A 288358-nucleotide genomic window follows, 5' to 3' on the forward strand; every position below is an offset into this window, starting at 1 on the left:
AACGTTTGGCTTTGGTGTGAAAACACACCTGATCTAAATTCATTATTATGCCATAAAACCTTATCAACATATACATCTACAGTAGCCTATGTGTCAGTGTATCATCAAAAACAGCATTTAATAAAAACTTGAGACTGACAAAGTTAAAATGATGCCTTTAGCTGTTGGCTTTAATAAGTGCTAATATAGCATAATTGCAACCAGCAACATTAAGATTTATCTTGAACCATTTTCTAGCTTCAACCTTTTGAAATATCAAAAGTGAATATTTTATTGAAGAAACTCTGGTGCCTTAAGTGTTAAAAAAAAGGATTCAGTTTGAGCATAAATGTACATAATGCACATGGAGACACCTGTCACTTAGAAAACACGGTGTTTGCTACAGTATATGCTGTGGAAAACATTTATTTTTTGGTGTATGAAAGGTTACTGTCTCACTTTTATTTCTCCTTGTGTTGATGGCTCTTTTTTATGTAACTTCTTACAGTGTGTTACAACACTATAAAGTGTGGGAGGTAATCACAAATGAATGTCCACAACTCAGTACAACTTTAATATGTTGCTATTAATTCTAGTGTTTCTTGATAGTAAATCAAATGAATAATTGGGAGTTTTACCCAACTAACTGAAAAACAAGGTGCATGCATACTAGAATAAGAATGACATGCGTCACTTTGATGAACAGCGATCAATTTTAATTAGGTAGATGGATGGGGGAAAATATAAAAAATATTGCTGGTAGAAAGTCAGCCTTCATATAGTAACAGTAAAAAAAAACACATTATTTTTCATGTTTCACGCACATTGAGCATAGTCCCTTTATTTTAAGGGAGAATCTAGGTGTTTCCCAGAAACAGTCACGTGACTGTAACCACAGGGAACGTAAATCAAGTTGCGTCGATGTCATTTCAGTTCATGGCCTCTTCCTGTCACATGTTCTTAGTTCCCAGCCAATCAGGATGAAGAAGTTGGCTCCTACCAAGGGAGGACTCGAGCCACGCAGCGCACTTTCGTTTTCGAAATGACATCATTCTACAGCATGTGACAGACAGGAGCTCTATGTGTTTTAGTCAATAAGATTTCCATGACTCATTTCATCGAAGTCTTATACTATGTTGGAATAGAGTGAACTGTACAACCTGAAATATGACATGGATCAGTTTGATAACACATACATGTAAACATGTAGGCTATAAACAAAGTAAACATACACACGTGTACTCGCTGGTAACCTGTGATAAAAGGGGAGGAGAAGGTAAATTTCCAAAAGGTTTCTTTCTCAGCTCCTCCCCTCCCTGAGTTCTAATTTAAAGGATGTTTGTGTTTCCTGTCACATTAACCCATTTTACAAATGCACGTTGCATGCTATCACGTTCTCTTTCTTTCTTCAAACTTCTTCACCCAGACAACTACACGATGGAGAGGAGGACGAATGGTGAGTTTTCAATTTACATGATACTATTTACATATCAGCAATATGTACAGTTAAACTTTATTTTTGTTTAATTTGTAATCTGAGATATGTATTATGTTGACAAAATATCCACTGCATGATTTCCATTTAAGCTTACTGTAAAAAACAAAAACAAAAAAAACACTTGATGTAGTACAGTTGAAATAATAAACATATTTTTAAATGAATAACTTTTTGACAGTGTTAATAAAAAACAAGGCTATTCTATTTATGTAGGCAGCTTTTGTGTTGATATACAGTAATCATGCTGGAGGTGCACCTAATGAGGCCAGTGAGCATATTAGGTAATAAAAAAATAAATTAAAATAAATAAATAAATAAATAATATAGAAGCAGTGCATTCTCATAATCATGAAATGTTGCATATGCAAATCACATTGTAAAAAAAAAAGAGAGAGAAAAAAAGAAGAAGACTGTCTGCTGGATTTATGCCCTGTGCATTAACATGTAGATGCTATGTGAGATACCAGAAAATGCCCATTCTCCCTCTGGCCACTATATTTCAAAGTAAATCTGAACACAAATTACAAATAAATGTCATACTATACTTTCGGAACATACAGTAGACATCTATGGGGTCCTGTGGCCATTTATGGAATATGAATTAACCAGCAAAATGCTCCCATGGCAGCGGCCATTTTGCCACTTGCTGTCGACAACAACGAATCACAGCTCAATTGTAAATGTCACATGACCAAACTCTGCAAACAGGTAATCCGTGATTGGTTGTTACCTGAACCCTGAGCAACTGTGATGTCATTTTCAGTTGACAGCAACTGGCAAAATGGCCTCCCCCTGAGATGCGTACTAATGGGTGGATTTGGCTGCTTAATTCATGTTCCACAAATGCGATATTAATCAGAATATCATGTTTGGACTAGTGTGGTTTGAAAACTTCAGTAGCCATGTGGGGCTTTTGAAATCTCATCGAATTTTCTTCTCGTTCTGGTTCTGGTTTAAAATTACAGTGCAGTAGTCTCAAATGTCTTGTCTTGAAAGTAGAGTACTTTTTCACTTTCTTATCATTGATTTGTGCTTTTTCTGAAGTGAAATCTTTCGAGTTGTGTACAAATAATTGATTGCATCATGCTTCTTATACAATTTCACCTTGCAGAAAATGAGTCAAAGAATCCGAAAAAATGTGGTGCCCGGTGCCTCGGTCCGATAACGTTCCATCAACGGGCCGTTGGAGACAAAATCCAACTGAGTCAGGGATGTCACCATGCAATGAGGTCATGCGCCACCTTCAAAGAAGGCCTGGTGTTCAGCAATCGCCCCGTGAGGTGCCAGGAGCGGATTCGGCTGCGGGTCGTGAACGACAACATAAAATGGCACGGAGCCTTGCGAGTGGGTTTCACCAACGTTGATCCAGATTCCCGATCTCTACCGCTGCCCAAATTGGCCATCCCTGACCTCACTGACATCGACGGGCACTGGGCTGCTCCCATCAGCGAGAAGCTTTGCCAAGCAGGAACAGAGTTGGAATTCTGGATGTCATCCCGAGGCAGCCTGTATATATCAAACCAGAGCGGTCAAAATTACAGGCTGATATCGAAACAAATCAACATCACAAAGCCTCTGTGGGCCATGTTTGACGTTTATGGACAGACGGGCTCCATTCACCTCCTGGGTAGGTTTATTTTTCTTCTTTTGGACACCCCTGAGGCAGCTGTTTGAATTAGTCACCTCCTTTTTGCTGCAGGTTCTGAGATGCGCGCGGGGCTTTTCACCAGGAAGTCATGTTCGATAATCCCGCCTGCTTTAGCCGCCGACTCCTCGTCATATGATGAACTCTCCTGTCTCGACCTGCCGGCGACAACAGGTACAGAAGCCTGTCTTCAAACACATTGTCGTGATTCTACCACAATCTGATTTCTTTTCTTGGTGCGTCGTGTCTGTTGGTGACAGATGGAGGAGAAGAGACGAACTGTTTGGCGTGCGTGGACCACAAAGTGGGCGTCGCTCTGCCTTGCGGCCATCGCTGTTTGTGCAACAAGTGCGCTTTCAAAATCTATTGCCTTAATGGTACGTGCCCCTTGTGCAGGCGGAGCATGGGGGTGCCGTCGGTCACTTGGGTGACTGCCCCTGACAAACAAGAAGATCCAGAGAAACAAGCCAGGAAGAGAGAATGACAATCGGTTAATGCACCTTCTTGTTCTGGAAATGACAATCTTGTAGCATTTGTAATTTGATGTATTTCTTTAAAAGTGAAGTCAGCGCATTTTTTCCCCCTTTAACAATAATATATTGTATGCGCCCCTGCTAGATTAATATTGCCTTTGTGGAATATGAATTAAGCAGCAAAATCCACCTTCGAGGGCGGCCATTTTGCCACTCACTGTCGACTGGAAATGACATCACAGTTACTCAGGGCTCAGGTAACGATGGGTGGATTTTGCTGCTTAATTCATATTCCGCAAACACAGTATTGATCAAAACACTGTTTAGACAAGTGGAGATGCATAGAATATATTATGGTAAAGAATATTTTTGCGTTGACATCCTCTTTAAACATGAGTAAAATGTACTTCTATTCAAGTCATCTTTATTTAAATATTGCTTTTAAACAGTTGCAGCTGTCACAAAGCACTTTACACAACACATTACAATGTCTCTTGGGTTATCTGTTTACTGTTGTTTTAGTTGCTTTATTTTGTTTTTAATTGAAAGGCAGAGCTTTGTTTGCACTGCTGATTCTCAAATATGCAATAGTTTTTATTGATTTATTTTATTTTATCATTAACATTATTATTTAATGTTTTGTTCTTTTGCTTTTTAACCTATAATTGACAGGACAGCTGAAGAGTTGTTAAATAAATTATGTAATGCAAATGTATGTATTATGTATGTTGTAAAAAATAAAGCTGCTGAAAAACGAAGATTTATGTCTGGTTATTTCTCTTTTTGACATTAACAGCGGTTCCCACAAGACACACAGTGATGGCTTTTTTTTTGTTCTTCCAGTTTTCTAAATAATATATACCGTAGAAAATAACAGAAATTAAATTAATCTGCTTGGATAAGCGGTTCGGAAAACGGATGGATGGATGTTTCAGAGTTCAAGTGGTGCAATTGTAAAACCTTGCAGGTTTTGTTTGAAGCAAGACTTTAACATTCTTAATGGACATATATTGGAATACACTCCAGTTACCAGCTACCTTATTGGGGACAAGCCTTGTACAAAAAGGATAGACGGATATGAATAGGTTCAAACACCAACTAATAATATGTTTTAATGAGGATGTGTCACTGCAGCTATTTATCTAAAGACAATGCTTAAGTTATAAATACACGGCAAATTCTGTTGTGTTGAATTGAGTTTAAAATCTAGTGTTTAATTATTTTGAGTTACTGGGTGTTGATTTGGGTGTTATTTGAATACTCAAAGTGAAGAAAAAGCTCTACGGGTGGTATTATTTCGGCGAGTCAAACACATTGATTAAAGGCTGAGTTACCTTATACATCTGGGCTCTTTTCTTTCTTTTCTCATTTACCGTGAGTCGTGCGGGAAAGAATTTTGCGGCAACAAACATTTACTATCTCGTCGTACTTATTAGTGTATTGCCCCCCAAGTGCTAGGTACTAGGTTCGAGTCCCACTGTCTCCATTTGGGTTGGAAAATACAAACATGTCAAGAAGTAACACTAAAACTGTGATTAATTAACACAAAAAGGAATGAAAATAACACTTTGTGGTTGAAAGTGACAACAAAACTGTGAGAAATTAATAATTAAAAAAAATGAAAGGAAATAACACTTTTAAGTGTTAAAAAATAACACTGATAATGTGAAAAAAAAATAACACTGATAGGTGAAAGTAGATAACACTTTAAAGTGCAAAAAGTTCACTTTAATGTGTCAAATAATAACACTATGGGTGTTGTAATTTCACTCTATCAATGAGTTAAATTTTTTACACTTTTGGAAGTGTAAATTAAACTCGGAACTGGTGAGAACTATATAAACTCAGGGAAAGTGTTAATGTTCCGATTTTGCTGTGTATGAAATAATGTTTTGTGGCTGAACAAAGATCTTTTGAGTCTGTTTTTGTGACTTATAAGTCATGACTTCCAAACTATAGGGGCCATTGTCATGTTTCCATTTAGACTTTGTATTGAAACTGCATGTTTCAGATGAAAGTTCTCCCATATCGATAGTGTCGGCAGAATCCTTGTACCTCCAACAACATCACCTCTCATTATTAAAAATTGCATCGTCAAAGAGAGCAAGGTATTTTTAACACTTTAGATTGGTCAGTAATTAAAAATAAACATGTGGACTGAACAGTAGTATAGATTTGTGGGGAATAAAAATCCTTTGTCTTCAGCTGTGTCATATTGTGGTAACATTGTTAATTTTTCTGGACTAAACTGACTGGACCTTATGCATATCCAAATGTATTATAATGTAACTAAATCAATCTTTCACATCCTTTATTGAGCCACGGCCGCATACTTTACTTTGGAAAATTTCCACAGCACAATACAAAACAAAAATGTAAAAAAAAAAAAAAAAGTAAAAGAAAAAAAAAGGAAATAAGTCAGCAAGGCTACCAGCACACCGGCACACTGACACACATGCCACATCGTGAGTCACGTGTACCTCTTGCACAACGTTCACAACTGCATGGAGGATCTGATGTCATCACCGGTCGTCACGCCACCCATACTGAGTGACAGCGTTACTAAATATCCAGCACAGTGGTTGAGAATCAACAAACTAACATTACATGCTGAAGATATCAGCTATCCGTAAACTCCTAAATTAAACAATGGAGCAAACACAACGAGACGGTCTCGTCAACGCATATCTACCGCCACCTTGTGGCTGGCTGTATTTAAAACAGCAACAACAACAACAAAACAACAGAAACATTATTCTGTACAGCAGGTGTCACCAACTAACTCAGGTCCTCGAGGGCCATTAACCCGCATGTTTTATATGTTTCCCTCCTCCAACACAGCTGATTCAAATGATCAGCTCAACAGCAAGCTCTACAGAAGCCTGAGATCGACCTTGAGCATTTAAATAAGGTGTGTTGGAGAAAAGAAACATCAAAAACATGCAGGACAAGGGACCTTAAGGACCAGAGTTAGTTGGTAACCCTAAAAGGAATGCAAGGGTCAATTATTGGTTACTGACTTGTACGAAACGGCTACCAATTTGACACGCTGAAATATCAAATCAGCTCAAATGACCTTTTATAATATGTTATTATTAATAATTAATGATATTCGTTTATGGTCATGTTAATGATTTCTTACACTGCCAGTGCTTACATTTTCAAATGATTACTTATACTGTATCTGAGAAAATTACAATGTCCCATAACTCTCATCGCAGGTGTGACATTTTTGGAACGGGCCCAAGGGTGCCTGTACCTGTGGGCTCCAAGATGGTGACCCATCGTGAATAATGTCTCATGAATAGAAAAAGTAGAATAAAAAAAAAAGTACTTGCTTGAAAATAGATTGTAATTCATTAAAATAATGGGATATTATAATTAAAACACTAGTCAATTATTTTTTGTGTCCTCACCTCAGGGATCAAACCAGTACAAAAATGCAACATTTTTGTGAAAATCAAGATGGTGGTCCAAAAAGCAACAACTGAATCATGGTGGCAATAATTGGCTCAATTAGCTCTACAAATCGACTACTTCAAGTTTAATGCACAGAGGAATGAAAACACAGCGGGAAAATTTCATACCGTAAGTTAGCCATGCTTAGCAAGTGCCAATAAGCATTGGCACACATATGGTGTTTGGCGACATCTGTTGGATCTAAAGTCATACTGCAGTAATAGAAAAAACAATCTGCAGGTGGTGTGTTTGACCTTTGGTTACCGTTTCTGACCCTGTTGTAAAGCTTGTTTATTGTAAAGCTACTGTAAAATATATGTCTTGGGCGGTCGAGATGAGAGAAGCCGCTGGTGTTCGTGTGAATGTAGAAGGCAATATCACAAAGGAAGGGCACATGAGTCAGATTAATAAAAGGGAACTTGACACAGGAGCTTTGCGCAGTTGCAGAAATACAGAAGATCTGCTTTGATAAGACCACGAGGCGAGCATAAGAAAGTTGTTGGGCCTCCATGCTTGGCTTTACTGCAAATGCAGTTCTGGAACACCACATGGAAACAGTGACACCTCCCCGAGGCCCCGTAGTGCTTGTGTGTGGGCCTTAAACATGTGCATGCATGTGCTGTTTGCAGTGAGTGAGGAGTTCACTACAATAAGACTTCCTCCAAAACACTGTACAAATATTTCATTAATGTACTTGATAAATAAATGTCTTCTAAATTTGTGATACTACAAAGAGTTTTTACAACCCTTATTGTTATTATTTTTAGTTATGAAGTTATTTTTTAAGGGCTTTAAACACACTTTCAAATAATACAAATACATTCAAAAATATTTAATACAGTATATTGAGAGAAAGCAAGAAGAGTAATGGATGACACAAAATTATTGTACAGTGTACTGATCCCTGTGTTTAGAGGAAAAAAAAGGAATAAATAAAAAATTCCAAACTAATAAACTTAACTTATCTCGCAATATATATGCATAATGTAAAATGAAGCTGCGGCCGTTGCTTTCTGTAAGTCTAAAATGCAGGAGAGCGTTTTGACCAGGGATGTCAAACATACATTAGGCCTGCAAAGGGGTTTAATTCGGCCCGTGAGATAATTTTGTAAAGTAATATAAAATTTGTAATGTCGGACCAATTAATCAGTCGGCCACAATCAAAGCATATCAATTCATAATTTCACAAACAGTCCCCCGATGAGCAATGCAGCAGCTTGTACATGGAATCGTCCTGGATGTCATTATTTTACACACAACCTAAAGTTGATCTATTTATTTATTTTGAATCATAGACCGACATAAACGTGTTAAATACGACACAAATTCAATTACTGGTAACACAAATACATATGACAAGGATTAACGTCCTTATAACTTCATTAACTGCGCCACACAATGCATTCTGGGAACAATATGTCTGCAAAACAGGTAGATTTAACACGTTTGTGTTATTTTTTGGAGCTATATGATTACAGTTGAGCTCCGTAATTTAGAGCTGTCCCACAAATAGCGAAAATCTGCGTATAATTGACGACAATTGTTTTTAAGTTATATACCATTATTTTACCAATCTGGCCCACTTGGTAATATATTTTCATCTATGCTGCCCCTGAGCTAATATGAGTTTAACATCCCTGGTTTAGACATTCAAAAATCTCTTTCGAATTGCTTCAGCAAAAAATGAGGCAGATCTTGAAATGCTTACACAATAGTATACCACCACATTGTGGCAGTAAATGGAATTACACCCCAAAATAAAGCACACAAAATAAATAAATAAATAAATACTAGCACCGTGAATCCAGAAACCGCAACGGAGGTTTTGTTTACTGCATATAAAATGATGCTTAAAAATCATGACATATCAAGCCATTCGCTCCACTCTCAAATACTGTGGGCGTGTCCGCTCAAACCACGGCTGAAACCATGCCTTGCTCAATTGTCAACTGTCAAATACCACTGCCATGACCTGACAAATTAACACTGTGATGAGAGGCACTAGCCACATGCTAACTTGCGAGCTTGATTGATTGTGATCTTAGATCGTATAAGGCGGGAAAAAATTTGGACAGGAGCGACAAGGGAGGAATGTGAACCATGAAACATTAACACCGGATTTGGAGAAGCTAGAAAGTCATATCAAATTTGTATCAAGTTGAATCGTTCGTTTCAAATACTTTGACTCTCTAGACATCTTAAAATCTGCGTTCAACAACTGATAAATAAAGTTGGCATTTTTTGTTAGGCGGTTCAGTTCACGCATTAGCAAAGCTATGGCAACACAATGTTTTGCTAGCAAGTCAAGCTAACACCACCTCGCTCCTAAGCAACAACTTGTGGCATGTAATGTGATAAAAAAAAGAAGAAAAAGAAAATTAAAAAAAATACTCTCAGGATGAGCACTAAATACATTGAAATGATTTCCCCCCCATTGTGTTAAGTTGACAGTAAAAATAAAAAATAAATTCTACTATTGTATTAATATGCATTTCAGAATCTGTACTTTTCTTTAAAACTTTTACTTAAATAAAGCAGTCATACATTTTTTTTTAACCTTAAATCTTTGTTTCCCATAAATATTTGGTCTGAGTCTGAGTCCTTTAGTTACCTCTCCTTTCCTCTTTTTTCAACCATTGAGAGCATTCTTTTTTTTTCTTCTTCTTCTTTTTCTTTTTTACTTTATTTTTCCTGGAGAGCTCAGTATTGTTCATTCGGTAATTTTACTGATTTGCCATGTCATCATCATTGCTCTCTCTTTTTTTTTTATTTTTTTTTTAAATTATAATTCTTTAGCATTCTGACGTAATGCATCACAGTGTGCTTCTCCCGCTCCAGTGAAACAGAAAGGAAGGCATAGAATGGTGAAGACAGTAGGTGACCCCCCCCCCCCCCCCCCACACACACACACACCTTCTTGACCCACTGCCCTCTAACACACTATGTAATCATTTCCTGAAAAAGTAATACCGCTAGTGATAATGCAATAAAATTTGCACTTAAATATGCCGGTAACTAAATAATTTCACCAATAATGTAATAAAAAAAATTCAGACTGACCTCTATGTACACGAGCCTGCTAAATGTGCCCCCCCCCCCGGCAGGTGTTACCGATCCATCAGGACCAGAACAAACAGACTTGGAGAGGTAACTTCTTCCTGCAACCCAACACAAATCCATGTTGCTACTACATTTTTGACATTTCAAACATTCCTAACTGCATTGCTACATTCTATTATGTGTCTTACACGAATTTGACATATTACATATAAGACCAAGCATAACATATCCTTCAGTTCACAGAAAACGACCTCATCGCTTCTCGCGTGGAAGGCGGTACCGCCGAGCCTGAATGGCCTAAATGGGAAGCTCTATTACTTCCAGCTGTGGATGGAAACTATTAGTGCGCGCCATCTCCCTGATGAGCTCTGAAGTGTGCGCTCACGCTCACACGTACACAAGCCATACACACACACACACACACACACACACACACACACACACACACACACACACGCCTACCCGCCCTCGCCTACTTTCAGAGCCACGCTGGAGGGTTCAACATAAGATAAAGACACGCTGTTGGCTGGAGACAGAGAACAAGAGAAAAGAGAGAGAGAGAGAAGCAGCAGAGCTTCCCTCCCTCCTCTTCTTCCATTCACTTCCTTCCTCCGCTCGTCTGCTTTGAGGAGATCCCGGTCAGCTCGCGCTCGTCTGTAAGTACTGCACACATCTTGGACATAACCGGGGAGCGGGGATGCAAAGGAATGATGACATCCTCATGCTTTATTTGTTTACCTTTGAATTAAATAGTATTAGTTCGCTACAATTCAAGGGAAATGAAGTTTCACAACAGATCAAATGTGACTGATGTTGATCAGCAGTATTGTATGTGAACAGACACAGCATGTGTTAAACCAGTTTTTTTTTTTTTTTTTTTACCAAGCCCCCGAGGTTTTATAAGGATAGCGCGGGACACGTATTGGAGGAGGGAAAATGTTGTTAACTGCCAAAACCAAATACAACCGGATGCTTACATGTTGGTTCTCATGCTTATACATTCCTTCAGTGTTGCCTCAGAGGACAAGATGTGATAACAAATAAGATAACTGCGGCGATTTCTAACCCGTGGTACCTGTTCGTGTGGCAGTTGTGTACCTGTGGACTCTCCAAGTTAATCACATGCTTTTTATGGTAACAGGGCGTTATGGAGTCTTCTGATATCTTAATCGTTTTATTGTGTGTGTCTCAAGGTGTATTCGCCTGCGCCCGTGAAAGTGGTAATTATGGTTTACCGTTGATTGACAGTCAATGACATTGCAAATGACACCAGACATGATCTGGATGCGAAGGCTTGTTGTGTCCATACTAAGTCAAACTCTTCCTTTAGAACGATGATCTCATTTTGTGTGGCCTTGTCTGTTTGCCATATGATCACATCTTACTTTGCTTTTTTGGGGAAGGCGAAAGTGATGATGGGAGTAGAAAAGGAGCAACAGTTCTACTATAGATGACTTTTTTTTTAATTCCTTCTCTTTTTGGTAGTTCCTCATTATCCTATTGGCTAGTTGGGTTATACAAAATGAAACAGTGCCCACTGAACTTTGTGGATGGGTGACACATGCCAAACAATACATTACATTACATTTCAGTGAGGATCTTGAAGAAGGTGCGACAGGAATTATTTTCACCATTTCATGTCCCAATGGCACCTTCTGTCTATTCAGAATGTATATTTGTCAAACAGACCAGGAGGCATTCTAGTTTTAACGCTGTGATTAGAATGAGGCCAATTATTTTCTTTGTTTTGGGATTTTTTTGCAGCTCAGTAGATCCGCTTTCAGTTGCTTACAAACGACTTTAAATGCTTTGATCTCCAGCAAATCAGTTTCTTCTCCTGCAATGTCAAGGACGGCGCCTTTCTCATGCCAATTTTAAATAGAACAAGTGAAACTCCTTTGATTGGTAGCAAACATTAATACCGGGGTTTCCATCCAATTGTTTTGAAAATTTTTAAAGCCAATTTACTGAAAATGCGCAAAACGGACATGTGACTTATGCCCGTTTCCATCTGTTCTTCTTTTGCGAATATTGAGAGGAGACTCCGTTGCTGTAGGTGGCGTTATACACCATTGAGATGAGATCCACCAGTAATTTAAAAGAAGAAGAACAACAACAGGAAGCGACTGCGTCGTATGAGTTTTCCATTTAAAATTGCATTAATATTCGCTTCTTTAGTTAATTCGCCCCCCCCAAACATACCTTAATTTATCGTCCTCCATTGCTTTGTGACTACAAACGTACGTACTGGACGTGTGACGTATTATCCAGTAAAAACGTGCGACATGTATCCGGCCTTGTTATTCGCAAAACCTGTTTCCATAGTCAAAATTAGCATTTTCCTTTTTTCGAAACGTAAAACTTTTTGGCAAATTTTGGGCCGTTTTTTGTATTTCTAGCTTTTCCATTCAGTTTATTTTTGCATTTCTTGGAAAATTTGAATAAAAATGAGTGATGGAAACCCAACTACTGTCTGCTCCTCACACTGGTGCAAAAAAGCCTCTTTTTTTTTAAACTGCGACAAGCAGCGTGCATCTGTAAAAATACCAAAACCCAGTCTAGCCCACCTCTACGCAGATTTAGACCGTGCTTTGAGCTCGCACTTACTTAATGTTTATCCTGACATATTATGAATTTAAGTACAGTTTTTTTTAACATGAGTCTGGGGTGTCTGGAGGTCACTGTGAAAGTCTCAGCAGAAAAAGTGAACATTTTTGAAGCATTGACCCACTCACCGCCAATCCACTTAGAAGGGAACTTTGACGTCTATAGCCGTCACTGGCAGTGAATGAGTTAATATATGAGAGAAGACACAGTTGCTTAGTTAGTTAACATTCAGGAAGGAACATGCATGTCATGAACTGGGATGTGTTGTGACGTCCGGGGTCAAAGTGTCAATCACCTCTTGCATGATTTGCCTCATAGTGACAAGGTGTTAAATGTGCTCACAGTGGGGACAAAGTCTGTTCATGGCGGGATATATGTTAGTGCCCCAACCCGCCCACTTGAGAGGCAAAGTGCATGCTTTCAGGTTCAGAGGCTCAACTATTTTGAAAAAACAAACTTGTGAAGAAGGCAGGCTGAGTAAATTGATATCTGCTTTGGATAGCACCACCAAGCCACACCACTGAATTATTAAAATGGAGGAGTCCTTCACTTTCACAATACACAGAGCTGTTTCAACAAACAGAAGTCTCCTGGATGTCTTTGCTTTATTGCTCCGGAGATGAAAGTGCACCTGAGAAAGAAAGCAATCAGAGTTTGGAAATGCAACGCAGGGCCAACACAAAGCTATAATCACGCTCATTTTTAGGTTTTGCACACTTGGAGACGTGTGGGTGAACTGGAAAGCCAAGTTTTAATTGGGCAAGCATTGTGCGCAAAAGCACTGGCATCCTACCAGGGCCCGTTCACAGCAGGAATTTGGAATGCGTAAATGCATAAATTGCCACCAAAAGCACAAACTATCACCCAGTCTTTGTTTGTTTAAAGGGAAGTCAACCTTAAACATTTCTTGACAATAATATGTGACCTCACTAGTGTAAACGTAACATTCAGATTAATATTACATTTGTGGAATATGAATTATGAAGCAAAATCCAGATGTTTTTATCCATCTAAGGGGGCGGCCATTTTGCCACTTGCTGTCGACTGAAGATGACATCACAGTTGCTCAGGGCTTAGGTAACAACCAATCGCGGCTTAAACTTGCGAACGTCACATGACCAATCCGAGCGAACAGCTAAGACGTGATTGGTCGTTCCCTGAGCCCTGAGCAACTGTGATGTCATTTTCACTCCACTGCAAGTGGCAAAATGGCCGCCTTCTGATATCGATAAAACCTGCTCAACTCATATTCCACTCACGCGATATTAACCAGAATACCATATTTAGAGTAGTGGGGCATATTGTTGTCAAGAAAAGTTTTTAGGGGTTGACTTACCCTTTAACGCATTTGTGTGAGCTCATGGGAGACTCTGCTTTATCTAGAGTCCATGACGTGGTGTTAAGTAATGAGCCAATAGAAGACAAAGAACTCCCATCCTCCTTTGGTGCTTTTGGCCTTTACTCACACGCAAGGCGAGGGGGGGTTATAAGACAGATAAAGATACTAAGTGGTGGTGTCACAGAGTCACTGGGCAGTGTCTGGGAGGTGGAGGTGATGAACTATTTTCATTCCCCTTTGGTTAACCCCAGGCTGTAAAATGGCACCTTATCACAACAATAGGCCTTCTTCACAGGGTCAGGTGCCCCGAACTGACAAGCCAAGAGCAGGGTGTTTTTTGCACGGGGCCGAAGGGGTTGCTATGGTGACGCTTGTCATCTGGGAAGTCTTCTGCAGTGGCATGCGGGGTGAGATCTTGGGAGGGAGAGAGAAGGGGAGAGAGAGAGAAATACAGGGAGAGAGCTATTGTATTCTGATTGTATGTTGAGAGCAGGCAAGTTCTGCGGAGTCCACTTGGGAGGTGAGTACGCTCTTTGTCCTGACGATAAATCCGTACAAACACATTGCGTGCTTTTTAATGTTGACAAACCTGTCTGGCTGCTCCAAACTTGCAGGATACAAACCCCTCCTTAGGAGTGTGTAAACACAGGGATGCGGTTGCAGTGCACTTTTAAACAAGTCTCATCACTGCTCACATCCGCTCTTGACTGCCTGATATTCATTGCAAAGCAACTCAGAGGAAGGATATTTTTCCCAGGTTGCAGGTCTTTAAGGAATCACTCCCCGAGGCTGCCCTCACTGTCAGATCAATTTCCACAGCCGCCTCTGATTCCCTTTGTAATATTACCGAGGGTCCTCTTGTCAGCCCGCATATGGGCAATGCACCATCAGCTTTGGATATGCGAAATGACAGCCATGAGGATTTGTGACATTTTGCTCAAGGTGTTGAGGATGTAGTCCTTCCACAAAGACTGATGCGATTATAGGCAAGATTACATTCTTTCTTCTTGCTTCTGGAAGACTATCAGCTGGCACTTGAGCAAGGCACTGAACCCTCCCTGCTCAGTGGAGAAAATTTACCCTTGAAGGAAGTTAGTAACTACACTCTAGAAACAGTTGGGTAAAAAAAAAAAAAAAGGTTAAAAAGGGACCAACCCAAATGTTTGGGTAAATCATTTAAAGCAAAAAAAGTTGGGTCAAATGAATAGCACACAAATTAAAAAAAAAAAAAATCTCCATTCCCCTTCTTTTTTTCCCTCTCTCAATTTTTGCTTGTCAAAATGAATAGGCCTAACCCACAAAACAACTCAAATATTGGGTTTTGGGTTATCCTTTTGACACAACGTTTTGGTTTACATGTGTAAGGTTGACTTTTTGGTTTACATGTGTAACTCAAAAAGTTGGGTTGGTCTAAAAATAAAATTAATTCACTAGGCCAACTTTTTTAATTTACAAAGTAAATATCACCCAAAAATTGATTGTGTTGTGAGTTATTCATTTTACCCAACTTTTTGGTTGAAATAAAATAAAATAAAATAAAATAAAATAAAATAAAATAAAATAAAATAAAATAAAATAAAATAAAATAAAATAAAATAAAATGTTGGCTTGCTTTTTCAACCAACTTTTGTTTTTCATGCACAACCCAAAAAGATGGGTCAGTCCCCCCCAAAAAACTCAGTTGTTTTGTTAAAAAAAGAAAAGAGAAAAACATTGAACCGACTTTTTGTTTTAAATAAAAACAACCCTTTTTGAGCCAATTTGTAGATATTTTTGATGAAACAGTTTTTAGAGTGTAAAGTAAAATGGCAATGACTGGTTCCATTTCCACTTGATGAATTGTTCAATATTGCTGGCTGACTGACTGGTGATCAGTCCAGAGTGGGTTCTGGCATAGAGTCCTGCCCCTGTTGTGACCCTAAACAGGAAACCATGAACACAATATTGACGGATGGAAGGATCACGTCTAATGGAAACTAATAGAGGAAAATAAATCTAGTGCACTGTGGCGCATTTGGTTTGCGCCTCATAGTTGAGAGTTTCTGGCTTCCTCCCACATTCCAAAACCAATGAAGACTAAATGGTAGAAAATGGTTATTTGCCCTGCGATTGACTGATGGTCTAGTCCAGCACCATCTTGAACATACAGGATAAGCAACTGAAAATGACTGAATGAATAAACCTCCTGCAGTCTCTATGGTTTTAACTATACTCACTTTTCCAAATGGTTAAATCGCTCAGGTTAGTTTGTGTGTCTTTTTTGTGCCTTCGATTTAGTGCCTCCTTTCAGTTGACAAAAACAACACTCCAATCCTGCTGCTGCTCACACTGGAGAAGCACCATACAAGGAGGCGAATACTCCTCTCCTGATAAATGAGTGTATCCCTCAATAACTACATATCATAAACTTGCGCTGCAGATCCTTGTATGGGCTCCGTCTGTGTCGGTTAGTGCAGGCAAGTTTATGATCAATCCCCCAGGACCTCCAACACCTTTCACATAATTGCAGCCTGACTCAGTTAACATTTGGAAGGAAGCAGTCCCCAAATGGCCTCATTATCATCTCATCAGATGGAAATGTAGGCTTTATGCGGTTTTGCAGCTATGTTAGGTCAGCTGGTACAGTCATAATCGTATTTTCTTTGTGATCGGTTACTAGTTATTCAACTTTGCACATCATTGCAGCACTGAGATTCGGTTAAAATGTAAGACTAACATTTTCTTTACAATAATATGTTCTATGCAGCCCCACTAGTCTAAACACGGTATTCTGATTTATATTGCGTTAGTGGAATATGGGTTAAGTTGTCAGGGGGCGGCCATTTTGTCATTTGCTGTCGACTGGAAATGAAATCATAGCAGCAACCAATCACGACTCGCCTGCTTTCTGAAGCTGAGCCGTGATTGGTCGTTACCTGCGCCCTGAGCAACTGTGACGTAATTGTCAATCGACAGCAAATGACAAAATGGCAGCCCCTGAGATGGATAAAAATGAGAGGATTTTCCTTGTTAAATCTGTAACAATTGGCCAAAAATATCTTTACGATAGCCTTTTCATTTGACTATTTATGATTGAAATATCTCCTAATTAGTAGATTAACACCTTAGCTGTTCACAATGGGTACTCCTGCAAGCCTCTGGCCAATAGTTTTCAGACTGGATTCAGATTCGAATTTCCCGCCCTCTCCCCTGCGGATGTGACGTCATGTGCGCATCGTGTATGTGAAGAAGGGTGTGTGTAGTTTCATTTTTTTGTCAACAGGTAGCAGTAGCGATTTGAAATTTAATTTCCTGCATTCAGTAGCTTTAACTCATATTTCACAATATTAAGCACAATATCAGTTACATTCCGCTTTTTTTTTTTCCTTTCATCCAGCACAGGATGTCTTCAATCTGTGCAGGGTACAATGCAATCTGAATACCATCAAAGCATTGTGTGAGTGAAATGTGCTGCCCAGTGTCTCAGCGGCAGGTCATGTGGATAATTCCCCTGGAGAATGACCCAAAACACGCACCTAAAAATACCACAATAATGACTAAAAACAAAACATTGGACTACTGTATTCTGAAAACCTCTAATCTCAGTTCTATTATGTGGAAGGTTCTGAAACATGAAATCTGGAGAATACACACTTAAACCTTTACATAATTCTGTTGGACAACAAAAAAAGTTAACTTTGAGTACACTTTATTTTATTTTATTAAGAAATGTATTGTTAGTTTGGTATCCTTCATGGATCAAGACTTGCACTCACCAGATCGTGTGTAGAAGTTCCACTTGATGAAACAATGATTAACTGTGTGCACCTTGGAAGGATGATCAAGTGACAGTTTCATTTGTCCCCTTAAATGCCTTACATCATTGTGTCACATCATAACTTGGCTGTGTGGATGATTTATGAACGTCACGATCCTCCCTCTGACCGCAAAATCAGGGTCAGGGGTCAACACAGTGCAGGCCATTCATTGAGCTTTGTGTGGTCACTTTGACAAGTTAGGGCAAGATTTGCTGTGAAATTCAATCCAAACTCCAAATTCAAGCATTTGTCAATTGTGTGAGCATTACATCACTGAAGTGTTGTGATGTGACGACACATCAACAATCACATGGGCGTGGTGAAGTCCACTGGGCTGCTAAACGCAGCAGCTTCTAATAATAGTCCAGTTTCTTATCTGGTTCTGGTTCAAGACTTTTTCCACAGTTATCCTATGAGTCACAATACAGATGTGTGATAAAAGGTTCTGCAATTGGGTGACTTGAATGGAGTGCTGTAGATTCATACTTTGTAGTGTTTCCTAACATCTGGCCTATTGCTCGCAGTAACGGAATGAGTTTCTTGAAGACAGAAGCACATTACCATACTCCAAGTTTCTCATCTGTGTTACGCCAAGAAAAACCACGGCTGCTATTTGACCGAGTTACAGATAGGAAGCAGGAAGTCTGGTTTGCAAGAACTATCTCATCCAGCTCATTTTATCGTCATCTGAGGTGCACCTGGACCTTTTATGGCGCTTTTCTTTTCCATCCTAAAAACGGATCCAGGGGTGTTAATTAACTCATTCACTGCCATAAATTCATTAAAAAATAATAATAATTGGGGCAACAGGCAATTAACATATTTAATTGTAATTAATTACATGACTTCACTAGTTAACTCACGATTAATCACAAATTTTATATCTGTTCTAAATGTACAATTATTATTTTTTTAGATTGTCATACTCTTGTTAACAAAAGTGGATTTTTGTTGTTGTTGAAACTAATAGAAATAATTTAAATTAATTTTTTACGTTTATAGCCGTCAATGGTAGTGAATGAATTAAAAAGAAGAAGAAAACATTATTAGAAATTTGGAGCGTCAAGCGATTAAAATTTGTAATCATAATTAATCGCATGACTTCACTAGTTATCTCACGATTAATCACAAATTTTATATCTGTTCTAAGTGTAAAATAAAAAAAAATCTAGATTTTCATATTCTTGTTAACAAAAGTGGAAAAAAAATGTTAAACTAATAGAAATAGTTTAGTTTTTGTACGTCTATAGCCGTCAATGGCAGTGAATGTTAATAGACATTTCACCTAGTGGGGGATTAACGTGCTACAGCTCTGCATCTGCTCTTGATACGCAATCATTACGTAAGAATTCATAGCGTATTCAAAAGCAAAACCAGACACTTGGCTGTTTGGAGTTATCAACTGGGTTTTCTTCCTTATTAGGAAGCATCGATTCCTACTCAAGAGGGTAACGCTGCATGCAGTGCTGGATGCTGATCCCTGGAAAAATGAAAGGAAGATATTAAAACATGAGCCTACTTGGACTTTCACCAGTGAGTGGAGCCAAATTGGCTTGCATGAAATGTATAAAGCGATAATAATTCATTTTTGATCATACATTTTACATATGTATAAAAGATGCACTGTAGTAACCCAACAACAAATGAATGAAGCTAACAACAAAATAGCCACATACTGTATCCCGCCCAGTGCAAAGGGCTCTCTTGCATTAAAAAAAATATATTATTCATGGGCAGCACAAAACTGCTAAACAACAAATCAACATTAAGTGCAAGTTCTTATTTTGAAAAAAAAAATTGTTCACAAAAATCAACTCTCAAAATTTTAATATTGAGGTACTATGTTTGTCTTGCATACAAATCAGCAAAACATTATTATGCCTACTCACGTAGGGCAGTATACGACTCACTGTAAGTGCAACTAAGAAATGTCTGTCATCTAGTGGTGAATGGTGATATTACAACTTAAAACTACACTCAGTTTCTGAACCCATAATAATTATAATTAGAATTTTAATTTTTATTAATATGATGATGATGATGATGATTAAAATCATTATCATTATCATTATTATTGTTATTGTTGTTTATTTGTTACTATTTTTAACTATGTACTGCATAGCATTTCAAATATGAAAATGTTTCTTTTGCCTACTCACATTGCACTATAGGGCAGTATAGAATTCGGTCTGCACAACTAAGAAATGTCTGCCATCTAGTGGTGACTGGTGATATTACAACTTAAAACATACAGTCGACTCCTACGTATTGGTTGTTCTGCACCCGCAAAGTCACCTATTTGCAGATCCCCCAACCATTTTCCCCCCAGATTTTTTTTAATTTCTTTCCCTTTATTTGTTTTCCAATGATTTTTATCCAATTTTTAGGCGATTTGTAAGAGGGGGAAAAAAGGGAGGGAAATCTAAATGATTATTCAAATTATTTTTTTAGTCAAGGGGCTGCCCAGAGTACTGGTCAGGGGCTGCATGTGACCCATGGGCTGCCCGTTGCCTGTCCCTGTATTACATTTTTAGTATTTGTATTGACCGTAGAGTCATAAGAGGGCTGAAAAGTGGCTCGCATGTCTTCCTCAAAGTTCTGAGGTTCAGGGTTTGAATCTCGGTTCTGGCCTTCCTATGTGGAGTTTGCATGTTTTCACTTTTTGCGGGTTTTCTCTGAGTTCTCTGGCTTCTTAACACATTCCAAAAACATGTATGTCAGGATTGTTAGGTTCATTGAAGGTTCTAACTTGTCTGTAGGTGCAAATGTGAGTATGAATGGCCGTTGGCAATATTTTCCAAGTGAATGGCTTACCGAAAGTTACCTGGCATAATTTGTAATGAGGACAAGCACTATTGAAAATGGATGGACGGATAGTGTCACGAGTGTGAGTTACTTGATAACCACAGGGGGAGCCCAAGAGCAATAAATGAATAATTCTTGCGACACATTTCACACGTTTTTCTTTAATGAATGCTGCGTTTGCTTTTGTCAAAGAAAGCTATGTTAGACTGTGAATCAAGAAAGCCTTGTGCAGACAAGATTTTCTGTGAATGCCAGTACATTACTCATGTGGTCATGGGCCTGCAGCTGCGGTCTGCTGAGAGTGACGCGACATCGTGTCCAACACATTGGAAACTGATTAAGTAATGTATTTTGTGTGCATTGTTTTCTGTTGAACAGATAACGAGCTGCATGGCTGTGAATGTTTTGGGCAATGAACATCCGTCTGTCATCAGTGAGCAGAAATGTTCTTTAAAAAAAAAAGAAAAAAGTGCTTTGCTGTTATGTAACCGAGTTTATTAAGAGATGATGAGCTTGATAGTGTGACATTGTTGTCCAGAAAGAAAAAAAAAACACTGGACTCATGGGTTCTGTGCTATCCATTATCCCAAAAGCTGCAAATCCCATGCGGAAAACTCATCAGTGCAAATTTTGCAGACTGACACACACACACATTCTTCCTTTCTTTCAGACTTTCTACAAAGTAGATCTATTTACATTGCATACACCAGAACAGTTAAATTGTCAATAAACTCTCAACATCAACTCCGATCTTGCCTTTTACAGAGCCAATCTGTGTTGTGCTGTGTTGACATCAGTCCCAGAGTAGTCTGAGTACGACTGACAGTTTTACCACAGCAAATGTTGTAATCATTTGTTGCCATTGAGGGACCACTGTAGACGAATGGCCTGTCTGTAGTTGACCTGCTTCATCAGTCCAGCTTGTTCTGACGACATGAGAACAGATGTGAGTCACAGTCGTCGTTGTGGGTGATGCTAACTTTCCTCTGGTATACTGTATTGGGGGTGCTGGATAATGGAACATTGTCAACTCTGACTGGATGTTAAACTTGATTTATGATGACGCCACAGTCAAAAGGTTAAGGGTTAAAAGGGCCTGATTCGACTGCCAAAAAATGCAGCGTATCTGAAGACATGCAAAATCTATTGTACAGTGTTTCTGTGTGGATGACTTTAACAGACATCGCCTGTAGTGACAAATCTGACAGACAGTAACAACGCTACAACATTGCATTGTCCGCAAGGGTGCAATGGCAACTGACAAAATGTTTAAAACATTTCTGTTCATTACTTTGTTGTGAGGAGGTTCTGTGATTATGTCACATGTTGTCAACATGGGCTCAACTTGGAAGCATTGTTAGGTTCTGAGATTGGCAATACTCAGACAACTTTGGTTGTTAACCAGTAACCAGGACACCATTTTTTTTTTTTTTTAAATTCTGACAACATCTTAATGTTTTAAATTTAAGAAGTGCATCAAATTTCTTACCTTTTTAATATATATATGTTTATATATATATTTTTTTTAGAAATGTTCAATATAACTTTTTTACAGACTCAAGAGTACGCAACTATTGAGTAGTCACCGATACCGATATCAAGTACCGTTGTTGTTGATGTATTCTCTTGTTTCTTAATTATGTAGTTTCTTATTTATATCCTTTTATTTTTTTATTAAATTGAATGAATTGGAATTAATTGTATGGACGTTATTTTATGTTGGGACTTACATATTTTAAATAGTTTTATGCCGCTGGTTGGGTGTGGGGTTCCTGTATTGCCTTGGGGTTCCCGCTTTTTTTATGTGTTTATGTATGTACAGTATGTATGTTTTTGTCTATTTTGTTTCTATAGTTGTTTTGAATGTTATGATCTAGATTTTTTTTTAATTACAATTAAATTATTTATTTATAAATTAAATTATAAATACTTGTTTTTCAAGGTGCTATAAAAATAAAGTTTATTATTATTATTATTACTATTATTATTATTATTACAGATCCCACTTGTACTTTTGATACATAAAATTTTCCCCAAAATATAACACCAAATATATGAAAGAGAGAGAGAGGAAAAAAAAAATCCCAATATAACATTTTTACATAAAATGATATGAAATTAATGTCAATTTTCTATTCTTCTAATTTCTAGTTTTTTTTTGGGGGGGGGGGGTCGACCCGAGACCGATACCTGGCATTACTGCTTGCCTATGTCTAATCATAGATTCCATATTAAGTCACTTAAAAAAGGTCTGTTCCACTCATTTGGTGACGTCAGTATTGGCTAGTATGCATTGCACAAACCAACTAAATCTCAAAAGACTCATCAGATAATCTACCTGTGAAGGTACGCTATTGACATTTTTGTGTGTGTGTGTGTGTGTTTATCTGCAGCTACTTTTGTAGAGAATCTGCCACACAAGAACAGACAAGTGAGCACATGCAGTCGCAGGTAAAATGTTCCTTAATTGTACATCTTTGTTGACGTTACAGATGACATGCTTTCTTATTCGGGAGCATAACAAATAGCCCAAACTTTTGAATGCTACTGTATGTTTTGAAGAAGAAGAAGAGGGGGGGGGGGTAAACATACAATGAAGCCGTTTCATAACTCCCCAAGAACACGAGAATACAAAACAATAGGTCCCTTCATTCGATACACCTACTCAGTCCAATGAGGTGCAACACAAAAGATAAAGATGATAAATCGACGTGTCATTCAGTGCAGTTGTAGACCACAGCAAACTATCACAATAATAAACATATTGTCAGATGAACACATCTTTGAAAGTGTCAATCAAACGGAACACAATTTCCTAAGACGCATTTTTGGATTGCATTGTGCCTAATGTTATGGCCAGTTAGAGTTATGGCACTACAATGAAGCCGCGGAGCTTTCCCATGACCCCCCCGGCAACCACACACAGAGAGCAGAGCACCTGATTCTAAATTTCCAATCGTAGAGTCAGACTGACCATCGTTAGGCGGCAGTAAAAAGATCACCATGGCGACTGTAAGACGACAGCGAGCTTCTTGGACCGAGGTTGACATCAGTGACCCCTTCTCAACCCCTCTTGCCTAGCTCCACCCTTTTGCTACAGGATGAGGGGAAGTTGATGGGCTCATAATGGTCCTGTCCTGTTTCGGTGTGTGACGAAGCGGGTGGAACTCCACCGCCCACCAGTCCTGCTTTAAATAAATTACAGGCCTTTCTCACCCGATGCATTATTGTGTAGGGAACATGTTCACATGAAATCCCATTGAGTTCACTCATTGTTTTTCTTCAAGCATATAGTTCTCATTCCCCCTTTTTTATCATGGCAGCTTGTTGAAGAGGCTGGCTGTCCAAATGGCTTCTCCAGGGAGCCTGGGGGTCCTTCTGGTCAGCACATCATAACATCTCTAGATCTGACCAAAGAGGTGGTCATCTCCCCTGGACTGCCAACTCCTCCTCTCAGCCCTCTCCGCTCAGCGAGATTTCCATCTGGAGAGTTCATGGTATGTCCTGAAATGGAAGGAAAGCCACACGAGTGCTCCTCCTTGTGGACAAATGTAGCATCACCGTTTTTATCAATGGGTGGGGGTGGTGTGTTTGGTATACTTGAACATTCTTGCTGGCCTTAGGCCTCATAATGCCTCATAATTGTCACTGTGGCTAATGATGACACAAAGCCTTCTATATCCCCGCTGATGAATCTTTGTCTGCCTCCAGGCATCTGATGTCAATGGAAATGGCCCAACGACTCCCAGCTTTGGATCATATTATGGCCCCTCGCATGGTAAATTTGAGCCTTGTTTTCTTTTTATTAAAAAAATGAGATTATTGCATTGGTGAATGCTTTGATAAAGTACTCACATGGCAGTTGTCACTTAGGGGGACTCACCAATGGGGTACAGCCGTCTCCCACTGGGGAGGAAAGACTCATCAAATTCTCAGGGATCGGCCCAGTGGATGAAACGGGGATGCCTATTGCCTCCAGATCTGTAAGACTAAAGAAGCATGCATTCAAAAATGCATCTTTCTTTTTATTTTGTATTTTGTTTTTACTTACTAATGTGTAGCTCAAATATACACCCCCCACCCCCGCCCCCCTCCCTACCTGCTTTCTTTTTCTTCCACCAGAGTGTAAACAAGCCCAGAGATTGGTACAAGAGCATGTTCAAACAAATACATAAGAAGCCAGAGGGTACGATTGCTGCGCCTCTTTCTCTCACACACTCAGCCCTGGCTAGAATTCCTGTCGGCACAACAGAGACACACAAAACAAGACATGATGACATATTATTATTATTATTATTTTTTAATTATTATTATTATTATTTATTATTATTATATTTTTATATTTTTATATTTTTTATTTATTATTATTATTTTTCCATTATTATTTTTGTACTACTACATACTTTTGAGACGGGAACTGCTATTATTTACTGCACAACTGTTTTTATTGTCTTTTTAGAGGGTGAGCAGGAGGAATCAGACAGGTGGGCGGCTAGATGTAAGTGTTTCCTTTTCTAGAGATAGGTATTTGACTAGATTTCCTTCACCAGTAATGGAGAAAATTATACATTATCTAACCATTGAACTATTAGGCTACTTGTTAAAGTATATTTAATGCATTTGAGCATTTTCCAAAACCTCATTATGACCTTTTCTTTCAGTGCCAGTTGTGCTGTAGTGGATGTTGTTGATTTGATGTCGCAAGCTAGTTGAGACTATAAATATCTCATCACCTCTGCTGGTTGCAGCCAACCTCTTCGAGATGTTTTTACCCTCACAATCTATAGAATTCATTTAATCAATTATATGATTATTATGCCAATATCTAGTTTCTACTACAGTTGATTTTTTTTTTCATGTCATACATTTTTCTTTATAAAACAAACAATTCATCCACAGGCCAACAGGCCACTGCAAACGCTGAGGACGAAGAAGGCGATGAATATCTCTTCAGGCTAACACCACATGGAGCCTTGCCTGACTGGTGAGTTGATTCCCAGTCATGGTCACACATAGCTGAACATATCCAAGTATACACTGGAGAGCTTTTATCACTCTAGCATTTCCCAACCCTTGTTGAGTCAAGACATATATTTTCATATATTTTCTATGAGAAAAATAAAAACACAATTTTCACAAATAGTAAACAGTATAGTATACTGCAGTCATAATGTTTTTGCTTCAATTTACGCACAAATTAAAGTAAGTACAATACCTGCCGCCATCTAGTTGAAGAGCATAGATCATTTTCAGACTAATGATTTGAAATTGGATAATTTTCTGTAAGACACCTAATGGACTCTCACACTGCTTAAAAGTGTCATGGTGTTGGAAATCAATGGACTAGATCACATTTAATGCCTAAATATCATTTTCTTCTTCTCACCAATGCTGTCGCTGCATCTGTTTTTGTTGTGCGCAACAGCAGTACCATCTCCCAACAGATATGAATTTGGTTACAACTCGGGGTGTCAAAATTAGTGTGTTCATTTTGAGTTAATTTAAAGTTCTTTACACTACCGCAAATTTTTTTAACACACAATTAATGACCGCCCCTTACTCAGAAAGCCTGTACTGGGAGAATTCCAGTCGTAACTCAGCAGACACGTCCGTGTCAAAATTGAGCAGTAATAAATTTAATAATAATTAGGGGTGTGCCAAAAAATTGATTCTCATAAGAATCGCGATTCTCATTTAGTACAATTCAGAATTGATTTTAAATGTCCCAAAATTGATTTTTTAAAAAAAAATTATTTTATACTGTCTTGCCTTTGTCTGCGTGTGCCTTTATTTGGAGTGCTGTTCATGTTGTACCCAATCTGGCCACTTAGGGGCAGTGTGGTTCAACGCGGTCTAATGCACTGTTAAGTTGTAGCCACATTAGAGAGTAGAAGGAAAAAGTCACGATCAAGTTATTCCAATAAAAGTTGTTTTTTTGCAGTGTGGAGCCGTTCTTTTGAGTGAGTAGCGCGCTAATTAGCATTAGCGAGTCAGATTGGAGTCGATCATTACAATTCCTTGCACATCTATAGATTGAAGCAAAAATCATTGTCAATCAAATCATTTTGAATCAAAAATCATTCCTAATCGAAAATCGATTCTGAATCGAATCGTGAGACATTGAAAGATTCCCACCTATAATAAAAATGCATATATTTGTGGAGACTGGGGTGAAGCTGTATTTTACAGTTAAATGTGCAGAATTTCACAAGTTACTTCATATTAAAGATTAGATAGCTCTTATTATAGAAAAACTGCACTGAGCTGTCACCAATGTCTTACAAATGCAATTATGCCATCTAGTGGCAACAAATGACCTCAGCACAAATCAATATCAAATTTGTTATTTACAGTACAGTCCATCTTTTTGATTTCAACTCAATTTTATGAATTATTATGAAATTACTGTATCAATGACTAAAAGATGCAGCCATATTTCTACTAGTTTAACATTGTCCACTTTTATGTTAAGAAGAATATGAAAACTTATCGTGTTGTACATTTTATTGTACATTTAGAACACAAATTTGCGATTAATGGTGAGTTAACTAATGAAGTCGTGCGATTAATTACAATAAAAAAATCTTAATCTTAATTGCCTGACACAACAAAATATGTTTCAATAATGTTGCCCACTTCCTGCTCACAGCATTTTCTGTGTGACTCTATGTGAATTTACATGCAATTTTTAAAAGTGTTTCTGCGGAATTCAAACTGTGGACGCTTTCTCTGACTTCTCTTGAACACGCCTGGTGTTAAAGAAAGCCAACGTTCGTGTCAGGAGTAGGGGGTGGGCTTGCAAGTTGGGATTTGTTGTTACAGCACTTCGACTAAGGCAATGGTTAAGTTGCTGCCCATGGTGTGTGTTTGCTCACCCACTTGGGTGTTATGTTTCAGGAGCCAGGATGTCAGCGAGCTGTCAGATCCAGGGAAGCGGCAGACTAAACCCAAGAGCATATTTGACTTTGAGCCCGAAAAAGATGTTTCTTCTGTAAGCATCCGCCAGGTACAACATTTAAAATAGATTCTGGAACTAACTTTGAGTGTTTTCTGCCTCATTCTTTAACATACCAATACTGTCTGTGTTCTTTTCACAACAAGCTTATGAGTAACTTGTGGTTATTTATCAGCTCTTTCTAAAGGCTCCAATAAGCTTTGTTCAATGTGCACATTCCTGATCTTACTTTCCACCGGGATTTATACTTGCTAGTTAAATGGTTTTCTACACGGACTGGAGGGAGTTTGTGGTCTTTACTCTGTTAAAAAAAACAATCTTCCAGATTTAGTGCCTGCAAAGCCCTGTGTATACAATCACACGTAAAAGGAATCTTTCGGAGCTGAGGTGTCTTGTGATCTGCATTACAGTGTTAACCTTTTGTGGCGCAGCAAATTTTTACCCCATTTTCTATTGACAGCCAAGAGTGTCTGAGACAAACTGTGCACAGACCACGTCAGGTGCTTCGCAGTGACTTTATGGTCTGTGAATGGAATGAGGATGATGTCCAGCTGAGAGAGGAAGGCCTTGGCTTACCATTTGGAAGGAAGTTTCTGCTACTTGCCAGCAGAGTTTTATAGTTACCCAAAACGGAATTGGAAACACATAAATTTGACTTTTTGTTTTTCCAGTTAAACTGTGTTGAGTTCTCAAGTAAGCCCAAGTTATTTTCACTTGTATAATAAAAAATTGTAGCAGTTTTATTAATCACAACATAAACAGCTTTTAATAGCAACAAACATGCCTTTGTTTCACAGCCAGCACTCACTTGATATGAAATAAACAACTTGCGTTCTTGTTGGGAAGCAAATAAATAACAAGCTGTTTCATGTTAATCTAGGATAATATTGAGAATAACACAGTTGGGCAGGGATGATGTGGTCAAATAATTAAAATAAATAAATAAATAACAACACATAAACACTGCAAAATACTATTAATATTAAACATTGTACTGTACTTTATTGTACAGTATAGAAAAGAACACTAAATGATGTAGCTTACAAAGAAATATTAACTCATTCACTCCCAGCCATTTTCACTGAAGCAACCCCCTTTGCTCCCCGCTGTTTTACTGGATTTTGACTGATTTTGCAAGGCCCACAGTATATTGTGTTAGAAAGATTAGAGTCTCTTCTTTCATCAGGAAAAAATGTATATTTCTATTTGTTTCCGTTTTGCAGCAATTAGCATTATAATATAGCTAAGTTTCATCATCATTCACAAATCTGTTTAGAACAGTGGGTAAATAAGCTTTTTTCAACATGGCCTTGGTTGATCTATTTTTCTCTGCTGCCACCTGCTGGCCGTTTTTGTAATAATTACCATTGCATCAACCGTTCTGTGCAGTTGAAAGGTTGCGTCAAAGCCTTCTGTATGCTCTAGCATAAAAAAAGAAGTATACATGTCTTTGGGACACTTAAAACATTTAAAATAGAACGTATTAATACGTTTTTAGGAGCAAATGAGTTAAATTATCGAGCTAATCATAGCGCATACCATATTCAAGTTGTCTGTGTATGAATCACTTCCCCCTCACGATTATTTATTTATTCATTATCAAACTGTTAGCCATGTTAGCCTGTTAGCCTATTGTAACTGCGAATTCAAACTGTTACAACAAACAAATGCAGGTGTTCCCATAAAAATAATGTTAAACAAAAATCCATCCATCCATTCATTTTGTAGGAAACCTTGTATGTGGTTCGATGGTTCTTTGGTTTCTAATAGTCTGGGGGGGCCATGAAGGCATCGTGAGACTTTTTCATAAACTACGCACCAGTGTGTTGTTGTGGCATTAGCGTGGTTATGGCTAACTGTCCCAAATTGGCATTAAAGAGCTGCTGCTAGCTTGCGGCCCGGAATCTCATGCTAATACTTTTTCTCTTTGATAATGGTACCTGGAGCATACTGTAAAGAAAAGAAAGACTAAAGAAATAAGATTTTTTTTTTTTTATTCCCACAATGGGTAAGATCACTTACCTCAATGCTGTTTTTCTCTTTACAGGGTTACCGGTCGCCAAATAAACAAGCTGACAAGTCAAAGTCTCCTTCAGTGGAGGTGAGCAATCTGGCTGTTTAATATTGCGAAAACAATTCCAAAACCACCATTGCCAACTGTGACATCATAACCTGGGCTCAGGCCAGTCTGGTCTCTGAGCTGAGTCGCTTTGAGGCCGAGTTGGACTCGGATATCCAGGGCTTGGAAAAGAGGCTGTCCCAGAAGCAGCAGCAGCAGCAGCAGCGTCGAGGCTGGGGTGAGGTACTGAGCCCCCCCCTGCCCCAAACCCACCTTGACTGTCTCAGCTGAAGACTCCAAGTTACCCCCTAGATCACTGCCAACCCCTCCCATCTCGACTGTATGAGCCTCACCGCTTGCTACTTTAGAACGTGTTTGTTGTGTGTCCCAACCTGGATGACGGCTACAGAATCACCTCCCTGTCTTGCACGTTGACTCATCTGTTAAATCATCTGCCTGCAACCCCCACCCTTCCCTCATACTCCCACCTCAACAAAGTCATATGTGCCTGCCGTAATTGCACAGCACGCCCAAATTCACAGTCCTACAAAAATTCTTTGGATATGATCCCTGCCTATGCGCCGATGTCTTGCTCTTCCTGTTTCTGAATGTTCTGAAATCATGAGTGGACTTGTCTGTGAGCCAAGGAGCGTAGGACCCAGTTGATTTCTAACTCCCCCCTGGGAGTGGTCAGCACCACCGTGTTGCCTTGCATGTGTTGTTCAAAGAATTCCTCCAAGCTGGGAGACAGTGGAGGCTGCAGGGAGCACATTTTGATCAAGGTGTACTCTGCTTCCAGGAGACCCGGTCCAGGGACCCAGTGACTGCTGCAAGGGCTGCAAACACAAACTACAGGTCTGTGAGCACTTGAAACAATATAGTAGATACAACTACATTTGCTTTACTTAGTTGTAAGCAAAAGAAACATTGTTAGATTCTAATCAGATTCATTTGCTTTGCCATTCATTTACACATCTTGCAGTTTGTTTATGTTTAAAGTTATGCACGTTTTTATTTGCAAAAAAATTAAATGCTTATTATAAATCTTACTTTTAGAATTGTTATGGGAATTAATTGTTAGCTCTTGCCTAAAGCTCTGGATATTCAGTATATTTTCATTCATGCTTATTCTGAGGCATGTAAACACAAATTCCAAACTAATACAAAGACCAAATTCAATAACCACGTAATACAACTTCTCTTTTAGCTATTTTCTTCCCCCTGATTTGTCAAAACAGATTTATTACACTTAAAGATTCTTCCTTGAAAGAACCTTTAAGTACAGTAGGCTACATTTACTACTTCTGACGACATTCCGCATTTCTAACAGTGCGTGTAATGCATTCTTGGAAGATTCTCGCTGTTGTTTGCTGAGTCGGGTTCACAGGGATTGACCTTTTAAGGCTTGTGGTTCAGTGGCATTATTTAAAGAGCCTGTTGCTGAGGACGTGTGGAATTACAAGATGAAGTGACAAAAAGTTGTCTGTTTTTTCTACATCCTGTCACACCGACATGTTTACTTGCTGCTAACACTAAGCATGTGGTAGTTTGTTTGTAGAGCAATTCAGAACAACTTAAACCTTCAATCATATATGTGTGTTTTAAGTTGTAAGTCAAATAGGTTCTATGAAATAGATAAACACTGGTGTTAGAAAGTAAATAAGCAGGAAACGGAGCTTTCCTTATTCTTCCGGTTTATTGTAGTTTACAAGGCCGATACCAAACACCGATACCACTAGTACTTTTGAAAAAATTACAATGACATAATTTTAAAGAAAGGCCTATATATACCAATATAAAAAAATCCTTAATATTGCATGGAATTATTGGAAATTTTCTATGACATTTTCCTATTTATATACAGAAATGGCATCTTAATGGGCATCTGTCAGACATTATGCCACAAGAGGACGGCTGATACTAACCTTGCCAGCAAGATGAATTCTCGCGGTATTTGTGAGTTCACAAACTCCGGAGAATACATCTTGTACCGCTCCCGCTGATACGTTTGCAGCTGACCTTTTTTTAGGTCTGACCAATCAGGCGTTGTTTAGGGCGGGACGAAACCAATTAACGCCGATGGCGGGGGAGGAAACAAACAAACCTAAAAGACAAATGGACGCAGAAATTAATTCTGTTCTCGCATAATTACTCATTGTTTCCTTGTTGAATTTGAACAGTGAGAGGCGCTTTGTGCATTTGTATCTGGTAAATATGTTTGTGCTTGCTAGCAAAACAATGTGCTTCCTTAGCTTAGCTAACATTGTGAACTGCCTAACAAAACATTCAAACATCATTCAACAACAAGAACATCTAATATGACATTTACCAGAATCATTCTTGAGCATCAAGCTATTCTCTTCGATGAGGCCATTTGGGGCTGGGGAATATCTTCATGAGAAAAATATTTAAGTAAAATACAGAGACCTGAAAATGACTTAAGTAGTAGCATATGTAAACAAATACCTCATGTGTATCACTTATTTTCAGCCATTCATCTGCGCCAAAGCAGCCCATCCCTCATTCTGCTGGCCCCTCATCAGTCTTCGCTCCTACATTTGGTAAACAATGTTCTCCCGTCCGTCCATGTCGCTATACAAAAAACAAAAAAACACATTTCATTGTTTAATGAGTTGTTGATGCCAGTTTGCTAGGTTTTCTTGAAGTCCGCTGTTTAAAGCAACACTTCACACCACAAGACTGTACACTCTTAATGAGCTTGTTGTGACTGGCTAGAATTGCCCAGTAATTTAATTTGTGGTCCCATGATTGTATTCCATTGCGTCTTTTGTCTGCTGCTGAGAGTTTTCAAGTGGTGGTTTTGTTAAAAAAATAAAAATAAATAAATAATAAAAGGTGGCTGTATGTGGAGGGAGGAAAGTCGAGCCTCAAATAGTTGTTTGAGATTAGCTTTATCCCATTTGTTTTCCTGTTTTAGTTATGAGATTAACCTAATTATAAAGGTTCACTGTTTTAAAGATCCTACTGGCTGTTTTTTGTCATTATTATAACACATGAAATAGAGGACTTTTTAGGCTCCACTAATCCCGCTGTATGATCGCTTTGCTCAGCAGATCGTTTTTCTGCGGCCAATGACGCAATGGAGCGCTCGCCTAAGAAAGAAGAAAAGAAGGTAAATAAAAAGCATCACTGACCTTTTGTCACATTATTTTCAATGAAATATTAAATAGTTTTTCCATTTTCAGATGAAAGCAGCTCGGGCCAAATTCAATTTCCAGGCTCAGTCGCCAAAGTGAGTTACTTGTTTGATAAAAACTTTATAAAATGAATATAGCACAGAGACAACATGGATTCATGCGCCTGCCGTCCCAGATACATTAGCGTTGTAACCTGTTGGCGCTCATGTTTCTTCTTACATTCTCACACAGAGAACTCACACTGCACAGGGGAGACATTGTTTACATCCACAGACAAGTAGACGCCAACTGGTTTGAAGGAGAACATCACGGTAGAGCAGGCATCTTCCCCACCACATATGTGGAGGTAAAAAGGACTTCATTGTGAATCTGAGGCCGTGCTGTTTGTCTTTTAACATAGTGAAGCTGAGCTTTACACATTTCCTGTCACAGATTCTGCCTCCATCTGAGAAGCCAACGCCTATGAAGCCCCCCAGTGTGCAGGTGCTGGACTACGGTGAAGCAGTAGCGCTGTATAATTTCAATGCAGACCTTCCGGTTGAGCTTCCCTTTCGAAAAGTGAGTACTGTACATACATACTGTACATACATATTGACCATCTTACTATGTTTAATCGAGCATTAGACAGCATTTTTGTTTGTGTTTGTATGAGAAAGTCTGTTAGGGTTGAAATGACTACACAGTAGTTAAAAGTATAGAAAGGTAGTTTCACTCTTAAGCCTTTAAAATACTTCAGCAATGTTTTGACCACATTATATTATTTGGATCTTATTCTTTAAATTCATCCATCCATCCATTATCTGAAAATTCATTACTATGATTAAAATTAATTTTATAATAATAATAATAATCCATCCATCTTCTTAACCACTTGTACTCACAAGTGCCGTGGGGGGCGCTGGAGCCTAAATAATAATAATAACAATAATAATAATAATAAAAATAATAATATAGGTTAGTTCATTGGGTTAAAGAGTTGTATGCCACCTCCCAGGTCGAAACAGACACATCACAAAATTGGAGATGATCAAAACAACTTTACTCATCATTAATCTGAAAATAGTGATACAAATATTTTGTCAGCTGACCACACCAGCTGAGCTACTTTGAATCAGACCAAAATTAAATAATACAAATTTGATATTAATTAAAATAAAACATTAAAAAATATTTGTATCACTATTTTCAGATTAATGATGAGTAAAGTTATTTTGATCATCTCCAATTTTGTGATGTGTTGTTTCGACCTGGGAGGTGGCGTACAACTCTTTAACCCAATGAACTAACCTATATTATTATTTTTATTATTATTATTATTGTTATTATTATTATTAAAGAGAGTTGTTGGCCAAACTCTCTATATACGGCTCTGGGTGTGGGTGTTTTCTAGCGCCCTCTACTGACCAGCCACCGCAGGACAACTCAAAACCATTTAGATCAGTGGTGTCCAAACTATCGTCCAGATGCCATTTGTAGCCCTCTGTCCCGTTTTTAGCGATCTGTGGCATACACTAAATATAACAGCATTAGGTATGTATCTTTTGAAAGAGTGGGCGGAAAAGGATAATGGCTACAATACACTCTAAAAAGAGAATTGTTGAACCAATTTAAGATTACAAATTGATTTGTTGACCAACGTTTAAAAAAAAAAATCATTTAAAATTGGATTGGTAAGACACAATTGAGTTAAGTTAGCCCAAAGTGAATATATTAAGTTTCATTAATTATGAGTTCATTAAACTTAATATATTCACCTGAATTAAATTAATCCAAAGTGGCTCCAATCCAAAGTATTAAGTTTAATGAACTAATAATTAATTAAACTTAATATATTCGCTTTGGACAAGCTTAATTCAATCGTGTTTTACCAATTGAAGCGATTTAAAAAAAAAAAAAAGTTGGTAATTAAATTTGTAATCTTAAATTGGTTCAACGATTCTCTTTTTTAGAGCGTACCACTACTACCACTACTACTAATAAACTTTTCTATATATGCAAAGACCACAAATAAATGTACAGCTAAATAACATATTTTTTCTTTATAACATTGTGGAGAGTACACCAAAAAACGTATCACCTTCAACAGAAAGTCTTGACGTAGCAGTTTTTCAAAAAATAACTCCATTATATAAACATTAACAACGTATAATTGCTTGGTTGATTGGCTTTACCATGTTTAACACAAAGTAAGTTAAAGTAAAAAACAAATAAATAAATAAGTGGCCCTTGCAGCTTTCTATTTTCTGCATGTGGCCTTCGGAGGAAAAAGTTTGGACACCCCTGATTCATATCATATGCATCTCAATGTCTGGAATAACTTTAAAAACATGTGCACAATGCCTTGGCTCTTGTCGTTGAAGGCTGAGAACAATCATTTGTAACACTTCCATGTAAATGAGTAACTGCATTCAAGCACGTCAAACTAATTTTAGGAAAATATGCAGCAGCGCAATAGAATTTGCAACACTACTTTCTTCTTGTGTGATGGTGAATGTTACATCTTTACAATATTTCCTCTCAAATATTGTGTCGTCTCACCAATGATATGTACTTGAATGTGGAATTTGTCAGGATATCATAATTAAGTAAAGAAGGTTTAATAAGTAACTTTTGTGTTGATTCTCTTCCTTAGGGCGAAGTAATAAGTATCACCAGATGTGTCAATGACAAGTGGCTGGAGGGCAGGATCTCAGGGACCAACCGGAGTGGCATCTTCCCTGCCAGCTATGTTCAGGTCAACAAGATGCCCCGCACCAAATACTCCACGGACGACTACTCAACAAGCCCCATGTCTCCAATGTCCCCTGGACCTCAGAGTCCGGGACGTCCGCTTCACTCACCTTGCCTGCAGTCACCATTGTCCCCTTTCAGCCCCACGTGCATCAGCCCCAAGCGAGAGCACTCCCCCCAGAACCCATCTTCACCTGTGCCTCACGGTGCACCACTACAGTCACACTCGCCTATATCCAGAGAATCTGCCAATCGGTGGCCGCATAATTCTTCCAAACTTGCCTCACCTGCCAACCACAACGCTTTCAGCTCTGCATCACCTTCTGCTTCTGCGGCAGCATCTGCACATAGCACAGGGGGGCCCACGGTGAACACTCCTAGATACGATTCCTCACAGGTCTGCCTCCAGTGGACACTCACTGCATGCCCACATCTGTTAAAGGGGAAGTCGATCTTAAACATTTCTTGACAATAATATGTTGTATGTGACCTCACTAGTCTAAACATGACATTCTGATTAATACTAAATTTGTGGAATATGAGTTATGGCCATTTTGCCACTTGCTGTCGACTGAAGGTGACATCATAGTTGCTCAGGGCTCAGGCAACAACCAATCAGAGCTCACCTGTTCTCTGAAGCTAGGCTGTGATTGGTTGTTACCTGGGACGTGAGTAACATTGATGTCATTTTCACTCGACGGCAAGTGGCAAAATGGCCACCTAATGATATTGATAAAAACTGCTGGATTTTGCTGCTTAACTCATATTCCACTAACTCAACATTAACCACAATACCTTTTTTTTTTTGTATGTACTTGTGCGTGCGTGTGTGTGTGTGTGTGTGTGTGTGTGTGTGTGTGTGTGCATATGTGCGTGCATGTGTGCTCATTAATTCACCTAAAATCACTCACTGGTCTGAATATATGACTGGATAGTCGATAGGCCAAGACTTTTGAAGTTACAAGGCCGCCATATTGCTCCTCCCAAGAAACGTTTCTCGGCATACGATCCTATACATTTAAATTTTCGAAATTGGAGAACACTTTAGACAGTAATTAGTAGATACAGCATGATTTATGATGTTTTAAATTTGTTAAACATAAACAAGAGGACTGCTTAATGATGTTTACAGGAGGATATTTGTATATATTTTTAAATTATAACTGTAATTCAACAAAAGATGCCTCTGCCAAATCTAATATTGTGGTCGAATGAGCGATAAAAGAAAAAGGACTTGTTTTTTAAATGTATTTATTTATTTATTTTTACTTGTTAAAATATAGTGACCACCCCGCCCCTATACAAACTGCCTACGAGTTGTATATTGCTAATCTGTACGTATACCATATAATTTATAGTTGTCTGCTCGTGAGATGGGAGGAGCAAGATGGTTGCCCTGTGACTTCAACGGCTTGGTGTATGGGCTATCGGCAATCCAGTCATATATTCAGATCAGTGGGATGCATAGAACATATTAGTGTCAACAAAATGGGGTTGACTTCCCCTTTAAGTTGTGTTTTTCTTTACTTTTGCATACCTGACAGGAGATATTCATTCTTCTTTCTAGGGTGCTCGCTCTCATCCCAGTGACAATTCACTCCCACCTGCACAAGTGCCAAACACTGCTGGCTCCACAGTGGTTCAACGCCAACCGTAATATAGTACTTCATTTTACCATAACAAAATAACGCATTGTCATAACTGAGCTGAGTTTGTGATTTCACTTCCCTTCAGGTTTAAAGCTATCTACAACTACAAACCACAGAATGCAGATGAGTTGGAGCTCAGAGAAGGCGACGTTGTACAAGTAATGGAAAAATGTGACGATGGCTGGTTTGTAGGTGAGTGATTGATTATTACCTTCTGAAACGAAACCGAAGTGAAAGCTGCTCCCATCTAGTGGACAATGTGGAACATTGCAGTGAAGCGTTGCTTGACTTTTTCTGTCTTAATATTCTCAATATGTGTGCTACAGGTACGTCAGAAAGGACTCATGCTTTTGGGACTTTCCCTGGGAATTATGTGACACCAGTTTGACTTCTTGTTTGATCACTTTCAAATGGATTCACATTGCAAAAGCTCAACAGCCACAATCACCTACTTTAAAATGGACATGCATGTTCACGCCTTTTCCATGACCGGAGATGAATACAAGAGAAGTCCTCACATCCCTGCATGAGTGCATGAGTGTGTTGCACTGGCTTCGTATTTGCATATAAACCCAGAATAAGAAAGACTGGATGCTGAAGACATGCAAAGAATGAGTGATTTTGTCCCACAATTATTTGCAGCTGCAGCAACTTTGTTTTTCTTTCCAGAATTATGACTTTTCGTTCTAATGTCCTGCATTCAGCCACCACAAACCACTGAAGTGATTTCATATGAATTTCTCATATTTTGTGGACTTGATGACTAATGTTTCCATAAAATGTCTCTCAGATTATTTTTCAGATCTTTGAAGAAGTTGGAAGAAGCAACATGACTCTCGCTAGAAAGGTTAGAAAGGGACAATTTGTGCCATTAGGTTTATAACCATCCACAAGGCTTTTCAGAAAAGTAAAATTTCATAGCACGTGCACTGATTTCTTCCTATTGATTGTAGTTGATAGGTATCTTGTTTTTATTTCATATTTAGATTTTTTTTTAAAGCAAAAAACTTTTTTCTGTGTTCGGAAGAAGTCTGTCTAGTCTAAGACACAAGTTTTGAATTAAAGTTGTTTGGCTTGCCACTAAAAACTCACAGCACACATTATTTGCACGTTGTAGCTGTTTCTTAATGTCTTTCCTGCTTCAAACTACCAACATAAAAATGTCTCATGCCGGCAGTAGAATTATACAGTATGCAATGTTGACAACTTTTTTTTTTTTTTAAGAAATGGTATGACATCATTACTGTAACAGTAATCATGTAACCTGGAGATTGTTGTACAGCGTAAGCTTTTTAGAAAAAAAATCAAAATGTAATATATATATTTGCCTGTGAACTACTTGCTTTTCCAATGTATGGTATAGTTGGTACTTTTTTTTTTTTTAAAGCTATTAAAAAAATGCAGTGTTGCAAAACTACTCACACATTCTTGTATATTTTAATAGTGCACACCAACCAAAGTAAGCAAAATAAAACTTTTTTCACAACTTTTCTCTAACACAAAATGAAAAATAAAACTACAATGGTTAACAATTTTAGAATATAACCATTGGCTGTACTAAATTCAATTCAATTTTGATTATATAGCTCCAATTCACAACATGGCACTTTATATGGAGCAGTTTCAGAATTTCACGCATGAAGAGAACTTAGCCCAGCATGAGCTTGCACTAGAAAACAAGAATTAGGAGACGCAAACTTGTGGCAATTTTTGTCAATTTTGACAGGGGAGAAAGCAAAAAGTTGTGAATGCACAAGTCCAACTGTTTAGTGTTTCAGTTCTTATTGTACAACTAGCTGTTCTCCAACAAGGAGCTGAATGGCAAAATTCCCCACGAGAGTTTTCTCAATGAACATTTCCAAGGACATCGACCTCACCTTCTGTTATTCTTGCAACATGCTAATGACACTATGACTAAGGTCATCATTTGCCACACTTCTGTGAGAACATCCTGTTTGAAGCATCACAATGGAAAGCTATTGTTGATCAATTGCTATGCGTCATCTTTGCCTCATGATGTCACAACGTGAACAGCATGATGAAGAGGAGTGTTTAAATACCAAAGTTTAATTGAAACAGGAAATGTATCAGTAGTTTCATGAATCGAACATTAATGTCCTTACGGTGAAATGTAGGCCTGTAGGTTACCTTGAAGCTGATATACTAGCTGATATTCTGTTGTATGAGAGGCAGGTGGATCCATCTTCTGTCATCTAATTGCTCTGTCTGTCACAATATGGCACTGACCAAAGGTTTATTTAACTGGCGTTGGTCTGAAACCTCATAAGTCATAATTTGGCAATGTTCATATTTTTTAAAAAAAAAATCGATATTTTTGGTCATATGTGGGTGTAATTTTGATGAATTATTGACCAATCCAAAGTGTTAAAATGGCTTGCTCTCTTTAATGATGCAATGTTAATGGTTGAACAAACATGCCACGTCACGTGTGTTGGGGGTCTCCTTAAAAGTGATGATTTTGGAGGTACAAGGTTATAGCCCCCACTGTGTACTACTGTAGTGCATTGTAGGCACATCTTAAATTGTCACCTAAAGATCCCTAATCTTTTATCATGTAAATCACAAATATAGAACTCTGAATAAAAAATACAAATAAAACCAGTCTGAGCAGCACATGGTTCTAATCTAATACACTGGCTTAGGGAAAGAAACTGACATATATGATCTATTTCCTATGGCACTTGAAAATGACCTATAGTGGACCTATAGACCTTAGTGGGTGTGCTTCAGTAAAATACTTGTCTTCCTTTGAAACAAACAGGGCCTGTGGGTCACGTAAACACAATCAGCCAATTAGAGGACGAGCCGGAAGTGCGTCGCCAGAGGAAGCACGCGCGCGTTTCTCTTTTTCGGTCAGCAGGTGGCGCGAGGTCGCTGAAAGCGGACGTGGTGGTTTTGTGGGCGAAACGGCTCAATTATCGTCACCCGGGCGACACCCTCGTCTCCTCCCGCCCCCGCTGTGCGACACGCCCCGGGTTGCTGACTTTGACTTTGACAAAGCCTTTATTTTGGTCGGAGCACATGGCAGCAAGAGCTCATCATTGTGAGAACGTCTGGCGAGCAGCCACAGGTGGAGTCGGAGTTGACGCTTACTAGAACTCTACTGTGTAACAGCAACAGCTCTTTGCGCCAGATTTGCGCCTCTTAAATTCAGTTTGTCAAAGAGAATTGCTTGTTTACGCAAATAGTCTACAGGTGGAGACGGCGGCTCACAACCCTGATAACGCAGTACTTATCTAGGTGAGTAAACGTACACTTTTAAATGAAACTACACGACACATGACATTAAATGTACATGACATTTACTTCAACTTGTCAGTAAGTTTGTAAATTAGGTTAAAAGGCGTTCCGGCTATTTGCTTTAAAGTGTTGACTTAACTAATGAAGTTGGGTGTCATTTTTCAGAATATTGACACGAAATGACGATTTGTGAACAAGGAAGTCGTTAATTCGAATTGATAAAACACCCCATGCCCACGCAAGGTGCACGAGGCTACCTGTGCTTATTAGGCGGTCAAAATGATTTGTTGAGTGTCTGGAGTCTGGACCAGGTGCAGGAATTATAAATGGCAGTATTTGACACTTTCACCACTTAACTGCTATGTTCTCTCCTCACCCTGTAATGCTGGTGGGGAGAGTTCTCAAATAGCAGGCAGTCCAAATGGCTTCTTCACTGCTTTTCATTCCTTACAAAAAAAAAGTGTCTAGACATGACTGCACCTCAACAGCACGTTTGGAAATTAACAATCCTGGTCAGTTGAAGTGTGTAGTGAAAGATGCAGAATACGATTATAACTTGACTTGTATGTCACTGCAGCAGATGAATAATCGCTCTCCAAAAAGTACAAAAACAGGCAGGTTGTTGTGTGGTTTTTTTTTCTCTGGGTGGAACTTGTATGCTAGCAGGAAGTCATTTTTATCAGTACAGATTTGAGTGATCAAAGTTTCTTCCCGTCTATAGTTGAGGTTTGTTTTTCTTCCGCGTCACGTGGCTTTTCCCCAGAAACAACACATCGCATAATGCCAAGCTTCGAAACACTTTTTTGCCCACCCAGCATCAAACGTGACTGAATGGGCCAAGTGTCCCCGCTGAAGCTGGATCATTCGAGAAGGTTCATGTATTGAAGGGATGTTGCGTTCAGAGGATGTGGTGAACCAGCCAGTTTGCTCAGCAGTACAGTGCTGAATGTAGAGTGGAAAAAAGTGTGGAAGTGGGGGCAAATAAGTACATCCAGTATGCGTCAGAGTCTGATTAACAACCATACTCAGACGAGAGCTTCAGGCCAAACTATAATTGTAATATTTTGCTCTTTGGCTTCTTATAGCACGCTTTCCCTGTCTAAAGGGCGTAGCCCACACAAATTACAGGTATGTCTATGATTACCCCGAATGACACGTGAGCCATTAGCGATAAACGCCATCGTAAGCGTGTGAGAAACGCATCGGCCAACACCCTCCAGGCTTGATTTGTTATTGTTTGATATTTTCCCATCTCCCTGGCGACTGCCGCTAAATACGACCAAAGGGTTGTGATGAATGAATAAAATGAATGTTATTTCACGTAGACCAGGGAGAGGCTTGTGGTTGCATTCCTCTTGTTTTATTCAGTGGGTGTGTAGTTTGCAGGTAGGTTTCGACCTGTCGGAACGCAGCACGACGCAGCGCGTGGCTGTCGAAGCCCAGACGGACCTCACAATCCAGGATGAAGCATCTGTTATGTTAATCAGCCATGCTTTCGGGGGGTTATTCGGACCCAGTGGATTTTTGTGCAAACATAAAGAAACAAACACCCTCATTCAGGGAAAAGGGGAAAGTGTTGTTGTAGGTGTCTGTGTTTTGGCTGCCCGGCATTTAAATGTGCAAAATATATTATACAGACGTCTGCTAAGTCACTCAAACGCTGTTCGTTCTCGGAGCGTCGACTTTCCTCTCCATCAACCTGCAACACATTCTTGTAGCCTTTAGAACAAATCATTAGAATAACTACTTTACAAATTAGGCTATTGGATTGCATTTGAATTAGAGCTGACAAACGATTAGATTTTTTTAAAATCAGATTAATCACATCTTAGAATTTTGATTAATCACGATTAATCGCTTAACTAGCAAAGGCTTTTTTATCAACATTTTTTCCCCGCCAAATTTGAAGAGCATTTACTGTTATGTATGAGGACAGCTTCAAAATTTTTTGATCCACTGCACACGCTCATCCTCCTCTTTTTCTAATCAGTTAATTACGTGCATAATTTAAAATGAAAAAAAAAAATATGACCCCAATATTTTGACATGCAGAAATATTCTAAATGTGATACGCAAACATTTTTTAAATGCTTTACTTTAATGCATGTGATTATGTTTATTGCTCAAACACAACCTTTATGGTCAAAATTTATAGTGCGATTCATCTGCGTTAATTCATTATTAATGCGATAATTTTTTGGGATTAATTAACCAGTTAACGCTTTAACTTTGACAGCACTAATAGAATTAAAATGTATTATAAATTTGACAAGATCTGAAACAACTTCTGTTTGTAACTGTTCTGTATCTCACAGTTGGAGAAAAAAAAAACATGCAGAATGGCACTCATCTCGGTTATGTTGGAAAACGTCAGCCAAACAACAAACTAGCCAAAGTGACACAAAACAAAACTCAACAAAATGTGTTTGGAGAGTTTATTTGAAAAGGGGCACAGGCATGTATTGGCATCCCTACTTAAGGTATGGGTTTTGTGCTACAGCTGGTTTGCACGCACCAACCCGCCTAATCTGCTAAATATGTGGCGACAGTCTATCAAATGAGGCAAATAAATAATCCATCAAAACTTCTTTAGTGTACGGAGCTCAAGCATCCGGCATTAAAATGCAAGCCTTTGGAGTTTGTTTGTTTTTTTTAAAGGAGAAAAAAAAAGATGACCCCAAGATAGGACTTACTCCTTGAAGAGAAACGATGCAAGGCTCCTACTAATTACGTCTACATTCAGTGGAGAATCTGTAAACACTGACAGCAACTCACTTGTTTATTTTTTGCCAGTTTTCAAACACACTTGGGAACTGGAAATACGTGACATGCAAATCAAAGTTAATGATCCTGAAGAATGGCGTTATCATCCCTTCCACTCTTGGCAGTCACACGCGTCTACTGACTTGTGCTAGCAAGTTTCACTCATTCTGCAGCGATTACACGGTGCAGCAAATGTGAGTTCAGTGTTGTTTCTGTGGGCATCGCCCAAAGTGACTGCCAAGGCTTTGCTGTAGAGTCAAACCTTAATTTTCATCCTCCTCCTTTCTTCTTGCTGTTGTGAAATAATTGTCTCCAAGCCCTACTTGTCAGAAGACATACAGAATGTTGTGATTTATATCAACGGACTGCTTACAAATGAAACGATGCTACCAAGGTGCACAACTATCTGTAATGCAGAAGTCATATTTGTACAACCCTGAAGGCTGTCTGCATGTTGGAGCATCAACTTAAATTTAACTTTCAGATAAGCTTGCTGTTTCCCCTCACTCATCCTCTTATATTTTACCCCGAAGGGCAAACCTCTCATGATTGTGCCAAAATTACTTTACACATGGCAAGTGTCTCACTAGAGCTGTCAAAATTAATCGATTAATCGATTCTCAAATTAACCGACAGCTATTTTAATCAGTAATCGTTTTTGATCCATTTTTAAATTTAAAATTGTCCTAATCTTCTGATTTCAGCATATCGACAGTAATTATTTGCCGATTTCTGTCGTTCTTCACAAAAGAAGATGGTGTTTTAATCAAAATAAGACATTTGCAAACATCTGTTTTTACTTTGGAAAACAATGACTGAACCGGTAACATACTTAGAGTGTGAATTGTCTAGTACCTGGCGATTCAATTCGTATCACGATTCATAGGCCACGATTTGATTCGATACCGATTAATCCCGATACGAATCTATAAATAGATTATTGCGGGTTTTTTTTAACTCAAATTTGGAAAATACAATTCAGTAAACTTGTACATGTACTCTGTAAGATTTGTATGAAAATGTATTTATTTATCTGAAAAGTCAGGTTGCAGTCTGTTTTACGTTTGAACAGCACTGAAATCAAATATTAAGGCTTAATGTTCCATTAATATAACATAATTCCATTCTTAATGTGTAAATTCTAACCCTAAGTAAGACGTTTTGTTGAATATTCCCATAAAAAAATTGATGTTTAAAAATCGATTCGGCCGCATATTGAATCGATTCGAGAATTGCACTCTGTAATATCGCAATATATTGCCGAATCGATTTTTTCTAACACCCATATAACATACAGTTGAACATCAATCCCCCCCTTTTTTTTTTATTCACTATACGAATACGAAGTCACTGGTTAATAAACTATCAGGGAAAAAATGCTTTTGAAATACACTTTGGCGCAAAATTAAAATGAACCCGATTAATCGATTAAATAATCAATAGATTAATCGATTCTAAAAATATTCGATAGTGACAGCACTAGCTCTCACTGGAGCGGTTTGCTGCAGAGTGTGAAGCGGTTGGGATGAAGATAAGCACCTCCAAATCCAAGACCATGGTCCTCAGTCGGAAAAGGGTGGCGTGCCCTCTCCGGGTTGGGGATGAGACCCTGCCCCAATTGGAGGATTTCAAGTATCTTGGGGTCTTGTTCACAAGTGAGGGTAGGTTGGAGCGGGAGATCGACTGGCGGATTGGTGCAGCGTCTGCAGTGATGCGGACTCTATCGGTCTGTTGTGGTGAAGGAGGAGCTGAGCCAAAAGGCAAAGCTCTCGATTTACCGGTCGAGCTACGTTCCCACCCTCACCTATGGTCACGAGCTGTCGGTCTTGACGGAAAGAACAAGATCCCAGGTACAAGTGGCTGAAATGAGTTTCCTCCGCAGGGTGTCCGGGCTCTCCTTTAGAGATAGGGTGAGAAGCTCGGTCAATTGAATAACCCCCCCCCCCCCCCCAATGTGTATCATTGGTGGCTCGGAATTTGGAAACAATTTTCCTACTCACCACCGTTGGTGTGGTGCCATTCTGGTAGCATCACGTAAAAATAAAAAAGTGGAAAGTTGAAACGAAAAAAGCAAATTGCAGGGGGAGTTATTCCTTTCCAAATTTTGAGACATCAATTTAGAAAATTTCTGGGTCTGTTTTGTATTTAGTAGACTGTAGGTATGTATGAATTTTGAGGTTTAAAAACAACAACAGCGTGGAGATGTGGCAAATAATGAAACACTTTTTACTCTACACAAAACGGATTGTTTTTTACAGAGTAAGCCACAAGCTTCTCTCCTTCAACCCTTTCAAGTCTATCATCCCTTTGAAATCGGGTCTATCATCCCTTCCTTCCAAGCCTATCCTCTTTGAACCCAGTCACTTCCGTGAAACGTACAGATCCTCGGTGAATGTCTCTCCCTTGTGGGTCACAAGAGCCTTGCAGTTCTTCACAACAGCTGCATCGTATTCACCCGTTTCCAACTTCCACCGCGCAGATCAGCTGATGCTGAACAGCGAGCCAAACGATGGCAAGAATTCCTCTTATTGTTTGAATGTGTTGTACTTTGTCCAAACTAAGTGTTGTGCCAGCAACAGCTTGATGTCACCAGGACAGAAGTCTCCTTTTATGTGAGTGTCCCAAAAGTGCTTGTTGTTGAGAGCTGCTTCATCCAACATTTCAGCATTTTGCCATATGCGGCGGCTTTAATCTCATCAACATTTCAGCATTTTGCCATATGCGGCGGCTTTAATCTCATCAGTGGCTAATGTCCCCGTCCCTAGGTTTTTTTCTTCTCTCGCTGTGTAACAGCTCTTAATGTGACAATGTTGCGCCACTTGCCTTTTTACAACGCTAATAGCGGCTGTTTATGCTATTCTGGGTTGATAATAGCTGTTGTATGCCCAAAGCGTCTGGTGTGCTTGGAACTCCCAGCAGTTGACAACCCAGAGGTTGGGGAGCCTTCTTGTCCCGCTTCTAGTCAGAACAGGCCTGGCGGGCTGCAGCCATGAGATGGCCCGAGCGATGCCTAGTCTAGTAACCCTGCTCATCGTCCCCTGTTTATTATTGAGTAACCGGGTCCGTACTGCTCAACTTGGGCAAGTGTTGTAATATGCAGACAATGAATGACCTGGGTTCCAGTTAACTGGGGAAAATTAGGAGAGAAATGATGTTGCAACTGCGCCACTTGGAGCTACGTTTTTATCACTTTCCTTGCTTGCTATTATTCTCTGAAGCGTCCCCCCCCATTCTCTTAAGATTTAGTGTTGTTTATGCAATGTCTGTAATTATTGCCTCGCTTTTTGTTCCTGCTGAGTAAAATCATAATTTGATGGATGGATGTTATAAATTAACCACGGTTAAAATGTACTGCTTTTTATATATACTTCCCCCCCTCCCCATATTTGTAACATGCATTTGTTATGGTTGTTTTAATGCTTTTGTAGGTCCCAGAGTCAAACTGTATTGGAAAATGTACTAGAATTAATTACACACATTTGAAGGACAATCACAAAAAAATGATTAAGTTGTTCCAAGTCAAACTTTGGTTGCAAACCTTAAGTGATGCAACAAAACAGCACAACTCTTTTGGACTTTCACAATTTAAAAATAGTTCCAAAGTGTCTTAAAAACATGTCTGTTAGGGTGCAGTGCCCCAAGATTACACTTTGGCCCCATGATGTTTTTGTTCTCATATAGTTAGGCTTAGACTAGTACAATATTATGAAAACTGAAGTCGATGTACTCGTTCCACATTAAGCTTAAATCTTGGGCCAAAATGGCTAGTCTTATTAAAAACTGTCATAGTAAATTATGCTTTAGTTTGGCAGAACTTTCCTTGCCTTTTTTTTTTTTTAACTCACAAAAGCAGAGCCCACAGAGTGTTGGATAAAATCATTTGAACTCGTATGTATGTGGCACATGGGCACAATACCAGACACCGATGAAAATGGCTAACGTTAACATAAATCTTTGCATGAAGTCACCAGTAACTAATTTAAACATATCCCCTGCACACATACTTTCATCAGCAAGCCATTTAATTACACTTGTCAATTTATGTGGCCACACCAAACCAAAATATCCCCCCATTCCCACGCTGACAACGTAGTCAAACAACATAATTTTTTATTTTTCTCTCTTTAGAATAACGCTGGTATCAGTGCTAGCTAACGTATCTGTGGCAACCCTGCAGCTATCTTTAGATTTGTCATGATTGTGCTTCACCAACCATTTGCAATAGTTTTCTTTCACTTTGGAACTTTGCCCAGCCTAGCTGCCAAGGCTAACAAAATCGGCGTGGAAGTGGTTAATTAGCTCATAGGGCTACTGTATATCGTAGCTATATAATTTGAGTGAAACATGCTCCAGTGCTTTTACAGCATGCATTTGTTTTCCTTGTCTCAAATGTCCGTTTAGATTTATTGAAACTATTTGCCCTGGCAGGTTTTTGAATCATGTTGGTCCTATGTTCATAGTTCAATTTCAAATTCCTCCCATTCCTGTTTGATGCGCTTATGCAGTTCATGTCAAAAGGATTTAGTCCAGTGAAACTGAAAGCAGTTGAGATGAAAGGAACATTTCTATGCTTCACTTGTTGATTGGAATGTCAAGCGAGCAGATGTTCAAAACCCAAAAACGGTTTTAAATACACATGCACCCATGCCTTGTAAATAACAGTTTTTGTTTTGATTTAAGGTTCTCAAGAGTGTGTGCCGGACTGATCAATGGCTTTGACTGTGGACTTGATTGGTCCGTCGCCATGGGGCTTCAGAATAGTTGGAGGACGGGACTTCAAAAAGGCCATAACTGTATCTAAGGTATTTGTCAAGACTCGTCGCCCCGCTGCTGAACTTCTTTTTGCCTTATCAAACCATATCCTCTGTTTTTGTCAAAACACAGACTGTAATGGCATGCCATGCAAAGTCAATTTCCTCCTCACTAAGCCCCTTTTCTTGTCTTTGTTTGCATCCACAGGCTTTCCCATACCTATTTCCTTGCCTGCCAAACCCATTAGAATAGAATGGAAGTAGATTACGTTAGGAGGAAACCACTGATTACAGTTACAGTGGAAGTTGAGGTGGGAGGTTCGGTGTTCCTGGTCTGGAGTACACAGTTGAATGTGTTTGAATACGGATATGTGTTTTTGTCAATGATAATATGCACGTACCACATGAACCAGTAGTTGACATAAGCTTATTGTTTTAAAGAGCAGTTTTTTTTTTGCAGCGTTAGATAGGTCTACATACAGCACAGCACTGTCCAGTGCCCACTTAACATTGTGCTCCCACCTCGCTGCCTTTACCCACCATCCCCAGCAGCTCTTCAGCACACGGAGTATACATTTTGTAGAAAGATGCTGCTTCCAAAATTAGGAATTTCAATCTCCTTTGATTTCTGCAGCCTTTATTGTTTGACCCCTTGAAAAGTTATTTACGTGAATATTCTGTTGTATTTTGTTACTGCTTCCCAGTCAACAACACCAGTGTGTTTGCTTGACTCAAATACCAAATGTCTTTTCTGAAATCTCCCAAAATTCGACTGTGAGAGATAAAAATTCTTCATTGAAAATGATTTGGCTACGTCCAGTTTGACTAATAGCTGGTCTTACGAGTTATCCCCATCTGCGTTTGAAGAAGCTATCTGATTGATGATGTGAATCTGATGGCACTTGGAACTCGCATGGATCCACTATTTGATTCATGTTGGCCTGAATAGTAGTGATTTCTTGTTTCACTTGGCCAAAGACTTGAGAATAACGTGTCCAACTGCACTTAGTCGAAGTTAATCCAGGCATGTCGCGATCACAAAAGGCACTCGCCATTGTGGGTCACCACAGCAACACTTAATTGCCTCTTAAAGGGCCGCAGGCATGGCCCCTCTGCCCTCTTGCTTGGCTAAAGTGACTGGCATTCTCTCTGCATATGGACACTTTTTGTGTGGAGACTGAAAGCTCACACTGTTGTGTCGCACCCTTTTATAGTGTTTTGCATTCTTTGGCCTCTCTTTATTGCATTTTGCTGAAAATGTCAGTCCACAAATTTTACGAATTGTACAATGAAGCCCTCGATTTTGGCTTTTGTATTTGAATGCCTGTGTGCCCGGATGCGGGAGGCTTGAAAGCAGAAACCAAAGTTTGCTCCCATTAAAGTGGAATTTCTACTGATGTGGTGGTGTGACATTGGCTTTCATGTATAAGTAGTGTAGCTGCAAGGTCAAACCATCAAGTCTATCACACTAAAAAAAGTAAGAACTTCTCCCAAAGGATGTCTATCAATCTTCCCACTGTTGACTGATATCACCCCTTTTCATGCATGCTGTTAACTCATCTTCTCTGCAGTTGGTATGATAGACTGCTGGATTCGGTGCATGATGCAGCCACCATTTTTGTAGAGTTAGGTCTGATGGCGGTTTACAACTAACATTTGGGTGCAGAATTCAAAACTGATCTGAGTTTTTCTATCATTTCATGTTTTTGAGCTATAAGATCCCTGTTTTCTCCCAAAAAAAAAAAAGACTGCAGTTTTGGACTCGGCATGCTGATTTTAGTTTTAATCAGCATAACCAATCTACCTCAACCCCCCCAAGAAAAAAAAATAGCATTTGATCGGGGCCTATGTTTATTTCAATTCTTATTTTTTTTTTTCAACAGGTCAACGGAGGCAGCAAAGCAGAGCAAGCAGCACTCAAACCAGGTGATGTCATCTTGGCCATCAATGGGGAAAATACTGCTGACATGCTAAATGCAGAAGCCCAGAACAAAATCAAGAACTCCAAGACCCATCTGCAGCTGATGGTGGAGAGGTATGCACCATGAATCAAAAGATTATCATCTCAACATTCTTGTGGTTGAATTTAGCATTTAAGATACATACTGTAGATAATGTGGACTCGGATATGTTTTTAGTTGATAAACATTCCTTATTTAATACCAACACTACAGTCAGTCCTTCCACTGTGTTGTGTTTTGGTTATCATGTAAACACTGCGCAAACAAAACAAGTGATTGCAATCAGGGGAAATGCCACTTTGAATTGGAGCCACATTGTTGTTTTTTTCCTGATTCTCCTTGCTTTTCCAACAAACGTGTTTGGAAACCTAAATAGGTTTTCTTTCAGTAAGGTCTACTCTTGGCTGGAAATTTAATGGAAGGTCTTCCCTTAATTGCCATTTCTTGTCACAGTCTCCCCTAATCCTTCTCCGACATAGCCTTGTCTTCTTACTGGTCTCAGCCTGCTCTTCAAAAGCGGTCACGCACATGTGCAGTACTTTCACGTTTCCTCCTTGCATGTCCAATGTCCATGCGAGTGTATTTTACCCTGCTGACCTCGTGTCTCCCTCCGAGCCAGAAGCCACACTGTTACTTATAGCCTGCCCAGGACAATGTCTCTATAAAGGAGTGGCACGTCTACCGTACCACAGTTTGTAATGCTTGTAACACAGCATCATATCTGATCTTATCTTATTTTAAATTTATTTTCTTTAGCATGGCGTTCTTTGTTGCACCCTTTGACATGTAAAAGTAGCAGCATGTTTCCTCACTTTCTCCACAACTAGTATATAAGCGGTATCACATTCACTGGATTTCCATCTGTGCCATTCTTTGAGTCATTTGACAGTCTGGCTAAACTGCACCTGAATAATTTCCAGGCGTGAGTGAACTGCAGTGGAATGTTAAAAATGTCAAACTATTTTTGCCACTGAATCGGTGACGTTGCTCTGTGATCTGTGAGATCCCTGTTGACAGCAACACAGTAGGTGAATGAGGCGTCTTTAATTGAAATGTGTGTTGTTCACCATAGCTCAACACATCTCTATAAAGCGTACCATAAAATGTACTGTAACCTGTGATTTTATTTTGAAGTGTGTTAATCCCAAAGGTCATCATATAGAAGTTTGATTTCAGTCAGAATAGAAGCATATTTAATACTGTACATGTTTTTTGGGGAACATTTTGAAGAGCTTGTTGCGCTTATAAAGGGATGTTTGCAATTCCCAGGGTGTGTTCATAAGCCCATTTTTAAATGATCTATTGTTTGCGCAGAATTCTGGCAGATCTGGTTGTGTTGCAATAACTGTGAACAATTAGTAACGGCAGCTTATTTTGTATCATGGAAAAATAGGCTGATATGCATTTGCTTGAATTTTGAAGGAATCTCCCTTACTCTTGATGACAGCAAGAACTTATATTGGCAAGAGGAATGCTGATTTATGTGGATAACATCTATGATGGAAAGTCACACTCAGCATTTTTGTCAAAAGCACATTTATCTTTGTAATGGAGAGGTGTGAGTGCTTACAGTCTCAACACGGATGTAATCTTGAACCTGTAATGCATCTGATTGTCTGTTGACCACCACTTGCCACTTCACACTGATGAATGTAGAGACGAAGGGGAAAAAGTGAATAATTCTGTCATGCAATTCCCATTTCAAAGCACTGACGTTTTTCCTAACGTCCTCTGGAGAAGTAATGTTTTTCAGCTTCTGTGCTTCTTCCTTTTCTTGTCCTCTCTTTCCTACACACAGTATTGCAGGCCTAGGCAACGAGGTGGTGCATTTCTGCGTGATTTACCACAGGCATTCGGGCCTTCCTGTGTGCCTCATTACAGTACCTCAGGCTTGACCAAGAGCCAGTCATCCTCTGGCCCTGCAGCTAGGGGGGCACTGTGTGTTTGAGTTGGCCACTGAACTGCCCATTTTTCCCCTTCAAATTTAATCATTAAATTGCCTGCAGAATGTGTTTTTATTTAAAGCAAAATTGACTGTAGTAGTTGGAAAGAGGAGAGCCATCAGAGGAATATTCTTGAAAGTGACACACAGTCACATGCCAACAGACTTGTTTGAACAATATTCAAAGCATTCTGAACATTTTCCATAGTGTAACTTTAAACGATATTTCAGTCGGTAAATGCGTAATATGAAGTTACACCATTTATTGTTTTACTTTTTTTTATTTATTCTGTAGGACTGAAAATAAGGGTAACTTTAAACCATATATAATCAATATTAATCTTCAAATGATACCTGTGGGTTTGTGTCACTCTCTAGGCTTGAACTTTCCAGCCCAAAACAGACAAATGGCATCAGCACCCCTGAACAGCTTACTGGGCGCTTTCAGGTCAGGCTTCTTTTTTTTTTTTTTTTTTTTTTTTTCCTGTCAACTGTCTATTTGGAATTTTATTTTGTATACTATACTCTCATGCAAAATGCATTCTGTAAAACCACTACCCTTAACCCCCCCCCCCCCCCCCCCTTCTGTAATTGACAGTTTCCTGTCATTAAGAAGAGTGATTTTGGTGTACTGATTTTGGTGCTTCTTTAACCATTTTGGTCACAATGAGTACTATTTTGATATAATTTTGGATGCACTGCATAGCAACTCTGGAATCCAAATGCTATGATAATAAATTCAATTACAGAATATTAATCCAATACTTAAGTACTTTCCTGCAATTGTATGATTTGTAGGAAGCAGTAATAGTAAGTCGAGATGAGAACCAGAACTATAGAGAGTACAGCATATCTAGCCCTGCATCGCTGTCACCTGTGCCGTATTCACCACAACCTCCTGGCAGTCCTGAAGGCAAGAGGGAGATGTTGACGACCACCACCAACAAGAGGTAGTAGCTCCCATGATCACCAGTGTTTAATGCTTCTTAAAATTGACTTGCACCCAGATACCTTAAAACCTTAGTTTGTCTGTGGAATTTTTTTTTTTCAAAGGTTGTATAAGGTTGTGTCGAGAAAAGCAGATTTATTGAGCCTCCTTAAATGGTAAAATGATGCTGTGCAGACAATCAGGTCTGGTAACATAGTTTAAAAATGTACTGTGCCAGGAAAAATTTATCAATGATTTCATTGTAATGCGTTTGTTAAATCAGCTATACAGCTAAAACTTGTAATATCAAATTCAACATGAAATCACTTCATAAACTAACTTTCAATGTGTAAGGAATTTTAAACATGCTTAGATTTTCTTTCTGTGAATTTTAAACCAAACAGCTTCACAAATGATCATTATTTGGGGGAAGCATGTTTCAGAGATCTACACAAGTATGGAAAGTATTTAGAAGCATGGAATTTGATTGATTGATTTGAAGTTTCCAGGTCTGGAAAAGTATGGAAAAATGAAAACTATTTTATGGAAAAATTCTCATGTTTCAAAAACCATTTCAACAGCTCTTTTCTAACCAAATCCCCCTTTAGAAAAAATTAAAAAATGATTAGTTAAAGCTACATGGAATTGGTTATCAGAATAGCTGTGGCTAAAATTGATACAATTTTTTTTACCAACATTTTCAGTCAGGGGTCAAATTGTGAGTTTACTCCATAAGATTTAAATAAATTCACAAACGAAAAGGATGAAATTAATGCAGAAAAAACAACACAATAGACAATTAAAATGCCACGATACTTCCTGGCACAAAAAATGAACAAAGTAAAATAAACCAACGCCTCATACGTTGATGTTTGAAATGATAGCATGCAACAATTTTCTGCCACCGTCCAGTCAACAAAGACTGGAGTACAATGTTGTCAGCCTGAGCGCTTGCATTTATATAAATATATACAGAATATGTGTAGTAATAAAAACTGCTTTTTTATCGTCATAACTGTGGTTTTTGTTTAACATTGTCAGACTAGAAAATCGACATTTTTGCAGGAGAACTAAATAACGTTTCCATTCCCTTTGAAAGTTATGGTATTGGAATGACTATTCAATAATTAAACCAAACGATCACTGTAGAAAAAATAAGAGCAATTTAAACCAAAGGATCGCAATCAAAAATGACAAGCAATCTTATTACAGTACTTTAAATAAAATGATCCTGAATGAATGTTGCTCATCCATCTTTTGAAAGCACCTTTAGCTGGCTATAGTTGAGTCTTTGTGAAAAGTGTTCTGTTTGACTTGTTGAATAGGATTAAAAGTGGACAAAGTGCTCTCTTGACGCTGCAGCATCCAGTGTCAATAGCTATGAGAATAACAAAGTGGAGTCACAAGCTTTTACTGTAGTAACAAAGGATATGCATCGGATATCACATTCCTCCATTTGCAGTCAATTGAACAAAAGCAGAATGTGGAACGTTCACCGCACTTATTGTATGCTGCTATTTGTGGACTCTCTGACAACTTTAGGCAAAAGCTCAAATGTTGGTTGTTTGAACCCCCCCCTCATTTTTTTTATGCCACATACATCATATTTCATTATTATTTTCCTCCAATATTTGAAGTGGTAAGTGTAAATGCATAGGAAAAAATAATTATGATTGGTAGCTTGCATGAGATTATTCAACTTTGGTTATTTTATTACTGGACTGCAACATATCATGTAGTGTAATACTAATGTGACTAGAAACATTGAATCCATAAACTGCCACGCCACCCTCATTTGTGAAATTTTATACAAAAGTAAAAAAAAAAAAAAAAAAGTATACACATATATACGTATATACATATACGAGGGTCTTAACATGATATATTGTCCATATTTTCTCATGTTTGTGTTATAGTGTCCAGCTGCGCTCATGGTCGCCAGAGGAGAAGAGTTATAGAGTGTCCAGGCCACTTTCACAGGTTGGTTTTTGCAAACATTTGTTTTGTTTGACGTTTTCTTCATTAGAACGTGTGGCTCACAGTCAAAAGGTTCTTGGTTCAAATCTTTGCTCCGGCTTTTGTGTGTGGAGTTCACTCGGTGCTTGTGTGAGTGCTTATGTGAGTTTTCTCTTGGAATGCCAGCTTCCGCACACATTCCAAACAACATGTACAGTATGTTTGTCTATATGTGCCTTGTGAATGACTAATTCAGGATGTACCCCGCCTCACCCAAAGTCAGCTGGGATAGGCTCCAGTTCACCCCTGACCTTGAGCAGGACAAGTGGTAGGAGATGACTGCATGGTTTGTTTTCACTGATCCTAAACATACCGTCTTATCCGTTAAGGCATAATATGAATGTAAAGTTAAGTTTGTACAGTACTGTGTGCTGAACATGCTCCCATTGTATTCTTGTTGTTGATTGTGTACATCTGTCTCAGGCTTTCGTTTCTCTCCTGATTAGCACTCTGAGATGTAATTATTTTGACTGCACTGCCCACTCTAGTAGTGAAAGAAATGTTTGAGTCTTATTTTTCGTCTTTAGCTGCATCACATTGTGTGCGATGCCTGACTGTCAATATGTTTTATGAGGATCTTGCTGTAACAGGATACAGAAAAGCTTTCGCATTTTAACAGTAAAGAGTGTGTAAATGAGAAATACTAGACTTAAGGAATACTGTATTTCACATTTAAGAGAAGAAAATTTGTCGTGATAACAGTGGCCTTGACTTTGGGTTGTTGCAAGAAGACCTATTATTCTCCTTGAGCAGTCAAATATGTTAAGGGGAGGCTTGAGGCTATCTTGTGAATGCAACCAAACAATGTTTTGCTTATTTACAGTATCAGCGACAAAAACCAAAACGGGGCTAACTCGGGCATCTGCAGAGCTCTCTGTGAGCTTTAGAGAGAACATGTTGTGGGAAAGTTCATTGTGAATTATTTCAGCTATGTGTGCATGCTTGGCTTCACTGAAGACTGAACATGTGAGATGACAGAGCGGGAAAAACATACAAGACCCCTTGTAATGGCAGAAGGAATTCCAAAGCTTTTTATAACTCTTGTGGACACTTGATGAAGTTGTATAAATATGCAGAGGTTTGAACTTCCAAACATTTGAGTGTTCCCTCCAGGAGGCTTCAGGCTAAGAAGGTTCATCTAAAGAATGTCTTCTCGAGTCTGGTATACTTGGTCGTTGTCAAATGAATTAGGATCCTGATACCATAGCCACTTTCACGCTGCAATTTGGCACATCAAGGGAGTCCAGCCATGTTTTATTTCCCTGTGACTTTCAGAGAGAACTTTGAAGAGAGTCTTATAACAGCAGTTGGGAATGTCCCATTATGAAAACTAGGTGCGTTGTGACGTCAGCATGACAGTGACAAATGACAATTGTTTTTAATACACGGGGGCGTGGGCAATGACTCAGTAGGATGTAATACTTCACACACTCTGGTCTGACACTACAGAAACTGCCCAATTCCCAACGCAACTTCAACCTCCAATCCCACATTGGTACCTTACACGCAGGACATGGAAATGTGGGCTTAGATATTTTAACTCGTATAGTAGCAGTCTCCTGTCAACAAATAATGGCATATCGGGATCCAGCAGATGCATAAAAAAATAAAAGCAATATAGACTCCTTCCTGATATCATATTTGATAGGACTGTAAAGTCTTGGGGCTTGTTCCGTACATTCAAGTGGATTAAGGGCATGATGACTTTACAACATGTCCGTATGGTTACTTGAATCTGTTCAAGGTTGAAACAAGTGAGATAAGTGATATCTACCTAAATGCCTGAGGCGGCGGATTGAAACGGAGATGACAGAGCTGCCCACGATTAAGACTTGGAAGAGAATGAGGTCTTGCAGCCAGGAATTTTAACAAGACATTGTGACTGGCGGCTTTTTAAGTTATGCTTAATGGCCATTCCATGCTCAGTTTTTTGATCCCATTGATATAATCGGTGTTGGTTATGATTCTGGGTAAATTCCTTGCCTTTATTGTGCAAAGGTGGTATTACAAGAGGTTGTTTGTGTTTGAGATTTGAATTAATTTACAACAAATTGTGACTGTGAGACTGAAGCTACTACAGTATAGCACTGTGAAACAAAAATCCTGAACAGGCCTACTCGCACTCAGTTGGCATGAATTTGCTCCTGTCATGGCTATTTTTCTTGAACAACTCCACATTTGTGAGTATTCATAGCTACACTCGTTCTTATTTTTAATTGTTCCGCTTTACCAAATTATCTAATTTAACTTGAGTTAAAATCTCTATCACAGAAGCAAAATAAATAGATCAAAATATAATTGATCTGTCGTTCCAATTTTCAACTTTAAACGCATTGTGATTTTGCCCGAATCTAACAATGGATGCAACCCTGTATTTAACTGAACTGAAATTTAAGATCTTTGCCATGTGCCGTACACAGTTTTTATTTTCCTGCCCACTTTTTCAGGTCTGTAATCTGATATAAAATGTAATTTCTGCCTGCCATCTGCGCTTGACAGCTTCAGTGTGTGTACTATCATTTAGCCTGCTGGATGAGTTATGGGTTTTGGCTGACCCTTTTCCTTGAATGTTGTCTACTGAGGTTTTAAAATGATTGGCATCCCACTGCAGTGCTGTGATTAGTGAGTTGGATTCTTTCAGAGCGCCCCGTGGGGAACTGGCCAGGGAGAGGCCTGCCTTGACTGCCCTGTTGTACATTATGCTGCTTGGGCTGGCAGGAACACTGCAGCTCAGTAAATGTGAGCTGCCGAGGCTCCATGACAAGGACCTCTGTCCCGACTGAGAGGTGAACAGCACTTCTATATCAGGTGATCGGCCTGTCTGAAAAGTACTTAAAAGGCTTTTCCACACTTCTTTGGGATCTCTCAGTGAGCAAAGTGGGATGTGCGCAACAGGATCCCCCGTTTTCCAGGGTGTTGGGTATCCTGAGAAAATGCTGTGGATAATAAAGAGGCTGTGATTGTCCAGGCTGTGTACGACTGGTGCTGGTTTTCCCGATATATTACAAGGCTGGTCCTTGTATGACGAGAGTTTGAAGAGGGGGATGGTTGTGGAAACCCAGGAGCTTGCCGACTTTGCCAAACCCGTATTTAAGACATCATTCCAATTTGCAATGTCAAGATGTTGCTGAAGAGAAGTGCTCTTTATGCCTGAAAAACTTCAGCACTTGTCCTAACATACACATCAATGCATTTCTTGTTGGAATCATGTACAGGTTTGGTATATACGTACGTATGTCTGGACTGTTACTTACTGACAATGCGTTGTTGTTTTTTTGTAATGTATTCTGATCTAGAGTTTGGAGAGCCTGTTGTGAGTTATGGATCAAGCGCATGTTTTTTCAGGAAGCATCCAATGCTGTAGAGAGTTTGGCAGTCGCGCTTCCTATCCTTTTATGGAATTTGTGAAGAAAATATTGTAATGACTGTTTTTGAGTTGGGTCATTGTGTTATGTTGTCAGTTGCGTATGCAGTTACTATGTCCCTGATGATAATGTATGATGTATTAGCTAGGGGTGCTCGATTTATGAAGAAACTATTAATCACAATTATTTTGGTGGTAATTAAAATCTCAAATAGGACTATCATTTCTGTTTTTTCTTTGGGGTGCAAAACAAGAAAATGTTAAAACTGAAAAATTATTAAGACAAATACAATTATTTGAAACATTATAATTATGCTTAATTAAGCTCCTTTTGGAGGAAACATTTCTTAAATTATTTAAAAAAGGAGCAAATGTATAAATTTAAACAACTCAAAATTTCTATTAATCTTTTTCTTTTCTTTTTTACAATTATGCTGATTTTGTAATTGGTGAGTGTAATAATTTTGATTAATTGCACAGCCCTAGTACTAGCCATTCTTAGTTTGTCACGTTGTATGCAGTTACTATGTTCCTTATAACAATGTGGTCAGTTGTTATGCATGTGTGATGTTCCTATTAGTCACTCAGTTTGTCTAGCTGTGTTTTATTTTAACATATAGGGCCTATGTTATGTCATATAGAATTGTGCATTTCCCTAGCAAGAGTTACTAAATGACACTTTTGTCAGTACATCGAGGTTCCTTAGCCTCATGAATTAAGAAAGTCATGTATGTGAGCCTGCTGACTTTGCAGTCTATTGCTGCATAAGCCAAGCCAATGTCAGAAGTTGTGCTGGCAGTGGCCACGTTGAAGGGATGTTTTCTTCCTCAGCGTACACTGAGGCGTCGAGGGCCGTAGTCCTGCAGGTTTTGCATGTTGCCCTTCTCCGACACAGCTGATATATGATCAGCTCATCAGCAAGCTCTGCATATAATAAGCCTGATAACGATCCTGTTGATGAGAATCGGCTTCTGTTGGAAGTGAGAAACCACCAAAACCTGCAGGACTTCGGCCCTCGAGGACCGAGATTGCCCACCTCTGGTGTAAGGCATTTTTACAAGGACTTGTAGCCTTTAAGCTTGGGAGACATTGTAGCTTCTGCAGGCAGCATGCCTCTCCTCATCCCACTGATTGATCAGCCAGCCTCGTTTTCTTTCCCTGCAGCGGGAAAGCAAACTGGGGAGATTTTGTTTTTCTCCTGCTGTGCGGCTCACTCATTGGAACACCGGCCCTGCAAGTTTTATGTGGGAGTGTTGGCACTTTACAAGTTCTTGATGTTTATGAAGGTGGTTGAGCTGCGTCAACATTTCTAAAGTTGTCAAGAGAAATTCATGTGCAACTTTGGTGTATTTGTGCAAAAGTTTGTGCCCAGCTTGCCAACAGTACACATTGCTAAGTCTGTTTTATGTTAAATGTCGCCATGGCTGAAATTGTGGGACATTTTATCATATTTTTTTGTGACCGTGACCAAAAGTGACATTTTGTCTTTTGCATACCATTCTTCATGATTTGCTTTCAGAATTCAGACAAATTCCTCTTGAAATAATGAGTCTTTGGCTTTTATTGTACAGCTGAATTATAATTATATTCTCTCAAGTCACTATATGCCTCTCTGACAAACCACAGACCCACCACATTGTTTCTTGTTCGTTACTGCAGTTGAAAGGCATTTTTTCCCCGCGTCTTCCAACCTTATCTGACAATTTTTATCAGAATATTTTATTTTTTATTTTTTTGTATACCTCTGCTGTTTAATCATATTGTCCACACGTTTCCTTGTTTGCTGTCACTATCTTTTTATCTCCCTGGAGTGGGTTAAGACTGTAAAATAAAAATTCCGTTCCTCTGTACAGTACTTGTTAGTTGTGGCGTGCAATGACAATAAAATTTTATTTCCATTCCCATAAAATAGTGCTAACATTTAACCAAAATGGCCACCTATACTAATCTTAAGTGTAACTGACACCTAATTCCGAGTTTCATTCTTACCACTGTCTTGTAAAACCTCCCGGACCGTTGGATATTTACGGATTCTTCTGCTAGCATGCATGAATGACAGTTGAATATAATGTGGATCCCTGCACAGAACACAAAAACTACTGTATGTCAACACGATTTATATCTGGAGTCTAAAAGTACTTGCTGTATTAGTCACAATTCCCGCACGTAGTCTGTCTTTTAGATGTTTTTTTTCTTTTTTTCTTTTAATGCCTTGTAGCATTCTATTGTGACACATTGCTCATCATCCTGTTGTTTCTGCTGGCCTGTAATCTAGTACAGATGGTTTGTATCAGGAGTAGCCTCATTGTGTGTGGTCAGAAAATCAAGACAGGGGGGATTAGTACCGGCATTGCTTTATTCCATGTTAATGAATGTTGCACTATGTAAACTTGAGCCAAGAAAATCTGTTTAGGTTGAATTATGGAGATCTCGTGATTGAAGTGTAACTTAACAGGCTTCTGACTGGGTGCATAGTCAAAATATGAAAACTTACAAGACGACCCCATGCTCTTTAAATCTTACAAAACTGGATACTTGCATACCTCCATTGAAACCCATACAGATGAGGGCTGGGTATCGTTTAATTGCTACGATATTGAATCAGTAAGAAGTAAAAATACACACAAAGGATTCAACTTGAACAATTTTAAAATATTTGACCCTGCCATGTAAGCATGTGGCATGTCGCATCACTTTTTTTCCTTTTTTTTTTTTTTAATTTAATTAAATTTTTATTTTTATTTTTTTTTGCAGTAAAAGATCTGTGGGAGGTTCACTGTATTTCTTTCCTCTCAATGAAATAAGTGATAGTTGCGTAGTAGGGGTTGATCGCCCACCATCACGTTGAAGAGATGCCCTGTGTTGCTAATCATAAAATGGCCACAAGAAAGCGAGTATCGACACCTTGAAATGAGGCCTGGTATCGGTCCGATACTGATACCTGGTGTCTGTGCTCGCCTATCCCTACTAATTAACGGATGAATTAAATTTTTGCAAGTTTAAAGTGCCCCGTTTGATCATTATAATGGGCAATTTTGCGACATCTGTGATCTATGACCTCAGATCGCTCAGCATTACAAAGTTGATATTGGACCATAAAACCTTTAATGAATTTTAATGACATGGAATCAATCATTTGTGACATAAACCAAAGCTCTTTATGTTGTCTTGGATTGTGTTCTCCATTGCAGAATGTGGGCACAGTTATGCACTAGTGCTAAGACATAATTACAAGGCTTGGTCAATCAGTGACAGTGACAAGTGGGTTGATTTAAAGACCTCCAACAAAGACAACCACTGGATGGTAAACACTGTACATTCACGTATTCACTAGTAGTGGTACTATACAGATGTGTTGGTGTTTGGCGTAGTAAGTTGGCTGTACATCATTGTTGCTCATTATTCACATTATGTGGTGACACAGCGGATGAACAGATATTGCACTTTGTAATGGTAATGCCAACTATCCCAAAATAAAACGTCCTGAGCATCTGTACTGTGCAGTGGCAGTCCATGCCCTGTAATTGAATCTGCAGGGTGGTAATGATGATGATGCAGGGTGGCTTGCTTGGAGCCAGACCTAAGGCCCCTCCACTGGCACTATCGCCAGCATCTCCAGTGGCCTCAATCTGAAACAGCTGCTCTCACTTTTTCCTGTTTTTGTTTCTTGCTCTGGTCAATAATCAAAGACTTTTGAATATGAACCGGTCATACTACGCTCAAATTAAATGATATGATATTATGCCATATTGTATTGTTTATTTAAATACACCAAGTTTTAATCTCTAAATATGATTCACTAAGTGAGTTTGGATGAAAAAGGTCAAACACGACGCACTCAACAGCACCTTAGTTGGAACACCTGTGGAATCCCAAATTATTTTTTACAAAGGTGAAGGTGAATATTTCATTGTCAGATACGTATTCATTTAACTACATTTTTATTTTTTTATTGCATTGCCACTGAATCGGGTGCATCGACACAGACTACTCGTTCTACTTTAAAATGTATCGAGATACCTATCGAATCATCTTTCATGGGAGAAAGAAATATTTGAAGGAAATGCCGCATTTACACTAGTGACAACTTTGACAAGTTCGTTCAGATTGTAAATTGACAAGAAACTCAGTGAATCAAAACTGGGCCGTACTATACTGTAACAAATTGAATCGTAATCCCACTGAAGAAAATCGGTCCACTTTTAAATGGATCGTCTTTAAATTTTCTAATTTTAATTTGGAGTATTTTGCACCAATTAAATAAAGCAATCTGTCATCATGGTTGTTGGTGGCTACCTTGATTCATGTATTTTATCATCCTGCAATAATTGGTGGTACGTTGCATTGTAGGTCTGAGATGATGCAGATTTAGTAGCTGCACAATGGACCAAGCAGTTTTGTGAGTCTAGTACTTACCAGCGGTACTGTTTACTGCAATTAAAGCCTTCTGAGGCCGTTGGTTTGTTTTGCTTCTCCTTTTTGTTTTTCTTTACTGAGCTGCATTCCTCGTGAGTCTCATAGATCACTGTTGGGATTTTCACTGAAAGAAAAAGCACGCACACACACACACTCACTCACAAAAAGGCTTCTGTTGGAGAGCATGAAGCTTCATATTGAGCAGCCAGACAAGTTACATAATGTACGATTGGTTTGCATTAGTGAGGATTCATCTGCACCACCGTGTGGCTTCATTTAGTCTTCCTGAAGGGGGGATGCCTTAAGCATGCATGTCTGCCAGCTATATGCCCTTGAGATGGGCTCACAGCAGGCGAGGACACGGGTGCCTCTGCATTATTTTACTACTATCATATGGAATAATAAGGCCTGCAGTTATTTATTTTTTTGTTGGGATTATCCTGGGAAGAATTCCTGGAAGATGCCTCTGTGATGGTTTTTAGTAAAGGCTTTATGGCACGCACTGCTAAACTGCCTTCTCACAAAAGGGGGAAAAAAAGAGAGAAAATTGAGACCAGAAACGTTGTTGAAAGAGTTGAGGGATTGAAAGCGGGTGGTGGCATTGAACTCGCTGATTTTCATCTCATCACTTGCCACTGTCTAAAATTCGTGCCAGGAAATGAAACCGTTTGCATACGGAATCTGGAAACTGCTTTAAGAATGTAAATTGTACATAGTCTAATTGTCACTGTAGTGGACAAATGAGGTCCATATATTGTGGTGTGTGGTGTGATTTGTGCAGTGCAAAGTTTTATTGCAGGTGTGCTTACTGTCAGATCACTCGTAAACTCTTATGACATAATTATAGCAAATCAGTCAACCTTTGCACTTGTAACTGCAACTGGTTGTTTTTTGTTTTTTACTTCAGTCACGAGCACCCTAGCTCAGCTGTTTTGAGTGTCTTTTGTCTTTATTGGGTATGTAGCGCCCTCTTTTGTCCAAATTGCATAGAGAAAGCATTCGGTGCTATGTGACTTTTACTGTATTCTTGATAAGTGCACTTACTTAGGTTTAACTTCCTTTCCCATTGAACCAAAGTCAGTACCTAACAACTGTTGCCACACAATTGAAGTACAAACGAAATATCGCCGAGATCAAATAAATGCTGAAGTAAGCTGTTAGAAATGTGGGTCGTGACTCCTGTCTAAGGGCACCGATGATGGTGGCAGACAAAGACTGGCAAAGGTGTTTTGATAATGCTATCCTGGTTCTGATATCTTTTGTCTGAGTTAATGAAGTGTTTATACCCCATATAAACAATATTTCCATCTGTTACCAGAAGGTCTTTATGTCACTGTTATTTTTTCTTGGCACGCTTGATTTTTTTTAGCTGCTGCCTAACACTCATGACGTGTTCTTGCTCTTCCTTGACAGGACTTCTCTCCTTCAGACTACAGAAATAGTTATTTGTCCAGCAGAACCCCGACCCCACCAGGACACTACTCGCCTCCTAGTGCCATCGAGCAGGACATGTCTCATCGCAGGTAAACAAACACCACATACGTTGTACCTGGTCATGGATGTGTAATGTATGTATCATTACTGTAAGGCCAACCTAGAATTACGTTGATTCAAGTCCCATGGCTTTAAGTTAACAAAAAAAAAAGGTGTACTATTTCAACTCAAGTTACTCCTCCAAAATGAAAGTGTTCTCATAAATCATAAAATGACTGACTGGCTTTTATTAATGATAGAGGTGATAATTCAACAGTACTCAGTTTTGTTTCAGTAGTATCTGGTTCTATCATCCCTCTCAATGCATTGCTAAATCACCAGCTGGTAGTACAGTGTGATTCTAGGATGTTAGCTGCATGCTCCTTTCTGTTGTATACACTTGGGAATGTTTAGGTAAATGATGTTGATTCAGATTTTGTAAAGAATTATGCTCAGTATTTCAAATTGGAGGTGGGGAATTTCCTGCCACTTTATTATATATTATGTGCCCATGACCGAGTATCGATGCCTTTTAAATCAATCCTTTTTTTCCTTACTCAGTGAGTGGGTGACTATATTTTCCAAATCATTGTTCTCAAACACACCAGGAAACAAATGTGGCCAAGTGGATACATAGTTCATTATACTATTTAAAGGAAGGTGCGGTGATGTCATTTTTCTTCCTGTAAAGATGCATTATTTGTAGTAAATGCATAATTTCCTGGCCAATGAAAGCAAATTAGGTCATTTCACCTGCTGATCTAACACACCGCACTTAAGGTGCCATCAAACCGGAACCCTCAATGCCTCGGCTGGATGTGGAAACTCTGTCCATGAAGGTTATGAACAGTCGGTGACAAAGGGCAGCCTTTGTGTCCAAACCTCACTAGAAATGAAACCGATTTACTGGAGGCAATGCGGACTGAACTCTGACACCAGTACAGGGATGAACAGTCCATATCAAGGGGGATCGTGTTCAGTACCCCATACTCCCGAAGCACTCTCCATTCCACAGAACTCCCTGAGAGACACGGTCGAACTCTTTCTTCCTCACAAATGTTTTCAGTCTACAATACATCCACCTGTGAATTATATCCAAACTTACCAATCAATGTTTCACAGTCTATTAGCACCCTCGGCTGGTGGAAAGTTGATACTGCAGTCACACTTTTGCAACTTGGAATCAGCAGTGTCTTGCCCAGTGACCCACTCTTGTGGACTCAAGCTCAGTCGCAAGGTTAAACGACCATCGCAATTTACAATGTGGTCTCTCTGCTCAAAAATATAAATATTATCCACATTATAATTTTGGGGATTTATTTTTTTCAAAGAACTTCAAAAGTCCTTCGAAGTACGGGAATCCAAAAATGCTTACTTTTCTCTTCTGTGCATGCACTGAAGACACTGATACTTTCGTGTATGAAAGGAATTATATTATAACGTGTAATTATAATTATTATAATGACACGTTTGTGCTAGGTATATTACAAATTTGCAGATGAGTGTGTTTCCGCTGCCTAGTAATCCAAGGCGCCAAATCCTCTTCATTTTATTTTAAATGGACACGTTGGCAACAGATACATAACAGGTATCAGTTGGAGTGAAGCTCTGTGATTCACAATGAGTAAAAAAAAAAATCAAAGAAGCCGTTACCGGTACTGCTCAAAACTATGCAAGGCTCTGGGCTGTAATTGACACAAAACATTATATGTTTGTTTGAAACATAAGACTTTGAATATCATATTGGAATGAAAGAACACCTTTTCCACAACCCTTAGGTACCAAGAAACATAATACAACACGCTTTCCGCGGGTCATTAAAAAGGATTAAAAGTCAGTAAATGGATTTTGCTCAAATTAAGGCCACAAATGGCATTAAAAAATATTAAATATGATGTCCAGAGAGAAGCATTAAAAATGTAAATAAAACTGATGTAAAACATTGTTGTTCATACTTACATACAACGTTGTGCAAAGGAGTCACTATAACGCAATTTAGCAATAATAATAAATGTGATAAAATACGTTGATTTGTGGGGACAGGTGACTTGTAATTTACAATGAACAAAATTGCATCGAGTCCACGAGTTGCTTCTTGTTCCCAATACCAATTGCTCTGAATTTGAAAAGAAAAATGTACTGTTCTGGTCACCAAAGTCCAACATGGGTCACTAATCCCACCTAGTGGCAGAAAATTACCTTAACACAAATGTCTAAATGGCAAATGACTTAATGTATGACATTCCTTTAACTGTAATATTTTTTTAACTTCAAATAACTTTTTATTAAAATTACTATTAGTATAAAATTACTGTATCAATGGTTGAAAGGATACAACCACATTTGTATTTGGTAACCATATTTGTCCATGTTTGTTAATTAACAAGAGTATGAAAAATGTATAATAAAAATATTTTATATTTATATATTTTGAACAGATATTACGTGTGATTAAAGTTAACATTGTATTTCATATGATCTGTTAAGATAATTGTAATCAATTGACAGCCCTATATAAGCAGTGCAATGCATGTATACTGTATGTGACGTGGGCATAAAATTGAATTTTAAGTTTCATTGATAATCGAATTAAATTAGACTTGCTGACACCTACAGAAATCCTGTATAATGGGACTTGCTTGTTCCCCCCCCCCCCCCCCCCCCTAAAAACTCTACAATATTCGTCCATAATTTTGGAAATTGTGACTTAGTTTTGAGAAATTCCAGAAGGTCTCGTGTACGCGCACGCGCGTTCATGTAGAAAACGGTCCAATCAACATTCACTAAGGGAAGATGAAAGAGTGAGGGCTCTGTGCCTTGCTCAAGGCCACATCGGCACTGCTCAGAAGGTAGAATGCTTTCATAATTGTTGTTGGGTCAATGGCTGGCGTCGAACTGGTTAATGCACTCTTGCTCTTGACGGTCTGAATTCTGCAGCCTGACAGTAGATTTTTAAATGTTTCCCATTTCCAGAATTCCTCTGGATTGAAACCAGATCTACAAACATTCCTTTTGTATTGTTGCAGATTGTTACCAAGTTTCAAAGGCCAGCGTTGAAACTGCAAACGGGCTGTCAGACCAATGTCTCCATTTAGTGTACAATTGGTGCAGCTGTCTTGAGTTCGTGTGTGGAGGTCATTGCAGCTGCAAATGCCTACTTACGGTGCCACCAACATGGCATAGTTTGTGATTGGATTCTTTTTTTTCAGTGTGCAGGTGCTGCCCTCGTACAGTCATGTTGATTAACCAAATGTGTTGTCCAGGAGAAATACAGCCCGAGAGAAAAACTTTGCCAGTCGTGCAATCTTTTGTGTCCATTGTTTCTCCTCTTTTTCTTGTGTGTACACATTGGAGAAGTTTGGACTTGGGCCCCAGTTGAGTAACCACAGTCGATGTGTCAGCAAATGCAGTCATATGCAAACACCCAATGTTCCCCCCAAAAAAAGTCCGTTCCACTCTTTCCCCTAATTGGCCTCCAGTTGGAAGCCCGCGCATGAGCCCCTCTCTGCTTCCCCTTAGCCAATCACAACCACTACGACAGGCACTTACCCGCCCATTTATGCAGCGTGGCCAATGAGTTGCAGACTAGGGACACACCTTTCAGTCAAACTCTTGTTTTTCAGTCTTGTCTGCTCTACATACTGTAGGTGACTGCTATGCATCTGGCTGTGTGTGTGCTGCTGTTTTCTTTTTTTTTTGTATGCATGTTAAGATACCAGCGAGAAGTGCTATTGTTGTGTAGCTTTGCTGTCTCCAAGGTGAGTGCTACCATTTCAAGTTTGGGATTTAGTTTTTGGAGATGTTCGCACTTAAACATACTGCAGTATTTGAGAGATATTTTCTGCATTTAAAGGGTCTTTTATCAGTACGTCCAATGTCTGTTATTTAGTTGTCTGTGCAGGACCAATGCCTTAAAACTGAAATATTGGCCACCTTTCAATCTCCATGACATTTTATCCAAGCTACGTCTTTGAGACATTCCCGCAGTCTCCTGCTTCTTGCCGTGAACCGATTTGCAGTTATTTGGTTTCCTCCCAGTCGAACGATACTTTTCATTTGCTGTGAGATTGCATGTCAGGAGGGATGGTGGACCGACGCAGGAAAGGAAATGGAATTGCGTAGGGTGGAGCTGAACGTGTGGAGAACTTGGAGTTTGGGCTCCCATGGTCTGTTTTTAATTTGAGCCGTGTTACGGTTAGAGGATACACAGGAAAAGGTCTGAGCTTTTGCTTTGGCTCCATTTTTGTTGTCTTGTCCATTTGCCATCTTTGGTTTCAGCCACATCCATCTTGTAGGAACGATACACACACACACCATGTGATGTATGACCTTGCACATTCAGACCTGGTTGTGTTGAAGTGATTCACCTTTGGACCATCCGTCTTGAGAGAATCAGGCTTTCCTGTTTCGTCAGTCTTATTTGGAAGAAGTCATTTCAAAGTGGGGAAAGTCCTGACTGTGAAATTTAGATTGTGCAATGAACCCACTGGCACCATGCGGTGAATGCCACAGTGACTTAAGTGAACCGTACTATTTGTTGTCCAGATGAACGGAACCGTGAATATTTACTTTTCATATTCTTTCATCCTCATCTTTGTGCTTTCGCCAATCCAAGTAACTCTGCTTATTAGCCATGTTTCAGACTGATAAAGTACAAACACTGGACTCTTGAATAGTCACTGATACCAAGCACCAACACCACTAGTAGCCTACTTTTGCTCCATAAACTTTCCCTCAACAAGAAATGGCATCATTTTAAAGAAAGCCCTATATATTCCAATATAGGATGTTTCCTTTAAATTCCATGAAACTAAACTAATTCTCAAATCCTTGATCGTACAACGGCCACTAAAGGGCGTCGGATACTTATATCAACAACCGTCGTGTGTACCGATACCTTGAAATATATTATTAACATTTAAATTCTTTATTTTCATATATTAACCCTTGTTATACATTATTAACATCTTAATTCTTTATATTAACCATGTTGAAAGGTTTTATAGACGTGTAAAGCAAGTAGTGTTGAACTCAGTATAATTTGACCTTAAGCTGGGACATATTATTTGGTCTAGAAGTTCCTTCTCTGTGGGAAAACACATTTGGTCCTTGAGAACAGAATCTGTTTCGAACACGCACCCCCGACTCTGTTTTCGCCATCGCTCATGGAAAAGTACCCAGAGAGTATGTTTTGTCTACAAATGAAAGAGAGGCGGTCGGTTTTAACTATAAGAAGCCATTTTACGCGGAAGAGACACATTCGGCGCTCTGAATTCCACCTGTTAAGTGCTGAATTGGAGACTGTCACGATGTCCAGAGATCTCTGTTAGATTAAAATCATTTTTGCAAAGGTGTTTTTTCTTACATTAAATCTGTCTTCAAGTTTTGGACCACGCAAAGAGGACAAATATTTTTTATTCCTCTTCAATATTGATACCTGGTATCAGTACTCGCCCATCCCTACTGCTTATTTAAGGGAGCCACTGTTGACAACACATCCTGAATATGCAAGTTAAACAGTAACTGTCTCGGCAGTGTCATGTGATGATGGGTGGGACGACCATCAGGACAAATTTGACTGTCTGACTGTCAGCTCACAATCTCACTTGAGTGATCGCGTGTGCGTTATCATCACACACCTGGCCGGACTGGTGTACCCGGTTCCGGGTGACAAGTCAGCAGCTGGATTTCCGCGCATACTTGTCTTCCAGTCAAGATTTCAATTGATGTTTCTTTAGTGGGTGGTGAGTGCCAGTAAAGGTTTTTGCAGCACACCAGGAACAAAGAATGCGGCTACTGTTCTCTTGGCTGCCACTTAATGAGCTGCCATGTTGTACGACCCCCCCGGTGAAAGCTTAGGCTCACCCCTGCTGTGCACTGACTGGCTGCAAGTAACCACATTGAGGTGCTGGAAGGGCTTGTAATAGCATGCATGGTGGCCTCGCACTTTATTTGCCTCCTTTGCACATTTGTGAGTTAGAGGCGAGCAATGTTAAATATGATGTCGTCTCAAGCCTGCGCTGTGCACGTTAGACTCGGTACGTTGAGGTCAAAGTTCCAAAACCAGCTGCTGCCTCTTTCTTCATTTCCTCTGCATTCCATACACACAACTGCTCGCTCACATATTTTCTACCAAGCATATCAAGTACATTGTTGGTAGATTATTCATTGTTTTGTTGTCTTTTCTTTTTACAGTAGTTCAAGCTCTGAAGCCGTCATGCAGAAGTTTGACAAGAACTCTGAGGTGTACAAAATGATCCAGGAGAATAAGGAGTCTCGCACAGCACCTCGTCAGTCCAACACCTTCAAAATGCTGCAAGAAGTTCTGGAGGCCGACGAGAAAGGTTGGAACGGCTTGACAAACAAAACAAATAAGCGCCCTTTGTAGGCAGTAACAAAAAATAAATAAATACTACAATCTGTTTTGAAATGCAAACTTTGTATGTGAACGTTTACTGCAAACATGATGAAAAGTCGTGAACAGTTGAAACTTGTTGTTCACAAGCGCGGCCAATTTGTGAAAAGTGCCTGTTGGCGTCTTGTCGTTTGGGAATATTCCCGTTCCCAAATGCATCGTACAATTTAAACTTCCACATGGATGACGTCGTCCGCACTGTGAAAAGACAAACTCGCCTGAGGGTAATTTAATTTGTGAACAGCAGGTGGTGGGAGGCAAATCAATTCACAACCAATAACAGTGACATTCTTTTATGACATGAAAATGACCAGCAAAACCAAGTCCAAGGCACAAGCAAGCCTCAGAAGTAGTCAACACTTTCGACATCATCACCTCTTGCTGAGTGTGTGTGTGTGTTTGCCTTTCCAGAGGCCACATTGAAGTTCCCAGGAAAGTTATCGCCCAACGTTCCGAAACCAAGCGCACCCGTGGGAGGAGTCAGCAAATACCACACCTGTGAGAAGTGCGGCACCAGCATTGTGTAAGGGCACATTTACACCTTTGACAATCAAAACTTCAATAGAATCCTAATTTAATATTTTGTGCAGGACATTTTTAAAAATCATTTTATTCTTTGCTTCTGTTAATTCAAATTATGGATGCAAACAAAGGAGGAACTAGTTTACAAAAGCAAAGTCGCTTTTGCCAACCTCTCAAGTGGGAAAAGTGATGATTGTCTTTTAATTTTCCAAGAGGATTCGCTTATTTTCACATTAACGTAAAGACAAAAATATTTATTCTAGTTTCTGTGGATGTTGATGCTGTGTTTAGTATCAGAAGGAACAAAAGGAGTCCAGGGGAGGGGATCATTTTTTGCACTTGTTTCTTAGGGATGTACAAGTACTGATACCGTCCCATACCCAGCCTTATTTCAAAGTATTGGTCGTCGCGACGGTGGCCGCTCTTGGGGCCATTTTACAATCAATAACTAACTAGATATTGGAAGAATAGAAAGTTGCCATGACTTTCATGTCAATTTAATTTAAAAAAAAAAATTTTATGTAAGTTTTAATTACATTTTTATTTTAATACACTTTTTAATTTTTAGTTAATTTTTATTTTATTTGTGTTTGCGGAATATGAGTTAAGCCGCAAAATTCACTTGTTTTTATTGATCTCAGGGGCGGCCATTTTGCCACTTGCTGTTGACTGAAAAGTTTTGGGTTGACTTCCCCTTTAAGGAAAAATGCTATATTAGGATCCGTAGGTCTTAATTATTCAAATGGTCTCTCATGGTTTTGTTATTTTATGTATCATATAGGTAATTGTCCAAAGAGCTAGCTTTTCGGGGAATTGGCTTTGTAGCTGTCCCACAATCATTTTGTCACACTGTGCTGTCCTCTGACTCGACTCATCTTTTGCCCTCGCAGCACACAGGCGGTGCGCATCGTGGACGACTGCTTCCGCCACCCCGAGTGCTACACGTGCACAGACTGCGGCTTGAACCTCCGGATGAGGGGCCACTTCTGGGTGGGGGACGTGATGTACTGTGAGAAGCACGCCAAGCAGCGGTACCAAGGGCCGGCCGGCTCGCCGCGATCCAGCCTGTCGCCTCGCCACTGAGTCTTCCGCCACTGGCTGCCCGACAGCCGCCTAATCGCACCCACTTATGGACAATGGGCACGTGGGAAGGGATCAACAACATGGCAGATTTTTCCTTTTCTCATCACATTTAACAGTGTTTGGCGATACTGTAGTATCCTTAACTTTCTTTTCTGACAATTTGCGGAAGTTTTTCATGTGGCCCCGAAGTTCACCGTTGATTGTTGGCTCTAAAAAATCACCTTCCATAGTTGTCACATGTTCTGACGTAACTGAGGTGACTGAACTTTACAAACACACCAAAACTTTGACATCACCAAGACGCTCCAAATCTGGATAATCATTCATAAAACATCTTGCTAATACAAAGGGACCAAATCTGACCTACAGTACATGCCATGCAGTCAGTATGCAATCTGTATGCTTGCATGTTTTGTGTGTGCGTGCGTGCACGTGAATGAGTGGGTGAAGGAAAAAAGTACTACTTTGACGATTGCAGACTCGAAAGATTTTTTTTTGGGGGGGGGGGGCTAGGCCAGCAACAATTTCTATATCTCCTTGTAAACAAAATGTAATAGGAGACAACAAAAATGTTTTGTTTGCTGACCTTTGCTGTTGTGTTGCTTATGAGGGATTATTCATTCTTTCAATATACAAAGATTTTGGATGTTTGTGTGATTGAACTGTATTCTATAATATAAATATACATACACCGTTTTTCAATGCATAATGTATGCACAAGATACTGAGTGTGAAAATAAGTGATACTGTATTTGCCCAGTTACAGCAGTATGTGGCATGTGGCACTTAATAAATTGCACAACTTGAAGCTTCTTGTGTTGTGTGTTCAATTTTTATTTACTACAACACACTGCTTTGTGCCACATCCTTTTTACATGATTGAAAAGTGATCTTACTTTACAATCTGGCATCAAAGCAGGACTCACATTAACTTTTTTGTCCTTGGTGTGTGTGTGAGGGGATTCCATTAAGCTCTCTCTATATATAGATTTACATATAGATATATATAATGTTAAATCATTTTAAGATGCAAAAGTTTGACCAACGTCTGTTGCACTAGCTTGTTTCCAAGTTTTCCTCCAAGCTTTGCAGCATTTAACGTGACACCAAGTCGACCACTAGAGGGCAGCATTGCCCCGCCGAGAGAATTTAGTATAAGTATGAAACTTCGTGTGCACGCATTGAAATTGAACATGAATCTTTCAGGAAGATGTTTTGTAAATCTATTAATCTAGTCAGATATGATCCTACTTTATTAACTAACACTATGCAATTTTATCCATCTGAGGAATTTGCATTCTCTTTTAGTGAATGTGTTGAGTTAAGACAAATGATGTATCCCTTTACACTGTTTTAACAACTCACTTAACTTCACTGCTGATATTGCATTTGATCAAATATCGTTTTAATGTGTCGTGGAAATATAGACTACATAAAGTGGAAATCTGTTGACACAAGTGGCGAATGGTTTATGATGAGTAAGACTGAATACAGGTATCACGCTATTTGCTGAAGTAAATGAATGAATGGATGGACTACAGCAGAAGTAGCCCACAGTAAGCGAGACTTTCTCTCTCTCTCTCTCTCTTGCACACGCACACAACATTCAACTCTTGTAGCAATTAGGGTTCCATTGTTTCGCAACATCCCTTACCACTCATAAATTTAACTGATTGGAAATATTGACTGCTAAAAATATGCTATTACTTTATCACTGGTAATCCCATGAATTGTAGCCTTGACTTTTTGTGAATGCAAAATTAAAAGCATGTCACCAAGAAATGCTACGAGCAGCTCATAAAGGGACACTTGTGTAGTGTGTGCGTGTGTGTGTGTGTGGGGGGGGGGGGGGGGGGTGGCTACGTAACCGCCACCGCCACTGGATGTCGTGTGTTCCTCAACGGCCAACATGCTTGAGGTCTGCAACGCAGGAGGCCTGACGCTTTTCCTTTATAAATCCCAGCAGTCCACTGCAAATGTTTCATTGTAGCTATTTTTACCCAAAAAGGAACCCAATGAGAATCGCCCCATGCATTCTAGTTTCGATCATGTCATCTGTTGTCTCGTGTACCATTCATCTGTCCTCGCTTAGATTGTGTCTCCCATTTCCCAAATGTTGCGTAACTTCTATTCTCCCCGAGTTCCACCTCTTCTGCTCGACGTGCTCCACTTTTTCAACACCGCACCTGGAATCAAGTCCAGATGTGGAACTGGGGAGAGAGAGAAAGATTGCTTGCTTGGCCATAAAAAAAGGGAAGGGGGGGCTGCCTATATGGGGTGCATAGAGAAAATGTTGGAACGGCATTAAAGTTTGTCTGGATGCCATTAAGAACAATTTGATGTAATGTGTAGTTGGAAACGTGACTTTGAATGGAAACTGCCTTCTCTCAGATGAGAGATTTGAGCCTCATGCACTCGTGGAGGTGGGGTGTTGTACTTGTACTTTTTTTTTTTTTTTAAACAGCTTGGATAAACAGCCCTCTGTTTCATTAGCCACCAGCTAGGCACTCATGTCCTCCTCTTTGTACAGCATCGAACACAGAAATAACAAACCTGCGCGGGTCACAACAGTCTGCCATTATTCGGCCGGGCGAGAGCTAGCATGACTGCGGTCAGTGCGGTGCCTATCCCTTTCAATATGCCAGCTAAAATGCTCTCCGACCTCGTGGACTCTCGTGGATCACAATCTTTTTAGAACACACTAACTGTACTATTTCGTCTTGTTGGGAATAAAATACGTCACACATAAGCTGTCATATCGCTATAGCATAGAATGCAGCCAAAAATGCATGCATTTAGAAGCAAGCACGCACACTACGGCGGCTCAGAGAGACCGCACTTTGCAAGCCTACCACCAATTCTTATTTTGCGTGAGCAAACGAGCATCTTGGCGAGTGACTTGGCAGCCGGTGCGAAGCCTGGCGAACGACGCCGAAAGACCGAGTGAGCGGGAATTAGCCCGTACAGCTAACAAGAGCGGCTAGCGCGAGTTAGTTGGCGCCATCAGTTGGAGTGGCGAACAAGAGCAGCTAGCAGAAGAAGCTAGTACAAAAAAAAAAGAGCCCCAACTGTGGAAGGTAAGCGGTGGTCGACCTGTTGGGTTCGACACTCGATGCAAGCACCACCTAACTAGGAAATGGGGGCGAAACATGGCAGCCTCTAGCAAGGTAAGACTACAGCTATCTAAAATAATTAGTGATTACTAGACCTACAATTATATATATTTTTTAAATAAATGACGTTTATGGGATACAACATTTTTTTTTGCATACTATTGATGTAAATAGTCGGTTAATGAATGAATTATTAGTTCACCACTAGATAGTGCTAGAGATCACTGACTGTACCTTTAAGGTCACAGGTGTGCTGGAGTCAATCAGCTGACCTCTCACATGAAGTCAACTAGGGTGAAGTACACCCTGAATTGGTCGCCAGTCAGTCGCGGTGAACAATTTTGGACAATTTAGTAAAAAAAATGAATGCACTGTCGGCTGCTTGACACCAATTTAGTACAAGTTTGCATCATCATTTGTAGAATTTAGCACAAATTGCAAAGCACGGGATGGTCAATATCATAATTTTAAAGAAAGACCTATAAATCCCATAACACGTTTCCTTAAATTAAAATTGCATGAAATTAATGGCAATTTAATATTCATTCTTCGAGTTTCTAATTTGCGAGCACCAATTGAAAATAAATATCAGTACATTCACATCGCCTTCCGGCAAAAACAATGGCACTGTAGAAAACTGAGTCATTTCATTCAAATCAGGTCATAATAAATATCTTTATTGCATCATCATCATTGGTTCCAATCATTAAACAAGGGACTGTTTCTTGAACCAATCCGATTTCAAATGTGTCCTCACTAGGCCTGAGTAGTGGCTCTCTCAATGACGTTGGCATTTTTCTCTCTTCTGATTGGTTGATCAGAGCAAAATTTGTTACAGCTGTTTTATGTCACATTTGCGGCGTGGTTGTTGTTGAGGACACAAGAGCAGGGGAGCAGAGCGAGGAGGCAGAGGTGAAGTCCGGTAAGGTTTTTTTTTAATGAAACAAAAATGAACTGGCAAATCAGGCACAGGCACAGGCACAAAACAAAACAACAAAGAAGTCAAAATCCCAAGTGTGGCAAGACACAAATGAATGACAAGGCATGGCACTGAGAAAAGACAGGAGAAATCCACCAATTGACATGATGAGACACACCTGGGCAAGACACAAGTAGCTGAGGGCACCGATTGGTTGACACACGAGGAAGGGCAGGTAAACACAAGTGGACTACGTAAAGCTTGACGAGACATGGGAAGGACACAGGGACAACATAACAAAACACAGATCACACAAAAAAACAAAAAATAAAAATTAGACAAAAACCCAACCCCACAGAACTGAAACATAACATTTCATCACATAATTAGATAAGTATTGAATCTGAACTGCTTCTGTTTTTTTCATCTCAACAATGAAGTCCTTCACTTGTATTGATACAAGTTTAGTATTCATATTTGTAGCTTCAGCCAAACAACTTACCTCAACGTCAACCACAAATGTTTAAGTGCTTCATTTGGGCGGTCATTTTGCCACTTGCCGTTGGACTGACACCAGGTGAGCTGTGATTGGTCGTTACCGGAGACCTGAGCAACTGTGATGTCATCTTCTGTCTGGCAAAATAGCCACCCCCAGAGATGGATAAAAAACGGCTGGATTTTGTTGCATAACTCATATTGCACAAATGTAATATTAATCAGAATGACTAGCGAGGTCACATATAACATATATGTCAAGAAATGTTTAAGGTTGACTTCCCCCTTTTTAAGTAGATTTTACAATTGCCTATATGTTACTTGGGTATGTCTTTTTACATTGCGTAACATTTACTTACATAGCCCAACATACACTTCTTAAATGCATTTTTTCCGCCCTTTAATTTACGATGGTAGCATAGCTATATGATCAGTTTGTTTGGATAGTGTGTTCAACTATATCCTGCCTACGATATATATTATTTGTATCTCACTTTATATAAGACGGGTGGTAAGTAGCATAAAAGTAAAAAACATCAGTACTTCTGCTTTTTACAATCCGTACTTCTCCTTGAGACTAATGTACAGATTAATAGTATCTGTATTATACTACTAATACCACGTCTGGTCGGGATCATTTGTGAGGAGTTGCTCGGTTTAAATGGAAGCGCTAGGACCTGGGAGAGCACTTTGGGGCGCAACAAGCGAGTGTGGCAAACGGGCAAAAAGAACCGCTAGATTGGGATTTGACACTAGAGCCATCAACACCGGCTCACCTTCCTTCTCCTTCGCTGAAGCTGTGCCAGAGAAAAGGACAAGGAGGGGGGAAAAAATGTTAAAAGACGCGAAGCAACTTGGAAAAAGTTTTGGGAAACTTTTTTCGTCCACCATTCACTCCGTCATACAGATGTCAGTGTGACTTTGAGTCCGAGTCGTGACTTTCATCGGCCGCTGGATTAAGTTGGAGAAAGGACTTCACTCATCTGGACACTCAGAAGAGTCTTCGCGAGTGATGGCAGACTCGCAGTAAGTAGAAAGAAGTGATTTGGATTTTCCATTGGATTTAAAATCAAATCACCCACCCTCCAAAAAAGAGGGGGGGAAGGGGGGGACATTTGGAGCAAAAGGAAAAAGCGCCCCGCTATGACATAACGGAACACTGACAAGGCGACCAGTGTTTAATGTTTTAAAAACAAGACCGGCTGGTGTGTTTGTGTGGCAAACTTTCCTCACGTTTGTCATATTGGAATCGAGAATAAGCCCCCCACAACCCCCCTCTGGAGGCTTCATGCCGGAGATATGGGTTGACCGGCGGCTGAGCTGAGACCCAGCCTAAGGACAATGAGCGCACCCGGGCTTGGCATCCCTGTGCTGCCGGGTCGTGTGGTACTGATGCTGCTGTTCCTGCTGTCCGCCCCCGGGCCGCGGCCGTCCCGGGCGTGCCGCGGGCTGCTCGGCTGCAGCTGCTCGGACGAGCGCTCCAAGGCGCACGGAGGCCAGCCCCTTGGGCGGAGGGTGAGCTGCGGCAAGGAGGAGCTGTCCGAACCCCCCGATGCCAGCCTGCTGCCCAACAGAACCGTCACTTTGTGAGTTGATAAGGCCCGCAGCATGAGAACACCTTCATTATTCTTGCAAATTCATTATAGAGTCAATTTCACTTCATCAACTGCTCATTTATTTGTTTACTTTATTTTTGACATCCCAATTGAAGAAATCGATTGGAATGAGGTATGGTGGCCGTGGTGGCCATTCACTCACCACCTTCATCATCCCATCTTTATAACAACTGAATAGCCTACCTCTACTTTTGGGCTTGTGTAGACTATGCATGTTTTCTTTTCTTAATTATAAGTTCATTTAATGATTGGTGAACTGATTGATGACTGACACCGTCAGGGAAGTTTTAATAATTTGGAAATTGTGAGAGACTGTACTGTAGAGAAGACTTAGCATTGCAAAATACAATAAATTTAGGCACATTAAATACGTGCAAATATATTAACAATGCACTAAGTCACAATAATTTACTGTAATACCAAAAGTAGCAATAATTTAATACATGACCGGAAACAACAATACTAACTATATATTACACTCTGTCTGTACAACATAACACATTTAAGTGTTACTTATAAGTTGTAACGGCAACAAAGCGATTGTAAAGTTAGCGTCAGTCCGGTAAGTAGCGCAATGAAAATGGTGTGAATGTTTCAAAATAAGAGCACTAACAGGAAGTGCTGTTAGCTGCCTTAATCTTGCTATTTTCTCAGCATTTGCTAAATCTGCCTTATTGAGTGAAAAATGTCTCATCCCATTTAAAGTACACTTGCCATTTAGTCCGATTTATTTATTATTATTATTATTATTATTATTATTACTGTTCCCATAGCTGTTCAAATAAACGCTGATTGTGATCTTGTAAGCACATTTAATTTTTGATCAAATTCCGTATGAATATCGTTGGAATGTTAAGCTATTTTATAGCAATGCAATACAAATGTACAATTGTATATCTTGAATAGAACATTGTGACCTAAAGTGGGCCGATCTGAGCCCTGAAACGCCAAGGCTGAAAATGAGTCCCAAACCGGCCCTAAGTGTGATGGAGACCATATTTAATGAAACCTTCTCTTGAGCGTATTTACAGTCTAAAGTGGCAGTAAAGTTCTTTTCAGGGTATTTTGTCTGTTACTGAAGAGCTAAACATGGCGGTATAAGTCTAAATTAATACCGCCACAATAATAACCATCTTGTTAAATGATTTCGTTTTTGTCAAACTGAGCATTATTACCTTAAAAGGCAGAGTTTTCCCCACACAAGTATACCTAATATTCTGAATGTAAACACCTGAAGCCCTCATACTCTCTCCTCTCGACCTCATACACAAACAGTCAGTCTGTGACCCTATGAACTGAGTTTGTATTGAGGATTGCTACAATTATAATACATGATCATTCAAAGTGGGCATCTTGAACTACTTTGGCCTTAATTTGAGCCAAGTGTGCGCAAGGCATCATCATCATCATCATCATCATCACACCATAATGTGGGCCCGCCTCTTCGACACAAGCCTGTCACTTTAAACTACCCTCCCCTTCCATGAGAATAAACACAAACACATTTCACTCTCTGACTGCTTCCATTAAATATGGCTCCCAATTACCTTGTGCTGAGGAAAGAAACGTGTAGCCTGTGAGAGCGGCGTGACATCATGATAATTTAGCGCCAGTTTAGTCGGATATGTTCATACTGGGATGCACTCATTTGTGTGGTCTATTTGGACGCAAGTTGAAAGAACGGCCGGCTGTGCCAAAACATACAATCTTACATGATGAATGGGCTCATAATCTGCCGGTGACACATATTTGGGCGCTGTTAGTGTACACTCAATAGGAATTACTTGTAATACTTTCTTCACAGCTGCTCTCAGACTTTATTCGTTCCCACAGCGTGTGTAGCGTCGCTGCACTGTAAGAAAAGGGCTTCACTGGAGTGAACACATGAAGCAAAGTAAGTGGATTTGTGCCCCGGGAGAGCACAAGTCAGCTAGTGGTCCATTTATAGAGCCGTATGTTTCTGGCTTAATAAAGTCAGGATTATACATCTGGTAAACACATTGCAGCAAACAGGAGGGGAAAAAATAGCAGTGGTTGAGGTGATTGAAGATCATTTCCATGGCCACACCCACTCATTATGGTTGGCTTGTTTTGGTACAAATACTTAACATGCTGCAATGTAGCTGTGGACGAAAAGCCATTTATTACAAGATGCGATTGGCGTATCTTATGTAGACAACGGCATGTAAACTATGCAATGCTCTAATACACACTATTGAAATGTTCTGATATGTACTGAAATGCTTTTATATATTATATTGAAATTTGTTAGTACAAGTAGAATGTACCATTTCAGGCGTGTGTATGAGAGCATTTCAGTATTGTACTGTATATAAGCAAAACAATCTTATTAGTATATATGAAAGCTTTTTAATAGTTTGTATGTGAACATTTCAACAGTTTGCATGAGAGCATTTCCGATATTTAGATGAGTAAATAATCACTAGTGTGCATGAAAGCGTTTCAGTAGTGTATAGGAGTGAATACAATTTTGTAGTGTGTATTAGAAGTTTTTGTATTTTGCATGAGATAATTTCAATAGTGTATGAGTGAAAGAAATCAGTAGCGTGTATGAGAGCATTTCAGTATTGTATATAAGAGTGAAATGTTTCGCAAGTGTGTTTGAAAGAATTTCAGTAGTTTGTAGGAGAGTGTTTCAGTAGTGCAAATGAGTGGGGGGGAATCCAATAGTGAGTGTGGGAGCCATTCAGTAATATATATGAGTGAAGAAAATCTTATTTGGTGTATGAAAGCTTTTTAATATTTTGTATGAGAGCATTTCAGTAGTGTACTATTGAAAGAAGAAATCAGTAGTGTGTATGGGAGCATTTCAGTAGCTTACATGAGAGTATTTCAGTAGTGCATGTGAGTTAAAAAAACACTTGCAGAGGATGGGTAAAAAAAACAGTATTATGAATGAGAGCATTTCAGTATCGTGATGGGAGTGTTTCTGTAGCGTTTGAGTGAAAAAAATCAGTAGTGTGTGTATTGAGCGTTTTAGATGTGTAAATGAGTGAAAACTATTCAGTAGTGGCTATGAGAGCATTTCAGGAGCGTATATGAGTGAAATATCAGTAGTGTGTATGAGAGCATGTCAGTAGTTAGTTCGCATGAAATTTTCCAGTATTGTTTATGGGCAAAAACCAATTTGATCAGCATCCATGCAAAATTTTTAGTTGTGCGTATGAGAGCATTTCACTCGAGGATGAGTGGAAAAAAATCATTAGTGTGTATGAGAGCATTTCAGTAGTGTATTTGAGTTAAAAAAAAAAAATCAATAATGTGTATGAGGGCTTTTCAGTAGTGCTCAATAGAACATTTCAGGAGCGTATATATGTGAAAATAATTCAGTAATACATATGAGAGCATGTCAGTAGTGTGCATGAGAGCGTTTCAGTAATGTATATGGGCATCCATGCAACCTTTTTAGTTGTGTCATGAGAGCATTTCAGTAGAGGAAGAGTGGGGAAAAATCAGTAGCGTGTGTATGAGAGCATTTCAGTAGTGTACTGTGTATGAGTGAAAAGAAAAAATTCAGTAGCGCATTTGAGAGCGTTTCAGTAATGTATATGAGTGAGTGACAAAAATCAGTAGTGGCAGTGAGAGCATTTCAGGAGCGTATATAAGTGGAAAATAAGTCAGTAGTTTGTATGAGAGCGTTTCAGCAATATATATGGGCAAAAACAAAATTGATTTGTATTTGTGTCATGAGAGCATTTCAGTAGTGTTGTGAGAGCATATCAGGACCGTATGTATATAAGTGAACAAAAATTCAGTAGCGACTATGACAGTGTGTCAGTCATGTACAGTATATGAGCAAAAACACATTTGATCAGTGAGCTTTTTAGTTGTGTGCATGACAGTGTATCATATCAATAGTCTGTGTGAGAGGTAATCCTGTACTATCGAAGGTGGCGCACATCCAGTGAGTTTGTGTGGTGTCCGCTCTCCAATGGGCTTTCGTGACATTCGGTCCAGATGTGGAATGTGAGATGCCGCGTCCATATCCATGTTATTCCCGACATTCCTGGATGCGCTCACAATCCAGCGAGAGTATTCCAGGTGCCGCGTCGCTCCCTCCCCGCTTGGGCCCTCTCTCCTGCGGGGAATCTCTTTCTAGCTGAGCAGGCGCGGGGCCGGCGCACTCAGCAGGTCCAGAGGCTTCCGGGGCCAGCTTCTACGTGTAACGCACAACAGCTGGCCCCTGTGAACATTTCAGCTGAGGCCCCTCACCCCCCTGGGAAATCCCAATGTGGATTTGTTTATTAAAACTATTTGTCCGCTGTTTGTTTTCTTTGCCAGCCGTAAAGGAGCAACCGGTCGCCACAATATTTTCGCCTCCTACTCTTGGCTTCACGTTGTCTCTGCTACATGTTAAAAGACATCCTCCCTATTCGGATAAACTCTTATCACTGCTTTAATGATGCATTAGACAAGTGACGCGATCATTTGTCGCACTTTCCCTCTTTTTTTCTTTATCTCCAGCTCCCTGATTTCTCTCCCTTTCCCACCCCTTTATCACAAGCTCATCCGCACGCAGTAACTCTTAACCTAAATATTTAGGCGTCTTGGTAGGAAACTGCCATGTCCAAACTCCTTCCAGATGTGAGCCCGTGCAGGCTTGTGTTTAGGTCTAATTATGCACGGCTGCAGAAGAGCTGCTTCTCTGGGGGGAGGAGGAGAGACAGACGCCGATAAGCCGAGTGAAAAGTGCATTCGTTCGGGACAGACTGAGGACAAATGATGGACGGTGCACATGCAAAAGAGGAGAAAGTGCAACAAGAAAGGGGAAAAAGAGAGAGGACAGAGGAGGAAGGAGAACGGTTTGGCTGGGGGTTCAGAGGGATGGGCCTCTGGAGACTCCAAATCCATGCAGCCCCTGACAAACAGCGAGGAAAGCGGGCTCCTCAGTGTAGCATATCTTTTCTCCAAGACTTTGTTATTATTAGCCTTTATGCATGAAGGAAGGTGAAAAAAAAAAAGAACTTGAAGATGTATGCACAATGTATGCATTCTGAAATGAGACACACACTTCAGTTCCTTTTATAGTTGAGTTTTAAAAGTTAAACACCAGCTAATATATATATATATATATATATAAATATAAGATAAATATAGAAACATAAATATATATATAATATATAAAATAAATATGCACTCAGCTGTCACCAATGTTTTACAAATGCAATTATGCCATCTAGTGACAGAAAAATGACCAACACAAATCAATATCAGACTCGTTATTTTTATTTTTTACAGTAGAGTACATCTGTTTAGTTTTAACTCACTTTTATGAATTATTACAAAATTACTATATCAATAACTAAAATATACAGCCATATTTCTATTAGTTTAAAATTTTTCCCCCACTTTTATGTTAACGAGAGACTGAAAACTTAGAAAAAAATATGTTATTGTTTATTTTATTGTATATTTAGAACAGACATAACATTTGTGATTAATATTAATCGGTATTTAACTATTGAAGTCTGCCTGACACCCCTAATATATATATATATATATATATATATATATATATATATATATATATATATATATATATATATATATATATAATAATTGCATTTGTAAGACGTTGGTGACAGCTGAGTGCATATTTTTATTCATATTAATAGCTAGCTAATCTTTCACATGAAGTAACTTGTGAAATTTTGCACATTTTTAAAATTCTAAAATACAACTTTGACCCCATTCTCCACAAATAAATGCATTATTAATAAATGTACTACTGCTGAATTTTGACGTTGACGCGTCTGTTGCATTGCGGCTCTACAATCTTTCCAAGTAAGGGCCGGTCATAAATCACATGTTTAAAAAATGTGTGGCTTTAAAGGAACTTTGAATTAACTCAAAATTAACGCACTCATGTTGACAGCCCTAATATATATGTGGGATGGACAGAGTGGAAGTCACCCTGTGCGTTATTGCGCGTGCTTGTCGTCCTTCTGTCATCATTGTTCCGACTGTTGGTGTCGGCCTGGTGGGTGTCGGCCCAAATTAGAGGACTCACATGCTGTGAGGTCAACATGGTCGTCCTTGGCTGATGCCCCCTCACCCAGGAGAGCTACAGTTGCTGTAAGCACAAGAATGGCAAAGTTGTTGGCTCGACAGTGAAATTTAAATATTGTTTTCAGTGAGGTTCCCTGTTGCACATGTGCCAATGTTGTCATACACTGTACGCTAGAATTGCAGTTTTTGTTTTACCCAAAGGTCTGTTTCTGCCACTTCCTGCCTTCGCTAAGCTAAATCAACATCAACATCCCCTCACTCTTGATTCAGCATTGACATGTGAAGGGTACTGAAGTAGGAAGAGCATTTCCAAAATGTGTAGATAGTGGCTGTTCTTGTGATCATTTACAGTAATATAAAAACTAAGGCAAAACTTAGATGCAGCTGACTTTCTGACAACAGTACATTATGTTCTTCTCCTGTTATTTTTGGACAAAATATAAAGCCGTGTGCTGAGCAGCAATGACAGAGGTGCGTGTACCATTTCACGATATGTTCCCGCATTTTGGTTCTGTTGATTCAAATCTTTTGTATCCTCTGTGTTGTATTTGGAATGAAATAAAATAAAATCACACAAAAGAAGAGGGAGAATTATTTAATTTCACAATAAGTTGAAATTCAGATAACTCTATGGTATACATTCTATTCTTTTATTTTAGTTTTTGGACTAAGTATTAAAAACTAGGGATGTGATGATATCCAAACATCACAATCTCATATTATCACGATACGAACCTCACAATACGATAATAATAATAATACAGCACAAACACGAAAAAAGCTCACATTAGAGAAAAGAAAATACAATATTGTTTTGTTGTACATAATAAAAGCAGTAACAAAAAATATGCTTGGCCAGTCATTTTATTTTTAAATCTATTGTCTACACAGAATGCAATGCTAATTAGCAGAGGTCATAATTAAACATATAGCTCAAATAGGACAGGTAAGATTAACCTCAATGCACATAAACGACCTACAATCCCCATATTGAGGCACTTGCTGCATGTTACGCTCCCTTTCATCTGGTGATTAACATGTGTGTGGCCAAACATGCCTAATTAAAATCAAACTGCACTAATAAACTAACAACTAGAGGGTGCTGTAACTACAGAAATGGAAACCTTTTTAACAGATGTACTGCCGTTATCGTTACATCGCTATTATAAACGCAAAATAAGTAAAAGAAAAACAAAACACATAGATATGAGATATCCTGATATCAAGCGGAAGAAATGCGGTACAGCATTTTCAACTCTAAGTTTTTGTATGTACTTGCAAATACGTTTGACTGTTTGTAAATACATTTGCCCCTTGAAAATGTTGAATCCACATTGTGTCATGCATCCCAGCAGCACCTGTGTGTTATTGCTCCCATCTGTTGGCTTCTGTTCACTCGAACCCAGCTCACCTGACAGAATGTTTGATCGGCCGCATTAGTATCAATCTGAGCCCTTCAGCTCTCATTCCTTTTTACGAGGCCTGTTGTTGAACTCTCGCTTGTGGCCCAACGCGGTCGGCCTGCAAAGAGCTTGCAGATGCGTCTGGGCGAGCGTGCGTGCGTGCGTGCGTGCGTGCGTCCAGACGGGAGTACGTGGACGTCAACGAGATGTCCCGAGCAGTCGTCTTATCAGCGGGGGAGGATCCCAATAGCGGGAGGAGCGGCGGGCTGAGGCATTCCTGCAGCACGACAGTTTATTTATGTGGGCGGGGGGAAGGTGTTGAGAGGAGGGGGGCGCTCGTCCACACATGTGAGCTGGGGCAGCGGTCAGCAATAAATCAAAAAAGCAAACAAAGGCCTGACATTGGATACTCGGAGCTTACGGCCTATTAGAGCACCTGCCAATGCCACACAAGGTAACGCGACCCCCCCTCCCCAACCCCGCCCCCCTCTCCCCCGTTGATGCGCACCTACTGCGCCGTGCCATATCCTGACCATCATTTCACTTAACACTTGGTCGTATGTTGATTAAAACGCCGCCATGTTTCCAAGCCTTGGCAAGGACACAAAGATGTGTTGTAGTCGTCTCAAGTGGCTCGGGTGTTGTTTTAGTTTTTCCTTTCGCTCCACACTCTTCTTATCTTACTCCAAATATGCCTGACTTTGACGTTTCCTTGCCAGTGCTAACTTCCCTCTCCCTGCGTTTGACCACGAATTTCCCGTTCTGCCTCTGCAAACACATGGATACAGACGCACGCACAGAATGGCTGTCTATATTGGGAATGCCTGTGGCTACATCGTGCGTGCGAGTGTGTGCGCGTGTGTGACAATAGTGCATTCATATGCTGTGTTACAATAACAAATGTCTGCCTGCTTCCTTTTTACAATTTGTTTAAACACAATCCGGCTCATTCACATAAATAGCGTGTCTAATAACAACATGTCAGATATTAATAATACATAATTGCAGGTAAAAGGCAACTTATTGCATTCATTTCAGCAACAAGTCTTTTGACGCCACAGCAACCTTGGAAAAAATGCACGGCCAACGTACAAATGATTTATTTTCGGAAACTAACAAAGAGCTATTGTAGAGGAATTTAATGTGCAGTGAGATCACCACATTTCTTTCGGCGACTTTGGCTTTATTTTGCACATTGTAAAGCTGCACCAGAGCCAACGGCCTCATTAATTACAGCAGCCCAGTTTCAAAGGAGCGAAGGAAAAATAAATATCTCAATGGATCATCCAATTAAAAGAAAGTCGCTGGAAAAGGAAAACAAATTGTTTAAGCACCTCCTTAATCATAAATATCTGCATTTCACTTTTTGAAGGATGTGATTGCATGAAAATCAACATCGCAATCTCCGGGCTCTTTTCTCTCATTTGTCATTCCAAGCGTTTTAGAAAGCCATGAAAATCAACACCTCTCACCATTACTCTTTCCGCAGCAAGAGGTTTGCATTGTACAGTTTGACTGTTCCCGAGCCTGCATGTCTTTCTTATGACTTCCTACCACTGACCAAAAACATGAGAGTAATGTTAAAGCTGGTCGGAGAGCTTTTTAGGACCGTTAACTGAGGCTAACTTAAACCTCATTGAAATTCGCTTATTGTGGTACTTTACAAGATGTTTTTATACACATCATGAAATCTTTTCACCGTTTTGTTATATTTATAATACTGTGTAATTCCATTATATTTATCCATCCATCCATTTTCTTATAGCGCTTGCCCTCATTAGGGTCGTGGGTGAGCTGGAGCCGGTCCCAACTCAATTTGGGTGAGTGGTGGGGTGCTGGTCGCCGGTCAATTACAGGGCGCCGTTATAATTGAACAAAAGAAAATGCCTACATTTATATTTATATTTAATTTTGAATCCTGCTAAATTCTGTTAAAGCGGAAGTCAACCCTAAAAAACTTTCTTGACAATAATATGTTCAATGCAGCCCGACTAATCTATACACCAGGGGTGGCCAAGTTCGGTCCTCGAGAGCCACTATCCAGCCTGTTTTCCATGTCTTCCTCCTTCAGCGTAGCTGATTCTAATGATCAGCTCATCAGCAAGCTTTGCAGAAGCCTGATAACGATCCTGATCATGAATCAGGTGTGTTAGTGGAGAGAAACATGGAAAACAGGCTGGATAGTGGCTCTCGAGGACCGAACTTGGCCACCCCTGCTATATACGGTATTCTGGTTAAGTTAAGCAGCAAAATCCAGCAGTTTTTTTTGAATCAATATCAAAAGGCGGCCATTTTGCCACTTGCGGCCGCGTGAAAATGACATCAATGTTGCTCAGGTCTCAGGTAACAACCAATCACAGCTCACCTGTTTTCTGAAGCTGAGCTGTGATTGGTCGTTGCCTGAGCACTGAGCAACTGTGATGTCATCTCCAGTCGACAGCAAGTATCAAATGGCCGCCCCCTGAGATGGATAAAAAAGACTGGATTTTGCTTCATAACTTATGTTCCACAAATGTAATATAAACCAGAATGTCATGTGAGATCATATATAACATTATTGTCAAGAAATGTTTAAGGTTGACTTTGCCTTTAGAAACAAACGACTCAATCAGTGAAAGTGATGAAGTTGTTGCGGATTTCCAATTCTTTGATTTTGGTCCTTGCTGTCGAGTTGTGATTCTCAAAACAATACACCAGGCACAGTGTGGTCACAAATGCCTCATAGAGAAAGTGGGATAGTTTGTTCCACTCTTTTGTACGCGCAAAATTTCCCAGCAGCAGCCTTTGCTCAGGAGCCGAAAACAGAGGCTGGTTATGAGTCCAAACAATGAGACAATGTGCGACCAGGCGTCCACTGCATTCCACTCACGGATTCAAGACGCTAAATTCACCAAATTGCCTCATTAGAGGTGTAAAAACGCTTCACACTGTGGCGAAGATGACTATTGTGTTCGTGCGAGCCGGCTATAAACATTCCCGCTTTTGGTTTCTATGACTTTTTTTTTTTCTTCCACGTAGCGGAATTTCAACTGTTAATATTCAGAGCAGCTATTTGTTTAGGCCTCACTGCTTGGCCATCTTTGGTGAAACTCCTCACGCACACATTGTCTAATGCGACTAATGCCAAGTGGAAGACCCTGTGTGTTGGTGTGTATGTGCGGGTTCATCCATCGGCTTGCCTGAACACTCACAAACACACACACACTCATGTGGAAAGGGCGTGCATGGCCACAGCTCTCAAAATAGCCATTCGTTCCTCCCCACCTTAATTAGAGACGTTTCTAAAACCCTGATTTTAATTTTAGACCAGTAGCATTTGGACCACTCGTGCACACACACACACACACACTCTCAGAGTTAAAATTGCACACTTTCCATGTTTATACATCTGATAGGTCACACATGAATCTAAATCTACAGACCATAAACCGCACAGCCTCGCTGCCTATAGCTCCGTCAGCTAAGCTGAGCACACAATGCCGCGAGCTTCATAATAAGTGGGTGCACATATCAAATGCAGATGCGCGCTCCCTATAGCGAACCTCAAGATTACACAAGTGAGGTCAAGCGCAAGTGGACTATAAGAGAAATGGGTTCTTGAGCAGATTACCATATTTTTGGAACTACAAGTTGCACCAGTAAATATATATATTAAAAAAAAAAAGCATCATGAAGAAGAGAATGGTGTCAGTGTGTCAGAGTAAATACCTGAACGCAGCAAACGAGTTCCGGTTGGACAAAACTTCCGCTTCTAACTACGGAAATGTTTTTCTTTTTAGTTTAAAATGGCTTACCTTAACGAGGAACCCACGTTTCATTGTTGCCAAAGGTAAAATCCTGGTCGTTTATTGCACTTTTTCGCCTTGATGTAAGGAAACCGGATGCAAAATTAGTAGTATGTCACACATTCGTTGCCATGACAACAACGATGACGACTACAACTATTAATTCTTCATCTTCTTCTTCTTCCATTTTTTGTTCTTCTTATCTTTCCATTTTCATTCATCTTATATCCTCCTCCTTCCATTTTTTTATCCTTTCTTCTTCTTCTTCTTCTCCTCCTTCATTTCTTATTTTTTCCTCCTTCCTTTTCTTCTTCTTCTTCTTCTTCATCTACTTTTTCTTCCATTTCTTGTTCTTATCCTTCAATTTTTATTCTTCTTATCATCCTTCTCCTACTTCCATTTCTTCTTTTTCTCCTTTCTTTTCTTCTCCTTCTTCTTCTCCTTACATTTCTTCTTCTTCTCCTCATTCATGTCTTCTTCCTTTTCTCCTTCTTCTCCTCCTTCATTTATTTTTTCTCCTTCCTTTTCTTCTTCTCCTCCTCCTCCTTGTATTTCTTATTTTTTCCTCCATCTTGTTCTTGTTCTTCTACATCTTCTTCCATTTCTTGTTCTTCTTATCCTTCCATTTTTATTCTTCTTATCATCCTTCTCCTCCTTCCATTTTTTTCTCCTTTCTTTTCTTGTTCTTTTTCTTCTTCTCCTCCCCCTCCTTCCATTTCTTCTTTTTTCTCCTTTCTTTTCATCTTGTTCTTCTTCTTCCCACATTTGGCAGTTGGCAGGTGGCGCCGGCGCATTACCACCACCTTCTGGCCACTGGCGGTGCTGTATTTGAAAAAGTACTGGGGGGAAAAATCATAAAAGTATTTGCTAACAAAAGAGGATCGACACAGTTGGGATGCGGGGGTTTGGGGTGCCAATCCGAGCTGTAATTTTGATATTGACAAACAAGTCACACCTGAGTTTAAGTTGCAGGACCAGGAAATCTATGAAAGGAAGTGTGACTTGTAGTAAAATAAAATAAAAAGTATTTGTGTAATTCTGCTAAACAACAAACCAAAGTATGACACTAATCTTTTTTATTTTTGATGTTTTTGCAACTGCCCAACCTTGGCGGAGTTGTCATTGTTTTGCTTTGTTTTCTCTACTGTGTGCCCTTTAGTTCTCTTTTGAAGTTAGTCGCTTTTTCCACTTCAGGATGCAAGTCAATAATCTCTTCCACTCCTCAATGTGGTCTCTCAGAAGCCTGACTCACTCGATCGCAGTCCACGAAAAGACAAACAAATATTTTGCGTGCAATTACATGGATGCTCCTTCCCATGACAAGTTCGAAACAGGCCTGGTAGTCAGGAAGTGTTCTCTGGTGGTTGCTGCAAGCCTACTGGTGGCCCCCAGACAATGAACACATTCAAATCTTGACATGCATTTGCCGCTAAAGTGCCTGTTGTGCTCAAGGGCATTTAGTCTCTCTTTTGCATTGAGTACTGCGACTCTCAAAGGATGAGCTTGGGGTTGAAGGAGGCTACCAGGACCAGGGTTGTCTTTTTACAACCAAAGCAATTTGGACGAACCCGGGCGCTGAATAGTGCGGCGCAGTCTGGAGGCCTCTTCAAAAGTACTTATTGCAACAAAGATGACACAACCACCTCCCAGCCTGAGCGATCACCGCTTGTTCTCCCACTCAGTCCATTCTGCAAGAGTCCATTAGAGGGATGAGGATTCAACTGACACAATTTTGTGAGTCCTGCAAAAACAGTCATTGTCAACGTCATCAACTGTGATGATAAAAAAAAAAAAAATCCCATTTTGAGATTAGCATCACGTAAGGCACAGCCATTGGCAGTAACAGCAACAACATTGTGCTGGCTTGGCACAAATGCCAGTGTGATATTTATACACAGTTTTTTCTCTACTCTAACGCACACACAGCTTCCCAAAATGACAATTTACTAGGTCAAAACTATAATCACCAAAAAGCCGCACAGTGTCTGGCCAAACCTCAGAAGCAAAATTAAACATGTTATCTTCCATCTAAATTCAACAGCAGATTACTTCTTATATTTCAGTCGCATACAAATGCACACACACTAGCGACAAACTGCAAGTCAAGAAAAAAATGATGTAATTTATCATCTTGCTGAACCAAATATTATAAAGATTGCATTACAGATGTGCGATTAGTGGAACCCCTGTCGTCAAATGCCCCATAGCTCAGTCCAGCGAGCATCGCTCCTATTTTGCTTTTACGTTGGCTTTTTGTGTCCTGTTCCAAATGAAGGAGGCTTACAAGAGGTTTTTGTTTTGTTTTGAAAAAGAACATGAGAAGAGAATAAATCTCAACCCCAGCATACTCACTCTTTTTTGTCTAGGATCATTTTCTTTACTTTCCCCCATTTTTAGTAGAAATTGTGTAGTGAATGTTTATCTGCTTTTTTTTTTTTAAATAATGTGTGTGTGTGTTGACCCCCCCCCCCCCCACATTCATTTCAATGAGTGTCAATTATATGCAGATTTTCACTGTTCACTATCCCCCGCAGATAGCAGGAGTTGACTGTACTAATTTTATTACCAACAGTTTCGACACACAAACAAAAAAAGAGTCCCCTCGTAGGGATCCTCACCACAAAACTCTCCCATGATACATTTGGCACAGTTTTCACTGCATCTGCTCTGAATAGGATTTGGACCCCAAATTGCTGTGTCGAAAGACACGTTCCTCACTGAGCTGTTACGTTACATTAAATGGACTTCAACTTCAGTACACAAAACTCCAAAAAATGGTGACCAGCCCACCCAAATCTAATCTTCGACACAATCTGCTGGGTCAAAATGATTAACCCAACCTTGGGTAAAAGGAATTCAATCTGCTTAAAATCCACAGCTACGCAGCACGTGGGTTATGAAAACACCCGAGCATATTTTAGTGTTAAATCAGAAAAAATGAGACCAACATTCTGCAACAAAATGGATAGTGTTTGGCCTCGAATATTCATCTGCACTTCATAACTCAACTCAAATCCACTTCATAATAAATTTGGCAATGTTTAACTCCAGTGAAATATATTTCAGTAATGATTTTTCTTATCCAACAAACACTGAGCATTCGAATCCATCTTTGGTTTGGCAGCCCTGTATTGTTGATCCACTACGTCTGTCCTCATTACTCTGAGTGCAACGAGTGTGATGTATATCTATTTATAAGGCAAAGTATCTTTTTGATCTGCAGTGCACTTGAAATAAGACGGGAGGAGAAAAAAAACAGTAAAAAACATGGCCAGCGCTTGGTCGAATGTTCTGAGCCATAACATACACAAATCAAAGTAGTCACGCGATGCAGGCCTGTATCGCTTTCGCCAGACCTGAATCGCCTCCTAGGAAACTTCTCTTATTTACCAGAGCGTAAGTACTGCTGGGACACAGGCGCTGTTGTGCATCATGGAGTCAGTATGCTAATTAAAACAAGTTTAATTCAACCACGAGACTCTCATGGAAAAATCACTCTCATTATCTGGCTCCCGTTGGTCTCCGAATTTGGGCTGCTTTTACGGCTCTTTCAAGGGTTTTACTCTTTCACCTCACGTGTGGTCCTCCAGTGTAAAGACCAAATCTGGAGTTAAATGGTGTTTACATAGTGGCCCACTGGCTTGTTTTGACACTCTTTATTAGGCTAAAGCTGCGCCGCTTTGTCTATGCTGAAATAACTCTCGGGGTGCAGTGTTTAAGTGTCATCTTTACCACTTGTTTCATTTTATCATAGAAATCTCATCCATCAATTTTTTTTGTTCCGCTTATCCTCATTATGGTTTAGATGGAGCCGACAACAAAAGCTAACTTTGGGCCGGAGAAAAAAACACACAAGCACAGGGAGAATTTGCATGCATATAGGAATGCCTGAGCAGAGATTTGCTAACTGCTATGCATCCTTATCCTACATATGAATTATTTTCAATAATAAATCAACTTTTCATCAAGCCCTGCAGCTGCAGAGCACCTTGGAACAAAGTACAGTGTCTAAATATTTAAGGGCCACACAAGCCTATTGGAGTACACACTTTAGACACTAATGGATCTCATTCATATCCTAAAACAATTAGCAAACCAGGATGAAACATTTCCTGTGTATGTATGGTATTATAAATAGTCATAAGATGGAGAACTCTTGTCACCAAACCTGCAGTGGCAGCAGGGACGAGATCATCTTGTGTTTGGCTTTTCGACCTTCTGCTTGTGGTTTGGACGGGACACGCTTTTGCACTAGGTTGTGATCTGGAGAACTGCTGCTGCTGCTGCTGCTGCTGCTGCTGCTGCTGCTGTGCGCCACACTACGCAACTCCGCCATGCATGCAATGACCCACAACCAAAAGCAGCTGTGGAGGAAAATTGAAAGACAGCTGCAGCGTACACTACTGACAGGTATACACATACGCAGGGGCATGCAGCGTCCACCACATGTGGAATTGAACCATGCAGCAGAATAACTTGGTCTCTCAGGACCTGGCTTTGAGACACCAACAGAGTCACTCATGTAGAGAACATCCAACTCTTAGATAAGCAATACTGTGCAAAAGTCTTTCTGTTTTTAGAAATATAATATGGAGCACATACAGTATAGCCATGTATGACATGTCAGTCAGTAAAGCATAAGCCAAAACTTTAACAAATGCTTATTGAAACAGCATTTTTCTGTTTCTTAGCTGCCTACTTCCTAAGTAATTGTGGCTCATGATGGGGGGTACCAATAAGATTCTGGGGGTTGGACAGTGCATTGAGGAGGCCTGACATGATAACACATTTTTCAGATGGATATAATTTCTCTGTTTACTAAAACAATTTACTTCAACAAGCAACACATAACTGTCTCTAGTGGCAGTGTGAGAAAAAAAAGTCCTTTATCTCCTTCAGAATGTCTTCTTGGACACTTTGGACACAATGTCCTCTTGGACTTGACCTGGTTATATTTATATATATTTTGGGAAAAACTCATTGTAAAGGCAGTTTGTACTGCCTCATAAGTCTGCTGTTAGGTTAAAAGTGACAGACTGATCACAGGAAATATATTCATATTATTATTATTATTAGCATTTATATTGTTCATTGTGTATTTTTAATATATTTTTTTACTAATCAGAAATATATATTTTGTATCTATGCCAGTGGTGTATAGTGACAGGCAGAAAAATCTTATGCTTTCTCGGGTGTGTTTTTGCCAAAATGGAACGAGAACCTCTTCCTGCTTTCGTGTCAAAGAATCATGGGAAATGTAGTCGTACTAGCCTAATGCTGCAGTCACCGGTCAGACCCAATGCATGGTGAGCTTTTCAGGCGGGATTTTTCTAATGTTACAATGCGGAACAGACACGAGTTAAATGGCACAGACAGCCTTAATAGCAATCGGGACAAAAAAAAAAAGAAAAAAAAAGTTGGATAATAGTGAGTGCATTGTTTGTTTAGCACATTTTTTTTTTCTGAAATAGTTTGGCTTTAGCCACAGGTGCTTCTCCTCAACAGGTGAAGACGAGCTTGTTAACCTGCCAGTTGAGTAGAAGCACAAACTATTTCAGGGTTTTTACTTTCTGGACCTGGGTCCCAACCCTGTGTCAACCAAGACAGCAGCTAAAGCAATAGCACAACCACTGGTCACTGACTAGCGATTACATTTATTATAAATACTTCCTGGTGAGAATTTATTGTACACAGTATTTGATTTTCATCTAAATCGAAGTTTCCCGGTTTTTAATTCTGAAAATCTAGTAACTCTACTTTAGTTTCTGGCAGACACTGGTGCTACTTGGCTAATAGTATCGCTACTGTACAGAGCTACACCTGCGCCTCAATAATAAAGGAGAAAAAGGAAAAATAAGAAATGAAATATATATATATATATATATATATATATATATATATATATATATATATATATATATATTTTATTTTATTATTTTTTTTCCTGGTATAAATCACTTTAGATTCACTTAATTGGACTAAATGCTGTGTAAAACTTTGAGCTTATGCTGAATTCAAGGAAAGTGGGAAGTCTGACTTTTCTGACTTCAAACCAGGAAGTGTGTACAAGAACGCCTCCATGAACTCGGAAAACCTTGCGAAGTTGGGGGAAAAAAAGGACCCCAAATTCACCGACCGACTACAATGTGACGCCATTCTACAATGGCGACCATTGTGGAAACACATACCGTGAATGGTAAAACACAATTTACTTGAGTATAAAACTAGATGGCTTTCTTCATTCATAAATATTCAACATAACTACACATAACACAACATACGTGACAGTATGCATGAAATTATACGGTGAACTACTTGAACTGTATGGAATGCTTATGAAATAAGATAAATACATAAATGAAGCAAAATTGGGAGAAGGCGAGTTTTCTGGGGGTCAAAATGTGTTTTGAGAACCAAAATAAAAAAAACAATTTATCACTATCCACCATTTTGGTTGTTTACTTTCGCCACAAATGCTTTCAGGTCGAACTGGGAAAAGCCAATTGGCATAAATCCGAATCTCCGACGTTCCTCGAATGCAGCATTAGTTCAGAATTCTACATTTATATTGGTGGAGTCTCAGAAATGATGTATTGATGGAAGTTTGAAATGTTTGACAGATGCTGTCCACGAGTTCAACCGTGACTTGAAAACTGGCCTCACTGGCTCTGGTGTTGCAGTGTTTTAACCTCCTGCGCATTCTATGTAAACGGATTAGAAGACGCCATTGAATGAGACTCTCGAGACTGACACGAAGCCCGCTCTTCACATAGATGACATGGACTCAATTAGAATGCGGGGCCTCCATATTTAAGTGAATCAAAGATGCTAAATACAGCACTGAGATGGTCTGGACCGAGTTAGAGCGTCTCTCTGCCATGTGTCGTATAGCTAATTCGATTAATTTACTCTGTCTGCTAACATGTCACAAAGCCTCAGTTGACTCGCAACAGAACAGTTCTTTTGAGGACATTTCTTACATAGCTGTGTTTACCTTGTTTGACTTTGTGTGTGTCAGCGGCCACCTGCCCGCACACACCGCTCCGCTCCGCCTGCTCGTTGGCCGTCCGGGAAGTGCTCGCTCTCCTAGGCCTGACCCTGGAAGTCGGCTTCTGAATAAACAGCTAATTGGCTGGGTTTCCTGTTTAGCCTAATGGGAACGCAGACTATTTTTGTCTGTTTACAGAGGTCGGCCGTTCTCTTTCTCAGAGTCGCGCTCTCTTTATTGTTTATAAGAGAACAATGTCCTCAATGTAGCTAAACATCATACACATGCACGATGGCGCAAAGTCTGGAAGTGTTGAAAAATTCAGGAAATCTGCAACATTTGTTGGCTGCGGGGAGTTTCACAGAGCTCATTTTTGTGGTCTTTGCTTATTTGTGAATGTCAGTTATAAAGCAGATTTAACAGTTAAGAGTTCAATGTTTCATTCCACTTTTGCCATATTCTACTAAGCAGCCAAGACTTTCTAATGATGACGCTGATATGCTGACATTACAGTACAGTACAAACACATCATTTGAAAAATCTCTACAATACATTGGTATGAATTATAACCCTATTCAGACAGTTAAAAGCATATTTCCTTGTCGATGATAGAGCGCTACAAAAAGGTAATGCGTGCGTATTGAGCCAAACATATGGTCAGTCAAGTGACTAATGTTTTTGGGTTTCACAATAAGCTGAGTCAAAGAAGAATAATCTGTATTTTATCTGTCTGCATTGAATTAAATGGCGTGTTCCTTCGCCAGATGGGACTTTCTCCTCTTCTATCTGTTTTGAATTATTCCGCCAGTTCCGGATGTCTATAGCTTTCATCTCGGGGCTGCTTTTTGTTATAGCAATGATACTGTGCCTAAAGTCAAGTGAGAGACCTTATGTGTTGGGAGTCAGAGGTTCAGATCCAGGCTAGGCCACGCGTCATTCGGTCGGTGTCTCTATGGCACCATGACATTTTGATGGGCTCCAAGATGAACCTGGCATTGTGTCATGGGTAGCAGTTATATCTGTGTTAAGTCATTTACTGCCATTGACGGCTTTAGACGTCAAAAATTCATTTGAACTATTTCTGTTAGTTTCACATTTTTTTCCACTTTTAACAAGAGTATGAAAACCTAGAAAAAAAAGTTGTTATTGTACATTTAGAACAGATTTAAAATTTGTGATTAATTGTGAGTTGAAGTAATATGATTAATTACAATTTAAAAATGTAATCACCTGACGACCTAATTTCTAATCATCTTTTCTTTTCTTTTTTTAAATAATATTTTTTCCAAAAATAAATTTCTAATAAAATTTGCTTTTCGTTTTTTAAAATTATCTTTTTTCAAAAAAAGAAAAGATTATTAAAATTAGGGCATCAGGAGATTAACAATTTTAATTGTAATTAATCGCATGACTTCAATAGTTAACTCATGAGTAATCCCAAATTTTATATCTAGTCTAAATGTACAATATTTGTTTTCTTACTCTTATTAACAAAAGTGGAAAAAATGTTAAACTAATTGAAATTGTTACAATTATTTTTTGACGTCTATAGCCGTCAATGGCAGTGAATGAGTTAAATGGGAAGTCACCCCCCCCCCCCCTTAATTGATTCACAATATGTTCTATGCAGCCCCACAAGTCCAAATCCGGTATTTTTGTTAATATCGCGTTAGTGGAATATGAGTTAAGCAGCAGGCGGCCATTTTGCTACTTGCTGTCAAGTGAAAATTACATCATAGTTGCTCAAGTGAGCTGTGATTGGTCGTTGCCTGAGCCCTGAGTAACTGTGACGTCATCCTCAGTCGACAGCAAGGGGCAAAATGGCCGCCCCCTGCGATGGATAAAAACGGATGGATTTTGCTGTGTAACTCATATTAATTAAAATGTCATGTTTAGACTAGTGAGGTCACATCTATCATCATATTGTCAAGAAATGTTTAAGGTTGACTTCCGCTTTAACTGAAGATATATAAAGTGATCTTTCTACTTTACGTGTGAGCCCTTTAAATGACGTGTTGCGAGTGACACTGCAGTGCAGCCCTTAACCTCACTTTTAATTGAATAGGAAGGCAACCAAACCACAAATTGCATTAGCATGAAACATGAATGTTTATTTTTTGCAAATGAACGATGTCTGAGCTGCACATTTACTGATGCGCAGCAAGTTAGCAACACATGTTCACACTCAGTTTTCCACCCCCAAAGTGCAGGTTTTAAACACTGTTGCCAAACATAATAAAAGTTGCTCACTTTTGCTTGCCTTAAAGCAGCAGAATGCATTACTGGAAGTGGTCGGAATTAGCACACTTTGAATAAAACCGACATTCATGTTGTTATCAGTAGTCATTTCTGCAACAACATTTATGTGGTAGTTAACAAAGATAATTGCAGGAAGATGTTGATGGGCAAAAAAAAAAAAAGATTTTGCTTACAAGCTGCTTTTCTTTTCTTCCTGAAAGAGTATTTGTGGAAGGGAAGAAGTGAGCGTTGGCCAGTTTGTTCCAGTAAACCATAGCTGGATGATTTAATCGGGTCATTAAGTGACTTGGAAGGCGTGGAGCTGAAGGCAGTTTTTTTTTATTGATGTGGCAGGAAACAAGAGGGGGTGATGGGGGTTTCATAGTCTGTTCACAGCCAGCTGCACTTTTTTAAGGTGCACCCATGCCTCGGCTGTCTTAATTAAGCCACATTTAATGTCGCAAACACCCCATTAATTCTGCATGTGGTATGGAGAAAAATGCTGTGAAAACCCGAAAGGTGTGTTAATGATTGCGCTAGCGTCGGCCTCCTGCGGTGAGACACCACTCGGCAGTGTACCGGGCTGTAAAACTGAAAAACTGTCAACAAGCTTGAGCACAACTATGCAAACTAGAATATTACTCTGTGGAGGTTGAACTTTTTACTCTTGAACTCGTCACTCAATGACACACATCATAATCCGACATTCATTTTAGGGGGGGGGGGGGGGGGGTTGCTTAAAAAATGTGACTCAAACTTCAAAAAGAGAAAACACATGGTTTTTTTTGGTATCTGTTCTCAGATACTTGCCAAGATTAAAAAACAAAAGTGGGACAAAAATAATAAATGAGTGTTTTTTTTTGTTTTTGTTTGTTTGTTTTATATGTACTGTATGCTAGTAGGCCACTTCCTGGTTCATGGAGGATGTTTTGATTAGATGAATGGGACTGTACCATTTTAGAATTTGGCACGGCAGGAACACAAAAAAAAGAGTGAAAAAGAAGAAGAAGAAGTGAAAAGGTTTGTTTGTGTTCTAGTTAGCAGGTGACTTCCCAGCTCATGGACACTTATTGTATGTTCTTGAAAATGTTAGCATTAGCTACACAGGCTTGTTGTAATTCTGGGGTGGGGCCAATAGTTCCATCCACCCATTCATTTTCTATTGTGCTCGCAAGCAACCGTTTACGCTCAACAATCACGCTGATGGAGTCTTCAGTGAACTTGCACATTTTTGTTATTTCTTTTTGTGTTTGTTTGATCAAACACATAATGAAATAACACGGGAAATAGCACGGGAAGAACATTTAGGCTAAACAACACACGGGAAGCTGGAGCTGAGATTCGAACTTTGACTCTTACAACTTTGAGGCAGAAGTGTTAACCACTATAACACCGCACTGCATGCCAAAGGTTCCAGCATGACTCACACATTAAAAAGTCACAATACATTGAGAACTGTCTGTGTTAAGATGACATCAGTGCTTTCTGTATGTTACCATTGTTTATTACCATTTTTGGTATATGCTGTCCTACCAGTGCTAGTATTGTTTACGTCCCACATTTGTGTATTTGTGTTGTTAAAATCGTAACAATTATTGTTTCTTATAGTAATGCCACCATGCTAAATCATTTGTATTCTCAAATTTTTTTTCCCTTGGTTATTTATTATTAATTATTGACTGGGTACTTGTTTATTATTGAGTCTTAAGGTTAAGTAGCTTGAAGTTTTGAATGGGAGATGGGGGTGGGATTAAATATGTTTTCTTCTTCCCACTCCCTTTGGACTTTATCTTTTTGTTGTTGTTGTTGTTGTTGTTGTTTTTCTTTTGCTCTCTCTTTTGTGTTGTTTTTCTTCTTCTTGTGTAACCTGATACTAAATGTGTGCTTTGTCATTGCCTGAAACAAAAATTAAAATGAAAATGAATGAAAAGAGAGGACAATAAGATGCTCTATTCATATTTTCAGTTGATTTTCTAGCCGGGCAATATGGCCAAAACATAAAATCTCGATTTTTTTCAAATCATTCTGGATGATTAAGATTTTCATCGATTTTAATTAAAGTAATAAATCCAACAAACAGTAATTTTAAGGTTTCATTTCATACTGATTTTAAATAAGTTTTAAGTAGCACTAAGAAACTTTTCAACCTTAATAAAATATTTTCTTCTCTTCTGATGAAACATCGACTTAAAACTAGTTGAATGGTACCTTTGCCATGGCCTGAGGGGATCTGTATCATTTTTACTGGCACTAAGCAACTTTGAGGAGGATGGTAGGAACACTGCCACACAAAAAACTACAAATGTGCTGATTGCTTTATGGCATACGTCACTTTCCCCTTCACCCATTCGTTACAAAGACGGAAGTCCAATTTGAATGTCGACACGCAATTACTGTTTTCCTGGCAGAAGCTGCAAAACAACTAAAAAGTATTTGTCTGAGGAGACAAAAAAGAAAAATTTAAAAAAGGAAGCTACCCGGATGAAAGGACAGTCAAGAATCAACATTGGCACAGATTTCACTCGCTGGTGTGAGATTAAAAAAAATGACGCAATGCGCTTGTCCTCATAGGAAATGTGGTCTTCCTTCAGATATAACACTACCACTTTTGTCCATATGGCGCCGCCATAATCAACGTAAATCGAAAATTCCTTAGTGTGGCTTTAAACATAAACTTTGATATATCTTGTGCACAACTTGCATGCCACAATTACAATTAAGTCGTTAGTAACTATTGTAAACACATTTTGTAAACCGCCCTTCCAGCATTCATGTGCAAAATTACAACTCACAATAACGTTTGGATATCACAGAATTTAAAACATCTTTTAATAATCTAGAATAAATCAAGAGTATGTTTAATTACATGCTCCTGGATTGCATGATTTAGCTCATTTTCAACTATTCTATTTATTGCCCAGCCCTAGTTTGTAACTGCTTCTAGTTCATCATGTGCGCCCCCGCCACAAAGTTTATTAGAAATGGCCATTTTCACACTTGACAGGATGATGCTAAGTTGTAATGACTTGAAGAAGGTGACTCAAAGGACCCTACTTTCTTCCCCAGTGCAACTCTAGAGCAAAGAATGAGTGTGAAGTTTTCTTTCTTTTGGCACTGTATTTTTGCAGACATGCACAGTTAGAAGTGAGCGTTTGCACCATTGCCACCGGCTCCTCTCATTCCCTTTAAATTCACGCTGTTGTCCTATTTATGAATGAAATACGATGACATCCACCACCAACATCGACGGAGCTCAGAATTTGTCTGCCTGCACCTCGATCAAATCCACCAAAATTGTGTTACACCACCTGTGCCACAACTTAGACCTGCTTTTAGCTGGTCTAACGATTCATCTATTTTCAGTCACCAAAGTGTCAGGTGACTTGGGGGCATATAAAAGATAAACTAAACTACAATAGAGCCCAAAATGTTGCCCTTTTCACTACTTAAGTCTTGTCTACCTTAATGAAGCCAAAGTAAACATCCTGTTCATGGAGCCCGCCCACATTTCCTCCCTTCAGCATATAAGAGTGTCACGTAAGTCACATGGCCTGCCACTTGTACTTCACTCTCACATTGTGACGAGTGAAGAGCCTTGTTGACTCTAAATGTCCATTTCCCATGATCCCTTGTCACTTATCTCAGCCTCACTTCCAGTGTGTCTGTGCAGCGATAAGACTACCGTGTTCAAGCGAGCGAGGCAAAAGGCCCGTGTCGCCATGTGCTTGATGCGGACAAACTTCCTTTTGATGTACAAAATGCATGCAAAATGATGATCAAGATTTCCATTCCGTTGATAATCTTGATGTTCTTTTCGATCTTTAATTGGAACCATCTAGTCTGTTGTCTAGCCAGGGTAGTATCACGTGCGACTGTAGCAACAACAAGTGCACAGTCCAGTTGGCTCTGGTCCTTGTGGCCAGGATTGTGAGGGTTACTTTTAAAATGTAATCCATTACAGTTACAAGTTACCTGCTAAAAAATGTAGTTAGTCACATAATCCAAGTACCATAATATTAAAGTAATGTAACTGGATTACTTTGGATTACTCCGATATTGAGTATGCTCATGAAGACAAAATAAAAATAAATATCACCACAATATATATTCTATACAATGTGCCCCTGCTATTTGCGGGTGATAGGGACCCGGGCAGCCTACAAATAGCAAAAATCCTTGTGTAATTAAAAAGCATTTAGGCTATTGATTGATTGATTGATTGATTGAAGGCCATATGCTGTTTTCGAACTGTCCCTAAAAGCAACCACACCTCACAGTTAGATAGATAGATAGATAGATAGATAGATAGATAGATAGATAGATAGATAGATAGATAGATAGATAGATAGATAGATAGATAGATAGTCATCCAATGAGGAGGATGATGATGTGTGACATCAACAGCAAAATTAACTTTTATCCCAGTCACAAGTTTAGCCGTGTATATGTTGTGTATGATGTTTAAATAGTGGGAGGAAGATTTGTTTGTATGGTGTAACTCACATTATGGTTGTAGGCTAGCGGGCTAGCTAGCATGAAGCTACAGCGCGTAGCATGCCGCTGGACTCTCAGCTCAAACTTTGGCTCCGAGTAAGTTCCAGTGAATACCGGTCGCCATTTCCTCCTCCCGTCCGTCAAGCTTTTTCAAACTGCACGTGTGTGAAGGAAACCACTAGTCAGTTCGTTCGTTCCCACCTCCTCGACATGTAGCAACGGCCCCACTCGCGCGGGCGTGCACGCGCTCTCTCTCTCTCTGTCTCTCTCTCTCACCCTCTTTTGCACTCTCTATCATCGTAGAAATTGTAATCACTCAAAGTAATCCCCATTTTTAATAAATGTACCTGTAAACTGATTACATGTTTTCTCCTGTAACTGTAATGGAATACAGTTACATTTTTTTTGCAATCTGATTACGTAACGGCGGTACATGTATTCCGTTACTCCCCAAGCCTGCTTGTGGCGTGCGGCTTGATGAAACCTGACTTCCTCCCTTTTCACTAAAACAAATGTCAGCAATGTCAAATGTATTTCACTGGAATGTTGATCACATTTTCTTTGTGTGTCTTTGCAGAATACTGAGCCACAACAAAATCAGGGTCCTGAACAATGGCTCCTTCTTCGGACTGAATGCCCTGGAGAAGCTGTGAGTAGCTCATCAATCTTTATCAATAATCAGCCCGGCATGTGTGTTGCGTGTGTAGTTCGCCATATGTGTGAGCTGCTTTTTCACTTCGGGGGCCCGCGGGGAGCAAATCAGACAGGATATGATGAGAACTGAGCAGCTCTTGTGTGATTCCATTCGGCGGGCTTGAGTCCAGCAAGGAGGATGATCCTCTGCTCTGCTCTGGCTGGATTTGCGTTTGTTCCACTCACAAGTTCTTATAATTTCACCTCAGTCATTCTCAGTCAGGTAAATCCCTCGTGATGGGAGGCTGTCAGCTTCGCCTCGTTTACCCATCGGTAGTTGCATCGTTATTTCGTCCGATGAGCTGTTAGACAAGTGAAATAAACAGTACATCGATTTTATTGGCTTTTCTGATTTATGAGTGAAGTGACCCTTATTGGCTGATTTCCAGTGGATCACGGTACGATCCAAGCGTGTACTTGTGCAGTAACCTTGTGTAGTCCAGCCATCCGTTTTGTACAACACTTGTCCTCATTAGCGTCACGTGTTAGGCAGCCCTAGCTATTTCATCTGATTTTAGGCAAGAGGTGCAATACGTGTAGTTTCAATATAATTTTTGGAACTTTATTTATAAAATAATGGACAATAGTGAACAGCTGTCAGTATAGCCGAATGCGATACTACGTCAATATAAAGAAAAAGAAATAATGGAAAATTCACATCACAACTGAACAATTATTTGATATTGCTGTTTTTCTCTATAAAAAAATATCGTCATTATCCACATACACAATGTCACATAATTTTTAGCATTATATGGTATATTTATCATCATTGTACTTTAGTACTTTAGTTTAAGTTATGATGGAAATCTCCATCATAAAACTTTAATTAGAATTTACAAACCTACAAGTTTGAAAAGAAGTGGATCATATTTATTCAAAAATAAAACCCTGGGTCATATAACTTTTAACATAGCATGATTGTTGTGCAATTGTGTGAATTTGCCTCCCAAATTTCAGTAATTTAAAAAAAAAATGTAACACAAGAGAGAGAATAAAAAAAAATAAAAACGGTATAACGTGAAAGCAGCAACAGGTTGTATTCAATCATAACTTTGACAAATGCTGGGCCTTCCTGATCCGATAATCTTTCATAAATGGTTGTGCATTCTTCTCTTAGCACCCCTTGTTTTTAGGAATAAAATGTAAAGTAAAGCCAAAGTAAAAAAAAAAAAACTAAACAAATACTGAAAACTCAGTTCATCATTTGTGTCTCATTATGGTCGCATGTCATGCGACAACTTTAGAGGCACATTTTCTCCCCAAAATGTAGGTCAGACTCATATTTGTAAGACTTCGGGGTTGTCTGACTTAACTGGTTCCACTGTATTATCATCTTTGACTGATTGACTTTAGAGTTTGAGGAGTTTGGGTCCCTCTTACTGCCACTTTAAATTTGTTCCTTACTAAAGAAATTGCTGACTTTTTTTGTACAGGCATTGATTAGGATTTTGTTGGCCAAGTGTGCCTAATGTTAATAGTAATGTCCTAAAAAAAATTACATTAAAAAAAAAACTTTAAAAAATAAAATAAAAATAATAATATTTAAAAAAGTTATTAAAAAAATATATAATAATAATAATAATAATAATAATATATATATATATATATTTTTTTTTTTTTAAGTGTGCCTAATGTCTATGACGAGTATCATCTTGGCACCTCTGTAGCTCTTCATCTGAGAGTTGTTGTTTTTTCTGCACAGGACTCAAATGACTGAAGATGCCAGCAAAGCTTTACAGCACCCTGGTAGCTGACAACAAACACGCTCTCTCAGCCGGGATACTGTAGTTTCGCACAGTAAAGAAATATTAGTTCCACATGCCAGTCGGATCTGCCACCCAGGAAGATTAGCAAATATCTTGCAAATGTTAAAAAGAGCTAATTTGCTGTTGTCGTCTTATTGGAGCGATTGCCAGTGGGGTACAAAACCGATTTGCTCATGTTCCTACTCTTGTCTGCATTGAGGCCACGTTGACACCCGATTTTCTTGCGCTACATTTGAAAAGGACAAAGAACAGAGATGAGTGCGAATATGGCAAAGAAACATTTTGAATGTAAAATGAGCTGGACGTGCTTGTTTTGGTACGTGCTCCCTGTAAGGCTGAAGGGTCGTCAGGTCGAGAAACCCGAGCTCAGCCTCAAGCCAGCAGTGGTCAAACTAGCAGGAGGCAACAGGGTGGAGCTTTTCTTGGAGACTGGAAGCGGTTGACAACACATATGTGGGTTTCACATAGGGATTTGATATCATGTAAATCATGCAGGCCTCATTTGACTCCTTTTCTGGCTGTCTGACACAACAGCGGAGGTCCGCTCGCTCAGCCTTTAATTGAGCTGCACCGCTCATCATTGCATTAGAGCGCATGGGAAAATCGTTGACTGATGGTAAAAATGTGACATTGAAATCCACCGTTGCAGTGATTTGTGGAGAGATGGAGCCGTGATACATTTTCCTCCCTGGAGCTTCTTATTTCTATTTGGCCATAATGAACCTGCCGTCGCGATCCTGGTCGTCTCATTGCTTCCAGTATGTCATCTCCATATGCTTGTCATTGGGAGCAGTAGTGAACAGTTAGTCATATTATGTGGTCAGCACTATAATCAAAGGGCAAGCCCACGAGGGCTGAATAAACACACATCAGGGAAATACACAGCATCTCTTCCGCTACTCGAAGACGATAAACACTCACTGGCCGCACACACTTAATTTCATTTAAAAACATTTTAACTTCTATTTTACTACACTGCAAAAACTGAAATATTAAGTAAAGATGTAATTTCTTAAATTTAACCGAAATTTGCTTATTTTGCTTTGACAAGTTATTTTTTACTTAAAATTAAATTGTCAGACAAGATCATTCTGCTTATTTTAAGATACTCAAATTACCTTATTTGATCAAGCAGTCTTGGCATTGAGCGTTAAGAGACAGTTTTAAGTACTGTGACGAAAGGAACCCTGACTGTAATGACAAGTTTGTTCTATATTATTTATTTGGTTGTTACTAACATAACTATGAGATTTATTTTTCAAAAATCATTTCCAGTTGAAAACATTTTGTGGAAAATGTATTTGGACGTACGCCACCATTGTTATTTATATCGCAATGCATTCAGTGCATAGTGACGTAGAATGGCGGCGGCCCTCTGCCGAGCAATGTAAAATGCCTATAATTTTTTGTTTTTTTAAAAGCAAGCCTCTGTTGCGTTCCTAAAGGGACGATCAAAACTCTTGAATGCGTCTGGTGATTGACGAAAGCACGGCATGGGGGAGGTTGACTCTCCTTATCGCATGTTGTTTCTTTAGGAACGCTACGTTTACCTTGCTTTCTTTATAAGCGTTTCACGTTGCTCGGCAGAGAGCCATACGCCGTACATCCAAATAAAGTTTCTACAAAATGTATTAAACTGGAAATAAATTCTGAAAAATGAATCTCATCGTTATGTTAGTAACAACCAAATAAATAATATAGAGCACACTTGTCATTGCAGTCAGGATCTCTTTTAAGATGACTAACCAACGTCAAAGGCCCTAAACTGGGGTTTCATAAGTAGATTTTTCTTATTTTAAGACTTTGCATAATCTAGTAATAAATGGCAAAAATACAAATATGAAAACAATCAGACAGAAGTGAAATACCTCTACACACTAGACTGGGGGGTTGTGGGTTATATCCCTGCCTGGGACATACCAAAGACAATAAAAATTAGACCTGTTGCTTCCCCACTTGACACTCAGGCTAAGTTAGCCAAATGTTAATGAATACGTATGTATTTTGAGAAAAATAGTTCTATATATTATATTTTGAAAAAAGTCAATATTACTTTTTTTTGTCAAAAAATACTTTTTTCAAGACCGCTGTGGATGATATGGGCCTAGTATTATTTTCTTATTTTTCAAAATCTTAAAGTAAATTTAAGTTACATTTTGCTTATTTGAAGTAATAATTTTCTTATGTTACTATATTTTTTTTCTAAATGTTTTTTTCTATATTTTTTTCTTACATTTTCTACTGTCCTTTTTGCATTATAATTATAATCCCAAGCAGAAATCAGCTGTATATATTTTTCTGTGTTATACACAGAGAGCTGGGTGGTGTTGCAGAGTGGGTGCCTTGCTCAAGAGCTTCTCGGCAGTAGCCATGAAGCAGACAGGATACTAATTGTCAAATTGTGGTTCCAAGGCCCAAATTCTTAAAGATGAGCCGCTGTTGTCCCTTGCAGGAGTGCATTGCACTTCCTAGTATGGGCACCCTCGGTTCTTGTCAAAGAATTTGAAACAACACTCACACCAATCGTATTCATTGTGAAGGCAATTTGATCTGCCGCTGCTAGCAGGACGAATAAATGAATAGCTCAGCCGCCCTCGCCCAGACTTTGCAGAAATCTACACAGTTAGCCCTTTCATTGGGACAAACCTCCTCAAAGCCACGATTGCCTTCATAAGCCGCCAAACCACCCAAGTGCAGTGGAGCAATTTAGCCTTGTTTGTTTTTGCCTTGGAACTGTGTTTTTGGAGCTCTTTTAAATAGCCGTGGCGTCCAACAGCTACATTTGGATCTTGGAATGCCTCATTTCTTTTCCAATTTTGGGGTTGAATCATACCTGGTTTCTGTGGCACAGTGTGCTATATGTAGTAATAGCTAGTTACATACACACACAAACAGATGCATTTTAATGAAAGTTTGTGTTTGTGTATGGGTCATTGACGGATTAAGGATTTCACCAGACACACTTAACTCTTTGACTGCCAGACGTTTTCAGAAAAGGGATGCCGTGGGTGCCAGCCGATTTAAGCATTTTGACTGATCTTTCAAGGTGCACAGAAAAGTATGTGTTTGGACTATGGAAACACACATACTACCAAATGAAAGATTGGACTCTCATCTTTTATCAGAAAAAAAAGTTTGTTTCTACCTTATTCCGTTTTTCAGTAATTAACAATAGAAAATGGTTAGTTTCCCCTCTGTTTTGAAACAAACGTCTTTGGCACTCCTCCCTAGGATTTTACTAAACGTTATTTAACGTTTTTGGCAGTCAAAGAGTTAATTTATTATAAAACACATAAAAATATTTATTCTTTGTTATTATTATTATTTTTATTATTATCTACAATTTAGGACATACATCTATCATGGAAAGCTTTTTTACAATGGTTGCACCAAATATTTTCAACTTAAATCAAAGTTATGAGGCTAACAATTAGCCATCTAGCCAACCCAACTAACTAATCACACATGTAAAATTCTAATGAAAATACAGTATAATATGTGTTGGAAAAAAATGTAAGTTAATTATTTTTTTCAGGTATTAGTAAATGTCAAAATATAGTCCAGTTGCTAAAAGCATGATTTGTTGACATAGTTGTAAGACAGTATAAACCCGAAAATGTTTAAATTTTTAAATGTATTTCAAAATCAAAGTCTCAAATAGATTATTTGTTTACCACCAAAGTTATCCATCAATGACCCATATACTGTACACTTGTACGTTAGCAGGTTATTTCTTGGTTCATGGAAAATAATGCATGATATTGGGGCCAAGCCATTTTTGATGCTCGGGTGAAAAGTTCTATGGAGACACAAATGGAAACATGAGAAAATATATTCATAAAGTCATGGAACCTGGTCGAGGTGTTTGCTTATCTTTGTGCTTGGTAGTTAGCAGGCCACTTTCTGCTTCTTGGAAGATGACATAATCATTTAAAAAATAGCTATTATTATGGCTAATGGAACATATATTGGGTTAAAGCTCATCTGCTTTCATGGCACTGTCGAGATACTTTTTGGAGATACTAAGCCAAAACTATCCCAAAATTTAGAATATAAGTACATTATATTGATCTAAAGTTGACAATCAGATACAGTACTGACTATCAGGCTTTCACAAGTACCTCCACCCCTCTGATGAGAGCTGATGCAGGCAAGCCCGCTAACAAGCCGGGACCTTTATGAGTTGTGGACAGATCCCAGCAGCCTGTCCTGCGCTGATTTGAGGCGAGGTAATGAGAATAATGAGCAAAAGCCGGCCGAGGCTGCCTGGCTCTTGTCCAACTGGGCCCCCGGTGCACCATGGGACACGCAGGACAGACAGGCAAGGCGCAAGGGGCCCTCATTACCGGGGTCTGTGGGGAGGAGAGAGGGAGCAGGGAGTGAGAGCAGAGGGCAGCCACGATGATGGATGAGGGAGCAGCAGGACGCTGCAGCGGACAGGTCTGGAACGGCAGCAGTCAGCTTGGCAACATTATAGAAACTCCTCAACTCCACAGTTTAAAATGACCCTCGCGGATGAGAACACATCATGCAACATTTAGCTCGCATGTCGGATTGGTTTGGTCCACGTCCATGTTATATACACTCCAAGCGGCATTATCACATTATGTTTATTATTGATAAAAGTGAGCACGCTTTGTGTCTTTTGCAAAATGGGAGACAGGCGACTCTTGAGCGTTTAGTGGTTAGAAAGTCATCCAACTTAAACAGGCTCGCCGACACAAGGGAGGGGTTGCCATGATGGCTATAGATGGTATGGTGGCCGAAGAGTGCGGGAGGGAGTGAGCCAACGCATGCCCCTGCAATTTGTCTTAAACAAATGTGCGCTTGTTTTCCTTAGCGAGAGATTTCCACACAGGCTAAGCGACTGACGCTGATGAGTTGGAACAAAGAAGAGGTGGGCAGCACATAAAAAACATCCAACTGAGTCTTTTTGTCCAGCCCCGTCTGAGGACCGCTACTCTAAAAAGACCACACATTGAAAAATGAACGTTTACGTCCACACGTTTCCCATCGCCATCCTGCTTGGGTAACCTCGCGCTTATCATGCAGGGGTGGAGCGAGTGAGGAAAGGGTTAAGCGTGGAGGAGAGAGGAAACAGAAAGGGGGGGGGGGGGGGTGCTGGACTTGATAGACTCCAGATGTGTCTTGCAGATAAACTGGAGGAGCGGTTGTGTTTGTGTTACAAGTCGAGCTCCGTCATGGCTCTGGGGCTTTATTGAAACACGTAGCGAGTCACCTCATAAGCCAATTACTAAATGGAATGCTTTATATGTCACTAAATCTATTTTACGCACTTCCTGGGAAAGGTTGATATGGTACTGATGCTCTTAAATCTTACGCTCTCTCTGGAGTCACAATTTCAACGTATTTTTGTTGAACGCCTCTCCTTGCTCACATTTTCTATATGTTCCTCCATCACGCCAGCCTTTTACAGCCTAACCTTCATTCCTGGAGCAGCAGAGATTACGGCTTGTTTCTTGTTGTTGACGTCCTGCCATATTGTACTGCTTTTGTTGCCATACGAGCGTCACATCACATTAGGCCAAATAGGTCGAGGCTAAGGGCGCGAGGGACTCCAGGGGGCCGCCAAAACAGGTATAAGGAAGAAGAAGAAAAATCACCTTGAATATAATTACATTAGTTTTTATTAACTCTTAAAATGGAAAAGATAGTAGGCCTGTATATTCAAATACAAAGAAATGGCCAATTACTTTCATATGAAAAAAAATCTAAATAAGCCCCAACGACCATGCACCCTATCTCCTTCCAAATTACTTCCCTGTGCCGCCCCTTTTTTTTCTTTTTTCTTTTTTTTTGCTGATTGGCATCTCTGATGGACTTGATGGTGGAAGGCAAATCAGTAAATCAACATTTTTATATATTATATATATATATATATTTTATTTTTATCTATATTGGCCTAAAGTACACTTTTATTATTTGTTGACAGCATTTACATTACTAATGCTGACTAATGCTTTCCCCCCCTGCTATATTAATAGTCTAATTTCCCTTTTCATTTTATGACAAGTTTTTAATCCTAACTGGATGTTGTATTAGTTGTATTAGTTAAAATAGTCTAAAAAAAATGTTAATGGCTTTAAAGTTTGCATCACACATTATGTGTACCATTATGATCATTATTATTATTATTGTTATTAGCAATAATAATATCTCTAATACTCTTAACTTTAGTATTATTACCACATGCCATTTTAAAAATGTCTTGACAATAATATGTTCCATGCAGCCCCACTAGTCTAAATATGGTATCAGAAGGCGGCCATTTTGTCACTTGCTCTTGAGTAAAAATGACATCACAGTTGCTCAAAGCTCAGGCAACAACCAATCGCAGTCCAGCTTCAGAAAACAAATGAGCTGTGATTGGCCGTTGCATGAGCGAGCAACTGTGATGTCATCTTCAGTCGACTGCAAGTGGCAAAATGGCCGCCCCCTGAGATTGAACAAACTAGCTGGATTTTGCATCATAACTCATTTTCTACAAACGTAATATTAATCAGAATGTCATGTTTTGACGGGAAAGGTCACATATATTATTTTCATAAAATGTTTAAGGTTGACTTCTCCTTTAAACTGAAGTAAATTGCTGGTTAGCATTCCACTAACATTCAATTATTCAATCTAATATGTACATACATATGATGTCCAAAGCACGTGACTTGCTCAAGGACACTTTGACATGGTCACAAGAGCTGAGAATTGAACCCACAACCTCCTGGTTGGAAAACAACAACTTTACCACTGAGCCATGCCAGCCCAAGTGTATGCATTATCACTGACAGAGGGCGGCACCCTAGAAGAATCCTACCTAGGACCACTGACTTGTGGTGGTGTCGGTTACATCAATGACCTCTAGTTTTGGTTCTATGGTCATCATTAAGTCTTTTAATCACTTGGTTTTGTACCCCAAAGTTTTGTCTGGAGCATTTACCAAAATATGCTCCGTGGTCAAATTCCAAATTGTACTTGACTTTGGGGCATTGGGTTCTAGAGGTTCCACCGTAGATATGAAGTCAACAATTGCTGAAGCTTTAACCACAAAAATCAAGCTCCATTGTTCCTGTTCTGAAAAGTGTTCCCAGCACATGAAATGTTTTATCACCGACATAACATCATTAATGGCAGACACCGTGCTTGCTCGTTGAGCCCGTGAAGCCAACACAAGCGCTGAAGCGGTAATCGTCTGCTTCTTTGGTCCATCCAAATGCCAAAAATGAAGTCAACAAGTTGAGGGTTGTAAAGTTTTTCTTGGCAGGATAGCATCGCACTCCTGTTGCTGCCGACTATAAAACATATACTGTAATCAACTCGGGAAATGTTGCACAAAATAAAAATGTTAGCACCCGTCCGGCCCCTTTGACATCTCAATTTTGGCTCCAATCATTTGACGCATATCACTCGTCTCTTTGTTTCTCTGGCTTGTGCTTTACTATTTACAAAGCAATCAGTTTCGAGAAGTGCCAGACAAAGGTTGATTAGGTATCCAATCTTAGGGGAGCAGAGCATAGAAAGAAAAATAATCAGGGCAATGGGTAACAAAGCAGGAAATTAGTAGAAAAACAAGAGCTCTGCAGATCCTGGTTTCCTGTTTTAGGGGAAAGGCAGGAGTGTGTTTGGGGGGTGCGATACAGAGACCCCATTGTGAATAAGTGTGTTAAGGAGTAAGGAGGTGGGGGCTGAACTATACGCAGGGACAATTTTGCTCGGCGCTCAATACCCCAAACCACCTGCCCCTCCCAGAAGGGGAAAGCTAGCTTGTGAAAAAAGGGGAAAAAGGAAACTGTAAAAATAAACGAGTGAGGGCCTCTGCTAAGACGGCAACCAGACAGGAAATGACACGCGGAACAAAAATGGTTCCTCTGACCTTTGTCAGGAAACAAGGAACCAGTAAACGCTTGCTTTTGTATTTTCAAAACATACTTCTTACCCGCAGATACATTCACAACAGGAGATAACTAGAATTACAGCAAAGACATTTGCCTCAGGATTGCGATGGCTTTCCATAAGAAAATTACAGGAACAGGAAATTCCTGATTCCAGTCTAGCGATAATGAGCAGCCAGTCCCCAGCCATTTTTCCAGCTCCCTCCGGGGCCGGGCCCTAAACAATGTCACGTTCCCCACGCGGTGCTCCTTATAATACAAATCCACCTCTTGCCACCCTGCGAGCACTTTCTGCACCTCGGTGTTCATCACAGCCACAGAGAAATGATTCCTCAAACGGCAGAATCTCCGGTGTTAGTATCAGGTAAGAGTCCCCATTGGTGGAGGAGAAGAGAGCCTTGTCCCAACCCTAGGACACGAATGTAGCAACATATAGCTGGAACCGCAGTCCTTTTTTTCATTTTCTTGCCCAGCATGCATGAAGCTTTGAAGTGTATTTGGTCTGATATTATCCTGACTCGATGACAGCTGTTGTCAGACATCACGAATCAAAGCCACTGAGCTGTGAAGTTCTTGTCAAGGTCTGCTCGAAAGAACACGCCGATAGTCATCACTTAAATATCAACCTTCAAACTTGTAAGCAGCTTGTAAAGAGATTTGTAGGAGTAGCAAGGATGACCTTCAACTAACATTTTAAATTGATTTTGTTACGATTTTGGAATTTAGATCGTAAGTATGCTTATAAATTCAATGACGCAGAACTGCACTGCATACGGACAATGTACTATTCCATTCTCCCATCTTTGTGGGAACAGCTGGCCCCTAAACAAGGTCCATAAAGACATGGATGACAAAGTCTGGTGTGGATGAACTTGACTGGCCTACACAGAGTCCTGACCTCAATCCAATAGAACACCCTTGGGGTGAATCAGAGCGGAGACTTGAGAGCCCGGCCTTCTCATCCAACATCCGTGTGTGACCTCACAGATGTGCTTCTGGAAGAATGGTCAAAAATTCCCATTAATGCATTCCTAAACCTTCCCAGAAGAGTTGGAGTTGTTGTGTGCTGCAGAGGGTGGATTGACATCATTTTTTGAACCCTATGGATTGGGAATGGGATGTCACTTAGTTCATATGCGAGTCAAGGCAGATTGCGAGGCAAAATTTGTACTTTGCGCCTCATCAAAATAGCAAAACTGTGAAACAACTGCCAAAAGATAGTAGCAGAAGAAGTAAAGGAAGAAAAGGATGCAGAATAAGAAAAGGAAGGATGAAAAAGAAGTAATGGCAGAAGAAGAAGAAGTAAAGGAAGAAAATTAAGGAGAAGAAGAAAAGGAAGGATGAAAAAGAAGAACTGGCAGAAGAAGAAGAAGTAAAGGAAGAAAATTAAGGAGAAGAAGAAAAGGAAGGATGAAAAAGAAGAACTGGCAGAAGAAGAAGAAGTAAAGGAAGAAAATTAAGGAGAAGAAGAAAAGGAAGGATGAAAAAGAAGAACTGGCAGAAGAAGAAGAAGAAGAAGACTTTCCTAAATGATCCCAAAAAGCTTGGTTGGCCCACGTCACGTAGTAAACTCTGAGCTACTTTCACTGCAGCAGCAAGCTAGCAACGAGCTTCGGCTGCCTAATAATGCACCTAAACATGTTGCGGAGTAGCTCTTAAGTCATTAATCATCGCCTGAATAAGATTCCTTTCTGACAAGTATCATCCTAACGAAGGGATGATCAGAAATGACTGAGAAGCCATGCTAATTGCTAAGCTAATTTAAGGATAGTAGCGCGTACAAACACCGGAATTAGTTCTTGGCTGATTGAGTGCACTTTTCACAGACGAAGAGTATATTATATAGCATAAAACATGTATAATATCAGTGTGATTTTATTTGTTTTTTTCACAATGTAGCCCTGAGTTTTGATTTGGACTTTTAAGGTCTGCACCGTAAATGTTTTCAAAATGACATTCCGTTTGCTGCTACGTATACTCAGTGTGAATTAAGGAAATAAAAACAAAACAAAAACAATTCTTCTATCGTTGCACAGTATTATTATATTTTTATTGTATAATAAAACCCTTACTGGCCCCTGGGATTAAATAAATAATAATAATAATAATAATAATAATAATAATAATAATAATAATTGTTCCACAAAATTAAAAAGTTGCTCCTCAAACAAAGTCACTGATTCGCAAAAATGTTCCACACAAAAAAAAATATATATATATTTTTTTGAGCCTTGCTATTATAGTTTATACAGTATCCACATGAAACACATCTTTTTTGTATTTGTCAGTTTTCTACATCCAGAGTTTGATCAAAATAGCTCTGAGGTCATGCATGGCGTAAATCAGCACTGTGGAGAATAGTGAGGAAAGACAGTTTGTGATAGAGAATCCCCTGATGACGTGCCGATTGCGGTGGCATCCTTTATAGGAATGGAATAGATAAAAGGCACATCCTGGATAGGCCGGTGTTAATGCTTGTGTGCTCGTGCGCGGAAATCCGCGCGATGAAAGTGTGATGAAAATGAACATTTTTCATGTTGAAAGAACGAGGACATTCCAACTTGCGCTGACCATGTCCTGCAGATAATCAGTCTCCTGACCTGCTTGGACCTCACTATTCCCACCAGAGCAATAAAAAAAAAACTTGGATGTGAAATCAAACACGGGACAAAGTTGATCGCAGGCGAGGGAGTTTTGCTAAATCCTTTACCACATGGATGTGGATGTGGAATGGGAAGCGGGTGGGGAACAGTGCAGTGAGTAAAATGAAATTAGATCTTCAAAGGAAGTTGAAAGAATTAATATTTATGGTGTTACAGTGAGAAAATCCTGGGATGAACTATTTCAGAAAAGGAGAAGAAGACTTATCTGGTCTTTTTAGCGGCATGTTTGGCTTTAAGCCCAGGTGGTTGCTGGGATAAGATTTCCTATCACCGTGCGGTATCCTGCTGTGTCCTGCTTGAGGCACCAGGTTAGGCCATGAGAATCACTTTCTCGTGGTTGCCTTGTTTTATATAAAGCATTCTTGTCAAGGGTCTCCGTGAAGACGTGTCAACATTGCCCCTGCGTGTATTATATCATTTGATATTTTCTCTCTCCACAGGGATCTCAAGCACAACTTAATCAGCACCATCGTGCCCGGAGCCTTCCAAGGTCTTTCTGAGCTCCGGAAACTGTAAGTGGATGCGATTCACTTTCTAGTTCACAGCATTTTGCAAAAAAGACAAGTTATGAGTTTAGAATGATCAATCTTATTTAAATAGTACTGGACAAGCGGTTAAGAAAATGGATGGATGGGGGGTGGTGTGGGGTCAGGGCAGAAATTAATTCAATTCAATTGCATTTAAATTGTGCCAATTTAAGACAGAATTTTAAGATTTAACAGCAATTAATAAAACTATGTGCTAAATATTAAGAATGCATCAACAAGAAGCAGCAAAAACAGCATGTATTCATTCATCACCAGCTTTCTTACTCACCGGCCCATTTACAGCCCACGGGCCAAAGGGAGGGTTTGATATGCTACGTACAGTATGGCGGATTTTGCAAACTTATTGTTTAGTGCATGATATCCAATAAAAACTTAAAAAGTTAAAATTGTTTGCGTCCATTTTTGACTTTTTATGATCAGTTTATAAATCCATGAAATTAAGAAAAAAAGTTAATATGCATTCTTGGGGCAGGTAAAAGTTTAATTCCTACTCAAAAAGAAGAGAAAACAAGACAATAAGTTCAATAAACAAGCCAACAAAAACAACAACTGTCTATTTTTACATTTGGCAGAGCGAGAGTTGCGTTTGTATGTCCATCCGAATGCCGATTCTGGGTCATGGAAGATGACGTCAGACCAACCATATTATTTTACGTTTAATTTCCATCATGACTCAAACGAGCTGAAGAGAAAATAAAGTTCTTCCATCATGGAGAACCCTATTTGTTTTTTTTGTCATTAGAAATAGACAGACGTAACCACACCATTTGCATTCTGGGATGGAGAATTTGGTTCCATCATGACTGTGTGGCAGGCTGTACATTCGGTACCTGGACTTAATACACCTCGTAATACATGACAAAACAATGAAAACCTGTAAAAAAAACAAAAAACCATCATACTCACCAGAAATGTTGATTATTAATGGTGATGAAGTTACTTGGGCCTGCATCATTGAATCTGAAAGCACATAATGGAGTTTGATTCACTGGTGGGTTGAGATGCTGGTTGGAGCTGCTGTCATCTGCGATTGGCCTTCCCTCCTCCTCCTCCTCCTGCTTGCTTGTGTTTTCCCTGCAAGGTCTGGGGCTTCTCAAAACAAACAGGGGGAGATAAACACATGCTTTGGACAGTGCTCTGCTGGGTAGTGTCAGAGGAGCAGCCGAGCACATCTCTCTGGCTGTGGCAATACATCACACTTAGGCCAGGGGGCCCTGCTTTTGGCGATAAACATTTACTGGTGTTCCGTGGGGCCGTGGAGTAAAGATAAGTGAGATGAAGACTTCAGATCTTCTCGTTTAGATGCAATTTTAGATACCGGCGTTGTGGTTGTACAAAACAATGGCAGTGTTTCCGTGGTTACCCCGATAAAATAACTTACCGGAAGTTAGTTTACTGATTATCAGATGTTTTAAGTAATTTGATTACTTGACTGATTACAGGTACTTGATTTGAAAAGTAATTCAGTTACTTTATTGATTACTTGATTTTAAAGTAACTCATATTGCAAGTTACTTTTTTGTTACATTTAGAAGACACTGTCAAATCTGCGTAACAAAAATGACAACCTGTTTGGCTATACTTTATTGGAAGTGCATTTTTAATATGTGAAAGGATAAGTTTTTTTTTTTTTTATCAAATAAATAAAGACAGCCTTTTTGTCTTCATGTAGCATTTTTTTTATATTCTAAAAAAAGAGTCTTTCTGGATTTCACTAAACAAATGCTCTACTTGTTTTTGTAAAATAATAAAAGTCTTTCTAGACTTCACTTTCCATAACTACATTTTTATATATATATTTATTATAAAATAAAGGCAGACTTTTTTGACATATTTTAACTGTAATGACAAAACCTAATATTTATATTGTACTTTGTTTATAAATATAATTACAAAATTCAAGAACCTCCTGCATTAGTCGTAGCTCTGCTTCACACAACCCATTGTGATTTCGTCAACTTCAATTAAATGAATTAAAATAAATTACAAAACTCACCATAGGGACTGTATTTCCAGCTTGAAAACGTAAACATTTCTACTTCCTTCATTGGTATGTAAACGTCAACGTGGTAAAAACGTGACTTGGCTCATACATGATATCGGCCCCCTCAGATTATAAGCCATAGATGACCTCATCCCATAATGCTTCACGGTTGAAGATGTAAATTGCTTCCCTCTATTACTTCAATGTCTCATACAGTTGTTTGTTGTGTGCCTGTTGGTTAGTATTGTTTTTTTTACTCACTTTTTACTTCTCCCACAACATTATTCCTCTCTCCTACACTCTAAAAAGAGAATTGTTGAACCAATTTAAGTTTAAAAAGAGAATTGTTGACTTATTTTATTGAATTGCTTCAAGTGGTAACACACGATTCCAATTAAGTTTATCCAAAATTAATATATTAAGATAATAAATATATGACCTCATAATTCATATAATATATTAAATTCCATTGTGTGTTACCACTTGAAGCAATTCAATTAAATTGGTCAACAATTTTCTTTTTAGTCTTAAATTGGTTCAACAATTCTCTTAGAGTACAGCGTCCATTACTATACATACATATTGTCTATTATGCAAATTAGGCAATGATGCCATTTAGCGATTTTTAGGACAGCCAATAGCTACTTTCCTCACTGCAGAGTTATCAACACTGTGTACTCGGAATGGCGGCCATTATTGAGTAATATAACACGTTACTGTCATCACTGATGGGAAGTAATATATTGATGATCGAGGCAGAGTTCCGAAGGACGCCATCCTTCAATCTGACGTCTCATAAACATAACGTGAAGAAGCCATGATATCATGGATTGCTGAGACACATCAAATAGATCAAAAGTCACCAAATGCATTTCTCGGTCTTTTCCCTCTTTCAGTGACCTTTCCAACAACCGCATTGGCTGCCTGACTTCAGACATGTTCCAAGGGCTGACTAATCTCACCAAATTGTAAGGGGAAGTCAAAATGATGTACTTTTTATTTTCTGTATCTTAGGAAAACTACCAACATATTTTGTCAAATTTGTGCTTGCTTAGGAACTTATCTGGAAACATCATTTCAACCTTGGATCCAGACGTGTTTCAGGAGCTTCTGTCCCTCAAGCTTGTGTGAGTGTTTTTGGTCAAAATCCACTCGCCAAAATGAATTGTAGACTTACTGTAGACAGATGTTGATGAGGAATTGTAATTATCTCAGAAATGGTGTAAATGTAAATACATGCTGGCCCCAAGCCAAAATTCCAAAGAGTTTAATTGAAGAGTGTCTTTGGTGAAAACAGCACAGTGTAACATTAACTCATCCACTGCCATTGACGGCTATACATGTCAAAAATTCATTTGAACTATTTCTATTTGTTTAACATTTTTTCCACTTTAGTTAACAAGAGTATGAAAACCTAAGGGGAAAAATATTGTACATTTAGAACAGATATCAAATTTGTGATTAATTGTGAGTTAACTAGTGAAGTAATGCGATTAATTATGAGTTTAAAATGTCAGATGCCCCTAATTTTTAATAAACTTTTCTTTTTTTTAAAAAAAAAAGAAAAGAAAAAGAAATATTATTAAAAACAATTAAAATTAGTTATTTAAAAAAAAAAAAGATTATTAAAGATTAGGGGCGTCAGGCGATTACATTTTTTTTCGTAATTAATCACATGACTTCCCTAGTTAACTCACGATTAATCACAAATTTGATATCTGTTCTAAATGTCCAATTTTTTCCCCCTAGGTTTTCTTACTCTTGTTAACAAAAGTGGGGAAAAATGTTAAACTAATAGAAATAGTTCAAATGAATTTTTGACGTCTATAGCCGTCAATGGCAGTGAATGAGTTAAACGATATTATCCATTTTCACCCCACTCTCAAATTAACCGAACATGCGTGTTTTGGGAATGTGGCATGACTATGAAGTCTCGTGACAGCGAGTTTTGTCACCAGGAACTTCAACTCCGAGTATCTGTCATGTGACTGCGGGCTGTATTGGATCCCAGGCTTCTTTCGCAGCAGCTCAGCTCGACTGGGGGACGAAACCCTGTGCGCGTATCCGAGAAGCCTGAGGGGGAAACCCCTGCGAGGACTTCGGGAAAGCCAGTTGAACTGTGGTGAGGACCTGCTCGCTCGGCTAGCAATCCAACCCATTCGGTGTAATGATGTCGGCCAATCACAGATGTTGTCTTCTCCATCATGCCAGACGGCCCTCTGGACCTGCACACCCTGACATTGCTGCCCTCTCAGCGTCAAGTGGTCTTCAAAGGGGATCGTCTGCCGTTCCACTGTACTGCCGCCCTGGTGGATAAAGTCACCGCTTTGTACTGGCATCATAATGGTCAGCTGGTGACCTCTGACCCAGAGAAGGGTGTCCAGTTGGAGAGCAATGTCATGCATGACTGCACCTTCATTACCAGGTGAAGAAGCGGCTTCGTGTGCACTGTAAAAAAAAAAGTTTTTTTAAATGGCAGCTGTGGTTGCCAGAGAAATTCTGTAAAAAAAACAAAAAAAACTTTACACAACAACTTGTACATTTTACTGGTATAAACAAAATATGCATGTACATTTTAAAGAACAAAATAGTATAAAAGCAGCATGTCAACACAATCACACTGTAATGGGATCGAACCAACAACCTCAGGGTTGCAAGCCAACTATTCTACCACTGAGCCACACCACATAGCTGTTGATAAAATTTGGAGTGTTAAATCTACAGGTTTAAAAAGCTGACGGCGTATAATATACAAGTTGTTCTGTAAAGTTGTTTATATTTGCACATTTTTACAGAATTATTCTGAAAACCATAGCTGCCTGTTTTTTTTCTGTAAAACAACAAAAGTGTACTGATAAATTAATAATTAGGTCTACAGTATATCAATTTTAAATGAATACAATATATTTAGTTTAACCTTTATATTCACATGCTTTTTTTACTGTATATCTAAATATTCTTATCTACAATATGAATTTGTAAAATGCATGTTTCTTTTGGCATAAACAATATGTAGCAAAAGTGTTATTCTATCACTGCTATGATGTAATTTTGTATCCCAAAGTTTTTGGTTTTACAGTTTATCTGTGTTTAAATTACAGTGAATTATACCCCAAAATCTGATCCTTTTAACATTTTCTTACTGTCAAATCAACAATTGTGTTTGGTTCAGACTTTTACAATATATTAACTCATTCACTCCCAGCCATTTTCACTGAAGCAACCCCCTTCGCTCCCGGATTCTACTGGATTTTTGACTGATTTTGCAAGGCCCACAGAATATTGTGTTCTATTGCTATAAAAACATGGAACCTACCAAAACAAAGATTAGAGTCTATAAATATTTCTATCTGTTACCATTTTGCAGCAATTTGCATTAGAATATAGCTTTAGAATAAAGTTTCATCATTATTCACAAATCTGTTTACAACAGAGGGGGAAAGAGTTTTTTGCAAGATGGCCCTGTTTGATCTCCTATACTCTGCTGCCACCTTTTGGCCATTTCTAATAACTGCCATTGGGTTAGGGTTAGGCTGCATCAAAGCCTTCTGTATGCTCTAAAAAAAAAAAAAAATTAACATAAAAAACGTATGAATGCGTCTTTGGGAGCATGGTAATTATTTAAAATAGAACGTATTTATAGGTTTTTGGCAGCAAATGAGTTCATGTAAATTACACAATGCTTCATTGTTTTTGTATTTACTTTTTTAATGTCACATTTTTACAGAAATTCACTATTAATTCTCCAGATATTTTTTACAGTGTGCTTTTAGGCCATGTTCCAATGTTAACATGCACTCAAGTCCATCATGTGTTGCGTGTGCTTAATATGCAGTGAGCTTATTCTATTCGACGTACACGTGGAGGCAAGTGGAGAGTGGGAGTGCGTGGTTACAACCAGGAGGGGAAACACATCTCGCTCTGTTGAAATAGTGGTGCTAGAGAACAGCGCCTCCTTCTGCCCAGAGGATAAAGTTGTCAACAACCGGGGCGAGTTCAGGTAAAATTCAGTTGCGCATATTAACGCTTGAACGTTGAAATGAGCATTGTTGACTTTCTTCTCTGCTGGAAACTCCAGGTGGCCAAGAACTCTGGCAGGCATCACCTCTCATCAGTACTGCCTGCAACTGCGTTACCCGTCACTGTCTGTTGAGGGCGACGTTGAGCAGAAAAAGGCCTCTCGCCTGTGTGACCGCTTCGGGAAGTGGCAGGAAGGCAACTACACAAACTGCCACTACACTAATGGCATCACCCGCGTCCTGCATACCTTCATCCTGGTCAGTGATGCTGCCATATGTGCTGAATGTGTCCTGCATGTTAAACGTGTTCAACTCAAGTGTGTTTTCCAAACATTTGGATCGCAGAGGCCCATCAACACGTCAAATGCTGTCACGTTGGCGCACCAAGTGCGCAAATACACTCTGGAGGCTGCGGGCTTCACGGACTCAGTGGACGTGCTCTATGTTGCACAGATGATGGAGAAGTTCATGGAATATGTCAGACAGCTGGACGAGGTTCGAAATTGTTATTACAAATGTCAAATACACTTACAGATCTTTTTATTTTATTTTAAGTCTGCCTTTATAAAGATGATGGTTGCTATGACTAACACTGTCAAATTTAACTTTATTAATTATTATTATTATTATTATTATTATTATTATTATTATTATTATTATTATTGTTATTATTATTATTTTATTTTTATTTTATTTTATTTTATTTTATTTTTTTTATCATATCAGCATATCGGCGCCGATATTCAACATTTTGACCAATACTGCCATCGGCCATTTTGAGGAATTATACGGCCGATAATCGATCCGTTGGAAAAAGTGTTAACTTCAGGTATCTAATTATTTAAGTTTTCAGAGAAGCTGTTGACCCTGGGAACTCTCTGCACCTTCTGTTTTTGTTTAAAATGCAATGTAATGAAATTAGTTTGAAAACTAAGATAAGTACAATTTTAATATTTAAGCTATTTTGACATTTTGGAAAACTTTATTTACTGTAGAAAACAATAGGGAGCTATTTACTTTTAACTTTTGAAGACATTCTACTGCTCCGGGGAGATCTCTGATTTTGTTGTTATAATTTTAAAACAATGATGTCTATTGACAAATATATTTTTTTAAACTCCAATATTTTACGAACCTCAAAAGTTGTTCAATAAACATTTGCTTATAAATTCAAAACAAATGTAAGAGCTGGAGTTTGAATCTTTTCAAATTTTGATGCCAATATTTTCCCTTTTAGTGAAAATGAATATCGGCTTTAAATATTGGTTATCAGCATCTTTGACTACTAATATTAGGTATTGTATCGGCCCTGAAAAAATCCTATCTGTCTATCTCTTACTGAATTGAATCCGAAATGGGTATATAGTGGCTGGATCACTTTACCTCACTGGTTCCCATCCTTTATCGAGCACATACTTTACATTATATTTGACAAAAACCTTATCTCAATTTACTCACAAATTTTCATACTCAGTGTGAGAGCCCAGCCTGTTAAGTTCAACAAAAAGCTATTTTTCTCTCAAAAGGTGGAAACAAGGAGTGTAACCAAAACTGATTTGAATAGGAAAAGTGCTTTTGATTCAACTGAACTGAGTCGAATCGTATCTACACTTAAAAATGTACAGTCCTTGAATTATATCGCACCCCAATGTATCGAGTGAGATATGCACACCCCTAGTGGAGACAAAGGGTAACTGTATCTTCTGCTGTCACTTTGTCATGGCATAGATAGAGCAACAAAGATCAATTATTTGTAGTAAATCTTTCATAACTCTATGACCACTCAAGTGAAAATGTTTAATCGGCACACCTGATCTCTCACAGTAAATTAATACATAAATGTGCGTATACAATATGTGCTATATTTGTATCTGTATTTGCCTCAGTTGCCAGGTGTGTTGGTAGAGATGGGCAGTAACCTGATGCAGGTGGATGACAAGATTCTTGCTCTGGCCCAGAGAGAGAAGAGAGCCTGCAGCTCCATAGTGGGCTCTCTGGAGTCTCTGGCCTGGCCTCAACTGCACAGCCATGCTCAGGACTTTTCCATGGTACGATTTCTCATTCTTGCAAAACCTCATTGTAACTTACATGGGAACTTGAATCTATGATTTGTACAGGTTTCAAGGAACATTGTTATGGTGGCCCATTTCATCCGACCAGCTCACTTCACTGGCATAACCTGCACTGCGTATGAGCGCCGTGAGCTCTCAGCAGCCACTGCGGCCGTGGAAATTTCGGAGTTCACGCATGAACAACAACTTCGTTTTCGCTGCAGCACGGGTTCCCATAACACTTCTCTGAACAATTTTCCCCTCAAGGTGAGTTTCGAGCGTTATCTGCGTGTGCCTATTCCAATGTATGATTAAGCTGTGCGTGTGAATTTCAGCATCTAATTCTTGTTTTGTTTTCTTTCTCAAGAATTCCGTCGCCGTGGCCTCTGTGACACTCCCTCCTACTTTGTTTCCTTCTGATGCGCCTCCAGACTGCAAGCTGCAGTTTGTGGCCTTCCGAACTGGAAGCTTTTTCCCTCTGACTGGGAATTCAAGCAACAGCGCAGGACACTCTCGAAGGCGCAGTGTCAACACTCCGGTCATCTATGTGGGCCTGGGTGAGGACGAATGAACCCCATCTCAGTTTCCCTAATTTCGGTGTTTTTTTGAATAACCATTTTTCAGTTATTGAAACTCATAAATAATGTGTTGCGTATTATGTATAGTTTTATTGACAACCCACCCCCGCACACCCCCATTTTGGGACTTATGAGCTTCAGTGTATAAACATAACATGCGGCTTTTTAGTCCCTCTCCTGTGGCTCCCTGTGGATCTCTAAAATAAGATTTTTAAAAAAGTGTAAAAATGAATATTCATACTTATTTTTATTTGTTTGTTAAACTATTCGTTAAATGACTGAATGATTCAGATGATTATTAAATGTTTTTTTTAAAAAGAAGAAATAGGTAGGTAAAAAAATATCAGAGTCCAAATGTTTAAGTTGACAAAAAAAGAGTCTTAAAAATTACCAAAAATGTCCAAAAAGTGACTATAAAATGTCCAAAAAGGAAGAGAAATTACCATAAAAAGTCCATGTAATTGCCAAAAACATCAAAAAATTGAATAAAACAGGCAGAAAAAAATATGTTCAAAAAGTAATCATAAAAAGTCCAAATGCAAAAGAAGAAATCCAGAAAATAGTACCATAAAATGTACACAAAATTGCCAAAATATTAGAAAATTGATAGCAAAAAAAAAAGGGGGGAAATGCCAAAAAAATAGACGTAAAATTACTAAAAAGGCAGAAGAGTACATGTCCATAAAATTTCAGAAATTTGACAGAAAGGCTGTATGACTCCAATATCTCAATCATTCAAGAGTTATGTCAATCATAGATGTCACCCACGTTGATTTGCCTTTTTTCTCGTTCTAACTAGCTTATTTTGACAAAGTTATAGTTGAAAACAGATATCTGTTTTTAAATACTGTAATAGGGAGTAGAAGTAAAAAAAATCATTAAAAATAAATAAATACTGAAGCTGCACATATACCTAGGGAGAAAACTACATTATTGACAGCAATGACACCTCATTTCTTCCCACCATTGTATGTAACTGACTCATAATGTTGTGACATTTCATTTAAATGAAAATGTCATGCAACTCCACCATTAATGACTCAGCCATTGGTTTGCCTCCCGCGTGATACAGATGGCTGCAGTATGTGGAACCACTCAGAGCCTGTCTGGGTGTCACTCCGCCACTTGTCCCCGGGAAGTGATGCCATGGCGGCCCAGTGGAGTCCGAAGACACTGAGCAAACATGGAGGCTGGAGTCCAGAAGGTTGCCAGCTGGTCCACAGTGACAGCAGCACCTCGACAATGCGCTGCTCTCTGCTTAGCAACTATGCTGTGCTGCAGGTAGGACGATACACTTTGACCCTACGCATGGTAATGAGACCATTTGACATTTTACTTTGTTTATATTTGTTTTCCAGGAGGTGCCGGACTTCCCTAACTCTTCACCCATCTCCGTGAGGGTGCTCCACCCTGTGGTGTATGCATGTACTGCACTGCTGCTCCTTTGTCTCTTCACCATCATCATCACTCACATACTACATCACAGGTATTTCATGTAGTAGTAGTAGTAATAATAATAATAATAATTTATATATTTTTTTAAAAAGTTAAAAAAAAATGTAATACTTTTTTTTAAAAGTGTGTGTTCTATACAGCCCCAATACTCTAAACACACTATTCTGATTAATATTGCATTTGTGAAAAATGAATCAAGCAGCAAAATCCACCCGTTTTATCCATCGTAGGTGGCGGCCATTTTGTCACTGGCTTTTTGACTGAAAATGACATCATCACAGTTGCTCAGGGAATGACCAATCACAGCTCAGAACGTCACATGACCAATGTCAGAAAACAGGTGAGCCGTGATTGGTCATTCCCTGAGCCCTAAGCAACTGTGATGTCATTTCCAGTCGACAGCCAGTGGCAAAAAGGCCGCTCCCTAAGAAGGATAAAAAAGGGAGGATTTTGCTGCTTAAGTCATATTTCACAAAGGTAATATTACTGGTAATCAGAATACTGTGTTTAGATTAGTGGGGCTGGATAGAACATCTTATTATAAAGTTGCTATAAAATTTAGTTGACTTTCTTTTTAAATTGGATTAAATAAACATTTTTATCTTGTGCCCATAACAGTTCCATTCACATTTCAAGAAAAAGCTGGCACACATTACTGAATACTTGCTTTCACATCGCCATGACAACAGCCATCTACGTCGGAGGAATAAGCCTGACCAGCTACCCGATTGTTTGTCAAGCAGTAAGTGCTTTTTTGAATTTAATTCTCAAATGTTCTTACTAGCAATGCAAGATACAGACCTTATTGTGTGAGCATTGTGCAACAGGTGGGCATCGCCCTGCACTACTCCTCACTGTCAACCCTGCTGTGGATCGGTGTTAGTGCCAGGGTCATCTATAAAGAAGCTATGTGGAGAATGCCGTTGGCACCAGAAGGGGATCCCTCCCTTCCGCCTACTCAGCGACCCATGCTCAGGTTAGTGCAATAACTCACCTTCACCTCCTCTTGTTCCATAAGGTTGTTGTTAGGTGTCAATACGGTTTATGTTTTAGCCAGATGCAGATGTTCTTGTGCCCGGCCACCCAAACTGCGCGGCATTAAAGGCGGCCATTGTGCCCGACAACCAAAGTCCCTCTTTTTTTATGAAACCTTGAAGGCTTTCTGTAAGACACAACAAGCAAAAGGACAGAAGGAAGTAGGCGAGATGAATGTACGAATCCAGCATAACGGGGCAGAGGGGTCGCTGTAAATCTGGTTGGAGATTCAGGGGCTGCACTGTCTTCCCAAATAATCCCTTGTGTTTCCCCTCTCATTGGCCTCGTCTTGCCCCCGCGATCCCACAGTAAAGATCATACACAGTGCTGCTCCTCCAGACCCTCTTTGTTGCCCACTCGGATATATTGCACCATTCCGCAATAAATTGCAGCCTACTGACCTCCGTCCGCTCCGAAAATAAAGGATCACACAGCTCTATTCATATTACAGCCGGGGACATTTATGACACAGGCTTGCATACATTAAAAATGTCGCAGCCAAAGGTCAAACAGATGTGTTTTAACTCTCATTCAAGGTTCTATTTAATAGCCGGTGGAGTTCCTCTCATCATTTGTGGGATCACTGCAGCTGTCAATGTCAGCAACTACGGAGACAACAGCCCTTAGTGAGTACTGCACGTCATCCTTGCTTGACTTGAGATCAGGGGTCAGCAACCTTGGCTGTCAAAAGAGCCATTTGAGGCCAAATAAATAACCAAAAATCGGTCTGAATTTGGACATTGTGATGAATGAAACAGTGTGTTAGTGTTAGTCGAATGTACTGAGAGCCAACAGCTAATTAAAGCTGCACCATAACACAAAAATATGCACCATTCAATACATAGAGATTCATTTTCTTCTACCTTTCTGATTTTTGGGTAATTTTTCATACTTAGTTTTTTTATATATTTTTAGATTTTTCTGCCTTTCTGTCACATTTTTGGCAATTTTTGGGACATATTATGGTAATGTTCTGCCTCTCTTATTTCTTTTTTTGATATTTAAGGCTTTTAAAAAAACAAAAAAAATCTGCCTTTTCTGCTGACAATTTTCTGATATTTTGGGCAATTCTGTGGACATTTTATGGCAATTTTCTAAATTTCTTTTTTTGATTTTAGACATTTTATAGCTACTTTTTGAACATTTTCTTTTCTGGCTTTTTAAAAATCAATTTTCTGACTTTTTTGGCAATTCAAAAGACATGTGGTAATTTTATGCCTTTCTTATTTTGTTTTTGGACATTTTATATTTACTTTTAGAACATTTTCTTTTTTCTGCCTTTTTTCTTTTCTTTTTTGCAATTCCAAAGACATTTTAATGATTTTATGGTAATTTTCTGCCATTCTTTTTTTGTTTTTGGACATTTTATTGTTACTTTTTGAACGTCTTCTTTTCTCCTTTTTTTCCCCAATTCTCTGACATTTTTGGCAATTTCATGGACATTTAATGGTAACTTTCTGCTTTTCCTTTTTTGGATGTAATTTTAAAACCCTATTTCATCGTCCTTTTTCTACTTTTACTTTTTACTTCTTTTTTAGCTCTCTCTTTTTCTGACAACTTATATAATATACTGTATGTAAATATAGAATATTTAATTATTATTATTTTAAATCTAAATCATGAATTAATCTAAAGGATATTATATATACAGTATATATATATATATATATATATATATATATATATATATATATATATATATATATATATATATATATATATATATAAATTTTAGAGCTCAGAGTTTTATGTGATGTTGATTGGGTGGCTTTACAATGATGTCCTTGTTGTGCATTGACCCCTCACGGATCCTTCACCGCCTCTTGCAGCTGCTGGCTGGTGTGGCGCCCCAGCCTGGGGGCTTTCTTTGTCCCAGCAGGCCTAGTGTTGTTGGTGACCTGGATCTACTTCCTGTGCACTGTGTTCTGCCTGCGGCACCGTCCAACCAAGGAATGCACAGGAACTGCACCATCTTCTCCTGTGACTGAGAGCCAGCCTGCGTTGGCAGGAAGCATCAGCCTCCTGTCGACAGACTCAGCTGTGGCTCCTATAAATTCCAGCGCGGCTTCAGAGGACCAGTACTCGCTAAAGACACAGTTTTTAATTTTGGCGGCCACCCACTTCCTGTTCGTGGTGCTGTGGTGCTGTGGCGCCATGGCCGTGTTCCTGACTGGGCACGCAAGCTTGTTGTTTAGTTCTCTTTACGGGATGGTGGCCATAGCCCTGGGGGTGTTCTTGGTGGTGCACCACTGCTTCCGTCGCGTAGACGTGCAGGCCTCGTGGCTGCCGTGCTGCCCGGGTCACAGCCCCACCCACCCCGCCTCTACCTACATGCACACCTGCACAACAGGAAGTGGCGTGCGATCCTCTGAGCAGGGATCCCAACTTTACATCAACTGCCACCAACCCGGTGACTCGCACAACTCGTCGTCGACTCGGTCGTCATCCACGCCGAGCGGCATCAGCAGTGTCGGACCCGGACCCTGCAAGCTCACCAACCTGCTGCAGGTGACGCAGGACACTCTGAGCAACACCTCGCGAGCTGCTGCCAGTACCAACGCTGGCACCAGCACTGACAATGTCACCAAGCCGTCTAACAATATTATTCCCAGCATTCCCGCTTCGGTGCCGGTGCATCCTCAGAGGAGGAAAGTGAATAGCAGGACTAAACAAGGAAGTAGCCAGTATCACCATCGGGGGGATGGCAGAGGTCATTATCGTCTCAAAGCTTTAAGGACAGCGGGAGGCGGGGGCAGCCTCGGAGCTTTGGGTCCCACGGGCTTGGAGCACCTCAGCTCGGTTCACAAACAAGCCACCAGCGAGAACGGGAGCGTCCATCACAGCCTCCCAGAGAGCCAGGCAGGCCCGCTGACCAACGGAAAGCGCATGGGCCAATCAGTGGCCACCAGCCCTTCGGAAGGAAGCGACGGGGGGAGCAGCGGCAGCCGCAAGCCTTACCCGCTCCTCCCCTCCGTGGCCAGCAGGGCGGCCATGAACGGCGCGCACAGGCGATGCATCAGCAGAGACAATTTGAAGCTCGCAGCTGCTGCAGAGCGGGAGGCCAAGCGCTGTTCGTACCCTTTAAACAGCATCACCACAACTGTGCCGGGAGCTGCAGCCCCAAATGGCACCCTGAAGAAATCGGTTCGAGAGCTGGATCACGACATGAGCGGCACAGATCATTCCCAAAGTTCTGTGGGAGTGAAAAGCAGCTTGTGGAAAAGCGAAACCACTGTGTAATATCATTTGGACCTGTACATGGACTTCAGTGTTACTTTTACAGTTTTTTTAAATGAGAAGACTGTTTGATTAAATGGCTCTTGATAACTGATTATAATTATATAATTTAAGATTTTTTTTAAAAAGGGATCCAAGACCCCAAACTGCTACTTATTTTGCAGTGGCAAATAATTTGATGTAAAATAGTATAAAATTTCAGTTCAGTAAAAAAAAGCTATGTTTATTCTATTCAACTGACAGTATTGCAAAATTGTGCATATATTGATTTATGAGGATTTAAGACTTAAGTTTAATGAGAGATTTATTGTTTCAGTTTTGATTATTCTATGCATTTCAGAAGACTGTTCATTTTTATAGTACACAACTTTATGCAATTCCTTTCACGGACGGTCATGTTTGCTTTAAGTACTTTTTTGCATGTGCAGTGTGTGTGAGTGTGTGTGAGTGTGTGTGAAAGTGTGTGTGTGCGTGAAAATGACCAATATGGTCGTTTATTATTGGAGGACTTGTTGGTTCGTGTGTGAAAGTGAGTATGGCTGGCTGTACATAATCCATTGTCAATTAAAAGAATCTGAGATTTCTGAATGCAGAGTGAAAATAATTTATTTTATTGTTATGCATTCTGAGTAGCCCTGAGTAGTCCTTGTAATTAAATTAGTGCTGTTAAAGTTAAAGCATTAACTGATTAATTAATCACAAAAAAATGATCGCATTAATCATGAATGAACACAGATTAATCGCACTATTAATTTTGACCATAGATGATCCTTTAGCGTGACAGCGGATGGCTACGTTGAAGGTAGCACAGGTTGTGTCTGAGCAATAAACATAATTACATGCATTCAAGTAAAGCATTTAATAAACGTTTGCGTATGACATTCAGAATATTTGTTCATGTCAAAATATTGAAATCATTTTAAATTATGCAAGTAATTAACTGATTAGAAAAAAGAGGAGGATGAGCGTGTGCAGTAGATCAAAAATGTTGAAAACGTCCTCATAACATTAATTGTCAAAAGAATTAACACATAACCGGTGCTCTTCAAATTTGGCGGGAAAAAAATGTTGATAAAATGTTTTTATTAAGCGGTTAATCATGATTAATGAAAATTCTAAGATGTGATTAGTCTGATTTAAAAAATGAATCGTTTAACAGCTCTAAATTAAATACAATAATATACAACCATACAGTACATAATATGGTTAAAGCTGCTGAAAATGTGTTTCAAATCACTACTGCCCCCTGTGGCCATACATGAAACTGCACACACCTTTGCTACGTCACATCCACAGACAGAGGGCGGGAAATTTAAACCTGAACCCAGTCTGAAAACTATTGGCCAGAGACTTGCAGGAGTACCAATTGTGAACAGATAACGGGTTAATTTACTAATTAGAAAATGTTTCCATTATTGGTTAAATAAAAAGGCTATTGTAAAGATATTTTGGGGCAAATTTGTACAAAGAGCATCCTTAATATACAGTTTTGTCTATCTATATGTGTGTAATGTATATTCCATTCCTGCAACATTTGGCCTTAAAATGTACGGCAAGTCGACCACCATAAGCCCTTAGTTCGGTTTTTAACATTTTATACAGCTAAGGAAGTTGCATTACAGGAACTCGGGCTTCCGCTACGGATCTTGTTGTCGCTACCTTTTGTCATTGTTCTCAGGAAGTCTTTGTGAAACCTAGAGAAGCATCCACCACATGTGACAACATCCTAATATGGGGATGGGGGGGGGGGGGGGTTATTTGAATGAATGCTGTTTAATATTATCTTGACGTGTTCGGGATTTGAGAGCTTAGTTAAATTTAATAAAGTGGTAAATTGTAGAATAAATAAATAAATAATTTGAATGAATAAAGCATTTACATATTTGGACATTCCTGTGCCAGACACTCAGTCCAGCCCTGGGTGCAAACTTGAAAAATTCACATATTTAATTTTAATATTTTTCTTGGATGAAAAGAGTGACTCTGCAGCTCTTGTTTATATTTTTAATACGTACTGAAGAATATCAGTTTTTACTCCTTACTTCAAAATAGGCTTGTTACTTTTTGTTCAACCTCAGCAGAAAAAAAAAGTGGAAAAGTCAACCGCATTGAGATCTTGATTGAATGAATACAAAGTGTAAAAATTGGCATGGTATGGAGGAGGAATGTGAAGTAGGTGCATTAATGACAACAGCAACAGATTTGGAGAAGCAAGATATTCCCCATCCATGGCCTTGTTTTAGAGAATTGGTTGATGTTTTTGGCTGCAATTAATGATTTGTGCTGAATGTGTCTGTCTTGCGCTAGCCTCCAAACTTCTGGCTTTGAAAAAAATCCCTTTGTAACATGAAAAAACACTACAAGAAAGGTGTATTTTTTCAGTTGTTATTGTTTGATTATTATTATTATTATTATCACTCAGTTTACAAAAAGTTTAGTAAAGCTATGGGAACATGTTTTGATAGAAAATAAAGGTTGAAATAATGCTAACTAGCTCTCAAACAAGAGCATGCAACAGGTGAGGTATTTTTTTTTCCAACTGTCTTTTTCTCAGTAATATGCATGTAAATACAACAGCGAAGCTATTGTGTAATTTACTATGAGGTCAATTGTACATTTGGGTGGCAAAAGCAATTTCTGATTACACCACTAGTAAACAAACCCTTCTATGTCATTTGACCAAAGCAGAGTGATTCAGAAAACAGGCTTGAATTATACGTTCAGCCTTCTTGTCTACACCCATCCATGTTCTTTGAATGTTTAATGTGTCAATTTAAAAGAAGATGCTACTGTCAGGGAGGTAAATTGACTCAGGGCAATGCCTACGCAATGTCTTCATTTATATTTCCACATGCACGTTGATTCAAAAATAGACATGGTGGGAACTCACATTGCATTGACTTTTCTGTTGCTCATATTGTTGCAACAATATTTTTGACGATCAGATGGATAGCGTGCTACGGAGCTGACGTGACATGATTTACATGGTTTCACAGTCATAATGGCCCTCCGACGGAATCCATAACTTTAATGCAATTATTCGTTCAATATATCAACTTGAAACACCCTCCTCGTCCACAAATTCAACTGGATTAATATTGATTTTTCTTTTTAAGGAAATCAAAAAAATAACTCAACCTTTAAGGTAGGTAAGTCTATATCTTGCAGTGCAACACTTAACGCGAGTTTTCATCAATCACTTTCTTCCACCTGAAAGTATCCTGGCCCTATGGACAACATCTGGGCATTTCTGATATTTCCAAAATGCAACGCACCGTACACAGTGAAAACGAACAGTGTATTGTATTGCTTTTGCCTGGGACCCGCAAACAAACCAGGCAGATTATAGTAGGCAAACGACATTTAATCACAATTTGAAATCTAAATAATCCTCACAAATAAAATTACAATGATCTTAAGACTTGTGATGTAATTGTAACATTACCTCGGAACGGAATTGTCCATTGTTGGCAAATATTATGAAACAGTCTATAATATAAATAAAACCCAAGCAGTTATGTAGTCAGAGCATGTCTGAATCCAGTGTTTAAAGAAAAAATAACATTAGCTCAAATTTGAACACATTTTATTACATTTCCCAAAATGACAAGTTTTATCAGTCATAACCACCTGAGAACGTCATGGACTCTATTTTGATTTTTCAATGAACACAACATTTATTAAAAACTAACCAGCTACTCTGTGAAATGGTAAATCTCAACTATTCCCTAAAAAATATTGTCACTTTATGTTGAGCAATTATGATTTTATAGTACTTTTTAGGAATAATTTGCCATTAATAGCGGCCATTTTTGGATAGTCACGTGATCAGCGTTGCCCACGGTGTGTTCTTGATACTTAATCGTTAAAAAAAAAAAATAATAATCAGGGAATAAGATGCCATCGATGTTTTCACTTTTATTCTATTATTCAATGGAAAATCATTTTTAAGTGGTGTGTTCTTACTTATTTAGGTAGGAACAGTTTTATGGCATGACAGCATTTTTCTAGCCAGCTGAGAAAAGGAGTGAAGCGCTAGCGATCTTATCTCTTTGGTTAACAGTTAACTGAAAAGTGACGCCCTCGTCATCACGATCCAATCAGCGAATGACATGAAATATTGACAGCCACATCAAGCCAATCAGATGTCCGTATGCAGAATCTCAATGGGAATCACAAACATTGAGGAAGTAAGTGTTTTAACTTACCGCAACGTATACCAAGAGAGTTGTATGCTATATTCATTCCATGTTTTTTCGAATATTGAGTTAAACAATTCGCTTATCGTTTATTATGTCGTCTGGTGCGTTGTCAGAGGCTTAAATGTGGCGTTACGAGGGACGAGGGGACGTACGAACCCGAGTTTACTGAAGCGAAGCCGAGCTCGGTAACTCTAAACCTTCGGTTATCAAAGGACGTCGAAGGTTAACAAACAGCCTCCATTCCCGAACCTTTCGAGAAACATTCGCACTGCGACGATGTCACTCGCCGACCAGAGCCAGCAGTCGTACCCCACCAGCGTGCAGGTAACGGTGCACCAGGCTCGGCACCTTCGCCCCAAGGGGAAGAACGGCACCAACGATGCCTATGCCATCATCCAGGTGGCCAAAGACAAGTTTTCCACCGCGGTTGCGGAGAAGAGTATGGCCCCGACGTGGAGAGAGGAGGCAGCGTTCGCCCTGCCGCTTTTCCACCCGGGAAACGTCGACCGCTGCACGCTGTACATCATTGTCATGCACCGAGTCCAGGCCGGGCTCGACAAGTTCTTGGGCCAAGCTGTGGTCAACTTGGTGGAGCTGCACGAAAACAAAACTCGCCAAAAACCAGAGTAAGCACATTTCATTTAGAATAATAAGAACACACTTTATGGCGATGAGATGTAATCTGTTTCTCCAGATTAGTGTGAAATTACGCAAAGATGTATGCAGAATTCAGTTAAATAAATAAACAAACTGGATTTAACTTTCGACAAGTGTTCGTGACACAGGTCACTATTTGTTACATTTCATGCAGACACATCATTGGTTTATTATTGTTACACAGTGGTCACCTTTTGATTTATGATTAGGCCATCATAACTATTTTTTACTGGCAGTTAATAAGTCTAAAAAGGAAACAAATACATGGATTAAAAAATATTGCATTTATATCTATTACTGTTGATTTAGCAGTGTCCCACATTTAAAAACCATGCACATTAGCTTCAGTGAAGGCTCAAAATTGCCCTTAGACGTGATTGTGAATGGTTGTTTGTTTATATGTGCCAGCTGGGAAAGTTTCCAGTTCACTCGTGACCCAAATGAGAAGAAGAGGTATAGAAAATGGATTGATTTCCTTTGGTAACCTTTAGCATTGCTCGGCTAACTCTGTAAATTCCTGTTTAAGGCTGCTAATGAGACTTTTTTTTAAATGTGGTGTGTGTGCTTTTTGGTAACAATATAATGTGAAATGCATCCAAATCTTTTTAATTCATTGTCACGGCCTCTCACTCGCTCCCATTTGTGATCCTTTTAACCTTTTTTTTTTCAAGTTGTGGACAAAACGCGATGTGTAATAAATAGGAAGAGATGATGTGTCGCAGACCCACCCTGGATTCAATGTCTCACATTGCTGCTGTCAACTCGGTACATTCCTCAGAGCCATTACCTCAATGCTGTGTGCTCACACCCTGATGTCTTGGATGACAATGATGCCTAAATGAAGCTTGGGTGTAACATTTAGACTCGCACACACCCTCTTATGTGAACAGAAATATTTAATATTGAAAGGGATCCACTAGCGTTACCTTCTTAATTTTGATATGACCACTTGTAAAGTCTTTTGGTTACATCGCTCACATCTTTGTTATCTTGTGTTTGTATCGGAAGTTTTTACACTTCGATGGAAGATTTCAGTCCTTGCTCTCTCGCTTTTCTTGTCTGAATTGTTTGTTTCTTCGTGAATGCTACACTTGCTTTGTTTTGAGAACAGACCAGCATGCGGGATTGCATGTGCATCTTTTCCCCTTGAGGCTAACTTTAGTAGCTTGCCCTACTCCTACCATTCCAAAGCAGGGTGGGAGAATAATAACTGTTCCAAATGAAATAGCTTTGCAGTTGCCGCTAATAACCCATTATGGGTTTATGATAAGATCAGGTAGAAGATTATTGTTTAATTTATTTATGGGCAATCATATTGGTTTAAAAATAGGTGATAACTCATCCCTTTCAACAAACAAACTTTGAGCAATTAGTCATTTTTACACAAATGCGAACACTCAAAATTCTGACATGTCTGATATGAACTGAGATCACCTACTAAGGTGGCCGTACCCTTCATTTTGTTTGCTCCAAACACAGGAAGGTATTAAAAAAAATAAAAAAATAAAAATAATCTTCACACATGACAAGAGACTGAATAGGTCAAGTGACACAATTCAGATCAGCGCATCACAAAGAGAAAAAAAACACATTAAAATGTATATCCTCAGATTTGGACTCGGAATCCTTCTAAATATGGATACAAATCTGATTTGTGTTGGTTATTTGTCAGTGTGGCTGCAGTGTAAACGGACTGATTAGATGTACACTGCCAAGTTAACGCAAGCTTGACGCCATCGAAACACGCCAACCAATTATGACACAAATATTAAAACACCAGCTGTTATTGTAAGTAACAGCAAAAGATTTTACCATTGTGGTCTAAATATGGTACATTTGTGTTGTGTTGGTCATTAAATACGGAAAATGATTTCCTACAGTAGCCAGTGGGGTAATGTGAAGATTATCCTAGTTTAAATCAATGAGGGGGGACGAGTCAGCTCAGGTTAACTAAACTGAATGTAGGACTTAATGCTTGTGTTATATGTTGTTATTGTTTACCTTGTTTACTTTTGCGTAGTTAACAGAGTACAATTTAAGCATCTGTGTATGCTGGCTTTTTCATGTGTTCCGAATGTAAATAAAGTCACGAGTCAGTGGCAGGAGGTGAGTTTTGGACCTGGGCCTTCAGTGAGGATTTAAGTGACCTCTTCCATCTCTTAATACCTCCACCATGTCACAAAATAAAGTGCAAAAGTGCAATATAATTATAATATTACAGAATGAGAGATTTTGTGTATGAGACAATTGTTACCATTAAAAGCAACCAACCAGTTACCTTTTATCTTCCAATACTGCCAAACCTCTACACTGCAATATAGCAGTTTACAATCAATATGTATTGCTAACATAACAAAAACATCAACACTTGAAATAAAATATATCATACATAAATGCTGCTCTCAAATTGCCTGACTTCCAGCACTTGGGATTCTGAAGTCTTTGGGGAGATTGCATTTTTACGGCAACACACACAAGCTGAAAAATGATTGGTCAAAAAAAATAAAAATAAAAATCTACATATACTGCACAATGCACACATCTTATGAAATGAAGATAGACTTAGAAATTAATTAACACAGTCTATCAAAGTTGTAATTGTAGGTAAGTGAAAATTCATGAAAATCAGAATGAAATTTAGGCGAACACTTTTCTAATCAAATCGAAAGGGAACCTTTGGAAGCTGAGCACAATCTATTCTGCAATGCTGCTCAAACTCCCAATTTATTCAGCTTTCAAAATAAATGTTCCCACGGGAATAATGGAAATAAAAGTAATCAATAAGCCATCAGAATAAGAAACTCCACATTAAAATGTTTGAGGTAAGGTGTAAAAATAAGATAACTGCTGTTTAAAATAAAACGTATACAAAGTAGGGCTGTGCAACTAATTGAAATTCAATTGCAATTTAAATTATTACACTCCTCAATTACAAAATCAACATAATCGTAAAAAAAGATTATTGATACTAATTTTTGCACCTGTTTTAAATCTTAAAATAACTTGTTTAGTAAATTTTGTTTCACCCAAGAGGAACTTGCATAATTATGGTGTTTCAAAGAATTTTATTTGTCTTAATATTTTTTATTTGTTTTTTACGTTTAAACATTTTCTTGATTTGTACCAAAAATAAATGATCGTCCAACTGCACAGTGCACATGCTGTACTCCAACTTCAAGTTTTTGCCAACATAAATAACTATTTTATAAAAACATATTATTATAAATTCTGTTCAAAAGGAACTTACATAATTAGTGTTTCAAATTTTTAATTGGTCTTAACATTTTTAAATGCTTGTTTTGTACCCCAAAAAATTTTGGGGGGGGAAATAATCATGATTTCACCTATTGCCAAAATAATCGAGATTATTATTTTTTCCATAATCGAGCAGCCGTAATACAAAGTAACAATTTGCTCTTAGTTTGGGTTTGGCCTCCCCTCCACCATGCATCAAATGTTTAAATATTCTTAGCTGTCACACAAGGAACAAAGAAGTTTACCATTGCTAACCCGAACATGTACTGTAAACACATTGAAAATCTGTGCAGCAGCCAACATTCTTCCCTTGTCCCACCCCTTTTTGAGCTGGCACAATATCGAATACCGTACATGATGGTGACTAAACTCTAAAATTCTGCTCAGTTACTTCAGAGGCATGTTTTTCCTGAAAACATGATCAAGTTCAAATGAATTCCAAATTGTACAACTGTTTTGGACTTCAGACCTACCATAGTAGCTACTTGCAGCCATGACATTGCTGCTTTGTTTCAAAACTAACACAAACACAACAAAAATACAAATACACTTCATTGGATGTTCTTGGAAAAAGGCATTATATAAATCAAAACAACCTATTGTTCATCATTTGGCACCAAAACAAAATATTCTCAGCAGTTAACAGCTGGAACCTGACATGCAGGAACAGCGAGTGCACGCTTGAGGGGCAAGGCTGGCTACTGTACAACAGCGTTTTAATGAACACTTAGTCAGTCATCTTATGTAAAAATTCATTGTCTCTTTAAACCAACTGAGGGCACGTCATGGTGACATTGACGCAGGCAAGATGCTTGGCAAAAAGTTGGCAAAAAGTTGCCTTCATATAAAGTATGCCAAGGAGTTTGGCGGGCGTTTTTCTCCAAAAGCTACAATTAGTGACGTGAATGATGCTGTTAGACTGCAGAAGACTGAATTAGATTTTATTCTGGGTGGAGTGACATTTTTCCAGTTCATTTCTGAAACGGGGTTTTCCTCGGAAAAACATCATCGATCATAACCACCCGTGACTGTAGGTTCATAATAATAAGACCAATACAAAGGCTGTTAAAAAAAAAAAGATAGAAAATGGATGCATAGTTTTGATTGCAGTGTTAATTTAATAGAATGTAAATTATTGTTTTTGTTTTTTTGTGGTATAGAACAGCACTGTATTATTAGACAGAGAAATGGGTTGTACTATTCCAAGTTTACTTGTCAGGAAGAGGTTCTTTTTTAAGCGGCTTCCGTAGACGTGCAACGATTACTACAACTTGGATGTAAACAGATGAGCTATTTTGCAAAAGTCGAGAGTTGACAATTTGGCAATCTGGTTGCTATATTTAGCAACTCGTCCACACCTCAAGCAATTATTTCTCAAAAAGATGACTATCAAGTTTGATTCATGCATGTATTCAAGATACAGACAAAATTGAGTGGCATCATTTTCATATTGTTTTCCGTATGCCAAGAAAGGAGCCTGGTGGGAGGCAAAGCGCCATTTTGCATGTTGCAAAAGAAGAGATTTTTGTTTCAGAGCTTCTTTGGTGTCAGGAAAAATATGCAAATACCACAGGGGGCAATGAAAAGAAAAACTTGTTCTGAATAAAGGTCACTCATTTTCATTTTTCAAAAGAAGAAATAATTAAAAAAGTGATATTTTTAAGTTGCAATATGCAACAATTTGCCCAAAAATATCTTTACGATATTCTTTTTCTTTGACCATTTATGACTAACTAGTCAATCGTTTTCAGACTAGCCAATCGTTTTCAGACTAGATTCGGGTTTGAATTTCCCGCCCTCTGTCTGTGGATGTGACTTCATGTGCGCATTGTGTACTTGAAGATGTTTTTTGGTGGCAGTATCGATTCGAAATTAAAATGTTTGCGTTCAGCAGCTTTATTTATTATAAAAATAAAATGTCAAGTAGTAACTATCAAACATCCTATTAACTCCATCACACTGCAAAATTTTGGCGATTAACAATTGACGAGAATCTTCAAAAAATTGACTGACAAAGCATTGCCAAAAATATGATTTGGTCCATCAGTGTAACCATCAATAACCGTATTATGGCCATTTTGCTGATGAATGACGGAAACATTGCCAGATGCCCAATTCGCTGAGGAATGACGAATTGCTGATTACAATTTTGTTCGTCTTGAAATATTGCCAGATTGTCAATGATGGAAAGGTTTCCTGACTATTAATGATTTACGAACGAAGGATGCTCAAAATTTGGTAACGCGCCCACCTCTGCTGATATGTACACTGACCTTAAAACGAGTTACTGTACCATACGTATATTGATTCATGGGTTTATATCTAGAATGTGCTTATATAGTGTGGGAAGGTAATTTCTGGCATCAACTACTAAAAACAAAAACATTTATCAGAGGGTTGCAAAAGCAAAATTACACACAGGAATAACTTAGTAGCTGTCAAAACTGCTGTATTCTCTTGAAAGGCAAGCTTTGCTTTTGTCTTGCATGTCAAGTGTACCTAATGAAGTGTCCAATGAGTGCATGCAAACTGTATCAGACAGACAGTGTTGTTTGACTTGGCCTGGTCCACAGGGCGGGAGATGAGAGGAGGCTCCAATTAGTGTAACCTCCGTGACATCACGCAGAGGAATGTTGATTCCTTCCCAAGCTTGTCTCCTGGCTGTTATCTTGACAAGAAACCCACCAGAGGTCTCTCTGACAGTAAATTGACTGATGCAGCAATAAACTCCCCATGAACTGCTGATAACACCAGAAATTCACTGGCAGATATAAACGTCATCATGTTAAAGGGTAACAAAATGACCAGAGGGAGAACTTACCACACAATGTTTGTTTTCTAGTGAAAAGGAGCATTTTTGCTCAAACACGCACCAACCTTTATTATCATGTCTAGACCTATTGCTATACCCATTTAAAGATATACTTCAATTATACCAGTAGAAGTAAAGGCTAATTGGTGTAATTGTTAGTTTTAGTTTTCCTTGACAAAAGTCCCTCCAGGTCCAGAACACTCCTCCCTCTGCCTTCATACAATAAGTGCTGATCCTTAACAGCAGCAACAACACGGGTGGGGAGGCTACATGAACCCATAATTGCTATGCTTTGCTATGTCTTTGACATTGTGCTCACAATAATATACACGGCTTTCAGTCTCAACCACTGTCATAAAGAGTCAATCGACTAGGGTTTTCATTTGTGTTGATTTTGCTTCTTGCGTGTGGTCACTATGCCCGCCTTCATTGAATCTATGAATTACTTATTTTATATCACAAATACAGCACATCAGACATGCACATGCGATGTGTGCTAAGAGTCAGTCCACCTGCTGAACAGTTAAAAGTCATCTGTGCACACAGGTAAAAAAAAAAAAAGCTAAAAATGAAGAATGACTTTCAGTTGGTGTCAATAATGTCCTCGTCTTGTTTCAATCAGTCGTCAGCCTTCAAGCTAATTGCGCTCATTGACTGCGTGTTTTTGACATCTACAGCAATGAGTCAAGTTGCAGCACACCACACTTTAGTAATGGTAGCAGATAATAATAACGATAATATATCATTATTGTTATTATTATTGTGCAATAATGTACAGAAAGTATTTGCTAAGAAAGTATAAGCTTTATTTTAGCATACAACTTCAAGCCATAACAAAGAATTCCAATTTATAGCACTAAAAGGTGCAACAATCTACCAGAATTCTACTTTTGGCCACGATGTGATACAGTATTCTCATTAAGGTGAGCCATTTTAAACTAAAAAGAAAAACGTTTGTAAAGTTAAAAGCATCCAGCCGGAACTTGTTTGCTGGGATGGGGATTTAGTCGTAGGACCAGCCAAACTGTGGGGAAAAAAGTGTGACTAATCCAAAAAATACTGTACTTGCACTCAAAAGCCTTAGTCTGAGAGCAATTGCTAGGGCTGTGAAAATCTGCTTTGACCACAGGTTTAAAAAAAAAAAAATGGTTTTAACTGACGCTGTACGTGTTTACCCAAGCACCCATTCAATTGCTCTTAATTTTTTAATTAAAAAAAAAAAATGGTGCGTTGCGTAAAAGCAATGTTGACTGTATTGCAGTATTCGTATTTTCTTCTAATTCTACTTCTCTGTCATCTTCAGTTGGTTCCCGTTGGTGGACAAGAGTGGGAAAGCGGACAAGCTGCGAGGCGACGTGCTGCTCGGCATCACCCTCATGAGGAACAACATGTCAGCTAGCATGGTGGACCTTTCCATGCAGGACAAGCCTCGTTCCCGCATGGCCAAGTTCAAAGACAAAGTGCGCTTGAAGAAAAAAGACAGCTTCTCTGATTCCGGCTCGGCTATGAGCCAAGTCCTGACGGACAGCGAGGGAGACCACGATTCGCTCTCCTCCAATCGAACTCCAGGAGAGAAGAAAAAATCATCGAAGCTGAAAAACCTCTTTGCTCCAAAATCCAACTTGCAGCGGAACAGCTCACAGTCAATGTCTACCCTAGGGACTCTTCCTGGGAGGAACTCGTCCCTGAGCGGCAGCCGCTCATCTGGTATCAATGTAGAAACCCCTGAAGGTATGCTTTCCCTTGTGTACAAATTCTTCACTTCTTAACTGTTTGGTGTGGGGCTTTTCCGCTGTCATGTATACCTGTCACTGTGGTGTGTGTGTGCGTGCATAATACTATAGTATGAATGGCAGCGAGTGGATACAGACGCAACCTTTACTGTCAAAAGAGCCATTTTAGGCCAAATAAATAACAGAAAAATCTGTCGCAAAACCTTTGAACATTATGATGAGCAAGAAAGTGTGTTTGTGTTAGTCTAATGTACCCAAGAGCTAATTAGAGCTGCATCATAACAGAAAAATATGCAGCATCCAATACTTTGAGATTCATTTTCTACCTTTGTATTCCTTTTTTTTTCATTTTGTAATTGTTTATACTTCATTTTTCATCCATTTTTTGACTTTTCTGCCTTTCTGTCAAATTTCTGACATTTTTGGCAGTTTTATGGACATGGTAATTTTCTGTCTCCTTCCTTTGTTGGGCAAATTATTTGGCATTTTTCCCTGCCCTCAAATTTCTGCCAATTTTGTGGCAATTTTTGTGATTTCTTCTTTTGTTTTTGGTTATTTTATGGTTACTTTTTCAACATTTTCTTTCTTTTTTTCTGACTTTTTTGGCCAATTTTGTGGACATTTTATGGTAATTTTCAGGATTTCTTCTTTTGTTTCTGGGCATTTCATACTTACTTTTGTAACATTTGCTTTCCTGCTTCCCCCCCCCCTTTTAATCTGACTTTTTGTTGTTGCAATTTTGTCTGCATTTTAAGTCATTTTGGGCTTTCTTAATTTTTTTTTACACTTTTTTAAATTTAATTCTCTAACATTTTTGACAACTTAATGGACATTTTATGGTAACTTTCTGCATTTCCTCTTTCTTTTTGGTCATTTTACTTTCTGGAAATTTTTAGGTACTTTTTTTTCACTTTTTCATCTACATCTCTTTATCTGACAATTCAAAAATTTCGAGTCTGACCATTTTTTATTTGAATATGTAATTAATTTAATTTAATTAATTATTCATGTTTTATCTAAATCATTCATTCAAAGATTATTTTATCGAAAAAATTCAAATAAATTGAGTCTTGTATTTACTTCCTGCCATGTATGCTGCCATGGTAAAGACAGGAGTTTTTTTTTATTTTTTTATTTTTTATTTTTTTTAAGAAGTCAGTAAAGTTGAGACTATGGAGTACAATACTGACCAAGGAGTGACCTTTAGTGGTTTTCATCCCACGTCTTATCGGTGTGCTTAGAAATTAAGGCTTTTTCTCAGCCAAAAATAAAATAAATAAATTCAATTATTAGAAATAGTAATGATTAGTACCTGGTTATTGCCTATTTGTCAAGAGTTAGTGAACCTAAAATAGGTCCCATTCAGTGGGAAAAGAGGCAATAGTGCAATTTCTATATTCATGTACTTCATGTCAGCAATAACCTCACGTCCGTTTCTCTTCTTCCATAGTCAAGAAGAAATTCAAATTTCTTGGACACAAGCGGAGTGGTAGCTCTGACAGCAAGGTGTCTCTCGGTCCGTTATCCATACTGAGCCGCTCCAAGCACAGCAACAGTGACGTGAACAACCCCAGCATGAACAGCACCAGTGTGCATGCAGAAGAGACAGAGGCCAGGAGCGGCTCCACACTCAGTCTTAACAGTTCAGGCCAAGGTTCGATGGAGAACGTACATCAACATACCGCCAGTGTCTCGGCAGACAGGCATGTGCCTTTATTTAGATCTGAGACTAGAGATAGGCTTATGATGGAACAACAGCGTCGTCAAGAGGAAGAGGGAAGAAGACAGATTGAAGACGTGAGATTGCAGGAGGAAGAGGAGAGACAGAAGAGATGGCTGGAGGAAGAAAATATGAGAAAGGCAGACGAATATGAGACGAACAGGCAATTTCTTGAGGATGAAGCGAGAAGAGAGAAACAGAGGGAGGAAGAGGAGGAAGAACGCAGAAAGCTGGAAGCAGCAGAGAACGAGGAGCGCCGCAGAATGGAGGAGCTGAGCCCAAAAAACGAAGAGCACAAAAGTCACGAGGAGGCCTCCATGACTGAAAGACTCTCATCTCTTTTTGGAATCGTAAGAAAAAAGGAGGAGGCGCCACAGCAACCTGAAGAAGTGATCTCACGAGCTCCTCACTATGACACGAGAGATCCGCAAGACTTCAAGGTCACCGACCCGTTTGAGAATATTTCACTCGGCTCTACAACTCAATTTAACAGCAATGAAAGTCCACCTGATGACGAGCCATACAGCCTTCACCCACTAAGCTCGTCGGACGTGGCCTACATGAATCGTTACCCAAGAGTGTCCGCAGTTAAACCAAGGTAGGCCTTCTTGTTTGGTTGTTTTTAATGATCAAAAGAGTTCCACTATTAGAAAGTTTATTTATACAGCCCATAATTACAAAGAAGCTCAAGAGCAGGGGTCACCAACATGGTGCTCGCGGGCGTCTTGTAGCCCCCAAGCAGCACATGAGTAGCCCTTGGGCCTGTTCACAAAATAGCCAACCAGTGCATGTATGGGATATTTAGATTTTCTGACGATAAACATGAACACGGGGGGAGATTTATAAAAATAACATATTAATTATTGATATTTATCTGTTTCCTGATTATTGTGAGAAATCATTAATGTGATCAGTGTCTTCTCGTAAATGAAAATCATTAGTTACACACATTTTATTTATAAATAAAGCTTACTTACGTATTTGTTTAGGGGTGGACAGTGTTATTATTATTATTATTATTATTATTATTATTATTATATTCACTGCCCTTGACCACCAGTAGATGACATCCTTTCCCAATTTTAGATGTGAGATCAACAGTTTGAGAGTCCATGGGAGAAATGGCTGCGTTTTGTACAACCTCCCTTTTTTTTTTACTACTACTATTGATTATAAAAGAATGGCAAAAAAAAAACGAGTCTATACTTTCACTTGGTCGATACAATGTATCCTGTATATAATCATGGGATATAATATCATGTGGGTATTGAACATTTTAATGGCTGGCAGTGAATGAGTTAAAGGTGATTTGGACAGATTTGTTATTTCAAAAGTGTATATCAAACTGGTAACCCTTTGCATTATCAGTACCCAAGAAGTAGGTATTTTACTTTCACAAGGTGACCCCTGCTAAGAGTCTCAGTATGTCTCTATTGCAGTTTGATTTTGTTGTTTCTTGTGGGCACATTCTTCTTATTATGGCTGAAGGAAGGAGCCAAACAATTATGACATGAAAAACGTAATTTTAGTTTTTGCAATGAAATGCACTTAACAGTTTGACATGCACATGAAAGTAGCAACGTAACAAGATTGCCTAAAATTGACAATCTGTCAAAATTCAGAGTCTGACTAGAAAGGCCACGTCCACCAAAGTGCAACACATCAAGAATGTTGAAAATTGGATGATGGGTTCCAAAGGAATTTAGTCTTTTTTTGTGTTGGAAAAAAATTGCCTTTTTGAGGAGCGCTTTTTGTGTGATATCTTTGGGGGCGAATATACCTTCAATTTAAAGTAACACTGTATAACTGCTTGAACTTTTCATTTCATCTACCACTGTGGGAACCGTTTGAGTTTCAGTTAAAAATATCCACCAATAAGCTTGTATGGGCCAGAATTTTTTTGGGGTTCTTGAAGTCATTGCATCAAAATTGCTGTGATAATTCGAACAGCATCACTTTCCCTAAAAAACTCAGCTTAAATAGTGTAAATGAGCATTATTTGTGAGAAGATCAGTGTGAGCTTATTTAAAGAAAATTCCCCAAAGATGGCGGCCACTTGTTACGTTGCTAATGAAAGTGTCTTAACATTCTTCCCACATTCGTACATGTTTATATGTTTATTTGCGATTGACTCTCACACTGGTAACTCTTGGATTCTCATTCCACCCAGCAGTTGACAGACCTGTTTAGCCAGACCGCTCTACCGTATGATGAGAAAAAGGGCGTGTTAGTTTTGTGAAGATGTTGTGGAACAGGTTGTGGAAAGAGCTTGGAGAAGTAGTTACAGTGTGACTTGTAATGTCGACATCTTGGGTGTGCGTTTTTTCTTTTCCTCCTTTCTTCAATTTTTCCTTTCCATTTGGATCTTGGTGGCAATTTTTGTTGGCTTTGGGTCATCATGGTGAGCAAACTGCACTCGTTTTTGTCAATGATGTTGGATTATGCGTCAGATGATAGATTGTGGCAATGAAGGGTGCTTTTGGTTTGACTATCTGAGTGTTGACAATGCTTTACATTACACTTTAAATGGGTTTAAGAAAGATGAAAGGCAGTAATGGAGCCGTATACCATTTCATTACTTAAAATAGAAATATCTAGCAGCCATTGTTCTGCAGCTTGTCTGTGGGTATTAAGCTGTGTATTTACTAACAGGTTAAGAGAGGCATGTAAATGTATGCTCAGTAGTTTAAGGAGACATATTAACTTGGGTTTTGTCAAACAATCGCAGGAGTCACACAATGAATTTTGTCATGAAAATGTGTTGATCTGGTAAATGCAAGCTAATTTGGTGATGGGCCTGTACATTGGTGGACCTGACTCTGGGTCATTTGATAGTTTCACTGATTTGTAGGCCTTTTTTCCTACTTCTTGGCAGATTGAGTCATTCTCTGGAATCTGAATCCTCTGAGCAACTGCAATCTGAATACTCAGTGCATCAAACCACCAGTGTACCAGTGGAGCAGCAGTGGTCTTCCCCAGGCGCCGCTGAATCTACCCTCTCTAGGGTACCATATGACACCCCTGATACTTTCTCCAACCTTCATTCATCTTTGGCTCCCCTGAAATTCAGGGGAAGTCCTTCTGGTTCCCCGAGTGGAAGTCCGCCTGGTTCCCCGAGTAGAAGCCCGCCTGGTTCCCCGAGTAGAAGCCCGCCTGGTTCCCTGAGTAGATATCTAACTAGTTCCCATTATAGAAGTCCTCCAGGATCCTCGAGTAGAAGTCCGCCTGGTTCCCTAAGTAGAAGTCCGCCGGGTTCCCTGAGTAGAAGTCTGACTAGTTCCCAGTATAGAAGTCCTCCAGGTTCCCCGAGTAGAATTCGGCCTGGTTCCCCGAGTAGAAGTCCGCCTGGTTCCCTGAGTAGAAGTCTGACTAGTTCCCAGTATAAAAGTCCTCCAGGTTCCCCGAGTAGAATTCGGCCTGGTTCCCCGAGTAGAAGTCCGCCTGGTTCCCTGAGTAGAAGTCTGACTAGTTCCCAGTATAGAAGTCCTCCAGGATCCCCGAGTAGGAGTCCGCCTGGTTCCCTAAGTAGAAGTCCGCCCGGTTCCCTGAGTAGAAGTCTGACTAGTTCCCAGTATAGAAGTCCTCCAGGTTCCCCGAGTAGAAGTCCGCCTGGTTCCCAGTACAGAAGTCTGACTAATTCCCAGTATAGAAGTCCGCCTGGTTCCCCGAGTAGAAGTCAGCCTGGTTCGCCTTCGGAAAGTCCGCCTGGTTCCCCTTCTTACAGTGTCGACAACGTTTCATCTTCACCCACAATGGCTGATAGGACAGGAAGAGCCCCCTTGCCACCATTGTATCCCATATATGAGACCCAGTCTGGTGGAACCGGAGAGGCACAGGTCCCAAATGGATCGAAAAAACTATCTCTCCCACTTCCTGATTATGAAACCCTATTTCCCCAGAAGAGGCATGGGGTACAGGGGCAGACTCGATGGGACCATATCATCGCTGAGGTCAATCAACGACACATGGACAGTACACCAGAACTGATAGGTCCAGAGATGAGTGTGGACGGCCCAGGTGTCCCTGAGAAGGCTGGACTTTCATTTCCAGAGGAGAGCACTTCTGTTGGCTATGTTCAAACACATCAACAGGAAAGCAAACGTCGGTCATCAAAAAAAGTATCAGCACCTCCGCCACCAAAACAAGTGTTAAAAATGCTCAGCAGGTCAAGTTCAGATTCTAGTCTAAGAGAAAGCCAGAACGATGAGTCTCTTACGAGGTCTCTTACAAGGTCTCTTTCCAGATCTAATAGCGGAACGGACTGGGAGTCGGCAACATCTGCTGACCAGACAAAATCTCTAGATACCTCTGACATGCAAGTTCCCACTGCTAGACCGAGGCAAAGGTCTTCCATGAAAGAGCCAACAGAACAACATTATTCTTCAACCACACCAGATTTTACTGCTCTGCAAATGACCAGAACACCTAGTTTCAGTATGAGCGAAATGGACCAAAACAACAGACAAGGGAAGGAGAATAATTCGGACCTTCCTTCGAAACACATGGGCCTACCAGAAAAACCAGCCAGAGTATCAGATGATCTTTATACCAGGGTAGCACCGAGGGAACAAAAACTTGAAAACCTTGGAATGACTGCAGATGATCTTGATCAAATTTTCAGTGAGGAGAAAGCAGGGGATCCCTTCTCCAGTTTGAATGACTATGACACAAGCAAAAGGGATTATGGGGACCGGCAAATCAGTCCGGTTTTGCAAAGAAAGAATTCATCGAGACGAATTTCATCACCACCTTCGAGAAGTAATTCTCTGAAGGCTTCTAAGAAAGAATCTTCGGCCGAAGAAAGAACTACCAACCGTCAACAAGAACTCTCAACGAGGGATGTTGTCGCTGAGTCCATCACACAAAGGCATCCAGCTGATGGGAAGGCTCAAGTCCATCTCTTCAATGGAGAGGATCCATTTGCTAGTGATCCTTTCCCAGCATCATCCGCTTTCCCTTTTTCAGAGTCCCTCCCTGTTGTAACGGAGGAAGCGTCCTCACAGGCAGAAGTGTTGTCTGCGAGAAAGAAACCCAAGAGAGCATTGATGCCACCTACTGAATCTCACCTTGTCAGTCCACAGATTAGCAATGGAGATGACTTTGACTCCCCGTTATCCAGGTGAGACTTCAAAATGATGAGTTTGCTTTTATGGACAGTTCATTTCAACGTGGTTGCTGTGTGGGTAAAGAAATCTTTGGTTTTTGGCTTTACCTTGGTTGGGATTGTTGGTTTTCTCTGTGGATTCTGGCTTGGACTTTGAAACGGATTAAAACCTTTGGCAAAGACTCAACTATTTATTGTAGGTTGTGTAACCCACATTTAAACGCAATGACTTGACATGTGACCAGTTTGCTTCAAAATATGCTTCCATCTTTGTGTAATTGTTATGCTATATAATATTAAGAATATGCATTTCCTTACAGGCCTCATCCAGTGAAGCCCATGCACACTATTGAAAGTCAGTATACCACCAGCACTTCTGCACTGAAAGACATGCATGTTCAGAGTGGCACAGCTGGAAAGGTTAAGGTACTGTGACATGAATAAAAAATAAATAAACCTGGACCTAAACACAGTGACACTTTGATAACCTCACAATGACTCCTATTCTATAATCTTCTAATTGAGCCTTAACCCTAACCCACTTTTCTCAAGGGACATCTGTATACGTTTTTTTGTGCTTGACACAGGCGGCGGGCATGGCTGGCAGCGGACCGTTCACTCAGCTGACCCACGAAGAGCTGATCACGCTGGTGGTGAGGCAGCAAGCGGACCTGTCCAAGAAAGAGTGCAAAATCAGCGAGCTTGAAGAGTACATCGACAACCTGCTGGTGCGCGTCATTGAGGAGAAGCCTGCCATCCTGCAGGCCATGGACGTAAACAAGCCAGTGTGAGGTAACGGCTAAGGAAAGGAAGAGCCCGGGGTGCATTATAATAGCCCAGTGATGTTTTTCTTGTGTATGTGTGCGTGCGCGCGCTGGTCTCACTGTGTACTAAGACGCATCCGTATGGATGACTTAGGCATATGCACTTTGTGGAGTAATATTCAGATTTCTTTGAGAATGCTGGAAATAGTCTCTAGTTGATAAACAAGCAGGTAAATGTGTGTATTTAAGTCAATGAATGTATTTGTTTGGACACACAGGTACTGGTGTTGCTTTAATCACTCACATTTGAAATGTCTTGATTTATTTACAATTCTTGAATGTGGGATGCGCTTAATTCAGTATCATGTTTTGTCCATTGTACTCAAAGGGTATACTTTATATGGCACAATCATTCCACATGTATATACATTTTATGCAAATGATTTCCCTCCAAAATAATTTATTCGTACCTCATCAACTGATGATCACTGATTATTCCCTCCACTGAGGTATTTCCCCCCTTTTATCAATCAGCTGCTTTGCCTTCTGTGCCTTTTTATTAAATTGAGTAAACCATCTTAAGGCAAGCAGCTAATATCACCTGAGTCCTATGAGGTGATGTTTAGGGCGACAGTGCAGTGACGTTTGGGAACAAGAAATAACTCTGTGTCAAACTCCTAATGAGGTGTTCTTCCAGGAAGTCCAGTCAGACGGACAAAAAGTGCGCTGTGATTCAACGTAGTCATAAGTGGAAGCCCTGATGAATAAGCATACCATCTTTGCCTTCCTTTTTTTAAAATCATATTTATGGATGCCTTGGCAACGATTCTAGCAATATTTCTATTACGAATGTAGAGACATGTCTTCCAAAGCCTGTTGTGTCACACACATTAGCTGCTGGCTACCTCTCTTCCTTCTGTGGGCTGAGCACTGAAAATTTCCCCAGATGCCTCATGGATTATATGAGTAACACTCCTGTCGACATACCGTATATGGCATAGTGGTAATGAAATGTGGTTTTATTTTCAATAAAGACACTCGATTTTATCAAATGCAATTTTGTTTTATTTGAATTAAATATACTTTCATCAAACTGCTTGTCCTTACGGAAATGGTAGTACTGCCTTGTCTATAGTTTCTACTGTAAAGACACCCATTTACATGGTAGTTGTGATATTAAAGCACTGCCCTGCTGTCGTACAGAACATTGAATGAAATTGTTCACATCATCTTGAAACTGGAGCATAGACAATTACACAAACCTGAGAAACAAGCACAAATGATATATTTGACAGTCAAAGAATATTAATACCAACACTGCATTTTACCGACTATTACTAATTCAGTAAGTAAATAATACAGATTTTATGATGTGTTAATGGAACACACCGCATGACTAGAATTCCAATCAGTAACCACTCGGGCAGGTTTTCTTTACAACCTGCAACCAGACCGTCCGGTCAAAAACTCAAGATAACTGAGGTGAGAAAGGTGTGGTTTAGATGTGTCAAAAGAAAGCCAATGAGTCCTTTAGCATGCTCCGCAATCTGTGACGTGCTAGGAACATTCCCGACAACATTCTCGCTAGCGTTTGCTAGCTTCTCCCGCTAGCCGGTCGTTGTTAGCCTCTCCAGGGAGTTCTTGCTATCTTTTGCTCACTTGCTTGCTCGCTCAGTACAAATAATAATTAGTAGTAGAGGCACCATAGAGTGTGCTCCAAAATCATTGCATTCTATTAGTTTACCACTAGATGGCACTAATTAATGGCACAACAATCCACAAAGTCAGGAATTTTTTTAGACCGCATTGTATAATGAAGTGAGGGCTCATAAATGGCCTGAAGCCTGGTTCTCAAACCGGGGTCCCATTGTGAAATACAATTTTTATTCTTAAGTGTATGCATACTTATGTGGGACCAAAATGCCAATATAACAAATCCTTGAGCAAATTAAACGCTCTGAAACCTCTTCGGAAACCACTCGTCACCAGGTGGCACAAATCACTAGTTTGGTTCACAATCTGATCGCAAAAGGTTCCAAACAAGTTAAACTCACTTCCTTCCCCTCAGTGATTTGTCTTAACTCCCTCACATGAGTAATTTCCGAAGTGTCTTTCACAGCACGACACTGGCCGTGGCGCCATTGTTGGCAGCAATGCCAATACGCCGGTGGCATACCATCATTTTGCGGAGCTCGGCGCGGAAGCGGTCATGGAGCCAAGCATAGAGGAATGGGTTACAGCAAGATGAGCTCATGGCACACAGGTGACAGAGCAACTGAATGAGCAGGAAGTAGCGCTTATCAATCAGATCGATGTCAATGTCACGCAACACGTTAAACACGTTGATGGGCATCCAGCATATGCCAAAAGCGGCCACCACCAGGCTCACCAGGCGGAAGGTCTTGCGTTTGCGCAGGCGCTGCGCCTCGGCCTGGCTCTGAGTGTGATAGCCCGGAACGACACAGTTCCTCAGTTTGACGGAGATGCACAGGTACGAGATGCTGAGGGCGGACAGAGGCAGCACGTAGGTGATGAAAAGCGTGCCGTACGCGTAGGCCAGACGCTCGCCCTCCTGGCCCATCCAGAATTCCTCGCAGATGGTGAAGCCCTCGGTTTGGAACTCCACATGGTAGGTGTGAGCCACGGCGGGAGCCACCAGAGCGCAGGACAGCAGCCAGATAGCTGATAGCAAGTAGGTGCATGCCAAAATTGAGATGCGCTTCTTCAGAGGGTGCACTGTGGCGTAGTATCTGTCAGGGTGAGAAGAAAAAAAGACTCAATAGAGAGTAGAAAGGAATGGATTGGAAAACAGTGTTTCCCTGTCCTATTTTTTTTCTCCCCTGACTAGGACAAGTGGGACTACTATTGAATTATTAAACTTTGATGCCAAGGAACTATGTTGAAGTGACGGGTCCTTGCTGAGGCAAGTGTTGTGTTTTATGGACGATTTAAAGGCTCCACTTGTCTAAATATGATTTTCTGATTAATATTGCGTTTATGGAATATAAATCAAGCATAAAAATCCACCTGTTATTGTCCATCCCTGGGGGCGGTCATTTTGTCTCACATGACATCACAAGTGTCTGATGCTGCATTCGAGGAAGGTGGGAAGTCGGACTTTTCTGATTTCATACCAACAAGTGTGCACGGGAATCCCATTTGAAGTTGGAGATCCAAACTGTACTTCACTGACCGTAAATGGCAAAGCAATTTACATGATTATTATAAACATTTTTCTCTTTATTTAATTCCATCCATCCATTTTTTTAACCGCTTGTCCTCACAGGGGTCGCGGGGGGCGCTGGAGCCTATCCCAGCTGGCTTCGGGCAGTAGGCGGGGTACACCCTAAACTGGTTGCCAGCCAATCGCAGGGCACACAGAGACGAACAACCATCCACACTCACAATCACACCTATGGACAATTTGGAGTGTTCAATTAACCTGCCATGCATGTCTTTGGAATGTGGGAGGAAACCGGAGTACCCGGAGGAAACCCACGCAAGCACGGGGAGAACATGCAAACTCCACCCAGGAAGGCCGAAGCCCGGACTCGATCTCACGTCCTCAGCACTGGGAGGCAGACGTGCTAACCAGTCAGGCCCTCTTTATTTAATTCATTTACATATTTAAAATAAAATAAAAAAATAAAAAAAACATAACAATGTTATTTGGACTGACAACATTAACCAGAAAAACAAAAAATTATCGTAATCAGCCATCTTTATTGTTTACATTCGTCTTGAATGCTTTACGGTCAGAACTGCTACAGTCAGAATGGGATAAATCCAACTTCCCATCTTGCAGGAATACGACATAAGGGCTCATCTTGGGAACGTCACATGACCAAACCCAGAATACAGGTGAGCCGTGATTGGTCGTTCCCAAAACCCTGGGCAACTGTGATGTCAATGACAGCAAGATGCAAAATGGCCGCCATATTGCTCCTCCCAAGAAACGTTTCTCGGCATACGATCCTATACATTTACGGTATCGAAACTGGAGAACATTTGAGACAGTACTAGTAGAAACAGCATGATTTATGATGTTTTAAATTTGTTTAACATAAACAAGAGGACTTCAGAGACTTTACAACTTGCCTCAAATACATTTATAAATTATATACTTAATGACAGTTTACAGGAGGAAACTTGTATATTTTTTCTTAAAGAATTATAACTGTAATTCAACAAAAGATGCCTCTGCCAAATCTAAAATTACTAACTGCGTACGAGCTGTTTATGTCTAATTTGTACGTATACCGTATAGTTTATACAGTAGTCTGCTCGTAAGATAGGAGGAGCAAGATGGCCGCCCTGTCGCTTCATTGGCTTGCACGGGTGTGTATGGGCTATTGGCTATATATTCAGGTCAGTGGGCACATAAAATATATTATTGTAAAGAAAAATTTTGACTTGATTGTGGATTTAAGTATAGCCTATGAAATGGTAGACGTTCTGAGTGAAGCACATGCATACATGCATGCTGGGTGCATTTTATTTTGGATATGAATCATTTATTTTATAGCTACATTGTAGCAATTATAACCATTTTAGGGACTTCATCCTTCCACCTGCCCTCACTCATTCCTCACGGGCTTTCACTCGCATTCTCTCAGCTGTTTGCAAATTCACATCACATTCCACTCAACTCAGAAGCTGTTGTCAAGGTCAAGTGATACTGAAGATAGGTGTCAAGCACAAAGAAAGAAAATTACCTAAATTGCCTCCTCAGGAAATGTTTTATAATGTGTGTTTTTTTTCTTCCCATGGATGTGCAATGCTGTCCGAATCATCCATCCATGCATTTATTTATTCTACCGCTTGTCCTGTCCAAGGACACAGATGAGCTGTAGTTTGTCCCAGCTGACCACACAGCTGGACTGGTTGCAACCAGTCTGTCACAATTTGGTTTTGTTTGGAGCAGGAAGAGAGTGGGTGTTTTTTTTTCTGCACCCAACATGAAGCTGTTTATTTGTTTGCAGCCCTAAAAACATTTTTCACAGCTAAAACCTGTCACTGCAATTTTCATCAACTCCCTCCGCCAGGTAATAACATTCATTGTGTGTGAAATTATGCGCCCAGGTCTCCCATTATTTACTTGTCTAAAACAAGATGATTAGGTCTCTCCAAACTGAGAGGCTCTCATCTCCCCTGCACGTTTTCTCATCTGATGATGGATGCGTGCATGTAAACCCACCTTTTCGCAGCGTGACTCACCTATCCACCCCGATGGCTGTGAGAGTGAAAACGGACACGTACACAGTCACCGGCTGGATGAGATAGACCAGGTAGCACATGAAGCGGCCAAACACCCACCCGTGTGGGTTGAGGGCATAGGCCAGCGTGAAGGGGACGCACGTGGCGCACATGAGCATGTCGGAGAAGGCCAGGTTCCCGATGAAGAAGTTGGTGACGTTGTGCATCTTGCGAGTGCAGCAGATGACGTACAGGAGCAGGTAGTTGCCCACGACGCCCACCAGGGCCACCAGAGTGTAGCAGGGAATGATGAGCAGCTTGAAGGACTGCAGCAGCTCCACGCCCTCAAATTGAGGTTTGCGGTCCGAGGAGGCATTCTGGAGGGCCACCTCGAAGATCCCACCCGTGTCGTTTGACTGATGGGTCACGAGCGAAGGTGATGTGAGCTCCGTGACACTTGGGTCCTCCATCCCCATCGGCAGATGTCACCCTGGGTGTTAGCGCAACAGTGTATTGTTTACAAAAGTGACTACACACCTCACATTTATGAAGATATTTCATTCCATATTTTCATGAGACAACACTTAAAAAGTCAATATACAGCTTAAATAACAGTGTAAATTACTGTCCCCTCAAAATACAGCCATTGTCAGCTAAGCCCCTGGCAACAAAAGTGAGTACACACCTAAGTGAAAATGTTAGTTAGTCATTTTCCCTCCCCAGTGTCATGTGACTCATTAGTGTTACAAGGTCACAGGTGGGATTAGTGAGCAGTTGTGTTAAAGGTGTACACTACTAGGAGATGGATTAGTGAAACATATCCTGTGGTCTGATGAGACCAAGATAAACTTATTTGGTTCAGATGGTGTCAAGAGTGTATGGCAGCAACCAGATGAGTACAGAGATGAGTGTGTCTTGCCTACTTTCTAAAAATAGTTTGTTTGTTTGTTTGTTTTTAAAGGAGGGGGGGGGGGGCAAAATGGACCGTCCACTTTGAAAATTGCTATGTCTGGTGCTTGAATCTCGGCTGCAGCCTTCCTGCGTGGAGCATTCATAAATGGTTGTCAATTGGCTAGCAATCAGCCCAATTTTGGGTCAAAAATTGGGCCATTCTGTAACTAAAACAAAAACAAAACTGAAAAAAAAAGGGAGGGGGAGGGGGTCTTTTCTGTAAAACAGCCCATTAAGTTGGGTCAAATCATCTACTTGGGTTAATTTAACCCAACTTTGAGTCAAAAAAAATAGGTAATTATGTATAAAACAACCCAGAAAGTTGGGGAAATTGTCTACTTGGGTCAATTTGACCCAACTTTCTGGGTTGTTTTGGAAAACAAAACAAAAAAAAGATAATTTTGTATTAGAAATAAAAAAAAACATATATAAAAAAATTGGATCAGATCCTCTTTGACCCAATTTGGGGTAAAACAATTGGGTCATTCTGTAATTAAAAACAAAACAAAAACAGAAAATAAATCCACTTTATGGGTCAATTTGACCCAATTTTCTGTTTTGTTTTAATCACAGAATGACCCAATTTTTCACCCAAAATTGGGTCAAATTGACCGATAAAGTGGATCAGTCCATTTTTGATCCATAATTGGGTTACTTTTGACTACCTGTTTTTCGAGTGTTAAGATGTAAAAGGTGAGGATTGGCCAAGCGTGTCTCCAGATCTAAACCCGATTGAACATCTGTGGGGGCATCCTCAAATGGAAGGTGGAAGAGCGTCAATTCTCAAATATCTCCCAGCTCTGTGATGTTGTCATGAAGGAGTGGAAGAATATCCCGGCAGCAACCTGTAAATCTCTGGTGAATTCCATGCCCAAGATATTTAAGGCAGTGCAGGAAAATCATGGTGGCCACACACAATATTGACACTTTGGCCATTTTCACTTAAGGGTGTACTCATTTTTTTTGCCAGTGGTTTAGCTATTAATTGCTGTATTTTGAGTGGTTTTGAGGGAACAATAAATTCACATTTATATAATTGTGTCAAATTGTCATTTCTTCACACGAAAGGATAGAATTAAATGTCTGCATAAATGTGAGATACTGTAGATGTAAATATACAAGCAAACATAATTCTGTAAATGTGTATACTAGCTACAGAACTGACGTGAGTGGAAACGACAATGACTGACAATATTCAAGGGCCATATACTTTACATCACAGCAGCGTCTTGTTACTGTGCAAATATGCTTTTTTTTGCTGCGAGCAGATGTCTCTGATTGGACGCTCATTAAGATCTCTGATCCCAAGATGGCATATGTGGCAACATTGCGTCATCGTTGCCTGTGTGAGTAATAAACTGGAGCTATCACAATCATGCTTTCAGCATTTCAATCATATACATCAGTCACATTATATCCATCCATTCATTTTTCGATACCTTGCTTGTATGTTATCCACATTATAAATCGATTTGTATTCCTACGATCAAACTCCATCGGCCTTTGGTTGACAAGTTTGCCTTCCAGTTGACATACTTTAATCTAGAACACTGTTTAGGTTTGCAGGTGAGCTGGAGCATCTCCCAGCTGACTTTGGGCTGATTGCTAGCCAATTGAGTGACAACCATTCATGAATGCTCCACACGGGAAGGCCGCAGCCGAGATTCAAGCACCGGACGTAGCAATTTTCTAAGTGGAATATATGGGAATAAACTGGAATACACCAGGACTTTACAAAGTCGAATTTCGCCTTTTAATAGGGAACTTAGTTAAACTGTAGTCGGAATAAATATACGTATTTTAGCATATACTGACTTAACCTACCAGATGCAAGTAAATTGAAATGCACTGTACATTGCTCCATCACATGCACATATGATTTTTAAGGGAGCAAGGTCAACATTTTGAATATAAAAGTCTGCTTATAACAAAACATTTATTTTTATAATTGTGCTTGAACATGATTCCTTCCCAAAATTTCCCATCTTAACTTTTGCATGGAATAATAATGAAACTAATAATAATAATTCAAAGTGTGATTGTCCTTCAGTACATTATTATTATTATTATTATTATTATTATTATTATTATTATTATTATTATTATTATTATTATTATTAACATTAATTTCAATTTGTTTGAATGTATTATGTCACTTACCAATTTTGTTACATTTTTGTCAAATAACTCTGGCATATGAGAACGAATGGGAGTGTTTCACCAGCGTACATATATTATAGTAGTATGAATAAATGAAAATACACAGAGATAGAGAGAAAGTACTTTCCATGACTGTCTCCTGAGGAACTCAAACATCGATACGCTTGAAGCCAAATTGTTATCATGTCCGAACCTACCTTGTGTTGGTGGCCGAGTGCGAAGCATCAAGGTCCGCGGTCATCAGAAGCATAAAGAGAGGATGGAGGCGGTGGTGCGTTTGGAGAGCCAGCGTGGAGCGTGCGCGCTCCTCGCGACACTTGTCACACTGATCGGTTTAGCCTCGTGCACACTCAGCCGAGGCACACTCTGTCCCTTTGGAATACCATTTGCCACTTTTGGTTTACGTCCGAATGGTGACCATCGCCGTGACGTCATAGTTATTTTATTCCAGTTGGAGTTGAAATTGAGCTTTAAAGAACGCATGAGTTTCCATCATGCGCCGAGACAGTAAATGTTAACATTTCTTTTCTCCCGAAAATCTCTCAAAATGTGTTGGTGATATTGGACTTTGTGGACACCATGTTCTGTGCTTCTATTGACTGTGAAAAGGGGACACTGTTCTGCCTTCAGACTGATGGAACAATAATTCAGTGGACCAAAAAACACGAAATTCTCTTCAGTTCGATTCAAGCACCAAATCACAAGTCACCTCAAACATGTTTCTTGTTGCTTTAACATCACATTGTGTATTTTGGGGCTGTATTTAGAATATATGAAGATTTGGGAAAATAGCATACATTTTCAATTTCATTTATTTTGGAGAAATCAGTACATAACTAACTTGGCAATGGCAACCCTCATGGAAACCGGAAACATGAAAACTAGACATTGCATGAATGGCAAAAGACAATTTACAAGATATAAACATAACTTTACATAACACAACGTGATTTGTACCTACTGCGTGAAGATATGGCGTTATCCCCCTGCATGACGTTATTTGGGGCGGCCATTTTGCCACTTAATATCAACTGAAAATTACATCACAGTTGCTCAGGGCTCAGGGAAGGACCAATCACGGCTCAGCTGTTTTCTGAGTTTGGTGATGTGACGTTCGCAAGCTGAGCCGTGATTGGTTATTACCTGAGCCCTTTAGCAACTGTGATATAATTTTTGGTGGACAGCAAGCGGCAAAATGGCTGCCCCCTGAGATGGATAAAAACAGGTAGACTTTACTGCTTAACTTATATTCCACAAACACAATATTAATCACAATACTGTTGTGTTTAGACTAGTGGTGTGGAATAGAGCATATTATTGTAAGGAAATAAATATTTTCCAATAAAGAAATTAAATTTAAAAAATCCTATTATTATTATTATTATTATTATTATTATATTATTATTATTATTATCCAGCAAGGGAAACTAAATTTGATGGGTCACAGCTCGACAGTAGACAGGAAGCAGACTGGCATCTTTCGATTTATTTTGACAAAAATAGCTGTTGTAGTATCACACCTGATTTCATAGCAATACGAATACATTACATATTCAGTGGCAGCTACATACTTTATTGTTTTTATGTCATTCCAGAATTGAAGGACATTTGGGCTCCCAAATTCTTGAGAAATAAACCTTTACTTTTCAGATTTTCTGCTACATATTCATCAATAATGGGTAATAAACTACTTGATTAGCTGAGCTTACAGATCAGTTGTACAAGTTTTATCACAACCCTATTAATGTAGTGCAACCCCATCACTCTAGGTTGCAAATCTGAATAAATGTTAGCTTTCGCTCAAGCGTAGAAGCAGTTTAGCTAGCTGTTACTGCTGACCAAGAAGACCAACTTATTTATGTAAATAAGTAAAGACAAAAACAAAATATAAAAATAAATGTCTTACTCTGATCCTCTGCAAAACAGGCTTGCGTGAGGTAGAGTGAGACATTCAATCAAGGTCAACTATGTTATAAAAATATGAAAAGAGGCAAGGCAAGTTTATTTGTATAGCACATTTCATACACAAGGCGACTCAATGTGCTTTACACAACACCTATAAGCGTCACAAACAGCAGCTAAAGCTACTGAACGTAGAATATTCAATTTCGAAACGCTACTGCCATCTGCTGACAAAAAAATGAAACTGCACATACCGTTCTTCACAAACACACCACGCACATTACGTCACATCCGCAGACAGGGCGCGGGAAATTCTAACCCGAATCAAGTCTGAAACCTATTGGCCAGAGGCTTGTAGGAGTACCCATTGTGAACAGCTCAGGTATTAATCTATTAATTAGAAGGCATTTCACTCAGAAAACAAAAAAAGGTTTCAAAATTTACTAAAAGAACATTCATTGACAATGTTAAAACATTAGACAACAAACTTTAAAAACATTTAGCGTAAGGAAGTTTAAAAAAAGAAAAAAATGATTGATGATTTAAATTTTTTTAAATTAATCGAAGGTATGTAAAAAAAGCTACGTTTTTAACCTGGATTTAAAATCATTTAGACTCAGGGCTGATTTCACTTCTGTTGGTAGTTTATTCCATTTGTGTGCAGCACAACAGCTAAATGCAGCTTCACCATGAGAGGACAAATCTTTTCCCGAGCCATCCTTTTGGAAAACTGTTTGATGATGTCAAGTACAACGTATTCACAGCTTTCTTCTTCTTCCACCAGGGTTGTGTGCATGTTGTGGGACACACGTTCCATAATAATTATTATTTGAAAGATTATGCTTATTAAACCAAATGTTCCAACAGATACAAGAGACAGCAATGAAACCAAAAAAATACATTTACATTTATTTTTAACTATACAGTATATTGTATTTGAGATTCATTGCGGTCAGGGAGTAGAGGATGGGACTAGAGAAAAAATGAATTTTAGGGGGTACTCCACACTGATTTGGTATTTTTAAAACTATTTTCAAGCATTCTTTTTCTTATTATTTATTTTTTTATTTTATTTTTTTTTTGGGGGGGGGTTCTTTTTTTTAATTTTTATTATTATTAATTTATTTATTTTGGGAGGCGGGGTGGGCGGTGTCCGTCAGGACAAGTGAATTTACTCAGAAACGGCATATTTTTGTATTTTGTATATGGATGCTTAAAATTTGATGGGCGGGATGTAAAATGTCCTCCAATTCAGTTTGTGTGTATACTGTATGTGTGGACGAGTGGTGGAATGGAGATTGATTTCATTAACTATGTATAGCAATTTGAATTAAAGCCCACTGGATTTCAATTTGTCTTACTGACTCTTCCTGCTTACTCTGTCTTTGACTTTAGAGCTCTTTGACCCAGGTTGTCAGGGAAACAACCTCATCATGAGTGTGGTACATTTATGCCAATTTGCCTTATTTGGACTCGAATGATTATGTTCAACCTGACATGACCAGTGAGAAGAATCCAAGTAATTCTGTTGCCTGGTCAATAGCTACTTTGTCTGGCAGGGTTTATAGTGAATAGTGAGTTAGTGTAAAAAATAAATAACATTAGCCGTTAGAAATTGTTACAAAACAAAATACAACAAAAACAAAGCATGGAGACAGCAAGAAAGAAGCAGAATCAAGTCATTTAATATAAACAGCGGTTAAGGTATTATGGTCCACATGCCCACAATGTCACCCTGCTGTTTGAATGATTGCGTGATGTAACTCTCCTGTTTGAATTGTAATCATTCATTATCCTCAAACATGTTTGCACAAGCAACTGAGGCTTGACTGATAAGGAGGAGACGGGAAGTGATGTCCAAATGTTTTGTGGAGCCGTTAGGACAAGATGTTTCATTTGAACAAAACCGCCACACAGTTCCTCTGGAGGGCTTATTGACAATCAATGCCAGTCCAGTCTGAGGAATCCTGATTTTATCCTCACAGCAGGCGACGCATCGGCCACGTGTCTGAGTCGTGCTCGTTTTCATTTGAAGTTAAGTCTGCCTTGAGTCATGTCAGCATGGGCTGGTGCTGATAAAATATAGCGCTCAACTAACAGACCGTGCCTGTTCAATTTCATGGCGAGAACCAGAGGTGGCAAAAGGAGTCATGCTCTTTATTTAGGTATACCTAGCATCGATTTGTTAAGTAAGAACACATACTAAAAATACATTTTTTTAAAGTCTCATGTAAATAAAGCTACTAAACTAATTATTTACTTTAAGATTATTTTTTAAATGCTAAAATGTTGAGATGTTCATGGCTAAGACTTTAATAATAGACATATTGGTGTGATTTTCTTTGATTGATGTTAGCCAATCACAGCCTTACTGAAAATAACGTTAGCTTTGCAGGCGCATACAGAGGAAGAGGGAGGAGCTAATTGAAGGGCATCACTTGTGCGCTGCCGCCTCCTCCTACTGCTCCTCCCTAATTGGTGGCCCTCATTGAAAATCGACTGCAACGAATCAGCTCCACCCACCAACTGCACTTTTTAGTCACCGCAAAGACTAGTGTATTTTTGCCTCCCATTGTGGCTCGCTAGTTATTTGATGTCCGCAGAGTTGAATATTTAAATTGTCTTCGTGTTGTTGACGTATGAGTATTTAATTAATCTCGACGTTAGGAGGTAAACACATGGACACAATTGTTGGTACTCTTCTGTTAATGAAAGAACGATGAACCATTTGAGAGGGGATCTCAAGCAAAAAAAAAAAAAAGAGATTTGAAGTGATGGAATTGGAAGTTAGTGGAACTTACAGAGTTACAGAACGTAATTAAATCCCTCAAAGGATTTGGGGAAAGCTACAGGGGGGGGGGGGGGAAAAAGTAGAAATAATATTTACTTGAAAAAAACTAGTATTTTTTTTACAAGAAGAGTTTTGAGTGCATTATGCTATTTTTATTTTTTTAAGAGCCTGACATCAATCCATCCATCAATATACTAACACACAACAGGAGTGACATGGCTCAGGTGGTAGAGTGGCTGTCTCCCTGAAGGTTGTGGGCTTGTTCCTCAACCCTTGAGTAGCTTCTTCTTTTTTCTTCTTCTTAATAAATAAATAAACTGGTCAAATGTACTCAAACTCTCCTTGCACAATTTACTTAGGATTTTTAAGTGAAAAAACTTTAGTAGTTTTTTTCAAGTAAATATTAATAACCACATAATAGCCATATTTTGCTTGATTTAACTTATCCTGAGAGTGTGTGCGTGTGTGTGTGTGTCACACTCTGTGTTGATTGATTTTCGTTTGATCATGTGTCTTCTCACATCTTGTCTGTCTTGCTAGGCTTTCGTGTCCACCTGTTCTCATCAGCTTCGGTCCCTTGTGTCTACCAATCAGCTCCATCAGCCACTTTGTCTTGATCAGGTGTTTCTGGTTGTCTGGTCAGTTGTGTTTACTTCACTGCTTTCTTTCAGTCTTCCACGCCGTGTACATGTCTGTGAGTCTATTGCCAGTTTTGGTTTCCTTCATTGTGGCTTGTTTTTTGGACTTCTATTAATTTATATTTTTTAATTCTGCATGCCTTGATTTTATTTATTTATTTATTTATTTATGGAAAGTAAATACATTTTGTTTAGAGCCTTGGTTCCTTGCTTTGCTGCACTTTGGTCCACCTTTTTGCAACCACCATTATTACAACAACAAATCAATCAAAGATGGATGGATGATTGGATAATGACTGGATAGAAAGATTTTTTTTTCACAAAACAAACAAACAAAACTGATAACCACAAATTCAATTTGGGCCATATTCACTGCATTTGACAAAACTTGCTTTAAATATTTAACCCCCCCAAAAAAAAAAACCCAACAACAACTGACTTGATATGCATGTTAGATAACCCACTCACATTTAAACAGCCATTGGGAAGACTAGTTATAATGTAGCAGAAAATAACTGGATTGTGTTTTAGATTGGTTTGATAAAAGAAGGTTGCAAGCAATTGATGCGGTGTCACGGACAAAGACTGAATAACAAATGACTAACTGCTCTCCAAATAAGAGCATGCACTTCAAATTGTTTAAAAATGTGATATCTATTGTAAAACTGACACAAAGCAAAAGAGAATTGAACATAATTACCAAATCAGAAATTCATCTCTCGAAAGCTCCCTAACATATCATGCAAAACACTATAGAGGGGCAAAGGAAAGTTAGCACAGATGTTACATCATTATAAACCTTCAAACAACTACTGCCACACATACAAAAAGAGCTTCCAACAATATTTACAGGAACCAAATTATTATTATGCAGTCAACTTTTCTGATGCTACTTTTTTCATGTTTGTACCTAACAAATCCTAAATTTGGATTTACAGGTTCGTTGTTGAGCACGTTTGTGTAATGTTGGCTTTATAGGCAGAATTGAAGTATCAGTATGCAGGTGTTAATTTACTGTGGATAGTCTGTGGCTGTGTCCCATGAGTCCTTTTTATGGGAGCATAAGCAACTTATCAGCCACAACATTAGGACACTCTGAGATCCAGAAGTATTTTAGGAAAATAAAATAAAATAATTAAATCAAGGTGGTGAAGTGATTCCTTGACATTATAAATGTGTATGACATAATATAAATATCAGTTTGCCTGGTTTTTTTTTTGTTATTACCAAAGAAAGAGCATCTGAACAGGCAGACTGTAATATGAACAAGGATCGGGTACACAGTGTACAGCTTGTGTCGATGCTTAAAAACGTTCCAGACTCCAGCGTCTAATGGCTGCAACTTTGAATGACTGTGGATGTTGATTGTGCTTAGTGTTAACCAAAGGTCACGGAAATGAAAAGAACAAACATTTTGCCTCCATTAAATGCCCATTTGCGATCTATGTCTCGGAAATAACATTGAAAAAGGTGGCGAGGGCTTGAAAATCAGAGAAATTAACACTTAGAGGATAAAAGCATTGTATATGAAAAAAAAAAAAAGGCTATGATGTGCATTTACTGCCGCTGAGGATCAACATCCGCTCTTCATAGTCACAGGTAATGCATTGTGCCGTGTACATGCATGTTCTTTTAACTGACTATAAATTGAAAATTTCAAAAATACACTTTGAAATCCATTCATCTGGATGACGTTGGCAGCTGCTGAATGCTGCTTTGATGATGAAAAGCTACGCATGAAGTCTTGGCTGAAAATAACATTTACCTTTCACTAGCATAAAAAAACATAAATATATCAGATAAAATAATAATTTAAAAAAAACACATGTCCCTAAGATTTAAAAGGGGATTTTCAGTTTCAGCATGGCTGCAATATGAGGTCCACGGGATCCCACATTCTTGCAAGCAGGGCTGAACTGGCTGCGACTGACTCACTGATTGTGTAAGTGGCTCTGGCCACGATGTCCTGGTGGTCTTCTGGATGACTAAAGACTGCATCAGCTGATGATTGCTACCAACTGGGTCCTTTCTCCACCACATCTATCTCCAAACCTGCATAGCGGCACATAAACGGAGAAAAGGGAGCAGACCTGACTGGAACTGGAATTATATGTCACAAAACCATGTAGTTGTAATACATATAGAGCAGACATACAGTGTGATTGCAGGACATTTGGGAAAATGTATATTTACTTGCACATTCGTTTCCAGAATTCTTATTTACACATTAATACATTTGTTTTTTGTACAAGTAGCTAAATTGATGTGTCGAATCTGCTGCTCTCCGTCATTCACCTGCATTTAAAGTATGGTAGCTTTCTGATTGGTTAGTGTTTAGTCAGCTGATTGGGGATCAGGGTTGTCGCTCTAGCTGCCATGTATGACAAGTAAAGTTAAAATTAAGAATGAATCCATCACCTTTTTATTTTGTAAACTGTTTATTTATAAGTTTACAAACCCTCGAAATTCTTCAAAAAACACGGACAAACATTCAGTAAACACATAATCCACAAAAAAATGGGGGGAAACGTTGTTAACATTATTAACATTTTTACTTCTTTATTTTATATTTTAACCATGTTGAATTTAGTTATAGATGTGTAGAGCAGGTGAAATAATGTTAAACTCAATATAACTCGACCTTAACCTATCTGTTATCTTCTTTTTGTCTAAAATCCCTTTCCAGTGTCCTGCTTGAGAAAGTTCAATCTGTTTACTGAGATTCTGTTTTGAGAAAGTGCACACTGAGAACATGTTTTGGCTAACAGTGAAGAAAGAGCAAGCTGGCATATTGAGATTCTGTTTTGTTCTCACATGAAAGATCAACATAGCATACGTATTGTGAGAATCAATCTGTTTTTCGTATTCTATGGGAGGAGAAGAGGCGTTTTTCTTTCAAACTCTGATTGTAATAAAGGGCTGTCTCTCAGGGGGGGAGGCACGCACTCTTGGATGGCACTCTTTACGTGATATTCAACTGTGTGATCGGAGATCTCTGTAATAAATCATCCTTGCAAGGACCCTTTTCACAAAGAAGTCTCATTTTCAATTTTTTGAACGCGCAAAAGATTACAAATTATATTTTACGTCAACAACGTGAAATTTTTTTTTTTTTTTTTAAAGAAGAAACAAACAAAGAAACAAAGAAAAATAATGTGTATGAATCCTTACACTGGATCTTATACCGCCTTTCTACAATGTGAGTAGGCTTAATTTTTTTTCAGGGAATTTGGAAAAATACGCAAGACAAACATAATACAGTGCCTCAACTATGTAAAAAATGGCTCGATTTTTATGAAAAAAAAAATCAAAATAGAGTTCTTGCACTTAATTTTGTTTTCTTTATTTAGCAGTTTTGTGCCATCTTTAAATGGCCATTTTTTATGCAAGAGAGCCCCTGGGATTATAAAAAATAAAAAGTTTGTGGATATTTTGTTAGTTTTTTGCTTCAAGCTTCAAGTTGGTTGGTTGGATGGTTGGATGGGATAGTGGATCTTGTATACGCGCATTGAAAAATGTACGTATTATGAAGAGAAAAAAAAAAGAGAGAGCGATGATGACGACGTGTTGAATCGGTAAGATTACGAATGAACAATACTGAGCTCTCTCTAAACAAAATAAAAACAAAAAAAATGTATTATGAAATATGTTAAGAACATGCATTTTGCAAATATCATTTTAACACTGATGAAAAATTGTGGCCAGCATTTAAATTGCTCATCCCTGCATTATGCGGAATCACCATACAATCATGAATAGAAAATTACGTTGTGTATTGATGATAGATTACATCATTTGACAAGAAATTTGCTATCATTACATGTGCTAAAGTGAATGCGCTACATATCATTTTGAGTAACATTAAGTGATGTTTGGTGAGAAGTCATCAAGATAAAGACAAAAATAACCACAATTACTTACAATGCTTAATGATTGAAAGTGGGGAAAAAAAGCTATTCTCTTACTCACAGACCATATCCTTATAATGATGACATTGTGCAGATGTCTCACCATTTAGGCCCAAGTAGGCCTTAATGCAGAATTACATTTTTTAAATGTGGGGAGAAACAGAATGCAGCCGACTCCCGGCCAATCGAAGCGGCTCCCCTCATTCCCATTAAAACCAAAGTGGTGTGAGCACACACAGTACTGGACATTCCAGAAGCAGAAATTGGCTCGCTGAGTGTCCAGGCATGTGATTGGTGGGTGCAAAATGCGTTAACACAAACAAATTGCAAGATCTCCCATTGCAGATGACGGAGTCGGCCACGCATGGAACGTGGGCAATTCAAGTACATACAGTGGGTCGGCTTTATGTTTCTTGCTAAATGAAGTTATTTTGATTTTAGAATAAAATCTGGACCAAATTAGCATTTTTCATTCACTTTAATTAAGTTTTCAAGCATTTATTTTCACCAAATCCCTTCTTTAACACATTCACTGCCAGATCTCGTCATAATGCATTTTTGACATCTATAGCCGTAATTGGCACTGAATGACTTAAACAGAAATTGTACAATATTTGTATACTCAATAATTTGCCGATTTCCAAACAATTTTGTTGTTAAAAACACACAGTAGCAGGTGCAGCAGTGCAATTTTGTGTTTGTAATATTATGAAGTGGGTATTCATTCATCATTGTTTACAGTCATTATGGCAAGTAACACAAGTGAGCGAGAAAAATAGTGCGTTGATTGGGAGACAGTTTTGCTCCACTGGGTTCTCGTGTCCACAAACTGCCAGGACAACAACACTATGCTCCAAAGGCACATCCTGATCCGAAAAAAGCCTCTTCAAACAAACGCCCCACTGACGTTGGCGATATCTCAGAACCTTGCAGCCAGCAAGACATTAGCTGTTGAGTCTGCATCACGCATTGTGATAAAAGAGCTGAGACAAAACCAACCTTGCACATTGTAGAATATGTTTTGCACACTTTGACAGTTGTAATAAGGAGTGTTATTATTCCTATTCAAATGACAAATACAATTGACTGATCAACGGTATTGCATTCACTTGGGGGGGGACGGGGGACTCCTGTTTTTGTTTTTTTTTTGTTTTTTTTACTGTTTTGCACAATTCTTTCCCCTGTTTTACTGAATATTTTTTTCTGTCATTAAAAAATATTCCGAAAAACAAGGGTAAAAAGTATTCGGAAAAATTACTCTAAAAAAACTGAAAAAAAAATATTCAGAAAAACAGTGAAAACAATTATTTAAAAAAACAAACAGGGGAGGAATTATTCTTAAAAACAGAGCACCAGCTTCTGTTTTTCCGAGTCATTTATTTATTTATTTGTTTTTGACCTCTGAACTCCAAGTAACATGTTGCAGACTCACTAATGGCAGACACTTTCCCGCATACATCCAAAGTACCTTCAACTGTATGACTCACTGACTCAGTTAAGGTAGTACATGCACCGTCATTTGTAATGCACACACTAGTATTGGTAATGTTTTATGCTTTTTTTACTATACATTATACTATTCTAATGTAAGCTAGGTTTATCATTTTATGGAGCATCCAAGTATATGAACATATCAATCGATCGGAGTGATTTTAGTGAGCTAACAGTTAGGTTTCTACGGAAGTGTATTTATTGCATGCGGGAAAGTGTCCACTATTAGTGAGTCTGCAACAAGTCACTTGGAGTTCAGAGGTAAAAATAGATAAATAAATAAATAATTAATTAAATTACTCCGAAAAACAGAAGCTGGTGCTCTTTTTTTCCAAAATACTTTTTTCCTGTTGTTTAAAAAAATATATAATTCCCCCTGTTTTTCTCATTATTTTATTCTGTTTTTCTGAATAATATTTTTTCTTGTTTTTCAGAATATTTTTTTTATGGAAGAAAAAAAAAATCTGTAAAATGGGGAAAAAAGAAAAAATACATAGTAATAAAAAAAAATATTAGTCCGACAAAAAGGACCCCCTCCAAGTGAATGCAATACGCTAGTTGGAGGTACTTTGGATGTCAGTCTAAAAAAAGTTTGCAGATTGATGTGCACGGATCGTCCAGATGATGGCAGTGCTGTTTCACTTCATGTTTGTTTCAGTATCTGCTTATCCAAACAGAATTGGAGTTGAGGCCCACAGCTGCCTCTGTGGCTCTTCTGCAGAACTTGGCCTATGTAGGGGCCCACTAAAACTTCATATGTGTCCCGTCCTTCCCAAAATACTCTACAAAGGGGAAAGCAGTGGCACAAATTGATATTTCATTTGTAACGAAAATGTTTCAATACCAGAAGCAGACAACATATTTTAAAACTTGAGTTTACATATGAGTATAGCTTTGTTTTTTAATAATTGTTTTCACTGTTTTTCTGAATATTTTTTTCCTGTTTTTTCAGAGTAATTTTTCTGAATATTTTTTACCCTTGTTTTTCGGAATATTTTTTTAATGACAGAAAAAAATATTCAGTAAAACAGGGGAAAAAATGTGCAAAACAGTAAAAAAAAAAAACACAAACAAAACAAAGGTCCCCCAAAAATTTGTCAGAAAAACAGGAGTTTTTTCCCTCCCAAGTGAATGCAATACCGTTGATCAGTCAATTGTATTTGTCATTTGAATAGGAAAAATAACACTCTTTATTACAACTGTCAAACTAAAAAAATGTGTCCTACAATGACTCCACTGAACAACAAAGCCACTAGTGGCCTTATTCAAATAAAAACACAGTGTACACCTCTCTCACTATTTGCACACGAGAGCAGATGAAGTAAAGACCTCAGTGTGTTTGCATGTCTTTAAAAGTGCTGCAAGCTGACTTCACCTCTCTTGGCCAGGCAATCTTTGTCAATGTGTGTCATTGGGGTGGTCTACAATCAAAGGGTCACCTGCTGGGCCTTCCCTGTACTTCACTCCGTTTTCATCAAGGCACTCATATTGGAAAACCGAATGTGCGACCCACCAGCCTTTTGTTTGGGGGACGGCTGCCAGGCAACAGAAACGGCCACCTCGGCAACATGAGATGGATTTACAGTATGCGCGCGAGTGGAACCCGGCATTAATCTTGTATTCTAATGATTTCACGTGCTGTAAATTATGGCAGAATTACGCCCTGTATGTGCTTGTGAAAGGGAATATAGTTAGTGCAGGCGCCGTCAGCTACACCAGTGGTCCCCAACCACCGGGCCTTGGGACATTTGGTACCGGGCCGTGGGTCATTTGGTACCGAAAGAAAAAAAATTGCGTTATTTAATTTTTTTTCAAAAATTATGTTTTATTTTGAAAAGTGGCCGGATTCTGTCTGTTACATCCGTCTCACTTGACAACTCTGTTGTTGGTGCGACGTTACGGACACCGTTAATAAAGTTGCACATGATTACACAGTAGATTTACGTTTATTATTATTATAGAGAAAATACCACAGTTTTTTTCTTGTCATTTTATTTTGTCTTTATCAGCTAAACCTTTAGATTGGGCCGTGAAAATATTGTAAGACATTAAACCGGTCCGTGATACAGAAAAGGTTGGGGACCACTGAGCTACACTATAGACTCTTCAAGCTACAACAAAACCCTTGGGGGCACTTTCGAGAGCCCATTTCTCTTTTGCAAAGAATAGAAGGACATATGCAACATGAAAAATCAATTAGTGATGTGGGGAAGAAAAGAAGGTAGTTGTGACAAATCAGTCCACTAGGTGGCACTAAAAGCAGGCATCTCAACTGTTCGTTGGAGTTTTTTTTTCAGTCGTGTGGTTTTCTTGCATTGTTTAGCTACAATATAGGGAAGACCAGGCCCGGTTAGTTGTATCATGGGTAAGTTGTCACATGGCACAACTACAAAGTAAAATATTAGTTTTCTTCGTATAAATTGTCAGGGGTTGTGTCCTGTCTGTGAAGAGAATAACACTTTGTCAGCTGAGATGAGTGCCAGTTATCTGTTTTGCACAACCCAAAGTCAAATATTTCAACTTCATTTATTTTGAAACAAGTGTCGTACAGACATGTGGACTCGCTAGAGGAGAGATTCAGCCATCAGTCACTGCTCTGTTTTAAGCTAACTTTAAACTATAGCAAGTATTAGCCAACATGGTAGATTATGGCAACTTGTTGTCTTAGTCATTTGGGGGTTTGTTGTCACATATGCAAAGAATGGGCCAATGAAAAATGCACCTCTAGTAACTAGGTTTACGTATGCCGGAATTTCCCTTCGGGTCATGAGTAGAGTGAGGAAATTAGTTTGCAAGGTTTTGTTTCATTATTTTTAATGGATTTTCCATTTGTTGATGGAACTACAGTATGTCAGGACTGGTTTACGTTTTATGATGAACCATCCATCTATGAACCAAAATAAAATGAATGAATTTAATCTAAATTTCCCAGTTTAAGGGAAGTAAAACAGGCATTTGAGGCTAAGATCTATGGCCTACATGCCAGCCGTTCCTAAGGACTTTCATTCATTTCATAACATTTTATGTTATAGTTTGCTCAATGGCCATGGTAAAATTTCAAGATCAATGATAAAAAAAATTATTTGGCCTTAAAGACAAAACAAAAAAGGAGAACAAGGGTAATTTTGTTTTATTAGTTGCAAAATCCAGTGTGACATCTCACCCCATACAGTGTGACAACCTACCTGTCGGTGGTGCAACATGTCACATGTTCACTCCCTCTATTTGTTGGCTTATAATTCTGCACTGACACTTTATAAAAGCAGGTTTCTTCAAGTTAAATTGAAAACTTTTTAAGACCATTTCCAAAAAAAAATACCCTTTTCACAGCCTTATTGGCAAAGAAAAACAACATTTGTGAATGTGTGTTAAATTATTTGTGTGCAATGTGTGCAGGATATAAGAATGCAATAACATAACAAAAACATTTAAGACCCAAAGATCAAATTCAAGACTTTTTAAGGTATTATTTTCAAATTCGTAAATTCAATGCTTTTAAAACCTTTGAAGACTCCGCGGGAACCCTGAAAAGTACAAAAAGTGAGCCCGGGTCTCCCTATAGCTACATCACTAACTAAAACATTAATAAACCACAATTTTAAATGAGAGATGCAAACAGTGAAGTCCTCATACCTCCATGCTGTTGGGAGAAAGTTTTTTGAAAGGAGTTGCTATCATCAGACAAAATCTCTGGAAGCGAAGGAAATGACCAAAATTACCCTGACATGGACGCTTGAAAACAAAATGACAGTCTTCCTGTGTCTTTTCGGGTATGGCATCTTGGGACTTTTTTCTTGGGACAGGAGATGGCCTGTGTGAGTTGTGGTGGGTTAACAAGGAGCACACATGCACCAAATCGTTTGTATTTCAATTTTTATTTCTCAGTGCAACACAACTATGGCGCCATCACACATATAAAATACACAAATGAGTTGGGGGGGCGGCAAGTGATGAGGTGGATGAATTTTGGCCGCACCATATATCATATGCTGTCGTTCAACAATCTTGGCAGGCTGGCAGTGTAGACTACAAGCTTTGAGGCTGAAAGACATTTTGTGGGGTATACTGAACTGGCATTGGTTTTGACCAAAAAGGTCACGAAAGGTCGCTTGACATGATCAGAATATCACTATGCACTTCAATGAAAATGAAATGCTCGATTCAGTGCATACTGTGTGCTGCTATGAATCTCACGAGACAGCCACGTCAGATGTTGTCCTTAAAAGGTATTTACTAATAGCCGCAATTGAGACATTTACGTGCAGCTTGTCATCTGTTACTGCAAATTGATGGGAAACTGCTGATGGGAATTAACTTGGTGTTCTGGATAGACAGACAGCAAATTCGAAAGGGATGATTTACTGTAGATGAGTTATTTTTCCATTTATTGTCAGGATCTTTATCCGATAACCAAATGATGAGTTCACAGTCTCACTAGAAAGAATGATGAGGACTGAAAATATCTAACAGAATTGATTTCACAGGACAGCAATTAATAATCCTAGACTGACTGTGAAAATAGTTTATTAAATTAGGGAGCATATTTTTCTAAAAATGTTGTGTGTCATAAATAGATCATTTATTGTGCAAATCCGTCAGTGTTTAGTTTCACGCTGCTGTCACAAATCCAAATATTGTCTTCTTGAGTCAGTCCCGCCATCTTAGTGCTGGAGCTCACTGTTAGCTGTGGAGGCTCCTCATTGGCTGCTGGGATTCACAGTAATGGCTTCAGTAGTATTGACGCTTGGCAGCACTCATCCTTCTTTTTCCTGCAATGTAAAGCTGGGGGGGCACAAAACACACCAAAAATTATGACTAAAAAGAAAATGCTTTTCTTGCTATTTCTGACCCTTGATCCCACAAACACTTGATTGAGGTTCTTTTGGATTTGTCCGCGGGACTGCCGAGGACATTTCACCCCGGGAGACCAATCATGGTGGAGTAGTGGTGAGGTGTTGTTTACTGAAAACTGGGTCCCATTTTGAATGTTAATTGTTCTGTGAAGGAGTGAAAGGAAAATGTTGTCGATGTGCACTCCACTTCTCCACTGAGGGATACTTTATCAACATTCATATACATTTTTAAACCCAGTGACAGTCATAAAATGTTTCACTGAAATGACCAAATTACTACAATAGCTAATTTGATCCATTATGTAGTTCGATGAGAGAAGTCAAACGCACAGGATATTTCCATCACATTGACAGTAACGTCATGACAAGCTCATTCATATTGCATATTCTTTCATATATATATATATATATATATATATATATATATATATATTTATATATGGGTATGAATTGCCTAGTACCTGGCGATTCAATTCGTATCACGATTCATAGGTCACGATTCGATTGGATGCCGATTAATCCCAATATGAATCTATAAATTGATTATTGCGATTAGTTTTTTTCTACTCAAATTTAGAAAATACTAATCAGTAAACTTGTACATGTACACTGTAAGATTTGTATGAAAATGTATTTATTTATCTGAAAATTCAGGCTTATAACTGAGCCACTGCATTTAACAAACAGGTTGTTGTTGTCTGTTTCATGTTTGAACAGCACTGAAATAAAATATTAAGTCTTAATGTTCCATTAATATAACATTCTTCCATGCTTAATGGGTGAATTCTAACCCTAAGTAAGACGTTTTGTTGAATATTCCCATAAAAAAAATTGATGTTTAAAAATTTGATTCGGCCGCATATCGAATCGATTCGAGAATTGCGCGCTATAATATCGCGATATACTGCCAAATCGATTTTTTCTAACACCCCTAATATATATATATATATATATATATATATATATATGGTTATAGTCAAACTGCTTTTCATCACATTTTAAAATTAAAGTAGTCCTCACAAATAAAATTACAACAATCCAATGTCATTTCACATTTCACAGAGTAAGACCACCATTTTGATGTAAGCTCGGAATTGCCTATACTTGTTGTGTCTGCGTGTATTGCTTCTGCTTATATTTAGAAAGTAGTTATTTAAAGGTTTATAATTACTGTAAAGTTGATGCTATTTTCCTGTGGCGTTTGTGTTAGCATAAAGCTAACTAAGTGTTTTGTTAAATACAATTGTTTTATGTTGAGTTTAAGAGTAAACCTCAATTAGGAGTGGCAATAAAGATCTTGAGGCAAGCATTTGGCCACTTTTTATTTATTTATTATTGTTCACTTTTTCCAAACTCCTCCATATTGTGAGGTTTGCTGCCACCAAAGCTGTTGTTCATAGCTCAATTTTTGCTTGTTTGTAACTCATTTTCAAATGTCTGATGTGATCAGGGGAGAAAAAAAGTTGTATAATAGATAACATATACTAGTTTGTGTTTTGAAATAAGGAAGTAAAAAAAGGCACATCAGACTTTTTAAGAATAGATTATTTCTTGGTATGTAGTCTGCCTTGTTTTGTTTTGGGGGTTTGAACAAAAATGACCGTAGTTGAATGTAACAGTGTAACTTGCTGGCTTGTGCTGTTCGTGCCTTGTATGGAATGTCAGTCGCAATCAGATAAAAGTGTACACCAATCGTTTTAATAGTCAAAGTAGCGTTAGCCTTCTTAGGGAGAAAAAACTGTTGGGAATACTGCCATTTCCCTCGTATTTTTCGGTTGCTAATGACAGCAAGTGTCCCCTGGTCCTGCATTCTCTTACGAAAAGTTCATCAGCTTTCCCCGACACAACATGGACACTGATGCTATCACGTCCTTCGTACATGTCTGGACAGGAAGACTGACACTCTTCTACACCGATAAGACAAAAGCAGATGGAAATAACTTGTTTTCAAAAGGGTTTTTACAACGGTTTACGACATTCTGTATTGCAGATGCCGTCAGCAACAACAGCGTTTATATGATTTCCCCTTTATGTTTCACAACAATGCTTTTAAATCACCATTCACTTTGTGGTTGTGTAGACCTTTAGTCCATTTTCATAGAGACGCGTTCAGGCGTAAAAACTGGCATATCTTGATTTTCGTGCCAGATGCCTAGTTTAACATGTTTGGGAGTTTCGCATGTCGCGCTGTGCCATGCTGGGCATTCCGGTGGGCTGAGCATTTGATGGCTGAAACTGAGAGTGGACTAAATGCAATTTGGGTGAATTATTTTTATTTTATTTTATTTTATTTTATTTTATTTTATTTTATTTTATTTTATTTTATTTTATTTTATTTTTAATTTTTTTATTTATTAATAATATTTTAATGCTGGGCATTATAATTATTATTATTATTATTATTATTATTATTATATACTTCAGACCCGCATTTTTTCTGCTGGGCATTTTATTTATTTTATCTTTTTACTCATTTTGACTCTTTTCCCACATAAGAACAACATGGATTTTTTTATTTATTATTTATTTGTTATAGTGGACGCCAGGATAGTATGGCTGAAACGTGTTGTAAACTTACCGAGCTTATATGTAACATTTTTAACATGAACGTCATGCAAATCAAATTGCGATTGTGATTGGTTCGCTAGGATCCAATCATGAAGCAGAAGTGTTGACATCATCCAAATGATGCGTTTTTATTGGTTTAGAGACGCAAATATGTCATGTCAATCAATCACCCTCCTTTGGCCGCAGCACAGCTAAGGGGGGGCGGGTTCACACAAGGACACAAATGATTGAGGTTTCAGCAGCAACGTATAAACATATGTATACTGGCATGTTGTTGTGATTTCACACATGTCCTGTTACTGCTAACCACGCCTTATTAACATAACCCACCCATTTTTCATCCGGCAGTATCTGGCCCGGGAATCAAACCTGCGTCATCTGCATGGGAGAGGGGGGTGGGGGGGAGGTGGGGGGGGGGAGCAGCATATACGCTGTTTTCTTTTTATGTCATTCTGACCCAAGATGAACTTTTCTCCTCGCCAAAGAATCTGATTCCACAACATTGGGAATTTGTTTGTTTTCTGCCAAAGTCAGGTTGCCAGTTCTCTGCATCTTCTCATAAAAACTGTCTGGATTTACATTCCTGTCTCAATATTGTAGATTTTAGCACTCAGCAAGGTTGCATTGAAAAGCAACTTATAGCTTTTTAAAACACAGAAAGTGCATGCTTTTCACCAACTTCAGATCAAACTGAGTACATTCCAACATAAGGGCATTTACAAAGTTAAATATATGATGATATGATCAAACTATGCCAATGTATCTAATATATTTAAGCAAGTGAAGTCAGGTTACGGTCATGTTCTTGGATAATGAGAGCATTTGATTCGAGCATATAATCAAGTCCAATTTATTTAGTCCTATAGGTTACAACGAGTTGTCTAAATCAAATGTAATTCATTTTGAATCATATAGCAAATGTGTGTGTTGCTCAACCTGTACAATGTGAACACAAAAGCACTTGTGTCTGTTGCATTGACTGAGGCTCACATCAGACGTGAAGTGTGGTAGAAAAAAGAACTGGACTGACTTACATTGTCTGTTTAAGTCTTTCTGGGTCACTTTACTTGAATCCAATCAGGAAATGGACTTGAGGTGAATATTTCCTTAGCCAACTTCCAATCATAATATTGGAATGCTGTTCATTTATACTTAATATCAAAATGATCCATTCCTTGACCACATTTTGAATTAATTAAAGTGAAGCATTTTTGAGCCGTGTCATTGTTTTTCATGTTTTGTCTATAATAATTTTGAGTGAACAGAACGTTATTAATCATCTGGAGCCTAGTAAATACTCACATAATCTCCAAGCTTCTTAACTCATTCACTGCCATTGACGGTTATAAACGTAAAAAAAGCATTACAATTTTTCTATTAGTTTAACTTTTTTTTCTACTTTTGTTAACAAGAGTATGAGGCCCTTGAGGTTTCCCTGACTTGTTGGAGTTTGGATGTCTCTGGGGTTGGTGAAGGTTAGTGGCCCGGTGGGTGGTGTCTGGTCGGTGCTGGGCTTCGCTTTTCTTTCTTTTCTTTGGTCCCCCTTCGGGTCTCCTGGCGGCCCCACGACTCTGGCTGGATTTTGAAGTGTTCGGTTTAGGTGAACGGTATGGGAATTCTTATTTATTTATTTTATTTTTTTCTCACGCACGCACGCACGCACACACACACACACACACACACACACACACACGCACGCACACACGCACGCACGCACACACGCACAAACACACATACAAAAAAAAAAAAAAAAAAGTAGAACAATGATGATGACATTTCAAATGATCAATACTGAGATCTCCCAAAAAGAAAAAAAAAAGAAAAAAAAAAAAAAAAGAGTATGAAAACCTATCAAAAAAAATATTGCACATTTAGAACAGATATAATATTTGTGGTTAATCGTGAGTTAACAATTAAAGTCATGCGATTAATTACAATAAAAAAACAAAAATAATCGCCTGACGCCCCTAATTTTTAATAATCATCTCGTCAGGCGATTACAATTTTTAATTGTTATTAATCACATGACTTCACTAGTTAACTCACGATTAATCGCAAATTTTATATCTGTTCTAAATGTACAATAAAGTTTTCATACTCTTGTTAACTAAAGTGGAAAAAAATAATAGAAATGGTTGAAATGAATTTTTGACGTTTATAGCCGTCAATGGCAGGTATAAATAATTTTGGACATGGAACATTTTGTCAATGTAAAAACTAATAAAATGGTTACCATTTGCAGTAAGTATTTCTTCTGTCTTGTGTCATGTGTCTTGTTCCAAATAAAAAACACAATTTGAAATGAATGATTTTAGGCTCATGTGTACATTTTGATTTTCTTAACATGACCGCATAATTATCATTATATGCATGCTGGATTGGATAAGCATTAGAGAGGCTGAGGCTTATCCAATCCATATAATCATACCAATGATTATGAAAAACGAATAAGAAACACTGAAATGCTGGTAATCCATGAACGACTACACTTGTCATTAGGATGGTGTACATGCCACAGACTGTGTGGGCTGTTGGCAATGTTGATAAGGGCTGCTGTGATATGCCTTCAAGCAACAAAGTAGCCAAGTATTAGGAGTCACCTCTTTGTGAAATGTAGCCCCTCAGCGCTTAAAGGATTGGGCTTTTTATTGGCTTGTTGTCAAGTCACAGCTGTGGATAGTTTGCTTTTGCTTTCCGCATCAGACAGAAAGCAAAGCGGTATGAATATAAGGAACGAGTATTTGAGGTTGATATTCATTCATTCGTTAAGCTCCCTTAAAATGACGTTTTCTTTTTTTATGATGCGTTTAGTGGCGTAAATCAACAGAGTAAATATTTAAAAAATTAAATATTGTAAAACTGAGTTACATAACAAAATATAGGTGGAGCAGCCAAATGTGTGTTGCCTTATATTTGAAAGACTTATGAAAAAGAATGGCCATTGAATGAATGACATGCTAAACATCTACACTATAAATCCTTGATAAGCACTTATAAATTACATAAAATAGTCAACTGTGGCTCAGTAGCTACTTCCACAATTTATTTTTGTTTTAACTCACTGATGTGGACTCACCAGAAGTTTCTATTAAGAATATAGGAGAGCCTTATCATACAATGTAAAAAATGAATGAGTTACTAAGGCAAAAACGGCATACTGTAGCTACAGTACATGTTTGAGTGTTACTGTATGATCTAATAACCCATAGCAGGTTATTATGGATTTATATAATGTTAAGGTAGTTAATAACCTATTTATAAACCCTTAATAAGCAACCTGTTGTTATAAGTGGTAGCAGCATTATTTATTCATATTGTCAACATGACTGTGTACTAAAGTTGATGAAATACTGATTCAAAACTGAACACAAACATTATTTATTAAGTTGAAATTCATTTCTATTGGCAATCCTACTTTTCGTTGATTAAAAACTCTTCTGTAGTCTGCTTGCGGCTGCACTTTGGTGTGACATTGAGACAAATGTTATGCAGTTCCAACTTGAGTATAAAACTGCCTGGTAAACAGCCTGCATGGTTAATTGGACAGAGTGTTCTGTGCATATATGATAAAGATTTATCTGATGTGTTGGGTGTTGGGCACGGTCCTTAGAGGCCCCCACGACTGGCGAAGAGCCATGCTAATATTTGCTGATATGTGCCACAAATCTCTCAATGTGTCAGCCATACAAGGGCACTAAATCCAACAGCCATAATTCACACTCCATATAATAATACAGAACACAAAAAGCTCCATTAATAATATTGTATTTTCGAATCAACTCTGGAAATGAATTACACACTTAGTAATAATAATAATAGTAATAATAACTGATACAGTTGCAGTCATTTTGTATTTAAATTAAAGTATTAAGTTCCGGCTTCATTTTGTAATGCTGAAACAGCAAACTGCTTCAGATGATTTATTTTTCTGTACTGTTCTGCTGACAGCACTGCAGAAAGCCTAATATGGAAATTTGACTTCACAGTATGCAATGCAGTGAAGTTTTAAAAGAATTATATACAGTACATGAGAGTTGTCTACTGTAAGTAATGTATTAATTGAACTAAACTTCGTTATGCCATAATAATAGTTAATAAAAAGTTCAAATCACAACTCAAAACTTAATTATAGAATTTTCCAATTAACCTTATTGTGTTTCATCTTCTTCAACTTGGAACGATTATTTTACTTTATTATATTTATCATTGTTATGCTTTGTTCATTTTCGAGTGCCCCAGAAAGACTCCTAAAAATAAATTGTATTATTGATAACAGATTTATAAAGCGTCACCCTCTTAAAATAATTGCCTAAGTCTTTTTTTGGGGGCGGGGGCTAAATCATCTCGCCATGATTTGTATTTACTAAAAAATCTGAAAAAATAACTTGGAAGGTGTCGATATATTGGATACTTTTTTTCTCCATCATTTTGTTGAGTTATAATCAAACAGCATCTTTCGCAAATAGCACAGGATTCTTTATCTGCAATAGGATGTCAAAATGTGATAAAGGTGACTTGTTCCTCTTTTGTCAATGCTAATCTGTCACGACAGCCCACTAATGCTACACGCAACTCTGTTGAGGAAGACCAGTGTTGGATGAGGACATCGGTGCAGATGTTCATCCTCCCAACATTAGCCAAATGTTTGCATGTAGAAACAAGCAATATGCAAAAATCAAGTTAGCACACATGCCAACTCTTTGGAGTAAAGTGAAGATAAAAAGTGAATAAAAGCCCACTTACAATATGGCTTCTGGTTGTGATAAGTTGTTGTTGAACTGAGCGCTGCCGTTGGACTGGAGCGGAACCGGGGAAGCCTCTTCGCTCTTGTTCCCTTGAGTGCTAGCCAAGCTACTACCAGTTGGAGTTTTTTGGAAAGAACCAGCCAGGCCCGACTCAGCCCGCCATTGAAAACAGGAGCAGCGAGTCTGCACTTCCTTATAGAATGTGTTGAGCCACAGCGTGGACAGCCACGGACAACCCAGGAGGTTCTTGAAGGCAGCGCGGAACTCCGGGCTCCGGCAGTAGATGATGGGATTGAGGCCAGAGTTGACGTATCCCAGCCAGTTTAAGAGTCTGAAGATCCTCTCCGGCGGAACGTTGCGGTCAAAAGCGTTGATGATGTTGGCGACGAAAAACGGCAGCCAGCACACCGTAAACGTCCCCATGATGATACCCAACGTTTTTAGAGCTTTGTGTTCTTTAACGAGCAATAACCGGGATGGTCTTCGCTTGACGCCCTTGCGCCCCATAGCGCTGTTTGCACCTTGACTTATGCACACCGGCTGGAGGGCCGGATTGTTCATGTCGGGCTCAACTCGCATTTGCATCGTTGAGCACTCATGCTTAAAACGCATTCTGTTTTTATCGATTAACTGCACCTGCCGTCTTGCTATTAGGAAGACCTTTGAATACACAAAGATCATTATAAAGAGAGGAATGTAAAAAGAAACTATGGATGATACGATAGCATAAGCCCGGTTGGTGACAAAGTCGCAGCAAGCCGGGTCATCGTAGCACATTCTGGCTTCATAGTCGTTGTCTGCGCGCCAGTAGCCTTTCATAATTGGCACGAAAGAGATTAAAGCGGAAACGAGCCACACCAAACAAACGATTGCCCTGGCGCGCCATTTTGACAGTAAAACCTGGTGCCGGAGCGGCCTGGTAATCGCTATGTAGCGGTCCACCGCTATCACACAGAGCGTCTCGATGCTCGCTGTCACACACAAGACGTCCACCGAAGTCCAGAAGTCGCACGAGGTTTGGTCGAGCTGCCAGTTGCCCGTCAGCACGATGGTAGCCCCCAGGGGCACCACCAGGACGCCCATGATGAGGTCGGCGCACGCCAGTGACATGATGAAGATGTTTGTCGTCGTCTGGAGCTGGGAAGTGGAAGTTACAGCGATGATGACCAGCAGGTTGCCCACCACGATGATGATGATGACGGCGACCAACACGAGGAGGATCCAGGATCCCGCAGCGGGGTGGTAGGGGGCCGTGTTGTTCCTCAAAGCAGCTGATGCGCTCAGGTTGCCGTCCATTATTTACCAGCTACACGTTTTGCACACCGACATTTTTTAAAGTCATAAATATGGTAACTGCTTGCACAAAAAAAAAGCAGATGTTCTTACATTTGTCGCCTCAGGAGGATTGTTCGGCCGCACTCAAACTTCAGCCCGGGCTTCCCATGCTCCCATAAACAAGGACCTCTTAATGGAGTCAACATGTTCTGAGCAAAAAATACATTTCCCTCAAAGCTGAAAGAATAAAAGTTCACAGAGTTGGTAAAAGTCCAAATGTTGATTGACAAAAGTCAGATCAGAACAGCCATCACAGACCGCAACTGCCATCGAGAACAGTAGCACTATGGCAAGAAGTGCATCAGCGTGAGAGCCCACCTTTTTCTTCTGCTCTCGTTCACTCCCTCCCTCGCTCTCTCCCTCTCAGCTGTCTATGATTGCATTGGCCGAGGGGAGGAGTTGAAGGGTGTGAGCGCTGTCCAGTGTGCAGAAACCAAACATGCAACTCAATCATCAAGATACACACATACTGCGTAGAAGCAACAAAACCGTGGTTTTGCATGTGCTTTAATTCTTTATTTCTTATTGTCTTGTATGAACTGGACGTCAAATATTCCACATTCCGCGTGTGAAATCGTGAACTCATGAGAGAACTTAGAGAAGGAACAAGTTAGACGAGTGTGGCAGTTCTGACTTTTTGGGGGAGGTTTTAGTATCTTAACTTGTATGTAACTAATTTCTGTCTTGTTGGGCTAAATTACAATGAATTTGAAAACAATCATTAACTTGTTTCATATGTAAGGTCAAATTTTGTCAACAGATGTTTTGTTAAAAAGTGCTGATTCACAGAGCAATGGCTAATTATAATTGGGGGGGGGGGGGGGCACGTTTCCAAATCCTACCACTATGTTAGGTTTATATAACAAGGTAGAAATTGTATTACAGAATGGAAATTCTATTGCAGAACGTAAATGCAGATTTATGTATTCAATTTACATCCATGAAATGTACTTAAATGTACACAGCACAGAAATGCGCACATACAGTACACACTTCTGGATCATTTTGAAGTGTGTCAACGTATAAAAATAAAAATAAAAATAAAAATAAAAATAAAAATAAAAATAAAAATAAAAATAAAAATAAAAATAAAAATAAAAATAAAAATAAAAATAAAAATAAAAATAAAAATAAAAATAAAAATAAAAATAAAAATAAAAATAAAATACTGTGATTAGCTGGCAACCAGTTCAGGGTGTACCCCGCCTGCTGCCCAAAGCCAACTGGGATAGGCTCCAGCACCCCCCGCAACCCTTGTGAGGACAAGCGGTTAAGAAAATGGATGGATGGATAAAATAAAATAAAATAAAATAAAATAAAATAAAATAAAATAAAATAAAATAAAATAAATTTATTAAATTTAAGTTTCTTTATTTTTCAATTGAAAACAATAAACCTCTGCATCCCTCTCGACCAATATACAGTTGGATCCACGAATATTTTTTTTTAATGATGGCCTCCTTCACTTGCAGCGAGCTCTCCTTGGACTTCATTTAGTTCACTTCAAACAGTTGACAAAGCAACTCCGGACTTTTATCTGTTTCAAATGCCTTGAAGTAACAAAGATATAGACTGCTATATGTCTATAAACCTTTAATGAATCAAATGTCCAACTACTGGTACTTTTGAGCCCCTCACAATGGAGGTTCTTAACAATAAAATGGATGTAAATTATATACGATAAAGGCCATATTTCCATAAAACCTTTTAAATTTAAGCTGAAAGTCTATTCACGTTTTTACTTTCAAATTCATAGTTTATAATGATATAGAAAGGCAAGATGGTAAAAGCCTTGGCATTGTCGAAATATTTCTGGATTTAACTGTACTTATAATTGGATTTTTTTTTTTTTTCAATCATCCAACATATCTCTAAAATGTGTACAATATTTTCCCAACTAAAGCAAATCACATGAAATGCACAACTGATTTCTGTTTACAAAGTTGCTAATGTTGCGTGTTAAACGTGGTCGCCACTCTACACTTGTTAACCTATTAAGCGTATCTGTCACATGACAGTGTCAACAGTGTGACAAGCTTTTCCACGGCCAGCCTGCGTTCAGACTCTTGACTATTAATTTAGACTGGGGAGATATTCTGTTGGGTGGTTCACTTTTATTGCAACGTGGTGACACCATTTGCAGATGTAGTAAAAGCTGGAGAAGAAAATGCCGTTTTTGAATAGTCACAAGTTACCGTGATGGGTATGCTGCATGCTACTATGGCTCGGAAAGAAATACAATAATGACCTAGATCTCTAGAGAAGTTACAGTAGTATGTGACATGTTATGATGCTACTAAATTAATAATTAAATGGGGGGGGGGGGGGGGGTTGATAAAGGATTTGTGTATGTGTGTGCGTGTGTGCATGTGAAAAAAAATCCATTGTAAAATTCTTAATTGAAATAATGTCTAGACAAAAACGAAACTGTTACTTTTCTGCAATGCCAATGCCAATCACCCACCCCAAAAAAATTGGGAACATTTGGGCATGAATAATCAATTGTTTTTACTATAGTGCATATAGCGTAAAAAATGTCTTATTTTACATTCAGCTCGATTCAGGTAAGAGCAAATGCCGTTTACTATTTGTCGGTGTAGATTGTCAATCTTTAGTTAATGCAACTGTACTCAACAATTAACTGCCACATCTAGGCAAGATAGATTGTTCTTGATAAAACGCTGTGATTATATTTTATTGTCCCACTAATTTCTGAAAACAATGCTTTTAGGACCTCACTCTGGCCGCAAACCTCACCAATGTAAAAAAAAAAAGAAAAAAAAGAGCTGTTGGTTATAATAAAAACAAAGATCATGTAGAAATGTCCACAGATACTTTAAAGTATATTTCAATTCAGCTCTTATTGAGTACACGCCACAAGACTTAATTAGCCTTAGAGGAAAAAAAGTTACATGCATCTACTGAAAGTGTTCCGTCTATTTTTTTTTACAGATTCGTGCTGCTCGCAATAGTAACGCCAGAGCTGCGTGCTCCTCGCGCTTGTCAGCCATGTGAAAGTACAAGAAAACTTGATAGCATCAATTCTATGTCTGCCTTGTTGAGTTGGAGATCTGACTTCAGGAAGAGGGTTGATTAAAATTCTGACTTCTGAGTACCTTAAACGCATCAGTAGTTGTAGCAGATGGGGGAGAGGAACATTTGTTTTACCGGAGATTTTTGCTGTGGGAAGGATCGTGGTCTTTATTAAACTGAGTGGAACGTGCCCCCCCCCCCAAAAGCCTGCCATGAAACTTGAGATATTCATCTTGCGGGAGTGCAAAGCTGCCTTAGTCACCCAGCAGCTCCTTCTTTGGTTAGCAGCACTTTAGATTGTTCTTTGTTTTCCCCCCACAAAGGCGTTGACTGTTTTCAGTCATGTTTTGATATTTGACCCCAGTATCTCAGTCAATCTTTGTGGTTTGCCCATTGACAATCAATTAATTGGCCTCCTTGGGGTGCTCACAATGCTGACAAGCAACATGTACCTACGAATACCAATAACCTCAGCAAAAGATCAATTAAATCCAGATGATCCACCGATTAGTCATTTCAGGTTGTCCGGTTCCCTTAATTCACCATAAATCTTCTACATCTCATTGAGACATATAGGTCAATTGAGTGCTTTCAGTGACTGTGTCCTAGTGCACAAAGTAAAACGCTAAAGGCAATGCACAGTCACCTCAGGGGTCAAATGCTCAAGTTAAAAGCAGAAATGACGTTGCCTGTGCGGCGCGGTTTTAATCGGGTTGTCCAATTGAGAATAATGACCCTGTATTCGATAGTAACTGTGTCCGCTCGCTGCTCACGCATATAAACGGGTTATGCCGTATGATTCAGAAACCGGAATTTGAACCCTATGAAGCCAAACATATCATATTAATAAATACAAGACATTTTGAGCTCTCTATTTGATGAGTATAATATATTTTCTCCCATTAAAACCCTGACGTATATGATCTGACACATGCATTGCACTGATATTCCATTAGAGGGCAGTATCACCCAGCCAATGGCTTTTGCAGCGATCTTGCAACATCGCCCCCCAATGGACTCTTTGCACAGCTCGGCTGAATTGAACACCACTCCTTTATTTCCTGCCTTTCATGATTGGACAAACTGATTAATCCAGGTGTGTCTGGTCATTGTCGTCGTGGTTACTGAGGTCAGACGCACCTGGATTAATCAGATTGTCCACTCATGAAAGACAGGAAATGAAGGAGTGGTATTGAGTTCAGGAAGTAGTGGATTTGTGAAAAGAGCCCATTGAGAAAGGAAAGACACCTTTCTTACTTTCTTACTTATTAATTGGAGGGAAATGTTCATTCATATTTTTGGAAATAACATGTTTGTCTGTTTATTGTTATATTTTTGACAGTTATAAATGTACAAATTTAAGGCATTGTAACTGGGTGTATCAAATATGACACACATCAAAAGTCATAAGTGTAAGTTGATTTAAAAAAAAAAAGTTTGTTCAAAAGGACCAATAAATACTCTATTTACAAGGAATCTGAATTTTCTCTCATATATTTCATGGTTCGGGCTTTATTGTCTGCATGTAAACGTAGTCATTGACAGGTTACGGAAATGTTTGCATCATTTTGACTGTCACATTTGGTGAAGTGATCATTGGGAACTGTAATCTTTCTGGGAAGGAAACCCTATTTATAGTGTGGCATGAGAATTGGCCAATTCTGCGCTGTCATTGAGCTTTAACAAGCTTATCACACTCCCCCATTCACAACATTTTGCCCTGGGAATGTTTGGTTCTTTTTCATGGAAACCTGAGAGACAATTTGTTGTATTCATCTGCCATTAAAAATACACTTCCTGATATTTATCTTCCATGGCAAAATAGGCTTTTCAATTTGCTGTAAAATTCATTTGTTCTTTGCTGAAGATCCCATGTTTGGAATAAGGCCTCACATTCATTCTGCCATCACCTGACAAAGATACAATTTTAGGGGAATTAACATTCTCACAATCATTAGCTTGAATGTCAAATACAGACAAAACTGACGATGAAAGATTGACTGTGGTTTCGTCAGGGCTTCAAATTCATTAAATCGGTTACGTTGAACATTTGGTTGGGATTCTTCAGAGCACACCCTTGTGTCTGTATATTAGATGTTTACAAATTCCTTCTGTGAGTGTTTGGAGATCTCAGAAGACAGGAAGCTGTCCATTAAAGAGTGGAAGCTGGTCAAGACTGCAAGCAAGAGGATGGCGCAACTTCAAGTGTGGATCACTGCGGGAGCTCAGACTGCGCTGATATGTGTGGCGGATGTCATCATATTTCATTCATAAATATGACAACAGCGTGCATCAACGATCAGAGTGGGAGGCGGTCTCCAAGCGTTTACTTAATCGCGGCGATCTGTGCTGGCTCCGGGGAAACTTTACATCATCCACCGCTTGCGGTTCCCAAACGTACTTTGCACGCTAAAGATTGTGTGAGCCTCTCCTAATAATAATAATAATAATATAATCCTAATACTGGACACCAATTACCACATTTTGAGTTCAATTAAATGTGTCGGACAAACATCTTCAGTCTGGAAAGTGGAAAAATACACAGTAAGAATCCGTCGTATGAACACCATTCATAATTATTATATTATTATTATTATTATTATTATATTATATTATATTACTGATGTTTCCAGAGAATTCTAAAGGAACTCAATGTTATTCGATACTATTCAAAGAGATCCTTCTGCTTCTAACATAAGAGCAGAACAGATCAACATTCCTATAAAGTACAGATTTAGACTGGATTTGCGTGTAATGAGAAAGGGTATGAATAATTTGATGAACAAAACAGCTTTTGCAACTTCCTTGATTCATTGGTAGTCAAAAGATAAGCATTCATAAATAGATTTTTTAAGTAGTTTTAACTCAAAATGTGGGAAGGCTATGAATAATCTTGCACATTGTTAGAAACATTGTCATCTTGTGACTTCATACACTTTTCATCTGAATGGAAACATATGCTGAGGCTTCCTGGGGTCTTTTTGGAGGGTTACGGACAAAACATTTAAATCACCAATAAATGTCCCACCGCACACTCTCGGGAGAACAATGTCCAGCTATTTTGGGGGCTGTTCTAAATCTTTCATTCTGAAACGCCAGAGGACTTTTATGTCTCAAGCTCCTCTTCTCAGAGAAGTGGGAAAAAAATGATGAAAGTTGTTTTGCTTTTTACCATAATTAATTTGCCTTGTCCTTTGCTTTGCATGTAATCTTGAGGGCATTGCAACAGAAAATTACAGCAATTCTCTTCCATACCAATTGTCTGACATGTTCAATCTACCCATTTTAGACAGTTTGTTCTCACTAGGCCGTTAAGGTTACAGGTGAACGGGATTCTATCCCAGCTCACTTTGAGCCAGCTTGATTGCTGGTCAAGCGCAGAGCACTTCAAACTGATGCACAATTTGGAGCAGGGCTCACCAACATGGTGCCCATGTGGCTCCCTATAGGATATGGCCTGCAGGCTTGTTAAAAAAAAAAGAAAAAAAAAAGCTTAGTAGTGATTGGCCCTTGTCACACACGGCTGCTCACACGCGGACAAACACATTGCGCCCTTCGATCTTTTGCTTGCCACTCCAGCGTGTCTGTTTCTGTTGAGAGATGAGAGGAGATGACTTACCCTAACCCAAAAACCCTAACCCTGTTCACTCCCACAATGGCACGGTTCAACTTGTGGCAAGCTACAAAAAGAGAAAGAAAAACTCCACCCATGCACACAGCTAGAATACACCAATCCGACGTTGGGAGTTGAGAAGTGTCCGGGTGTCACCACATAAATCATCGTCATAGCAGTTGGCGCAGAATCTGGGGGGCATTTTCGTCAGATTCAACATGTTGGGTCAGCGTAGGACCGTCATAACATTTGATTACTCTGATTGGCTTTTAGCAAGTGAATCAGCTCGGGGCAAGAACTAGAAATTTTACTACATTTTGTATATTATCACCCTTTGCATTTGGATATATATATATATGTGTGTCCAAACTTCAGCCATTTGCGGCCCACCATTCATTTTTCAGCTGCCCGCGACATAACAAAAAAAAAGAAGCTAAAATCGGGAGGAGGCAGAGTGTACGGAAATGAGGGTGTCAAAAAATAGGTACCGCTATTACTACAAAAACGGTTTATATATTGTTTTTTGATTGCGACTAAAATGACGAAATTTCTCTTCAAAACACGGATGAATAAAGATAATTATATTTTAGAAGGAAAAACAGATTCTTCCACTTTTTGCTCTTTGTCAAGATCCATTTTATGAAGAGATCACATTAATGACCCTCAAGTAATGGTTTTAAAAATCAGCTTACTACAGTTTGCTCTTGTTTTGGTTCTGATTAGGAGTGTGAATTGCCTAGTACCTGGCGATTCAATTCGGATCACGATTCGATTCGATGCCGATTAATTCCGATGCAAATCTATGAATTGATTACTGCGATTTGTTTTGTTTTACTCAAATTTTGAAAATACTAATCAGTAAACTTGTACATGTACACTGTAAGATTTGCATGAAAATGTATTTATTCAACTGAAAATTCAGGCTTATAACTGAGACGCTGCATTTAACAAACAGGTTGCAGTCTGTTTAATGTTTGAACAGCACTGAAATAAAATATTAAGGCTTAATGTTCCATTAATATAACATTCTTCCATGCTTAATGTGTGTATTGTAACCCTAAGTAAGACGTTTTGTTGAATATTCCCATAAAAAATTGATGTTTAAAAATCGATTCGGCCGCATATCGAGTCGATTTGAGAATTGCGCGCTGTAATATCGCGATATATTGCCGAATCGATTTTTTCTAACACCCCTAGTTCTGATTGTGGAGATCGGTTTTGGCTGGTGTTCAGTGCAGTGGTGGATCTAGTCTAGTGGGATATAAGGCTGATGGCCACCCCCAAAATCTTAAAAATTTCTCAACTATTTGCCTTATCACCTTTAACAGAACGCTATTTTGCATTTATTTAATTAACTAGAAAATAAGACATATAATTGCTTACTTGGTTAACTCATTTGCTTCCAAAAACATTCTATTTAAAATATTGCCTTCGTCCCAAAAACATATTTATACGTTTTTTAAATTTATGTTTTTTTTTTTATGCTAGAGCATTCAGAAGGCTTTGATGCAGCCTCTGACCTGAAGACGTCACTTAAAGCAATGGTAGTTGTTACGAAAAACCGCGAGCAGGTGGCAGCAGAGTATAAGAGATCAACCAGGACCATGTTGCAAAAAAGCTGTTTTCCTTAGTGTTTTCAACAGATTTGTGAATAATGATGAAACTTAGCTATATTCTAATGCTAGTTGCTGCAAAACGGAAACAGATACAAATATACTTTTTTCCTAATGAAAGAAGAGACTCTAATCTTTCTTTTGGTAGATTCCATGTTTTTATAGCAATAGAACACAACATTCTGTGAGCCCTGCAAAATCAGTCTAAATCCAGTAAAACAGTCGGGAGTGAAGGAGGTTGCTTCATTGAAAATGGATGGAAGTGAATGAGTTAACTAGCAGTTTCTTGACAACCTTAATTAATTCGCGATTGAATATGATTTTGGGATATATATACTATTATTATATACTATTATTTTCCTCATGAAAGAAGAGACTCAGAAATCAGTAAAAATCCAAGAAAACAGCCGGGAGCGAAAGGGGTTGCTTCAGTGAAAATGGCTGGGAGTGAATGAGTTAATTGTAGTGTGCTCAATACATTAAAAAAATTTAAATGACCCCTTGCATCCTTTCATTTTCTGTATGCGGCCTTCGAACGAAAAAGTTTGGACGCCCCTGGTCTAGACAGAAGATCGAGAAGATGAATTGATCACATTATGGTTCCAGAGAGAGCGGCATTGTATGACATCACCGTTAAAGTGTATGTCGTTAGAGTGATGAAAGCCAAACTATGGCAAGATGTGATTGGATACTCTAGATAGGATTGACTTTATTTATTATATTACGATATTCTGCAAAGAGCCTCAAGGTGTTGTTCGCGTGGGAGTAAATTTGGTTCAGGCCTATCCCAGCTGAAGAGCAAGGTACACCCTGGACTGGTCGCCAGTCAATCACAAGGCACATTTAGAAAACAACCATTCACACTTAAATTCACCATCAATTTTGAGTCATCGATTAACAACAGGAGAGTGTCTTTCCTGTGGGAAAAAAAACACGGCTATTTAAAATCAGTGATGTAGCGGAGGCAAAAATGTTAACCGCCGACATAATGGCGGTCCAGTGTAATAATATTTGTGTTCTCATCAGATAAGCGTTGAAGCAAAATTAAAATGTGACTTGGCTTGTCTTCAGCTCAGCTTGTGATGGTCATGTGATACTTTTATGTAGCCGGAGAGCATTTTGCTTATGATCATGCTTTGGCTCAACTAAGGGGAGAGCGGGCAGGTGCATGGCGCCGATGTCCCAGACACACTCAAAAAGATGAAGAAGGTCTGGATCAATAACTAAAGTCAGTATCAAGTTGTCGAGTCGCGGTGACGCTAATTGCCGTTATTACTCATTATTAGCGCTTGTGATCTCACTGAATGACTGAAAGCGGTGTCGTTGCAGGAGCAGCAAATGAGTGAAATCTGAAAACTGACCTGTTAAATCAAGATTGAGTGCCTGGAGTAATGGCAGCAGTCTTGTCAGTACAACAGATGAATGGGAAGGCAGAACAGCAGGCAGCTAATTGAGCATAGAAAGGCAAATACTGGACAGGCACAAGAATAGCACACGACGGGAAGCTCGACCTCGCACGGAAATTGTCAGTTGATTAGGAGCACGCACACTCACTCAATTGGAGTTTTCAACCAGTGTATTGAACACTCACAGGTCATAACATTAGGCACACCTGTATGACATTCAGTATGCGCCGCCGAAACATGATAATAGTGATCAGTTTCAGTGACACTTTAATAATAATAATTTCATTCAGATCATTCATGCTTAAAATGTCCGCTACAAATACAATCATCCTCCTATTTTCAGCAGATTTTCTACCCAGATCCACTTGCTGTCATAATCAGAGTGATAAGATGGTGACAATACATATACAGTGGATATAACGATTAATATAGTTGTTGTTGTTTGCTATGCTTAATACAGTGCTTGGAAAATGCATCATGAATTAATATGTATTATTTAGATCAGGGGTGGCCAAGTTCGGTCCTCGAGAATCACTATCCTGCCTGTTTTCCATGTTTCTCTCCACTAACACACCTGATTCATGATCACGATCGTTATCAGGCTTCTGCAAAGCGTGCTGATGAGCTGGACATTAGATTCAGCTGAACTGAAGGAGGGAGACATGGAAAACAGGCTGGATAGTGGCTCTCGAGGACCGAATTTGGCCACCCCTGATTTAGATCTATTATTAATCTGTCCCTGATTAACAGTGGTCGGTATTGCAAAGCTCTTAATATGATAATAATGATTGATGCTAATATTTAATAATTAGCATTATTGTTGAATTTACTATTTAAAAAAAATGAGTGACTGGTCAGCATATCTGCCTCACAGTCTTAAGGTTGTGGGTTCAAATGGAGCTCCAGCCTTCCTGTGTTTGTTGTAATGTTCTCTCTGTGCCTGTGTAGGATTTCTGTGGGTACTCCGGTTTCCACCCACATTCCAAAAACATGCACGGTAGGTTAATTGAAGACTTGAAGTAGTCCGTAGGTGTGAATGTATGTGTAAGTGGTTGTTGATCTATATGTGTAAAGTACAGGCTGAGTTCTTGTTTAAGATGTCCAATTATGGTTATCTACTTGCTGTCATGTTTATTTCTAGTCATGTTTAGTTCCTGTCACGTTTAGCTTCTGTTTTCCTTGTGTGTTCCCCTTGTCTTGTCATTTCCTGTTTTAGTTTGAAAGTTGACTCCTGATTGTTTCCACCTGTGTCCCCATTACCCTCATGTGTCATCCAATCAGTGCCCTCAGCCAGGTGTGTCTTGTTATGTCATTAGTGTTGGTGTATTTAGTCAGGTGTCTCCCCCCTGTCTGGGTCTGTTCATTGTGATTTGTACGTCTTTCCTCATGTCATGCTGCCTGTTATTTGTTCCCTCCCAAGTCATAGTTCAAGTTCAAGTTCAAGTTCAAGTTCATGTTCATGTTCATGTTTTGTTTTTGTTGTTGTTGTTGTTGCTGTTGTTGTAAGTCTTTCTCCACGTCATGCTGTCCTTTTTTGCCTTGTCAGGAACCATGTCATGCTGTTAGATTTGCCTAAGTTGTTTAGCCATGTTTAGATTCATGTTTTGTTAGTTCAATTTATTTTGTACTTTGAAGATAGCTTTTTTGATTAGAAATTAAAACCTTTTTTCTTGGACTACACCTCGGCCTCCTTGCTCTGCCTTCCCGCATCTGGGTCCTAAAGCCCCACCTTACTGACACTTGCATTCCTTTTGAAAAGCGCTATACAAATAAAATATATTATTATTATTATTCCTCATTTTTAAAATTCCAATGATTAAATATTGTGCTTGATTACCTTCTGATTTGAATAAATGTTTATTTATTATCTATTATAATTATCTATTAAAACTGACAGAAAATTTTAAAGTCAACCACACAAAAAATGCTTTTTTGTTTGTTTTTTAAATATTAAAAAAGAAATCACATTTTTACGTCATGTTGTCTTGTTAATTTGTTCAGCACTCTGTATTGACTTGTTTTTTTGCACATTGAGGTCATTGCACTCAAAACATTGTATTCCCTCCAAGCTTAATATTTTCCGACAACAATATGGGATCATGATATGCAAGTCGTCTCTTTTGTAGCTTGTGATGTGATGACTTGTGATAACACAACTGTGACTTTTGTACCTAAGGCAAGTTTGACCAGACATTAAAAATGACAAGATCGTGTGGTATCGTTGTGTGTCCTAATTGTTTTTAATATAACTACCCATTGGTTGTTTGCTTGGTTGTTTTTCTTGTTTTAGAAAGCAGCTCTAGATTTGATCTTCTTGTATTTGCCATGTTTGCTTTATTATATTACATGACTTGACTAATATCTTGTACTTAAGACTTGATTTCAGGATTATTATTATTTTTCCCCCTTTAACTTAACTTTATAATTGAACCCAGGGGTTTTCATGAAAAGGTTAAAAAGGCCCAATTCAGGAAAATGTCTTCAGGACAAGGTTTGGAACATCATAATTAATATAAAAATAATCATAATAATAAAATAACCAGAGAAAAATGCAACTTTATAGTATGTTTAGTAGCCTATACAGTATATTACTGCTTCTGGGTCCTTTCCGATGTCAGTCAAACAATAAATAAAAACAAAACCTAATTAATTGCACAAAATTCTGTAATTAATCCCAATGAATCACATTTCTATACCACATTTATTTGACTAAAATCTTGGAGTTAATGTAAGATCGTCAGTTAGAGAGTACATTTAGATCAATCTGTTTCTCCCTCAGGTCATTGAATCGGTGGAAGCTGGTGTCTGTGGATCTCACTCTGCTTCGTCTGTCCTTTCTACCTTTCCTCAGTTTCTCCTTTGGGCCCTTGAGGTCGCCCTGATTTGTTGGAATTTAGATGTCTCTGGGGTTGGTGAAGGACTCTGGTTAGTGGCCCGGTGGGTGGTGTCTGGTCGGTGCTGGGCTTCGCTTTTCTTTCTTTTCTTTGGTCCCTCTTCGGGTCTCCTGGCGGCCCCACGACTCTGGCTGGATTTTGAAGTGTTCAGTTTAGGTGAACGGTATGGGAATTTTTTTTTTTGCACGCACGCACACACGCACATACACGCGCACAAACACACATCCACATACAAAAAAAAAAAAAGGGAGAACAATGATGATGACATGTCAAATGATCAATACTGAGCTCTCCCAAGAAAAAAAAAAAAGAGAGAGTACATTTAGATTCAAAGATGTATCTTTTTTTTTAAAATCTTTGAATACAAGGCCTGTCTTGTAAAATACAACGGTTGAATAAAGTGCGATCAAAACAGCTTCACAGACCATCTTACTTATATTCTTTCCATAGAAACAGTTGTCAAATCTTCTTGCTGACAGGTTTAATTCTGCCCACGAGCACCACACTTCATCAAGTAAAGCGTTAAACAAAACATAACGTAAAACTAGCTGTAGGACGTGTTTGTCTATCTTTCCTACAGTGACTCCTCCAAGTTTGGCTGCACACGCGAGTAAAGTTTATCGGCCACAACAGGAAGTAAATAAAACTTTTAAACTGAGTTTTGATAGCTCTAATATATATTACATTTAATGTATGTAGTACGAATAGTATTTATTGTTCACACTGAACAGCAATGACGAATAAAAAAATGTTGCAGATGGATTAAAAAAAAAATAGCTTCTAAAACAAGGTATTACATCGACTGAACATTGAAGAATAAACTAACAAAGAAAAATGTTTCGGGTGCAACCGTTTTGTCACGCATCATTATTTCTTGACATTTTCAAGCTATTTTGGATACAAATAATTGGAACTAATATTACCAAGTAAATAGCTTAAACCGTTTTTTCTTGTTTTAAGGCACAACATTATCTGTTTACACCAGAGGTGGGCAAACTCAGTCCTCGAGGGCTGCAGGTCCTGCAGGTCTCCCTCTTCCAACACAAGCTGATTCCAATCAACAACAACAAAAATGCTGTAATTTGTTACAGCTACATTTTTTTTACTTTCTCTCATCATATTCATGATTTGGTTGAAAAAGTAATTTTCTATTTAATATAAATCAAATACAAGTATTTTCCCCGAGCCAAATAAAAAAGTGACATACAAGTTACAAATTACTTTACATCAAATGGAATTTAGTTGAAAGCATCATTTTCAATTTAATGATTTATTAAATTGAAAATGATGCTTTCAACTAAATCATGAATATAACGAGAAAAAGCTGTATGATATTACAGCATTTTTTTTTTTTTTTAGTTTAGTCAAATGGAGGAAAAAAAATTCAGTGTAGTTATCAGGCTTATGCAGAGCTTGCTGATGAGCTGATCATATATCAGCTGTGTTGGAGAAGGCAAACATCCAAAACCTGCAGGACTCCGGCCCTCGAGGACCGAGTTTGCCCACCCCTGGTTTACACAGAATTTTCTTGCTTTGATGTTGCAGCTTGCTTGCTAACTGGATTCATAAATGGATGATTGGCACGTGGGAGTATAATGTATGCAAATAGACTCTACGGCGTGTAATACTGTAATGACCAGAAAACAAATTAAATAAACTATTGAACAAGATCTAAAAATTAAAAAATTAAAAAATTAAAAAATTAAAAAATAATAAAAATACTAAATAGAGTAATTACTAGTAAAGAAATAAAGAAATGAATTTTCATGTGAGCATTTTGACTTGATATTTACACATTATTTTGGATATAAACAATCTGAACTAATACTACCACCTAAGCTGCTTAAATCCATTTATCCTTGTTTTTTTCATGTTTTAAAGAACAACATTATTTGTGTTCACTGAACTTTCTTCATTTGCAGAGCTGAACATTTCCATCTCTCGTCGCTTCCCATCGTTGATGACACCTTATAGGTTTAAACACTTAAAATGTTGCACTGGTCAAAAAAATCCAATCACCACCTTTGACTCAGATTTGGCCTACAAATACTTCTCGTAATTACTGAGACTAACATTTTACTACAACAGCAAGATGCCGTTTCAAACGGCATGAAATCGCCCCTTTAATTGATGAGGAGCAAACAGACTGTACACCAACACGAACCTTGAAAGCCTCACAGCACGTCTTTTAAAGTTCCCTCATCCTCAGAGGTCAAACTGTGGCAATCAAATCCATCTACTTGTCATGTGTCTGCAATACTCAGACATTTTCAAGGCAGGTCTTTGTATGGGTGCCCGCCATCCACAGTGAGTGGACTCAGTGCGACCTCACAAGTCATTAATTTGAGCCATTTATTTCATTGCAGGAGTCAAAGCTGTTTTTCATACAGTTCTAGTGATCAGGTGAAGGGATAAATCATTTGTAACCAGTGCATGTACCACCTCAATTAGTGCGTGGAGATCCACATGATAAACTACACAAAACAAGCACACGCCCACATTGCAAACTGAGCTGACTCCACAGACATCATTTTCCAGACATCACATGGACTTGTATTTATTCTTAATCGCTAACCTTACTGACTCAACCTTAACTCATTCACTGCCATTGACGGTTATAGACATGAAAAATTCATTTTTTTACTATTTTTGTTAGTTTAACTTTTTTTTCCCACTTTTGTTAACAAGAGTTTGAAAACCTATAAATTTTTTATTGTATTAGAACAGATATAAAAATTGGGATTAATCGTGAGTTAACTAGTGAAGCCATGCGATTAATTACGATTACAAATTTTAATCGCCTGATGCCCCTCATTTTTAATAATCTTTTCTTTAAAATCAAAACAAATTTTTTTCAATCGTCTTTTTTTTTTCTTTCAGAAAAGATTATTAAAAATTAAGGTCATCAGGCGATTAAAATTTGTAATTGTAATTAATCGCATGACTTCACTAGTTAACTCACGATTAATCACAAATTTGACATCTGTTCTAAATGTACACCAAAAAAAAAAATTCTAGGTTTTCATACTCTTGTTAACAAAAATGGTGAAAAAAATTAAATACAAATAATTTTATTGAATTTTTTACATCTATAACCGTCAATGCCAGCGAATGTTAATATGTCTGCAACTGTGATATAAGTACCGCAAAAACATATTAGCAGAGGAGATGCCAAGTTTGAATAGTCTTACGTTTCGTTTGAGTCACTGTTAATTTGTCGTCTATTTTTTATGCTTTATATGTGGCACTGCACTGTGATTCACAATTCAGGGCGAGCTGCTTATTGGCCCTATTTGTGTTATGTTAAGACTCAAATGATGTTGTTGACAAGACTCCTTATGCCACTGGCACAGAACATTAATGAGGTGCACACAATTTGACAACACTAATTCTCTGTTGAAGTGGCCCTGGCGCCATGTAGCGCAAAGTATAATTGCGAGGGGGAAAAAAACGAAAATTGTGTTGCATAATCTACAACAAAATTATGATCTGTTGAAAAAGGAATACGAATTTGAAAGTGTGCTAAAGCTCCATCCACGAGCTCTGGCTCACGGCTCCTGAGTCAATCTCAAGAGGCTGTAGAGATAAAAGGCTCATGGGGTGGGGAGATTGGGGCATCTGCCTTCCTTTGTCCTAAATTCCTGCTATGCACGCAAGTCCCTTGACGACCTCAACTGCAGACTAAGATCGACAACAAGACACACTTCCTGTGATTTTTTTGCATTCTGATGACCTGTTTACCTGCACGTTGGCAAGAATCTCAACAGGCCAGTTTATGGTCGGATTGCGGCGGAGAGACGGAAGGCAGATTTTGCAAATGTCAGAATGTGCGGGTGGAGTGGGATAAGCTTGACTGCAGCAGTCTGTGATAGCATCTCCTGCTGACTTCCTTCTGCCGCGGAACCTCGCTCACATTGCTAATGATACCGTATACAGGTTTTTAGGTAGTGAACAAGCTTTTTGCTGAAAATAGAACGACCGTTGCCTTGTGTTAGGCAGGCTTGTTGAGCCAGTTGAGCACCAGCCCCGAAATAGCAAGATATCTTATCGCTCGGGGCGGGGGAGGGGGCACAACAAACCGCATCAAGTGGAGACAAAAAAAAACAATTCTGAGACACATGCCTTGTTATTCTCAGGTTATTTGTCTTGTTAGGGTTTTTATTTTATTTTATTTTTTGGGTGCGTTAAAGTGTGCATCAGAAGACAATATTTTGTTAATGTAGAAATAAAGCCGTAAAGATTTACAAGGAAAAGCAGTGAGGTGAGCCAGTTGAATGCGCAGTGTGGTCAAGGTCATAGCGCTTATTTGAGCCAGAAGAGCACAGGTCACATTACAGCCAACTCACGTGGGACACATGCTAATGGAATTGCATGTTATTGATACATGAATTCACCTCATTCCTAGCCGCTACGTAGCATGCTAGTGGCATTGTGATCCAGGTAATGCTTGTACAGCACACCGCTTGATGCTACGTAGCTTTGTAATGGATATCATCTCTAAACATAACCTACGATAATTTTCATCATTGCTCTTATGTAAGACAAACAAGTTATGTGATGCTATTCCTTCAATTAACAATTTTTGTGTTAAAAAATATGATGCTAGTGCTACTATAAAGGTAAATTTGGAACTATAAAGTATTAACATCATTTGACAGCGATAGGGCCTAAACACTATCAGCAGCACTGACCCACATTTCCAACATTTGTTCCATGAAATTGTGTTAATTTATTCCAAACAGTCTATCCTGCCTCTTCATTCCATCGCATTTCTCATGGCTGCACAGTTTTCAGTGGTCATATTTTTGTCCAATCACATTTCAGCATGTTTTGCCTTATCCTTCGAATTAGCCCAAAGGTTTTCATAATCATTGGTGCAGGTCCATGTTGCTTATACGTATGATCAATGAGACTTATTTCAGCAAACAGATTTTGAATTCCTCCTCACTCACAAGACCAGAGTGCTGGAACCTCAATCATGCCAGCCATCCTCTGATTGGTTGGGCAGAGCAATACCGCCAAATTTGACGAGTAAAACATCTGTCTGTAGCAATCTGCACATATTAATACATTTCATAACCAGCATCTCTAGTGCATCAGGCTGATATCTGGTCTTATTTAAAGTTTTCGCGCGGTCTGTCTGTGTTGTGGTCATTTTAGAAAATAGAAACTACAAGAATAGAAAATTGTAGGTGCCCCCACTAGTCTAAACACAGTTTTCTGATTGATATTGCGTTTGTGGAATAAGAGTTAAGCGGCAAAATCCACCCGTTTTTACAACCAGATTCAGAGAACATTTAAGCCGTCATTGATCGTTAACTGAGCCCTAATCAACTGGGATGTCGTTTTCAATCAACAGCATGTGCAAAATGGCCGCCCACTGAGATGGATAAAAACGGGTGGATTTTGCTGCTTAACTCATATTAAAATAATATGTATATATATAAAATAATCAGAATACTGTGTTTAGATTAGTGGGGGTGTCTAGAATATATTATTGTAAATATTTTTGGGGGGTTGACTTCCCCTTTAAGGAAAAATGCTATATAACGATATATACATAAGTCTTTCTTTAAAATTATCCGTCATTGTTTTGGGGGGAAATGTTATGTATAAAAAATGTTAGTGAGGGGAAAAAAAGGTGGTACCGAAAATCCGGGCTAGTGCTGTTATATTGCATAATTGTATTGTATTGATGAGTTCTATAGTTGTGACGTGATAGAGGCGGTATTAGGATGTAGGTTAAGTCGGTTAAGACCCTACTGAAGGTCACTGTTTGTTGCTGTTGCAATTGTTAAATTTAAACACTTAAGTGCATTTGTGTTCTGGTTTTTCACTACAGTAGTAATGGGTGCATACTCGAGTACTTTCCAGTCCCCTTTGGTTAAAATTAAAATTAGCGCTGAGTAGCAGATCATCATTCTATTCTGTGCTGAGATTTTATCCATCGTTTCTCGTTTTTTATATATTGTCGCTGCTATGTGGAAGTCCATTTTTTTTTACGTAAAATCCCCAAAAACGTTTTTTTTTTTTAAATGGGTGGGGGGGGGGTGCTAATGGACGTAAGTGTTTTTCACATAGCAGCGACAATGTGTATGTTTGCTTCTGCTGACCTTTTTTGACCCTCACTGTCTCCTTAGGGATAATCTGGACAAAATAGTCTGCAGTTCGGTCCTTCCCACAAAAAAACATACAACCAAGAGTCGAAAGTTTATTTATTTATTAAAGTTGAGTTTATTATCCCATTCATTGTCAGGACCTTGATTAGTCAGAATGTTAAGTATGCACATTGTTAGCATGCTGTGAAAGACTCAAGTTCACATGGTGTTAACTCCACAAATATAACGGTCATTACATTTGTCTCCGTGGCATAAGGAATAAGTGCTCTTCATATGGACAGATTGAATGTACACATGTGCACCCTTGGGAAACCACTAGTCAATGTCTCTAAGTCTGAAGTAAATGTGATGGACTGCTTTTAGAACTGTTTATCTCTACACTGACCGCCCACAATAGGGACAAATCTGGAAAGAGATTATGCATGTATGGATGGTTTGGGGTTTAAATATTCTGCTACAAAAACATATTGTCCCTATCAAAGATTTAAATTAATGTACGTAATATTTCTTCATGTTCTGTTGTATTATTTTGGATGCAATGTGTTTCTATATTTTGCAACTGTTGTTGCAGCTTTGCCACCATGATGTAGTTTTAAGTATCCAAACTATTAGAAAGATCTATTTATAGATAGGTAGATCCATGCTTTCCTGACATGAATATTATTACCTTTTCACGTTTACAAATTGTGATATAGAACTTGTGTTGGTTCTTTCCTTGGTTCTCCAATTTCACACTAAAGTTGTTGTTTTTTTGTTAGTGACTGATGGAATTCTCTTATCTGGGAAAAAGATCATGGTTCCATTATGATTTTTTCGTTTCTGTGGTTGCAGTTTGTTTGGTTGTTTTCAGAATTCCCTTATCCTTGCTAACTACATTGGATGGTGGGACAGTTCAAACCAAAGGAGAGCACAATTATTGGACTCCATGGTAACTTGTGCAAGAAATAAATAGAGCCAAAAATGTTATGTTTTAATATTTTAGTGGAGTGAGTACAATATACTGCTTACTGGATTAAAGATGGTACACCTATGTGGATGTTATATGGAACAGTTTCTTTCTAAGCGTGTCATTGGGGGCAGATCCAAGACTCGCCATAAAAATGCTAATAAGCATATAGCAATAGCCTAGAACAAACAAAACTTTACTTTAAACATTTAAACAGCCTCTCCCAGGCTCTTCAGATTTTACAGCAGAGTAATTTAAACAGTTTCAACTGTTACTGTGGCAGAAAGAAAGAAAGAAAGTAGTTAAAGGCACAGGAGGGATTGCAGTCATTCATGTCAACTTGATAGTCTCTCAAGTTTACATTGATAGTTTGTAAAACTTCTCTGATTCCATAAATTGAAAGGATGTTTGGCGATGACATCATTTTTCAAAATGAATAGATGGTGCAAAAAACGTAAAATCTTTCATTCAAGAAATGGGCTCCATTTCGTGCCCAGCGCAAGTCTACGTTCAAATTGTTCGTGTCCATATCATTTTCCTCCACCTAATTAAAAAAAAAATGAATTATGACTGACAATTGTTTGTAGGCTATTGCATCTTTTTAGTGTTTCTAAAGCCATAAAAGATGGCATTTTGAATCAAAAATGATTTTGTGGAACATCCGTGATTTGTCCTTTTTTTACTCCAAAATTAAACATTTAAATGATTCGGAGGACTGCGATTGGCTGGCAACCAGTTCAGGGTGTACCTCGCCTACTGTCCGAAGCCAGCTGGGATAGGCTCCAGCGCCCCCCGCGACCCTTGTGAGGACAAGCGGTTAAGAAATTGGATGGATGGATGATTAAGAGGAATAATTCCTAATATAACTACAATACGGCCCGCAATGCAAGTACGTTTGAATTATGCCTGACCTTGGCAAAGTATGAAAGGTCACAAAAACACAGAAAATTTGTAGAACTTCTAGGCCTAGATAACTGGAATTTAAAGAACTAAATGTGACTCAAATTAAATAAGGACATTTTATAACAGTTAATGTGTTTATCGTTTATCAAGCCACAAAAATGTTACCGGTAATCGTCTATGGCCCAGAATAATTACAAGAGAATGATAGAATGATAGCATTCAAACATAAGAGAAAGTGATGGCAATTAAGGGCCCATGATCTGATAGGGCCCTAGAAATCAGAATTTACACTGCCTGGCATTACAACTGATACGATTCACGTCTTATGAATATAATTCATTTTGATTTCATCCAAAAACTAGTGATGATAGAGATCAAAGGTTCAACTAAGGCCAGGATTTTGGGGTTTTATTTCTCAACACATTACGACATGCTTCATGCTCATTCATCAGACATGCTTAATTAATAGTTTGAGTATGACTCTTATTTTCCCTGAATCGTAATTCTTCATTCACTCTTCTAAGCCATCTTTGACAATTGTATACTTCCAATGGTGTTCACTGAACAGTCGGGGAAAGGTCCTTTAATGAGCCATGCCCTCTCTCAGGTAGTCAGCTCCGAGCTCAAATTGTTTGTTTGTTTTTTTTCTGGGTAAATGGCCAAAATTCTTGTGGTAAAGCGTCCCAGAAGAGTGAATTTTTATTTTATTTTTTAATGAAAACGGGTAACAACAATTGAACAACAGTATGCATAGAGAACGTATATATTGTGCATGTATACACATTAATATACTGTATACATATAGCCTACCAAAATGTCTTTAGCGATGATTTATATGACTGCATTACAACAGAAAAGACGATCGTTGTTATTTACTCCCAACAGCAAGCCAAATAATAGAAAAATAAATTATTGTAATTGCAAATGTTTAATTTCTATGATAAGACTCCGCTTGAGAGATTTACTTTCGCTGAACAATTACACAGATGTCATCGCGTTCCCATTATGAAGACCGATTTTACATAAAAGCACTCAAGATACCTAAACACCAGCTCATATATTAACTAAAGCGGCAGAAGAGTTTGTCTACTCACTGTCATGTTTGAGAGAGAAATAATAGCAAGTCTTTGAGGGTGTGACGTTCTCCACCATAAAAATGATGCAGCTGTTAGTGTGTGGTCTGAGAACAAGGCATTTTCCTGCCAACATATTGTTTGTCCTCTCCGTGACTTGTACAGTCAGTATGTGTGCAGCCTCGCCCAGGCGCCGTGTGTAAATCCAGACACATTACATCAGATGATCAGATTCTTCTCATTCCCCATCAGATAGACCTGCTTTTCACCTTTCACCTTGTTTGCCGGCCCACGTGTTTGCTTTCCACATAAAATGAATCGTATTAGTAAATCCATCCGTTCATTGGACATCACGACATACCGCAGTCCACAAACTTATCGGTCCAAATTATGCCACTTGAAAAATATGAGGAATCTATAATTTTATGGTGATTAACAAGCAAGCCATTGATGGAGTGCAGGGAGTCGTCTTAATGCGACCAGTGAACATGCATTTATAAGGCAACAGTTGTGTTAGAGCTGCAGTCATGCTAGTGCTATTATTAGCAATCCAAGCAATAGCATCCACTGTTTTTATTAGAGAATGACAGGATATGAGTACATCGTGAGCTTGAAAATGCCAGTTTCTATATGCTACCATGACTGAACTCTCTCGCACATGCACACACACTATGATAGTGAATAGGAGTTGTGGGAATGTAGTTCAGACAAACTAGAATGATGAGTACAAGTAGAGTCATCAAAGAATCTTTCCCTTCCCTTGATCACCAAGATAGAACTTCCTGTGTAAATTTACAGTATATTATTGATTTGGGATTCCTCACAGATTTATTTTTAAGTTGTTGTTTTTTGTAAGTCTAGTTAGCATTTTCTTGTAAAGTGACACACTGACATTTCCAGCCTTGTTCTCAGGACCTTCCGCTGGCCTTCCGCTGGGACGAATGCAAAAAAAATATTGTACATTTTGGCCCAACTAAATCATACAACTAGGTGCAAATACAGTATACTTGGACAATGACAATGTTTTCATGTTTTTTTTTGTTTAATCTATACACCACAATATTGTGACATCCATTATGTGTAGCTAGAATACGTCCATTTTCCGGGGTTTGAAAGTATTTCACATAATTCTGCAAACTCCGGTTGCAATGACGTTGGGATGTTACGTAAAACGCAAATAGCAACAGAGTAAAATGATTTATAAAAATCCTTTTCAATCTAGGGGAAGTCAACCGTAAACATTTCTTGACAATAACATGTTATATGTCACCTCACTAGTCTAAACATGACATTCTGATTAATATTACATTTGTGGACTATGTAGCAAAATTCAGCTGTTTCTATCCATCTCAGGAGACGGCCATTTTGCCACTTGCTGTCGACTGAAGATGACATCACAGTTACTCAGGGACCAGGCAACGACCAATCACAGCTCACTTGTTTTCTGAAGCTGAGCTGTGAGTGATTGTTACCTGCGACCGAGCAACTGTGATGACATTTTCACTCAACAGCAAGTGTCAAAATGGCCGCCTTCTGATACTGATAAAAAACTGCTGGATTTTGCTGCTTAACTCATATCCCACTAACCAGGGCTGGACTGGCACAAAAAAAAATTGGCCCTGGCGTGCGTATTGACTTTGGCCCTCTGGCCCGGCCTGGCCAAGCCCAACTCCTGCCTAACATGTAGCTGAGCTGTGAGTGATTGTTACCTGCGACCTGAGCAACTGTGATGACATTTTCACTCAACAGCAAGTGTCAAAATGGCCGCCTTCTGATACTGATAAAAACTGCTGGATTTTGCTGCTTAACTCATATCCCACTAACCAGGGCTGGACTGGCACAAAAAAAAAATTGGCCCTGGCGTATTGACTTTGGCCCTCTGGCCCGGCGTGGCCAAGCCCAACTCCTGCCTAACATGTAGTTCTGCCACTGATGTTTATTGATGATGTTTCAGTTTGATTAATGGACTGGTCCCTCAAAATTGTGGGCCGGTCTCTTGGGGTAAATTGTAGGAAAATAATCATTAAAAAGCACTGCATCAGGCCCCAAAGATCCCGGCCAGAAAGCCAGTCCAGCCCTGCCACTAACGCAAATGAACCAAAATACTGTATTTAGACTAGTGGGGCAACATTGAACATATTATTGTCAAGACATTTTTGGGGGGTTGACTTCGCCCATAAGTAAATAATACACAAAATAATCTCTCATTTGATTGAATTAGATTTTACGAGAATGATGTTACTACAACAAAAAATACTTACTCTTAATTAAAGTGATTGTCGTAGTTGGCGAACAAATATAACTCTCATTCTGCATGTAGCGCTTCTCCCAGTCTTATCTGTAGTATTTTCACCATAGACACAAACAATAATGTGAAAACATCGGAAAAATCAATGTATTCAAGTTAGATGGCTTTAGCGAGTGGCTTCACTATTCGCTTAAGTGAGTAAGCGTCATTGTTAGTCCATTTACAGTATATATCAATCCGTGATCCTGGCACACGTCTTCTTTTGAGATAAATGCTTCCGGTGTCAGCTAGTCATTTAAAACCGAGTTAAATGCTGAAGGGAACAAACTATCGCCTCTCCCGCACGCTATTTTGAATGGACTTCCACACCCAAGAGTGACGTTGCTCGGAAAGAATACGTCACAGAAAAATAAACAAATTTGATTGCACGGTTCATTTTGAACCAGTTCAATCTGATGTAAAAATCACACTCTTCAAATGGTGGACAAAAATAGATTGTAATAAATGAGGAGTACTGCATGTAATGTACATTGAATATAATATTATGTCATATGTTGTGGTAACAATATCTGAAAATTATAATAATTTTTTCTTTTGATTTTTTTGATGATGAAATTAAGATAAAGGGGTAAGAACATAAAGTCTTCCTACTCCTTTTCAAACATGTACTGTCTATCTACGGGTAAATTGACCATTGTCTTACTTTATCTTTTGTTTTCATTTGATGTTGAGTTTTGAATGTATGTTTGCTTTAATTGTTTTTTTCCCTTTTCTTTTCTCACAAATGTACTTTTTAGGTGGGTGTGACAATAAAGTGGTACTTAAACTTTTTTTTTTAAATCCCCGTTATTTTATACTATATATTTTATACTATATATTTTATACTATACTACTTTATACTACTTTATACTATAATATATCACTAAAAAAAATACATTTAATTAATAAGCTGCATTATGAACACTGGCTTCGACAAAACCACAAACAAACCGTGGCACTTGGTCTCATCAATATGCATGTTTATGTAAGTTGGAAGGAAAACGGAACACCCGAGAAAACCCAGAGCACAGATATGAACCCACGACCTCTGACCCGTGAAGAGGATGTGCTACCCAGTCAGTCACCGCATTTAACATGGATTCAAATCTACTTTGTTCTGTCTGGACAACCACAGTGGCAGTTTTGAACTTCTCAATATATATATTTTGTAGTCAGTCTAATTATGCAGGTTTATACACACATTCACATTAATGATGGAAAAAGTTTAAAAAAAATTATTTATGTTGGTCTCATGTTTTGATATTGGAAAAAAGATATTTGAACTGGGGTGTCTATCACTGAAATAACACTATTACAAAAATAGCCATTTAATCACAATAATATGGGTAAGACGCCCTCTACCTGTCAAATTTGACATGTGGATTGAACACTACCTGCTTTCAACCTGCAACCAAAATGTAATTGAACTACACATCACATTCAGTAATAGCATACAAAATGTTTCACAAAGTTATCAGTGAATTTAGCAATGTGAACTGTATATTGTTATTATTATCATTATTATTATTATTATTAATGCTACAGTGTGTAAGCAGCATTGGCGCAGCAGTTTTTACGGTCAACATTTTATTTACTGATTGCATTTATGTAAATCCGGCATATGATTTAATAGACACATTTTAGTAATTTACACTTCAAATTGGTTTATGCAGCCTTCTTATTAAGATGAATACAACCATGATGGCCGTGGCTAATTTGCATCAAATGTAATTATATAAAGTCAAGGGAGTCACAGAAAGATTTGTTTTTTGTTTTTGATTTTTACAATTAATGACAATCTTATGAAACTGTAACTACATTCAGATGTCTTGACAATGTAGCCTTTGTTTTATATTCTTAAGATCCGTTTTGGCTCTTAAACCACAGTGGACATTTTCTTATTCAGTTTTGATATATGATCATTTTACCCACTGCAAAATTTAATCTGAAATGTTAGTCGAATCTCCAAGATGAAATAAAGATAAATAATAATTTAAGGTGTGCATTACATGGGTTACCGTAATTCATGAGGCACAGCGTTGACCTTTGACCTTCTAACCATAAAACAAGGTTTGAGCAAACCTCTGGAGAGAGGCTGAAAGAAATGATTGGAGCTTACGTCACATTAATGGATCTGATCTCACCATAAAGTTGTTATCAGCCATGACATACTGGCACACTGCCACTGTAGTACCAAAAAGCCGTTTCTTCTCTCGCTCTAATTGGTATGATTACAGGACACATTAGGCCGTCTTGAGTATATTGGCAAATAGTAGAATGGGAAAACAATATAAGTGTTGTTGTCAGTGACACAGTACTGGACTACTTCACACAGTCAGCAACTTAAATTGGGCAATTTGTATTTCCAGACTGGAAAAGTACCATTAATAATGGAATGATAGGCAATATATTTTTTTTTTTTCTTAAGACTCAAGTGCAAGTCATATTCCCTAAATGTAATGAAAACAAAAGAGCTAGGTTTGAATCCTGGTTCAAACTTTTTTTTCCCTGCAGGGTTGCATGTTCAGTTATTCTGTAATTTGATTTCTTATTTTAGCTCGAAAAACGTTTGGAAAAGTATTTCAGAACAAGGGCCAAAACCTCAAAGCCAGGAAACATTGCTGATGCGTATAACAAGCTGCTTTAATGTTTGTTTCCATTCACACCATCTAACCGTACCTCTTATCACACTGACTGGCCATTTGTCTTCTGTTTGTCAACCCTTTTCCTTCAGCCACGCAGAAAGATGTTGACAGAGCCTCCGGTTAGAGAAACCTCAATCTGCAGATGTACAATGAATGTTAGGTCGGTGGGCATCTAATATAGCAACGTTCAAAGCACTTTATAATATGGTTAGAGTGACATGAAAAAAATAATGAATCTAAATGTGAGTGAGAGGTGCAGGCAGAAAAATCACATTGGCATAATTTTTACCAGGGGTCAGCAATCTTTACTGTCAAAAGAACCATTTTAGGCCAAATAAATATCCCAAAATTAGTCTGGAGCTGCAAAACATTTGAACATTGTGATGAACAAAAACAGTGTGTTAGTGTTAGTCTAATGTACTGAAAGACCAAAAGCCAATAAATAACAGAAAAATATGCAGCATCCAATACTTTGAGATTCATTTTCTTCTATCTTATGTCTTCCCCTTTTCTTTTCTTTTTGTAGGGGTTGTAATTTTTCAGACTTTTCAGCCTTTCTGTCAAATTTCTGACATTTTGGCAATGTTATGGAAATATGATGGTAATTTTCTGCCTCTCTCTCTCTTTTTGGACGTTTTATAGCTATTTTGGATGTTTATTCTGCCTTTTTTGCTACAAATTTTCTGACATTTTGGGCAATTTTCTGGACATTTTATGGTAATTTTCAGGATTGCTTCTTTGGTATTTGGACATCTTATGGTTACGTTTTGAACGTAGTCTTTTATGGCTTTTTATGCAGTTCTCTGACATTTTTGGCAATTACATGAAAATTTTATGCTAATTCTCTGTTTTCTTCTTCCTTTTTGGACAATTTAAGGCATACAAAAAAAAAAACGTTTTCATCTACCTTTCGTCTCACTTTTTCTGACAACTTAGAAATTTGGACTCTGACATTTTTTTAATATATATTTTTTTATTTAATCTTAAACAGACAGGTTTTTTTTTTAAATAGAGCTGTATCTACACCATATAGTGCCCAAAGAGCTTTACAAAGTCTCACATTCACACACAAGTGGTCAGCTGCTGCCATGCAAGGCGCTGCTAGGTCCACTGGGAGCAAATTGGGGTTCAGTGTCTTGCTCACGGACACTTCAACATGGTTAAAAAAGGTGAAGATCAAACCCACAACCTCGCGCATGTGAGACGACCACTCTACCACTGAGACATGCCCCCCCCCATCAATTCAATTAAAGAATATTTTATCTAAAATGAATAAATACGTACAATTTTGTATTAATTTCTCCCATTTTTTAAAGATCCACAGGGAGCCACAAGAGAGAGACTAAAGATAAGGAGCCAAATGTGGCTCGAGAGACACATGGTTGCAGACACCTGATCTATAAAAATAACAGGTGCAAAATGAACTTGTAAAAGTGCAAGAGGCAGTAACAATTCAGATATGGAAAAGAAGAGAAAGCATATATACAGTGCAACAATTAATGCTAAAAGAGTTAGCCGAAATTGGGGAATTAAATGCAAGTAAAAACAACTTTCACGTTACTCTAATGAGAATGATGCTAGTTTAGCTAACTAGCATCATAATCATAGTACAGTAAGTACAATATCAGAAATGTCATGTGATTAGCTTCTGTTTAAAAGAGTGAAAATGTGCCAGTTGTGTAAAATTTTCTTTAAGCGCACGCGTGTAAAACTCATGTTGGGCCATTTGCTTTAAAAATAAAATAAAAAATTCAGCAACTCAGCACTGGTCTGTTTCTATTTCTTCTTAACTATGTGCCTTTATTCATATTCCAAAGATAATATACATGAAGAGGGTTTTTTTTCAGAAGCAGATAAAAATAATAATAATAATCTTGCCATGCATTCCATTCTATAGAGACTTGTTGTATCTTTTGTTGAACTTGTTCAGACTGAGCTAATGAAGTGTTTTAACAGGATAAATTTGATCGGTGGAAAAATAGCAGGTCTGGGTAAATACCTTTTACTGAGAATAATTCAAATGACTCCATATCATTTTTGGAAACATCTCCTTATATTACCATATAAAGGCAAACATTTGATGTTTTTATAGTAGTGAGGCCCATAACATATTTTCTTACCAAAGATATCGTATATATTTTACTTTGTGGCAACAGTTTGGGGAGGAACTCTTTTCTGCTCCAGCATGACTGTGCCATGTGTACAAAGCAAAGCCTAAATGCTGCTTTGATAGTTTGGCGTGGAAGAATTTGGAAGTCTTGACTGACAACAGTTTGGTTTCACTTTCAGTTTCTTTCTCACTTTCCAGCAACATTGATTAGCGGTTGCCATAGCCTAAATAAGTCCCATCAGATATTACCACCACCCGTTGAAGGCAGGTGAACAATTTGTCAGCATGTCAACATCCCATGATGGTGAACAATGAGAAGATTGATCCACAAACTGCTGGTGCTTCATCCGATGCAGATGGAGCAGCTGCCTGTTATGTCACACCTATGAGAGGTGACACGTCCTCACACGCACACACCTATTTGTTGCGATAACGTAGCAGGTGAACGCACAAATAGGTCACAATCAGAGTGCAGATTTCATTTCTCAGGTTCTGTGTGATATTTTTGTCTAAATCGTCAATGTCTAAATCGGCAGATTGTGTAGAGCTGCCAAAAATTCTAACGGGTTCTTACGTGGCCCAAAATTTCATGAAGACAGGCTTAGCTTTTACTGCTTTTATTCTATTTCATCACCTTAACAATAAGAACTTCAGATTATGTGGTATATTGAGGAAATACATCAAAAGTGATATGAAAAGAAAATTAACCTTTTTTTGGCAACAGGCAAGCCATGAGGCATTACAAAAAGCTTGCACGCATCACGGCCAAACTTCAGATCCAAAAGCAAAATCTGCTCTCAATTTTGTGCACCGAAAACATTACCAACAGGAAGACCCATCATTGTGACAGCTCCTAGCCAATCCCTTCATCCATCCCCAAGTTAAGGTTTACAGACCCCAACTGGAAGTGAGGGCTCACATCTCGCCAATATGACGATGGCTTTTATCGCATGCCACAAATGGAAAGCTAAATGACTCTGTAAAAGTATCTTCTTTGGGTTTCTAGAAGATGCAAAACATTACCAAATAAGGACTGCATTAAAAGAGTGATGCATACGACAAATATTATAGGTGTTAACATAGAGCGAAATTTGTTCCTATTCATCTTCATTTTGTCTCAGCGAAACAGGCAAACTTGAAAACAACACAAGTTCAGTCGTGAGTTGCCTTTGTTAATTGTCAGTTCTGTTTAGAAGACCATGAATCAATGAAATGATTATTTACAAACAAAGAAGACTCCAGAGCAAATGGCATGACTAAAAGCAAAGTACTAAGTCAAAACTTGACAATTTTATGATTGTGTGAGCAAACGGGGGAAAAAGACAAATGTATTTTCCCATAGGAGGGGTTTGAGAAATGTCTGTGGGTGTTTAATTTATGCGGGTAGAATACCACGCAGACCCACAAATATTGTTGAATATCAAAGTAACAGTGAGCTTTGGATTGAACTTTGCTGATAACCGTACTGTGACTCCACTCTGTTAATAGAAACAATCGGGAGAGGGAATTCATAATAGTGACTTTCTTGACCCTGACTTCCCATATCATGTGTTGTACATAATTGTATGAATGATTTTATTCCTTGGGGACCACACAAAATGAGAACCATGTGTTTACCTTTTGTTAATGTTTCAACACAGAGTGTATTTTATAGTATGTATGAAAGTACTGTACTGTATTGTCATTTATCACTAGAGCACTAACAGCATTGTAGCTTAATGGCACAAATATTTAAGCAAAATTGTCCCCACATGTTTAAAGTTGAGAGTTTACATCACTGTGAATGTCTTAGCTAAGCTTTACCAGAAAATTTGTGAATAAAGAAGATGAGAATCGTCTTTTTTTTCTTTTTGGCATGTACAGGAAATTTGACTTCTGCATTTTGATCCATCACAGTGAAAACACACTTTTAGCGGCACTGACTTGAGCAGGAGGATGCTTAGGCGGCCAGGCAGCAGTTCGGCGTGTCTTGCTCAAAGACACCACAGCCGTGTGTCTGGTGGTGGTCTTGATCCAGGGTCCCCCACGATGGCAGGTAAACATCTGAGACACGGCTGCCCCTAATAATGTTGTTTCAGACCTTCGAGAAAAACAGACAATTTAGATGAGCTAGCAAAAAAAAAAAATCACCATTTAAATATCTTCCAGTTACAAAACACCTATAGATTGACTAAACATTCGAATACAACAGAGCCATAATGAAAAGGGGAGATTACAAATGTGAGACCTATGCCGAAAATTTTAATAAAAACGATACAGGATGGATGGATGGATGAAACTTTCAAAGTTGGCTTTAAAATTGGGTAAACAGTGACCTCAAGAGGGATAGTTATCACATTACACAGCAGCTGAACCAATACAATGTAAAGCTAAATTACAGCCTAATAATATTGCATTTCCCAAATTAGGTATGAAAAACCACACACACAAAATTGAATATTATTATCCTTATTCCTTTTTTCTTTTCTTTTTTTTTATCGGCTTGTGGTGAATGTCAACGTCATTGTTTTATTTTGAAGTGGATGGTCTAACTGTAGTTCCGGGTCCAGCTGAAGACGCTGGACGATTGGAGCTTGGTTCCGTGTTATGTTGTGTGCTCAGTTTGCAATTCTCATGTTCCATGGAGAAACATTTGGATGCTGGTTTTAGGATTAATGGGTAGAGGGGGAGTCGGTTGATTTTGTATTGCTACAGTATATCGTCACTGGTTTACACCTAAATAAAAAGTTATGAGTTCTTAATTGTGAGTTATTCCTAAATTTTCAAATACTTGCATTTGAACCACAAGTTTTAAAATGCTTGAATTTGCAGGAGCGGAACTTCAAATGGAAAGATGCTGTGCCTGTTAATGCCACCGTGCCACCGATTTACAAAAGATGTTCAATAACAAATAACAGGTGTTGTGAACTGGAAGGAGCTGTTGGCGGAGTATAGAATGATGTACAGTACTTCAGCATCTGCCAACACCTCAGCTGCCGTAAAATTTATAGATACTGTGGCTATAAGGGAAATGGACAGTTTTATTATGTGTAAACAAACCTTAATAAATTGAAAGGAAATTTGACATTGTTTTCCTCTCTGTTCAGTCAACAGTTCTAATTTTACAGCAACACCTTAGTTTTATTAAAAAACTAAGGCCTATTATTCTTAATAGTTCACGTGGTGAGCGTTAGTGAGCAATAAGCATTACTCTTTCTTTTTTTTTTTAAGTTAAAAAAAATACCGTATATGATATGTGCAGGGGATGTGTTGTCATTTGGACCTAGGCTGTTATATTTTTTCGTCAACAAGTGTGAATTTGAGAAAATGGTACTATTTCGGAAATAGTGCGATTTTATAATAATAATAATGTCATTTTTGAATCTTACAATAATAATCAAAATATTTTTTTTAGTTTTGTTTTTAAAGAATGTCCGATTGAATGTCAACACTTGGACATGGTGCAGTTCCAATTCAGTAACTGGACACTTTATGGCAGCTCATACACAAGTCTATTTGACTCTGGGTTCAAATTATTTTCCCACTTTGGATATTTTTAATGAAGACTCAACATACAGTATCTTTACAGACAAGTTTACTTCTTAAGGAACAGTATTACAACACTCACTGTAGTTACACCCTGAGAACAGCAAGACAACCAAACATTTATTAGCATGCAAAAAGGCATTGCAAAATAAAACTTTTGCATTTGTTATTAAAAAAAAAACAACAACTATTAATTCCCATCTTAAGCAGACACCTACTATATGCAATGTCTCAGCACCAGGCATTGATGTTCTTCCTTGTGGGAAACATTTTAAGACATCCCTTCACTGGCTCCCTGAACATTTTATTGTTTAGATGTTTTCAAAAGTATAAATATTGGAACTAATTTGGTCCGATAAATACATAAATCCCAAACTGCCCACACTAAACAAATATAATTATCTTTATACACTCAAGAAATTTGCACACATAGGAAATATAGGTTTATATTGCTAATATGTGTTAAGAGTTTTTGTTTTTACATAGTTAGGGATAATTTGTAACAATTACAACAAATTACAGTGCGAGAGGCACACTAAACCGAAAGAAATGAAGAATAACCAATACATCATTCAAAAGTGCTTTATTTATATGGGCTTCAGAAAGGTTGAAATGTGAAAACAGAAAGTTGCCTATAAATTGATAGTTTATTTAAATAAGGATTTTTAAAAATCCTCTTGACTTGTCACACACACAAGAGTATGTGACCCAGAGGAGTCCATCAGCAACGTATGAGAAATCCATTACGTAAATGAAAATAAAATAATTCACATCAGTGGTGTGTGTGCTGCCCTCTAAAGGCAATTGGAGGGAATGCGGGGAGCCTGTTGGGTCCCGCGTAAGGAGAGCCAGCTTGACTTGTGCGAAAGGTGGAACTGCCTGGACTAGCCAGCCAATCGCACATCGTATCATCAAGCTTTTACTCACATTCACTCACACTTTTGGGCAATTTAGTCATCATTAAGATGCATAACTCTGTAGTAATTTGGCTTTTTTTTCTTCTCTCTCTTTCGCTCTCAAAAATCTATACTTTTAGGGGGCAGCAGGGTGGACGACTGGTCAGCTTTTCCGCCCCTCACAGTTTAGAGGTCGCATGTTTGATTCCGGGCTCTGGCCTTCTTGTGTGTTCTCCCCGTGCCTGCGTGGCTTTTCTCCGGGTACTCCGGTTTCCTCCCACATTCCAAAAACATGCATGGTAAGTTAATGTAACACTCCAAGTTGAACCCAGGTGTGATTGTGACCGTCTACTGTCCGAAGCATTTTTGCCAACTTTCTGGCATGTTACCAAACTAGTGACGGAATCATTATCAGTTTATGTTTCTGCATTTTTTTTTTTTTACACAATCAATCTGAAAACATGTCCTTTTGTTGAATAAAGCGATGGAAAAAAAATAAATTAAAAAAACTGAGATTAATCAATTATTAAATTTAGTTGCAGCCTTTCATTCAAAGTTCTGAACAATTTCTAACTCTACTTACAGTTCATTCTGATGAATAAGAGCAATCAATCTAAGTGACAGTAGCTTTGGGTTTGAGTAACACCTAAGGAGGCTACATTAACTTTTTATTTCAAATATGTTTTATTAACAGTAACAGAACTCATTAAAATGAACTTCTTTTAATCCTCATAGGCTTTTTGCACCTTCAACTTGAAATGTGCCAATATCTTCTTCAGGTCCTGCATGGTCTTTTCATCCTCCTCAAGTACCTTGGCGTGGCATTGCTGCCCGTGGCTCATGAGGTCCTGCAGACAATTCTGTGGCACAGCAGCAACATACACTTAAGACTCTCATGGCCGCTTCCGAGGTGTGCTGAAAGGATAAAGCGTGGACAAGAATGCGAGAGGGTTACCTCTGTAACGGTCAGGTGGGCTGCTGCTCTGGTGAACACGCTCGTGAGGTTGTTGGCGACCATTCGTCTCTTCTCGTTGGTCTCCAGCAGCACCAAGTGGTACCTCAATGACACAAGTGTTAATTTAAAGGGACGATTATGGACTTTTGAATTTCTTGTATACAAATACAGTAGTTGGGTCTCTGGAGTGCCTCCCCACACATTATGTGTAAAATTAAGATGCACTTCCAGAATAAAATACATAGTAGTTTTTTTTTAATTCAATTGTTAAAATAAAACTTTCTTCTAGACTAAACTTCATTCCAGTGACATTATGACTTTTTATACAATACATCTTTGTTCTTGTAAAGATGATGACTGTATTTTAAAAACTACAACTCTCCTCTCATAACTTAGGGTTAGGTTAACTTTCTTACTGTGGAAAAAATATTTTTCAGAATATCTCTAATTTTGTCCTCAAAATTAAACAATTGTCAATTCCTATGACATTTAGTAAAGTGTTAGTAACCTTTATCTGCCCTTAGGATTACGAAAAATTTTGAGAACTACTGAATTCAACAATACAAATGCTGTTAGGTCATATTAAAATATTAGTACCCAAAAGGACCAAACAATATTGGTACACCTTGCACAATGCACTAAGAGAGAAATTCCACCTTCACAAAGATTAGTATCGGTATTTTCCACCGCACTAGCCACTTACTGTTGCTGTAGTACATTACGCTGCTGCACAGCTTCCTCGGAACCGCAGTTGATCTTCTCCTCCAGAAGATTGCGATTGGTCTCCACCGTCTCCACCTCCTTTGCCCACTCATTTTCCTCTCGCTCCGCCTCCTGCACACGCACACACCGTATAGATCAGAGATGCTTATTACTGCATGTCTGCTCGAGGTGGCAGGTGTAATTCATACCTTCCGACTGGCTTCCCAGCGCTCATCCCCCTTGCGGATTTGATCCCTCAGCTGCTTCAGGTCGTTTTCCTTGTCGAGGATGTTGGACTTCACCTAATGTAGGAACGAAGCAGTTATCACCCTCAACACATGTATTGTAGTAGGAGTTGCAGTTCCATTGATAGAATTACATTTGACTGAGAAATAACATTTGTTGATAAATAAATAAAGTTAAGTTGACACCTTCAACAATTAAATTGCCTAGATTCATCCTTTACAGATTACATGACCTGGATCTCTGATGATCTACACAGACAATCAACATACCAATACAGGATCAGCTGAAAATCATGTGACCGGTTCAGGGGAGATCACTATGTGTGTACGCGTGTGTGTACCCCGACAAAAAGCGTTATACAGTTTTTGTCACCTGTTCACAAGACTCCACCAAGCTGAACTTGCCGTTGGACAGCCGACTGCGCTCCTCTTCGACATTGTTGATCAGCTTTCTCAAAAGATTCTACAATGCGACACACAAAGGGGTTCAGCGCACAGAATAAGGAATGAAACAGAAAAAAAACAAGACACGCTTAGGACCGCCCCCTCATTGAATAACATTTCATGACCGATTTGATGCTGACAGCGTCTGCAGCATGAAATAAATAAATATGAGAGCAGAGCGTTTTTATTGATTAGCATTTAATTCTATTTATACATTGATTTTTAGAATCTCTCGTTTATTTTTGCATTTATTTTTACCTTACTTATTCATGTATATTTCCGTTTTTATTCCCATGTATATTTATTTGTTGTGTTTAATTTTTTAATTATATTTTTATATTCGTTTTTATTTTCACTTATTTATTTTTATATTTTGGTAGTTTTGGTACTCCAAAGGGTTGGCATAACATTACATTATGAGTATCATAAAATGGCTGAATCGGCGTAGCTCTGGGATGGACTAGAAGAGTGCATATTGAAAGTGAGCCTTGTACAATAGAGCTACTTCTCTTATGATTGGACAGATGTGCGTCAGGCAGTTTTCTTTATACTTCTTGTACGAACTAAACGAATAGTCGTGAAATTCAGCAGCGGACAGACAAATTACACATAATTCACAAAGTTGATACATTCCCATTCCCTTAACGAGTCAACACTTCCAGAGATACTGTAACTGTATACAAATAAACAAACATTCCGGATCTCATCAAGATGAAAACTTTAAATTGATGTTGATGGTAATCAACAGATTTCATAACAATGCCTTAGCGCATTCACATCTTTTAATCGCAATATTTTTTTTTTAATTAAAATAAAGAACTTAAGGGCTATATAACTAAACTTGACTTAATGCAAATAACTAATACAATTGAAGTTGAACTCTTGCTAAAACTGAACCACAAACTAACCGATCACTCTCTTTTTCCAGATTAGGTAACCAATGCTTTTTCCCGTTGGTTTGTCAATCATCATAGCGCAAGTTGAACAATTGATTGAAAATGATATTGCGGTAATTTCCATACCACTTTTTGTCGTATGATCCATCATTCGTTACATGTTTATTTGTCAAAATCAATCTCAATAACTTGAACCTGGAAGCAACTCTTCTCTCAACAAAACAATGGACTCCACAGAAATTGAAGAATCTTGCTAGAGTCCCCTGAAGGCGCACATTGACGCTTCTGCTCTCAATCTTTATTCTGTGGTTCAGAGCAAAAGTAAAATAGGCCAAAGTATCACATGGGCGCAAATTCATTGAGTACCTCTGTCTGTGGCTTGAGGTAGACGTTCCCAGGTCCGCATTCAAAAGGCCTGAGTTCAAAGTCAAGGCCACCGGCATTCTCCGCAGACATCGGTATCAGCTTCAGCTTGCGGGCCAACTTGTGGTACTCGTTAAGCTTCATCTCTGCCTGGAATGTTTATGGGAAAGGCCAGTGAGGTCATACCTCTGACAAATAAAACAACCCGCCTAGCTAGCGCCTATGAACAGAGATAGTTAGTAACCTTTATACCTAATGTCTGTCATCATTAATGGGAATACCTTTTCTTTGGCTTTGGCCAGCGCGATCTGTTCACTCCACTTGTGCTGCTCAGCTTGTTCCAGAGACTTGCTATGACTGGCGATGGCCTGCTGAAGCTCTCGCTTCTCTTGGTTAATCCTCTGTACATCAGCCGGTGTGTACTTTTGGTTTTGCAGGACCTTTTGCAGCTCGGCCTGCTCGAGTTTCAGAGACTCCTGAGTGCTGACTGCAGAAGAGAACAACAAAATGAAGAGTACAATTAAATGTTCATTTATTCACTCGTTGATAAATGACTAATTCACTAACACCAGCGCTAATGGCCACACACTGTTTGAGCATCGCAAATAATGTCTATAGAAAGCTGGTATAAACTTGACACTATCTGTGGAAGCCTGAACATGGCAGCAGTGACTGTAGCATGGAGAAGACAGCGTAATATTATTTAGTTTTTACTGTACTTTGCACAGCTACATATCGGTTGTGGCATTTATTAGTATTCCAAAAATGTTTTTGTATACCTGTAGAATAGATACAAAGTCAACCCCAGCATACTCACCATTTGGAACCCACGCACTCATGTATTTATGTTTTTTTTTTCAATTTTGAAAATGATTTTTTATGCCTGTTTTTCATGGAAAATTTATATTAAATGTTTAACAGCGCTTTTTTTTTTTAAGAACTCTTTGGGTGAGAAAAAGAATGCTGCTTGTTTACCCGCATGGTTCAACTCATCATCCAGCTCCAAGCATTCTTTCTCTCGCTGTGCTTGGAAAGCATCCAGATTGACGTGATAGTCACGCAGCTTCTGTAGGTCCGACTGCAGCCTCATATGCTCCATTCTCTTGACCTTGAGACGGTCCTGTCGGGCAAGAGAGAGGTGTTTGCTGGTCAATGGAAATCAATGGAAAATGAACTTACTGTCACTATTGCTTCCGATCATACGCTTGATGCCAAACACCGCACATGAAATCAAAACTTTTTTTTTCTCCCTCTCCATGAAATCAAAACTTAGCGCACAGCACAGTCACAAAATGTCTTATTTCTGTTCGATAAGGACCTTATGGTTTTCCTTCTCCAATCGTTCAACCTCTTCCAACAGCATCATTTGCTTCTGCTCCAGAGCATCCACAAGCTCTTCCTCATAATTGTACAACTTCTCTGTGAAAGCACAAACACAAGCGAATGCATAGGCACATGAATGAAGACAACATCCCACCACACAAAACACACAAACAGAAGACACACCAACACAAAAGCAGTAAAATGTCAACATTATTACATCTTATTTCTCAAAGATACATATAATCCAACTACTTTAAACAGAGCTTACTCAATTCGGAGATGAAGGCCTCGTCGTCAGCCTCATAGGTGTCCTCGCCCTGCATGAACTTTTTGTATGTGGTTGCTGTGTAGTCCATGAAAAGCTGCAGACGGAAGAACATTTTGGATGAAATAAGCACGCCTGCACAGTGTAGATGTTAGCAGGCTGTTAATTAGTTCACCTCCTTGGATCTTTGCACACATACAGCTCTTGTAGTGTATCAAATTATCCAGGGAGCAGCATAACCAAGTCAAGGTCAACTGGTCAGCATATCTGCCTCACAGCTCTGAGGTTCAGGATTGCGATCTCAGCCCCTGCCTTCTTGTATGGACTCCCCCCATGCTTGTGTGGGTTTTGCAAATGTACTCTAGTTTTGGCTTCCTCCGTTAGGCTGTTAGACTTAAATCAGGGGAGCCAGCTTCGTTCTTTAATCTGGCCCACCAAGCATTTCCATTTCCATGAGTCCTGCACAATACATCCCAAATTATTGTGCAAATGATTTAGATTTTTCTAAATAGTTGATGCAAATGACAGCATGTTTTTGTCATCAAAGCTCTCAATGATATTTTTTTTGAAAAATAAAAAAAACTTACCCTAAGGTGGTTGGTGTCTTTAAAGTGATTTTGTAGTACAATGTAGTATTCATCATGTGAGGTATTGTATCGAGACTATTTACTAGGGAAAATATGTACCTGCTTAAGATCATGTTGGCAGCATTTAAAAAGGTTGTCACAAAGAAATGGCTCAATCCGGGATCTCATACACTAGATGAGTGGATCAAAATCATGGGCACGATATATGACGTGGAGCTATTAACGCACAGATTAAGGTTGGAATAATACTTATGCCACGGAAAATTGATGAAATGGGTATTGTTCTCAGGGAAGCAACGAGGGAAGGACTATTGGACTGCATCATTGAACTGACTGATTTGGTTGAACATACACGACCAGTGATTCCAGTGCTCCTGGTGCCAATTCTTCAAACTCAAATAAACTATTTCAATCAAGAATATCTGAACAGGTCATTTTAACATAGGACCCCTATTTGACAGCATGCCATTTGTTGGTGTGCAATTCTTGCATCCACTGAACTTGTACATTTTTTAAGAGTTTCTGCTTGAATTTCCTTGCAGAATATCAGAATCACAAACAGGGATCGGCTGGCAACCAGTGAAGGGTGCATGCAGCCTTTTCCCTAAATCAGCAAGGATAGGCTCCAGCTCAACCACAATCCTACAGTAATGAGGACATGAGCTATCAAAAACGACTGGTTGGATGAATTCTCTAGTCAATGTAAATCAAAGTACCTTGTTGTACTCTACACTGTCATCAATGTTGTCGCCGTCTTCAGAGAAGTCCCTGAAGAGCAGATCCTGCTGGCTCAGGTTTGTGTGGATCTGGTGACACAACAGAGCAGAAATGTCATCTCAAATTCCAATTACTCAAGAAACGTTTGTTTTTAATTCAATAGGGATGCCATTCACCTTGACATTGTCAATTAACCACATAAGGGCACCCAATGCCTGAGGCCACGTGTGAGGAGCACCCACGGAATACATGGAGCACTTGGACAGAACAAACGGATATCTGCATCATAAACAGAGAGCAACAGCAGAAGAGAGGACAGATTTAACAAAGTCTGATATCATTTGAAATTTAAACAAGCATGTTTTTCCTAAACTTAACACTTTCCAGGTGTCAAATTGTCAAAATACTAAAAATAAACAAATAATGGTCAGGTGTTATCTTGTATGTCACAATCCGTCAAAAATCAGAACACAGGGTTTCCCCCAGTGCTTTATTTATAGGCCTGCCCGGCCGCCATGATCACCTTCCCGTAGCACTACATGACTATCGGCAGTGAGGGCGCAGTGATTCAGACCTCGAAGCGTTGAGGTCTTGGGGACAGAATTGATGGGTGCAGTCCCTCAGTACACGCCCTGGCATATTTTCTCCAGGCACAAAGGCTTCCTCTCAAATTCCAAATTCACGAACGATAGGTTTATTAAAGGGTTAAAATTGTACATTGGTGTGAATATGAGTGAGTGTGAATGCTTGTTTTCCCATGTGCTTTCGTGGACTGACTAGCAAACAGTCAAGGGTGTACGCCAGGGATGAACAGTTTAGGCAAATAGTTTAGGCAAAAGCAAATAGGATACTTAGTAACCTGAGTGACTTGAGGAGAGCTGGAACCTCCTCCTCCACTTTGGAGCTTGGCATTTCAAAAATGGGGTCCATTTGACGATAGATGAAGTCAAAGATCTTGACAAACTCCTTGGTGGACGGTGACTGGAGGCTCTTCGGTGCTACGTTGTAGCCACGCTCTGTCAGGAACTGAATCAAAAAGCAAATATCATATATTAAAGATACCATGCCACACTTCTTTTTTAAATAATCGGTTTAAATTGGAAACGCCCAAGATGCCCCTTTTCAAGGACATCAAGGTGAAATGGCAAACAAGGTGGGAGAACTGATTGCTGGGTTCTGTTTACATTGATGTTCCGCCATTGTTTGAAGTTCCACTAATCTAGAGGACAATGGAAACAAACAGTTCCAAGGTGCCTTAACCTTTCTGTGACATTTTGTCAAACTACTCCAAAGATCAAGAAGTATTTTTTATCCTCTGTTTGACTCAAAAATGTTGCCTGTTTTGAGTCAGCTATCTAGCCTTGTGAAAGCCCACCATCCTTCTACTGCAGGGCCAATGTCAAGCTCAGCTATTGTTACCATGACCATCTATGGGCAGAGCCCCCCACCAGAAAAGTATGTGCAAACTACCAAACACACCAATGCCTTCATTAGGACGTGTATTTCATTTTCATTCATGGAGGCGATTGGCTGGCAACCAGTTCAGGGTGTACCCCGCCTACTGCCCAAAGGCAGCTGGGATAGGTTTCAGCACCCCCGCGACCTTTGAGAGGAATAAGAGGTCACGAAAATGGATGGATGGAGGCAGAAAAAGGATATTTTGATCATTCTGAAGGTTGCACAATTAGGAAGTTGATTAAAATAATGGGGAAGATATGCATGCCTACAATTGAGAATCAAATCTGTGCATGTGGCGCATACAGTGGACACATTGTCACACCCAAACATACCTCATGCAGCTGTCTGATGCACTGCTGAACGTAAGCCTTGTCATGCAGGGCCCGTGGATCTTTGATTTTCTCAGCTCCTCCAAAGCCATAAACGGAGCTGCTACGTGGCATACTGGCTCCACTTGCACTGCGCTCAACAACAACAAAAATGTATACAATATGTACTGTATTGTATACAAGGTGCCCCAAATGTCAATACATAGACTACTAACTAGGCCTGCGTGATATTGGGAAAATGGATGACAAAAAAAGAAGAAATTTAAAAAAAATAATAATAATAATTTTATCCTGCTATATTATAATGTGGAAAAAATACATCATAACGTGCATGTGATGTGAATACCAGCACACATTTCGATTAGCTCAAAAGATCCAAACTAATTTTTTATTGCGGGCTAAATTTATGATCGCCTCATTACTACATACACAAATTGATGAGTAACAAATTAAGTCAGAAGCCAGTAAAAAAAAAAAAAAAGTTCAAATATTACTCAATTTTAAAAGGAAGACTGTTAAAAAAAAAATCTTGCAATATCTCAACATTATTAAAAATTAAAACAATTGGCAATTTGATTTTTCAGCAAGGAACATGAAGTAGTAATGCACACCATAATTTCCCTTTGCGGGCCACATAATGTGATGTGGCAGGCCAAATCTGGCCTCAGGGCCTTAACTTTGACACCTGTGGTTTATAGCATTTCCATTGTTCACATACCGTCGTTGACCAAAGAAGCTCGTCTGCCGCTCAGATGCCTGCAACAGCGGTTTGGATGTGCTGAGCTTTCTCATTGAAGGCGTTTCACTGTCAATGAAAACAAAGCTGTTCAATTGAGATTTACATTTGTTTCTTTTCATTTTTTTTAAAGAATGCTAAATTCCTCAAATCAACTCGCAACACAACATGACAAGCAAAATCACAATATGTTGATGGTAGCAGAGAACTACAATTTAAATGACAAAACAAAAAAACTAGGGTCGATATGGTTTAATGGTAAATCACAATAAAATGTTGTATTACTGTTTCAAATAGTCAATGACAGTCAAATAGTGGATTAAGTCATTTCTCCCATGTTCACAGCAACAGATAAAGATGAAGACACAAACCGTAGTAGAAGATAACAGAAGTCGAGACTCAAACACTCAAGATGTCAGAGGCGTTGCAGTTTAACGGCTCATTTAATGATGGTAAAATTTTAAACATTAAAAATGTTAATTTATTATGAATCATGTTTATACTCATGTTTTGAAGAAAGCACACGTTTTCACTTTATTTGTAATTGTTTTTGTGGAAGTTGATGCAAGTTTAATGCTGGTGAAACAAAAAATATTAATTAAGGAGCACCATTAAGGACATGCTGTCAAGCCTTACAACTATGCTTTTTTTTTTTTTTTTACAAAAAGAAAGAAAGAAAAATGAAATAGAACCAACCTGCGGGGAGTTGTGTACACAGCGCTCATCCTGTTGGAGTCTTGCACCCGCATAGGCCGCTCAGACTGCCTGCCCGTGACTCTGCTCTTTCTTCCTCTGTTTCCAAAAGTCACAAATACATATAAAAGAACATGTTGAATATGTTTAAGTATATTATACACGACAAATACACAACAGAAAAATGTATACATATTATAATCTGAATATTTATAAACTACTTGTCACAATTGTGGGACTCAACAAAGTACACAAACTTTAAATTATTACCATACATTTAATTAAGCCTTCAAGAATCTTTAACGCGAGTACAGTATTAATTTTTCTGATGACTTCTTACTTTTACTCCATACACTTGTATAGTCAAGTAATGCGTATTATTACAATTGTCAACATCCCGATGATGACGTCACATTGTCAGCTATAACCCTATTGAAAGAATTATTTTTTGTTTGTTTTTGTTGTCAATTTAAAATAATCATTTGTGGTGAATATGTTGTGTCTTCTGACATTGTGTTAAAAAAAGGTTTGTTTGTTGTGTTTGTATTATTGTTAATGTTTTGTGTTCTGTAAAGCGCGTTAATTGAGTCTGATGCAGCTGTTTGAACGCGCTAAAAATGGCAAATCCATCCTAATCTGGCCAATCTGAGCCGTTCACGGAAAAATAACGCTAGAGCTGCTGGTCACGGCAAGATAACCACTGCGTACGAAGTGGATATTTTGCGGTGACTGGCAACTTGTCATTCGGGGCTATTTTGCCGTACTAGCTCGAGACATACCAGGCGTTCACTTCGGACGGAAGCGCGAGATCCCAAATTTGAATCTCGATTAGTGTTTTTTCTTAAACTACACTTTCTTGACAGCAGCATCTGTCCAATTACAAAGGTTACAGTACTTTTGTCACCGCTGTCTGTCAGTTTACGCTATCTTAATTCAACGAAAGCTATAAAGTACAAGTGAAGCCATTAGATGCGACGACTTCTCTTTGATTGGCAATATCGAAAAGACAGGGTAAAAAAAAAAACATTAGCCGTAAGCAAATGGGTAGGAGAATGTAAGTAGGAATTTAAAGTTAAACATGATACATACCGCTCCATTTTGTTACTCTTTACCAAGTAGATGAAATAAACGGAGGCGTATAAAGGAAAACACAAAAACCGCCAAAGGTTCAAAATGGTAGCACTGTGACGTAATTGCTCTACGGCGAGTCGTCTAGGTCTAAAAACGTGACGTGTCCTAATAAGCGACGTGCGCATTGCGTTTGCGCATGCGTGAAAAAACGAGGCTACCAACTAACCGTCATTTAAATGGCGGAGATTAGAGTGGTGACAGTCTTTGGTTTATGGTTTTATTGAACAGATAAACATAAAGAAAACACATTACAAGTCTAAAATATAAATAGCGTAACTGTACACCTTAAAACTTGCAAGTCAACCCCCGAAGTCAGAAAACCTCATGTTATGCATGTTTAAAATACATCAAAAAACAAAAAACAGCAACTTTCCAGCGGTTGAAATGTTAGAAATCAGAGCTCATTCCATTGGACCCAATTCGTTTTTAATGACCGTATGGTAGTTTATAGCCTACCCACAATTCACCATACCGATACATATAATGCACCGTGCAGTCGAGATGCGCACTTTGCTTATTACAGCGCGTTCTCGTTTTAATAGCGACCAATCAAACATAAGTTTGTTTGTTTGTTTGTTTGTATGTATGTTTTTGTTTTAATTAAATTAACAAATGAAGCTTAGAGGCTTACAGAAAATTGAAACATACAATTTAGCAGTACAAAAACAAAACAACAATGAAAACCAACAACATACACACATCATGATGTACTGGGATCAAACGAAAAGCCATGTTATTATAAAGCTACCATGTCCTTTTAGAATAACAGAATCCTCAATAAAAAGAAGTTCCTTCAGAAAAACAAGCAAGGTTGGCTTGTTAGTATCTCCAAATTTGCATTTATGTATGAAAAACTTTGCCCTAATAATCAAGTCATTGATTGTAAACTGTTTTACCTTATTGTCCAGTATTACTCCAAATTATACATCTGTGTAAGTTAAAGACACAGTACCCAAATCATTAGAAACAGCCCATATACAGAAGCTGTCCATTTTTTTTCTTTTTTCTGTTTCTATGTTACTGGTACAAAAAGCACATTTGTTGTCCTCAATATTAAATTTAGAATGCAAAAATTCCTTGCCGGGATAAATATTGATATTTTTAAATTGCACTTCTTCAGCTTTGGGTGGAATGGGGGAACCTAATATTATTACATAGGCATCTAATTAGTATTGGTCATTTTTTCCATTAAATTCCGTCTTCTATTAGTTAAAGGGAAACATTCGTTAGTTAATATTCTTCAAATAAATTTGTTATTAGATTATTTTGTCTACAAAGAGACAGGTTTGGACAGATTAAGACCACATACAAGGGACAATATGCGATTATAGCAGCGAACCTTTTAGAATATATATTAGAGCTTGTGGATTAGCATTAATAGCATCAGATAATTGTTGGACTGAGCAAGAATTTTTGTATTGTTGCTGAAAATCATCATAGCGAAGTAAATTCACTCTTTCATCCATTAAGTGCAACTGACCATATGCCATGATTGTCCCAGTTTTTGAAATAGAATGATTTGTTTTCTTATAAGAATATATCTGTTGTTCCACAATGGAGCATTATGGGGTGTAAAATTATGATTGTATATTCATTTCCAGTATTGTAGGACTTGTTCATGAAATTTGGACAGTTTTATGGACAATTTAGATAAATCAAAATCAAATTTTAAAAGGAATTGGATGCCACCTATTGCAGAGAATATTTTAGAGGAAAAGTTGAACCACACTTTATCATGGCCAATAAAATGTTGTCACCATCTTAATACTAGAGCACCGTTCATTAGATCAAAATCAATAGCGTTAAGACCACCTTCCTCTAAAGATTTTACAACATTGTTTTTCTTTATGTAATGATGTCTATTTTTCCAGATGAAATTGAAATTATTTTGATTGACTTGTGTAAAAACATTCTGTGGAACTTTAAGGGAGTATGCAGGGTAAATAATCCTTGAGAGTCCCTCCATTTTAGACAGCAGCAGTCTACCAGATATGGACATGTCCCTCTGCAACCATATATTAAAAATAGTAATACCTTTGCTCTTCTTCACCATATTATCAAAAATATTTTTTAACTAGATTGTCTGGATGTTTTGAAATAGTAATTCCTAAATATTTAATTTGTTTTATTGTTTTTTACAGGTAGGCTATACCATACAGTGAAATTTGGGGGTGGTCATGAATGGTCATTAATTCACACTTATCAAAGGCTAGAGGCTTTGGGAAGTGGCTGATTACTTGAAGAACTATAGGAATTTGCGCCTCATGTTTAAGAAACAGGGCGGTATCATTTGCAAGTTGACTTATAGCTAGCGAATAACCCAAAATATTTCCTTTTAGAATGTCTTCACAATTTGTAATCATAATACTGAGAATTTCGGCGAACAGCAAGGGTGATACCGGACATCCTTGATGAATGCCTCTTATTTATTTATTTATCACAAATAACAATACACAAACTCATGCTGGGAAACACCTGTTACAAACAAAAAAGGAAAAATACATATATAAAAAAGAGGAACAGCCAGGCATTTTCACATCTCCACAAGTCAACCATACAGCTTCACATATCAAAAACACAAACACCTGGAGACCTCTTCACAAACCATCTGATAGTTCGTACTCAAGTCCTTCAAGATTGACAAAGAAACAAAGTGTGACTGCAATTCAACTTTAAACAAAACAATGGATGACTTTTTATTTTGCCATTTACGTTTAGGAATATGGTATTTATTTACCCATAATTATTATTATATTGCAAAGTCTCGTTCTTTTGATTGGTACATTAGTCAAACCACAAAGAATTTGGTCCAAATTTAGTTTTGGTACTTTGTCCAATTTAATTTGCATCTATAATGTTATATTATTACAAAATTCCTTTACAAGAAGAAAAATAAATGATAATTTTTTTTCTCCTCTCGATCGCAAAAACTGCACCATTTTACTCCACATCAAACCCAAACCGTTTTTTTAACATAGCTGCAACTGGATAATAACCATGTAAAATTTTGAATTCAAAAGTTCACATCATCCTTTGTAAGTTTACTTTCCCTGTTATGAATTTTAACACTTGCATCAAAACCATAAAATCGATTCATTTTGAAATGTTTATTGACACATTTGTTATTACACTTCTTATCTTTAAGGGAAATGTGCTTTAATTGAATGTTTGGCAGCACGATTTGTCTTCTACCGTAAAATATGTAATTTTTAATCATGTTTGTTAATGCCACAGGAACCGCTTTACAAACTTTAATATACTCTCTTTTAGAGCTTCTTATGTTAAATTTTCTCTCCAACCCTTCCAAACTTAAAAATTGACCATCTTCTTCTAATATATCAATCACAAAGATAATATTTTCTCATACCATTCTTGTAAAAACAGTCTACCTATTAGATGTAATTACTCTGTTGTTCCGTAAGGTGAAGCCATGTGTTGAAAAATTATGGGTAAATACCATCTTCCAAAAATATAATACCTGTTTATGATACTCAGATAATACACTGGCAGTGTAAATATTTCAAAATCACATTGTAAAAGAAATTCAAAACCCCCTATTTTGTCAAAAATACTCTTTGGAATGAGAAACCACAAAGAATGTGGTTTGTCTAGAAACGCTTTAATACAGTTAATTCTAAAAACTCCAATCATAGATTCAAAATCTATTGTTTTTAAACCACCTTTGTCATAATTATATATTATTGTATTAGTCTTTTGATATTGTGTGGAGGGACATAAAGTGAATAACATGGGTATACTAATTTTGGAATGCCTTCTGATTTTGATAATAAATTCCTACCCAAAATGGTAGTTAACCAGTGATTCAAATTCTTAGTAATTTTTTTAATTTTTTCCTTTATATTTTTATTCCCGTGGCTTTACATCTCTCGTAATGTCTATGCCCAAATATTTTATTTCAGTCTTCACCAGAATGAAATCTAAGATGGTGTCCAAACAATCAGAGAGTGGTAATAATTCCCATTTTTTAGGATTAAGTCGAAGGGTTGAATGCCTGAAAAAACTTAAGAGATAAAATTTAAGGTCTTTTGGAGCATTGCTTTATTTTGTGGTTTAAAATATTACAGTGTCATCAGCTAACTGACTGATTTTAAATTATTTATTATAAACTTTAAAGTCCTCTCCAACTCTACCTCTGTACATCGAAACGTAGGGAACCGCCGCCTATGCCGTGGCATAAGCGGAAGTGACGTAACTGATGCCGCGGCATTCAGGGCTGGGACAAAGGGGTCGGAAATCATCGCTGACATTATTGACCAATCACAGTGAGAGAAATTACGTTGACTCTTTCAGCCAGCTCCTGTTTGTAGCTCCGTTAGCTTTGTTAATAAGTTATTTGATAAAGCTCGCCGGACTTATATAGCTTGACAGCTCAAGGAGGCACAATGTTTGCTGGCGATACAGAAAGGAGAGAAGTGAATTATTTCAGCTGATGTCATATTTAGAATAGCGTATTACGGGCATGTGTGATAACTTGATAAGCCGCTTTGGGACGGAGCTACCTGGCTGCCCCGGCTATGCAGCTGTCAGCGCACCTAGCTGGTTAGCTTAGCCGCATAGGTGCGCTAACGAACGTTCCTCCGGGCTAATAAGACTCAGTACAGTCATCCGGCAGTTGCTTCTTTTAGTTCAGAGTAGAGCGGTATTCGCTTATTGACACAAAAACACTGCTCAAGACGAGGTTTGGTCCTGCCCTCTTCGGACCATGCGTTAGCTAGGAAAGGTTTCCTTGTCCCTTTGGTTACTTTGATGTCCAGTTCGTTGGAGAGCTTTCAGCTAGCCGCTGTCATTCAGTCAAAGCCAGCCACCTCATTAGCTACTAGTTCTACCTTTGACCGATTGCTCAAAACTAACGGCAGACTTGCTTTTGGTGCTTTTATACACTTGGATATCGGAATTGTCGCTTTGGATAACACCTGGTCGGAATGAAGAAATTTTTTGACTCACGCCGGGAGCTGGTGAGCTCGGGGCCTGGTCCGGGAGCCGGCGGAGGAGGCGCCGGTTCCAGCGGCGGAGGCAGCTTCATCGGTCGGGTGTTTACGCTTGGAAGACATCAAGTGACCATCGAAGAAATCGTGGCTGAAGGTGAATGGACGTGATTTCTTTTGTGTTCAGATGCGCTCATTTAAATCACATTGAAATCGTTTAGCACCTCGAGGTATTTGATTGAATTGCCAAACGGGTTTAAAGAGGGATTCATTTGCTAATCCACAGCATTTTATGTTCACAGTGAAATGTTTAATTCGTGATATTTGTATTTATTGATTGATTGATTTATTGGGGGGGGGGGGGGGGGCAATGGTATATGAAAGGGAAACTTATTGAGTTGATCAACATTTTTAGAACTGGTTTTGCATATACATAACCGTCTTTTAGTACTCAAAATAAGATAAAAGTTAATGGTACACTTAATTTCCTGGTTTCACATTTTACCTAAAGGCTGGGAGTAACTTGGTACAAAGGCATTATAAAGTCAATGACGTGCTGAGTCATAATTGTAAGCATAAACATTGGGCTCTTCGTTTTCGTGCTTGCACAATCATGCACGCGGTTTTGCTGCAGGGTGGTTTAAAGTTGATTGTGACATTCATTTCTAAAGATAATTCCCTGGTGTTTTACTACAGTTAAACAGGGTTGGTGTTTTATGTTATCCCCAATGAGAGGCAACCTTGTCTTGACCAAGAGGGCTTGTTACTGAATAATAGATTTGAAAGGACTGATTAATTTATGTTCTGGCAGTACTCCAGCTGTCTGGTCACTTTATGAATGGTTTGGTCATCTGGCCACAAACCGCAGTAAAAGATCAACCAGAGTAATTTTATGAAAACTACATAGTTGCTACAATTCACTTTGATGCAATTAATGGAAAATTGAAGGACAGGAAATTAACCAGTTTCAAGTTTTTAGTACTTTTGTTAATAGATCATATTTCCTGTCCTTGATTTATTGCTAGTAATGTGACACTCAAAGCTGTTAAAAGGCCTGTTTATACACATACCAGTAGTTTAAGTGTTCTGCTTTTAGCTTTATAGACTATTTGAGCAGTAAGCATACAAAGATCATGCAGAGAGACTTGCTTGCTTTACACTTTGAACTAGTAGTAGTCTGTTTTTTTTAATCTCTTTGGACACACATGCCATGTGTCGCTTTTACTTTCTTGTGATGGTGTGCAGAACACAAGGCTCCAATGATTCACTCCCTCATCAGTGAAGCAAAATCATTTCCAAACTTCAGTTGACAGGACAATGCCCCTTGTATCTTGTTTCATCGTCAGTTTTCGTCACTGTGTAACCTTGCGGTAAAATAGTTGTAAAGATGTGGAACATTCTAAAACATTGTCCATTAGCGAGATGATGAGCGGGACCAAATTGTGTGCTTTTCACAGCTATACCCAAAGGGTGCATTTTCATTTTGTGAGCATTTTGTTTTGGGTGTATGGCACTGTATGCATAAGCCAGTGGAGAATAATCCTGGCAGTCGGTTACGTCATTGGGCAGTGGCTATTTGTAGCTGTACTTACAGTTATTCTTTTGGCACTGTCTCCTGAGAGAGTTGACCACAGCGAAATGGTGCTCAAGAAGCCTGCTAATCCTTCTAATTTCTTAGAGCCATCTCAGATTAGACAACAGCTCTTAAAATGTCTGAACTCTCAGGGCACGCACACGCGCACGCAAGATGTGGATTTTGGGCCTCATACACATTGATAATGAATTATCAGATATTATTTCCCAGATTGCCATTCCCCCTTTTTTTGACAGAATTACATGACAAGACATGACAATTTACTGACCAAAATGATACATTTTCAGTACTGTGATGATATTGCAAAAAAACACTCCATTTACAGCAATCAATTCTTCACAGATCAATTAATCACATAATTGGTTATTATATTGCAAATTGTGTCATCACTTTCACAATTCATTGTTTTGTATTGTGTCACTGCAAAGAGTACACTCATATCACTGCAATTGCGCCCGTTTCATGACTATGAAAGTTAGTAAATTTCTAGAGATCATGTTGATGGTAAAGCTCAAACACGCATCCTGTTATTTTAACATTTCCGATGCTGACTCAATGAAAATAATAACATAATAGTCACAAACACAACACCACTCACATTATTTTATCTCAGTTGATATGTTGAATTTGTCTCACTGCTGATTGCTTATATACTACTCGACCTAATTTTTTAATTGGCTGGGCAGGTGAATATAAGCACTGTAATAGCTCTTAGTCCTTATTATCAGTCAAAGTATTTCATATCTTATTACAAATTAAATACATCCAATCAAAAACACTTCGGTATGTATTGTAATATGGTCCAAATGTGCTGTGATCTATAGTGAAATGTTGGTCTCACATCGTTCCATCTCTTTGCAGGAGGTTTTGCCATTGTGTTTTTGGTGCGAACGAATCAGGGTCAACGGTGTGCTCTAAAGCGGATGTATGTTAACAATGAGGATGATCTACAAATCTGCAAACTGGAGATACAGATTATGGTGAGTAAAAAAAAGTTGTAGCAGAAAGTCAAGACTGTGGCCATTTCACAATGAAACACAGTCCTGTACTCTTTCAATTGAGAGTGCATAAACCAAGAAGTTAGAACGTACGGAGTACCTCGATGTTCTTGTCTGCTGTCTTAAAACAAGGATGCAATGGTTGGATACTTGTGAAGATTTGGCTGGAGAAATATTAGATGCATTTTGTGCTATCGTGGAAATAGGTCAGTCAGGATGCAGCCGCATTCTCATGTACGTTCTAAGGAAGCCTGTACTTGGAGAGTTCATGAGACCATTGTGTTTTTCATATTGAAAAACGGCCTGTATTTTTCTTTTGACTCTTCAAGAACTCACAGTATAACAGTGTTTGAACTTTTCACCAACTGTGCCTTGTCTCTTTGGGTACAAATGGCCAGATGAACATCACAGCAGTTTAGACAAAGCACGTTGGAGAGCAGCAAACTTAATAAGTGGTACTGTGTTTTGTAAATTCTTGTCAGCAAGTTATATTATCAGTTTGACATTCAAGCAGAATTAATGTCATTTCCAAAGCAGACTCCTCAAATGTTACAAAGTTGCAGCCACACCCTGTTTGTCATGAATGGCTATGACAGCGTGTGCTACTCTATTTCCAGCATTTTTACAGATAAGACACACAAACGTTGGCATGATATTTTTTCTGAATGTCTTAACGGTAACGATTTCCCTGTCTGTGTTTATTGACACAGCGGGACCTTGTGGGCCACAAAAACATAGTTGGCTTCCTGGATTCCAGCATAGCTGCAGTTGGAGCTGGTGATGTGTGGGAGGTCCTCATCTTAATGGACTTCTGTCGAGGTGAATTTATCTACCATGATCTTTTTCTGTATGATCCAACCTCAGCTTGAAGTACAGCTGATGTTTCAGAATACGTCATATTTATGCTTTAGGTGGACAGGTGGTCAACCTGATGAACCAGCGCTTACAGACCGGCTTCACTGAGGCAGAGGTGTTGCAAATCTTTTGTGATACGTGTGAGGCTGTTGCTTGTCTGCACCAGTGCAAGACTCCAATCATTCATAGGGACCTCAAGGCAAGTTACGAGATTCAAATTTATTTTTTGGGGGCATTTTTGTGTAATTAATAGCAATGGATTTAATTGATTTTGTTCTCCCTTTGTAGGTGGAAAATATTCTCCTGCATGACCAGGGTCATTATGTGCTGTGTGACTTTGGAAGTGCTACAAACCACTTCCAAAACCCACAGACAGAGGGTGTGCCTGTCATTGAGGAAGAAATAAAAAAGTTGGTTTTCTATGCTTTTCGACTCTACGCTTGTTGTCATTTTTTTAGATGCATGACGAAAATTATATATGTGGCTCTTTCCACCAGGTACACCACTTTATCATACCGCGCTCCAGAGATGGTCAACCTCTATGGTGGGAAAGTCATCACAACAAAGGCAGATATATGGGTGAGGTCTTTGGATGACATAATTACAAAAGTAAACTGAGCTACATTAACTTGTGTTCTTGCAAATGTGTGTGCAGGCTATGGGATGTCTTCTCTATAAACTATGCTACTTCACGCTTCCATTTGGGGAGAGCCAAGTTGCTATCTGTGATGGCAGTTTCACTATTCCAGACAATTCACGCTACTCGCACGATATGCACTGTCTCATCAGTAAGCAGCATTCGTCTTACTTCTTCATTTACTAGTTCAAAGACTGTATAGTGTTGCCGGTCGGCTTTGTTTAAATTTAGGCATTCAATACATTATAACATGTATTTAGTTTATGTATAACACATATAATTAGTTTATGAAATAGTCTGTGATCATCAGCAAAAGCCTAAAAAATCCATGTTGTATCAAAGTGATACATGTTCAGGTCAAACTGAAAGTCCCATTCCTTAAAAATGTTTGTGTGCAGTTTCTCTCCAAGTATGAAATAGAATACTAAAAGCTGAAGATCTCCTGTGTGGATTTTTCAGGATATATACTGGAACCCGACCCCGACAAGCGGCCAGACATCTATCAAGTATCTCACTTTGCCTTTAAACTGAATCGACAAGAGTGTCCTATTCCAAATGTATATGTAAGTTCAAAATGACAGAAATGAATGAAATTCTCTGACTTGGACCACTGCATCCTTTGTGTCAGCACATTCTAGTTCTTGGACAAATAAAAACTGCTGACGGATGTACGTTCCTTCACTTATGTTGTGTACTGGAAGACTGTAAAAAGTCTTTGTGTTCTGCAGTTTTGACTTACTGTGCAGTACTGTAGTCCTTTTTAAGTGCACTGATTAGACACCAATTTCATTTAATCCATCTAGAATGCATCCATTCCTGCAAAACTACCTGAGCCTATCAAAGCCAGTGAAGCAGTGGTCAAAAAAAGCCAAACCAAAGCCAGGTGAGAGACTAGCCGAAGTTCTCGATGTTTTCCATAAAAATTAATTCAAACATCACAATGCGCTTTTCTCTTGCGCTCACTTCAGGATCACAGACCCCATTCCTACCACTGAAACCTCAATAGCACCTCGACAAAGGCCTAAGGCTGGCCAGACCCAACCACAGCCTGTATCGGGCATTCTTCCCATACAAGCAGCTCTGACACCACGAAAGAGGCCCAATGTTGCTGCTGCAGCGTCCCAGGCCATAGGTAGTAGCTCTTTGATCCCTTTTGGGCCTGTTTTTACTTTGGGATAAGTAAACTTTAACATTGAACTAATCATAGTCATCTGTGGTTGATTAAAAAAATAGATATGTTATGTTTCTTTAAGGTGTTGGTATCAATGTCCCACCTTCAGCTCCAGGTGCTCTCCAGACTTCTCAGCAGGGTCCTGCTACTGCGCAAGCTGCAGTGCGGCCACAGCAGACTACCAACATTCAGCCTCAGGTCACACCGCAACCTCAGCAGCTCCTCATGAAACAGCAGCAGCCTTCCGCTTTCTTACACATGCAGCATAACCAGCAGGTAGGCATCTCAGCAAGAGAACAAGAAAGGAAGTCAGGCTGTGGCAATTCTAAACTCTTGAACAGTGCGCCTTTCCCACTCAATTTTAAGCAGAAAACTACTTCTAATAAGGCCATTTCTTGAGAAGTAGCATTGACCAACTCGGCCTCTGCCCTATGCCTTTTGATATCCCTGTTTGCAGTCAAAAATATAGAAAATAGGGGTGTCAAAATTTGTGTTAATTTTGAGTTAATTAAAAGTTCCTTTAAAGTAGCATTAAGGAACTTTTCAACCTTAATAAAATATTATCATATCTTTTCTGATGAAACATCGACTTAAAACTAGTTGAATAGTACCTTTGCCATGGCCTGAGGGGGTCTGTATAATTTTTACTGGCACTAAGCAACTTTGAGAAGGATGGTAGGAACACTGCCACACAAAAAACTTCAAATGTGCTGACTGCTTCATGTCATACGTCAAAAGCTACCCCGGATGAAAGGACAGTCAAGGATCAACATTGGCCCAGATTTGGCTGGCGTGAGCTAAAAAACGACGCAATGTACTTGTCCTCATAGGAAATGTGGTCGCCCTTCAGACATAACAATACCGCTTTTGTCCATATGGCATTGCCATAATGAACGTAAACTGAAAGTTTATTAGTATTGCTTTAACACAAAAAAAATTTAACGCACGATTATTGACTACCCCTTACTTTGAAAGCCTGTACTGGGGGAATTCCAGTCGCAACGCAACAGACACACTCATGTAAAAAATTTAGCAGTCATAAATTTAATAAAAATGCATATATTTGTGGAGATTAGGGTCAAGTTCTATTTCACAATTAAAAAAATGTGAAGAATTTCACAAGTAACTTAATGTTAAAGATTAAATAGCTTACATGGAAAAAATATATACTGAGCTGTCAATGTCTAACAAATGCAATTATGCCATCTAGTGGCAGAAAAATGACCAACACAAATCAATATCACACTCGTTAATTACAGTACCGTACAATTTTAATTTTAACTCAATTTTATGAAATGTGAAATGACTGTATCAATGACTAAAAGATGCAGCCTGACACCTCTAATATATAGTATACTATGAGTAGAAATAAAAGACAAAATATGACCAAAATGTGGTTGTATTCCTGTGTGGAATCATCTGGCACAGAGGTTTGACATCGACTCTGCTGCAGTGCAAAGCTAAGGCTAATTTTCCTGCTCTCACACTGCACCATCAGCAGCAACATGAGGTCCAGGAAAGCCCAGCTCTCCGTCTGACCCCCATCCCCGAGTGTTCCGTCACTGGGCCCGCTGCTGACCCAGATGTGGTAACTTTCTGCTAATAGCGTCATCTGCTGCTGATTTTACTGAACGTGGCATTTAAATCCCCCTTCTTCCTTTATTGCTCTATCAACAATCAGTGCTCTTACTTACAGATTGACCTCTAAAATGGACAAACTTTAGGTCCATTATGTCTATTGTGAATTATCTCAGTTTTCTTTGAAGTGTTGTCTGCTTCGCTTTCCTTGGCAGGTGTCAGACGTGCGATCTTTTTTCTGATTTCTCCTCAATCACTCATCCTTGATTCTTTTTGTGTGGCAATTGTTAGTTGGTTCTTGTTTGTTTAGCATCGTGCAGATATTTACCATGCTCATATCTCTCACAGTCAGCCGGACGTGGGCTTCACAAAGTCGGCTCCCTAACGCCTCCATCGTCACCGAAATTGGCGGCTAAGAGTGGTCATAGACGCATCCTGAGCGACGTCACCCACAGTGCCATTTTTGGGGTCCCCATCAGCAAGTCCACCCAGCTACTGCAGGCAGCCGCAGCTGAGGCCAGCGTCAACAAGTCCAAGTGAGCAGAATGAGCTCCTCTCTGTGATGTGATGAGCGACTGTCCTTTCATGGCACCGCAATACAAAGTCATTTCAGATGACTCCACCACGATGTAGTAAAAGCAACCCTTTTAAATCTAACAGAATCTTGCTGAAGAAGAATCATTCTGTTCACACACTTTGTTTGCACGCATGACTAAATTAGTAGTAACACTGTCACATGGTCAAGTCTAACCGCTTTCTTGCTCATCTGTAGATCAGCCAGCACAACGCCTTCTGGCTCCCCATGCTCGTCCCAGCAAACTGTATATCACCCGGCTGATACTGACACCCAATCTGCCCGTATTACAACCAACACCCAGCCCAGCTGGAACCCCTTTGGCGACGATAACTTCTCAAAGCTCACTGCTGAAGAGCTGCTTAACAAAGACTTTGCAAAGCTAGCTGAAAGTAAGTGCTATATTGTGTATACTGCATATAAAGACAGACAAGTGTGAAGTACAAAAATGTATTTATTTGTTTGGGCATAGCTGCTGCAACAGAGGAGAAATCAAGGGGTGACTGTCTCATTCACGGGCTCAATTCATTTGCAGGTAAAAGTTTTTTTTTTACTCTTGTCATTTACATTTTTATTTAGGGTTTAATCTTGAAAGATTTTGTGTGCGGAATCATTTCTTGTAATTTATTTAAGGAAGTTTGCGAACATCAAAATTACAACCGGTCATTTCAGAAGCCTACCTTTTGTTGACATAAGTTAGCAGCTGCACAGTGACTCCTTGTCAATTTCCATGAATAGAGTCTCTGGTCTACAGCTAGATCGCATCTCATTTGCAGATCTGTGCTTTTACTGTCACTCAGTACGGCAAGGACAAACACTCCTTTGTTAATTGGATTTCCTTACTCCTGGAGGACTGTGTTCACAAACCAATGAGCTCAGGCAGGCAATCACTTGGTCTTTTATGTCCACGTTTTCCTTGGGATGTCCTATTTTATGAAGTGCAGCTTTTTCCCTTTTTTGTGGCTATATTGAAGCTATTGCCAAATCATTGTGTGTTTTATCTCCTACTGAAGCTGTCTTTTCGAGAGGCATGTGAGCTGTTGGATGAAAGCAATTTGTTAACTCTTGGTGACATATAATGTGCACATTATGTAGTCACTAGAGCAGGGGTGGGGAACCCGGGTCCTCGAGAGCCACTGTCCTGCCTGTCTTTCATGTCTCCCTCCACCAACACAGCTGATTTTATGAACAGGATCGTTATCAGGCTTCTACAGAGCTTGCTGATGAGCTGATAATATAAGTACGGCTCTCGAGGACTAGGGTTCCCTACCCCTGCACTAGACATTAGTTACACATTCTTCAAGGTAATCACAATATTATTTATGAAATAGGTTTACTCTGTATGATGCAATGTGATTCTTTACCATCAAAAACTACAATAATAAATGTGTATATTATGAAATTAAAACCTCAGTGTCCGTCAAAACAGAGCTTTATTATCTTTGCAACGACTCGCATCAGACGTGTGCAGTATTGTTTTATATGCTTTCAACCATATTTCCATATTCTGGTGTTAGCATTAGCTTTTCAACAATGCTCTTTCCTTTAGAGAAGGGGGTGTAAAGGGTCACATCTGCTGTGCCATTTTCTGAGCCAACACATTCCTTCTGTAAGATCACACCCCGCCCCCTCACCAAAACCACCATTTTTTTTTTTACCGTTGTGGTTTCTTTCCTGTAAGTATTGGGTGCTCGGAGTGCTGTGAGAATTTTCAGAATTTTTTTGTGTGCTTTGGAAAACTGTAGTGTTGCCTGCTCAGGTGTGGTGACTGCAATGAATTGTAAGATTCGCGAGGGCCCCTCTCTGCTCAGTGTTGTTTGTTCAGCTGAAGGCTTGCTGATGAATTTCCAAGGTTGTCTTTGCTCGGTTGGTCTCATAGTGATGGCAAAAGTTAACTTGGAGTGTGTTGCTGTATTCACCGGAACTACGTAACTAACACATTAGACAGGGTTAATGAGGCGTTTTATAAATATACAAGGCATGTACTATAATAAAATACTAGCAACTTGGTTTTTGATCAGATGGAACACTGCTTGACCTCCTAACATTGCTTGAACATCTGTTTTCTGTTCTGTTTGTACTTGTTTGGAAACTCCTCCTGTTGCCCTATTCTGTAACCTGCCATATTTCTATTTGTCCCTCAATCATCCCTCTCCATCACACAGTCAACTTGATTGACAATGGACAGAAGCCTCTTGAAACTTCTCTTCTGCACCCTGACCTCTTAACCCTGGCTGAGCCTCTGAGCACAAATGCTGGTACCGGTACCATCTTTGCTTTTTTCCGCCCTGCCCTACTGAAATAGTTTCCACTTTGCATGCATGCGTTTTTGTTGCCTTCCCTCACTATTCTGTCATGTGGTTGCAACCTCAGGAAGATGGTTTAGTAAAGGAAATAGTTCTGTTCTCCTGTCTGTTTGTGTAGCAAAGACAGAGGTGTGTGTGGATTCACTGATTCCTGGGCTGGAAGCCCCTCGAGCCCAGCAGCACTTGGGTCAGTCGGAGCTCACCACTGCCGACATGCCAGGTTAGCGTTGTAGGTCTCGGTATAGGAGCGTCAACAGCATTGAATGATTATATATATATTTCACTTAGGGTTGGGCAATAGATCTAATTAATTCAATTAATCCCTTTGAAAATTGAATGGTTGAAAATGGGCTAAAACGTGAAATCGAATTATGCCTTCTGGATTATTAAAAGCTGTTGTTTGTATGTCCTTCTGTTACATCCAGATTGTAGCTTGTAATATTAAGTTGACACCCACATTTTTTTCATATTTAACATTAACTGATACATAGGGATTCAAATTAGTTAAATGTTATGTTAAAAAAGCAAAATGTTACATAAAATGTAGTGAAAAATGCAGTACTACTTTGATGAGAACTTTTCAAATAGTATCTTTAGCATTTTAAACACGAATACATGCTCGATTGTCAGCCGTGTTCCTCGTGCAATGCATTCTGCTGCTTAAACTGTCACCCCACTCTTCCTTTGACCCCTTCTCATTTGGAGTTTGCCTTCTTGCTGTGACTCAGACTCTTTAACTGGGAAGGACTCTCTGCTGGGCTGCCATCTTCTATCTCACACTTCCCCTCATGGAAACCAGAATGTTTCTGCTACTTCCTCCTATCGCTCCTCTGCTCCTCTCGGCTCCTGCGCTGCATCCTGCCTAGAGGAGCTGCAGCCTGCTCAGACAGCTGCTGGTAAGCCCTTCAGATTGCAGCACTTTTTGGCCAGCCTTGTACCCGTAATAACAATGCAATGTTTTCATTGTAATAATTCTGATCCAGCACATGAGATTGATTACTAAAGCTGAGGCATGAAGACACATCCACTGGCAGCCAGTATCGTTGGTTATTTCTATTTTCATTTGGCAATTAAAAAATGGAAAAGTGACTGATTATTCTAACTCAAACAAATACGAGAAATTAGTAACGGAATGATAACTTGTTAGTTGCCACAGTCAGTCAGGATCATGACCACGGTCCATGGTCATCCTGGATGGGGGATTACCATATTTGCGGTCCCTTGTCAAGGTTTCTTATTTTTCCCCTAATGTTTTTTTTTTCTTCAGTTTTTCCTTGCCCTTTTGTGGGTCGATCAGGGGATGTAGTCAATATTTGTCAACTGTGGGCATCTGAACCCCTTTGATACTCATACTATGTAAAAATTTAGCAGTAGTAGATGTAATAATAATGCATATATTTGTGGAGACTGGGGTCAAGTTATATTTAACAATTTTAAAAATGTGCAGAATTTCACAAGTTACTTCATGTTAAAGATGAGAAAGCTCTTATGAAAAGAAAATTGCACTGAGCTTTCACCAATCTTTTACAAAGGCAATTTTGCCATCTAGTGGCAGAAAAATGACCTCACCACAAATCAATATCACACGTTTTTGTACAGTACAGTACATATTTTTAATTTTAACTCCCATTTTATGAAATATTATGAATATATTGTATCAATGACTAAAAGATGCAGCCATATATCTATTAGTTTAAAAAAAATTCCACATTAATGTTAAAAAAATAGTATGAAAAGGGGGGAAAAAATTGTACATTTAGTACAGATATCAAATTTACGAATAATTGTGAGTTAACTATTAATTATTTTACTGCCAAAGACGTTAAATGACGTTCTGCAAAAATCTACGGAGGAGCGCCAAAGATGTTAAAAGACGTCCACCCATTTTTTTTTTTTTTAAACGGGTGGAGGAAAGCCTTGGGCAGCTGCTGTGAAAGTTTCAAGCAGATCTAGTTAGCCTAATGACTATTTTTGGCCCCTAGATGGCAGCAATGACTCTCTTGACAAGATTGGGTGGGCGTCAGTAGAAGACGTGAGGCGGAGCTAGAGGGGACAATGGCTGGGGAAGGGAAGAAAACATGGCGACCGGTTGCAAGCAGCTCACGGTCGAGCAGTTTTTTTTTCAAAGACGAAAAGCATCGACCAACGCTAAAGAGCACATTGATGACGACGATGATCATCATCGATGATGATGATGATGGTGACGCCGAAGTTGGAAGCGCTGACGCGGCGGCTATGACGACGTCATAAAGGTTCACGGGCTAGCGATGCTAACACCGGAAAACGCTGAGCACAACCGAGCACGCTCAGGCGGACGTTCAATCGGACGACGAAGAGGGCCCCGAGTCCAATGCATATTCATCGGAGGAGTGGGTACAGTCTGCTACTTGCTATTCCCCGGAAAAAAAGGCTGTCAAGAAAGTGTAACGTCTGCACGCGAAAGGAGCCATCGCAAGTGAAACTAATCTGTTGTGCAAATCCTGCTGCGTCTCCTTGCACGCATGGGAGCGTTACAAAAAGAAAAACTGTATTTGAAACATCCACATAATTGTAAATAGTACCACAGTTGCACACATATGTAAATAGTTTGCGAAATTGTTTTGTCAAATTGTTACACTGTTGAATGGAAATAAACGTATTTTGCAACCAAAAAACACTTTTTCATTGTTAGTGAAAGCGTTTTACAGAAGTAAAGCACTATTTAGGTGTTTGTGGCATCATTCATGGACAAAAAGAAGTGTACAATTCACTAGAGTGCATGAAATAACATTGTTTCACAAAAAGCTTTTTCTCCGCTTTTTGTTTCAAAACAGAGCATTTCGGTGAAACTAACCATTTTCTATTGTTGATTACTGAAGAACGGAATAAGGTAGAAACAAACTTTTTTTTCTGATGAAAGAAGAGAGTTCATTCTTTCATTTGGTAGTATGTGTGTTTCCATAGTCCAAACACAACATTTTCTGTGGACCTTGAAAGATCAGTCAAAATGCTTAAATCGGCTGGCACTGGCGACATCCCGTTTCTGAAAACGTCTGGCAGTCAAAGAGTTAGTCATGCGAATAATTGTGATTAAAATTTTTTATCACCTAACACCCCTCATGAAAATCAATGTCAGTCCTATGGTTGTTGTTTTTACCACTTGACATTTTTAACTACATAACTTATATACTATAACTCTTGATAATTTTTTTTAATTGACACCGTCTCGCTCTCACATACTAATTTCCTTGCCCCTCCTGAACTCCTTGAAGCTATGGCTGAATTAACTGCTTTCCCCTCACGTCTGCCTTTCCTTCACATCCCCTTCCTTCGCTGCAGACTCTTCTTTCCGCATGTTGCAAGAAGAGAAAGGGAATAATGACGAGTTTGACCCCATTCCCGTGCTCATCTCCAAAACCTCAAACCAAGGTAAGAACCGAATCCCGAGATGAGCACTTGCGTCTGCTGCCAAGCAGAACAGATTCTGAGCCCCTCTCCCCAAACATTCCTCTGTGACTTGCGATGTGGGAATTCTTGTCAGTCAAACGCTCACATTGGAATATGTGATACTCCACCCTGCAGGGTTTTTTGGCTTCTGTTGTTGTTATCTTGAAAGTCCCCCTACTCCCGTGTTGATGCAGCCATGTTAAGATGATCCCAGCTCACTCTCTGCTTCTTTCTCTTTTCCTGCCCCCGTTCATGCACCCCCTCTGCTCTGACCATCCCCTATCCTCATCCACTCGTCCCTATTTCTTTTCTTCATACAATCTGTTTTCATATGACTTATTCTTTGGCTCACCATCTCCCTCGGCTCTTCCATGTACATTTCTGTGTCTCGTCTCTCTCTTTCTTTCTCTGGCATGTTTCAGGTGGTCACTCGCGCAACAACAGTGGCAGTTCAGAGTCCAGCCTTCCCAACCTGGCCCGCTCCCTTCTACTGGTGGATCAGCTCATCGATCTCTAGAGGGGGTGGGAAAGGTCAAGGGAACAGTGTGCAACCCTAACGTTGGGACAGGGGAGGAGGGTTAGAGATGTGGAAAATGTAGCGTCTTATGAAGCGAAAGAGAGGACTTGGCATAGACTTGTTCACCTTAGCCCTGATAGACTGTTTTCATAAAGCTCTGCTAACATTCCCATTAATGCTCAAGCATATCTTCTGCCACTAACATGGCTACACCATGGCCTTCCTCATGCTTCCCCCCCATAATCGCTCATTCAATGTGCGGCCATGGTGGTCTACTTTCATTTCATGATGGACTGCTCTTTGACAGCTGCTTTGCTTTCCCCTTGTGTTTGTGTGCGTGTTGATGGAGGGTTGAAGCCTTATCCGGGGGGGAAAAATGACCAAAAGAGTGACAATTAAAGTTTGATGCACTTTCTCTCAAAACTTGCACAATACACTTGCAGGCAGCCACCTCAGTGGAAAAACGTGTACCCGAACTGACCCATTGTGAATTTCTTTAGACCAATGATGGGAAAATGTCTGTCCTGGAAGCTTTTTCAAATGGCTGTGGGTTGTTGTGCTGGTGCTTTCATGCACTGGTTTGTAAACGTATAGTACATCTACAAATATAAATTAAAACGACCATGCAAAGCGGAAACAAAATATCAGCACCCTGAGAGGAACTGATGCAAAGTGGAAAAGTGTGCTTGTGGTCTGACGAGTCCACATTTAAAAAAAAAAAAAAAAAAAAAATGGAGCCCACTTTGTAGCTTTTTTGTGTGTCTTTTTTTTTTTTTTTTGTCCCATTCATGCAGAAGAATGTCTGTGAAGTCAGCGGTTAGCATGTTAGACCTAAAACTGAAAGAGGACCTGCCTTCCAATCTCTGTTCAAGTTCATTGAAAAAAATGTATGGCGAGGTTGAGTCTCTTACACCAATCTCATCCAAGCATGCCTTTATGGACCGACCCTGTTCTATGCACTTAGTTATGCAGCAACTGAAGGGGGCATTCCCCCTTGGAAACATACAAAATGCTATCCATCAGAATTAACGATCCAGCAATCTTCAGAGCCTCCCTTACTTTACCCCTTGAAAAAAAATGTGTACCTGGGATTGAATGTCTGGATTGTTAAAAGTAAACAAAAAGAAATATGTCCCTGTGAACGAATGAGTTAAAATAGAGAAGCCAAAGTGGTAGAAGTGATAGACTGACATGATGTGCATTTGTTTGAAAATACAGTCAAGTCCTATCCATGTCTCAGAGGAAAGACGCCTATCATCTAAGGGAATATGTTAGCGTGTGATGCAGCATCCTCCTGTTGCTTCCAGATAGTTTTGTCACAGAATCCCCGTGCCCACCCCTACCTGTCCTCCTTTCTATAGGCCGCAGGATAACTGCTTGATCGCAAACTAGGAATTCACTTGACCAATACAGCATCTCTCCTGTTCAGAAAACAAAATAAAGACGTGTACACAATTAACCATTTATTCCTTTGCTTTTGTCTGGAAAAGTAATTTTTCAGTGTATAATATGTAAATAAATGCATCACATCTGTCATGGCTCATTAGTGCTTAGAGTGAATGTTTAAATGGAAATTGTCAAGGGATGTATAAGTGCTAAGATGTTGACCTTTTCCCTGGTCTTCACAATTAGATGAGTATTTTAGCGTATTAAATACATGGACAAAGTTATAAGCAAATGTGTACTGTCATAGTCATTGTCTGTTAGAAAAGAACAGACACTGAATTGTATTTGGCACTGCTAATTGCAAGACAACTGCTTGAAGTGACCACAAATAGCACTTGTGCAATCTTGCGGTTTCAGCCATGAAGATAACTAACAAATCAGGTAGTGTTTCCCTTTTTATAACTCCTTGGTGAGAGCTGCCTGTTTAACAGCCGCTGTCGACGCTGCCGAGGTAAGACCCGTGCGTTCCTTTGTTCTCGTCTTGTCTAACTACGCCACCCTCCGCTGCCAAGGCCCCCCACCTTGTTTCCACTGACTCCCTTGCTCACATTTTCAATATGAAGGACAAGTTATGGAAACAAGGCTGCTCCATGTTGTGAAGATGAATGTCATAGAACGTGCAAATTGTCGTGTCATGATGCTTCCTCACTTACTGCTTATGTACATGTGACTTGACGTTTGTCGAACATGGTAAAAGGAATGATAAATAAATGTGTTTCTGCGTTTCGTTACAGATATGCAGCTGGACAGGAACGGCTACTCGATGCTTGGCCAAGAAGGGTGTGATGATGAAACTATTGGAGAATGTGCAGCAAATGACGCGTGTGTTCACTCCAGTGATGAAGATCAGGAAAAAGAAACCAGTCAAGAGAAGCATCAGAATTTCTCCGTTGCCACGGAAGGTCAATCTCCGGCCCTCGACTGCAGCGGCTCCAGACCGCTGCTGCTCGACTCCGAGGAGGACGAAGATCACGCAACCCAGCCGAGCCTCCGCTCGAAACCGGCTTCCTCGTCTGCTGTGACCGTCCATCCACCTGCAGCCGCCACCGTTGCCCAGAATCATTCCCAGCTTGATCCCGAGCCAGCCAGTGCAGATGTCTTCTCAAAAGCTCCTTTTCGCCTCTCGCAACAAGAAGCGGGCGACGTGTTCGCCAATGCGCCATTTCCCAGCGCCCCGTTGGCCGCCATACAGCAGCTGGACGTGTTCTCCCAGGCGCCGTTTGCGAAAAGAAAGGAAGCTGCACCACCTCCTTACCCTCACGGAGCAGCTGGGCTCCCTGAAGAAGAAGATGTGCTGGGACAGATTGCGCCGCATCCCTTCCGTCCACAAGCACTGGCCAAATATTCCCGCCATTTTGAGGGAACGGCGACCCCGCAGCATGAGGGCCCTTTTAATGTGAGCAAGCAAACTGGTGTGCACACTGGTGACCCCTTTGTCTGTGCACCATTTCACTTCAAAGCACCACAGGAAAAGCCCCAATGACGCGCGCGCTGCAGCTGGACTGCAGGCCTGCAACAAACTCCTTAAACTTGATGCAAGTCTTTTACCTTGAAACAACTGCTTCAGTGTTTCGGGGGTGATGGTGGCTCTTGCATTTCCCAAACTGAGCAGAGAAAAGTGGCATGCATGCGAGGGGCGCCAAACGCAATCTTTTCCTGAAATGGCCCAAGTGTTTTTGTGCCTAAACCTGAGCAGACCTTAACAACACTGACACGTTCGAACGAAATGCTTATGTTGACATTGGCACAATAACAAGTACTGTACACAATTGTCATTTAAGGTAGTTGACCAAATGTCACCGCTGCTCCTTGGAAAACCAAAATGTCCATTTTTGTTGCATGTTTACATACCTTTTTCCTTCCAATGCCAGTTAATTCTTTAAATGACGTGTTTTGCAACTGGCATTCGTGTCAACAGTTTTTGCTTTAATCATCTCAAATTAGTTCTCACTGGCATTCCTGCACTTCCTTTTCCTGTTCTCTGTCCTTTTGCTACAGCCATCTACAAAAAGACAGCAAGGGTGGTCAAGCATTTTGTTTTCTTGCCTACCTCACATTTGCCTCATTTGTCTTTTTGTCTGAATTCAACCTGGTCGTGTTTGGCTGCGTCCTGTTTAAGTCACTGACCCGTTTCTGCTGAAAATGGAACATACTGTATGTGTCCATTCCATGTGGCCTGAAGGAATGACAATTTGTATACTTTTTAGGAGTAGATGCCAATTACCCAAACATTGGTCACTACAATGCATTTGGTTTAATCAATGTTGTGTATAACATGCTCCTCCAAATGTGCAAGTTCATTTTATTGCACATTCTACACCAAGTACAATTATATCTCCACTACGCAATATGCACAAAAACTCCATTCATCATCACAAGTACTGTAGGCCTCTAATATTCAAGTATGCACTGTACAATTTACAAGTAACTCTACAATTAATGTGTTATGTCATTGAAATACTGTATCGAGCACTCATTGGTCAGGGATTGGTAAACTAATAGTATAGGTGGTCTTTTAAAGACACACGTTCAGAACTGTTGCTGTGCTCCAATTCCTGAAGCACTTTGGTTTTCATCGTGGCACTTTTATGTAACGACATCCAAATCGATTTAACCCAAAATTGAAAACATTTATTTGTTGTAATCTAAAATGTTCTGTTTTCATTTCTGTTCGAATGTAATGCAACTGGAAAATGTATTTGTGATGCGTGTTTGAAGTGCAGGCTTCAACAGCCGAAGTGTTTGGATGTGAGACGTGCTCGAAATACATCAGCCTGCCTTTGTTTTCCTGAAAAATAATAAACGAATGTAAATCATGCTTTGTCATGTTGTTTGTTTATTTTGAAACTTTGCATACTGAGATTGAATTAAACTTGATAAATATTACACCGCACTGGATATCACAGCATACGATTTGGCCACTAGCCAAATATTTAGTTTGAATAACGATAACTTGCACTCCGAATGTGTGCTCACTAGATGGCGGTAGTCACCGGACACCGCGCATGTTATCCGCCAATTAAGGTAGAAGAAGAATATCACTTTGTTGACTTTGTTGTTTTTGTCTCTCACGTTACTCATCGATCTTCGCAAAATTTGGTTCAGACAGCATGTTAGAACTTCACAAAAACTTTCACAACATATATTTTACAGCTTGACCGTAAAAAGACACGTCTGTTTGGTGTTTCGGAACAGCGTTTCACGTGCGTGTCTTGCTAGCTTGTCACGCAACATTCTGCTAACCGTTTCCTCTCCCCTCTTCTCGTTTAGTTACAGTACAGTACTACGACTCACCCTCGTAGTGGATGAATGCGTTTATGTTCATGGGAATACTGTAGCTAAAACCATTTTTGGCTTTGCTTGAGAACAATGGCGACTCAGAGAGCACTTCCTCAGAGCAAAGAAAGTCTGCTGCAGAACTACAACAAGAGGCTGAAAGATGACATCAGGTCCATCCTGGACAACTTCACTGAGATCATCAAAACTGCCAAGGTGCGTGTGTGTGTGTGTGCGTGCGTCCGCGCACGTGTCCTCTTTTCGTATTTGTAGTCCTTGCTGTCACAGTCCAAAGTACTCTTGGGCAAGAAAATAATTCAGTTGTGGTCCATGAAGGTTTAATTTATTACGAGTAATTCATTTACCGCAATGTCTCCTAACTTATCGAGCTATGGCACTGATTTTAAGTGAGAAAGGGGACACCACCGAAGAAAAAAAAATAATAATAAAATAAAATAACTCTTAAGAATTTGAACACAAAAATTATCTCTCACTTATATACTCCGAAGTGATTATTTTGCCGCGACTCTGCATCTAGCGCTATTTTGCCGTGAATTACGCAAGAACTACTACACCTCTTTTCACGAATTTTCCAATTTGTTATGTCACTGAAAATTCAAAATAGGCTATTATCAGCATTACCAGCCTACTATTCGTTCATTTACTAGGTAATTGATTCATGGCATTGAGGTCTGGGTCTCCCTGCTAAAGCTTACTGCCTCTGCAACTGTTATACATTATTAACATTTTTAATTCTTTATTTCATATTTTAATCATGTTGAAAGGTTTTATAGATGTGTAGAGTAGGTGAAATAGTGTTGAACTCAGTATAATTTGACCTTAACCTAGCTGGTAGACAAAATTCCTTCACTAATTGTCTGCGCACACACATTCTGTTCGTGAGAACAGATTCTGCTTTAAGAGAGCACACACACACACACACTGTTCGCACCATCACTCACGGCCACTCAATTTGTTTGTGAGATTCTGTTTTGGGGAAAAAAAGTGCGAAAAGTACCCTGAGAGTATATTTTGTCTAAAAAGATGAACACAGCTGCGGACTGTGTACGAAAATAATTATGTAACATATTGTGTGAGAACCAATCTGTTTTACTTATTCATGATGGGAGGAGAAAAGGCGTTTTACTTTCAAAACTGGATTCTATAAAAAGCCCTCTTTCCCAAGGGAGGGGGCACGCGATCCTTGACTGACACAATTTACGTGGTATTCAATGATGTGTGACCAGAGATTCTCTGTAATAAATCATCCTTGCAAGGAGTCTTTCTCACAAAGAGGTCTATCTTCAATTTTTTGGAACACGCAAAAGAGGACAAATAGTTAGCCTCTAACACAACCCAGTCTTGGATAAGCGGTAGAGAATGGATGGGTGGATAGATGAATGAATGAGGATGACGTATTGACACAAGCATATTGCCTGCCATGATGTCTAATAGTGAGGGGCTTAGTGGCACTGTTTTACAGAGTAAAGTAGTTTCTAGAATGCCAGGCAGTTAGACTTCTGTATGTTCTATGCCTCGGTAATGTGCGGAAGAATCAAAATCGGTTTCACGTCTCTACCAGTCCATGACCCACTTTTGGGGCCCAGGCAAAACAGTTGGGAATCACTGCTCTAAAATGTTGTCATTTTCTTTCTCAGATAGAAGATGAGACACAGGTTTCCCGAGCGACTCAAGCAGAGCAAGATCATTACGAGATGCACGTACGAGCAGCTAATATTGTAAGTGTAAGCACATGAGAAGCATGCCAAATGTCTCTTTATGTATAACCGCATGGATTTAAAATCTCGTTGGATTTGCATCAAGTTTAACTCATTCACGTCCATTGACAGCTATAGACGTTAAGCTATTTCTTATTAGTTTAACGTATTTTTCAATTTTTGTTAACAAGAGTATGAAAACCTCTTTTTTTTGCACATTTAGAACAGATATACAAATTTGTGATTAATTGTGTGTTAACTAGTGAAGTCATGCGATTAATTATGATTACTGCCTGATGACCCTATTTTTTCATAATCTTTTCTTTTTCTTTTTAAATATTTGATTTTTAATAATCTTTTTTTTTTTTAGATAAGGAAAAGATTATTAAAAATTAGGGGCGTCAGTCGATTACAATTTTTTAGCGTAATTAATCGCATGACTTTACTAGTTAACTCACGATTAATCACAGATTTTATATCTGCTCTAATACAATAAAAAAAATCTAGGTTTTCATACTCTCATTAACAAAAGTGGGGAAAATGTTAAACTAATAGAAAAAGTTAAAATTTATTTTTGACGTCTATAGCCGTCAATTGCAGTGAATGAGTTAATGGTCATGTTTTAAGTTCTCCTAAAAAAAAAATGGAACCTCATTTTAACAGAGTGATTGGAGGGAGATGGTTTTCCAAAATTGAAGCAGAAATTCAAACCCGAACCTTGGGGTGCTAACCACCGGTGAAACATTTGTGGGCCCATCAGGTTCGGGCTGGCGAGTCATTGATGAAGCTGGTGTCGGATCTGAAGCAGTTCCTCATCCTGAACGACTTTCCCTCAGTCAACGACGCCATCAGCCTGCAGAACCAGCAGCTGCGCTCGCTGCAGGAAGAGTGCGACAAGAAGCTGACCTCCCTGCGCGACGAGATCGCCATCGACCTGTACGAACTCGAGGAAGAATATTACTCCTCCAGGTACAAGTAGACTCTTACTCGCCACCCCCGCCATCCCACCACTGTCCTGCGCTCCCACCCTCACCATTCCCCACTAAGCCGCCCCAGAAGCCTTCATCATCATCATCATCATCGTCATCATCCAGTAGTAGCTTGTGTGTGAGTGGTGGATATGCTCCATGTGTAGCAGAGTGACATAGCTGCCCTCCCTAAAATAATCGAGTGCCTTAGATTTGTCTGTGAATATTGTCGACATTTGAGATGTTGAACAAAATTAGCAGGGTGGTAGCAGTGTTGTTGGCATTTTTTCACCAACCTCAGTATGAAGACTGGATGGACCTCTGCGAGTCACTATTATGTCGCTGACATAGAGAGATGAACAATGATACATCATTCATAGTAAATAGATCATTTTCTTGATAATGGAATACGACAAAAAATGAAATTGGATCATTTGGCTCAGTGTATCTGCTGGAAACGTTTGTGTCACGGCATGGTTGGGAATTGCTGGATTAGGCAACCAGAAGAATTGGATTTTAGCCTCATGAATGGAAGATCATTAGATTAATCTGGTGAATAATTTTATTTATGGATGAATGTGTAGTTGACATTGAAAAAGCTTTTTAAAGTAAAGTAGCACTTTAAAAAAAAAAGTAAAAAAAATTATAACAATAGACTCATCGCCACCGGCCACTTTATTAGGTAGTGCTTAGACTCCTTATACTGTACCTTTTAAAAGTGTTTTCTATGCGACGTAGAGGTGTCAAAGTAATGAAAACATTCCTCAAAGGTTATTGTTATATTGACAGGATGACAGATGCTTTGCATGTTGGAAGTACAGTTCCACAACATCTGTATATTGGATGATGGAGCTGGTGACTGTGAGTGATGATTTTCAAGGAAACATGATGACGGTGTGAGCATTTTGTCATCCAATATTACCAGGCTCGAAATAAAATCAGAAGAGTGCAATGAGGCTGGATGAGACACAATTTGACAAAATGTATCTGGTCCACTAGGGAGAAAAGGAACAGTTACTTTATAAGTCACAATTCATTTTATATTAAATAACAAGTGAAAGTATGTTTACCACTTTGCACTTCGGCCTTGAAAACATGGAGCTATTAAATTATGACTTCCATCAGAATGTGGGAATTGAAGCTCATCAGATGAGACATTTTTCCTGTTTTCTGTTGTACAATTTTGCTGATCTTGAGCTAATTTTAGCCTCTGAAACTACCTGTTATGGTCTTCTAAGGTTGTAGGTTTATGTTGTATATATTCGTTGCCTTTCAATCAATCATGCCACACTGAGTCCAATCCCCTTTTTTTTTTTCCAGTCTGGTGTGCTACTTTGTAACTGGCTCATATAGTACAGTTCTATTTTGTCCCTCCCGACCGCCAGATGGCGGTGCTTCAAGCACTGAAATGTTTCCTGCGGTGCTTCAAGCACTGAAATGTTTCCTGCGGTGCTTCAAGCACCGCCATCTGGCGGTCGGGAGGGACGAAATAGAACTGCAGTTACAGTCGTAACTTTCGTTTTTAATTCTATAGGTGTACCTAATTAAGTGTCTGGCTTTGACCATGTTAGGTTGTTATAATTCTTACGTGACTAATATATTTTAGACTGGACTTTATGTCAACACAACAGTATGCTGTTCATTCAAGGTGAAAACCTAAAGTGAATGGTAGGGAGACATTTTGTTTTATGAATGTATTTGCTTCCAAATATTGTTTTACATCATAGTAAAGGTTAAGAAATAAAATAGAGAGGAAAACTGGAATAGTTTGTCATGTTTTTCTACAAGAAAGCAATGAGAGATGTATGTATGTGTTCTTTTTGGCATCATAGTGGGCATGGGCCTGCGTCACTTTCTGCAATTGCTCGGCTTTCCCCTCCACCATCAACTAATCATCTTGAAAATGCCTAATCAGCACTGGCTGCAAGTTCTTCAGCAGATGTTGTCTTTGTCAATATTCCAGTTTCTGACGCTTGTTGCTTAATCATCCTCCACGCTCGTCTGTGCTTGTTCTCACTTGCCGCTCTTGTCTGCTCCTCTCCTGCTCCGCTGTGCCTCTGCTGCGCTGATTCTTTGCCTCCCGCTGGCCTTCCGCAACCTCAAAGCTACAATCAGTGGGACAGCGCCGACCTGCCCTTGTGTGAGGCATACCGGCGGCGGGACAGTTGGGCTTCCGCGGGGAGCAGCTGCAGCTCCAGCCAAGGGGAGCAAGAGGAGTCGGAGGGCCCCCCGCAACAAGAGGTCAACCCACAACACCACCTCAATGGACACACAGGCGCTGCTCCCATCGAGAAACCGTGAATTTGAATTGTTTACCTGTGGAAGGAAACCTACATCCGTGGGATTGGGGAGATTTTGTCATAAAAGACATTCCATTTTTTTGTTTAATTGAATGTGTTCACACAGAAAAGCTATTTTGTTTCCAGTTAAGGTAATTGATTTATTTACTGTATCAGCATTCAAATAGGTCTACATGGCAGTGAAAATCGAGCCATCCTAAGTTTTTCATTCCCGATGTTATCTACCAAAAGAGTAAATGTGCATATTTCTGCAATTTGCATGCTAGACCAGGCTTGTTTCATTTATAGTGATATTAATTTGTAACATGTTACTCCACAGCATGATGCTAATAAAGAACATAAATGGTGTGTTTTTTGTTGTTTTTAATAAATGAATGTCAGTAATGGAACTTGAAATATGTACATTAATTACACAGCAAATTGTCATGGTAGTGAGCCAACATTAAGAGGTAAGACTATTCCACCTCAGACCCAACAGCTAATGTTTTGAGAATATTTTTTTGGGAGTGGGGGGCACAAACACGACATACAAAATTAATCTCGTCAGCTTATCTGTCCACAATACTCTTTGTGTCATGTGATCATTTAGACTGACATTTACTTTTACTTCCCTTTCCCATCTGTTTAATATACACAGTATTTGCCTTCCGTTAAATCGTGGCCCGTTATTCTGAATAATTCCATGTCTTTCTAGATTAGATCTAACTAGTCTTTTTTCCCCCCTCATACACTGGCAGCCTTTTAATTTTGCTATCTGAGGGGAAGGAAGCTTCCCTCAGCAGATGTTTGCAAGCAAAAACATGATCAATATCGTCGATTCATCTTCTTGAACTTCTCATAATGGTAGTCGTCAGTAGCCTTTTCGTTATTTGGTCGTTTTCGGAAGTTGGGTGGCTCTGATGCTGTGGAGTGACAAGGTTGAATGAGGAATATGTTGCAAATAGTGAAGAGACAAAAAAAAAAAAAAAACACGTGTGGGTGGACACTTACTCTCTGGCCCAGGTTTTTCAGTGTCCCCCACACGCAGGGGTCTTGCTTTGGGTTCCTCTCTCTCTCGCTGTCTGTGGTGCCTCTGAGCTGCGTTGGAGTCTTCATGATAGACTACAGGAGGAATACATAAGGTAAGAAGACATTTCATCATTAAAACATATTTACATGATGTTTAAACCTACAGCGGTTGTGCTGGACATAGTTGACAGCAATGTTAGTAGGAACAAATGATGTTCCGTTGTCTTTTTTCTTGTTCCTTTGTTCTGCAAGCAGTTTGGCTTTGGCGTCCTCTGTCTGGATGATGTTCTTTATCTTTGCACTGAACATAAATGAAATATTAGTTGTTTTTTCTTAAGTATTTTATTTCATAATTTTGAGAGTCTACATACTCAATGCCAAGGTCGACTTCAGGGATTCCACTCAGCATCTGATTGGACAACATCTCCTCTGTCTTCTTGGCAGAGTTGACGCGGATGTTCTCGGGCAGCTCGTAAAGGTGGTCCTCTGCGTTTTTCACCTTGACTTTTTGTTCCACCGCTTCCACGAGGCCCTTCTTTCTTCTCAGCTCTGTTTCAATGTATTTCATCCTGACGGGACACATTTATCGAGGCTTATGTCAAATATGGTGAAGTTGTACCACATTACATACAACTAAGTGCTAAATGGACCACAGCCCTGGCATGTGTTGTAATAACATGTTTTTGTTTTTTATTAAAATTCATAATGGAAAATAAAAACATATTCAGCAATTGCTTTAAAAAAAAGTCTCAGAGATGACTGATACGTACATGTCAGCATCTTCGTCTCTTCGGTTTGTCTCGGCTGAAAAGGAGGTACCCAGGTTAAGGTCTGTATCGTCCTCTGTCCTATAAAGGAAAATGTAATAAAAGTAAATACAAATGTGTCGAATATGAAAAACAACACAAGCACCAAATATTTGGGTTAATTTACATGTCTCGATTCCGATCCTTGACTTTCTTCATGTCAACAACTCCTCCAGTTTTGAGTTTAAAAGGGTCATTCTGTAAAAGGAGTAGATATTATACACAGCACGGTGCAGCAAATTAGTCTACAAGATTAAAGGTGCATGTTAGTCAACGTACTATAAGAGAGTACTCACATCAATCTCGACTTCAGGTGGCAATTTTTCTCCAACCAATAGGGCAGTCACGCTGTGAAAACCATCATAGTTATTGGCTTGTTAGTAAATTATATTTAATATTTATTTGTAGCTTCAGTTTTTTGTATACGTTACCTGACTCCGTTCTGTCGTCGCCGCAAACTCTGTAGCTCTTTGGCCTCTTCCACTTTACATCTAAGCAGAAGAACAGCAAGAACATTAAAATACGCATTTCATTGGGTGGAGAAAAAAAACAACCAAATTCATTATGTTAGGATTACTGATTACTGTGGCGTTGTTAGCCATGTTAGCTAGCCAGACGTTAGCTCCGTGTCCCTCTTGTAATGTTTCACTTGTTACCTGACTTCTCGAGTCGTTTCATCCTCTTCCACATCTGAAGAGTCTCTTCTCCTCCTAAAGTTTTTGCCAGAAGGCATTTTTAATATACAAGTTTAAAGTAGCCTTCACTTCGGAGCACACAAGGGAAAAAAACGTTCCCAGTAGTATGAGGGGGACAACTATAATTAGCGCACAACAACACCTAGTCAGCCACTTCCGGTCTCTTCAGTTATCAAAACAAACATGGCGACTTCCTGGCAGGTCGGCTGTATGCTGGCTAATTCTCTCAGACTTTTGCGCCCGTAAGTTCATTTCGCCCAACAAACAGGACGTCATCGTTGTTTTTAGAAATTATTGTAAAACACGAACGGCCTCAGAAGAGTTGCTGATCGTGACTATTAAACTAATTTAAGTGTGACATAGTGGTTACGTGATGTCACCAGCTTCATTGTTGACACATGACATTTGAGGGCCCCTCTTAAATGCTTTCGATGGCAATGCAAAACTCGTGAATGGTTTGTGAACGCGAAACAAGTGGTCGTTAGGATTGGATTTATTTTTGTAGCACTCTTAGCCGTTATGTATTGCTTCAAATGTGCCTTTTTAGACATGCTATGACAAATATCATGGCATACAGTTAGATAACCCATCCCGCATCTGTGTTTCCCATGTGTCTGTTACTAGTTAACACCTAATCTTGTCCTAATACTACTCTTTCTTCTTTGCTTATTCCAGAAAGCTGGATGTCGTGTGGCACCATGCTGCCTCTCACAGGTTAGTCTTTGTCCAAAAGCAGATACCTGTACCTGATTTGAAGTAGGAGATGATACTGTTACATGTGTGCTGTGTTGGTAACGAATACACCTGACCACACACATCAAGAACAACAAGTACATGTGGCATGGCGATTTAGCTCTTGCATTGTAAAACTGATTTAGGATATTAACGACAGCTACTTTACACTTTATGTAGAAGGTATAGAGAAATAAAACGAATCAACAGTGTAATGGGTCTGGATAAAATCTTAATGTCATTGGCAAGTGTATAACGAATCATACACCATACAGTATTATGATCACTATTAATCATCATGTGAAATATATTGCATAATTTTACCTTAAAAGTGGATATGAATCAGACTGGCATGGGATTATGTGTAGTACAGATTTTGTTATTTGTTAGCTGTTATTTTTCACTGTGGTAACAATTCTCAATTGTTTTGCTGGCAGTGGATGCCAGAGTGCTGGTTTTCACTGGCTTTCACACAACACAGCAGTCAAGAGCAGATGGCCTCGGCAATGGGTTGTTCCGGGTGTGTATCACGACTTTATGGACGTCTATGCTAATTTTTGTTACAAATGTGATGGTGTTTTCAATCCATCTTTACAGGGAGGAGCATGTTTGTGCAGACACAGGACACACCAAACCCAAACAGCCTCAAGTTTCTGCCCGGACGTGTAGTTCTTGAATCGGGAACTATGGATTTTTCCAGTCCTCGTGAAGCATACACCTCGCCCTTAGCCAGGTATATGGTTACTTAAAGGCATTTTAAGATAGATATTTCAATATCAAATGATCTAATAGAAAATAAGCCCTTATTCACATTCTACAGTTATACATTGAGATAGAACGCATTCAGTTTTGGGATGGAGGTCAACCTCTGATTTAGTTCAGATTTGACATAAATAACAGAAATAAAAATAATGCATTGCACAACTGCACACATACACAGACACAAATATCACATTTTAACATTCAAAAAACTAACATACAAAAAAAAAAGTTATTCACTGGTCAAATTCCAAATATTACTACTCCATTGTAAAATGTAGTCATGCCTGGCTTGTGGCACCAGATATTTTGTGTTTTGGTACAGAGACTTTGACTAGTAATTAACTACCTAAGGGCGGGAGGGCGCTCATGACATTTGATGTTATTTTAACTATCAATTGGTCATTACATGTTTTCTGTGTATGTTTTTGTAACTTTTTGTCATTTATGTTATTATTATTTTAAGACGGGGAAAAAAATATTATTAAAAAAATATTATTTTGTGTTGTCTGTAGACAGCTATTCAGGATTGATGGCGTCAAGAGTGTCTTCCTGGGCCCTGACTTTATCACCATAACCAGGGTAGAGCAGACCTACTGTAGTTGAATGACACACACAATATAATCAAATAGTCTGTAACATTTTATGTCCTCATGTAGGCTGATAAAAATATTGAATGGAAAGTAATGAAACCTGATGTATTTGCGGCCATTATGGACTTTTTCACCTCTGGGCTTCCAGTCGTCAACGAGGATGCTAAACCTAGCGAGGACACAGGTAAAATTGAGCTAGCTACGCATGACAATATGCATCATGGACACTTCTTTTGATGGACTGACGAGGGATTACTTTTTTTCCCTCTTTGCAGCACCTTCAGATGACGATGATGAGGTAGTTGCAATGATCAAAGAACTGTTGGACACTCGAATAAGGTAGCTGACATTATTGAGTTGCTCTTGAGGCATCAACTGCCCTTGGTGTCATAGCATTGTGTCGTTTTCCCTGCATTTTTCTCAGACCCACAGTGCAGGAAGACGGAGGAGATGTTGTGTATCGTGGCTTTGAGGATGGCGTGGTGAAATTGAAGTTACAGGGTTCGTGCACCACTTGTCCCAGCTCCATTATCACTTTGAAGAATGGAATCCAAAACATGCTGCAGTTTTATGTCCCTGAGGTTGAATCAGTAGAGCAGGTTGGTTTTGATTCTAATGCACATTTTCTTGTTGCACACATCCTATTTGCTCGTGTTAGTGGTAGTAATTGGTTCAAGAGTTGGATGGTGATGCTAACCATAAGTACATTCTAAATGGTAACCAGTTGCTGTCAGTGTAAATGCTTGAAATGTCCATCCATCCATCCATTTTCTTGACCGCTTTTCCTCACAAGGGTCGCGGGGGTGCTGGAGCCTATCCCAGCTGGCTTCGGGCAGTAGGCAGGGTACACCCTGAACTGGTTGCCAGCCAATCACAGGGCACACAGAGACAAACAACCATACTCACAATCACACCTATGGACAATTTGGAGTGTTCAATTAACCTGCCATGCATGTCTTTGGAATGTGGGAGGAAACCGGAGTACCCGGTGAAAACCCACGCAAGCACGGGGAGAACATGCAAACTCCACCCAGGAAGGCCGAAGCCCTGACTCGATTGCTTGAAATGTCTTAAATTTAAATTAAGAAATTTAGAAATAACATAATCAAGAAAGTTTCCACATAGACCTTTGATAACGTTGCCATATGTTCTCTTTTTGTTGTTGTAAAGAATTTATATTTAGCATTTAGCATAGGGTGATCAGAGCAAAACATATGTACAATTACAGAACTTTAATACCACAATCTATCCATTTAATTATAAAGACTTCTATTATTGCCAAATGTTATCCAAAAAACAACCCCGACATGGCCAGTCGATTTCGAGCATTTTAACCCAACTTTCAAGGCAAACAGAATATTGTGTGCTATGACTACACTGTAACAAATTTCTGTAAAATCTACAGTAGAAAATACAGCATTTTCTTGTTTTTTTAATTTGACAGTATTTAACTGTATACAGCAATTCATCATGGGTAAAACAAAGTGCATTTAAGTTGTCCTTAAGTGTGATTGTGAGTGTGGATGGTTGTTTGTCTCTGTGTTCCCTGTGATTGGCTGGCAACCAGTTCAGGGTGTACCCCGCCTACTGCCCGAAGCCAGCTGGGATAGGCTCCAGCGACCCTTTTGAGGAATAACTGTAACAGTAACTGTAATTTATATACAGTAAATACTTGTACAAAAAAAAAATACTGTAATGTACTGAGATTTTACAAGAATTAGCTGGCATCTTTTTGCCAGTTATTTCTTGTAAATTCTACAGTCAATTCATTACAGTGTACATAAACATGGTTGTGAAAGATCGCATATTCTGTTCTTTAGTAATCACCATTTGAAAATAGGTCATTTGAGTGACATCTAGCAAAAATGAGAAGAAAACAAGCTTTTTGTGAAAAGATGCCTTTTCTGCACAGCAGTGATTTTGACACTAATATTTTTTTGTTTTTAGTGACGCTCTGTGAATTAGATTTAATGTGACAAAGGCTTTGATCATTCAGGTCATCCTTGAAAATGTTCTATTTCTTAAGATCCGCCATGTTTTCTTGTACTTTCATACTACCAGGAGCCCATTGAAAAGCGATACAATTCTGCCATCTGCTGGCCATAGTTAGTGGCTGTTTTGTGATGATTATTTTTTTACACCCATTCACAAAAGGAGCGTGGCACAAGAAGTTGCACTTCCCATTAAGGAAAACACCCCCGCAGTTGACGTCAATTGAGTTATTGGTGGTGTCCATTGATGTTTTTGGCGGTAAAAGAGCACTGCCCCAGATGGAGTAATTCAGGTATTTTGGTGTCTTGTTCAAGAGTGAGGGTTGAATGGAGCGGGAGATCGACAGGCGTATCGGTGCAGTGATGTATTGGTCTCTTGCGATGAAGAAAAAGCTAGTTGATCTACGTTCCTACACTTATCTATGGTCACGAGCTGTTGGTCGTAACCAAAAGAACAAAATGACGGATACAAGCGGCCGAAAATAGTTTCCTCAGCAGGGTGTCCGGGCTCTCTCTTTGTATTAAAGTAAAATGCTCGGTCATCCGGGAGAGGCTCTAAATCGAGCCAGACGAGGTGGCTCAAGGCATCTTCTTGGTGAGGTGTTTGAGACACGTCTCACTGTGAGGAGGCCTCGTGCGGAAGTAATTACCTTACACACAAATGTGAGTATATGATATTTAAATGTATGCTTTTTCTCCCCACAGGTGAAGGATGAGGAGGAGGCTGCTCAAGTTTGAATGACATTCAGCGAGGACAACATGCGCACATTCCTCACTGCACTGGCCAATAAAGAGCATCCAGGTGGCTAGTACACAATACCACACAGTGGGAGTACTCAGCAGCCATTACATTAATCATGAAATCACGTGATTCAGTATTCAACAGTATTTCAACATAGGACAACTTCTTTTTAGCTCGATAGCCATTTCATTTATCATCACACAGTAATGAACAATGTCCTTAAGTTGCTACTCAAAATGGCTTTCGTGTTTAAACGCACAATATTTATATGAATAAAGTTTATCCATAAACAATGTGTGTGTCCCTGTAATTACTATTTTGTGAAGAGAGAAACGAAGGATCATTTATCAGTTATGTTAAAGATGTTATAACTACAACGTACCGGCGGAACACAAGGATCCGCATCCGTTTGCCTTTGCCACGTCAGGAGAGGCTACGTTGGAAGGTACGGGCCTGATTAACAGGCCACTCTGGCCAATCACAAAAGACGCGGAAGTTGTCCCTTGCTTCTGATTCGTCCCCACAAAATCGGAAAAGCGGTGTGTATTTGACAAGCGTTTCTTCCCAGCTGCCTGAGTGACAGAAACGGGCAGCGGAACAGAAGACATGTGTGGTGAGTGCTGGATGAATTTATGTATCGAACCTATTTAGGAGATGGTTTGTGTTTTTCTGAAACTCTCGCACGACCGTAACGACGCATTTGCCATGTAAATAAGCGTATTCTTCTCTGAGCCTGTTTAAATTAGCCAAGGGTGGCTAACCTAGTTAGCGAATGAATGAGAAACGAACGATGCTGTTAGCCCGCTAAAATATTAAATAGCCAATACTGGATTAAAATGCGCCATGTAGCATTTATTATTAAGGTTTGAGTGCCAAAACTGTAAATAATTTACTAGAAGTAAGGAAAGCACCATTAGATGCTGCGGTACAAGCTAGCTAACGTTCTAAGTGGCCAATTGACGCTGTTCGTAGTGAAGCTACACACATACACATCTCCCCTTCATTAAACCAGAGAGATTTTGTCATTTATGAGCTTGAGTCAATGTTGACTATTGACCGAACAAAGAAGGGAGCAATGCTAATAGTAACGAGAAGCGTGAAGTGGAAACAGTCATTCAGCTGGTTCTTTGAGTTTGGGGAACGTGATGTCATACAGTGTTTTACTGGATGTTTCCCATCAGTGCCACGACAATCTCCGAGCAAAATGAACCAGTACGATTAGGTTGATATTTTTAGGTTACAACCGGAAGCTACAATTTGTGGCGCATCATTAGGTACTGTACAGTAATACAATACAAACAATGAAAACAGTAACAGTATTACTGTTTTCATTTTGGGATAACAGGATTTGAATTATATAAACTCCACTTCTTTACCCCTATTTCGAATTGACAATATTGTTTTCTTTTAAAAAAAATTTGACAGTGTTTTTCTTTTACTTTTTTTTTTAACTGTCTTGTTCCTATTAGAGTGTCCTGTGTGTAGGTCCCCCACCCGCCAAGAAAAAAAAATGCTCTTCTGAATGAAAGCTCTGTTGAACTGGGCAGTTCTCTACTTCTGCTCCAACAGTGTACACTGCGTTTACTTTCATTGCACATGTAGGTGAACTCAAATATTAGCTCAGTGATCTTCTTGGTTAAAAAAAAAAAAGTTTTTTGTTTTTTTGCAGTGCTCAAGTAAATATACATTTTAATTGATCATTTTGGAGTTACTCTACACTGGAACTTCCAACTTAAACATTATGATGTGAGACCAGTAAATCTGACTACTGTGTACCTGTATGACAGTTGGACATGTTAAAATGTTATTTTAACACTGTACAGTTGATTACGTTTTTTTTAATGGTGAGATTTTGAACATGTAATGACCAATTTACGTTCCATGATTTTCTTTGGGATTGGAAAAATATATATAGAACCAGAATTGTCAATCTGTGAAATAGTGGGTTTTTTGACATGTGAAATTCTATACTTTGTTGCTTCTTCTGGGAGGTTTTTTACCTATGTTATTTTTCTGCGCATATCTCACACAAAACGCACACACACACACACAGTCAAGTTCTCGAAACATGCCTTTGTCTCTAAACACAGCACGGTAACACTCGTAAAACTGGTTCTTGTATCCTTTAGTACGCCAGAAAGTGAGATGCTTTTCGTTTCTACTGCCAAATGTGTTGGTGGAAGAATGCGGTGATATTACGATTGTAGCTTATACAACTTTTGATTTTTTTTATATGGGTTCCGCGAAGAAATGACAGATGAACAATGAGGGAATTCTATAGAGAGATTATCGGATGTGCTATATGCTAAAAATAAATAAGGACATGCCTCTAACTTCCCACAATAGAGGCTGTGTGTGAAACTACACCAAAGTAGATAGAGTACCGCCTAGTCTTGCTTGAACACCATTGATCAGTGTTATCAATTTTAATGCTGTCCTCTACCCTACAGGAATTTTCGCCTATCTCAACTACCATGTACCAAGGACCCGCCGTGAGGTCCTTGAAATCCTCCTCAAAGGCCTGCGGCGTCTGGAGTACCGAGGCTATGACTCTGCCGGTGAGACGGATGAGAAAATGGTTATCAGCAACGCGCTCTGCTTTGTTTATCCTTGACTATCTCGTCACTGTTGACCAAGAGGACAGTTACCTTGATTATATCACATAGCTGTTGCTATTTACAGACACCTCACAATGGAAACATGATTGGCCTTCTCTAGCTACAGTGGATATAAAAAGTTGTTTTTTGGACCAGCTTTTTATTAAAAAAACAAAACCACACATCTTCCAAAAGCAAGCTGTTGTGTCATGATAGGTGTTTGGTGCATAGTATTTTAACACTTTATCATTTAAATGAATCCCCCAAATTAATACTTAAAACAGCCTATTTTTTTCCAATGGCGCCCCACCTGGTGAAAACCACCTAACTCAGTATGAAAAATCACCTCATCGTTGTAAAAATTATTTTCTGACAGTGACTATCAAAATTGAATTACATAATTGAATGTCATTAGACACTTCCAGCTATACGTACAGGCAGCTCCACTATTCTAAATGTCTGACTTGTAATGAGCACTTGTCAAGTTGTTATGTCATGATAGGTATTTGGTGAATAATATTTTAACACTTTGTAAATTAAATGAATCCCCAAAATTAATACTTTAATTTTGACAGCCTTTTTTTTCTAATAGCACCCCTCTTGGTGAAAACCACGAGTCCAGTGGGGTCCTAACCCAGTATGAAAAATCACCTCGTTGTTATAAAAATTCCTTTCTGATAGTGTCTATCATAATTGAATTACATAATTGAATATCATTAGACAACGTAGCTGTACGTACAGGTAGCTCCACTATTCTAAATGTCTGACTTGTAAACATAAACGTGGTGTTACCTGTTCAATATTTGTTGTTTGTTTTCAGGTGTGGGCATTGATGGCGGCAATGGCAAGGATTGGGAGACCAACGCCAAGTCCATCCAACTCATCAAGCAGCGTGGAAAAGTGAAGATGCTTGATGAGGAGATCCACAGTAAGCTGAAAGTAGTTAATCACATGATAATGAATGAACCTCTACTCAGTGGGCCACTGTTTTGATTTAGGGTGTTAAAGTAGTTTGTTTTGTTTGTTTAGAACGGCAAGATCTGGATCTCGAGGTGGAGTTAGATGTTCACCTGGGCATTGCTCACACCCGCTGGGCCACCCACGGAGAACCGAGCCCAGTCAACAGCCACCCACACAGATCAGACAAGACCAATGGTCGGTAATTGTTTTCAAACAGAACTTAGCGTTTTTATCTTGGTTATTTCTACACTCAATAAAAAATATGAATGGTTCACTTTCGTTTTTGGTAGTGAAGATCTAAAATTTTGCTTTGAACACAAAAGGCTAATTTTCTCGAATATTATTCAAAATCTACCTGAGCAACCACTTCCTCTTTGTCGAGATAATCAATCCAGCTCACAGGTGTGGCTTATCAAGATGATGTTTTAGACAGCATGATTGTTGCACAGGTTTGCAATAGGTTGCCAACAACAAAAAGCCACTGTAAAAAAATGCCCAAAAATTGTTTTTATTTATTTTCTGGGGGGTGAGGAAAATTATGGCCATATCAGATGCTGTCTGCTTTTCTGCCCCCTCTCAATACAGTAAAACTGCACACTTTAGAGTGCCTTTTTGTGGTGGGCAGCCTATGGCACATAATCAGTCATGCTCTCAGCATGTTTTGCCACACTTGTTGTGAGGTGAATGTATTTTCTCAAGTGACAAGTACTCATTAACACGGATTTAGACGGATGTGTGAACAATATTTTTTGCAAATAGACCTTTTCTGTACGCAGCAAAAAAAATTAGATCTTTGACTTCACCTCATGAAAAATGGGAGCAAAAACAGTTGCAATATTTTTGTTCAGTATATGGTACTGTCCAATATGTTTTTGTTGGTGTTAGTCTAATGAAATGAATCCCTACTGTAATGATTTTGGAAAACGTAAATAGAGTGAGTCATTAGGTCACAAGGTTTTTGGCCTCATTGTTTTTCTTTATGCTCTGCAGAGTTCATTGTTATTCACAATGGTATTATCACCAACTATAAAGATCTAAGGAAATTCCTGGTGAGCAGAACTTTCTTTTTTCCCCTCATTCACCATTATTATTCTCACATATGACCCAGACAGGAATTTACTCTTTACTCCCACTCTTCAGATGAGCAAAGGCTATGAGTTTGAGTCGGAGACCGACACAGAGTCCATTGCCAAGCTGGTGAAGTACATGTACGACAACCGGGAGAGTGATGACATGAGTTTTGCCACTCTGGTGGAAAGGGTAACACAGCAACTGGTAAGTACACACACACACACACACGCACACACATGATTATCAAATAAAATGTGGTTCACTGTACTTCTCAGGAAGGTGCTTTTGCCCTGGTCTTTAAAAGTGTTCATTATCCTGCCGAGGCAGTTGTCACAAGGTGAGCATTTGCTTTTTATACTGTATGTGGGTATTGATATCGTCTAGTCTACAAATTATTGTTAGCTTGTCCCACAATTGAAGCTACTTTGTGAACATTTTAGGGTCAGTTTCTTACCTTCGTATCTACACATTGCGCTCCAGCAAGTGTTCTTACTGTTTAATTGATGTGCAGGAGGGGAAGTCCTCTGCTGATTGGTGTGCGAAGTGACCACATGCTCTCAACAGACCATATTCCTGTGGTCTACCGCTCATGTAAGTGGCATTTCAAGCTGTGTGTGTCTCTTATGATTTCAGTTGGATTTAGACCTAGTTATGGTTTGTTTCTCAGCTGGCAAAGAGAAGAGCTGCAATCCCCTCCCCAGAGTCGACCAGGACACCTGCCTGTTCCCCGTGGATGAGAAAGCTGTCGAGTACTACTTTGCTTCTGATGCAAGGTAAGCGTGTCTCCCTGTCCTTGCAGCTGCTCTTTTCAAATCCATATATCATTGTGCCGCGCTTCCGTGGGACTATCAGAACGGGAGTCAATATTGTGTTTGTGATTACAGCGCAGTTATAGAGCACACAAATCGAGTGATCTTCCTAGAGGATGACGACGTGGCTGCTGTGAGCGAGGGAAGGCTGTCCATACACAGGATAAAACGCCGAGCCGGAGACTACCCTGCCCGCGCAATCCAGACCCTTCAGATGGAGCTGGAGCAAATCATGAAAGGTGAGTCGAGGATCTCTAAACTTCTGCAGCAGGTATTGCCTTCCGCTGTACTTCCAAAATAGGCACTGGCACAGTGCCTAATAAGTAGTTGTGATATCTGTTGTTGTCGTATATTGTCACAGGATAATTAGTGGAGTGACATCAGCCTTGAGGCAGTGCATTCTAACGTCAAAGTTAAAAGAAACCTTCAGATCAATTAAATGTCTCCTGAAATTCAAAATTCAGTTTGATTAAAAATTCTGTGCATTTCCTCTGAAGCATGCATCCTACATTTTATTTTGTATTTTTTTATGGGGGGAAAATTAAGTAAGTTATTTGTTTGTTTATTTATTACTGATAAGGAACCAAAGTGACATTGACAAATTGCTATTTTTGAACCAAGTGTAATACATAACTGATTGTGTTCACGTATCTGCATCGTGGGCTGGTGTTTGCTGGTGTTTGCTGGTGTTTGCTGGTGTCTATTCCCTAGTTGTACCGCAGTCGTCCAGCAGAGAGCAGAAATTAGCTGCTGTTGGCTGGACTCACACATTCCTTTGTGGTCCAATCATTTCTTAGCCTTGCCTGTTTCTGGAAGCGATCTGCTGAATAACCTAATTCGCATGACCCAAATTTCTGAGCTGAAAAACACACACATTTTGCTTTTGCCGTTTATTAGGGATGGAAAAACATTAACTCCCTCATGTCCCGTCATTGTTTGTTTTACCCGATATATCAAGCATGTATTTTGGTCCTGGATAGTGTAATTGTAACCTCTTCATTTAGAGGCAAAAACTGAAACACTATATTTTTACTGGTCCTCAGGAGCTTAATGTGTGTCAAGTGTCAACCATACCTAAGTTCTCATGTAGGCCAGCACTTTATTAAAATCCTATCATTGTGTTCTTCAGCGCCAGTTCCCTTTTTAACAGAATTCTAAATGTTTCTTTGTCTTATCCTTCCTCTGCAGGAAACTACAGCTCCTTCATGCAAAAGGAAATCTTTGAGCAGCCTGAGTCTGTGGTCAACACCATGAGAGGAAGAGTCAACTTTGATGACAATACAGGTAAGATAGCTTAGCTCAGATCTGATGGATCATTGTTTGTGAATGTTCATTATTTGAAGGAAGTGGGAGTGATCGCCCAGAACTTGATGCACATTTTCTATTAGTCTGTTAATGGGATTTTATATGTTACTAACACAAAGTGCTATATACTGTATATGTCAGTACGGATGGATGCGAATAGTTTCCAACAAATACAACACAAATATATAGGGGACTTTGTGGGGAAAAAAATATTTGACCACAAATAGATGGGGATTGCTATTTGTTTGGGCAACATCTTAGGGTGTTAAGAGCACAAAAAGATGCAAATTGCTGGCGTTGGGCCGAAATCTCACTGTCACTGTCACTATTTCATCAATTTCACATTTTTCAAATCTAAGCTGTTGATCAGTCTACACGTGTGGGTTTATTTTTTTATGTACTGTAATCTTATTTATATTAATTAATTGTTTTTATTTGTATTTTATATTTACTTATTTTATGTGTTGTTTAATTTATTCGTCATAAAATGTTCTTTAACTCTTTGCCTGCCAAGCGTTTTCAGAAAAGGGATGCTGTGGGTGCCAGCTGATTTAAAAAAAATTGTGTTTGGACTATGGAAACACACATACTACCAAGGCTTTCCTCCACCCGTTTCCCCAAAAAAACATAGTTAACGACTTTTAACGTCTTTGGCAGCCCTCCTTAGGATTTTACTAAACGTTATTAAACGTTTTTGGCAGTTAAAGAGTTAAAAAAATATATTTTTGTTAATTTTTACATTTATTTATTTATTTTATTATGAATTATTGACTAATCTACACTGTTGAAAATGGCTTGGGCTCTTTGATTTGAAGGTACAGTCAATTCTGGATTATAAAACGATAAGCCGCGCTAGCTAAATTTGAGGAATACTCTAGTTTGTTACACATATAAGCCGCACCCGACTGTAAGATGCAGGTGTTGTAATGTTCCCGCTACTTTCTTTTCCATAATGAGGGCGCAAATTGTCTCACTCTCGTTCTCGTTCCCTCCCCTACTGTTTTTGGGCTCACTTGGTTTGTTTTGCTCTGCCTGACGCTCTTGCGCTTCCTTTATACAGTAGTGCTCCCCCTTGTGATCTGATGGATAAGCCGCACCTTTGTATTAGCCGCAGGGTTGAATGCAAGTGAAAAAAAGTAGCGGCTTATAGTTCAGAAATTAATTTACATGCCATGTTTGGGGTCTCCTGAAAAGTGATCATTTTGAAGATACAAGGATTCTGCCCAACACCAACAATATACCTAAACACTAGGTCAGTTTTTTTGTTTTTTTGCAAATAGTTTGTTCTACAGGAAAAACTTGAGTAACAAATCAAATCACCAAGTCCATGTTTTTTGGCGAATAGTTTCTCCTACAGTAAAACTTGTGAGTCACAAATTATATCACCTTGGGTTGACTGTATGAGAATTTACATTCCATGTGAAAACATAACACATGAAGAATTACTTTGTGAGTGACTGATTTCTCTCAGCACTCTCCTGGGCTCTTTTAATGATGTGGAACGTGGTGAGGCATGATGATGGATTGGTTGTTTGGTTTGTTCCCAGTGAACTTGGGTGGACTGAAGGACCACATCAAAGAGATCCAGAGATGTCGACGCCTGATCCTTATTGCATGCGGCACCAGCTACCATGCCGGCGTGGCGGTGAGTAGATACTAAACAGTTATGGTGTAAATTGTTATCATTCAGCACATTAGGCCTGCAGCCAACTTGTTTTGACAGGATGGTGCCTGGTATTGCTTTAATGTTTTGTTGCTCCTGCAGACCCGTCAGGTCCTGGAGGAGCTAACAGAGCTGCCTGTGATGGTGGAGCTGGCCAGCGATTTCCTGGACCGGAACACACCCGTCTTCCGAGATGACGTTTGCTTCTTTATTAGCCAGTCAGGTGAGGGCTGATCTGGTGCACAGGCTTTGTTTGTTCCCCACTTTCCATGTCAGGGAGCCAGTATGTGAACTGCTTAGTAATCTGTTTATCTTCTTTTGTGTGATGTCCATCATTGGGTTCCGTTGAGGTTTGCTCAATTACAGCCTTGTATGCGTCACTTTCTACCAAACTAACAATCAGAATCACAACCTTTACATGTATTTTCTGTTGAACTTCATTTTCCCTTGCACGTCATCTCTCAGGGGAGACTGCTGACAGCTTGATGGCCCTGCGCTACTGCAAGGAAAGAGGTGCTCTGACTGTGGGCATCACCAACACAGTGGGCAGCTCCATCTCTCGGGAGACCGACTGTGGAGTCCACATCAATGCCGGACCTGAGATCGGAGTGGCCAGCACTAAGGTGATGCTTCTAAAGTTATACCATGAAGCTTCTTTCTAAATACACTCTATAAGGTTGAATATACCCATTCCAGGATGGCACACCTCCATTTGTTTCAGATTTAATTCCATAGGATATAATAGAATAAGTGTCATGCATTTCTTATAAAAATATAAACTCTACAGACAATGTTTGTACATTTCAACGTTTTTAACTATTAAGTAAGTTATTAACACCATTGACTCAGTTAATGATGAAGGTGTCATGTAAAAGTGAGTTGCATCATATATGCACTTAATGTGCCATTTTTTTGTCACACAAGTGTAAAAATAATTTAGCGTTCTTTTTTGGCTTGGATAACAAGTGACGGCGGACATGGTCATGACTGACTGCTCTAATAATAATAAAATAATTCATCTAGTTACTTAACATCACTTCCGGTGTTATGTATATTGTTTTCTTTTCTCACATTCTTTTTAAAATTAATATGCTTGGAATATGCTGACCTGAAAGTTGTTCACACTTCCCCGTGGACTATTTTGCTATAAATTGATTTTCACTGAAAGCAGTGTGGCGAGCGGTGACGTTTTAGAGTGGGCATGCTGGAGTGTCACCAAAATTTGGGGGGTATTTTTATTATTAATTTTAATATGAAGTAGTGTTTATAATATTATTTTATACCACTGTGTAGGTATTAAATTAAAGCGGAACTATTCAGGACTGACGCAGGTTGATGCACACATACCGTAATGTAACCAGCTCCGTGGTGAGTGAAATGACACAATCACATGGCCACAAATTTGCCAATACATTGGAATTTACAGTATTCGGAACTGGCCTCACCCTACCCGGAAGAGGGAAAAATGACAAGCGATTTCAACCGTTTGCTAACCTGTGGACAGCCAGCGAGCCATTTATGTTTCTCGTACGTCCTGGCTTGAAAGTGTTTCCGTGATGACTACTTCAGGAGTCTCTGGGAAAATGGCACATCATTGTGACTCGGTGATAAACTGGACCACTGACTGGTTACCGCATAACAAGTCAAGTAAGCCAATTATGCGCATGCGCGTTGTCAATGAAGCTGCTTTACTGCCAGCTTTTTTGCCATTCAAAAGACGCACGCATAGAAAAAAACCTCTTGGCACCAACACAACATGAGATCTCATTACGCATGCGCGAAACAAGCTGTCTGCTTTTCAGCTTTTCGCTAGGAAAACAGAACAAATTACACAGGAATGTAAGACCAAAACGGTAGTACTAAGGTATTGTATAATAGAGGACACTGATAGATCAATATTTTCAAGGATTGTATTGAAGGGCTTGGGCATGCACTGCATTATTAGCTTATTATGACCGCTTGCCACTGACTGAAAGGAAAGAATACTTTCGAAACTATCCAGGTATCTTAATAAAATGCAGATGACGTTCTTCGGTCAAAAGACACACAGGATAAAGAATTACAGTACGCTTAACATTTATTTGTAGCACTCTGGTTGAAATTTTCTTGCTTAACGGGTGCTGAACAATGTGACTTCAAAATTTGGAATTGTATATATTCAGATTGGCTTGACACATTTCTGGAAATAGGCAGCTAACACAAGATTTGCGTTAATGTTCAATTTTACACTTGGTGGTTGGCAGGCAGTCAAGATAATGTGCACAAAAAACATTAAAAACTAAATTTTCCGTAAAATGTTGCATCTTAAAACTGCTCAAATGTGGCGAATAATAATTCAGCTTGTTAATCACTTATACATGTATTTGACATTTTCTTTAATAGTTACGAGACTAGTGTATATTATGAAGCTCTACACCATGGGTGGACGAAATGCTGCCCTGTTCTTTAATATGGCCCTATGAGCATTTACATGATCAAGAGTGCATTAATTTAGATGTTAGGACAAAGTTTTGCCCATCCCTGTTCCATACCGATATATTTTTGTATGATGATGTATGACGACATCTTATAAGTGGAGGCGACACCTGGCGACGGTAGATGAAAGCCAGATGATGATGCAGCGAGCGCCTTCTCTTGTTGCTCTCTCCTACGTGCTGTTTGCAACGAGTATGGAAGCCAGACATTGTCATCGCAAGGGCCAGTAGCTCAAAACCTGATTACTTAAAAGGCCAAATTTGTGATAGAGTTCTTGTATTGGACCTCATTAACTCGTGCAGGTGGGTCTAATTATGAGGCCAGTGAGTATCTATAAACAATGGCACACAACTAATAATATCTGGGCTTATTCATTTAAAGTGAGCGAGTGACGCAGGTCCCGTCCTGGCCCGGCCCTTGCACTTGGCTCAGGGACTTGAGTTGTGTGCTGCTCCAGAGCCTGCAAGCACGCCTCAGAGACGCCATCATTTACTGCTTGGCTGCCTGGGCCACACACCCGCCGGCCCAAGCAAGGCTGCACAACCCAGCTCACCAAATCACTGGAGAACATGTGTCACAGCCCACAAGTCCAATTAAGCGCGCTGTAATTTGTGCAAAATTCATAAAAATGACATCCATCATTATGCAATGACCATATTAAAATATGTTGCCATGGAATCTAATTGCTGAACCCTGGGGCCGGTTTGCCAGGTCAACTGACAGCGAGTGGAAGATTGGCTTAAAAGATTGTGATCATACCTTTTGGGAATTTCAACTTAAAAAAAAAAGGTCACAAGAAAAAAGGTGTTTGAGAACTTTTAGTTTGTGTCTCAGCTGCATATTTAAGTGGTCATCGTTCTTAGATAAAGGTCAGCCTGTTCCACATTAATCATACTGCACGAGTTGATCCCATTTTTAGGCTGCAAACTTAAAAGCCAGGGACTGTTGTTAAAAAAAAATTATAAAGATTTTTACAATTATTTCCTTGGCGTTGAACTCCAGCAGCTCTTATGCAATGAATTGGCTTCAGGTGAACATTGTCTCTCCCAAATTGGCGCAGAAGACCTTTCAAAATTGCGCCAAGATTAAACAACAAACGGCACATTGCTCATGACAGCAGGCGTCAGGTCGCCGAAGTGTTTTGTGACGCGATGATCTGTAGTCCCCAAGTTTCAAGCATTTGTTCCAGGATGAGCGCTGCTATTGACTCCGCTCCACGTTTGCCTGCAACCACCTCGCCTTGCATTTCTCATCTGTTGTCCATTATTAGATGGAGACAAAATTCATTATCAGAACGGCAGAAAGGAGATCATAGTCTCAGAAACATTACTTTAGCGTTAAACGGGATCGGATTCCTTTTTGGTGTGTTTTTTTTTTTGCATTTCAAAACTTAATCACGCAAAACAACAACCAGTTGGAGATTTTTGCTAGTGAGTGTCATTGGTCCCAACAGCTTTTTTAGTGTCTTTGTAGAAACTAGAGGGTGCACTCACAAGCCTCACAATTTTTTTTATTTTTTTTCATGTGCACAGGCCTACACAAGCCAGTTTGTGGCCCTGGTCATGTTTTCTCTGATGATGTGCGCTGACAGGATTTCCATGCAGCCAAGACGCCGTGAGATCATCCAGGGCTTGAGAGTGCTTCCAGGTAAGTCAAAGGTGTTACCAAAATGGGATCTACAGATTACAACACACTGGAAATGTCATTAGGTTCATAGGAATCATCCAGAATTTCTTAAATTTATATCACATTTTGATAGTCATCTACGTATTCACGTTTTCGCTTTTTTCACATCCCACCGTCCCCCACAAAAAAAAAAGGCGTCACATGTACATAAGTGTTCACAGCCTTTGCTCGATACTTTGTTGATGCACATTTGTCAGTCTGAGATCCTGAGCACTATGGATCACATTTTCATCCACGTTGTCCCTGTACATTGCTGTATTCGTTGTTCCCTCAATCCTGACTAGTCTCCCAGTTCCTACTGCTGAAAAAAAATCATCAGTGATGATTTGTGTATGGTTTCCTCCAAACATGACAACTGGCATTCACGCCAAAGTGTTAACGCTTTGTCATCAGATTGGAGATTTTTTTTTTGTTTTCCTCATGGTCTAAGAGACTTTCAGGTGCCTTTTGGCAAATTCCTGGCAGGCTGTCATGTGCCTTTTACTAAAGAGTGGCTTCCATGTGGCAGAGATGGTTTTCCTTCTAGAAGGCTCTCCTCTCTCCACAGAGGACTGCTGGAGCGACCATCAGATTCCTAGTGGAAACATGATACACCTGAGCTCAATTTTAAGCTTTGCTTCAAAGACTGAATACTTATGTGACTGGCTTTTTCTAATTTTTAATACATTTGAAAAGTTTAAAAAAAGAAAGAAAGCTTTTAAATGAGTTAACCCCAACCTAAAAATGTTGTTTACAATAATATGTTCTAATAATATGATTAATATTGTGCTTGTGGAATATGAGTTGAGCAGCAATATCCACCCTTTAAAAAATAAAATAAAAAATCCATCTCAGGGGCGGCCATGTTGCCCCTTTCTGTCGACTGAAAATGACATCACATTCGCTCCGGGCTTTGGCAATTACCAATCACGGCTCACTCCTTTTCTGAAGCTGAGCCGTGATTGGTTGTTACCTGAGCCTTGAGCTTCTGTGATGCACTCCACATGAGAAGTGGACAACTCTGTATGATACAGTACTGTTATATATCACTATAATGTTATAAGAATACCCTTCTGACTTTTTCATACAGCACTTATGTTGGAATATTTATAGAATGTGCAGTTGTCCCATGACTTTAGAGAAACGGAAACTAAGGCAACTTTTTGGTGCATATATCAAGCAATGCGTTAGTCTCATTCATTTGCTGCAACATTAAATCATGACAATGAGGGTCATGAAGCGAAAGAGGCACTAAGGGAGGGTGCGGCTCGACTCTGCAGGCCCTCGCATGCCTTTTGGATATCTAAAGCAGATGATGGCGTGTCGTGAACGGTAAAATTACAAGCATAAAACTGTCTGGCCACTCAGATGCTCATAGTCAACATTCCCATCTGACACTTCACACGTGCGTAGGTTTTGCACAGCATTGTTCCTAAATGTTCAAATCCTAATTGGTTTCTCTCTCGTGTGTATTAGATCTGATCAAGGAGGTCCTCAGTTTGGATGATGAGATCCAGAAGCTGGCGACAGAACTGTACCAGCAGAAGAGTGTACTGATCATGGGCAGAGGCTATCATTATGCCACCTCCTTGGAAGGAGCCCTGGTGAGAAAACACAGACATCCTTTCCTGACTGGCTTCATGTCGTCTTTTTCCTCCCCCATCACTTCTAAGATCATTCAACATTTAATGAGTCCAATGTATCTGGAGGAGTACATGAAAAATGTCACTCCCAAAATATGCTTTTACATTTGTCAAACGACCAACTGTGCATTTCATTGCTCCTGCGTAATTAACTTATTAGTCTACAACGCAAGTATTAAACGATGGTCGCTTTTCTTACTCAGAAAATCAAGGAGATCACATACATGCACTCTGAGGGCATCCTGGCTGGGGAGCTGAAACACGGCCCTCTGGCTCTTGTGGACAATCTCATGCCAGTCATCATGATCATCATGAAGGACCACACGTATGTCAAATGCCAGAACGCCCTGCAGCAAGTCGTCGCCCGCCAGGTAGGACAAACCGTAACCAAGCGCTAATATCTTTATTTTTAATATCATGTCATATAAGTCCTTTCGACAGATAGATGGGGGGAAAAAAGGCCCCTAAGTGTTCATCATATCAAATATACTCACCTAAACATTTTTATTGAGCGCCGTATAAGCAATTGTGCCATCACAGCAATTTACATTTTACATTCTCATTCAAGAGAGATAAGAGCCTGAGACAACTAAATTTAATTGACTTTGAAATTCACATGTAAGATCTACTTTTTTACTATAACTTTATTCTGATTATGACATTCTGAAAACTAATTTATTCTGGCAATGTGACATTTTTCTCTGAAATATATAACTATGTATATCTGGGAAAAAAACGCCTGACTTCTTCATTATTATTTTTTACATTTTAGTTAATACTTCACACTTGACAACTTTGTATTGCAGTAGATCTACTTAATAAAAGCATATTTTTTTGAAACAAACTTATTAGAGTGTGTTAAAGTATACATAATTAGTACCTAATTTTGCATGTTTTGTTCATTAAAAGTCTGTAGTGTAGAATATATTTTTTTCTACTTTTGGGAATTTTCGAGGTGGAAAATATGAGCTTTTATTGTTTTTTGGACAAAAAGTGGAACCAAAATAAATTCTGTGGCCTATGGCTCACCTCTTGTTGTCACATGACATCATCACTCTTGGCCAACTGCAATACATGATGTTATCAGAGGTGTGACACTGATGGAACACATTTATTTTGGACAAATTTGACCAGAGATCTGACGCTTAATGCTTCGACAGGGCCGCCCAATCATAATCTGCGACCGAGACGATTTCGAGAGCATCAACAACTCGGGCCGCACCATCAAAGTGCCTCATTGCGTGGACTGCCTGCAGGGCATCCTGAGCGTCATCCCCCTGCAGCTGCTCTCCTTCCATCTGGCCGTGCTCCGAGGCTACGACGTAAGTGCTTTAGGCTGGCGTGCGCCGACATCTGCAAAGCGTTTCCCTTCCTACGCCGCCACCAGCCACAACCGTGACACTCGATTACATCAATTTGGACTTCTGACGTGATTGGACAGTTACACGTGACTCACATTCAGGATCTTGACGACATTAATGACCGTGCACGCTTGGAAAATGAATAGTTTGGTGATCCAACATGTTAAAGGAAATATTTATTTTGGGTGTTTTTGAACTAGATTCAGGTAGTTCGCATTATGACTGTTGGCAAACTTTTTGATGAGGGAGAAAGCTGGAACAGTTCCACCTGTCAGTACACTGGCAAAGTTGAATTAAATTAAAGCGTTAACTCTGGAGATAAATTGAAGTCATTTAAAGTGTTGAGAAAAACTAAAATAATGGACTTCCTGTTGCGGTCTATGTGCTGCTTGTGGGCACAACTAAACCTGGAGGCGAGAAGTTTTGAGAATTGTTTCTATGAGAAAAAAGATGTCCATAAAGCTGTTTGATTGTTTTGTTCAACAGTTAGTTGTATTTTACAGAAGAATTCTATTCAAGGATCAAAGAAAGTTATTACAACAGTTTTTGATTCTAAATATACTTCCTAGTTGATGATTTTAAATTAATTACAAAAGTAAATATCTGTGAGAAGCTTTGTAGAATATAGTAGAAAATGCGATTAATTACAGAAAGTTATGCGATTAATTAGTGCATTCAAGCGATTAAAATTTTAACTATTAATCATTTTATTTATGTAGCTCAGTTTGGGGAAAACGTATTAGAAAAAAAAGTCAATATTTATCACGAAACATTTGAAATAATAATTTCAACAATATCGATGCAGCATAACATTGCATCTGAATCACAAAGATGAAAGTTTGTGAATTCCCAAACGCTGAGTTTGATCTGTGAGAGTTAAAAAATACAAAGTGTGAAATGATTAAGTTGAAAGTGTGCTGTGTACTCGTAGGTGGACTGTCCTCGGAACCTGGCCAAGTCTGTGACAGTGGAGTGAAGACGGACACGCGGACGTACGGCGAGGGGACGGACAACAATACGTGCCGTTGCGTGCGTCCTCTTTTATGCATTTTACTCGTATCTGGCTGTTTCATCTTTCTATCTCCCTGTTGGACTCCTTCTGGTTGTTGTAGACTGGTGGCGGTCTGGGCTGGCACTCACGTTATCGTCCTTGCGCTGACTCGGTGCACAAATAGCATCCAAAAAGCGCTTCTTGGTTCTTATTGCAGCCAATCGGTGAGATTCGTTCATTTCACTGAGAGCATTTTGGAGCCGACGTTACTGACTGATGGAACTTTGAACTTTTTTTTTTGCCTCCTTTCTTCTTCCAAGTCCTTTCATTAGTAATTTAGTTGGTGTTTTTCTTTCTTTCGTGGCAGCTAATGATTTGAAGTGTCAAATTATTTGGGGCCACAGCAATCGTAAGTGCTGCCACTTTATGTGCACGCCGAGTAGCATCGTGTGGATGCGTGCTGGAGCTTCATGGTCAAATTGTCTTGTTACATTCTTTATTTATCATCGCTCATGTTTTGTTTGTTTTTCTAAATCAAACAATCATCATGTATTTTTGTTGGCTGATTCTTGTTCATGCACAAGAACAAGACTTGATTCTCTACTTTGTTGTTTCATACTACACAATGAAATGAAGTGATACCAGTGAGATGAAGTTACTGCCAGCCCACACCCTCCCATCATGACTACTGCAAACGCAATATCGGGACCATTTGTAGCTATTAATTTTCTATATTTTTTCATTTTCTTATGAGGGATCAGAATTTTGTATTGTTACACTATGCTTTGAAACGTGAATGTTAGTCTTTCAGAAAAAGGAAAAAAAAAAGTCCTGTCAAACCAAACCTGATTCCGGTTTGGGCCGCTGGAAACCAAAATCTGTGTATTTGATATGTACGTGCGATGGTGTTTTTGTAGCCAAATGTACTGAAGATGCTTCAAGGCCTTGGAAGACACACACACACACGTATTAGATGCTGACTCGGAGAGATAGTGATGTAATTCAGACACATTTATGAAGGAGCAGGAGCTGCTATTGTTACCATTTTTTCCGTTTGCTTTCAACATTCATCTCGCTTCTGCAAACAAGCCTTAATCTCAGTTTGTGCATGTATCCCCAACATTGAGCTTCGGTTTGTACGCTAGGTTTACAACCAATGTTATTAGTCAGCAAAACTGTATCTTTTAAAGTCAGTGTCGTTACCGAGATTAGTGGGGCACTATTTAGAATCCCTGATGTAATAAAGAGTCCCAACGAGTTGTCTTTGTCAGCTCATTTGTTGAGACGGTACAATGTGTTGGAGTAGAAAAACTGACAATGTGTACTTCAGATTTATTACAATAAAGACATGATTTAGAAGCTTTATGTCCACACATTCTATAGTGTTGTTCAAAGAAACTAAACTAAACTTTCAATTGAAATTCCAGGATGAACCTCAAATGTGCTATAACCTTTACAGGTTAACTTGAGTTGACCTCTAGACAAATTCACAACTCACTAAGTCAAAGTCTTGCCTAATGAAGGAAGTTGCCAAATTAATATTTGAAATAATAGAATGCACCACTCTTTACCTTCACTTATTTGTTATAAACACGCTGTAGGAAATTTACATGATCAAGAATCCTGGAATATTTGTTCCATTAAATGAGTCATTGTTTTCCAAAATTGGCTCATTAAAATGTATTATTACTATTTTTGTTCTTCATTACTCTCACAAAATAATTGATTTCTTGAAAAACAATGAAATACCAAAATGTGTAAATTATTTAACATTTAGGTGAAAGTTTGTGCCAATTAGTTAAAATAAAAATTATAGTTTATTTATTAAAATGAGTTTTTTTTCTTTTCTTTCACATTTATGGCGAAATTTGCACCTGTCCATTTTAAACATCAAATGTTGCCCATCACTGTTTGCTAACCAAGTTCCACTATGCTGCCAATTGATGATTATATGTTGGATATTGTGTAGAGCGTAACAACTTTCTGGACTTGTGGATAAACATGAACAATAGGCCAAAGTCGGTCAAGTCGGTGCTAAATGCACAAATAGAGCCAAATGATGACCTAATGCCCAATGAGCTCATGTATACTGTGAGACTGCCAAGACGCTAGTGAGTGTTAAACAAAGTACATCTTTCAGCAAAAAAATTGTGATTTTTCTCTCCAAAGTTTTGGGAAACGTTGCTTGAGCGCAATATAGAAGGTGAGCATATATGTCAAGTTCAAAGAGAATCTCGTAAAAAAAAATCATGAGGACCGCAGATGTTTCCAAACGGCGCAGAAGAGGTCGCCCATGAGGTCAGTCAAAGGGGTCTGATGAGGTTGATATGCTGTAGTCTTCACAAGCGCCACATTTCAATCCACTTCAACACCTAAGACACATGTTGCACCACCATCCTTTTCGCTGGCCCAAAACCTTCATGTTGTTCATTTTCCTTACAGGTGGCAAAAAAATAGTTGACACAAAAGAAAATGCTTTTCTATTTTGAGCAGATTGGGTGACTTTTACTTTTTAAGTTCCCCCCCACAAAGCCTCAATCTAAATCAATGTCTGGCCTGAGCTCGTCATTCCACTCGCCCTCCTAACCCGGCCGGCCAGGAGCCATTAGCACCATTTCGCCTTTCCTAAGGCCCGTCCATATTTCCAGAAGATTAGTCGGGCTTTGCTATTTTCCGTGATGGCTCATGCGCATGTGTGCATAAAGCAGCGTGTGAACATCTGGAGCTGGTTAGCCATGCTGGTGAAGTTCGATTTTTTTTGGGGGGGGGGGAGTCTCCCTCCTTCATAGTCTGCATTGCGTGGGCTGCCCTGCAGAGCGTCAGTGTGTGAACCCGGTGATCCGAGTCATGGTGTCACTGTGCTTGAATACCACAATCACAGTAATCAATGGTGGGTTTTGTCAGAGCCGTTAAGTTCACTGCAATGGAAACCATATGAAAGTAAGGGTGGAATGAAAAAAAGAAATTTGACCCAAAAAAATCCAGGAATGCAAAGTCAATTTTATGTATTAAAAGGTTTACTTTGCTTTTGAGAGAAACACGATTGTATCATACAAATTTTTATTTTTATATGACATTCATATTGGAAACCTGCAAAAACATTCTGGCAAGATTAATCTCACCAGTCATAATAACATTCAAACAAATCTTTGCACAGAGCCTTGTACATGCGTACTTTGCAAGCTTCATTCGGAGCACCTTTTGCAAATAGAAAAAAATAAATGCTGACTATTATTAACCCAGAACTGGTGCACCTTAATAGTCATAAGATTTAAATATGAACATATTGAAACACAGTCATGAATTAGGTTCCATATTTCTTCAAATAGTGGCTGGGCATTTATTGGGAGTATCAGGTTTTTATTTAAGATAAGGCCTTTAACCCATGACCCTTAAAAAGAAAAGAATAGATGGAACAGGTTATTTCAGTCCATGGTGATGGGTTAATATACGGCTTCTATTATACATGTCTTGATGGAGGGAGCATCTGCGATCGCAGAGTTGAACATCGGCGGTCATACATGTGCCAAATGTGGCGTCCAAATTTTGGCTATTTACTATGACGTGCACGAAAGCAGGCCAGCTGTCACTCGCATCGTGCTGCTTCAGCACAGTGAGGAACATGACGAAGATGTCGAGAAACTCAGGTTGTTGTCTTTACTTCAGCAAATGAAAAGCAAAGAGGAATCGTCTGTCTGTGGTTCTCAAACTTGGGTCCACGAGCTGTATCTTGGGGTCTGCAAAATAGCTGGCAATAAATGATGGTGTTTAAGTATAAGAGGGCCAGCATGTCAATAACATGCAAGTAAAATTAAAAAAAAAGTAAAAATTTGTGAGTAGAGCCCGCCGCCCCCCCTCTCCAACTCTGACCACAACACAATTCACCTCATCCCCACCTACAAAACAGCTCTCAAACGCAGCAAACCACAAAGAAAGACTGTTAAAATCTGGTCCCATGACAGCATTGAGACCCTTAAAGGATGTTTCCTATGCACAGAGTGGAATACCTTTGATGGGCTGGATATGGACACTGCTGCTGTGACTGTAACTGACTATATTAAATTCTGTGTGGACAACATCATACCAACAAAGGAAATAACTGTTTACCCCAACAACAAACCGTACATTACTAAGGAGGTTAAAGACTGTATTAACCGCAAAAAAAGGGCATTTAAGAACCAGGACAGAGCCCAGCTCAAACTGGTTCAAAAAGAACTCAAACACATGCTTAAAGAAGCAAAAAGGAAGCACAAAGAGACTATAGAAAAACACTTTGCTGCTAACAACTCAAGAAAATGTGGGACACCATGAGGAGGATCACCAACTTGACTCCTGCTCAAAAAGGTCTCAGCACTCTAAATGACCTCCAGAAGGCAAGGGAGCTGAATGACTTTTATTTAAGATTCAAAACCCAGGACTTCTCCTCTGAATGTGGGGAGGTCCTGAGGTCCATTTCAGTGAATGAGCAGGACTCAAGGCTGGTCATTCATCCCCATGACGTCCAATCTGCTTTTAGGTCTGTCTGCACAAAGAAGGCCTCAGGACCGGATGGGATATCTGCCCTTCTGCTAAAATCCTGTGCAGAGGAGCTCACAGCGGCATGGCAGCCCATCTTCCAGAGATCTGTGGACTCACACTCCATTCCTAGTCTCTGGAAAAAATCAGTAATTACCCTGGTTCCTAAAAAACAATGTCCTGTGGTCAATAATGACTTCAGGCCTGTGGCTCTAACTTCCATTGTTATGAAGTGTTTCGAGAGGCTGATGGTGACTCGGCTCAGGGGGGAGGTGGATGCACACTTAGACTCCCTTCAGTTTGCCTACAAGCGGGGTCGCGGCACTGACGATGCTATCAACAGCATCACACATCTGGTCAGCAAACATCTGGACGTCCCTAAAGCTTATGCACGTGTGTTGTTCGTTGACTTTAGCTCAGCGTTCAACACAATGCAGCCGCACCTGCTTTTGGGTAAACTGAAGGAGATGAATGTGAACCCGTACATCTCGAGGTGGCATCACTCCTTCCTGACACAGCACACACAGCAAATCAGGGTCACATGATTGTGTGACATCACACCCTGAGAACTTTATCATTAAGTTCTCTGATGACACAGCTATCGTCAGCTTGTTGCAGGCCGGCGGTAGCCCACTGGACTATTTCTCAGAAATAGAGAAATTTGTCTAGTGGTGTGACCGGAATCATCTTGTGCTCAATGTGGGGAAGACAGAGGAGGTGATATTTGATCCAAAAACTGTTGGTGACCACGGGCCAGTCGTCATTAAAGGCAATCACATCAGCCAGGTGGGTTCATGCAGGTATCTGGGGGTCCACATTGACAACACACTCAGCTGGAGGGTACACGTTGGAAGTCTCTGCTCCAAACTCCAACAGCGTCTCTATTTCCTACGCAGACTGAGGGTCTATGGAGTGGAGCAGAGGATCATGCTGTTGTTCTACCGGGCTGCATTGGACAGTATCATCAGATACGGCATTGCGGCCTGGTACGGCAACCTGACTGTGCAGTCAAGGTCACAGATTGCCGGTCTGGTGCGGACTGCCATGAAGATCATGGGGGTCGGGAATCATCCTTCCCTACAGATGCTTTATGAGCAGTCCGTCACCAGACTGGCACAGAAAATTGTTACTGACCCGACTCACATTCTGCATCATGAGTTCCAGCTACTGCCTTCCGGCAGGCGATTCAGGGCCCCCAGAACCAGGCTGAACCGCTACAAGAACTCATTCCTGCCGACATCCATCAAATTGCTTAATAACCGACATTAACTAAGTGGTGCAATATATATATAGGAGTGCGTGTATTATTTATTTTAATTATCTCTCTCTATTCTGTTGTTTTTCTTACTGTAAACTACTGCTGCACTTCTTATTTAATTTTGATTTTATCTCTTTCTATTCTGTTGTTTTTTTCCTCACTGTAAACTGCAGCTGGACGGAGTCCAGGAAAAAGTTCCCCACGGGGAAAATAAAAGTATATCGTATCGTATCGTAAAATAAAGATACTAAACTAATTTACTCCTCCCTATACTAACTTTGGGTCATTTAAAAACTCTGGTATTACTGCAACCTAACCAAGGTTAACCAACGAAAACAAACAAAATAACTCAAACTTAAAAAATTATAAATATTTTCATGAACCAGTTTGCTGAATAGATCAATGCTTCCCAATTATTTTTTGCTAAGAACCCCCCCCCCCACACACACACACACACACACACACACACAAAAAAAGAGAATATTTTACGACCACCAAACTCTCTGCCATGACTATTAAATAGTATCATGTCTATAAAATTGTAGAAAGTACAGGAGCTAATACTGCCACTGCCACCTACTGTACTGGATGTGAAATTACACTTTATTCAAGTAAGGCAAAAAAATAAATAAAAAGTGCACTCCATTTGCCATATACTTTTTTTTAACTTATATTTATAAAACTAATAACAATTTTACTAAAAATTAAGCATAAAAAAAATCTAATGAAAACTAACACATTTGCTCTAAAGACTAATTAAAACTAACGTAACTCATTCACTGCCATTGACGGCTAAAGACATCAAAAATTTATTTGAACTATTTCTATTAGTTTAACATTTTTCCACTTTTGTTAACAAGAGTATAAAAACCTAGATTTTTTTTTTATTGTACATTTAGAACAGATATAAAATTTGCGATTAATCGTGAGTTAACTAGTGAAGTCATGCAATCAATTACGAGAAAAAAAAATATCGCCTGACGCCCCTAATTTTTTAATAATCTTGTCTTCCCTTTTTTCTTTAAAAAATATATATATATATTTTTTGTTTTTAATAATCTTTTCTTTAAAAAAGAAAAGGAAAAGATTCTTAGAAATTAGGGGCGTCACGCGATTACATTTTTTAATCATAATTAATCGCATGACTTCACTAGTTAACTCACGATTAATCGCAAATTGTATATCGGTTCTAAACGCACAATAAAAAAATTCTAGGTTTTCATACTCTTAACAAAAATGGGGAAAAATGAACTAATAGAAATAGTTCAAATGAATTTTTGACGTCTATAACCGTCAATGGCAGTGAATGAGTCAATTTATAACACAAAAGTCAAAACAAAGTACAAACTAACTAGAATGAAAAATCCCAAATTATTATAACCCTGGACGTATCATATAAACATCCCTACATATGTGAACATGATTCCGAACATGTCTGCTGGTTGCTTTTTAGAAAAATGTCATGAAAAGAGTGTTTTCATTAATATAACGACCAAACTGCCAAGTTGACCAAACTCGTTTGTCTCTGTTTACAGTCCTGTTAGCAAAAAAATAATTCTCTTTAATTCGGTTCAATTCCTTTTAATTATTCTACGAATATTTATGTTGAAATGTTAATAAATAAATAATGTTAGGACCCTGTAAGGGACTCCTGGACCCAAAGTTTGAGAACCCCTCTTCTATGTGATCAAGGGCAAAGAAATGTAGAAAAATTGTCATGCAATTGCTCAGCTGACTCCAAATTTTCCATCTGTGTAAATGAGAGCATTAATGGCTATTCATATGTGTCTTACAATTTGCTATTCCCTTCCAACTTATACTAATTCTCTTCTTTTCTTTCAACGAAACAGGCCGAACATTCAGAATCAGTCCGTGGTGTAGCCCGCCTCATAGACCGGCTCTCGGACAAAGTCTCTTGAGCTCCAACTCAGCCCTGACCCAGGACAAGCGCCATTAAAATGGATGGATGAACTTGCTCAGTTTCAATGATATCAAAACTGAAGAGATTGTGGAATTGCGCACGATGCAATTGGAGTCATGCTCCCATGTGTGAGTTCATCATCTCTGCTGGACAGGGAGTGGACACTTGAAGCTCTCTGCGGGAATGCTCTCGTGTGATACAAAGTCAGTGATTCAAGCATCCGCTGGGCTAGATGTGTACAAAAGTCCGTGTAGACAAATAGCGGAAAGCAGCTCCTCGTTGTCTTCCGCACAAGGCAGGTCGGCCACAGCCTGCTGGGCTTTGCTCTCCTGCAGACACAATCAAACATGGTCACGCGCTTGGAATTCTTGCCGGGATTCTCGCTTTCACAGGCCGGGACGTGGCGGGGGGCGGGCCGGTGGCGGGGCTCGTCCCGGAGCGGGTCCTTGAGGTAGCGGGGGCAGGGTGCCGGAGGACGAGAGGGGCGGCGGCGGGGTGGGCGGCAGCTCGGGCGCGGCGGGTATGTGCAAAGAGGTGGGGGGGAGAGCCCGCTTAGGAGGCGGGGTGTAATAGGGAGGGGTGGACGGACGGGAGGGGGACGCGTCGGAAGGCGTCGGAGGAAGGAGGGGCAGGGTGGCGGAGCACGGGGGGGATGAGGAGGGGACGTT

The 288358-nt window shown here is 39.1% G+C and overlaps 14 protein-coding genes and 1 long non-coding RNA gene across 39 annotated transcripts in view; 9 read left to right on the plus strand and 6 right to left on the minus strand.

Annotated features, from left to right (window-relative positions):
* Positions 1 to 1293: 1293 nt before the first annotated feature.
* LOC144049584 (E3 ubiquitin-protein ligase NEURL3) lies at positions 1294 to 4353 on the plus strand. Its single transcript, XM_077562619.1, has 4 exons — positions 1294 to 1435; positions 2589 to 3104; positions 3177 to 3296; positions 3383 to 4353. The coding sequence occupies exons 1-4, from the start codon at positions 1315 to 1317 to the stop codon at positions 3604 to 3606; spliced, it is 981 nt and encodes a 326-aa protein (XP_077418745.1). The 5' UTR covers positions 1294 to 1314; the 3' UTR covers positions 3607 to 4353.
* A 6255-nt stretch (positions 4354 to 10608) lies between these two features.
* On the plus strand, positions 10609 to 38630 carry sorbs3 (sorbin and SH3 domain containing 3). 9 transcript variants are annotated; one of them, XM_077562348.1, is made up of 21 exons: positions 10609 to 10770; positions 23056 to 23113; positions 23986 to 24159; positions 24374 to 24440; positions 24536 to 24645; positions 24785 to 24848; positions 25122 to 25160; positions 25562 to 25646; positions 27560 to 27668; positions 29665 to 29718; positions 29800 to 29919; positions 30476 to 30531; positions 32167 to 32237; positions 32748 to 32809; positions 32883 to 32929; positions 33066 to 33180; positions 33267 to 33392; positions 35467 to 35961; positions 37132 to 37217; positions 37299 to 37405; positions 37540 to 38630. In XM_077562348.1, the coding sequence occupies exons 2-21, from the start codon at positions 23102 to 23104 to the stop codon at positions 37599 to 37601; spliced, it is 2061 nt and encodes a 686-aa protein (XP_077418474.1). In that variant the 5' UTR covers positions 10609 to 10770; positions 23056 to 23101; the 3' UTR covers positions 37602 to 38630. The 9 variants fall into 9 exon arrangements, with proteins under 9 accessions (XP_077418474.1, XP_077418478.1, XP_077418483.1 ...); XM_077562352.1 differs by having other exon boundaries at positions 38004 to 38630; XM_077562357.1 differs by having other exon boundaries at positions 35467 to 35568.
* Positions 38631 to 40150: 1520 nt separating this feature from the next.
* pdlim2 (PDZ and LIM domain 2 (mystique)) lies at positions 40151 to 72916 on the plus strand. Its single transcript, XM_077562587.1, has 10 exons — positions 40151 to 40474; positions 47918 to 48039; positions 49872 to 50023; positions 52270 to 52339; positions 52690 to 52841; positions 54736 to 54799; positions 64029 to 64138; positions 70284 to 70432; positions 70915 to 71026; positions 71916 to 72916. The coding sequence occupies exons 2-10, from the start codon at positions 47947 to 47949 to the stop codon at positions 72106 to 72108; spliced, it is 1095 nt and encodes a 364-aa protein (XP_077418713.1). The 5' UTR covers positions 40151 to 40474; positions 47918 to 47946; the 3' UTR covers positions 72109 to 72916.
* A 4476-nt stretch (positions 72917 to 77392) lies between these two features.
* On the plus strand, positions 77393 to 131716 carry adgra2 (adhesion G protein-coupled receptor A2). The gene is made up of 19 exons (XM_077562560.1): positions 77393 to 78221; positions 103767 to 103838; positions 116662 to 116733; positions 119650 to 119721; positions 119809 to 119880; positions 120712 to 120875; positions 120965 to 121178; positions 122589 to 122753; positions 122832 to 123030; positions 123118 to 123267; positions 124659 to 124820; positions 124890 to 125090; positions 125191 to 125380; positions 126474 to 126682; positions 126760 to 126887; positions 127475 to 127598; positions 127684 to 127832; positions 128428 to 128517; positions 129721 to 131716. The coding sequence occupies exons 1-19, from the start codon at positions 77977 to 77979 to the stop codon at positions 131129 to 131131; spliced, it is 4089 nt and encodes a 1362-aa protein (XP_077418686.1). The 5' UTR covers positions 77393 to 77976; the 3' UTR covers positions 131132 to 131716.
* A 3510-nt stretch (positions 131717 to 135226) lies between these two features.
* rab11fip1a (RAB11 family interacting protein 1 (class I) a) lies at positions 135227 to 152432 on the plus strand. 4 transcript variants are annotated; one of them, XM_077561684.1, is made up of 7 exons: positions 135304 to 135654; positions 135730 to 135956; positions 143358 to 143785; positions 145238 to 146105; positions 148383 to 150626; positions 150932 to 151037; positions 151199 to 152432. In XM_077561684.1, the coding sequence occupies exons 1-7, from the start codon at positions 135607 to 135609 to the stop codon at positions 151400 to 151402; spliced, it is 4125 nt and encodes a 1374-aa protein (XP_077417810.1). In that variant the 5' UTR covers positions 135304 to 135606; the 3' UTR covers positions 151403 to 152432. The 4 variants fall into 4 exon arrangements, with proteins under 4 accessions (XP_077417811.1, XP_077417810.1, XP_077417809.1 ...); XM_077561685.1 differs by lacking the exon at positions 135730 to 135956 and having other exon boundaries at positions 135227 to 135318; XM_077561683.1 differs by having other exon boundaries at positions 135304 to 135956.
* prlhr2a (prolactin releasing hormone receptor 2a) lies at positions 152424 to 160032 on the minus strand. Of its 2 annotated transcripts, none has more exons than XM_077561688.1 (3): positions 159880 to 160032; positions 156692 to 157061; positions 152424 to 154125 (listed from the first exon to the last, which is right to left on the minus strand). In XM_077561688.1, exons 2-3 carry the CDS (start codon positions 157045 to 157047, stop codon positions 153489 to 153491), a joined length of 993 nt encoding a protein of 330 aa, XP_077417814.1. In that variant the 5' UTR covers positions 157048 to 157061; positions 159880 to 160032; the 3' UTR covers positions 152424 to 153488. The 2 variants fall into 2 exon arrangements, with proteins under 2 accessions (XP_077417814.1, XP_077417813.1); XM_077561687.1 differs by having other exon boundaries at positions 156593 to 157061.
* A 14236-nt stretch (positions 160033 to 174268) lies between these two features.
* On the minus strand, positions 174269 to 184247 carry adrb3a (adrenoceptor beta 3a). Of its 3 annotated transcripts, XM_077562222.1 has the most exons (3): positions 183965 to 184246; positions 182577 to 183884; positions 174269 to 175409 (listed from the first exon to the last, which is right to left on the minus strand). In XM_077562222.1, the coding sequence occupies exons 2-3, from the start codon at positions 183872 to 183874 to the stop codon at positions 175127 to 175129; spliced, it is 1581 nt and encodes a 526-aa protein (XP_077418348.1). In that variant the 5' UTR covers positions 183875 to 183884; positions 183965 to 184246; the 3' UTR covers positions 174269 to 175126. The 3 variants fall into 3 exon arrangements, with proteins under 3 accessions (XP_077418348.1, XP_077418350.1, XP_077418349.1); XM_077562224.1 differs by having other exon boundaries at positions 174269 to 175194; positions 182577 to 184245; XM_077562223.1 differs by having other exon boundaries at positions 175258 to 179408; positions 182577 to 184247.
* An 11867-nt stretch (positions 184248 to 196114) lies between these two features.
* On the minus strand, positions 196115 to 205642 carry LOC144049507 (uncharacterized). The gene is made up of 2 exons (XR_013293584.1): positions 205535 to 205642; positions 196115 to 196603 (listed from the first exon to the last, which is right to left on the minus strand). It is a non-coding gene; the product is annotated as an uncharacterized LOC144049507 (long non-coding RNA).
* An 11002-nt stretch (positions 205643 to 216644) lies between these two features.
* On the minus strand, positions 216645 to 227940 carry ndc80 (NDC80 kinetochore complex component). The gene is made up of 17 exons (XM_077561713.1): positions 227779 to 227940; positions 226693 to 226788; positions 225979 to 226065; positions 225264 to 225390; positions 224333 to 224499; positions 223650 to 223752; positions 223473 to 223562; positions 222173 to 222266; positions 221900 to 222000; positions 221557 to 221701; positions 220863 to 221068; positions 220585 to 220731; positions 219252 to 219341; positions 218843 to 218935; positions 218635 to 218765; positions 217932 to 218034; positions 216645 to 217836 (listed from the first exon to the last, which is right to left on the minus strand). Exons 1-17 carry the CDS (start codon positions 227784 to 227786, stop codon positions 217699 to 217701), a joined length of 1926 nt encoding a protein of 641 aa, XP_077417839.1. The 5' UTR covers positions 227787 to 227940; the 3' UTR covers positions 216645 to 217698.
* Positions 227941 to 232063: 4123 nt separating this feature from the next.
* aak1a (AP2 associated kinase 1a) lies at positions 232064 to 250686 on the plus strand. 9 transcript variants are annotated; one of them, XM_077561777.1, is made up of 20 exons: positions 232064 to 232923; positions 235222 to 235340; positions 236069 to 236177; positions 236270 to 236412; positions 236502 to 236623; positions 236711 to 236792; positions 236869 to 237001; positions 237310 to 237413; positions 237654 to 237733; positions 237819 to 237982; positions 238104 to 238297; positions 239520 to 239609; positions 239948 to 240135; positions 240372 to 240565; positions 240646 to 240708; positions 242339 to 242431; positions 242598 to 242699; positions 243208 to 243375; positions 245798 to 245887; positions 248603 to 250686. In XM_077561777.1, exons 1-20 carry the CDS (start codon positions 232764 to 232766, stop codon positions 249349 to 249351), a joined length of 3147 nt encoding a protein of 1048 aa, XP_077417903.1. In that variant the 5' UTR covers positions 232064 to 232763; the 3' UTR covers positions 249352 to 250686. The 9 variants fall into 9 exon arrangements, with proteins under 9 accessions (XP_077417903.1, XP_077417904.1, XP_077417906.1 ...); XM_077561778.1 differs by having other exon boundaries at positions 238131 to 238297; XM_077561786.1 differs by lacking the exon at positions 248603 to 250686 and adding an exon at positions 246328 to 247881 and having other exon boundaries at positions 232065 to 232923.
* A 132-nt stretch (positions 250687 to 250818) lies between these two features.
* med22 (mediator complex subunit 22) lies at positions 250819 to 256478 on the plus strand. Of its 3 annotated transcripts, none has more exons than XM_077561791.1 (5): positions 250819 to 250892; positions 251234 to 251360; positions 252803 to 252883; positions 253623 to 253831; positions 255936 to 256478. In XM_077561791.1, exons 2-5 carry the CDS (start codon positions 251238 to 251240, stop codon positions 256129 to 256131), a joined length of 609 nt encoding a protein of 202 aa, XP_077417917.1. In that variant the 5' UTR covers positions 250819 to 250892; positions 251234 to 251237; the 3' UTR covers positions 256132 to 256478. The 3 variants fall into 3 exon arrangements, with proteins under 3 accessions (XP_077417917.1, XP_077417916.1, XP_077417918.1); XM_077561790.1 differs by having other exon boundaries at positions 250835 to 250892; positions 251139 to 251360; XM_077561792.1 differs by lacking the exons at positions 250819 to 250892; positions 255936 to 256478 and having other exon boundaries at positions 250899 to 251360; positions 253623 to 255594.
* Positions 256479 to 258789, minus strand: c3h9orf78 (chromosome 3 C9orf78 homolog). Its single transcript, XM_077561788.1, has 9 exons — positions 258601 to 258789; positions 258376 to 258435; positions 258241 to 258292; positions 258072 to 258142; positions 257909 to 257986; positions 257510 to 257707; positions 257303 to 257439; positions 257121 to 257231; positions 256479 to 257032 (listed from the first exon to the last, which is right to left on the minus strand). Exons 1-9 carry the CDS (start codon positions 258675 to 258677, stop codon positions 256935 to 256937), a joined length of 882 nt encoding a protein of 293 aa, XP_077417914.1. The 5' UTR covers positions 258678 to 258789; the 3' UTR covers positions 256479 to 256934.
* A 14-nt stretch (positions 258790 to 258803) lies between these two features.
* Positions 258804 to 263749, plus strand: nfu1 (NFU1 iron-sulfur cluster scaffold homolog (S. cerevisiae)). Its single transcript, XM_077561789.1, has 9 exons — positions 258804 to 258881; positions 259315 to 259353; positions 259809 to 259891; positions 259969 to 260104; positions 260646 to 260712; positions 260790 to 260907; positions 260999 to 261062; positions 261148 to 261322; positions 263420 to 263749. The coding sequence occupies exons 1-9, from the start codon at positions 258823 to 258825 to the stop codon at positions 263450 to 263452; spliced, it is 774 nt and encodes a 257-aa protein (XP_077417915.1). The 5' UTR covers positions 258804 to 258822; the 3' UTR covers positions 263453 to 263749.
* A 202-nt stretch (positions 263750 to 263951) lies between these two features.
* On the plus strand, positions 263952 to 281255 carry LOC144049128 (glutamine--fructose-6-phosphate aminotransferase [isomerizing] 1). Its single transcript, XM_077561787.1, has 19 exons — positions 263952 to 264069; positions 265907 to 266014; positions 266874 to 266981; positions 267083 to 267208; positions 268004 to 268062; positions 268154 to 268288; positions 268360 to 268421; positions 268596 to 268675; positions 268752 to 268857; positions 268969 to 269132; positions 270082 to 270177; positions 271746 to 271843; positions 271964 to 272084; positions 272327 to 272484; positions 275869 to 275983; positions 277478 to 277605; positions 277848 to 278015; positions 278805 to 278966; positions 279937 to 281255. Exons 1-19 carry the CDS (start codon positions 264063 to 264065, stop codon positions 279979 to 279981), a joined length of 2046 nt encoding a protein of 681 aa, XP_077417913.1. The 5' UTR covers positions 263952 to 264062; the 3' UTR covers positions 279982 to 281255.
* Positions 281256 to 286938: 5683 nt separating this feature from the next.
* antxr1a (ANTXR cell adhesion molecule 1a) overlaps positions 286939 to 288358 on the minus strand; it is a 23286-nt gene continuing 21866 nt past the window's right edge. The window contains exon 18 of the mRNA XM_077561430.1: positions 286939 to 288358. This exon is cut by the window's right edge and continues 129 nt beyond it. Within this exon, the coding sequence (XP_077417556.1) occupies positions 288077 to 288358 (282 nt within the window). The 3' untranslated portion in view covers positions 286939 to 288076.

Source organism: Vanacampus margaritifer, chromosome 3 (genome assembly GCF_051991255.1).
Source record: "Vanacampus margaritifer isolate UIUO_Vmar chromosome 3, RoL_Vmar_1.0, whole genome shotgun sequence".
Taxonomy (NCBI): Eukaryota; Metazoa; Chordata; class Actinopteri; order Syngnathiformes; family Syngnathidae; genus Vanacampus; species Vanacampus margaritifer.

Bases quoted from the DNA above. Each gene is read 5' to 3' on its own strand.
- LOC144049584 (XM_077562619.1), top strand. From the start codon at position 1,315: ATGTTTGTGTTTCCTGTCACATTAACCCATTTTACAAATGCACGTTGC. The intron at 1,436-2,588 runs GTGAGTTTTCAA...TTCACCTTGCAG, and splicing joins GATGGAGAGGAGGACGAATG to AAAATGAGTCAAAGAATCCG. The intron at 3,105-3,176 runs GTAGGTTTATTT...TTTTTGCTGCAG, and splicing joins GGGCTCCATTCACCTCCTGG to GTTCTGAGATGCGCGCGGGG.
- sorbs3 (XM_077562348.1), top strand. The intron at 32,238-32,747 runs GTAAACAATGTT...CGCTTTGCTCAG, and splicing joins AGTCTTCGCTCCTACATTTG to CAGATCGTTTTTCTGCGGCC. The intron at 33,181-33,266 runs GTAAAAAGGACT...TTCCTGTCACAG, and splicing joins TCCCCACCACATATGTGGAG to ATTCTGCCTCCATCTGAGAA.
- pdlim2 (XM_077562587.1), top strand. From the start codon at position 47,947: ATGGCTTTGACTGTGGACTTGATTGGTCCGTCGCCATGGGGCTTCAGA. The intron at 50,024-52,269 runs GTATGCACCATG...GTCACTCTCTAG, and splicing joins CTGCAGCTGATGGTGGAGAG to GCTTGAACTTTCCAGCCCAA. The intron at 64,139-70,283 runs GTAAACAAACAC...TTCTTTTTACAG, and splicing joins CAGGACATGTCTCATCGCAG to TAGTTCAAGCTCTGAAGCCG.
- adgra2 (XM_077562560.1), top strand. From the start codon at position 77,977: ATGAGCGCACCCGGGCTTGGCATCCCTGTGCTGCCGGGTCGTGTGGTA. The intron at 127,599-127,683 runs GTAAGTGCTTTT...ATTGTGCAACAG, and splicing joins ACCCGATTGTTTGTCAAGCA to GTGGGCATCGCCCTGCACTA. The intron at 127,833-128,427 runs GTTAGTGCAATA...CTCTCATTCAAG, and splicing joins ACTCAGCGACCCATGCTCAG to GTTCTATTTAATAGCCGGTG.
- rab11fip1a (XM_077561683.1), top strand. From the start codon at position 135,607: ATGTCACTCGCCGACCAGAGCCAGCAGTCGTACCCCACCAGCGTGCAG. The intron at 150,627-150,931 runs GTGAGACTTCAA...ATTTCCTTACAG, and splicing joins TTTGACTCCCCGTTATCCAG to GCCTCATCCAGTGAAGCCCA. The intron at 151,038-151,198 runs GTACTGTGACAT...TGCTTGACACAG, and splicing joins GCACAGCTGGAAAGGTTAAG to GCGGCGGGCATGGCTGGCAG.
- prlhr2a (XM_077561687.1), bottom strand. From the start codon at position 157,047: ATGGGGATGGAGGACCCAAGTGTCACGGAGCTCACATCACCTTCGCTC. The intron at 154,126-156,592 runs GTGAGTCACGCT...TCACCCTGACAG, and splicing joins ACAGCCATCGGGGTGGATAG to ATACTACGCCACAGTGCACC.
- adrb3a (XM_077562222.1), bottom strand. From the start codon at position 183,874: ATGGACGGCAACCTGAGCGCATCAGCTGCTTTGAGGAACAACACGGCC. The intron at 175,410-182,576 runs GTAAGTGGGCTT...ACTCCTTCACAG, and splicing joins TCACAACCAGAAGCCATATT to AACAATTAACATTCAAAATG.
- ndc80 (XM_077561713.1), bottom strand. The intron at 224,500-225,263 runs GTATGTTTGGGT...TTTTTGATTCAG, and splicing joins GCATCAGACAGCTGCATGAG to TTCCTGACAGAGCGTGGCTA. The intron at 223,563-223,649 runs GTGAATGGCATC...TTGTGTCACCAG, and splicing joins GGTTAATTGACAATGTCAAG to ATCCACACAAACCTGAGCCA.
- aak1a (XM_077561777.1), top strand. From the start codon at position 232,764: ATGAAGAAATTTTTTGACTCACGCCGGGAGCTGGTGAGCTCGGGGCCT. The intron at 240,136-240,371 runs GTGAGCAGAATG...GCTCATCTGTAG, and splicing joins GCCAGCGTCAACAAGTCCAA to ATCAGCCAGCACAACGCCTT. The intron at 240,566-240,645 runs GTAAGTGCTATA...GTTTGGGCATAG, and splicing joins CTTTGCAAAGCTAGCTGAAA to CTGCTGCAACAGAGGAGAAA.
- med22 (XM_077561791.1), top strand. From the start codon at position 251,238: ATGGCGACTCAGAGAGCACTTCCTCAGAGCAAAGAAAGTCTGCTGCAG. The intron at 251,361-252,802 runs GTGCGTGTGTGT...TTTCTTTCTCAG, and splicing joins AGATCATCAAAACTGCCAAG to ATAGAAGATGAGACACAGGT. The intron at 253,832-255,935 runs GTACAAGTAGAC...GCAACCTCAAAG, and splicing joins GAAGAATATTACTCCTCCAG to CTACAATCAGTGGGACAGCG.
- c3h9orf78 (XM_077561788.1), bottom strand. From the start codon at position 258,677: ATGCCTTCTGGCAAAAACTTTAGGAGGAGAAGAGACTCTTCAGATGTG. The intron at 258,293-258,375 runs GTAACGTATACA...TGGTTTTCACAG, and splicing joins CGACGACAGAACGGAGTCAG to CGTGACTGCCCTATTGGTTG. The intron at 258,143-258,240 runs GTGAGTACTCTC...CTCCTTTTACAG, and splicing joins CACCTGAAGTCGAGATTGAT to AATGACCCTTTTAAACTCAA.
- nfu1 (XM_077561789.1), top strand. From the start codon at position 258,823: ATGGCGACTTCCTGGCAGGTCGGCTGTATGCTGGCTAATTCTCTCAGA. The intron at 258,882-259,314 runs GTAAGTTCATTT...TGCTTATTCCAG, and splicing joins TCTCTCAGACTTTTGCGCCC to AAAGCTGGATGTCGTGTGGC. The intron at 260,908-260,998 runs GTAAAATTGAGC...CCCTCTTTGCAG, and splicing joins TAAACCTAGCGAGGACACAG to CACCTTCAGATGACGATGAT.
- LOC144049128 (XM_077561787.1), top strand. The intron at 268,063-268,153 runs GTGAGCAGAACT...CCCACTCTTCAG, and splicing joins AAGATCTAAGGAAATTCCTG to ATGAGCAAAGGCTATGAGTT. The intron at 268,422-268,595 runs GTGAGCATTTGC...ATTGATGTGCAG, and splicing joins GCCGAGGCAGTTGTCACAAG to GAGGGGAAGTCCTCTGCTGA.